Consider the following 288,358-nt stretch of genomic DNA (forward strand, 5'->3'; position numbering starts at 1 on the left):
AAGACTGAGTGGAAACCATATGTCCAGCCCCATGTGAGCAGCTGCCCCGCTTTCCCTCTGAAAGGCGTCCTCAGAGCTGCCGGCCAGCGTGTCCCTCCCGTGCGGCAGGCCGGGGAGCTGCAGCCAGGGTCGAGACCTGGGGAGGCCAGGAGGGTGATGGCAGGGTGTGTGTGCCGTAACCCCCTGCCCGTGCAGCCCGCGGGACTGGCTGGGCTGTGTGCTGCAGCCTGCGCAGCTCAGCCTCGCTGCTGGCCGCCTGAGGAGAGGCTGTAGAGGAGACACAGGAAGTGCATGAGCCCATCTTCTAGCCGGGGTGTTGGATGGCGTGTCAGCCCTGCGGCCGGCTCCGTGGGGCCATCCTGCCCCAGCTCTCCTGGCCGGTGGCAGATGGTGCGTCCTTGGGGCCTTTCCCCCAGCAGCCATGGGGTTGCTAAATGGGCGTGTTGGCCAAAAAGCGCCTTTGCCAGGGACAGCATTGCCAGGAGCTGCCACGATGGCATCAGTGCCCTGTGTGTCAGCGTGGGTGAACCACAGTCATGCTTGTCTCCTGGGCTTTGCTTTTTTTTTTTACATTATAGTCTTAAATTTATTAACATAACTTTTAATATATGCATCTGTTCACTATTTTATGATTTCCACTCTCGTTATAACAAATTTGTATTTTTGTTTGTTTGTTTTAAGGTTTTGTTTGTTTGTTTTTGTTGAAGACTTTAGCATTAAGGCTCTTGTGCTGCTGGCAGAGCAGCCCCCACTACGCCCCACCTCAGCCTGGCACTGGGCTGGCTGGGCCATGTTTTTGGCATCCGAGCTCAGCTGGCGGACGGGACCCTCCAGGAGCTGGTACTTGTGCGGCATTGCTGCGTGCAGCACTCGTCCCTGTGGGAAGCCTGGGAAGAGCAGCTCGTGCTGTGGAGGGGTAGCTGAGGCTAGGGAGAGCCGGCACCTTCCTCGGCTCTGGCTGCCAGGACAGACAGCACAAAGAAGTGTCCACAAAATGAGATCTCGCAAACAGGATTCCTTCTGGGAGTCATCAGGAATGCACCCGGCTAAGAGGAGCCCTTTCAGTGGCGTGTTGCTTCTCACCACAAGCAGCTGAAAGAGACGGGAAACTTTCCCTTGCAAGCTTTCTGCGTCGTTTGTCAGCCAGGCTGGAAAGAAAGTCTTGCTTGTCTGGCCTCACTCCTCCCAGTTTGGCTGTGGGTCCAGTTTCAAAGCAAGTGCTGGCAGATGGCTGCTGCCAGCCTGCTCGACCCCTCTGCCTGCCGAGCTGGTGGAGCTGCTGGCTCTGGTGCCCACCAGCACCGTGCTGCTCCAGGAATGGCTCTTCCCAGAGAAACCTTTTGGTACAGCTTGCGAGGAGCACGAGCCTGGCTGGGCAGGAGCCTGAGCAGCCGTAGGATGGAGCTGTCATTCCTAGGGCCTGGGGGAGCTGCTCGGGTGCTGGGTTTCTAAACAAGATGTCATTTGTGAAAATGCCTTCGTGTCTTGCTAAAGGAGGGGATCTTCATGGCTAAATTAGGTCAATCCTGGGCACTTCTGCCAGTCGCCGCGATGGAGAGGTGCAGGCTGCGCAGTGTGGGCGACACTGAATGGGAGGTAGAGGGGAGCGTCTGAGGTGCGGCATCTTGAAGAGGCCCCAGCTGCAGCAGAGAAGCAGGCAGTGTCCTGCAGGTGAGTGCCACCTCTGGAGAAGGTGAGGATGGACACTGGTGACATCTGGCACTAAGAGGAAGGCTCCCGCCCCACCTAAAGTCTTACAACTACAAAATAGGTTCACTGTCCTCGAAGTTGAAGAGGAGCCAGATGTGGCTTCAACCCTCTGTGCTCTGGTCCCTGTGACCACACAGCCCTCCAGGAAAAACACACTGAAGGAAGATCAGAGTTTATTTTTAACAGCCCTTTCCCATCCTAGATCCCTTGGCCTTGTCAGCTCTCCTTGGGGCTGCTGAGAGCAGCTTGGCATCTTTTATCCCCACATGGTGAAGGGAGTCAGCACACCCCCCCAACACCCCCCACTGCAGACCCTGCCCTGCCCAGTGGGCAGCACCTGTGGGTCCATCCCAGGGCTGGATGGTCTCCAACAGCAGGTTGCAAATTGTGGAACACAGAGGCAGGGGATGAGCTGGGTCCAAGTGTAGCTGGAGATTGGTGATGGGGCTTTTGGATATGAGAAAATCCAAGAATGCGGATGAAAATATCTGTGCCAGGCCCTAACTAACAGGATTCCTGTAGCAGCGCCCCACCCCGTACTGCTGTATCTAGGGAATACCTAAGACAAATGCTTTAAGAAATACACTCTTCTCCCTGCCCTGCCGCCCCTTACCTGTCAAAGGCAGCCACAGCCTGAGTGGTTGGTGCTGCCTCCCCCGTGACCGATGGGCTGGGGCCGTGCTGGAACCCTGCCGTGGTGTAATGACCCCAGGTCGTTGCAGGGATGCACTGGAAGGCAACTTCGCATCATTCTGACCTTCAAAGTGTGGCAAATTAGCCAGCCCAAAATATACCTGCATCCCTAAATATACCTGCAGTGAGGGGGGGTACAGGCCAGGGAGGCACATGGGGAGCAGCTCAAATTAGAACCAAAATAACCTACTTGATTTCGCATTGATTAGCAAGAGTAATTCGCCCTCCAAACACCACTGCGCCGTTGGGTTTGGCTTAAAATAGCCTGAAAGCGCTTCTGGACGACGGCACTCGCGTAGCGCCGTGCACACGCACAGCTCCGGGCGCGTTGGTGGCGGAGCAGGGCTGCCACGCGCGTTCGTTAGTGGCCGGGCTGCAGGAGGGAAAGGAGTGAGAGAGCCCCGCACCAGTGCCCTGTCTGCAGCCGCCGGGCCAAGGGGCTGCCAGCAGTGCCCTGCAGGAGAGCCGGCCCCGACGTGGCTCCTGCGGCCCCTCGGCCGCCCCGCGAGCCCCCGGCACAGCGAGGCTGGGCTTGTCTGTCGGCAAGCTGCCTAACTGGGAATGAAACACATGAAAGCCCATGAAACAAAGACTATTTTAGGCACCTGCTACATTACAGCAAACTCTTTTCTCCACAGGATCCTTCAAAAACAAATGACTCAGAGAACTAATAATTAGCCTGAAGCATTCAAAACACTCCTGAAACGTTACTTCATCATGACTCATCAGAATCTATTTCTGTAGCATATTTTTGCAAGGGGCTGGAGCCCCCCCAGCCCACAGCACCTCCTGCACAAGGGCATGAGCCTGGACAGGTTAAGTTAAGTTAGTTAAGTTAGTTAAAAAAAACCCCCAATACTAATGTTAAAAACTTCTCAGTGCGTGCAGTGTCGGAGGGGGGGTGTGTGTGGGGGTGTGTGTGTGCTGTCTAGGCACCAGTGTGACACCCTAAATCCCGTGTATTTACCCTAAGGCCCCAGTCGCTTTTGTAGGTGGCTGCAGGCAGTGCTGAGAGTGTATGGCAGTGCAGGTGTTGATTTTTATTTTTTTAACAACTTAAACCTTCGAGGCAACTCTCTGAATTAAGGCTGCATTCCAGATTAGCAATCCCACACCAAATTCTTACATGAATGCTCTTAGACTTGAGCAGAAGAGTCAAAAATGTGTTACACTACGCTAAAAAGAAGATGCTTTTTTTGGCCATGGTTTATGTGGATGAGCTGCTCCGTTTAAACATCCAGTATAAATTGTTACAACTGTGATAGGGGTAATGATACACCTGCTCTCACTCTTTTTTTTCCTCGCATAGTTTGGCCATGTTCTTCAGCTCCTCCTTGCTGACCGCGCAGCTGCGTCGCTTACTGGAACTCGGCCAGCACCCAGCTGACTGACTGCCCTAAAATAGTCCATGAGGGGATGGCACTTCTCCCCTCCCCGGCTGGGGTGCAGGGCTTGGGCGATGCCTCGCCAAGGTCTTTGCTGGGACCCTCCAGGCTCCCGGGCGTCTGGTACCTTTCTGTGAGCAGGTAGAAATGAGATCTTGCAAATGCCCATGCGGTCTCACCCCGACTTCTTATTTGAAGGGAGTAGGAGGGGGCAGGTTTGGTGGCTCCCAGAGAACTGCGGCAGGATGGACAAGATGGTGGCGGGTACCCTTCCTAGAGGGTAAAACACACCCGCTGACAGCTCCGGGACACTGAAGCACTTCGGGGACGTCTGCTGAGCTTCCTGGAGGGGTGTGCATAGGCAAAGGGCTCTGTTGGGACTAAGGCCCAGCGTGGACGTAGGTCAAAAAAGTGAGAGCGCTACGTCTTATAGACAATGCCAAGCTCTGCTTTATTTTCATCAGTTCGATCAGTACAAAAGCAGACAGCATTATGTTTCACTTTTTATTCTTTTTCATTTCAATTAACACTTTACAAAGTACAAAATATACTGTCATTTATTTTGGAACATTAGGATTTTTTCTTTTTTTCTTTTTTTTTTTTTTTTCTTTTTTTTCCCCATACAGTACATCAATCTCAGCTTTTCAGCATAAGACCAGCAAAGAAAAGAAGCATGTGCACTCGCTGGGAAAGCAAAGCATCCACTTCTCAGCTCCACGCTTCGTGCCCAGCGCACGATCCTCAGCTGCGCCCTGCCCGTGGTGTAACAATGCCCCTCGCGCAGAGGCCGGCACGAAGGCCACCGACGCTCCCCTACGCCTTGAGCTCTCACGAGCGCAGCCGGCGCGAGCAGCCTCCCCACAGCCGCAGCCCGGAGCAGGGCGTCCAGCATGGGCCCCTGCACAAGGTGGACTCCTCCAGTCAGTCTGCATTAATCTGGTAATTAAAGGGAAAAAAAATGTCTATTTTGCTCCCCCCCAAAGGCTCAGCTCCGGTGGGGTTTCTGAAAGAGGTGAGCAGGGAGGAGGGGCCGCAGGTCGGCATGCCCAGGGCTGCCTGTGACCCCAGCCTGACTTCAGCCAGTGTGGTGTGGGTGTCTGAGGCCAGAAGTGGTGTTTCCCTTACAGAGAAAATGAGACATAAATAACTTCTTTTAAGAAGGTCCTAAAGATTTGCGTTTCCTGCCCGGGCTGCCCAGCACGGCCGTTCCGAGCAGCTGGGGAGCAGGGGCAGACCCTGGTCCAAGCTGAGCAGCTGCCGCACCAGGAGCCCCTCTGCCCTCTTGGCAGTTCTAGAAATTTGGGTTAATGCTATGGCCATCCTGGGCATCTGGGGAAGACCTGGGCTCCTTTTTAAGTCCAAAAAAGGGGAGAAAGCGAGAAATGCTTAGTCTTGTTCAAGCCAGTTGAGACACTATTAAAGTGGCGACGCACTATGGCCGTGGAAGGGCTGACCCCCACCTATGTGCCCAATGTAGTGAAGTTATGGCATAAACCTGCGCCGTGACCTCACAGGGCGATGTCTTGCTGCGTTTTAGCCCAGAGGGACCAAACTGAAAATCTGTCCTTAAGCACTGATGAGGACGATGAGGCTCCCGCCAAATTAACCCTCCCGGGTACCTTTCGCTGCCCAAAGAGCAGGAGACAACTGACATGAGCCAGCGCCGTGCTGTGTGAGGTGGGGCTGCAGATCCAGAGCGTGTTCCCTGGGCACTGCGGCACTGAGGAGACCCCAAATCCCAGCACCACCAGAACTGCTGGCATGGCTCGGTGGCAGGAGCGGGTCTGACATCATCATCTCCCCTAATTTTAGTGAAAACAAGGGGAAGAGCGGGCTACCAGGGGAGTTAATGGAGAGGGAGGGAGACAGGCTCTTCCAAAGGCTGAATCAGAGCATCCTAAGCTGGATCCTGCCATGAGTCACTGCCCGGCAGCCTCCTTCTCCCCTGCCCGTCCCAAGAGCCGTGGCCATCTGACCAGAGTGTCCCGTCGCCGTCACAGCCATCCCCGGCTGCTGCAGAGGCAGCACGGAGGAGGAGGAGGATGCCCTGGCAGAAAACACGGCTGCCACAGTGCTAAAACCAACAGCCCACTCCTCATCTTTGTGCCTCATGAAGCCCAAATCCAAGCCTGCAGCCCATGTACAGAGGAGGGACAATGGGAGGAGTGACACAGCCACAGGCAGCTGGGACATGGGACAGGACCATGCTGGTGTCACACTGAGCACAGCCCTAGGCTGGCGAGAGGCAGGCGAGTGCCACCACCCTCTGCATCGCCAGGCCCCGATCCGGGCACTACCAGCACTCAGACGCAGTTCTCACACCCCCACCAGCGGCCATTGCATTGGCACGATTATTTGCAGCAGCAGCAGCAGCAGCGGCAGTGAGGTTTTTGGGTGAGAGGTGAGGGCAGCCCCAGCTCCAGCACAATCAGAAACACCGGGAAAAGACTCTTCCAGTGCCTCTGGGGAGCTGCAAAAGCACCCCAGCCCCCTGCCCCAGGGACACCGATGTGCTCCTCTGGTCCCCCCCCGCCATCGGAGCAGTTCGCAAATGCAGAGCAAATAAAAACATGGAGGAAGGAAGAACTGAGATGGCATGGCTTGGACCCTGCGGGGCTGGGAGAGGGGACCCCGGTGGGCAGGGTATGGAGGAGAGTGAGGGCACAATTCGGTTTTTAATTCTATGGTAAAACTAAAGCAAGGCCAAGGTCACTGAGCGGGAGCAGCCAGTGTCTGTTGCTAATGGTCAAAGGAAAAACTGGGCGCTCCTACTGCAGAGCCGTCCTGCTCCGACACTGAACCTCCCAGCCCCAGCACAGCCCGGCACGCGCCGGCGCAGGGCTGGCCCCTGCGGAACAGCATGGAGCCCCGGACACGGCGAGGCAAAACACAGAGGTTTGCTCCCAGGAAGATGTTCAAAACTCTGTGATTTTTGCAAGAACAGGACTGGTTAAACAGACTGCCTACGCGTACTGCTGCAGATGAACGGCGCGGCTGGATGGGACAGCCCTGAGCACCCTTCGCAGGCCAGTCCTGCCTGGAGACAACGCCACCTTTGGAAGGTTTGCAGTTCCCGCAGCTGTAGCAGCAGAGACAGATCTTTAGGTAATTTCAGTGACCTTAAAAATTAAAAAAAATCACAAGGCTGGCCTTAAAAATAACTACAAGAAACAACTACAACAACAGGCTGTGGGTTTCTTCTTCTTTGCTCTATGCGTACAACCCCGTGGCCCCTTTCTTCAGCTTCCCACACAGCAAATGCTGTTTTGCTCTTCTCACCGACCACAAACCCAAAGAAAACCAATTGGTTTTCATCAGCAAAAGGGAAATTCCCTCTGCGTCCCCTTCCAGCCGACAGGAACGACTCTGGGCGGGCAGCGAGCACACAGAGGGAGAGGCGGCTGCGTTTGCTGGGGCTGCATCTCCTGTGCGACCTGCTCCCCAGAGCAGCTCCCGCCGGCCTGAGCCCGGCGCCTGTTTCAGCGTGTTTCAGCAGGCAAACGGCGCTGAACTCCTCTTTCGGGGCCTGGAGGAGCATTAATGTTCACAGCAGCCACCCCAGCAAGCGGGGTGCTTCCAGCGGCATTCCCACAAGGGCCAGGGAATCGGGTGCCTGGAAAACTATGTTTTTCAAGTTACAAAATTGCTGGTAGGAATTCTTTGGGAAAAAGAAAAAGCTTATTACTGTAATTGCAGAAAGCTGGTTTCAAATCCTCAAGACTCTGAGGTAGCAGCAGGAGGACCCCAAAGTACAGCCAGCCTCCGATGGCACCTTTCCAAACGTGCCGTGCAGGACAGACACTGCCTCGGCCACATCCACACAGGGAGGAAAAAAGCAACCAGCCCTCCAAAATGAAGGACGAAAGGAGCCCTTTTTGGGCACCAACTTTCAGGGTTTGGAGGACACTGGTAAAACTGCTGCGTCTGCCCAGAGAGCGGCATTCGGCAGTTGATTGTCTCTCCTATGGTACAGGCAGAGGACAAAGCTAAGACAGAGGGGAGCAAAGTGCTCCTGCTCTGCTCTCGGAGGTATTTCAAAATTTCAGTCCTGCCAGGCAACTCTGTCCATCTCTGATCCAAAATCCACCCACATTTCATTTACAAAATTCTGCAGAAAGCAAAAAACATGAAAAACAAAAAAACCAAGGGAGCCCAGGGAATTACGCAGCTGGTTTGCAACCACACCAGCACTCGCGCAGCCGGGGCGGCGCCGCGCTGGGCTGGCCGGGGCGATGCTCAGCCACGCGGCCAGAGCAGGGGGTGCGCGGCTGCCGTCCCTCGCCGCTCCCTGCGCCTCGCCTGCAGAACTTACGGGCTTCTAGCCGGGATGAGCTGCCTGCGGTTCGTGGTCCCTCACGGTCAGGCCCTCACCAAACCGGGGGCAGGCAGCCGCACCGGTGGATCTCCGCAAGGGAATTACAGACTAGGGAGAAGCTATCACATGTAATCTGCAATTAGAAGGTAACATTCAGTCCTAGGCTTCGGTATTCAAATTATCTTTCCAACCTGAAGGGGAAACGTTGGGTGCCGTCTAGAGCCACAAAGAAAGGGACATCTTGGCTATGTATGTTCCAAAGAGGTACGTTTCTCTGCACATTCATACCCGAAAATTAGAATATACTTTGTTTGATACATACTCCATTCATTTCCCCTGCTTACAACAGGGTCAGTGCATTGCTCCAGGCTCACCAGAGCTTCTGCAGGGGCTATTGCTGCTACAGCAAGAATTTGCTGATCAGCCTCCAGTGCACGTCCCCTGTTGCAGAACCCAGTCCTTTTCTTCACCTGTGCTCACTAGGGCTGGTATTTCAACCGAGCTGTGCTTCATGAAAGTTAAATAAAGAAGGAGGCCAAGGGATGGACAGCAAAGTAACTGGACATTCAAAGTCCAGCATTTCCCTGCCAGGTGTCCTGGGAAGGTCGCACAACCCTGCGCACAGAGCGTTTCTGTACTGGCTCAGTGCTGCCGGGACGCCCGAGGGATATCGCTGGCCCCGGACACATATGGCCCACGCAGGGTATGGAGAGACAGACAGATGGACGCACTCATGGGGAGAAGGTATCTATATCTGGAGGCAGATCTGCACATCTCAGCCAATGCAAACACATCCCAGCACATGCTATAAAATGTAAACAGTTTGGCAAAGGCTGGGTTTTACTTTCTGGCAGGTAATAAAAGTTTAATCCAATCCAGCATTTGCAGGCAGGACTGGAACAGGTAAGTGAGATGCCTTATGCTGCTTACTGGAGATGCCCACAATAGTCACAGTAACAGAGGAAAGAAATCCTCATCAGAAAATGACTTCTTGCCCATCGCTGAATGCTGCTGCGAGACACTTTCGTGCGGGAGCTAGCAGCTGACACAGGCTTGGGTTGAGTGAATAATTGCTCCCTCGTCATTATCAGAAAATACCAATTATCCGGTGCCAAGACAGGAACATTTGCTCTCACTGAGCACTGACTGTGCTGACACGGGGCCCGGCACCCTCTACTCAAGTCGCTGACCTCTGAATTAGGGAGTTTGAATGGACAGGAAAAGCCACAAGGATGCGACTAACCCCTCTGGCCACAGTGCCTGACACCACCGTTGCCTCAAAACGCACAGCGGTACTTGGAGGCTTTCCCCCCAACGTGAGGTTGAGCACTGGAAGATTTTCTGAATGCTGGGGATTTGGGAGGGCTCGTGGCACCCTTGCTGGGACGGTGCTGCTGGGACAAATGCATCCCTAGAGGTCACTGGGCTGAGCGGGGACGCTGGGCGGGGAGAGCAGTTCTGATTCAAAAAGGAAGAAGAATGAAAATGCTTTTGTGTTCACAGTAACAAGCAAACCTAGGTACATTCATATTTGCACAACTAAAAAAGAATTCCTCCATGTCACTCGGTACCCCAGCCATCCCCGCCTCCCCACTGGCCTTTCCAGGCCTGTCCCCTAACGGGGACCTCCGCAGACCCTTGCTGCCACACCATGGAGACGTGTGGGAAACTGCCGAGACAGAAACAGGGATGCCCACAGGAACAGAGAAGCCAGGGCCGACGCCACGGCTGCTACAAGTCAGCATGGACTAAACCCATGGCCCTTCTGCAGCGGGGGCAGTAACGCCTACATTAGCTTACACCAGGGAGGTTGTCCCCTTTGTAACAGAAAAAAATTCAAGCATTGTACAGCAAAGCTAAGAAAAGATGGGAAACGGCTTCCTTCAGAGCCAGACTCTGACCAAACTCCTGCAATTTAGCCTCTGATGTCCCCAACAGCTTCCCTACCTTCACGAGATGTCAGAGTCACACTATTAAAACCCCATCCCGGGGACGCACTGTGAGACAACAGGTCCCTGCACGCAGCAGCTGGTGGGGGAACGTGTCAGGAGCTCACGCCTGGGGGTGGCAAATCCAGCCCCTGCAAATGCAGCGCACACGCCAGCGCAGTCTCTGTGCGGAGCTGCCTTCTGCTGTGCCTCTCGCAGTTCGCACGCTGCCGAGAGCATCAAGAGCATCAGGAAGACCACCGTGTGCTCACGGGGCTACGCTGGAGCCTGAGTGACCTCTGCTACGTGCCCCTTGTGCTGCACTGCCTTCTTTCCCTGCCAGCACCTGCAGAACAAAACTTCATGCCTCAGAAAAATTAAACCTGATAAAGCAATCATGACCTTCCCGTAGCGTTTTCCTTCAAGTGTCAGTCCTGAAAACCCCCACACCTGCTCTGCATGGAATGTCTTAAAAGACTAAATTACCGTTCAGTGCCATTTGCAACCCACAAGCAGGGTCTGACATCAACAAGCTTTTTGTTAGAGATGAGGGTTGATTCACCTCTGACCAACAACATTCTCTACCTGTACCCCTTGGGAATGATAACGCTGAGCCTGGAGCTAAAAATACATTTGGAAGCAGCAACACGATGTTTATATGATGAATGCTCTTTATACACGGCATTGCCATTAAGCAAGTCTTAATACTAATGTTACTCGCTGCAGGTGCCATGATCTCTGCACCCCAGTCAAACCCAAATACTTCATCAAGGCCGCCCTATGCAAGAGAGATTATCGCACGCCCCTTAAAGCACGGCACTGCAGAAACTCGGCCAGCTGCAAACCAAGCTGACTTCAGCATCTGACAAGAAACAGAAAGCTGCACAAACCCATGCAAGGATGCATTTATGGGGCAAACTGAAAAACAGCAACCTGAAAGAGCCGAAAGGTCAGCTGCAAGGCAGCACCCCCAGTGCACTTGGTGAGGCGTAACTGAAGTATCAAACTAGGGGTGTTTTGGGTAAAAACCTTTTCCCACCTGGACCCTACCACACAGCTCCCCTGGTCAGCGGGAACTCTGACCGCACGCTTCCAATGAGCGAGTTCAAACAGCCACTCTTATTTTTAACAGGAAAAGATGCTCCTCCAGATTTCCACCTATTTAAAAATAACCCACAGATTTAAAGGTCCGCGCAGGCCAACAAATGTGAGTTTCTCAATAAATACCAGAGCTCTGCATTAGCCATGCGTTGCCTTCTGGCCACCGAGCCACCAGCAGCCACCTCTACCAGCAAACCACGCGCCCGCAGAGAGCGGCGGCGCAGCCTCGTGCGGAGACGCTGGGGAAGGCCGCCATGAACCGGCCCCGCAGCAAATGCGGTGACGAGCCCAGGTCACGCCGAAGACGTGGCGGGCAGGAGGTGCAGGAGGTGCCCCCCGCGGCCGGCGCCTGGACCCAGCCGCGGGCAGCGCGGGCACCGGCTCGGTGCCGGCGGGAACTGGAAGCCCCACTGCAGACCCCTCAGCCGGGGTCTGGGCAGGCACTGTGCAAACGAATCGCCGCTACTTACGCGCTGAAGCAACTCAGGGCAACAACTAAAATATACGTAAAGGAGCAATTTTCCTACAGTCTCTGCTTGAGGCACCAAACTGAAGAGGAACGGGGTGCTTCCAACGCAGGCGGGAATGGGTCATGGGGGTCTCTGCCTACTCACAGCGAGCGGAGGAGCCACAGCTTTGCTCCAGGTCAGCTTCGCTGCTGCTCTTTGCTAAAAACATGGAGAGAAATCCCGACAGCGTAACTAAGTATTCATATTGCCTATATACTTGAATTAAAAATATATAGTGAATAAATGTGTGTATACAGCACTTACTACACACATATACATACACACACAGAGCGTGTGCCTAGAGTATACACACATGTACTCACGCAGTATATATTAACCTCTATTGCTCAAGTATATATGCTATATACAGTATACAGCCATACGAACATAAAACACAGGTATTTATATATGTGTACAATAGAGACATACTAAGTTATTTCTATGTAAACACTATACGGTTATATGAACATACACACACACTTGCACAGTAGAAAGGAATTTGCAGCCAAAATCTAATTGGAGCAGGGGAAAAAAAGACAAAAAAACTGCACAGTAACTCACACAACATAAGAAAGTTTGAAATTTCTAAGAAACCAAAGGCCTTGGAGAAAAAAGGTGGGTGCGGGAGGGCTAAGTTCTCCTTCCCTGCCCACCCCTCCTTGCAGGGCTGGAAATGCTTTTTGCATTTCACCATTTGGTGAATTTTTGTGCAACGAGAGGAACCGAGAGGGCACAGGGAGGGTCCCGCAGCACTGAGGTGATCCCTGATGAGCAGCAGCCACGGCCGGGTGAAACTCTCCCGAGAGCTGAGCAGGGACGCTCGGGGCAGCGCGGGTGGCTGACGGGCAACCCGGGCTTTCAGCGATGCAGACGCCCAGCCGAAGGGCGTCCCAGTAAGACATGTTCCTCCTTTTATCCACACACCGTTACACAGCAAATCCAGGGATGCTGAGAGGCATTATTATCATAAGGCATTTAAAAAAAAAAAAAAAAAGACCCTTCAATTTTTCCCCACCCCAAAGGCCAGGTGCTGGGAGAGTGGGAGCTGTTGAGCAACTTTAAGAGCCACTGCTTTGGGCTCATAAAGCGCTGTGGTATTATATTATTATTATTACTGCTATTAAGTTTTTTTAAAAAGCCCCTACAGACCCCTTCCTGCTTTATCCAGTGAAGGTTTCACAAACACCATCACGGCACAAGTGTGCACTGATCCTGCCCGCATGCTACACTGCCCTGCCTCAGGGCTCTGGTTCAAGGTTCAACCAATTCTGGCTAAATTCAGAATATCTCAGCTCCCACCAGCAAAGCAATGTGGGGAACGCTAAAGGGAAAGCATTAAATCACCCCAAGTTGTCTGAAACAATCTTCTTGCTTCTCAGGACAAGAGAGGAAAAAAAAAAAGGTGAAGCTGAGGAAGATGGCAGAGACAGAGGGTCTGTCAATGGCACTTTACACCTTGTGAATTTTTCTGGCTAACTTTCTCGTGTCGGGACATCAACCTGCTTTGTGAAGTTCTGAAATACCCCAAAGACTTTTACAGAGTTCACAAATTTAAGGCCGACTCCCTCAGGAAAAAAAAGTGGAAAATTTAGGTTAAAAAATCAGCCTGAGTGCAAAGTTAAAAAAAAATTAAAACCTATTTTTTTCACTTTCTCTTAAGGCTCAGTAAAGTTGTTGCTTTTTTCAAGTAATTCCTTGCTGTACACGTCACGGTCCTTAGAAAGCAGCACTAGCACCTGCGGAAGGCAACACACATTGCTCCCTGTCACAGAGAGTGGCTAAATAATCACTTTCCAGCGGTTGACAAAACCCAGGAGCACAAAGAAAGCCCTGTCCTGGTGACACTGTCCATGCACACAGGGAAAGCTTAGGCTCAACTCGGCCGACCAGAAAGCTTGGCTGGCAATTCAGCGGCTGTACACCAACTAATGTGCTGGTATCCGCCTCCAAAAAAATCCTGCATAGTCCTACAAACACCCCAATCTGCCATCCCAAGGAAAAACCCTTCAACAAATTACTTGGTGAAAAGCTACCGACCGCCCTGCCGCATCCTTCAGCTCAGCTCACTGCCAACGACGCTGTGCGGATTCCCATAAAACAAATCCGAGTGCCTTTTTTAAGTATTGCACCGCAGAGCCTGTGCTCGCGTCCTTATGCCACACAGCAGGAGACCAAAGCAACTTTCCAAGCAAACATCCAGAGACGCAAGGTGCCACACCTGGAATAAACCTTTACTCCAGAAATCTGGAGTGAATATAACATATCATGGGGCAATTCTGAAAACCCATGTAAAGGAACAGCTAAACATACAGTTTGATAAAGTATTAAACATGTGCCTAAGCGTTTCTCAGCAGGGATGCTTTAACTCAGTTAGGGCCTTAAAGGAAAGCTACCCAAGTTTTTTCCTGTGGATGCTCTGATTCCCCGTCTAGCTGCCACGCAACATCCCGCTGATTAAAAATCAGAAAGATTTGAAACTCAATGTCTGGGTCCGGCGCCACCAGAAACCACAGACGTTCAGCTCTGCCCTGCAGCACCATGAATGGAGAACTAAACAGCGAGCTGCAAGCCAGTGTGTGTGCTTGCATGTCCTACACACCAGTATAAACCATGCCCGCAGCACGATCTCAGGTGCTTGCTTACTGCCTCCAGATTAATGCAAAAACCTGGCTCAAACCTGCAAGATGCAGCCTCAGGAAAATCATGCTAGAGGCTGTCTCTTAAGCAAGGTTGGAAAGCCCTCATTAAAATGGTAAGACCTGCAATTTCTTCACATCAAAAATAAAACTGGAAGAAGTCTAGAAATGCAAGATATACTTGGGCTCCTAACCGTAAAAGCAGAATCCTCTGCAGACGGCTTCTCCTTTCCACCACCCCTCGCTGCACGGTCACAGCACGGTGCAGACCACTGGTACCTACATCTTGGGTGACTCTTGCTCTCCCAACACTGGTCCCTGCTGTCCTCCACAGTGCTGGGAGCGGCCGCGGGCACGATTTGGAGGTGGGTGCCGCCATGGGGCTCAACGCGTGGGTCCTGCTGGCCCACAGCTTTGGCTCAAGCAAACACACTCCTGCTGCCCCACAGGAAAAGCCCACGTCACCTTCCCACAGCAGGACCAGAAGGAAACACCTTGGGCTTTATGCATTTTCAGTACAGTTCTGTTTTCAAGTTGGGCTGCCCACTGAACCCAGTGGAAAAACCCCGGGAGTCAAGTCCCCAGCCGGCAGCGATTTCCACCCTGGTGATGAAGGAGCTGAGGAAAAACTGCAGGAAGGTCCCAGCAGGGCTTGGGCACCCTCCTGGCCCTGGTGGGGGACAACTCATTGCGGCTGTTGGCCAAGGTGGCCCAGGATGTGTAGGAGCAATACTTGTGTCCTTGTGAACGTATACAAAATGGATGGGAAAAAGCCCGAGGGGACAGGAGAAGAGACACCTCCCTCTTCTTGCTGGCCCTGGGGGACAAGGGCTGGGGGATGGCTCTGATGTGGGGGCGAGGGGACAGCAGCTGCACTGGAGCAGGGGACATGGCGGGAGGACACTGGGGGCGGTGGGAAGGTGACTGGGGAAAACTGAGCTAAAACGGCCAAGTTTCAATGCAGACAGAAGTCTTGGTGGCACCACCTGCCAGGAGGTGGGCCAGAGCAATGCCCACCTGAGCAGCCAGGCAGAAAGGGAAAAAGGGGAAAATTCAAACAACTGATATTTTCCCCTTTTCCAACACCAAACAGTTTTGCCAGGGGAAACACAACCCAATGCCCATCCCATCTCAACATACGCCACCACAGACAGTCCTCGGAAAGTCTGATGCGAGGAGACAAGCCAGCACTATGCGACGTCTTTTCTGTTTAATTCCACATTTCATTTTGTTTATGGTTTTCACGGCTCTCTCTGAGCAAGCAGCCCGTCCGTCCCGGCTGTGCCGTGAAGCTCTCGGCAGAGCGCCCGCGCACGTGGCCATCCGTGCCGCCACGCCTGGGGAGAGATGGGTGTCCCCGGGCAGCTCGTTCCACACCAAGAACACGGGCAGGTTACACTTTGCCTTGGAGTTGAACGTCAGGAAATCGTCTGAACTCCCCTTCCTCCTGCCCCTCATTCATACATTTAATAAAATAACAATAATAATAATTATAATTAAAACAAAGGCTTATTGGAGCTGTTTCTGCTCAACTTTCCACAGTCTCTTTTCATGTCACTCTCTGGAATCAGATTTTTCAAGAAATACTGTGAGAAAAAAAGAATAATAATAATAATAATTATAATAATAATAATTATAATAATAAAAAGCATCTGGAACCAGCTCAGAAGATTTCTAATGCTTTTCAGCTTGACTGACTTGGAGTGCATTGACCACACCGTTTATATTTTCTTCAGGTACCTGCAAGAAAACAGAAAGAAAGGTCATGCTCTAGCAAAAGCCAGGGAGGGACGACAAAGAAAGGAGAGGCAGGAGACAAAGCCAGAAGTGTCCCAAGGAGCCGGGTACTTTGTAGCTGGACACCTGAACCCCGCTGACTAAGGACTCCATCTATCAGAGACACCCTCTGGTTCCAAAGCGTTAAGCCACGGTACCCGTGGGAGCAAACACTGTAAGCGAGATCTGGCTGGTTTGCTGCCTGTATGGTGGGCGCTGGTGGGGAAGCAACAGTTTTGGGGTTTTCCTTTCTTTCTCTTCTTCCTCTCCCCTGCTTTCTCTTCCTTTTCTTGGTAAAGCATTTGTATACCAGGAGCTCGCTCATGCAAAGGGCATGTGCCGATAGATTTATGTGTCTGCCTAAGGGCCCCATGAAGCTCTCTGCGGCATCCTACAGGTTTGGGACCCGTAAGCGTGGGTGGGGAGACCACACCGGGTGACAGCAGGGCACGTCCATCAAAAGAAGATGAGAATTGCCGATCTGCTTATGGTAAGGAGTCCCAGATGGTGCAGTGCAACACCTGAGCTTTCTTATCCAGTCTTGTGGTGACACTTAACCATAGAAGTCCATATACAAAATTATTAGTGGGTGTCTTTTCACACTTACTGCAAGAAAAAAAATCCTTGTAACAGAAGATGCAAAAGATCTCAGAGCGACTGTCATCGGTAGAAAAGAATATCACAAGTAAAGTTACATCAGACAGAAAAGAGGCGCCTGACCATTACATAAACTCCGAGACGACACTCAGGGGACAGGCAGCTAACAGCTCTTGGAAAGTAGAAAGGGGACTGAGGGAAAATAAATTATCTGTGAGCTGCTGCAAGAAGCCAAAATAATTCATGTTAAGTAAGCTGAAGGAGGGACTGCCTCCTCTGCGAGCTGTCTGAGTCCTTGGCCAGGAGCACAATACCTGGATTTGCTGGGCACCCTCCAGAGCTCAGACAGTGTAAATAGAACTGGACTGTGATTGTCTGCAAGGCTACACAAAAAATGTTAAATCTTCCAATGGAACCTCTGATGATGTGTGAACAAAAGTCAGCTGGGAAAGGATGAAAATAATCTTAAAACAACCATACAGCAAATTCTTCTGGGTTAGGAAGAAAACCCCAGCAAACCTCCACTGCAGGAAGTAGAACTTTGAGACAGGACTCTCCACTGTCTCGCCTTCACCATTTTTCCCAGTATGTTGAACACTGCGGTGGCAGAAGCTGCATGAGACTCTTTTTCCAGGAGATAATGAGAAAAGACATAGGGGTCAATTTTGCAAAAGCCACTTCCTTAGGCAGCCCCAGTGGATGATCAGCAGGTGTCTCCGTATGCGCATTTAGTGCAGTACAGGAGAAGGAGGAAGCAGAACCAGCCAGTTCTGGTCCACTGGCTTTGACCTGCATGGACCCACCTCCTTGATTAAACACCATGGGCTGCTGTTCACTTCATTCACTGCAAAATGCTTGACTCCCTTAACATCAAGGGAATGGTCTCAATCATACCACAGATGACTGGGCCAGATTTTCTCCAGGACAGATGTGCAAACAGTCTTGATTTGTGGGACAGAGCCTAGCTTGCCACCAGTGGAGAAGTCCTACCCCTCTCTGCCCTTTAGAAAAGATCCCTGTCCCAGCGCAGCTGGTGCAACATGTTCCGTTGCCAGCCATGGCGGATGAAAGCATCTACCATGAACGGAAAAGTAAACTCCAGACATGAGTCTTCAGCCTCATTAAATGCAAAATGCCGGTGAAGATGAGGAAGACACCTTCGAGCACATGACAGCGAGAGCAGAGCACCTGGAAAAGGGGAAAGGGACTCTTCTCACTTGCTCTCTCTAGAGGGAGCTGGAAACCACAGCTCTCTCCAGCCCGACCTTATGGCACCCAGGGGACACACCAGAGACCTGGAGGTTCCCATCTCGGCATTGTCTCCCAAAGGGATTTCTTCTCAATCACAAATCCTGATTTCCAGGGGAAACTTCTACAGCTACAGCACTGCAGGAAGACCTGAGTATTAACACCGAGGTCAAATAAAAAATTAAGCAACAAAAACCACCTTAAGATGCACAGGAGAAAAAAGATCAGGCGAAAAAGCACAACAAGCTTTTATAAAGCGCTCTAAATTTTTGACAAGTACTGAACAACTGTAAATAAAGAAAGGGAGAATGTGGAGAAAGGGTTCAAGACTCACTTAGATCTTGATGAGCATCACTAAAAGTCAGGGTGTCTGGGTAGCAAAGTTAAGGAAAACATGCCAAAATCTAGGTGAGGATCTTGGCCAACAAAACCAACCTGGAGCCAGCAGGCACACAGTCCAGCCACCGCTCACGGAGCAAAGTCAAGCAAAAGAAGGCTTGAAATGCACCAGCGTTCAACGCATTCTGGTGGGAGGATATGACAGCTAGAATAGCACTGTCCAGAAGAAAAGGCTTTTAAAACCGTAAGAAAACAAAACAGCATGTCGCAAGGAAAATGCTAAAATACCGATCAGAGTAAGAAAGATCTGCAGACCTTAATGCGTGGCCCAAATAACATCCTGCCAGCTGCTCAGAGGCAGGGATCTGCTGGGCTCAGAGGCAGCAGGATGAGCCACTTTTAAAAGGCGGAGCTGCCTGCAGAGTCATCACAATTATATGGGACAAGTTTTAAGCGAAATATCTATTTTAACTGACGGGGCTTAGCTCTCCAGGTATTGCTTTACAACTAGAAGCACTCTGCACCTTGTGCTCTGCACAGAAAGCATGCAGCTGGGGCTACAACAACAGGTAGGAATGTGAGGCAAAGCTAACAGTATTGATTTTAAAATGGTGTTTTATTAGCTTATCTTATCAGCACAGTTACTATTCAAGAAAATAAGACAAACATATATAACACTTTGACCTTTGCTATCTGGAATAATATTTACTTTTACTCTTTACACACATGACCTAAAGGCTGCAAATGGTTCACATCAACTGTGAAAAACCAAAGTAATTAGCTAAAAAAATCCCGCCTTGAACCCATTGGAGCTTTTACAGGTCAAAAGTAAGGCCTGAGCAGTGACTTGACAGTGATGAAAGGAGAAGTATAAAGCAATAAAGGGCACATTCAAGAAAGATAAAAAAAAAAGCACAAAGCAGCTGAGTTTTGTTGGCTTTGTTAGCACATGGGCTACTGACTGCCTCCCTCAGGACTTGGGGAATGGGCTCTAAGTCAAATGCCATCCTGTTTGTGGCTACAGGCATAGCAATTTTCCCTTTTCAGGGAAATTCCTCATCGTTGAGGGTGTCCTATACAGCCAAAGGAAGAGCAGAGGTAGGCTGAGAAAGTAAAATATCCGCCAGTATAAAAGAGAAGAGAACCCTGCACAAATGGCATGATCCTCACGCTGATGACTGTGCTGCAACTGCTTATGAGAACAAACACGGCAACACCCTTCTCTGCTTCAGAAGCACCTTCCCTTGCTGTGCTGCCAATTACTGCTGTTTTATCAAAGGCCTACACCATGAGGAGGATGATGTAGTGACAGCAGAGCTAATCAGGACTCACAAGTGGGTCTCAAAACGCAAAGGTAAGGGCCATGCAGGTACAAAGAGAAGAAGGCAGGGCTCTGCTATTGCGAGACTCTCCAAAAAGTTCCCCCCACACAAAAGCACCCTCCTGAGAGTCTGGAGCCCCCAAGTACGTTTGCAGGAAAACGCAGAGGGTTTGTGGCTGCTTCCAATAAAAGATTGTGACGCAGTGGAAGAGACCGCTCGGGGAGGTCATGAAGTCTCCATCACTGCAGGTGTTTAAGGGCAGAGACCAGCCCTTTGCAAGAATGACACACCCCAACGCGGCTTTGCCTTGGGGTAGGGCTGGGCTTGGTTCAGGAGCCTCTGACCCAGGGCAGTGACAGCCAGGAGGCTGGAGAGAGGCATCTGCTGGGCTACGTCAGAGCAAAGGCACTCCAACAAGCTCTCCGGATGGGAAATGATGTTCTCATCATGAGCTTTCTCCCAGGGAAAAGATCTCCCCTATTCCAAAGAAGCTGTCTTGATACTCACCAACGCGTGATCAAACTTAAAAGTACTGATGTAGTAGGCTGGGATGTCAGCTGCGGCCAAAGGCTCAGAAATCTGAGCGACAATTCCACATTCATCTGTGGGGGGAGATAAAAAAATCAATCATTGTCTGAATGGCACCTGGCAGTCTTGCAAAAATCCTGGGTCTCGCCTGCTCTGCACCTATGCAGGGAGGAGTCTGTCTTCCAAAACTACAATTAGAAGGGATCTCTGTAGTAAAACGTGTTCTTTCTCACAGAATCTGTCTCTTTGGGCCACCACGATACATTGCACATTTTATTTTATTGCCTTCTTTTTGTTACAGAGAAATGTAAATCCCTCAGAGGCACAAAACATTAGAACTGGAATGATTTTCAGAGGTCCAAAGAAAGGCAACTAACGGCGTTCCGGAAGGAAGCACCAAAACCAGCCTCATATATCCTTAACCTTCATTTTTCTCTTTAGTTGTTGCTATTAAACACTTTGCATCCCTGCATCTCTGAGTGAGGAGATGCTGACCCGCTGGTCAGCCTGGACACATGTTCCTAGACCACAGACCACCACAGTCCTTCAGACAGGATTTCCCACCAATTTAAATGATTCATCTGTCCTGCTCATTGCAGATCAATAATACATTGTTTCCAGATGAAATCTGAGTTTCACTGATCAAAATTGAACATTTCAACTTGATTGTAAGCTAACATATTTAAACATCCCATATTCAGGGGACTGGTAGGTGTCCTGATGTCCCGTCAATGACATATACGATGACATTTCTACATATTTTGCCTCTAAAATGCATAAAGAGAAGGTGCATGAAAATTTCCTTCTTGCTACTTTTGGTTGTCTGGTGTAGAAGTTGCAATTAGGTATAAAAACCGGCCAAACATTTTTCAGAAATGTTCTTGAAGCCTGTATGTTGTAACTGTTTCAGAGACCATGGGAAGGAGCCCCAGTGTTTTCTGAAGATCAGGCCTTTGTTGCAGTATTCAGATCAGACTCCTTAAATTTAAAGTGGACATAAAAATAGCAAGAACAGTTCTGCAGACATGAAGCACTTGCTCTGTGCTACTTAGGTCCAATATTCTTTTGAGCAGAGAAAATGTTTGCAGCACTGGATGTGAAACAGGACTATGAATAGGACTCCCACTTGGACTGTTACAAATCTACGCTACTAAAGCCACAGAGTTGCCCAAGGACTGCACCAGGGTATGACAGTGCTTTCTGATCACTGATTTCAGTAACCTACAACGCATTCCCATGCCATCTTTTTGCCCACTTTTTCTTTTTAAATAGAGACCCAGCTGTAGCTACCTCCGAAGTCCAGCAGAGGAATGCCATTTAGATGGAGCTGTCAGGCATGTCGCACTTTCAAAAGTATATTTAGAAGTCTGACTTATTAGGTAGGAGTCAGACTCCTCCTCTTGGAAAATCTCAGCTTGCACAGTCATGTTAAGCTGCTGACTCTTAGAAAGCCTCAGCTTCAGATGGATTTTTCCATCATCCTTGAAGGCCCTGAGGCAACTGACTACATGTGCACCAACTGATCCCCCAAATGTCTACCTACCGAAGCCAAGAGGCTGCCCACCAATCCGCACCATCTTCCAGAGTTCGCCAGATGCACTTGTAAACAACAAATTATTAGGAAATCTGTAAAAGAAAAGGAACACCAAATGTGGCAATTAAAACACAGCAGTGTGTCAGATTCTGCCTGCAGCGATGCTGCTGTTCTGTATCCCTGCACTGCTTGAAGTCAACAATAGTGGCGGCAGCAGCTCGGTGAAACTGAGAAAACTCCAGGCAAGCAGGACAGATGCACCTGCCTGCCCCTCCAGATGTCCTACGGTAAATCAGCATCTGATGCTGGAAGTGTGTAGAAGCACCCAGAGAGACACGGAAAAAGACTTCTAAGAAACAGGCCATGCCTCAGCTTTACAAACCTCAAGATCATTAATCTGTGTGATTTGAGCTGCATTTAGAAACACCCAGGGACAGAAGATGTTTCCATACCTACTCTCTCAGGCATATGATCGGTGACCACTGTTTTTGTGTCTGAGCTTCATCAGTGCTTTTTTCCATACCATGCCTGGGAGGTCTCTGGGATCCCTGCAGAGATCCCCATTTCTTAGCAGGGAAAAGACCAGTGGCCAAGAGACATGCCCAAGGTCAAGCAGGCAGTCTGTGACAGAGAAGGAATTGTCCGTCTGGGTTCCCCAAGCACCAGGCTGCCGCTCCAACCCTCTAGCCTCTCCTGATGGCAGACAGGGGTTTACTCCAACTAAGGTCGAAGAAACTTTCAAGAGGGCAATTAATAGTTTGCAGAACAAGTCCCCAGGGCAGGCAAGGATCAAAACCAAACACTGCCCTGTGTGTCAAAAGCAAATCTCTGCATTGCATCTCAGTGCATCCTCCCGTCTAGCCTCCAGACCTCATGAGAATTCTGGGATGTGAAGCTGCAGAAGTACACACACACAAACAGGCTGATATTTGCTCCCTAGTTGACTTTCTCCTTGCCAGACAAACGAGCCACGGGCTGCTGCTGCACAGGGATGACTCAGTACATTATCATCACAACGAGACTCCACACCAAGCCCAGCCATGTGTAAAAGCAAAGCGGGAGGATGGCATCACTGACGTCCCCACCCTACTTTTGGCCCCGAGCAGTAAAATTTCAACCATGTACACCAGATTTTTTTGGTTTTGCTCTTAAAAGCACACCTAAGGAACGATGGAATAAAAATGTCAAAATCACTCTGCTCCAGTGTCCCTCTTTCAAAAGTGAGATAACCCTGCAATACGTTGGCTTGTGATTTCACTGAGGGCTTGGACAGACAAGCCCAAAATTCAGGAGCTGGAATTAACGTACCAGAGAAGGGCTCAGAGAAGTGACAGGGTGTACAGGCACATGGCACCCACACAATGAGGCTCCCAAGAATTAACATGTAGGAGCTTAAGCTGCTTCTTGCTCCTTTGAGAACATCCCAGGTGCTTTTTTGGGGTCCAAGACACCCTAAGACCAAAGCTCACCTCTGCTGTGTCTGGACATCCATGACCAAGGAGATGTAACCCTCAATGAGAGAAAAGGAGAAAAAGCGAATATGTCCCGAGTCTTCGTTGCCCACCACGGGGTCTTTTACTCTGAAGAAACAAAAGAGAACAGCATTAACTGTGGCTAGAAGAGCAAAGGAAGGCTTTTAAAGCAGATGTAGCCACTGAAACCAGAAATGTTCATATACTGACTTAGGGAAGTGACACTGAGTCCTGCTTTTCATTTTTTTGATTTTGCAAGGGAAAAAAATGGCAGCCCCCATAAAACTCTTCCATCCCAGCCCCAAGGTCCTCTCGCAGGAGGCCAGGAGCCACAGGCACCAATGGGCAGCAGCACAGCTGGCCATACATCCTCCGGTCATATTTGGATATGCAGCACATTGATCATATTGCTACTCTCAGCTTAAATCTGAAAAGGCTCAGCTTTCCAAAGCCAACGGATGTCTTTTGGCACCTTCAATCTCCTATTTGGCTTCCACCGGTCGGGACAACCCTCTTGAGCCTGTGAAACCTCCCTCCCTAAGTGCAGGGCACTGCAGCAGCAAAAGGCCACAGCAGATCCTTGGGCATCCTGGAGGAGCAACGTGAGCCTGCGCCTCCAGATGCTGGCCACACAACCCCCGGGAGCCTGTCTCCCTGCTGAGACCTACCCATTGGAGTAAAACATGACATCCATTAGGAGTGTGGCAACAGTGGGAAGGGTATCTGGATCCAGGCTGGTGACGCAGAACATGTTACTTGGACTGGAAAGGGGATGAATGACAGGCCTCTGAACTGAAAGAGACACACACAGACACACACAACTATGAGGCCACGTCTGCAGTAGGTTCATGTCCCACCAGGCATGTTACCCACACATCAGCAGCGGCCGCAGAGAAAACTGACAGTGTTCGTACGAACGTTCCTCATTGCTGAAGCCCTGCTGGTTCTCAGACAGGGACCGAGGAGCCTGGGGACAACCTGCTCTCGCAAAGTCCTCCCTGGGGTACAGGGTGAGATCATCCCAAGTACCCTGCCCTGCACCGGGCAGCTCTCTGCTCGTAGGGGCTTTCAGGACATTGGGTGCATCCACATGAGACAAAGGGCAAGCTACAGGAGACGGCAACACAAACTGAGAAGTAGAAATAAATTCAGGCTTCCACCATTTAAAAGGCAGAGCTACAGAAGGCATTTCTCCAGCTGTGGTTGCTGGCAGTACAACCTATTTTCCTTCCTTTGTGGGGGTCTATTATGCTAGAATATCTACAAAACTTAAAAACCAGCTGACATGCAGCAGCTTGGCAAACACGTTTGCAGCCAGTGGCTGAAAAACAGCTGATATTTAGGCATGCAACTATTAAACACAGCAAACTGCAAACCTGTGCATAATCAACATGTGTTTCACTGTGCCCTTCCTTCATGCTTTTTTTGGATAAGGCTCCTTTTCTTAAACACTTTTAAGAAACCATTAATAGCTTAAACAATTTATAGCTATCAAGTGATGAGGCTTAGTGGCACTTCATAATAACTGATCCCTGCTTTGTTTGGTTATGGGCACAAAATTACACAGAGGTAGGTAAATATATGTATTTAAGTGGTTCCTTTTCCTGACTGTGCCCTTTGCTTGATGCTTATTCCTCTAGACTGGAAACGTCCTAAGGTTCTGTACAGCCCTGGGCTGACAGTGGCCTTGAACCTGACTGGTGCTGAAGTGTGAAAGTTGAACAACAATATTCTCTGCGCATCAATCGCTGCGATACTTAAACAAGCTTTTATATAAGCCATTTTCCTTCGAAATGTTGAAACATGGAAGTACGGGCTACAGACAATGTTTTTGCAAGTTAATGAATTGTACTTTAACCTTCTGTCCTACAGAAGGCATGTGTCCTAGAGATGTGAAACTAGCATTAAAAGGCTCAAATTCAGCAAAGCTCATCAGCATTGCTCAGAAAGTTAAGCCAAACTGGGATATACTCAGGTATGCGTTAAGACGGTTTATTACTTTACAACAGGATAAATGTTCACAAAAATGCTGAAGGCGGGTAGCAGGCACACTTCGTATCTGTCACGGAGACCAACTCCCCGGCAAGCAGAGCCCATGCTGGTCCTTACCCAGTTTTGGTTTGACAAATCCATTCGTTATCCCAAGGTCATCGGCAGCCACTGTCTCCCCATTCACTACTCTGAGGATGGTGAACTCAGCAGCCAGTGTGTGCATCACGAAGGGCAGGTCTCGCTCACGTACCTGAAGTTGACAACAGGATTAACTCATGACGGTACACACCAGAAGTGAGATTACACTGCAGTGGAGGTTACATACTCTTGGGGCACAGAAAGGTGGACGCGTCACTCCTGTTTGAGCCAGCAGGTGTGTAAGGCTAATTACCATCTGGATGTGTGTCTAGAGAAGCACATTTGGTGATATCACTGCAAATATCAGTAGGATTAAACACCACAGTGCTTTTAAGAGTGTGGAAAGAGTGTGGAGACTTCTGCAAGCTTGAAGCAGCTTGCAGTTACTAGAAGGGAGATGTTTCACCTCCTTCCCAGCATCTCGTCAAGAGCTCAGCACTGCCTGTTCTTCAGCCTTGTCTGCTAAGGAAATAAAGCTTATGTGGTTGTGCCCTGTGTGCATACACACACATGCATGTGAGACAGAAAGTCAGTCTGTCTGTCTATCCCCAGAACAACTTTGGAGCCTCTTGGCCATTAACAGCCAACTTGACAGCAGACACTATGTTCCTCTAACTCTCAGAAAACCAATGTCTGAGTGATGGTGGGAAATGCTGCCAGTGCCTCTCCCATTAAGGGAGAGACTGCAGTGTGGGCTCCACATTTTCACTAGACACCAGATAACCCATACCAACAAATGCCTCATCCCATGGGAAAAGCTCTTGAGATGTCAGAGAGCCTAACTACAAGGCACAGAGCTCTGGGGAAAGCAGATTCGGTACTTCTGCTGCTCCTCTAACAACTTGTTGTCAGAAATGTCATTAAAACTGCCCAACTGAAGTTTCATGTGGTGGCAGATGGCTCTGCCTGGTCCTTTCATGTCCTCTTACCAGGATGAAGTCCGTCTGATAGGTGGAGAGCATGAACACTGAGATGTTTTGGTCAGCTAGTGGTGCTATTACTGACTTGGCAATTTTGGTCACTCCAATGGGCTGGGAGCCAGAGAAGCCACCTCCGCCAGACACCACGTTGAGGGCAAGCCATGTTGCATCGGCCACGCTCAAGTGTTCCGAGGAAGGGAGCTCTGCAAAGAGACAGAGGGGGAGGACAGGAGTTTGTTTTAGACGCACAGAGCGCCAGGTCCACCATCTGGCCCGTATGTGGTTAGCACAGACCTCAGTGAGAGCAATGAGATGAGCCCACTTCTCCAGCCAGCCTCCTGGTCTTCCCACGCTGCTTCACACGTTGGTACTGTGTACCATGCCACTTTTTAGATATGTACTGATTGCATCAACTTCCACTGCAGGATTCATACAGGTTTTCAAGGACAAAACAGGGAACTACACGAGCCTCAGCCATTCATTTGGATGTTGGTGACCAGCACTGCTGACTTCCCCACACGGGAACATCCCAAGGTCTTTAACTTAACTTGAATCTCCTCTATCACACAATTTCTCCAAATACTTTACTCGAGCTTTTCTGGCCTCTTTTGTTTTCCTGCTCTAAACCCCAATTTTTTCTCCTGGACTTGAGATGGAGGTTGACAGAGCAGCCTGGGGACTAGCCCAAGGCTTGGGAGGTGCAGAGCAGGTACCCTATGTGTCTGCAGGCTGCTGCCTCCATCTCTAAAGCAGAAGACAAGAGCCACACAACTCTGTAAGGGATGGGTGGTGTAATGTATACACTAGAGATTACAAGGTGATGACATACAAAGATGATGGAAATCTTTTTAAGAATAACCCCAATTCCATTCCATTTGCTTCTAGTCTATTGTCATTAAGTAGTTAAAATCTGCAGCTAAACTATTTAATACAAATTATTAACGGTTTTGAAGAAACCTTAATGTATTAAGAGCCCATAAAACCAGACACAGACTCTGGAATGAAGGCATAAACTTCTCTAAGATTCACTGGACTTTGGATTTTGGTTTGGCAAATTATAGAAACAAACAGTTCAGATCCAGATCCAGACTGACAAATACATAATCTCAGTTAAATCTACTTGGCATAAAGAACCTGACCTCAGATGCAGATCCAGCCAGCAAAGACACAGCGGAGGTCTCAGCAGAAATCTACACACTTTGCGTAGAAGCTAGATGCAGCCCAGCAGTCCAAGAGCATAAATCCCAGTATTGCTGCTCTTGCAGTCAGCGCCCTGGCACCACGGGCCAGCTGCTTCATGTCTCCATACCCACGTTGCCTACTCTGCCACCCACTCCCAGCTCCTCCATGCAGTATCCTTTCCTTCTCCTTCAGCGAGACCTTTGGGAGCTGTTTCTGTACAGCTCCAGACACCATGTAATAAATTCATAACCTCACCCCCCCGAATCCCCAGGCACCACTGCTGTGAGACGACGGCAGTGCTGAAAACCCAAAATGGACTGAATAACAAACACTGTTCGTTTTGCTCTCCTCAATAACCTCAGTTGTGTGTGGCATGAAAATAACTCTGAGCAAACACACTGCAAACAGCGGGGACACTGAGGGTTCTGCTTCTGCATTTTGATGTTTAGCTTCATAGGCCAATGTTTCTTTTTTACTGAATAATCAGAGCTGACATGGAACGAGAACTAGACACCAGGGAGAATGGGTAAGTTTGTGCATTAATCAACAGCACGTTACCTCAGAGAAACAAGTTGCTTGCAGAAAATTATTGCAGCAAAATACCATTTTCTGATCAGACAGCCCTTTGAATCAGAAAAGCACCCCCAAAACAAAGCTTACTACATCAATTGGCATGGAGAAGCTACAGCTCAAAACAACTGCTGCTGATCTAATAAGCAGCTGATGTCTTTTTTTCCTTTATTCCCACCTCTGCTCCTTGCCTGTGAAATAAATAAGGAGGAGGGGAAAAAAAAAAAAAAAAAAGAGATGTGTTCCTTCTTTGGACACGTATTTGCTCCCTGGCAGCACAGAGCAGGCGAGGCCACCTGCACGTCATCGGTATTTACACTTCCATTTCCCGCATCCCAAAGCCATTAAAGCAGCCAGGCAACTAAACCACAGAAAGGTCAAGTGACACCTTTCCTCTCTGCAAACTCATCCCCAAAAGCCTCTGGCAGCGCGGCTGCCCCAGGACCGTGCCAGCGGCGCAGGACGCGCAGGGCAGCCCCGCGTGCTCCGGGGTCCTGTGCTCGCCGAGCTCCCGCCTGCAGCGGGCTCGTCCCAGGTGTGCCCGCATCTCCTAATAACTCACTACCAGCAGCGAGGAGAGATCACAACTCATTTCCCGCTCTACAAACAGTGTAGATCATATTCTTGCTTTGTATGGGTGACGTGGGCCCGGCTGCAGTTCATTAAATACCAGCTTAAATACTATTTTGGGTCAGGGCTGTGATGGAAGACGCAGTATTTCACGGTGCGTGAAGGCATTATCACATTTCACTCCAGCAGCAGCAGTGCTGGAGGAGCTGCCCCAAGAAGACCCCATCAACCTCTTCCTCAAGGGGCAGGAAGGCTGATTTGCTGGTTGTGTTTGTAATTACTGGAAAGCGTTGATCATGTTTGGTTTTATGTGTTTAACAGGCCCTATGAAATGTGACAGGGACCACTGCATTTGGTTAAGTAACCTGCCTCTCATAATTCAATTAACTTTGAAAAAAATGTATAGAAAGTGACTGAAATACCAATTTTGGACACCGTTTCCACTAGGCAGCCAGATAGAAAAGTACAGCCCAAATTTTAATGAAACAAACCCAGGCTAGAGGCTCAACAAATTCAGCTAAATAGCATCAAATAAACCACGTGGGAAGGTGCTTTGCCCAGGAAGCTGTTAAACACAGTAAACCCAAGGAGAGTTGAAAACACCAGACGTTAACATTAATGCAGACTCAGCGAGGCAGGATAAGGCAATAAATAAAGAGCAACACGAGGAACCGTCCATGTTTCAGTCCCAACCCAGGAAACCCACCACCTCCACCACTTGCCCACAGGAGAGCAGAGCTCCTGACGCCCTGCAGCGTCAGCACCCCACAGCGTGCCGTCCCCACAGCGTGCCGTCCCCATAGCGTCAGACCGGTGCAGAAATCTCTCTGCTGGGCTCTCAAGATCCTCTTGCAACTGGTTTATCAGAGTGCAGGTCACTCGCGCTTCTCATAACGGGGGACTTCTCACCTCTGGCTGAGAAGGACCTCTAAGAGGTCAGAGACTTGGGCTTTGTTTATTATAATCAGGGTCTTTGTTTTGAATTTGCATGGGGGTGAAGCCTCTTGATCTTTGTGGTTTTGCTGTGTTACACTTTGCAGACCTGCTGCCAGGAGCAGGCACCCAGGAGCGGTTCAGCAGCCGGCAGGCTCCGTAGCCATCGTTTGCTGCCCATCGCCACAACCATCACTGGCAAGGAGAGGAGGGTCACAGACTCCAGCTGCCATTTCATCCACGGTAGCTGGTGTGGAACCCCACCAACAAGAGGTGATCATCCTGATAGCCCAAGCACAGCACTCGTCTCGCATATGATTTTGCCTGGCAGTGCAACGCCAGGTACCAGTTGCTGGTGGGCTCCAATAGCCCACGGTACTCCTCTCCATTGGCACAGCAGTTTCTCTCACCCCAAATTCTCCCCACTACATGAAATCTGCAGTGCCACCACGCAGACAGACAGATGCTGTGCGGGACACAGTTCCTCCAAGGGAGATACTAAACAAATGCCAATCCCTGCTCAAACCAAACCCAACAAGCACACGTCAAACAAGATTTAGGGCATGAGTTAAACTGCTTATTCACACCATAGGCAATTTAGAAGGTCAGAGGTCTGTCTGGAGCCTCACTGGCCCACTTGGCAGGTACAGTTGGAGCAAAGCAGCCTCCGTGGCACACGTCATCCCAGTATGTGAGGTGGTGAGCATCATAATTGGCTCCTGAGCTCAAATAATCAATGCCATTTCCAGTGAGGACAATAAATGTTGGCTGAAACCCAAACAGGGATTGAATTGCTGCTGCCGGAGTGCTACAAAAATGCTGTAGGCACTGCGAGCTGGTGCTCCACGCGGCACTCGTAAAATACCTTTGGGAGGATGCCGGCCAGATGATGAGCTTCCAGCTCACAGGTCTTTGCAAGCAGCCAAGGTGGCCACGGAAAGCAGGGAAGGAGGACCTCCTAGTTTACAGCCCTGACCAAAGAGTCAGCCCAACAGTATAGGTCTGCATCACGGTGGGAAAACAGCAACATTTTTCTGCTTCCGTTTTCCACCCTGGGGACCCCTCGGCCTCATGCACCCTGTACGGCTGGAGGCAAAGCACCGGGAGAGGGTCCTCCTGCTCTGGAGGAGCGCTGGAAAACGTGCAAGATGCTCTCAGAAAGTGCACCACTAGCAGAACTTGTCTTCCCCTTTCTGTACCTAATTTAAATGGATTCAAATTTCTCGTGAAAGCGTTACAGTTAAGGGATAACTGGAAAACGTACACTTCCGTAGCAGAAATGCACCTCACCTACGCACACCGATATCTGGATCAGTGCTGCGCAAAGCGCTGCCAACCAGAGACTTATTCCCTTCCTCCCAATGGATACCCTGTGAGCTGTTTTCCGTGGACCTCATTCCAACTTAACGGCAATCAGATACCCCACTTGAGGACACCTATTAGTTTTCAAGTGAAACTGTAGCTATATGATGGATTTATTGTAGTGCTTGGAGAGAAATGAAGGTGCTCAGCCGGTTTGTTTCTTTGGTGTGGTATGTGGGATCATCTCCTAAGCACTTATCTTCACTCGGTACACAAATTTTTGCATTATAGCAGAGTACTCCGGGTGATGTGCTACTCCTTGATCTGTTCTGGTACTCTGAATGAACCAATTGCTCACTCAATTCATCATTACAGGACTTATGTTTGCAGCCATGGCTAACTCTGAATGTTAAAAAATAATGAAATTAAAAAATACTTTTTTGAACAGCCTTCTGGCTTTAGATCCCTTACGCTGTAGTTATTACACCTTTTACAGCCTCTCTCTGCAAAAATGACAGCTAGACTCTTGCTTATATTAAAAAGATATAGAAAAAGGCTCCAGCAATTGCAGGATTCCAATGGTCAGGCATTAAAAAGTGCTGCCAGCTGCAACATTCATGATAAATTGGGAGAGCTGTCGCCAATGCCTCTATGTGGCAGCACAGTTTATGTATATATATTTTTTAATAGGATTTTTATGTTTATTAAAGGGTTCTCTTCCCACTACCCAGCGGAAGCTTTTCATTGCTCTGCAGTTGTACCGATCTTATAATGAAGTGAGGGATTATCTCAGGACATAAAGCCTGATCCAAAGCTTTCTGATTTCTCTGTCGGCTTTATCACACAGTCACCGAGGACGGGCTGGTGAGGCCACTGGGTGCTGCAGCTGGGTGCTGCTGAGAAGAGCGTACGATGGCCAAAGCATCAATGGGCCCACGGGGAGCTGGGATGCCCAAGCTAGGTTTCCAGCACCCGTTGGTGTGGTTTCCCTGACATCTCATAAAGTGCATGTGTTTGAACTGCCTATTTCTGCTCAGAAAACTTTTTAGGAATTTTTTTATCCTTAAGGGCACCATGCAAACTGGCCACAAGCTCAAAATCCTGGGGGAAAGAGAGTGGGAGGAGGATAACCACCTGAGCCTCACCTTCGCAAAATTAGGCTAAGTAAACATTCCTTTAATGTTTCTCTCACTTTCAGAAAGCTGTGCAAAAGGGGATAAAGCAGGATAAAGACATCATTTATCACTTTCTGTAGAGTGCTAAAATCCACAAAGAGCTCTGAAGCTGGTCCAGTGCCCAGCTTTGTGTGTCCCAGTCCTTACTACTCTGGAAGCATGAGGGTTATTCCTGAAGGATGCCCCATTTCTTCCTCTGCGCAAGGACAAGTCGAAGTGATCCAGTGGTGTGCTTCCCCCACGGGGACTCCACCAGGGCAGCAAAAACAACTTGGAGATGTTACAGTGAAAATCATAACCTTTCAGAGGATGCAAGTACCCTTTCTTTTCGCCTCAGAACACATACACTGCCAGCTTCACATTTAATAACTGGGAGCAAAGACTTCTATTGCTGCACAAATTCTCAACAAGCCCCACAGGCAGTTTGCAGCGTGGTGCGAGATGGCTGCCAGGCAGAAAGTCCTCGGTGTCAGTTTGATTCAAGTGCCACAGAGCACTCCCACACCAAGGGACTTATCTAAGCACAATAGCCGGGCGAGATGAAAGCGCACCGCTTGGCTTCGCATTGGGAAACATGATGATTAGGTCCAAAAAGTTAATGCTTTTGTGCACAAGAGAAGGAAGAAAATCCCACAGCTCTGATTCAACTGAAATTATCTCAGACACCAATGAGCTTGAGCTCGTCCTGGGAAGAGGTCAGCGTGCTCACAAGCAAGCAGCTTTTGCAATTTTTTCCATTTATGCTAATGGTTTGGTCAGCTGCCACCCTCTTCAGAGGGCAATACTGGACGTGACGGGTGCCAGAGGCAGGCACAGAAGACATCCCTGCGAGCACGAGTCGCGACACGAGGAGCACAATGCCTCCAGCATCGCATCTCTGCCCCGCAGCATGTGCTCTGGCTCAGCCTCAGCAGCATGTGCCGGCAGCAATACATCTCATCCAGTGGCATATCAGGAATTTTTAAATCGCTAGTAGCTCCCAGTGTTCATTACACATCAAGTATTACCAGCAAATGGGATGGCAGGTTTCTCCAGTAGACCATCAAACTTCAATTTTTGTCTCTTTTATTGCTCTTCTTTGTGCATCTCAAATTTGCTCCTGATGGGATGCCCATGCACCTCTGCAGAGCGGGTTCCACAGCTGGGGAACCTCACCATCTCTAACTGCATGCTTCTGTGTTTTTGACATTTCTTCCTAACAGAGCATGCAAAACTGAGTTTTTTTATTCCAAACTCCCTCAACAGGGAAGCTGTGAAACCTATCATCTCATTTTCCTATTTAGGTATTATCCCACTCACAAAACTGTCAAAAGAACATTGTTAGGTTCATAAACTTAAACACTCTGCAGTAAGGAAATGACAGCTTGCCATTTTATCTATTTAACCTCAATGTTTCTGGGCCTCAGTTTCCTATCCATAAAGTGGGTACAGAAAACCCCATTTCTTCTAACTCTTGCCCTCAAGAAACAGCTGACCTGTTTAGCTGAGGTTTATACACATCTCAATTGAAGCACTTCACAGTTAATGCAAAAATCAGCAGTAAGGCAAACGAGCAGCATGGAAAATTTCAGCCCAAAAGAGGGATTTTGGCAAAGATTTTAGTGTCTGAAAACAGGGTGAGAATGGAAGGAACTAGGAAGTTTTGCTCTGGCCTCTGAGCATCTTTCCTTCATCACTGAGGGAGGAAGCTGCGGGTGCTAGCACTATTCTGGGAATATTAAGGTAGGTTTGAAAGGCAAAGGTCTCTCATTTTTCACGATCAAAACCATAAAAAACAGACAGATAGACAGAGAGAAGGAAAGCAAGAAAAAGAAAACAAGAAGGAAGCAAGCAAGAAAGCACTCTAAGGCAAAACAAGCACCCAGAGCCTGTTAAAGTCTCACTCCCTGAGGTCCGGGCAGCCAGTGCTCATACAGCACCCAGTGCCGACCGACTCTCCCCAGACACGCACCTCCTAGGAGCGCTCCCAAAGCACGTCGAGCAATGCAGCCATCTTCCCTCATTTCTCACATGAAGTTTATCTTACACTGGTCCTTGTCTGCTGTTACAGATTTTCCTTCAATCGTGGGTTAACTAAACCTAAAAGGCTGTTTATGGGTTTACATTAGAATGGGTGAACATACGCAGTGCAATTTTCTCATGTTTTCCTGACAATTCAATTCAAACTCCACCCCAGTTTGATTACACACGGTGACCCCAGGTCCCATGTACATCCAACAGAAACTACTGTTATTACTCACAAGCAAGAGAGTTCTCCAAGCTCTTTACTGGGGAGACATTATAAACACATTCATCCCACCTTTATTTTACAAAAATTGGGAGACTCAAAAACCTGCTTCCAAGAGCACCGAGGTCACCCAGGCATTTCTTCAGGCCCTGTCAAAGAGTGAGAAATAGCTCCTAACCAGGGACATCAAGTGATTTGATACCGAATATTTCCAGCCACCTCAGGAGCTACAAGAGAGAGACTGTCAGCTCAGCCAGATCCACCAAAGCTTCACTGGCCCCATAAACAATTTGCAGGGACATGTAAGCATTTTAAATTTTCAAAACAGCTGGAAACTTTTTATGTAAAGTACCTACTTTTTCTAACCAGCCCCATCCACTCTCCTGTACAACACAACCCTTTCTGCAGGCGCTATGATCAAGCAGCTCTCTAGCAAGGCCTTTACAAAAAGTTTGCAGGGAAGGGAGGGTACAGTGCTGTGCAGCTTCTCCACTCTTCTATATCTGCCCACGTATCTGCGTGAAGTAGGAAAGTCTTTCTGACGGCGCTGGAGATGTGATGCTCAAAGATAGAGAAGTCAGGGTATTTTTACTGTTTACAGTACAGTTAGAAAATACATCCCAGGCACAACGACCATGCCCAGGGATGATGGAGGAGGACAGCTTGTTGCTGCTTCTCTTTGCCTATCGGGGAACACGGGCACCCCTTTCTCAGCAGATGCCAAAGGAATCCTCACCTCTGCTGACATGGACACAGGCTATGTAGATTTTGAGGAATGAGACGAGGTAGATGCTGAGGGGTGGCACCTTCCTGGAAAGTTTACCAGCTAGTCCGTTAAAAGCAGCAGAAGTGGCAATGTATTTACACTAGTTCCAGAGCTTGGGAAGGAGTATGTGCTAATTAGAAGTATTCTTTCTGCTCAGCACGTCCTCAACTGCATTTGTACAGAGCAGAGATGACGCCATGTGGCTGACTGATCTATTTACACCTCTGGAGTCCCCTGCTTATCCCTATCCCTGTTTCCCAATTAAGGGTGCAGACAGAAATTTGGGCTAGTTCCAGCCATCAAATACGCCTGGCACACCACTGGGACTGAAGAGACAAATCAGTGACTTTTACCCAACATAAGCAGTTCAGGATCTCTCTACTGCCTGAAAACAGGCCAGCAGAGGAACCTGAAAAGCCCACTCCCAGAGAAGAGCTAAAATAAAGTGAATGTTGCTGGTGGAGCCTGTTGTGAAGGCAAAAAGCCAGCAAAAGCCAGGTTAAAACTGTTTGCTGCTTTTTCTGACTTTAAGAACCAGAGGCAAGAAGTGTGCTGTGTTCAGAAACGCACCCGTTCCTGTGCAGCCGGCGGGTCTCTGGCCCGGGCATGTTACATGTTCCTGGAAGCAAAAGGGCCGACAGCCCACGATGCACATGCACCTGAGCACACATCAGGTGCAACCCAGCACCGCTGCTTAACTCAGGCTTGGCCAGAACCGCAGGGCTCCACAGCCTGGCAACGCTCACCAGCTCCGCGCAGCCCCAGCCAGCTGCGAGCCCATGTCCCCCATCATCACAAAGGTACTGTTGTATTTGCAAAGAGATCTCCTGCACCTGTTAGAAGAGAAGGCATGGCTGAGAGCTTGCAAATAATGTAATTCAAAGATAATTAATGGCACTGCAGATAGGGAATAGAAAGCTTCTAGATGTGCCTTTGCTGAAGATATCAGCACCTCAGCTGGTCCCGGTCACTGAAACACCAGTGGCTGCAAGAGTGATTTTAACACTTTACTCTTTTCTTGCAGGGATGGGGCTGTGTCTATACACCCCAGCCCTCTGTCGGCATGGGCTATGTTTCTGCCACGTGCTCGGCGTACACAGCTAGAAAGCAGAGCCAGAATTAAAGAGCTGCTGCCTGCCAAGGTGGTGAAGAGAAAGAGCAACAAAGTTCTCCCACTGCACTCTGCCTTGCTGGTTTTGCCCTAAATGACCTGGATGTTGACAGATGCCCTTCCAAGTTGGAGATGTGGTCCCTTTCTCCCCGCAGCACCCTGGGCCTGGGGACAAGGTGTCTGCACTTTGTTATAGCAGGAGCTGCCTGTGGCAGGGAGTCCTCCAGCAGAAAACAGTTCACTTGTACAACCATGCTCCTGCATTTGGTGACTATCCAAATCGCCACTGAACAGCAAGCAAATATTTGCACAAGTTCACAGAAGCTTTTTACGGAAGAAAGGAACAATGAAATTTAAAAGATGAATTCACTATGCTGCAGGTAGGAAGAATTTTGCAATTGAAAATACATGCTGGGGTGCCTATGTTATTTTAACTTTCATCAATATAAAAAAAAATAGGTGAAATGTATTTCTTCTTACTCTCACTGCTTATTTCTCTTTTAAATATGGGGGAAATAGAGTATGTATCAACTACATGTTGGCAAACATGAAACTGTTTGCTGATTTCCCACAGCATTTTAGCACTGGTGTTTCCTGGAGCAGCTAGATGAATACTCTTCTGGCTGCAGCAACAGTATCTCTCTCTCTTTCAGACTTTTTTATACTCCTTGCCCAGCTGGACACTGGCTTAGGGGCAAGCAGAGCTGCAGGCTGTTTCACAGACATCCCAACCCTGCCAGAGATAGACCACGTGCTGTTGGGGCAGTGGTAAGGGTTGCAGCGTTGCAGAAGGACGCTGTAAGTCCATCACAGTGGTCTGGCCCCAGCAGACATGGTTTGTGAGGTGACCTTGAGCACATCACATTTTCTCCCTCACCTGAGTTTCCCTTCCACATTAAGTGTTTAGTTGACAAAGTCCTTCTCTCTTGCAATACATATGTGAAATATTGGCAGCACAGGGCATTGTGGTTCCAGGGTGTTACAGTAATAGCACCAAAAATAAGCTCACATGTGACTTGGCCACCCGTCCTGGTGCACTAAAGGAAGCATCTCCCCTTTATTTGTCTCCTAGTATCTTCTTTTTATGCAGTTTTCCCAAAGCCACCTGTGTCTGCAGCACTGTAGCACTTGGAGCCATCCTCAGCAGCGCCTGTGCCACCAAGGTGAGGGTTCTCCATGCCTCCTCTTTCACTTTGAAGTAGGAAAAACAGCAACAGCTGCAGAAATCCAAGCAGTTGCCTTTTTTCCCCTCCATTAGGCTCCAACCTACAAGCAAAACAAGTGACTCCTTTGGACTGCATCTGGAGAGCAGCTGGATTCCTTGCATTAATGAAAGGCCAGGATTTCCCAGGGGAAAAAGAATGTGTTTGTAATGCAAGTTCCCTTTGCAGGAGACAGATCTTCAGCCATATGAAGCACGATATATTTGTTCTCAAACGAGCAAATATCCCCTCTCAATCTCAGCTTCCCCATCTTCAAGAAAAGAGTTAGCACCCCTGTGTCAGCCTGACGGAGAGCTGAACTCAACAACTACCAAGTGCTGCACCGCAGCCTTCCAGGCGCTGCAGGCAGAGGCCAGAAATACTGCCTGGAGTCTCTGCTTGTGCCACACTAACCACTGATATACCCAAGCAAGTGACATCTGCTGCTGCACATCTACCAGACCTACTGCAGCCCAAGCTGCTTCACCAGGGGCACGCAGCACAAATCTCTGAAGACCCATGTGAACTCACGTGCCCAACCCTCTCCCTTCCCTGGCTCAGTAATTACTATTTGATGAGTGTATGCACCAGGCTTTGCAGGGATTTTGCTGCTACAACCATTTTTGCCATGCTTCCTGGAAGCCCCGGACTGACGCTGGTCCTCAGCCCGGTTGAGTGAAGGTTGTGGCAAGAAGAAAAGCCCGGTGAAGCTGTGCCCCCAGTGGGCGCAAGGGATCGCTGTTCCTGCAAGTGCTGCTGTGGTGCCATGTTCTGCCACCACCTGAAACACAATGAGAGTCTTGCGTGCGTCCCAGGTCCTGTCCAGAGCCACAGACTGGCTAAGGCAGTGAAATGAATGAGAAAGGCCATTTTTAATGTTCCAGCGGGTCTCGGATATACAGTAATGCTAGAGCGGGGCTCTGCAACGCAAGTACCTTTACATGAAAATGTCAAGCTCTCCAACTTTTGAAGTTGTTTTTCTAAATGCTCCCCTTCCCTTGTTCCAGTTAAAAGGTGTAGAGCAGAAGACATGTTTCTTGGAGATGTGCTGGATACACACCGCTGGGTCAGTTTCAATAGTGTCCAATGACAGATCATCACACAGGTCCATTTTTTGGGCATTCCCATCTCACTCGGAGACTACAGAATGGATCCAAAGCACCGCCCAAACAATTACAACAGTTTAAAAGAGACTTTTAGGGCAGTGCAGACATTATCTGCATGTCTGCGGGCAAACCAGAGACAAACCTGGGTGTGCTGGCTACCCAGCTCATCACCATGAGGATGACACCTGTTTGCCACTTATCATCTGACCCCATTCACCATAAAAGCCAAAGATCCTTCCTGGCTGCCAGGTACGCCGATCAGCTGAGCTCTGCTCTGTCCCCGTCTCCTGCCAGTGCCAGGCACACGGGTGACACAGGGTGGTGCTGGGAAAAGGATTCACAGCAGCTCAGTTTCCAGTTTGAGAGATGTTTCTTTCTTTCTACCTCCCCTTTCCCACTCCAGCTGTGAACTTGTGGACAGACAGAGGGGATATTTCAGTACTTTGTTTGAACTGAGCAAATCTTTCCTTGGCTGGGGGGTGCCAAACTATTCCAGAGGTGTCATCAATCTTCACCATTTCTGGAAAGCCAAGCACGCAGGTGCGAGGGCTGCACACACTCACTCAGGCAGATGCTTGTGAAACAGCAGCACGAGAAACGCTACCTCTTCTACAGATGAAGTCCTTAAAGCCATGGCTTAGCGTGCACAAGCCAGCATCCCTTCAAAGGCATGGCGTGATGAGGCACTGGCGGAGAGCAAACCTTCCTCTCCTGCCAAAGCCACAGATCTTCCAGAGGGAGGGGATTTACCAGCCAGCCTGGGACTGCAAATGGTGCAAACATCTCCCCTGCTCCTACCTGGTTACATGCGTGTCTTAGAGTTGTCCTCCACCTCTTACCCGCTGGGCTGCAGCATCTTGTAAAAGGGGTCTGAGCCACGGACACCTCCGACCCTGTCGAGAAGGGGCTACTTTCTGGAGGGAGATAAGTGTTAACATCACGTTTCACTTTGCAAAATCTGCTGATGATTTAGGGGTAGACAACCGCTACTCATTTGTACTTCTACACACACACCACCTTGGAGACAAGACTGGTCCCAGAAATGGGATGCAAAGCTCCTTGTGCGCTTTATCCGCTGGCACCGGTGTCCCGGAGGGGTGCACCGCCCTGCGCGCAGCCCCACTAGCACCGGGCCAGGGCCCCCCCCCCCGCCCCCCTGCCCTGAGCTGCCACACCAACCCTGCCCTCCTCCCTGGTTCGCAAAACCACCACTGATTTTATTTAAAAGGCACGAGAGCAAGTCCTCCAGGTAAACCCAACCTGCGCACGCAAGCCGGGGAGAGACGTGAATGCAGATGAGTTTATTTTTGCACAGCCTCCTACCACCAGAGCACCGGAGCTGCTAACATTACATCATCCGCGCAACCCGCCCCCTCGACGGAGCAAACCCTGCAAAGGCACGACGCTTCTGCTGACGGCTGCTGGAAGCAATAGCCATAGGAAAATTAACTCTTTGCGGCGCAGGACGCATGCTGCTCTCTCCAGTGGCCATTTTTTTTTGAGGTTAGCTGTTACAGAAAAGGATGTCTGACTCCTCAGAGATGAGCAACCCCAGCAACCTCTGCCTCCAAGTATTTATCTAACAGGACAAGAATTCTTCTAACAGGACAAAGAGTCTGAGTTGCTCCTGTCTGTCCCAACTGTAAGACTAGAGATGGGCAAGAGAAGCCACTGATACCTCAAGGAACAGACTAACAGTTTTGATAGAGGGACATGACTGAGCGGGACTTTCGATTCCCACCCACAGACTTCAATTACACAAGAAATGGGTATTGTTAGTGTCAATTTTCCTCCAGACCCACGTGGCCTGACGGAGCAGCCGCCGACTGAGACAGAGGCACAGGCATCTTGTCGAGAGCAACACAAAAGCTTTTCTTTGCAGGAAATTAAAAACAAGGAAACAAACACCAGCACTTGCGTAAGCCCCAGACTGGCTCAGACAGAAAATTACCTAGAGACTGTTTGTGTTCCAGATCAATGGATCAGCCGCGGCGCAGGGGCAATTAGCACCTTGAAATTATTCAGCAAGCCAAGGGGTGGGAACTTTAGGGGAGGGTGGTGAGGGAAGGGTGAGAGCAAGCAGGAATAAACAAAAGATCTTTCTGGATACGAAAGTCAACGCTTGGTTCTGGCTGAGCCCAATCTACAATATGAACGTGGCTGTTGGATGCTTTTGCAACCAGGCAAAAGAGGGACAGGAGGGAGCTGGAGGGGCTGCTGACACTGCATCCTGAGAATGGGTATATGGTATGAACACGGAAAGCATAACAAGTTTTTTCTGGCTGGGATTAAGGATACCCCCCCGGTTATACCACAAGCTTGTTTTCTGCTGTACCCAGCACTGCAAGCAAGGCAAAACTACTCTGTAAACAGATCCTAGCTCTGCTAGATATGTAGATGGGCATGAGGTGCAAGCTGAGCACAAGGCAAACACTTGAACAGGCAGGTATCAGCTCAGTTAGGGCTCTGCCCAGGTCTGCGACGAGGCTCAGGACCAGCCCCTTTGAGAGGATCCTCGCAGGGGCTGCGTGGCCCTCTCCAACCGCACTCCTCGGCGTTCTGGGTGTTAGGATTTGATCTGATTATTCCTGCCATTGTAGGAACAGAAAAATCTTATTACTTCATATGTGCTGACATAATGCTCACACATATGTAACATGCTTTACTGTTGCCATCAGAGGAAGAGGAGGAGGGAAGGAAGAAGGAATGACTGTGGCTCGCTCCAGTGTAACCTCTTTCATGGCCCTTCTTTAAACAAATCCAATATCCAAACTCACCCCAGAGAAACAAGACTTTTGCTCAGACGGGCCTTGTTCCCCAACCCATCGGGACCCACAGGAATTGCTCCCTCTTCCCGTGACCCGGGGCAGCACACATGGCCTTTGCTGTGAGACATGGGGGCTTTCTCCACCATTCCTGAACACCAACCCACAAAAAAGCCAGATACCAAAGACATAACAAGACAGGATTAAAGCAAATACACGAGAAAGCCTTGCTCCCTTCTAACAGGTCTCCATGCTTCCATTATTAATCTAGGATGAAGAGAAAACCACCTCTGTCCAAACAGAATTCTATTATCACAACTGTGTTTGCATCTAATCTGAACACGGGGAGGCCAAGGCAAGCTGAGTGCAAAACCCTTTCAGGCACTGATGCTCTTAACACTTCGAAATAATGCTAATCTGATAAGCCTCTGAGGGAATTATGCAAGCAAACAAAGCCAGGCCCCGATAAGGAGTATTAGAGATAGGGCACACCACATATTTAGCACTCGCAGGGAGGGAGGCAGCAATGGCTAGCAGAGTTCCCCGCAGCCCCGTGGAGCAGAAGCGTCTGGCGCAGGAAGGAAAGTCATCCTGCCCCGGTCTCAGCCAACCACTGATGGCTGTAGCCCATGACAAGGAAAATTAAACAGCAGGACACGAGCGCTGCTGCTCACAGCTGGATTTTCCTAAGCATTAACATTTGATCACAGCACTTCCTTCACCAGGATACAGAGAGATGCAGGAGGAATGAAAGTGGCCAAGATACATGGGCTAGCTGCAGACGAAGCAAACAGGAGGCAGCAGGGTTTTTTTTTTTTCTTGCCTCTGCATGTTTGGTTAGTGTTTGGCAAAACCTGGCCCCCTCTGCATTCCAGAATACTGGTAATACTTTAGCTTCAAGCTTTGTTAAATGATGCAGGAAGGCTGCAAACTGCTGCCTGTCCTCCTGCCGTGCCGCCTTCGCCGGGAACTCGCCTCCTATCTCCCTGCAGAGCGCTCCAGGAAAACAAGCCTCACAGTTGGAAGAAAGCTGATCTAAGGCCCAACTCCTAAATCAACTAATTTACGGGCAATTTTTCGAGAGCCTCTCCCCCACCCTGGGACACGCAGAGCCTGACTTTGCGCAAGCACTGCTCTCAGACTCGGCACCTCAGAAATATCAGGCTGCAAATCAAACCCCCAAAGCAGACCCACCCCAGAGCAGCAGACACTTCTTACGAAGTTCTGCTGCTACCTTGTCCATCTTGCTTTCCTTATTTATATAATGGGGATACGAACCCTACCATTTCAGGAATGCTGATGAGTGATTAATAGCTGCAAAGCATTTGGAAGGTAAAATGGTCTTGGGTAATTATTACCCTGAGCGACAAAGAACAAGACAGTTCAAGAGTACACACTGATAGATTACAACATCATACTACAAGGATCACCCAAAATCTCCCAGCAATTCCTGCTCAAGGGACCAGGTCCAATGCTATATGTTTTGAGATATGCTATGGCATTTTCAACTCTTCTTCAGCTTTGATTCTACTCTTATTATGGTAATTACCAGATGGGGGGGGGGGGCGGGGGAGAAATAAAAAAAAAAATTAATGGGTTGAGGAGAAGGGGAAGCCAGGCTCCAGGAAGGGGTCACGCTGGCAGGATGGGGCAGGAATAGCCGCTCTCCCACCACTGGCTCCCCTTGCCTTGGCATCTGCTGTCTGGAGCGTGATGCAATGGGAGCAATGCACAGAAGGAAGCCTGGTCATCTTGATGTGTAATACGGGACCTTTCCCTGGAGCAGGAAAGGGTGAACAAGGACACAATACCTCTCCCATTTCCAACGCACCCATTTGCACAATAATTGCAGGCATCTGAGATCCTTGAGAGCTTCTCCTCTGCCTCCAGCAAATTTGGTTGAAATCAGCCAAGCAGAGAGACTCATTCTCTGCATATGAGCAAAATCTCACTTTCTTACGGAGAACATTGGTGTTGCTGAGACAGTCAGGCTTTCAGGTAATCCAGCTCTAAATGCCACCAAAACAGCAGCATCAGTAGTAATTAAAAATTAAGATGCTTTCCACACCAGACTGTATACTTTGGAGGCAGCCAGTTCACCTAAAGAGCATTATGATCGCTCAGGATTCTAGTTCTTTATTTCCACTCCCTTAACTACGAGATCAATGCAGCCAGCCTCGGAAGAAATAGGCACAAAATTCACTTACGCTGAGATGGGTCTGAAGCTAAAACATGTTTTTCCTCTATTTCTCCAGAACATTCAAGACAAATACAAACATGGAACAGGACTGACACTGGAAAGCCAACAGCATTTAGTCACCCACACAGACCTCTAACAAGCGCTTTACTGCGTAAGTGAAAATCCCCTGCAAAAGCAGTTTAGTTCAGGGGAAGGAAACCTTTAGGAGAGTGGTAGGAGAACTCCCTGACCGCTCATTTGTGGGAAATTAGAGGTGAAAACAAAACATACAAGGGAAACCAGAATGGTTTAAGTGGGAAACCTCCAAATGGAGGAAGCAGTTGGGCTGTGGTGGCCTGCTAGCACGTAAACATATAATGTGCTTCTGTGCATACATGCTCCTATATATAACGCATACGCATGCCACCCTCTGCACACATAGCAATGCTCTCCCCTCTTGACCAGCCCCGTTTTCAGTCAGTAGCAGGCTCGTAGGACAGGCAATTTGTCTTCAGGCCACACATGTGAGCTGGCATCAGGAGCATTTGTCCCCTTTTTGACCCCAGCATGTTGGTTCTTTCTATTTATGTATTTTTGATCTGTAACCCGCGACAGAGGTTTTTGGCACTGTTGCTGAAAGGTCAGGGAAGGACCACAGAAGAGCAAGTCCCAGGCATGGAGCCCTTCCAGAGCATGATCCATCAGCTGCCTCCGCCAGGAATTTGCTATGTTTTGAATTCACAGAATCTCTTTTAAAAACAAAAACCCCCACTCAGGCCTCCATGCCAAGATGGTAAGCTGGCAGTCCAGAGCTGGTGGAACAGCACAGGGAGCACCCCACATTCAGATGGGGCAGCCAACCTTACAGAGATGCTTGGCCACGAGACCTGTGAGAAGGTCCTGGGGAGAAGGAAGGGATGAGGTGAGGTGGAAAAGGCAGATTCATGCAGGAGCAGAAACACCGTCTGATAACAGGCACTACTGCCCACCAGTAAGCATGCTGCTGAGCTGGTTTATCAGCATTGCCTAGGGCAGAAGAAAGCGCCTGCAGAGCTGATGGGGAGCTAAGAACCATTCCCTGGATTTCCTTCTCCCTCCAAGGACTATAAAAGACATTTCATAACTTAGACCCTACTTCTGTTAGGTACCAGTGAACATCCCATGATGATTTCTGGCACTGTCTCGTTGAAAGATTTGGTAAGAGAGTCCAGGACACGTGCCAGAGAGGATAGGACGTTCTGCCAGGAGGATGACTTTGGTCCTGAGCCCCTGTGAAAGAGTCAGGTGAGACTGAGGAACAGAAGACGACTATGTGAGAAAGAGAAATATCAACAGTGTGGGGCACAACACATCAGGGTGAGACTACCAAATACACCTTCTCCTCATGAGTTCCCAAGCAAATTCATGTGTATATATGTTAGATGTCCTAGGAGAAGACACTGGTGGGCAGGCGGGGAAGAGCTAATCAAATGATAGCAGAGCACAAATCTTGAAGGGATGGCACTTAGGAGATTCCAGCAGTCCTAAATCTAAAGCCTTAATTCCCAAATGGCTGAAGAAGGTCTAGAAAAGAAGGTGAATACAGGGATCAGGAGCTTCTCCTTGCACAAGGCTGGTATATATTTAAAGAAGCAACAGCAGAGAAGAGCTGGGTTATATATTCCCTGCTGGAGATAAACGACAGCATGCTGTTTTTCAGTGCTCAGGTTTAAAAAAATCCCCCAAACTTGACAGTTCGTGCCCATTGATCTCACAAGACAGCACCAGGGGACTTTACCATTACAAGTGCTTCATCATAAAATCATCTCTCCTGCAGCTTCACATCCCATGGTGGGGACAGCCTTTCCTGGAAAGGGACAATCCCTACAGGATTAGAGCATTTTGTGGACTAAGCATACACTCCCACTGCCTCCCCACCCTCTCAAAACACACTATTTACTGAATAAGCACAAGTGACAAAACAAGAAATACATACGATGGTGATTTCCCCTGGGTGGATAATAGCATCTTCTCTCCTCTGGAGGCCCACCTCCGGGCTGCGTTGGGTATCAGCAACCAGGCGCTCCCCTGGCCACGGCGGGTGCATCGTCACCATGCACCCACTCACATTCTGGCACGTGAATTTTCTGTTTAATAAACTTTCCTGCAGCTAGTGTTTCTCGGTAACCCTGCGGTAGTAGTCATGGTGACAAAACCAGGGTCCTTGGCAACACACCAATGATGCTGCAAATCTACAATGACTAATCCTAAAAGCCTAATTTGTAGAACTCATTTAAATGCTTAGAGATATGCAGGTCACCACAGGGGTCGATTTAATGGCTATGGCATATCTGGTGGTGAAGCAGTTGCTACAGGAGGAGCAGCCAGGGCATCTTCTGGTCATAAAATTAAGTGGATTTTTAATGCAAGATGTAGACTAAAGAGATTAAAAGGAATGCGCAATTTAAACATAGGAACAATAACAAACCCAGCTGATTTCCAGTCAGAGAGCTGGTCAAAGCTTCCAGATGAAACACTGTTTTAAATAACAATCCCACACAACAATATCGCTGATACTGTATCCCCTGGTTTATTTGTGCCTATTCAGAATGTAATGAATGCTCTTCTCAACACATCTTGCCCATGAGCGTGCAAAACCATGGTGCAGCACAGCCAGCTCCCTAGACTGGCCCCATTACAGGCACACAGAGGATGCAGACTGGGGACCTCCCAGTGCAACGGCTGCCAGCTTCACCAGGAGGGCCGACGGGCCGAGCATCTGCCCCACGCCACCTTCCCCATGAACCTCCCACAGCGGAGCGAACGCAGGGCAGCAGCTCTCGTGACCTATTCAATGTTTCAGACTTTCAGCTCTTTGCTGGCACTAAAAATTCACGGCCACATCTTCAGTTAATATGCTGATGACGTCACCGAGGGAAGAGCGCCAAGGTAAGTATATTGCTGTAACGCTGCTCGGCTGGTCCGACGAGGCAGCGTTAAAGCTATTGGCTCTTTTTTCCACAGCTTTTGCGTTTCTCCTCTCCGACTGTCTGCCACCTGGCATTTAACACGCATAGGCACAAGGAAATGGAGAGTGGCTTCTGTGAACACACACATCAGCAAAAATCCCTTTGCCTAGGCACTCTCTCCTCTTTACACAAATAAAGCAATAAGCACTGTAGACAATATCTTACCCCACAGAAAGCAAACCATGCTGGCCTGAGGCTGTGGAGTCCTAAATCTTTATCCCATAGTGTTAAACAATTATCACTCACCTAATTTGTTGTGGTTTTGAGTAAGCATTCGCATCATTCAGCAACTACCAGAGACAAGCATCAACACATGTCCTGATCCACTGCCTTAACCCACTGCCCTTCCTACAAAGGCATCTTCCAGGAGCAAGACTTCTTCCATCTGACCGGGAGCTGGGACATGAAGCACATTCACGTGACAGAAAGTAAGCAGCTTTAGTTAAAAGCGAGCAGACAAAAATACTTGTTTGGTAAAATCCTAGTTCCACTTAGTTATCAGGATTTCCCTCTCCTTAAAACTGGATGCAACACAACTGCACTTGCCATTCTGGCTGACAGAGCACAGAGCACCATTGGTTCCCTTCATTAGTTTTTTAACGTTTCTGTTCCTGCAGAGGAAATTGAGTTTAACCAGGAGTTATCTGCTCTCACACTTCATTATATTGCTGTAATAAAGCAACAGCAACAACAATAATTACTCTGGATACTAATGACTTCTACTGCACCTTCAAGAACAAAATGTGCCACATGATGTACGTAATGCTTGCTTGGATGCAATCTAGATGTTTCTTGGGTAAATTCATGCAAAAGAAAGGCTCTGTAAGTCTTGAAGATAGACTCAACCTTTGCTCTTGAAAAACAAACTCCTTGCTGATCCCACTGGAGACTGAACCAGTGGTCCTGGAGGGCTTGGGGAGTTAGACATGATCTCTGGTCACCTAAAATAGCACCTGTGACTGCTGCAATGGAAGCATTACTCTCCTTGACCACAGTGATGCCATAGCTCATCAACAGATGCATTTATTATAGTGAGAAACCTGAATATAGATTTATGCCATTGATATTGACGTTCTGGTCTTAGTGCTTGGGTATGGAACAGCACAATGACTGTTTTCAGTGATGAGGAATAGAAACGGCTATGCTATACACCAATTACAGCAAAAGATGGGAGTCCAAACCCTGCCTGCTGAACCCCTATGTGTGAATATGTGATCCAACTGAAGTTGCTTCAACCACAGCTCAGTTTTACCACCGATAATAACAGGTCTAGTTACCCTCTCCTGGTACTACTGTGTGGCTTTCATTGAAGCACTCGTATAATTTTGCAATATGTAGTGTTATTTAAAGTGGTGTAAGTCTCTATGAAGACTGAAATCCTGGATATCATAGAGTCTTTGGGTTGGAAGGGACCTTTAAATGCCATCCAGTCCAACCCCCCTGCAGCAAGCAGGGACATCTTCAACTAGGTCAGGTTGCTCAGAGGCCTGTCCAACATGACCTTGAATGTTTCCAAAGATGAGGATCTACCACATCTCTGGGCAATCTGGGCTAGTGGTTCACCACCCTCACTGTCAAAAATTTCTTCCTTATATCTCGTCTGAATCTCCCCTCTTTTGGTTTAAAACCACCACCCCTTGTCCTATCACTATAGGCCCTACAGCTAAAAAGTCTGTACCCATCTTTCTTATAGGCCCCCTTTAAGTACTGAAAGGCTGCAAGAAGGTCTCCCCGGAGCCTTGTCTTCTCCAGGCTGAACAACCCCAACTCTCTCAGCCTGTCCTCACAGGAAAGGTGTTCCATCACTCTCCTATGGATACGTGGATATAAAGAGGTTTTATGCTCATGGCTTTTTCAGCTTGAGCTTCTCTTGTCAAAACAACAAACCTTGCAGGGTCCCCATCAGTGGCATAGCTCACTGCTGCTGCCTGTGTCACCTCCCTGCAGCTCTTCCTTGGGTCACCTCCAGCAGCCTGTCACATCCCCTTGTCCCTCTGCCCTGCCCAGAGGACCACAGACGATGCATGGAGAGACCACAGCTCTCTCCCCTGCCCCAGAGAGGCTGCCACTGCCCTCGAGCCCTGGCCAAGGCGCTTCCATCTCGCAGCACTGCTCAGCCTGGCTGCCTCTGGGAACAGTGCTCCAGGCCCTGCACAGCCAACGTTTTGCTACAGAAAATAAGGGCAAAACATGGTCCACATCACACCTCTGCAGTGCTGGGTAAGAGCACCTGGGGGTTTACTCCATTTCTGCAATTGCAGTTGGGCTGAGCATTTGGGTGTGGATGTCAGGTCCTGCTGGCAGTTCAAGAGGCAGCTTAAGGATGGAAAAGGCAACATACTTCTAGCTGCAGCTCAGCTACAGGAGAATAGTTCCCTGTAAAACACTACCTATGAAGCCGTCGACTTTTCAATGGCTGCTGCATGAGCAATTGCAAAATCTATTCCCTGCTATGCTTTATGCTCACCTCCTCCTGAAAACCCAGTGTCTACCATGGACCTTAAAGCTCAGCTGAACAACGCATTAGAAAAGGGGCTGCATGGACCGATGGCGTGGTCAGTGGTGTGTGCAAAGAGGCGACTTGAAGAAGCATTTACCATTTCCAAAACCCCAGGCAGAAAAGAAAAACAAGATTGGAGAAAAAGAGGAAGAAGAGACAGAGCAGGTCTAAGGGACTTGTAAGCTCTTCTCAACGTCTGCAGAAGGGTTTGAATGCAGAAGGAAAAACCCTGGGACAACGCTAGTTAAATGCTTCAATGAATTGGAAGTTATCTTCCAGTATATTTTTAGTTGGCACCAACAGGCATTACATAATGGCAATTATATAACAGCACTACAGCTACAAATACTCTCTTTTGGGCTTTTTGTTTGGTGTCCCTCCCCCCAACTTCTCCTTAGTCGGGGATTGATCAATAATTGCACTTTCCATCAAATAAGGGAGGCAAATCCTTAAAAGAAAAATCAAATGGAGTAAAAATATTCTTACTAAGCCTGTGAGCGCTTCTCTCTTGCCCAACCTCAAACAGAATTAACTATTCCCAGAATAGAAATTCCACTAAGGCTTATCTGTAGTTTAAAGGGACAGGCTGTGATTCTGTGCAGACACTAAATTTCTCAATACTGGAGGGTTTTTTATCTTGTACTGACGATAGGTCAGAAGACAAAAATATAGGAGGGGGAGCACTATGTAAGAGATGCTAAGGAAAAACTGAAGGAGATTGTCTTTATCTGCCAGCAAGATCATAGCCTATTGGTGCTCCTTTAAAATCGTCCTCTGGCATATTTTTTATCATTTTTTCCTAACAGCCATACTGGCAGAGCAACAGAGACTTTTGCTTCCAAACTATGTGCTACATGAAAAAAAGAAAGTTTCCAAAACCTAGAAACATTTCCTTTCCTTTATATCATATCTCTGAACCTAAAGAGAGCTGAAGCAAGTGCTCTGCCTCTGAATGCAAAAATAAAAATCAGTTCAGTGGCACACCACGAGCTCCCACATCACACCACCCTATGGACTTCGGAAAGGGCTCACTTTGCTTTTGCTATCCCAGCACACAGCACACTCAGTAATTCTGCCTTTTTCACGCTGGTCCTCGTTGAAACAAATGAACCGATTCCAGAAAGAGCAAAAGACAGTATCTGACAAATAATCACTTCTTTGCTAGCAAGCTTCTCCCTTCTGCTGTTTCACTCTCCCACCTCCCCAAGCCCGGTAACGCCACTGATGCTCTCCTGACTCGCGCTAGGTTTATAAATAAACCAAAACCTGGGCTACTGAGGTGGGAAGGCATCATGCGGAGTGCATCGCTGGGTGTCACCCATGGGAACAAAAACAACCCTGAGAGAGCAGAGAAGGAAAAAATACAAATGCAGCAGCTTGGAGAGCACTAAGTCAATTCAGAGAGAGGCTTTTTGGCTCAAAAAGCTGCCACGGCACACAGCAGACCCCACTCCTGATAGCAGCTCTGCAGCGATTGCAGCCCAGTGCAGGACAGCCTGGCAGGGCCAGTCATGTGCACATGAGCAAAAACCCCAAGAAAACAGGACAAAGAGGGAGCAGAGGGATGAAAGTGGGTTAGCTGGCATGACAGCGCTAGGTTTGGGCTAAAGTCATGCAGTTGTGGGGAGAAGGAATAGCTTATAAAAACTTATCAAATCTACTAAGGTATATCATTACACGGGGGATACTGCCTTGCTCTGTTTTGTGGGCTTCTGACACCTAGCTATCACGATCTTCAATAATTAAGTTGAGAAGAAAGTAATTTGCTGGAAAAACTGAGAAGTTGTTTGAGCTGTAAAGACACGAATGCATGAGACTCCTGCTCCGCAGTGTTCTGCAAGTGGTCCACACTAACCACAAAGAATACAGCCATTTGTCATTCAGGACTGAAAATTAACAGAAACAAGTGTCAAAACAAGCAAAAGCAGTAAGTTTACTTGCATTTGTCATGGTTTTCTCCTCTGTACAACCCATTAAGGGATTTTACAATAACCGATCACTTGCAGCACTGGGAAATAGCAAAAACAAGCTTAACTGAGATAAATGTTCATGGTTCTCAGGAGAAATGCTCCCAATTCATTTCAAAGCTACCCTGCCCTGCTGAGCCTCCAGCCCCAGGTGCTCAGGATAAAGGCATTTGACACGGGTTTGGATGCAGTGTTGTTTCTGCCACTGAGTGCCCTTCTCAAGATCAAAGCTCTGCAGGCAAGCACAGCACAACTGCTAAATCCCTTGTTAATGAACCCTTCTACATGGCTGTACACGTGTATCGGTAGCTTGCTCACGCATGTATGCAAATGAGGGGGAGACATCCTCAGGAATCGACAGCTGAACACCCGGTCGGGCACTGTTTGTCAAACAGACCACTGCAGTTGCTGTTGCAACACTTCTGTTCGAGTCGGCAGCAAACAGCCCATCCGCAAACAGCGCAGCCACAATGGGAGCGCGCCTGGGGGTCTTCCTGCCGTGGGGACTCGCCGGGGGGGAAGAAAAGGATGTTTAATTTAAAAGGAAGGGAGCAGCGTACAGACTGTGTGAACTTGTAAAAATCAGGTTTCACTCTGACATACTCAAAGTTTGGCCAAAGAAAAACAGCTGAACTCTATGAGGCCAGAACAGCACAGCCATTCTCCATCAGGAACTTCCTTTGTCCAGCTCCCCATCACCCTGAGCCAGCAGGGAGGGGGAAGAGCTGCTAAAAAAGGGCTCCATATGCACCTCCTGTGCTCAAGGACCAGACTGGGGCAAAGCCCAAAGCGGCACTACTGTGATGTGCTTGGGACACTGCAAACCGCCCAGCGGGAGGGAGCGCAGCAAACGCTGCAGAAGGGGCTCCTGGGTTCCAGCCCTGCTCCGCCACAGGCCTGCGCTCACATCTGAGCCCAAACCACTCACCCTGCCAGACCAGCGTCCAGGAGGTGACGCAGGCAAGTAGCTCACTCTTTCCCTTGATCTCCACATCTCAGGGGACCCAAACATGCATTCCCATTCCCACCCAGCCTCCCTGCACAGGCCTTTGCAACAGCCTGATGTACCGAACCTCTCTCCTGTGAAAGCCGCACAGTTATCCCTGATAACCTTGAGGCACAAGGCACTGAGGTTCAGTAGGATGCTGTTTCAGAGCTCCTTGGTTTCCTACTTTTACAAGGCTTCTGGGGAACTGCACGCAACAGGACTGTGAAAAATCCTAACTAACCAGCTGCACATCCAAGCACGAGCCGCTGCAAACATGCTGCTGCTGGGTAAAATGCCAACTTCACTGTAAAGACTGTTCTACTCTACTGAAGATGAAATTAAAACATATTTATCCCATATAAGTGATAAGTAATAAATTTAAGAATAAAATAAAAAGCCTTAGATTTACAAAATATGAACCATTAATCAAGTAGACACTCTGAAAGACTTCACTGTGAAATCTCTGGTGATTAGTTATGGGCACTCAGCCAAAGAGGCCTGCAAGCTCCGTTTCACTGACGTGTATTTTTAAACTAGCTCCAGCACAGAGGAGGCCATTTGGGGCACAGAACACCAGCTTTGGGGGCTGGGACCAGTCCCTGACACAAATTATCTTGCAGACCATCTCTCTGTATCTCAGTTCTCCATCTCTAAGACTGGGATAATATGCCCTGCTCCTAATTCCTGCCTAGCTTTTATGTCTAAATCTGCAGGGCACGGACCACCTCTTCCTACATTTATGCAGCACGCAATGCACCTCTGCCCCTGTTTGGCGATGAGAGCTGTGTACCTCTGCAATATTCACCACGGAGACAATTAAAAAAACAGGGTTGAAAGATCTTCAGGCATAACACAGCCTGTCTATGGCAGGGCCAGTTAGGCCTAGATCACCCTCAGTTGCATTTAATGCATTATTTGAAAGCACCCAGTGATAGGGAGCCTGCTGCCTCTTTAATAGCCTATTGATTAAATGTATTGCCACAGCCTGTGACATAAACTACTAGAAGCATCTCTCAGACTGCATTAACATCCCCTGCAACTCCAGGTATGCCAAAACCTGCCAGGGCTGGGTCAGGAAAGCCAACGTTTCGTCAAGCTAGTGGCCCCTGCCGACTTGTGCTGAACAAAATATCTATTAACTTCTCTCAGTTGCAGATCACCCAGAACGCTACAGAGACAAGAGGTTACGCTGGTAACAAACACAGAATTAAGGTGACAGTTTTAAAAGATTAGTAAAATGTTGCTTTCCATTCAAATTAGGGGAGGGGGGGGAAAAGATTACTTATAAAAAAAGAACTTCCCTCAGAGTGCTGACTCCCTCCTGAGATGCAGCAAGAGATATTTGCATTACTGCAAATCCACATCACCAGAAAAACAAATGTTTAAGAAGAGAGAAAAAAGTAAGAGTTTGGAAAATAATGCCAGCTAACAGGTTTTCAGATTGGTCTGCATGAAAGAAAATGGGTAAACAGTGCTCACCTCAACTCTGCCAAAGCATTCACCATTTAAAGGGTGCAAAAGACCCGCGGGGCGCTGGGTCAGCGCAGGGGCCCTGGGCGAGCAGGCTGCCCGGCCTTAGTCGCACCGTAGCGTCGGAATTCAGCGGTGGCACCGCGAACCGCCGCTCGGCCTGAGGCAGGCGGCAAGTTCACGCTCCTGTTCCGGTCAGAGCCACCGCTTCCCTCTCTGAAAGTGATGGTGGGGGTTCAAACTCACAGTCACTTTTGTAGCCTCTCGAGATCCGCAAGGAAAACGAGGTACAGACCCAACGGGTGGCTACAAGGGCAGATGCCCGAGCAGGCAGCACCGCTGGGACCTGGCTCCTACCGGGTAACCCGGCAGGACACAACTGCTGGGGGAAAGGGAAACCCTGCGCAGGAAGGTGAAGGTGCTAATTACACAAAAGAACAGAGCAAGCAGAAAAGCAGACACCAGTATCTTCAGCGTGCCTCACCAGCTGGGAGTGATTTGATTTAACATGCAGTTTTGTTTTAAACGCTTGCACCAGGTAAGTTTTTCCATGTAGGTTTTTACAGGTCACTTTACTTGCAACAAACAGATCAGAGACAGTGGTACTCTGAAGGGCCCTGCACTTGTTTCCAAAAGATGTTTCTCGCCCCCGTGAGTTTACCTTTTGACCTAATACAGAGACAATGGACATAAGCAAAAACGCATTCTGGCGGCTTTCACAGCACATTCGGAGAGTAAAGCAGTATAGACAAGAATAGTTTAAATTCATTTCTGCAGACATAATCTGAGAAGCGCAAAGTGGAACTCCTCTGTGCATTGCAGGGAATCAAAAGCAAAAGAAAGTCCCATGACAGGGCTTAGCAGAAGCTCAGCACAAGCTTTTGAGCAAAGAAAGAAAACAGGCATCTTCATATAAACACAAGTTCTGAAAGAACTGATTGAGAGAGAAGATGGATGTCCCAGAGAAGGAAGCTTACAAAGTGATGCAGACTAAAACACTGCTCCACAGCTTTACCTTCTCCTCTTGAGCTGGTCAGTCTGTGGGGAGACAGGTACACAGCCCAACCAGCAACCTCACTGCTTAGCATGCTCTTCAGCTTAGACTCTCGCCTTCAAGCTATCCTCCCCAACTCTATTTCCAAAGTGCCACCCTGACACAGCTAAACTCTGCAAGTTAGAATTGGACCCACTAATCTTGGGTCCTAAAAATATAAATAAAAGGACAGCTAACTTTTTCAGCTCTACTGTGCCTTGTTGTTGTTGTGAAATGCCATGGGACAGCATAGTATGAAAGAAAGCACAGAAGCGACGCGTCCTGCAGAACAAAGCCGTTGTGTCTGTGTTGGACTCGCATGACCTCTTTCTTAGGGTAAACAAATCTGGACTTCTTCTGAACCAGACACAGTCAGAGACAACTATCCACTCCCAGGACTCCCAACTGCTCCTGAGGATGAAAGAGAGCAAGAAAACCCTAAATGCTGGGTTGTTGCAGCACCATCTCTCCCATGTGTCGCACAGATGGTCCTTCAATCAGGTAAAAGGAATCTCTTGACCTGCTGGACTTGAGTTAATAATCGATTAACTACTTATTTATCATTTATTAACCTTTTATAATTTCCGTATTCATGTGCCCTTAATGAAAAGGGTGATCCTTCTTCTCAGTATAGCTGAACATTATCTGCGGAGTTCTTCCATAGGGACAATTTGGAAAACAATACATTCATCAATGGTCAGGGATCATGCCCCACAGCACTGGTCCGTCCCCAGTGGGACAGTTCATCCTGCAACGACGCTGCAAACCACGTAAAGCACTAATGCATGTGCCTAAGCCCCACTGATCTCAGTGGAGGTTAAATGCCCGTTTAGCACCTGGAGCTGGAAACAGTGGTTCCTTGCAGACAAGTTCTCACAAACCATCATCCTGGAGCCTGCTTTACACCAACCACGCCAGCACCGTTACTGAGGATTTATCTTACCCATGAAAATGTTGTTTGAAGTGGTGCAATACTGAGTGCTCTGAAGGTAGGAGGCTGCCAAGCTGAGGCAGTCACAGACAAGGACACAGTCCTATTTACCATGGCACCAATCGTTCTTTTCCTGCAATTTGCTTTATTTAGTCTCCAGCTTCCAGCAGTGGGAGGGATGCAGCTGCCTGCAGCCCCCAGCCGCGTTTACCACCCGAGCTCCCCCAGTCCGGGAGCTTTGGGCACTCAGGTAACAGATCCCAAAGCAGTAGCCTGTAATGATGCAATTGAATGCCTGCATCATGAAGCAGACACAAGAGGAGGTAAATTATCACAGACAAACTGAGTTTTGGCATCAGCTTTTCTAATAACCCCTGGCACTTTTAGTTAAAAGTTTAGTTAAAACAAAATGCTCTGGAACAAAACCAGGGCAACTACCAGCTTGGGCACTGAAAACTGCTGAAAAAAATACAACTGCCTCAGAGCTTCGTCGTGTTCTGCACGTGCTCCTGTTTTAGAGCCAGCCCATTTAGACCTGCTGCCATGTGCACTGTAATTGTAGCTGGCCTCTTCCACTGCCCAGAGCTGGTGTGGAATGAAAGGCACCCTTTGCTGGTGAGTGGCACAAGTACCTGCTGCCAGGGGTGTCCTCATGGACAGCGTGAGGACAGAGTGGCCAATTTTTGCTCTGGGTGGCTGATTTTTGCTCATCCACAAATCTGACACCCACCAGCCTGTTCCTCTTTCTCCTCTTCCCTCCTTCCACCTCCCAATCCCAGTCGCCCTCACCAACAGCTCTCAATCCTCATCTCCTACCATTCTCCTTGTTCATACATCCAGCTTTACTCTTTTTTTTGTCTTCTCTTGTCCCTCCCACTGGCCCTGTGCCCTGCCTCCCACCCAACACCTTTCCCCTGACAATAGGTCCATCCCACCACCCTGTCCTTACCTCCATCACTGCTGCTCTCACTCAGATTTCTCCCCTTCACTCCCAGACTCTCTATTTACATCTTTATTCCATTTCCTCCCCTGCAATGTGTCGGTAACAGCAGGACCAGAAACCTCCCTTGCTCCTGCACACCGCCGAGGGTCCCTGGTCCCCACTCCAGCACTGAGATAGTGGTTACAAGGCTGGTTTTCCTCACGCCTTACCCACAAGCTGGGAGTACAGCATGCTCTGCCAGCATGAGCTGCACTACGGACTGCGAAAAACCACGACAGGCTCGATGTCTCTTCACTTTGGCTGAAAAACTCCAGGGTGCAACAAAACTACGCCTGGGCTGAATGGTTTTAATAAGGCGGGCAAAGGTACCTTCTCATGCAAAGACACCTCCCCTGCCAAAGCATGAGAGGACTAGAGCTCCTCAAAGAAAAGGCTGTCAAAATTTTGCAGTATTTCCTTCCAAACTGCTCCAGAGAATAGCTTGAATTAAAAAAAAAAAAAAAAAATTAAAAAGTCAGGTCCCCTTGCATAGCGAATCTCACCCCAGGTTACCAAATCTAGCAAAGAATCAGGGAAAGCTTAGGGCATTTTAATGGAAAACACTGGGCAAAGTTAACAGCAGGCTGTACTATCACCCCCACCTTTAACAAGTTTTAAAACTTTTGCTGACACTGTTCATTATCTTACAAAACAAATTGCTCCAAGTGAACTGTGACATTAGTGTGTGTGATTCTCCAGTTGCTCAGACTATTAATGTTTAAGATGTAATTAGAAGTAAGAGTAGAAAATAGCCTTTGCAGAATATTTTTCAGATCATTAGCTGAAAGAATTTTCCACACAATTTCTCTCTGGCATTTCTGAGTACAAGGGCCTTCTCTTTATCAAGTGCTCCCCACCCCGCTAAGCACTATGCGTTTTTGGTAGTCACGCCAGCCGCCCAACTCAACGTGCATCAGCGACTCCAGCTCTTATTCCTCTACTTCACCAAACCAGAGAAGATCAGGTCAAATTAGACTTACATTGACAAGGGGCTGCCTTGTTTCACTCGCCTCAGTGGCAAACGACCAAATCAATCTTACTCTCTAATCTACAAGTTCCTCTTGGTAGCCAAATTGTTCAAGGATTGAACAAAGAAGCTGGGAGAGAAACAACCACAGATTATTGCACATCTACACACTGTAGAAATTATATGTATTGTCAGTATCCGGCAACAGAGACTCTGTCCACTTGCTAGCATACAGGTCATTAATTAATCATTCCCTTTTCTATATGGGAAATTGTGCACATTAAGCCTCTTTGCCTTCTGCTCACCTTGGAAGTAAGTACCTTCTGTGCTTTATTTAAAAGCTTTCTTGCCACCTAGAACCTTCTAGCTGCAATGGCTGCTTGGAAAAAAAGTACTTGCCAAACACACAAGTCTTTCAGTTTTTTTGCTTCCTGGACCACATTACTATTATTATTTATGTCATAGCAGAGGCGAGGAGACCTGGTCATGGAGCAGAGCCCTGCTGCCTCGAGCTCACTGCAGGGGGGAGGGGAGGGGGGAAAAAAAATATCAGAAAAATTCAAAAGCATGAAAAGCAGCAGATGAAAAGCAGTATCTAATTCTTTTCCTTTTCCTAATTTTCCACTGAGTGCTTTTTAAGAATCATCTTTCCATTTTCAAACAAGGAAGCAGGCTGCACTCTACGTCAGGAGCCCAACTAATCAAAACCAACAAGCGTCCCCACCTAGAACAACCCATTGAAAACATACCAAACTCAACCACAGGAATCTCTATAGAATAGGCTCTTTTTTTCATACTAAATTTCCCTCCAAAAAACTTTGCAACTGGAGAGAATTTTTAAAGCAGCTGGGGAAGGACTGAGAATCAGTGACAACCACAATCTGAAATATTGCAGTGCCCGTTACAGCCGCCTTGCAGCAAGCACTCCAGCATGCGCCTTGTCTGCGGTACTGAAGAGCCCTGCTCAAAATCCAGTGTTTTGCACTGCCAACAGACCATCAACTCCCCTTGTCACATAACCCACGTCAGATACAACCACATAACAACGCTTTTATGGAAGTAAAACCTCTGCTGATGCTCTCCTCCTCCCCACTGTAAAGAGCCAGGCTCCCCCCCGACTGCCTTGCCTTCCCCCATTTCTTCTATAGGGTGGTACAATAAGGGTCCTGATCTTTTGGATATTTAAGCCACGTTCAACACATGAGTCCTCTCTAAGCCCCACCTTAATATGCTTAAAATTAAGCAGGTGCATATGCCTTAAAGGTGCAGCCATTGCCCACAAAGAGCATCGCTATTAAACCTCCTGTTCTCGAGAGTGTTTTTCTTTGGGGCTGGTGAAGTGTACTCTGCAGTTCCTTTGAAATTCATGTTTGAGAGACACAGGTTGTTCTTCTGAAAGCAAACTGGTTTCAGTTTGTGGTTTCCTTTCATCCAACTGGGAGGCGATCTGAGAAGCTGGTATGGATTGTCCTTGATTCTTGGACACATAAATACATTTCCTTGTAAAGGTACAAAGAGGCCACTAAACCCAGGCACATTGTGGCATGTCGGAGTATTCATCTAGGTCAAGAATTTGTTTATACAAATTCTAAAAATGAATTTGTCTGGGAGGGGAAAATGATCTCTTCTCTGTTTAGAGCATGAAGAGACATGGTAAACATCCATCAGAGCGGGCACTCCTGTGTGCTGCAAACAGCAGAGAGCTTGTTCAAGAGGCTGTTTTATTTTTTGTTCACTGGTTGAAATGCCAAAACAGACATCCACCAGAGGCTCATCCACATGATGACCCATATAAATCCTCATCCCACACCTCCAAAGGCTCAATTCTAACTTAAAAAAAAAAAAACAAACCACAAACAAAAAAAACAACAACAAAACCCCACAAACTTAATTCACCAAACCTAAAACCTGGTATCACTGAGGATTTCAGCTGTGTGACAGCAGTACTTGGAGACCAGGACAAAACCTGCCATCAGCTCCTGAGGATACCCTCTGCTGTTGGACTGCCTTCAGTTACGGGCCTTCGTATCTGTGTGGGAGCTGCCTATTTAATTCACTAACTAAAGAAAACCTTGGTTTGGTCCTGGACCACTGAGTCCTGGCAGATGCTCTCACTAGATATATTAAAGTTTACTTGGAGTTTTAAGCTAGACTTTAAAGACAAGTTTCTGAAAACAAACAGCTAAAATGGCTTTCACTTAATCCCATTCTGCATCCCTGAACAAATATAGGTACATACACATACATATACAAATAGAGATACATACGCATACTTACACACGGGCATTACATATATATATATATATATATATGTATGTGTATGTGTGTATATATAAATGGGCAACTCTTAATTACACAAGTTCAGCTCAAAGTGTTTCAGGAAACAAACATCTTACCCAAGCCCAGGGAAGCAGAAAAGAAAAACAACTTGAAATAAATACCTTGCAGACACAGTTACTTCAGCAGGCCCCCAGAGATTACCACTTACTTAGTGCTTACAATCTGCTCAGCAATGTGCAAGACAGAACGATAAAGAAGTCCGGTTGCTGGGCACCCTCCAAGGGCACGCCAGCCGCACGCCCAGTGCTGCTGACACCTCCGGCCTTTGAGAAGTCACCTCTCACATCTTCTGAAACTCTTCAATTTCACATACTCCAAAACCAACTCACAATAAATGCAAATTTTGACTGTGGAGATACGATTCATTCCAACTTGATAAGTTCGATAAGTGTGGAAGGAAGAAAGTGGAAACTGAAGAGGGATCGGTATGTCTTGCAAAATAAACATGGGGATGTTTTGGTAGACCATGGCAATGGAAATCCCAGAAAGAGCAAACCCAAAAGAAAATTAACAACACTCATGCAAAGCAAAACTGGGGATACCTTTACCACTTCTTGCCTAGATGGTATGCAGAAAGCTTGGAGAGAGATTATGGAAGAAAATGGAAAAGAACTTGAGTTTTTATGCTACTCTGAAGGCAGTTAACCACTGTAAGTCGTATCTTACACCTAAAACTAGGTTCCTAGAGTCAGGAGTTAGTATTAAAAAAGTGATTCAAACTGAGGGAACTTTCTTACTACTTCCCTAGTACCAGGTGATGAAAATGAAGATCCTCTGATGGACTTTTAAGAAAAATAACAATAAACAGTCAGTTCTCAATGGAAGAAATTTTGGGGGATCAACCAATAGGAGCCCTTGGCAGGTCCTATGTTATTTAACATTTTTATAAAGGCTCTGTTCATCTCCCTTCCTAAGAGTCTTGGAGACACTGTAGATAGTTCTGCAAGAAACATCAAGTCAATGTTCAAAGATCTTTAAGAACTGCTGGGAGGAGAGCTGTGAATAAGACAACAGGCATTGTTACGCTGCAGTGCAAACAAACAATACCTGAAACGCGATGAAATCATCCAGGAGCAGGTTTAGAGGATCTGAGCTGAAGTACGAATTCATACAGCGCACGCATGGCTGCAAGTGCTGACAGAGGATGGCATGGAGACTGAAAGAATGAAGTGGCTTTGAAAGGGGTTTAGACAAATTTCTGGTGGATTGGTATATTGATAGCTATTAAATACAGTAATGTGGATTCAATCTGTAATTCAGGAATCTCTCAGTTGTTGACTGGTGGGGAACTGCAGTGGAGATGGAAGAATATGAACTTTCTTGCTGACCTTCTATCCTTGCAGATCTTATGGAGGGGACAACCCATAGGTATTGCTCATGTAGCCACAAGGCAATCGGAGCTGACATCCCCATTTTTTTCTTCTAACAGATCAGCATCTCAACAGAACTGGGTAAGTCCCGATGAATGCAGACAGTAAGTTTTCACTGTTCCTATATACTGCAATTGATGCAGTCATCTCTCTTTCATGATATTATGGTGTCTGAGCAGAATATCAGTCATCTAAAAGCAAATGGATGTGCGGCATCCGTACCAGAAACCTTCAAAAGAGCCCTTTAGGTAAAGGCTGCTCAGCTAAAAGGCAATTGTGAACTCTGCAAATTAGCAAACGTCTAATTAAGGTTGCAAGATTTTTAAATAGGTATCCAGTATAGCAGAACTGCAATTTTGCATCATGGTTATATAAACAGGACCTTAAAGAAAGAGCTTAAAGCTCTGCAATGATGAGGACTTGGTATGGGCATTGTCAGAATTGTAAGCTCTGTAAAGGAATTAAAATAGGGAGTAAAATAGTGAAAAAAAAAAAAAAATCTATTTTCTTTTAGATTCAAGATTTCAAAGGAAGTCTAAGAATTAAAAGGAGAGGAAGGACTCCTGAACAACCACTTCCTGCTGTCACAGGAGGGGATTCAGAAATCATCAATTTGTACATTGGATGCATAAAGCTTCCATAAGCACAAATCATGAGTCAGGATCTAATTAACATAACCTGATGCTAACACCCTTTCCAAACCGAATAAATGACTTGGAAGAACAGTTGACTTGTATGTTTATTTCTATCACTGCCTGATTGCGTACTAAGTGCATGAGCTGTAAAAGCAACATATGGGCAACCCTGCAGTGTAATATAACCCCCAAGAAGCTACAACCTCCAACTACAGGTACATCTCATAGGCTTTCGTGTTGCTTGCGTGTCTCCAAAATGCTCTGCAGCCTCAGCTGTGCAAGTCCTGTTAGTCTTGCTGTGCTGATAAAACATATTTCTGGAAGGTGGTTACAGCTGAAAGACAGATTTACAGGATGACACAGTCCAAAAAGATGAGAAGTGTTTTAACTGCAGGGGCAGAAGAGCGGGCATGCCTTTAGCATTATGCACTGAGTATCACAAGATAGACACGTCTCTGCCAAGGGAAGCTGGAAATGCAACTCACTCTACTTTCTCATGTGTAAGCTGCATACAAAATATTAGTGCCATGGTCAAATAAAACATTCTACCATTTTAGGCACATTGCCTAATTAGAGGCCATTGTTATCTGAAAACACTGTTTTTGCAGCTGTCAGGAAATTAAATAACCCAAGGGTAACTTGGAATTAAATGAAGCTGTACAAACACACAGCCCAACTCTGAAATCCTGACTCTGACAAGAAGGTCCTCTGCTTTCCAAGGGACTAAACCTCTAAGTAGGGCATGCAACTGTCCTTTTCTGTCAAGCCATAGGATAACATGGTACTGGTCCCTTCTTGAGTGGCTGATGTGGCAGTCCTTTAGAGACTGGGAACTTGCAAATACATACATATGCACAGGCACTGCCTTCTCTCCACTTAAATAATCAGCACCTCCTGAGGAAAGACCTTCAGTACAAGTGTCCACTAAAAGAGCAATCAAGGACTGATAAAAGGAAATGCTTATACAGAAACGCCTGCTTTCGTCTCGTTTTCAATCAATTACTCCTCTTGCAATCCTTGTAACGCTGAACTCTGACAGCAATTTAAAAACTAAGCTGGTTATACTTTTACAGTGACTTTTTAAAAATGAAACACAACGGAGGAGTGCATTTCCCGTGAGGTTTGCACAGTCATGTGAAATGCACAAAAATTATGGTGGCCTCCTTTCTTAGCTTCCTACTCATGATTTCTGCTGTAAGAAACGAAAAACTCAGACAAATAGCAGTAGTCTGAGTCTAAGAGCAAGGAGGTAAGTTCTTGCCAGACGAGACACTGATTAACCAATAAATGGCATTGCACAAGAAAGTCAGGCGGTAATGTAGAAGTTGTTGTAATGCATTAGCACACTTCCCACCTGGCTATGAGCACAGGGGGATAAGTCACTCAGTACAGACTACTGTGAGGGTCACTAGGAAACTGTGGTTTTACAGCAGTGTCTTAGAACAGATACTCAAGTCTCTGGAATACAGTAGTAAATAAAGTCCAATCTTGAAGCATAGATGAGTAGATGGCAATTTGTGCTTGTAGTTAAGGCAAAAACTGATCCATCCCACAAAGTGTGTATGTGACTTGAAATGAGTCACACTGTCTCCTTTTTATCAGTTTCCTCATATGTGGGAGAAAAAAAAAATTAATTCTTACCTCACAGGGGTATCATAAGACAGGAAGTATGAATACACTCCAAAAACAAAGCATCATTATTATGTTTGGCTAAAAATGTGGAACATGGTAAGGTAGATTCCAAAAATAATCGTTATGTCCACTCTCACTGGAGAACTGGGTTAGGAAGACAAATCCAGGTTAGGCTCCAGTCTGTTCTCAGGAAATCAGGCTGCTCTCTTCCTTCCTCTTCATGGGATAACGCACCACTAATAATGAGCAAACCTGGAAAATCAAAACCAGATCCAAGCTCCACAAGCTGGTGTTTGCTTGTGAGAATGAAGAAGGGAGCAGAAATTGGCTTTTTTCTTTAGTGATAAGCAAAGGAAGATTACAAAGTTGTCTCAGGATGCATTCAGAGCATGGCTATAGGTCTATCTGTCCTGCTGCATAGGATTGCGTCCTCAGTGCACTGACCTTGATGCCTTCTCTGTGCCATGATCAAGGGTCTTTCCCCAATTGTTGACCACGGCATTTTCCTCCCAGCCAGGAAAGCATTGCTCACAGCCAGCCTCTCCTCACCCACTCTCTGCTTCACCAGCAAATAGGCTCCACAGTCCAAAAGAATCAAGGATTTTGTCTCTGGTAATCAGGGGACAGGAACTGCAGAAATCAGCAGATTTCCCACTTCCTGACAAAACTTTCCCTGCATTTCAAAAACTCTTGGCAAAGACTTTGCTCGCAGAATCTGCAAGCCGGTGGGTGGGGAGGACCTAGCCCAGACCAGCAGTTGAAGGCAACACTGACGGCTCAGGTTACTGTTGGCTAGGGGACACAGACAGCGTGTTTCACTGAAAAATGAAAAACACAGAAATGAAAGGAGATCAAAAAAAGAAACTGACGCAGTCGGACTCACATTTCTAATTCTTTCTGTATTTTCAAACAAAATAGCACAAGGAATCCTTTACTTTTTTCAAAAGTCATATTTCAGACAATATTTCACCAAACTGACAGAGCAGAGCAAATAATTACATTTCAAATAAGACTTGAAGATGGAGCCACTAATTCCTAACTGTTGTATGACTGTAACCTTGAGGTTGCGAGACTTAATCCTGTGCAAAATTAAAGATATGAGATTTTTAAAAGGTTATGCAACTTTTTTCATAGAAGGTTTTTTTTTTCCACCATAATCTCCAATCTGTTCCCCTCTAGAAATTATTTATTCAGTAGGTCAGCAAGTGTACTCATTGCAAAAGTGAATCCTGTGGGACAGAAGCTACCTCAATTACTATTTATCACAGCCATTGCCTGTTACATTATCAAAGCATTTCCACATGTTTACTAATTAATCTTTATAAGGCCTCTTATGAGGTGATTTAATAGGATTATCCCTATTTTTCAGATGAGGAAACCGCGACACAATGAGAGACTGGTCCAAAGTCAAACAGAAAACCCTGCAGCAGACCTTCAGCAGAACTTCATCACGCTGCTCTGACTCCCTGTCCCTTCACCTTGCAACTGCCGCAGCAGACCTGCTCACTCGAGAAAGGCCCCTGTGCCCAACAGCCAGCCCTTCCACAAACCCGACAGAGACCTTCTGTGACTGTCAGGCCAAAGGCCTCCAAGACGATGTCTAGCCAGCGTGACCAGCTTACTACTGCACACAAAAGAAAGAACATCCCCTCTTTGTTTGATTGCACAAGAATTAACCCCTCATTCCCCTCAAAAGAGAACTGTTAGTTTGGAATCAAACACATGCATCAGTCAGCATTTCCAGAGTTAGACACAAGCAACTAAACTGATTCTAGTAAAACCCAAACAACTACACACATTGCACTGGGATTATGAGAGCTACCCTTGATCCATCATTAGCTCTGGAGACTTTGTACCAAGGCTGGCAGAAAGCTGGAAACGACTGATCACTGCACCAGGAGAACATAAAGTTTGTGAAGTTTGAGGGCACAAAAACTTGCCACCTCTGCCCAAGAGCGTCTGTCTAGGTACAGACAAGATGGAAGTTTGTTTGGTTTTCCCTCCCAGGTCACCTGAACAGGTGGATCCTCCAAGCCTGCCAGGGACAGAAATTTTCTCACCTTGATGAATGACCGCAGATCCTTGGGAAACCTGAGGCATGGGCGCCTTGATCTGCTGCACTGAAGAGCAAATCTGGCAAATTTGCTCAGAGACCAACCCTGGGGAGTGCTGCATGCTGGCATTTTGCAAGGGATTACCACAAAAGAAATGTTTTCTCTGTTTGCAGGTGTGACAGACTGTTTTTCTGGAAGGTTACTGTAGACTCACCATTTCTAGACTAAGGTCACAGCATTTATGAGATGCCAAAGTGGAGGAAATCCACTTCGTCAGGTCACGAACTTGAGAAAAGTATGGCTTGAAACTTGAAGTAGGTTCACAACTAGCAAAGTTCGGGAACTGAGGGTTGAATGTTTTCAGCCTTGGGAAAAGGGGTTCATTTCTCTGCCCTATCACTGATCCCTCAGCTCTTTCTGTGCTTCAGTTCTCAACCTGTGACCAGGGGGGTAACAACACTTCCGCATCTCTCACAGGGTGCTCCATACAAAATTCACTTACAAAGAAGAGTAAGATCACAAATTACAGTCATACCAGCACCTACAATAGACAAATGTTTCAGAAAGCCTTACAGAGTATATTCAGCCTTGTCCCTTCCTCACCACGGGGTGCACTGTTTGCCCTGGCAGACTGTGGATAGCTCTAGATATGGGCGAACAATGAAAGCCACCAAATCCCCCTAAGTCCTGCCTAAAAAAACCAAACTCAAACAAACCTAAATCCACCAGTGGAACGCAGATAGGCAGATGCTGTCTAGTGAAACAAATAAGCAGAGCTGCTACTTCTCTGTTGAGCTGCATCTTGCTTTTAGAGACCAACCTAAAATTTCAGTGACTCATTCCATCATTTCAGACAGAAAAGCTTTTTTAGGTCTTGCATTTATGAGAGCTGGTTGATAAGAGTGAGCTATGATATCTATCTGCTCATCTATCTCACACTTTAGAAAGTACTAGGAAGCAGCCAAGACGTAATAGATTTAAAGGAGGAAATCATGGCCAGTCAAGTGGTTCAGGAAAAGATGTCTGGGCTTTCTCACCACAGGCTGCGAAACAAAAATAGATATTGATACACACCCATCTGCTGGAGGAAACAGTGAAAAATGTGTATTATTGTATGCAGTACTTCTTTAAATAGGAGCAAGCAGAGAAACTGGACCAAAAGACTTTATGAGGCAGGTTACACACACAATGAATCATATGTGCTATCAAGATTTGCAAACCCACTCACATATGAGCTCTAAGGAGAAGCTAAAGTGCTCCTTTTCCCAGGTGACACAAACCAGACCTTGGAGTATTACGTACTTCTCATCCTTCCCTCCCTTCCCCAAAAGCTTTAACTACCAAACCCTACCACCTCTCAGGAGAAGGCAGAAATCCCATGTAATCACAGCCCCCAACATGCTTATCAATCTATATCAGCATATATGCATTGCAGCAAAACCTTTCCCAACCAAGCACATATTTCTAATTAGCCAGCAGTCAAATCCCTGTGTTTTTAATTTAAGTCATTAATACCACCTTACTTAAAAAAACTGAAAACCACAGACACAGTGTAGTCTGGCCAATACAGAGATCCAAAAGAGTGTGATTGTGCACGTGTTTAATAGAGAAAAACATCTTCTGCCTAGCAACCAGCAGGCTCTCCTGGCGGTCCAGGGGAAGGAATTCAGCGCTATAAATGTCAGCAAGCAAATTAAGCCATCGCGCCTGAGACACAAAGGCCTAGTCACTGGGCAATAAAAAATTAAAGGAGAAATTGTTATAGAGGAAATATTAAAAAAAGCCCGATGCATTTATTAGCTTGCTTCCCTCTATATCTTTAAATAAAGTTACAGATTGCTCCCAGCTAGAGGGGTTCTGTGCTTGCACTTATAAATAAGCTGATTTCTTGCCCATTTTATATACAGAATGAGAGAGAGGACACTGAAAGCAATTTACCATTTTGATGTTATTGAAAAAGGGACTCAGTGTGGTACTAAAGCATACCTTGGTCCTGAATCCAAGGTCAGAGAGGGAACAGGTTGTCTGATGATGATGGCTATCAAAACAAAGCACTGCCAGCAAGCGGGCTTTTTTTCCTTTTTATTAGGATGAGGTGAACATTTTATGGATTCTAACAAAATCTCTCTGCCACTCTAACTAGTTGAGATTTTTCAAATAATGCCATCATTCTTAATATACTGGGCAATTTGTTGTGACGTATGAACTGAGATTTGGAGCTTCCTCATTCTGGAAACTGTGTAAATGCATGGATTCCTGGCCTTAGAGAAGTTACTAGCCATACTGGGTGGCCAAAGAAGGGCAAAGGAAGGCCTGTCACCTCCACCTTGCAGATGAACCTCAGTGTGAGGAGACCGAGAGTCTTGCTCTATGTTGACATATGGGATCTGCACCGAAGGAGGAGGTGTTTCCCATCACTGCTTCAGTACTGAAAGCAAATTGCCCGTCATGTGTAGTTCTAATCCAAAAGAGATCAGTCAGGATTTAAGGTCTGCTAACTGCAGTGACCTACACGAAATGGGCTTGACAGTTCTAGGAGAGAGACCACCAGAGTACATGAAGGTGATGTGTTCTCCTTACTCACCCCCCATTTCCCTGAAACGAGAATATGCATCTTTTACCAACTTGGAAATCAGAGGATTCGCTCCTCCCTTGACCCTAGAATTTGATTTCTTCTCCCCTTCTCCCATACCTTTTAAATTCACTGGCTGCAGGGAAAGATTGCACGCAAGGGCCACCAACCAAATGGCAAGGCTGGGAAGGCAGTGTTCTTGCCTTGGAAATGGTAGCAACTTCTTGTTTACAATTTTCCATCTTCAGGACAGCTTCACCTGGGTGACAGACTGTCCCAGGTCCCATTTATGCAGATGTTCATACAGCAACTCAACAGCTGCCACGATCACAGAGGAGGCTAGGTCAGGGCAGCAACAGGCTAGGGGTTGTCCCCGCAATGGAGAAAGCAGCCTTCAAATTCCATCCACTGCCCTGTAAGTTGTCTCAAAAAGGGAGACTACTCTTTCCATCATAAATAGGGCATAAACTCAAAAAGCAGAGCTGGTTGCCTTCTAGGTGCAAAGAGACTATCTTGCCAGAGGAGCTCCTTTTCCCTTAGCATATAGCCAGGTCCCAGTGGTGGCAATTCCGGGAAGTTCCTTATCAAAGAGCTCAGCTTCTTTTCACATGGGTGCAAAAGATATTGAAACAAAGAAATACCTGAGGGTAAACTGTAGCCATCTCTCACCTCCATGCAACTAGACCAACTATATAGACCAATTATATAGATGGCACTAGATGGGCTCTTCCTCAGGCTTTTAGAGAATAAAGGTGGTCAAGGGAGAGTGTTAGTTCTTCATTTCACAGTGCTGTGCAATTAGAGAAGTGCTGTAAAATGGGAGGCCAGATGGATGGCATTTCATTGAAAGCTACCCAAGCACAGCTATTGCTAAACCTAGTAGTGGACTTCCAAGAAGAAAAAAAAAGGATGAATAGGACTGCAGACAAACCAGCTGGAGAAACCAGGAGCAGAAAAGGGACAATTAAACCAAATAACCAAACTGCCCCTTTACCTCCAATAAAAGGCTCTTTGACTATATGGTACAGAGGCTGAGATGTGACAGCTGTTGAGAGTGCCACTGGAGGAATGTTGCTACCCCCAAACTCCATTATTTTATTCAGATGGCATCTCCAGGACAGGATTGCAATGTCAGCAACTGCTTCCCGGTGCACGTAACAGGCCTTTGGAGAGCATGGCTACCTCCAGGTGTGCTAGCATGTGCTTTCCTTTCAGCGTGTGAAAGCTAAAACCTTTGATGAATGGAGACTACTGGACCAGTGAGACCACAGGTTAAAAGCTCTGCTGGTGCAGGTGCCCAGAGATGGAGGGAGTCTGTCCTTGCTGCCCTGTGAAAAAGGAACAGACTATGCAGAGAGCACAGGGGCTGTGGCATATCAGCGCCAAGCACAGGCAGCTCCTGCTTTCAGCCAAACCTTGGGGAAAAAAGCAAACTGAACTCAAACAAATATTGCTGTATTTCAGGGAGCAGCAGCCACTTGACTTTTTTGCGACGCACAGCAGGTGATAAATGCAAGGCTTCTACATGGCTGTCCAAGCACCCCACTAGCTGAGACACTTGTCTTCATGAAGAAGGGCCCATGGCCAAACTCCTTCTGCTAATTCATCTCAGTATCAGCCAGGAAAAGAGCTTTCTGTGCACTGTCCCCCTGTGTCATTTGCTGAATAAAATTCTTCCTCATTAACAGGCCAAAGCGCAAGAAACGGCCAATGGAACAAACAAAGTTCTGTGCAGATATAATCCCCACCTCATCACCCGGGAATTAAAGCAAAGAATTAGGCTGTAGCTGTTCCCTTCCAGCACAATGAAAGCTTAAGCAGGTTACAGCTTTGCACTGCAGACGTTTTCTGGGGAGAAGAAATAATGACTTCTTTACCAGCCCAACTCACTTGCTACTCTCAGGGAAATAAGCCTGAGGATTATTTTTTGACAAAACAGTTAAGAATGATTACTGCATATAAGTATGTTTGAAGTGTTAACCTCAAGGATTACTGAAAGGGCCAATATTTCTCCAGCCTATTCTTTTTCCTTCAGTGCTGTTTGCGATACGCAGGAGAAGGGGCCTGGCTAACTTGAGATGCCAGCTAACGGGACAATCTTCTCACTGCTGCTGCAGCAAAAATTCATAGAGGTGCCGGAGAAAGAAATGTGCTAATTTTCCACACAGAAAAGCCTGCCCTTCAGAGACTTACATCTAGTTTGTTAAGCACTGGCATAACAAAAGTTACCTGGAGAGGAAAAAAAAAAGTCACTTCTTGCTGCTGGACTTGCTACCTAAACTGCTCACCGAAGGTGAACATTCACTCTGTAATTCTCGAGCTGAACCTGGCACTTGGCTAGTCAGGTCAAGCAGCAGCTGATCCACTTGAGGCAGACATGATTGGTGCTGTTGCGCAAGAAGGTGGGATGCTGCAGTTCGTATTGATTTTGATCCTGTTCAAGTCCGTGGGTTGATTATACTCTGTACAAAGGCCAAGTGAGATTCCTCCTCCTGAGACATTTCCAGCCAGACTGTGAGGGGAAGCAGGGAGTGAAGTAAAGCCCTTTCACTGTTACAAGGCATCCTAGATGGCAGACCCTGAATTTCTCCAGACCGTGAAAAACTTATGGCACATGGAAATGAGGAACAGGGATGGAGCAACAGTGGAGATTGCAGTCAGGGGCTAAGCCTGAGGTGGTGACGAATCAGAAAGAAGAGCACGGGCTGGACACAAACCCAAAGGGCATGGGGGTTGTGTTAGGAGAGTTAGCAGAACACAGAGCACACAAATCTCGTCTTCTGATCATCACTTACAAGCAAACAGCAAAGAGAAAGTGATGAAGCTGCCAGCTCTGTGACACTACTACGCATGCTGGGTTTTGCATCTGGCTTCCACACCATGCCGTAGAAGAAGACGGCCTTAGCGTACTCCTGCCTTGCCCTGTGTTGCCTAGAAGGTGACCTTTTCTCCTGCAAAGTCCTGCTTTAACACACCAGCTGCACATGGCATATTTGAGAAAAAGAGATGTCACGTGCTGCCAAAACCATAGCCCAATGGAAGTCACAAGGGTACTGTTAACTATCAGCAGTAAATTCACATGCATATGAGAGCCAAAGTAACAAAGTCAAAAGGGTCCAAGCAGAGAGAAGCGCTGCTTTGAAGTGCAGCAGCACTGTCTGGTTCAGAGATAACCCGAGGCACCAGTGGGACACGCAGCTCCTGGAGGACACTGGTCTGACTAGACCTGGGATTTACTCGAAGCACAGCCAGTGGCGTACACAGTGCAACACGACCCCCCACTACTGACGGGCAAAACCACTGCTTAAGCTTACCTTTGTTTCAAGCCGGAATAATTTCCAGAGAGACTAATAGCAGCGTGGCTGCTAGAGTCTGTATGGGGGTGGTTGCAATCCAAACTTGCCACCACTGATTGAATTGAGGAATCTGCCTTGTGCCAACTGGGCAGAGAAATGAGTGCCATGGATATCGGATACAGATGTGAAGCTGGAGATGAGCATGCCCCTAGCACGGCACATCTGCAGGGACAGCATGGTTCAGTGACAGAGACTCTCTCCTGAGAATGCCAATCTCTGGGTTTCTTGCTCTGCCATGTGCTATGGCCCTTGGGAAAAAAACCCAGAACTTTTCTCCTCCTTTGGTGACTTCTCTTTTAAAATGAAGTTCTTAAAGGAAGGCTTTGCATCCTACTATTATGGAAAAACCAAATCTGAATCCATTTCCCCCAGCTACCACTGATAGTAAAAAAGGCGATACTACTGATAGTAGTAATGAAATTTTCATGCATATGCTCCCTGAAAGAATGCAACAGAGGACAATCTGTCAGCAGAATTGTATGTCACCTCCTCTTTTGGGAGCAAATGCAGAACATGTGACACACACTTTCAATCAAACCCCACAACTACCAAATTACAAAGAGCAATAGCTGTAAAGATCCATTCACCTATTCTCAACCTAGTGATTATTTTATGAAAGTGTTTAGCCACTATTGTTGTGTTATAAAATGTAGTAATTTATTCTATTATATGTTTATGAGTACTCCTGAAACAGAAAGGGGAATAATTCAGCAATGCTACTGATTATAAAACTTTGACTCCGTACTAAATAAAGATGGTATAGTTTCTAATTTTCTCCTTTAGGGTTTGCATATTAGTGTCACAAGTAGCTACTCGACAGTTAATTCCTGCTCAGGAATGAAATCCTCTTTTTTCATATTTTAATGAATTTTCTTCAAACCAGTAAAATGCATAGACTTTTAAATCCAACCACAGAAAGCAGCAACTGAACAAAAATAATAATAGCTGCACAATACTTCCTCATTCCACCACCTCAATAACGCTGCTACAAACAAAACCTCCCCACACGATAAATGTTATTACAAACTATTTCCATCCACAAAGCCAAACCATCCTCTCCACCAGCACTCGCCCAACGCCAAGTGGCTGCAGCGCCCAAGCATGTGCCAGCCACCTTCTCTGACACACAGCTGACTCCACCTTTGACATGGGCAGAGAGAGACTTTCAGCAAAGACGGCACATTTAGTATGGAGTGTATTTACTATGGGTGTAAGAAAAGGGGATAAGTCACAGCTTTCAGTGATGAGCCAAAGGAGCTGATTCACAGCTCCACAGCGTTGTGATGGTTGCGGGGATGATACAAACTGCTCATCTTCAAGTGCTCCTTTTAAAGAGAAGTTGGATGAACAAGACAGAGACACAAGATGCGGTGAGCTTGTGGAATTTTGAGGATAAAGGCCAGCTCATTTTAATACAATGCTATGCAGATGGTTTTGCTTTTTCAAATATGCTTAAACTACTCTTTAAGACTTGTGCATACTCTTCTCCCGGCATTAAAATATATTCATATTCCCTATGTGAAACGCCTTGTACAGCACAGCAGCAGAGACAGTATGCTTAAGTGATCAAAGCACCCTTCATAGCTGTACTACCAGCACTGACAAACAGACCTGTTTTACAAACACTTTGGTTTATAATCTCAGCGAGAGATGACATGTTTTCCTCCCCCACTCCCACCCCCAGGTTGGATACCGAAGCGGCACACGCCAACACTTACCTAGGAAGCCCTCTTCATCCACAATGATGGTGTAGTCCTCTGGGGTTTCTGTGAGGCTAAAGAACTTGCACCTGGCAAAGGCAAACAGCAGGAGAACACGATTAACTGCTGGACTGAGCAGAGCCTGGTCTTCCACCCAAAGAGGAGGTCCTTTCCCACCCAAGCTGTGCTGGAGGAAAGAGTCACACTCTGGTGTGTATGGAGAGGCCTGAGGCATTAACAGACCTGGATTTTATTCCTGTCTCAGCCACTCACACTGCGTGACCCACATTCCCTGCTGCCTGCCTATGCACAACGGAGCTAGTAAAACACTTAGTATTTTTATGACTTAGTTCTTAGTTACTTTTCTGAATTACCATATCCCTTAAGGCTTCCCGTCACAGCCCAGGATCTACTGTATTGCACTGACGCAGAGCAAAAGGCTTTGCTCACCGACTGATCATTCCAACGCCCTCCAAAAGCCTTCCCATGGTTCACACATGTACCTGTCTTCCCTATTTACCCACTGAAGTTCCTTGCCTTGTCAAGGTTTGACATCTAGTCTCTCAACCAAGCCCCAGCATCTCTTCTTACTGCTTCAGAGGCTTTTCCCTGCCAGCAGACAGCATCCCAGTCCCCTGTGCTGGTCCTTGCCCCTTTCCCTTAGTAGATGCCTCCCTTCCCTGGGGCACTCCAGGTGAAAAGACAAGTGGTAGGGGACATCGAGCACACGAACGCAAGGTCAAGCTTCCCCCCCTCCTCAATCTCCTATTGCCTCTGTTGTGCTCCATCCTCATGTTTTGACACCGCAGGCCATGTGCAACACCGGCCCTCCATCTCATTCAGCACTGAGCACAATGTCACCTCTAACATGAGATAGAAAATAAATGTGACACGGGATTCTTCCACTGTAGACACACAAACAAAAAAAGCCTCAGCCTTAAGGTTTAACACCACATATAGTTGAAAAGCTTTTTCCCCTGACACACCAACATATGTATAGCAACATCTAGTGAAAAACCCCAAAGCTTTCTCCAGCTTCTATTCAGTTGGTCCCCGGCAATGGCAGGAAGGTTTGCATAACAGTTTGGAAGCTCATGTTCACCTTCAGCGGAACACGCACTTGTTGAGCATCAGCACATGCTGGCTGGCTCCCCCAACCCAGGCAGGGCTCCTGGTCCCTCCAGGAGCATGCCAGCACACATGGACTGTGTTTGCCACCCAAGCTGCAAGAGAAATTTTTCCCTCTAGGAAGCTAAATCGAGTGCCACAGGAAGAGCCTGCATCTATAAGGACCAAAGAGCGGGATTTCACAATTACACTGTAATACTATCAGATTTATCTGAAGCAACCTACAGAAAATATATTAAATACCGGAAAAAGAAAGACTGTTCTTAAGGCCCCCAAATTTCAGTGCGTTCACAGCGTAATTCCTGCATGGAGCACAGTTTCGCAAGACTCAGCAACCAGGGTCTACCTGGGCTTCTTGGCACTGCTGAGCACCTGTGTCCCAAAGTCTTCAGGACTGCTAAAAGCCAGGAACCCCACACTGGTGGCTCAAGACATGAAAAAATGGAAGCATTCACTTGATTAGAGAATTGCACTACAAACTGGCTTGAGCCTTCTTCTGACTGGCTGAAAAGAAGATTGAATCTACCCCCTCCAAAAACAACAGTGAGAAAAATGAGATGGCTGCTGCCCTCCCCCTCACCTCATCAGGAAAACTAGAAGAAACAACATGCAGCTCTATTGTGATCGGCCGTGTAACCAACAGGATTTCATGTAAATGGAAAGTATCAGACAATCTGCCTTTAGAGACTCGTCCTGTTTTCCTAGAAGCATCCGTCATGACAATCAAGCATGACACTCTCCCTCCTAGCATAAGACATATCACTATAAAATACAGAAGTGGCCTCACCACAAGAGAAACCACAACTTAATTATTTTGTGTCATTGGTAATAGCTACTGTGACAGCCACATTTACTAACTCAACTCTCTCCAGGAAGAGCGCCAAGAGAAGCAGAAAACAGCAGCAGCCCAAATTTTTTATTCTCACTTCTTAACTGCACAAAGATGCTACCTGTGCGATTGGTGATCCAAGCTGGGTAAAAAGTATTTCTGGGATGCTGTTCCAGATGGCTCCCAGGAGGTTTAAGCATTTATTATTTAGTGGATGAATTCCCTGGAGAAGTCACTGAAATAAAGTTCTTTGTTACTACTACCCCAGTGAGCCACACGCATGCTGACTAGGGAGAAGCTAGTGGTCTTAAAGGAAGAAACATTAATATTTAAAAAAAAAAAAATCTTTCCTGATCTGCAATGGCATTTATGAACAAATTTTGTTCCAGAACTGTAACACACCTCTGTGTGCACACATTGACCCCAGCAGAAATAGTATGATTGTGACAGATGCCATTTTCCTAGCACGCATCTAAAAGCGATGATATTTAAGGGATATGTACAGATGAAATCCCGTAATTGCTATCTCAGAATGCATGTCAAAACCTCACATCTTCATATACCAGCTCAAAGCCCAATCCCCACCTCACTGCAGTTCTGTAAAAGGTCAGCACCATAGAGACACCTGAATTTAAAAGGAAATTCTTTTCACCAGCACGGAGACAACCAGCGGTTCTTGTGGTATACATTCACTTTATTCAAGTCAATGATGCATTCTTTTTCCCAGGGGAAAGCTAAAAAAGAAAAATTGGAATTGCAAACATTGTGTGATAAAATACGGCATGGAAAATTTTCTTACCATCGCATGCTGTCAAAACTCAAGTCCTCACCCTAAAACTTTTGCCTCAGCATAGATATGTAAAGGTCTACTTCCATTGTTAGTGCAACTCAAAAATTGTGTCTTGAATCATCAATGACAGAAGGAACTCAATGTCATATTTTGCTCCCACACTATACTACACATGCCTCTTCCATTCAAGTTATTCCAATCACTTCTCTTTCCTCTTACACCAGTTCTTGATAAGCTGAATGCCAACAGCATCTTCTATTATCAATTCAAAGCCAAGAAAAAGAATTGCCCTTTAATCATTTTGAGACATTAGGCCAACAGTATTTCTCTAAGTACGTGTGGAAAGCATATATGTAAGACGACCGTACTTTTAGTTTCCTAATAGCCAAACGTCAGATAGATCTTTCTGGATTTCTGCCTTCTTCGTGTTTCAGCACATTTCCACTTCAGCACTGTTGCTGACTTCGACTGCCTGACAACATATGTCTTTTTCTGGCAACGCAGCAAATGTAGACCAATCTATTATTAGATTAGATCTTTGAAACGGCAAAGCTTACACTGCGTATGGAAGTAATACCCAAGCTTGCACAGAGCAGGAAAGCATGTGTGGGATGCAGCAACAGCATCATTTCAGTTTGCAAACAGCACTCAAGTCTCCACGGGAGAAGAAAGCAGGCAGGAAAGCATACTGGCTGGCCTTGATTGCAGGTCCACACCAGAAGTGTCTCCTCAAGACATTTGTCCCCCAGGCCTGCCTAGGTCACAAGAGCAGTAGTACTGGAATGAATACGACTCCCATTGGTTCTGGGTCACCCACAAAGCACACGTTTGTGGGAATACTGCTGTGGGTCATTTGAAAGTTCAGCACAGACGATGGTCTTCAAGGAAACCACAAGTCCTATTTCTCATTTATAAGGAAACTACTCAGTTGTTGCCTTGACAGGTGAAGCGTTGCAAAGCTGTTTGTTCTACGGAAAAGATCCTTCCCAGAAGCTGGTGGGTGGCTGGCCTCCCCACACGTCAGAAATCACGGCCAAATGCCATTCCAAAGCAACATAATGCCTAAAAGGCATTCGAATACCAAGTCTGGAGGTAACCCAGAAGGTTTGCAAAAAAGAAGTTGAACTCAACAGGAGCTAAGAGGCAGCAGCAGCAAGTTGATCTGGGTGAGTATGAAAAACAGTTTGTCATGTTTTATTCCAGCCTGTCTTCTCATTTTAGATGAGAAGGGATTTGTATGCTTCACTCTGTACATTATCATGATAATGTATGTTCATAGTACAGAAAGACAGTCTCATGCTAATCATCTAATTCTTGTCGACGTTAATGTCTTTGCAGTTTTATAAATAATGACAAGAGGTGGATTCTAGTACAACATATTGTGAAATGTACTTACAAAAGCAGTAAAGAACACTTGCACTGTTAATACGTTTTGACATATTTGTATAACATGTTAAGTACTTTACACCATCTAATTACTAGACTATACAGTGAAATGGCACTGAAGATTGCAAACAGCGAAATGGCTGGTGTTTTCTAAACAACGTATTTGTTTGTTAGCCAAAACACTTTGCCATCTTTTTGGTACGACTGATAAAACAGTCACACAGCTTCATCGGACTCCAAAGACAAAAAAAGCCCCTTGCAATAGGTGTCACTTGACTTTCCACTCAACACTCAGATCAAAAAGTGGTGGGTTTGCCTTTCTAACGGTAACTTAATTCTGCACCCTGACATTAGAAGGCTGCTACCTTGTTAAAAGGAGCATTATCGTTTGTATGAGCTGTTTAAACAAACTCCACACTACTGTCCCTACCAAGGGAAACACTAAAGATGTCGCAGCACTGTTAGAAATGGTCAAAGGACAGCAGCAACATTCCTTCCAGTCATTAGTTGTGCTCAGATCTGGGATGGAGACATTAGCAAATACAATCAGGGACGCGTAAAGAGTCACTGTGATAGCAGAGTTTGGTTCATTTCAGAAAGTTAATCATTTTCAAAACCAACACAGAACAAAACTAACAGATTTGTGGCCAAGGAAAGCAAGTATTCATGAACAGACATAAATGCAGGGAAGTCCTACAGCCTGTGCTATGCCAAAATTTCCAACAAGATAACCACGATAGTCTTGTCTAATCCATAATAATAATGACAGTTTAAGCTACAGATTACATTGTGTAGAGTTAAAAGGGGGGGACCTTCAGTCAACCCCTATCCTTGCTGCTTTTGTGTAGCTGGGGAAGTTATCTAAGTGTTTAAACTTTGAGACAACTGGGAGCAGAATAACATAAAAATGATTGGCACCCTAAAGGGACAGAAATCAAGACAAATCACAAAAAGGATGACCTGCAATACAGAAAATAAAATAAATAGATAGATATGGATGTGCTGAAGAAGATACTAATCTTAAGTGCAGCTTACTGATAAAGCCAGGGCACATGGCAAAAATAAACAAGGATTATTAAAAAAAAGTCAGCTGGGTGTCAACCATATTGGCCTTCATTAAACCAGTATCAAACTGTGGTTCAAGTCTTCATCAGAACAATTCCATGTGGTCTGGACTACAAGGGCCCATGCAAATCAAATTACTGCTGCAAATGAAAGATTAGCAGTAGCTTGAAACAATACCAACTAGTAATTCTGATATGATTTTTTATAGACTTGGTCAGTCCAGGCCTCCAAGCTGCAGAATAAAACAAAGCTACAATATTCAAGAGTCATCCTGCAACATAACCACAGGAGATATTCTTTTGGTTCTATAAACACACACTTGGGAGTATATTTTGTATGACAAGCAAAGCCCAAGTCTCGATGCTTTTACTAATCAAAGCACAGCGTTTGCAGCATTGCTTTCTAAAACTGTTACTCGGGATACTAAAACATATCTTTCCTTCCTTTGTAATGACAGCATTTTTTAATGCTTCCTAAAAAAACAATTAGAAGGCAATGGGCAACTTGGCTGGTTTATTTTTCTCCCTTCACAGACTTCCACCGTTGTATTTAGGAAGACTCTGTAAAACCAGTTTTATCTCGACTTATGCGTAGAAATAAATTCTTGCCAAACATGAAAAGAGAAGCTGAAACTACACTGAAGTAGTAGTAAGAAAATACACCACGTGGAGAAGCTAAGGCATGTTACATGCTAGAATGGAGTGGAAAGCTCAGCTTACGGAAGGAAACTATATAAGAGAGATTAAAAGGTCCGAGTCCAACGAAGTGCAGCTCCCTCGTTAAGCCACTTCACTGATGAATGCAAACGACGCTGGTTTCCTATTCCAGCACAACTGCCAAAGAGTCTGTGGTGCTTAGCAGAGATGTACTGCAGGAAATATAAATGCAGTTTGAGACTGTGCAAGTGTTACTGTGCTCATCTGTTATTTGTCCATTGAAGGAGCTAAATATAGTTTTTTTTATGAACTCAGTGAGAACAACACACAAACCAATGATTTTAGGTGTGGACATACTGCAGGTAACATATCATATATACCCAAGATATGTCCTGAGTGTGAATCTGTAGAGTAATTTACTGACCTGATGTAATTAAAAGTTATTCTTAGCACAGATTTTTCTTCCCGGGTCATAAATTATCTGAAGCGAGCTCTGCTGTGCAATTTTTACTTGGAACGTCACCACTTGCCACCTATATTAGTGAATGGGGCTGAATCAAAAACCTGGATCTGAAATTTACTGCTCTGGCCGATGCCCATATGATTCAAGTGCCAGGTGCTTGGCAGGAGTCCTTCCTTCGACACACTGAGCAAAGTCACCCAGTTCCCTCTAAATGGCTCACTTTGGGACTCCTGTCTGCAAGGACCACGTAAGCATCCTCAAAGATAAGGGTGCTCAAGAGTGCGAAGCACAAGGACAGGAGCCTTCAGCAGATCCGCACCCCTGCTGCGCCTTGCTTCACACAAGCACGAGGCATCATTCTTTATGTTTTGTCATTCTTACTGGATATTTAGTAGTACTGGATACTGGTGCTCCTAAGGATTCAGTGGATACAATGCATCTATCTGGTGCTCAGAGAAGCAGCAGCTCTTGGTATTATAAAAACCCATCAGTTAGAGTAACATAATTTAAATTTTCCTGAATTAAAATATTTTTAAAATGTAAACTGGAATTACGTCACCTATTTCTCATTCATAATCTTCTTCTGTCTTCTCTGTCATCCTACTTCCCAAAAAGGCCCAACAGAAGTTGAGTGAATCAAGTCTTATAAATCAAAACTAAGAAATCACTTCAAGTTGAAACACCTCCTTTTAGTTTTAATTGATCATTAATCAATTAAATTAATAAAAAAAAATTCATGCCAGCAACAAACATTTCATGGAAGGCACTATTCCATTTTGACTTAACTGAGCCCCTCAAATCTTAATTCCATAAAGAATCTTCACTGGTTAATGCCTTCTGCTTGGGAAATGTTCATTTATCTTGTTGCAGCAAATGACAAGGAAGATGGAAAAAACCAGCAGCCACGGTTCAGAGCTGCAGACAGGAACAAGATCCTCCACTAACCTTAAAGGTAAAAAAATACTAGAACAAAACTGCATTTAGATAGGTATATGCTTGTGCTTCCGCTCCTACACTCTCCTGGGCATTTGAATCTGGCCTGTGTTTCACAGCATGTGTGACTGCCACATACACCTCGCTGCCGCTCACCCTGCAGCCACAGGGTTCTCTCTCTGCCTTGCACATGTCACACGCGCTACAAATGCTGCCGTTGGAGCAGGTTTAACAATCCCATTGCATTAAGAGCCTTCACGTTACGTGACAGACCCCAGCTTCCTCTTCCGCAGCCATAGATGAGTTGCACGGCATAGTGTTGGCCTTTTCCCATCTTGCAAAACTTATTTTTATCATCTGCTTAAGTAAGGAACACAGTAAGGCAGGAAAGAGGGCTGGTGGTGATGAGAAATGAGAGGAAAGAAATCCATTTGGTTAGGTTTCACTTCCCCAAATACTGTATGAACTTTCTAGATTCATTATGGGCAAAAATTCAGGTGTCAGACTGCTGATGGAACTAGCTGCTTTTCTGCTTGAAAGCATACATCTCTCCACACTTTAACCACCAGAGACAGAAAACAGAGGAGAATTACTGGGTTGTTCATCGTCCGTTATTCTCACAAACTTTGAGAGCTGTTGCTTAATACTGCCTGCGAGGTACTAGTTTTCTTTCCTGCCATCACACAGTAATTCTGAGCCCAATTCATCAGCACATGGGTGAACACCAAGTGAACTATGTTCTTTGTACCTTGACTGTATGGAAGATATCAGCATGCTTGTTTGTAGGGAAACAAAGCCATGAAGTCAATAACGGGTGTTCCTTCTCACTCAAAACAATTTCCCATTTTTCTCATAACATAAATTTGGCAAGTTCTGGGAGAATAACAATTATTAGCTGGATTTTGCCTACATGTCTAGAAGTCAAAATCACTAGGCTGCTCTGATAAGGGCAGGAAAGGTTAAAGCCACAGCTCCCCTCACACCCTGGAATCTCTCGGTGCATTGGTGCAAGGTGGTGGCAACTGGGTGCCTGGCTACAACTACAGGCAGTAACTTTGCAGGGTCTTTGGTGCGACTCCTGCTCTTCACCCCAGGAACGTCCTGGTGTGCATTCAGAGCTCTTGGGCATCTGGGTGGTGAGCACTGGGCACCTGCCTGGGGTCAGTATGGGTTATTATAGCAAAAGCCTTTTTGCAGCTCTGGTTCTACTGAGCTCAAGGCAAACTGAGCACAGCTCTATCTCTTAACATTAAAACCAGCTTTAAAAGGCTTGCTGTCAAGCCTCTGAGAAGTATTTAAGAAACAGGCTTTTGCAGAGTTATTGGAGCTGACGTGCCCAGAGAGCTGCCCCGGCTGAGGAGCCCCGCAACATGGGCCAGGCATGGAGCAAGGCCGTGCACACCGAGCGCTCGTGAGTCACAAGGTATGAGACAAGCTCAGATACTCAACTCTTCCCAAGTCAGCATTCATCCTGTGCTGCCCCTTTTTACCAAATGGTGCATAAATTTCTATGATGTAGATGGTCTTACATAGCTCTAAGCAAACACTGAGAGGGTGACAGTCTGTTTGCGTTGCAGGAGAAGCACTGAAGCATGTTTGCAACAGGCAGTGCTATCCCTGACCTAGCAGGCCATCCTGCCAGCTCACAAGCGCTCCCAGGATGTGCTTCCCCGCGCCGCAACTGTTAATGCAAGTCATGGCTGATGTTGGGTTTTCACTAGAAGGAGCCTCCCTCGGCTTGACTACAGCCCTGCTTGCAACTTAAGGAGTTTTACTTGCAATATAAGAGAAAATTAAGTGAATTTAAGCCAAGAAGTTTAGTGAATCCAGTCTTCATGAGTTCGTGGCTGTCTGGTTATTGTGATCTATAAGCAAAACCCAGTTGTAGGAATGGGTCTCCCATGGAGTTGGTTTTGGGTCACTAAAGACTCTACTTCCCCCAAAAAGCAAAGTGCTAAAGAAAGCAGATTTTTGTTCTGAACACTGAAAACATGGATGAGTAAATCTTCTTCCTCCAGCCATCACTGTTGATTGACCTGTATCATATTACAGAAACTCAACATGAAAAAGTGAACTTTCAGGGAAAGCCACCTAATGCAAATTTGAATTTGGGAGGAAAACAAAACAAAAACACAACAACAAACTTGCAATCTTCACAGATACATCACCAAAAAGAGCCCAGGATATACTGACATGGTTTTCTGAGTTAAAAAGAAGCCACAGAAACCTGGTTTTTGTCCATGCAATTCACTGAACATAACCCAGTTAGTGGTTTGCACCGACTCTCTTCCCAACTCTTCCTGCTTTCATCAAACCCAACACTAGCTTCACTCAACACAAAACAGGCAAAGGGCAAAAGCAGAGGATTATTTTCTTTACAGAAATCTGCCTTTACACTATTATCTGAAAGAACAGCAGTAGTGTCTCTCTGTATCACACAAGACTCCAAACAGGATTGTTTCGCTCCGTCTATATTCAGCTTTTCACGGGGGGCCCTGGGCACGTTTCTGTAGCTCCTGCCAGGGCAGTGCAGAACTGCAGAGGACTACCAGGCCGTTGTGCCATCCCACAAAGCCAGAAAAAAAAATAAAAATCAACAAAAGTCATGGTAAAGGCAGAAGATGAGCCACAGCACACGTGAAAATGCCAGACACACATCTCTGCCCGCAGCAGGAAGCGGGTCTCTCTGGGAGCCAAAGCAGCACGGCACTGCCAGCATCAATGGTATCAAGAGCCTTGAATATGGACCAGCCACGGCTGGACTAAGCACCGATGAGGTGCTGCCTATGCTCTGCTAACCCGCTATACCCATTAGCGGGAACCATAATAATCATTAACATGCAGGAGGAGCAAGGATGCCTGCTCTCAGCCCAGAGCACTTCAGGAATAACAGAATACTGCCCGCAGGGCCTCTGTGCACATTCTCCTCTGTTAACCGAAAACCTGTATTTAAACAGATTTTCCCCCCTCCTGCCCCTCCGAAAAATTTTTATTAGCAACATCTGTGAGACACAAGTAAGATCTAGCGGCATGAGCAGTGTCAAAACCCTCAGACCCAAGAGACATGAGAGCAGGCGATAATAGAAATATTCAAAAGTTAAAGCAGCCTTAGATAACGCGTTCCTCCAGTCATTACAGCCAACTACGTGAGGACAGTCACAAAACAGGCTGTAATCACTAAGCCAGATCCTATTTTAGAAGTGAAAGCTCCCTGAGACTAGTGACACTTCCAGCCTCCATGCCTGGTGGGATGGGAGCAGCTCTTTCCCAGGGCAAAGGCAGGCGGAAACTCACCTCCTGGGTTACAGGATCCAGTCCCAAAGGCTGCGGGCACCTTTCCATGTGCGAGGTGGTGAGCAGGGGAGGTTGCGGCCATTGCTACTGACCTAACCCTACATGGCAGCAAAGAAAGCTCTCTTCCCTTTAGGCAAACCCATAAATTACATCAGGAATTGGTTTTGTCTGCTAATTTAGATTTACAAATCTAAAAAAGGAGACAAGACTTCTACTCACTTAAAAACCACCCCAAAAAAAACAAAAACTAAAAAACACGCAAACAACCCACTCTTCAAAACTGCTAGAGTTCTGTTACTAGCTCCAGAGACTCTAACACCTTGCTCCATGTTGGGCCTATGGGCCAGAATATGATGGTTTCCATTTGCAATACAGGTCTAAAAACCATCCCTGTTGAGAAGTATGCGGGTATAAAACCAAACCAAACCTCATCATATTCTCATTTATTGTGCTAACGGAAACTAAACGAGCATCTCAGGCATCACTTTGCTCATGTTTTATTGCTCTTCCTCCAGCTTTTTTTTTTTTTAACCAACATATCAGAAACAAAGTAATAGAGCAACAGCAAAAATGTGTGAATCCCCAAAATTGAAAAAATCATAAAATTATTTGCAAAGATGAAACTACTATCTGATGTGTAGTACAGTGCTGCCTGTACTAATTTCCTTCTCTGAGGACAATGGTAAGTGCACATCACTTCTTATTCAAGCCCTTTAATTTGTTCCTTTTGGTTTGATGCCTCCCCCCCAACATCTTTAACAATACTGTTTACAGTTTTATCATTGTTAATGGACAGGAAAGTAATGTTTCAAATCTCCATAGAGGGTCAATGAATGTTTACATCAAAATGGCAAGAGCTCTTTGCTTTGGGAGAGAATGCTGTAATCAAATCTCTGAAGGGGAAGTTGGAGCTGTAAATGAAAAGGAAGCTTAGTTTGTGTGCATTGGAAAAGAATTCATTTATTATCTAACAATTAACTAATTGATCCAGACACACCTTTTCCTCTTCTCTCTCTGCTATCCCAGCCTGCCAGCACCCTTAAAAGCCCATCTATGGCAAGCCAACCTATCCACACAAGAGATGCAAAAGCAATTGTTTCCATTTGAAATAGTCCATCATTTGTTTAAAAAAGGTAAGCACAGGTTACTGTGCTTTAAAAACTTTTTCTTTAGAGCAGTAACAGTACTCCCTGATCACTGTCAGAGTTGAACTTACTTTCAGCACAAGAAAGGGAGGTGGAGTACAATACAGAACTTTCCTCAACCACAAAATTATCTTCTACAAATCAGAAACTGAACTGAGAAACGTTACAGATGTGGGTGTGGGACCTAAGGTTTACAGCTGAAAACAAAGCATGATTTAATGTACAACAAAGGCTTGTGGATGAGTTTTACCAACTGGATCCAGAAGGATTCTCCTGTGAGGACAATGCAAGTGCTGAGAAAAAGAGTAAGCCCTGTTTCTGTTCCCTTTCCAAATCAGGCACTATGCATCAGTACTGGCAAGTTCAATTCTCTCTTATGTTACTCCTTTAATGCCCTCTGCTGCAGAATATTGACTTTGAAATCCTACCAACAATAAAATACAATCAAGTTTTCATAAGTGTAGTGCTCCTGCACATCCAAACCCAAATATTTGGGGTACATAGTGGCTATTACTGTGTTCAGCCAAAACCCAATGATTATTTTGTGGACAACACCAAAAAACACAGACTGCAGAGCATATGCTTTTTATTTCAAAGATGGGAGAAACCCAGGCTCAACCCAACAGGGGCAAGAGGTTCTTATGATATTGCGCCAAGATACAAAGGAAGGCGGAAGAAACAGCAAAACTGTTGTGGACTGGAATTGATGAACTTGTTTCCCTGCAGGAACCATAAACACAATTTTCCCAGCATGGGACATAATAGTTCTCCCACAAATTACTAAAATATATTTCCAGCGCTCAATATAGAAAGCTAGATGCACAAGAAATGCTTGCAGCTTCAATGCAGGCAGTAATTGAGAACATGTGTGGCAGGGGGATTGAAGGGGGAGGAGGAGAGAGAACAAACCATACTCTATTGAAACGGAGCAGCGGGAGAAACGCATTTCAGTCCTCATCATTTTCAAGGAGCTTCCATTTGCAAGCAGGTCCAAAGCCCTGTGTAAACTCCATCCAAGGGGGAACGCTGTCTGTGAGTCTGCATGTCAAACCCAAATTTAATGCACATTAACAATTTAAGACCAATTGTTGAGCCTGAATTAAAAAAAAAAATTTTAAAAATAGTTTCATGAATTTTCCTTTAAGCACAGAGAGTGGGTTTAGTTTCTTGTATGAATTAAGGAAACATCTACACGAAAAGCTACCTCTGACTCCTGTCATTCTCCCAGGCTCTGCTTCTGGGTCCTACCCAACGTGGGTATTAACTAGTCCAGCAATGAACAAGAAAAGCAGTATTTCTGTATATTCTAGCAGATATCATGCGCAAAACAGCACTGTACATGTGCCTGTAGCCAGCTTTCCATGAACCTGTAGTTAAGGTGTTTACCAAATCTACCACACTCAAATGGACTGAAAGGAAGCTTCATTTGCTTCCTTTGCTAATGAAGCAAAAGGAAGCTGCTCTCGTGCCACTTCTCTCTGTTTTTATGGATAAAGTTCCCTATTCACATAAGCAAAGGGGAAAATGCACTTCAAGAATTGTTTTTTTTCTAAGTGTCAATACTGACAACCCACAGAGTTTCAGCCTTGAAAATGCCAGGCAGTATTATTTTTAACAATGCTCTTCCAAAATGCTCTTTCTAAATCAGTCTATTCAGGCTGCGAAGGAAGTGCCCACAGTAAAAGTGGAAGAATAAAACTTCTTTCCAGGCCTACCAGATCCCAGAAAAACATGAAAAATTACTCAGCAAGTGAACATTACATGGCTCAGACTGAATCTTTTAGTTTCTGAATATTGCCCCTGAAATTCAGCCGCCAGATGAACACCCAAAAAAACCCCCAGAGCTGCTGTAGAAGTAAAGTCCACCGATTGTGCAGAGTGACTCACTGTTTGGGTCAGAAACAAGGCCATGGCCAGTCTTCCATTATCCCATCGACATTTCTTATTGCTTGGTCACTCCGAAGGAACATTATGGCCACTCCATAGGGCTTAGCCTCGCTGGGTCTGTCTCAGGTCCCTGCAGGGCTGCCAGTATGAAAGGTGTCAAACAAGCTCAAGAGCAGCTCAAATCAGGGCCTCAAATCAACGCTCCAAAAGTCTCTAGAAATTAATAGAGTTACTCATTCCCTCACTGTGTCTGCGGCTTTGGATATCTTCATGGACTACTTTAACCAGCTGCACTGTACCTTCATATGTGTCTTCATATTTGGCTCTTGACTCTTTCACAGTTTCAGCACAGGAACTCTCTCGTGCTCCCTACACAGCACCTAGCACAACGATGCTCAGTCACTTCTAGGGAGCATGTGACACTAAAGCATGCGTTAGGAATAGTGGTTTGCAAGGCTCTTCAGTTTGCTGGGTAATGAGAAAACAGCTGCTTAGAGCCAAGGATTCATAAACTCAGTTTCCACCTAAAAATCTTACAATGCCTGATGACTGAGTAATAAGATGGCAGGTGAAATACAAAGTCAATAAATGAAAATTAATGCATACTGGGGGAAAATAATTTAAATTCTGAATGAAGAATGACAGGCTCTAAATGAGCTATTACCACTAAGGAAAGAGATTTTGGAGTCACCATGGGCTGTTCTCTGTAAGGGTCAAGGCTTTCAAAGAAGCTAAGAGAACAGGAGTAACCGGGCACGGAGACGAGAACATCTCATTACCCCTAAGCACATACCCATCTGCCAGGTACTTCATGATCAAACCATCCCAAGGCTACCAAATGGGCTGGAATTCAACTGGAAGAAACCCAGAGAAGGGGCCAAGGGTGATCCAAGGTCCAGAAAACTGCATAGAAGAGAACTGCCCAACTGCAAGAAGCAATGGCTCCGCGGTGGATTATGGGAGAAGTTATTACGGATAAGGTGATTAAAGAAGAATTATTCACTGTTGCACAAAGCGTGAAAGTGAGGCATGCAATTAAGTGATCTGAGAGCACGAAGCTTTCCATTTAAAAACCTGCACAATCATGTCCTGCACATATATGAGAGGGATGGCCAGATAACACAAAAGACAATATGGGCAAGGAAGAGATGGGTTCAAGGAAGAAGATGAAATCTTCCCTTTAGGACATCTCATACTCTTGACTCTACTAGGATGCTCCAGGGTACGTACACAGGCCCTGTTTCGCTTCCCTGAGCAGCACAATCAGTGCTATGGGAGAGACAGCACTGGGTGAGATGGCTCTTGGCTTTGACAAACCTTGTATTCCAAAAGACAGTACAGCTCAAAAGAAGGGTAAGACGGGAAAATAAAGCATGAAATAAAAACCTGCTGGTCTCAATCTTTTTTTTTTTTTTTTTTTTTTTTTGGCTTTAGGACATACTCATGCAATTCTGGCAATCTCTGACACCTACTGCCCTCCAGGTAACTGGCCTGAGGGTCAAACGGCCCCAAACACACACAGTCACAGATTAAAGCCCTCCCCCTGTCACTGCACCCTATCAGTCCTTCTAGGCATGTATCCTATAGGGTCTCTTCATGCTGAGTTGCCACCTTGGGACAAATTTGTCAGCCCTTTTCCAGGGTGCGACAGAGAGAATTACCAGCACTGAGCTGACTTGGTTGTCTGGCTAAGGTAAGTCAGAGCCCATTGCCTCAGATACAACTACAGAGAATTCCATGTCTCAAATCCTGATTCTCAAATTCATACTTACAAGCCCATAAGTCAAGATGGGTAAAAGGGGAGTGTGAGCCAAAAGCCAGGTAAAGACTGTTATCAAGACACATCCCTCTTCTGGCATAGCTGTCACACTTAAGAAATGTGTAAAGTTTTTTTAGACAAGATGAATAGTGCTGGAGAAGGGGGATGGGACAGAACCCTATCAGAAAAAAAGTCAGCATTTTAGTAATGGTTTAGAGGTTTCAGCTACCAGAGATCAGTGTTACCTGTCATCTTAGTCAAATTAAAAAGCATCTAAATGGCTGTGGTCTGTCTCTGTTTTAAAGAGGCACTTAAAGTCTATGGGAACAAACACAATGCATTTAACATGCTGGGAAAACCCTTCCACAAGCAGAAGTAGCAAGAAGTTAAGGTAGTTCTAAGTGAGAGCCTGAGGGCACAGACAACATCTTTCCATTTCCAATTGTCTCGGACTGGAAAAGCATTTTGGAAGTGAAAGGAAATGCTGTGCCCCCGGCAGGTTTTACTACTTTAACGAACAGATTTTCCTCTGCCCTACCCTCTTTGCTTTAAAATGTAGATGAATCAAGTGCAGAACCATTTAAAATACCACTTTGCATGGAATTCTAATCACCATTTCAGTTTATGTTTTACTGCATTGTTCATTCCCTGCTTCCCCACAGAGAAGGAGAGGAAGAAAAAAGGCAAGAGGATGTTTCAGTATCTGACAGAGTCCATAAACATGTTCTCTGGAAACAGCCAAAGACTGCAAAATGGCCAGGACTTATGAAGACCCAACAGGCTGTAATCATCTATTTGTGTCCTGTCCTCACCAAGTGTTGTGCAGGATAAATATTAAAATAGATTGAAAAAATTAAAGAAACAAAATAACAGCTGTCAAAGATTTACAGAAAATTAAAATTGTGAAATTACTAGCTGGGATAAAAAAAACCATAACAAAACTACACAATATTCCTCTTGTAAGGGTTTGGGGAAGAACAAATACGCTCAAGAACAATACAAGGCTGCATGATCAAAAGACACCTCCACAGTATGAGAACTTAATGAGTAATAGTCTAATCTTCCTCTGTGTGCAGTTGAGGCCCACCAAAAATGAACAAGGGTGGGGTTGGGCAATATCAATATCCCCTCCATCTGAGGCAGCTGCCTGGGAATACTCCTGACTTCATTTTTCCTTCCCATGAACAAGTGGTCAAGTGGACACAACAGAAAATACACAGTTAGATGTTGCTTTTAATTTTCATCAATAAACAAATTGAAACCATCAGATGACTCAGAAAATGATGATGAGACATCTCCAGAGAGGTCCTGAGACACCTGAAGCACCCGTGACACCTGTGTGCTCATACCACACTGGCTGGGCTGAAAGGCTTCAAAGGGAAAGTTCCCCTGCTGTGGAAAAACACAACCAGCTCAGGTGCCCCAGAGCTCAAGTCTGCAACATCAACAGTGTCCAACTCAAGTTGGAAACAAGTAGAAATCTCAGAAAGCTGGGCCTTTCCTAAAGAAGGCTCTCCTGTCACCTCAGCTCTATACTTTTTAACTTAAGAACTTCAGCATATAAGATTTCAGGATAACAGACCCGTGTAGAACATAAATATCTATAGATCTAAGGGAAAGCAGAGTCCTGTGAACTGGGGGATATGCCTGGGTCATGTTAACAATCCATTTCCACTCAAGCCAGGATTTAAAACACACTTGACAGATAGAGAATTCTTACTTGCTGCCAGCATGACTACTTTCTGTCAATGGTATTTCAAAATGCTTCCAAGCATGATCATAAGACAGAGGTTTATTAGTTCATGCGGGTGAATAAGCTAAATTTTGCTTAATGCTTCCTGAAGAGTTTGATGAAAAGTTTGTTTCTACTTAGGAGCCAAAATCAGGATAAATGACAAAAATTTCAGGTGAGATGCAGCCCTGAACTACGGGTAGTATAACATAAGATGCAAACATATCAAGACAGCTTATAGCCTGATTCACATAATACAATTCTCCTTTCTCCAGAGCCAGCAAATACCTGTGATTAGCACCATCAGAAAGCTCTCTCAAAAATGTATTTTGGTCACAGAAAACACTTGAATATCCTGGAAGAAGATAAAAAACTAAGTACAACGTTGAACTAAGACAATCACAGGTGGAATAAGAGCTAGAAAACACAAGTTATTGCTAGGCTGTGAGTGGACCTGATGGGGGACTGCTAAATTACTGTTGTCGAGGAACAAAAGAAGAAAAGACTCTTAAAAAGGCACAATTCCACCTGGCTCCTATTTGCTGCTTTTCACAAGTAGAGCTCAAAGCACTTGCTAAAGAAAGTCAGTATCAGGTTTTATTGCATCTTGGCTTCACAGGACAAAGCACAAAAGTAGTAATTCTCTCCAGCCTCACACAGCCCAGACAGGCCTAAACATTTAGTGCTCTTCCAGCAAGTCCTCTAGTAGAATAAACAGTGCATACCAGTTGAAGAACATTTTTAACCTGTGCTGAGGATAAAGGGAGCACGGCCTTCGGCAATATGCAAGACTTCGCTTTCAAGCCAAGACTTTGCTTTTTTCACAGCAGAAAGAAACAGGAACAAACCCACCAGCTATTGCTGTCTGCACACTCCGCACAGAGAGAAAGCAGTGAGGAGACGAGACAACAGCACTGTCCCACAGGACGGCAGGGGACAGGACGCAGACCACCAGCCCCCTGACATCCTGATCCACACATCAACCCAAGCAATGGCATGAAAGCTGGAAAAGGAAGTAATGACCTGGAAAGTAAAATTCTGTCCTGTAGAGAGGATGAATATTAATAAGATTTTTAAAGCATAACTAGGGATCTACACTTAATTTGGGCTGACCTGGTGCACAGGTCCCTGGCAGGATCTGGCCTCCAGTACCCAGAAACTCCAGCAGCAGTTTCAGGAGGTTTCTGTGACCACATGTTGCCTGTGCTCCCATCCCAGACAGCACTTGGAGGTTCTATAAGAAAACCGCCTGGAAGCAGGACCTCCCTGCGGGGGGAACAGAGACTGCAGGACAGTCTGAGAAAGGCAGATCTCTGTTTCAGTATGGACTTCTACTGTTTTGCTGAGCCCAAGGCTTTACTGTCAAGCTCACACTTTGAGATACAGTCTGCAGGCTTTGTTCTGGCAGCAATTAATTGGCTTAGTCACCATTTTTTTCCTGCTGTCATTGACCTATGTCAGCAAGTAAACAACATGGGCTTTTTGATCAGGCAAAGAGTGAGGGGGTGGAAGCTGCTCAAAGAACAGAAAACAATCATAAATGAACCTCTGATCTTAGGACTTGTTATAAATCAAGAGGGGGAGCAACAGAGAAGGTGCTGGGAAACCCACTGGTTATTGCACAAGCTTTTCTTCACTCAGTGCCAAGATTCAAATCCCACTGGAAGGTTAGCAACAAAACAGCCTTCTCCACAGCTGTAACAGCGTGCCCAGTTTCCAAGCTGAGAGTCTTCTTTGTTATTCCAATTCAAAATACCGCATTAATGTACCTACATTATCACAGACAAGACCTCAGACTCCACTATGTCCATCTTAGTCCAAATCTAGAGCATTTGCTATTATCCTCAATCCAGAACATCTCAGTACACAATTCGGGTCTGTTCTGCCCCACCCTGATGTACCTCCTCCCACTGCTCAAGCTCTGCCAAGCAGCCCTTCCTTCCCTACCACCTCCACTGCTGGTATGGGAAGCTGCACAGACTACGGAGGCTGCCGAGGAAGACAAGCAGCCACTCACTTCAGATACAACGTCCTTGCGGCAAGCACTATCTGCAAACCTCAGCAGTACCCCGGTCCATAATTAAACACATCCAATTTTGTCACACTAAGAGAGATATCAACTTGAAACATAACAATACAATGATTAAAATTCACATGTGATGCAAGTCACAGTAGTTTGAGGGTGATGAATGTCACACAAGGGATGAAGTAACTTATTTTTCATATATCTGTATGATTAAAAATTTTTAAGTAGCAACAAAAGCAAAGCTAACAAAAATATAATTGAGTACTTGTGTATTAAACAAACTAGACCATATTGTACATTTCCCTGTAGGTTATTTCAAGATCCACTTACACAGCCCTTCATAAGGCCTGCTGAAAACATCCATCAAGCTTCCTAATGCAGAATGACTGATTTCTCTGGCCATCAACAATACACTGATATCTCAGAGAGCTGAATAAATCCAACAAAGGGAAGTTACTATTCATTTATGTGCCAGCAAGTTCTTTACCATTTTGCCTTTTACTCCTCTGCTGAGTACTTCCATGAATCATAGAATGATCCTCTGACATACAAAGCAGTTAATTCCCATCACATCAAGGAGTCCAAACAGCATTTTGCACCTTTAACAGCAATTTCACCCATGAATTTAGGTGCTATTGACCATGAGTGTAGGATCATGAGTCTGGTCCGTGATGGAGCTATGAGAAGGCTGGTAGCTATGTCTGTGCACTGCTGTCTCCTGCCGATCTGGCACAGCAACAGGAATGTTTTGGGAACATGAATCTTAATTGCTGTCTTCCCTATAACCACATTTCACTGTTTAACCTCAACAGAAGGTTGAGATGCCCAAGAGGTGTTTGGAGAAATTGCGCATGCGCTGTAGCAGATGAAGCATGTTCCAGGGTCACCCCCTAGATGTTCCTCCAGTTAGGTGGCAGTCGCCGAGAGCGGTGAACTGGCTGTGAGCCAGGGAGCTGCCTTGCAGGTAGACAGCGCCAAGCCATGAGTCACTGAGGGTGCCCAGCGTGGAAGAGGAGCGGCAACCTACTGAAAGAACTAGGAAACTAAGATCTTACTCAGATGAGAAGTTCTTTCCCCTGCCCCCTCTTGTTTTTCAGTTGCTCAGCAGCAAGGGAAGCATGGAAGAGATGACCACTCTCTTCCCCAAGACAGGGCAGGAAGATTTGGGAAAGAAGTACTTGTAGGTTCTGTATTTTGGGCCGAGTTTTAAAGAGAAAGGCAGTGTCCTGGTTTCAGCCAGGATAAAAGTTCATTTTCTTCACAGAAGCTAGCGTGAGGCTGTGTTTTGGATTTGGGACGACAAAATGTAGACAACGTGCTGAAGTTTTGAGTTGTTGCTAAGTAGTCAAGGACAGTCCAGCTTCTCATGCTGGCCTGCCAGCAGGAAGGCTGGGGGTGCACGGGAAGCTGGGAGGGGACGCAGCTGGGACAGCTGACCCGGGCTGGCCAAAGGGATATTCCATACCATATGACGTCATGCTCAGTATATAAAGTTGGGACGAAGAAGGAAGGGGTGGAGGGACATTTGGAGTGATGGCGTCTGTCTTCCCAAGCAACCGTTATATGTGATGGAGCCCTGCTTCCCTGGAGATGGCTGAACTCCTGCCTGCCCATGGGAAGCAGTGAATGAATTCCTTGTTTTGCTCTGCTTGCATGCGCGGTTTTTGCTTTACTTAAACTGTCTTTATCTCAAACCATGAGTTTCCTCACTTTTACTCTTCTGATTCTCTCCCCCGTCCCACCGTGGGGGAATGAGCGAGCGGCTGCATGGGGCTTAGTTGCCGGCCAGGGCTAAACCACGACAGGCAGTTTTAATGAAAACATGCTATGTCACTTGTCCCTTCCATACAAGTTTTTGAATGTCAGAGTTGGAGATTTCAAAGGTACTAAATTGATGTAAGGTTCATTAAAATGGGTGCTAGATAGAAGAGAAAAGCCTGTCTGCAGCAGCGCTGAGGGAAAAGCGGTAATGCACGCACAAACAGCAAAGAATCCACAAGGGGCATGTCCCAACCACAGGAAACATCAGAGCTCACACCGTGCTAGACTCCCGAGAGTCTTGCTACAAGAGAAAGTGAGAGGAAACCAGCTTTGCTAGTTTGTCTGCTCGTTTTCATCAGAGATGCACAGCCCAGGCACGCTTTGCGAGGCACCGTCCTAGGTGTTTTAGAAATCCCACACAAAGCTGTGGTGTTCCTTTACATCAAGTGCTTGAAAGGTCTGGAAAACACAGTGGTATCTGCAGCTGATGGGAGAGCACATGGACTGTTCTGCTGGTGGCAGAAAGCTGTGCCAGTGCCTAAGCTGGGGATATAAATACATTAATGCACCACCCCAGATGGGAACCAGACCTGACTCAAAACCAGCAGCCTATACGTGGACATCCAGGTGCCTGTGTAAGAAACAGGGTCTATCTCTGCACTTGCTCTGGGGGGGTTGTCATGACTGAGAGGCATCTCTGGCAAAAGACAAGGCTCAGCCAACCCCCCTGGTCTGCCAGGTCACAGCAAACCTTGCTTCCTTCCTGGAGCTCCTCGTTCATTTTGGAAGAAGCTCTCCTCCGCTAAGAAGCAGAGGCACCCAATGCCAGCTCTGTGATTTTAGCAGAGAGAAGGCAAGCCTGAGTCTGAGTTTTTGAAGGTTGAGGACTGGCAAAGTTTCATTAAAGCAGTCTAAAAGTTTTCAGTTACCTCAACATCTGCCTGTATAAATACAACATTTCTCTCAAAGTCAACAGTGGTCTGTTTTTATCTTTGCTATCCTTTGATGTCATTGCCCAGAGGGCTGGAAATACTACTTAGCAGCATCGCCACAAAAGCGTAGGTAGCAGGATCTTCTGCATCAATAGTTGATGACTCAGGAATCAGATATAATTCAGCCTTCACTTTTGGCTGTTTCCGTTACCTGGATTTTCACCACGCAGCAAAACCTGTACAAAGTGCTTAGTATCTTCTCCTTGGAAATGGCCATCTGTTTATCCTGACATGGTTGAGTTAACTTCAGGTTTCAGCACTGCGTATTAGCTATAAGCCACTGAGCAAACAAGGCCTGAGGAGAGCCTCCCAGAAATTAGACTGGGGGAAGGTATGTTTTAGTCATTGATAAAAGGGGAAAATCAGCTTAGAGCTGCTTCTTCCTTGCTGACAGCAGCACTTTTCCACAGTTTCTTGCCAGCCAGCCAACCTCCAGACTAAAACCCAGCGGCCAGACTTTCAAAGGTAGGCAGGGTTGCTAACAGTGCAGACTAGGAGGTTTCCAAAGCATCCGCCCCTTCAGGAGAAATGGAAGAGGAATCAGGCACTTCAGCACCTCTGAAAACTCGTATGAGTAATCACATCTCAAAACAAACTAAATCTCTTCGCACATGTGGTGCAGTGCCTAGTCTCACCCTGTAAGTGTGGGGAACTTTTGCTTCCCACCCAAGGTGCTGCTGTACAATAGTCTCTTTCCCAGTAGGATGAGAAGGGACTTCAGTAAGAGCTGTTATCATTTCTAGACCAAGTGAATCACTGAGCACTGGCAGTAGGCTGAGGGAAACCCTATCTAAGCAATCCTTGCTGTCACAAAAGTTAAATAAGTTAGATAAACTCTCAGTAAATCAGAGATCATTCATGTTGAGTTAATCTGGCTAAGGCACAGCTCCAGCTCTCTTCCAGGCTGGTAGGAGGCATAAGACACAACAAGTGAGATCAAAATGAGCTCATGGTGCCAAACGCTTTCATGCTACACATGGAACGGAATGTCATCCTGCACTAATTTGTGCTATGGTTTCTTATTCATTCTTCTGCATCAGTTTCAGATATACTCAAGCTGTAGATCTTTAAATGGACATGCTAAATATAAGCTATGGAGCTGACTGACAGTTTTATTTTTGTCCTTTATTTAAAGACATGCCTGAATCTAGTATTGCTAGTTTTCTCTCAGCACCCATGTTCGTCATGTGAAATTCCACTCCATAGCAGGTAAGAGATGTAGGGGAAATTTCACTCATCTTCCTAAGAAAAGAAGTTACTTCTATCTTAGGTAAACACCACTTATATCCTCCCATATAAATTCACATCTACATCACTGCACATTAATAAACCAGTCATACTAATGCATATAGAAACAATTTACAATCTTTCTCTGTTTTTACTAGTCTAACAATCTTTGTATCCAATCAGCCCTTTAGTAAAACCCAGAAAACCCCATTCCCCAGAAAGCGCACTCTCCTCTGAACCACTCACGGGCAGTATTGCAAATCTGAGGCAATAGGAATTACTTGTGCAATTGATTGTGAGGAATCAGCCAAATCAGTCTGGATAGTTTATCTTGTTACTACGCTCGATTTGGGGAAGACAGAACTTATATAGTGCATGGCATACAAAGACACCTTTCTAAGCCATTCGTATAGAAAAACACCACAATAAAAGGAGTATTCACCAGAGACAAGGAAACTCAAAGGAACAACAGAAAACATTTTTCCTTAGTAAGGGACATGCTTCACCCCTTGTATCACAGAGGTGCTACAAGTCTGCTTTGTCAACACAAGCCAGCGTCTACTTCTGCTACCTGATGCAACAAAGGAGATTTGTTTCGGGTTTCACTTAGAGTGGCTTTATCTTTCAAGCTACGTACCTCAAAGACAAAACCAGTCTCACAACAAAGTTTCATGAATGCCAGCCCTCCGAAGATGGGGTTTGAGGGCCAAAAGCAGACATTGTCCTGACTGATCTTTGTCCTAGCACAAGCCACAGATTTTGCTATCAAGTCCAAAACTTCTATATAAATCAGAACCTCAAGTGTGGGAAAACAACTGCACATACAGGTGCTGAGTTCTCTGGAACAAAGTCCTGTGGTTTTAGTGAAGAAAAGAAAGCTAAAAAAGATACTTTTCCATTTTGAGATGCTTTAGTGTGTGTGAGGGCTCTTGTTCTCAAGAGGCAAATGCGAAAGGCAGCCTCGTTCCCTTGGGAAAAGGCCAGCTCCTCTACTCTAAGAAAATGTCCCTGCAAAATAAGAATGCAGGGCTCGCTCCTGCATTCCTCCCTGGCTTTATGTCTATGATTGAAAAGGCTTTCTTCTCTCAAGCACAGGAGCAGGCAAATTACTACCTTCATTTTCTGCCTAGATAAAAAGAACATGTCTGAGAAAGCTCGAGTGAAAACTGAAACAGCCACGAGTAGAAATGCGTATGTGAGTGCACACGGTTGTTCGAACTGCCAGGACAAGCCTGGATCTTTACCTGCAAGCAACAGGGAAGAAATCTAATGGAAGTGGCAGCACTGGGACTCAGGGCTCTTAGGTACAGCTCATGGCTTCAACATGAATTCACTACAGTATTTTGGGATGGCTGCTGAAATCTTCTTCCACGTATTTTTTCCAGTGAAAATATGAGTAGGAAAAAAGCACATCAACCTCTCAGGTATCCTCTGAGCTCATCAGCTGTGGTGAAGCACTGGATTTCATAGGCAAGTCTTTCAGCCAGCATTAGTAAAGGAACCAACTTCTTTTATTTTTCGTATGATAGTTCAGTAGGTGTGGTAAAACTTTAAAATAATGGAGAAAAGCCAGAAAATATAAAATGTATGCAGTTGCGGGTAACACATTACAGCTTCTGCTACTACTACTACTACTACTACTACTTGGGTAGAGGTTTATGACAACGCATCTATTCAGGACTTTAACTCTGCTCCCATGAAGTTTGCAATCATCCTTAAAATTCATTAAAATAAAGTGCACTGAAGTTCCAAGGTATGGCAAAGAGATAAGGAGAGAAGTATTCAACAACAGGCATACAAGAGCTTATGTACATGCTCTAAGTGTTCATATACCTGTCCCTCAAAATAACTTCTTTACGTTCATCTGTCATTTTATTTGGAACTGTAGAATACTGCATTTCAAAACACAAGCAGTTGCCAATGCATATTAATGAATATTAGCGCTGACAGCATGCTACCATACTGTCAAAATGGGTAGCGTGCAACTTGCTGATTTTCATGAATTTTGAAGCACAGAGGTAGGTGGGTTAGTGCACATATTATTCAGTTGCCCAAGGAGAAAGAACAAACAACCCATTGTGTCCATCTGAGAAAGAAAAAAAACAACCTGCTGTAGCAAAGACAAATCGGTTTTTAGAAATGCTACTGGGGACACTGTTGATGACAAATGCTGAATTCTGGCTTGAATGTGTGGGGTGGGAAGATTAAACGTGCTCTGCCATTTAATAAACTTTACACTGAGCTCTGTTTTTCTCTGCCTCCCTCTCTTATCAAAAGAATGAAGCAACTTATCAGATATTTCCAGGCATGCTTCAGATATTATTACCAACTTAAATAATATCAGCTGCTTTTGCTGCTAGAAAAAGAAATAAAAGGTGAGACATAGGTCAGAAGCCCACAGTTTGGCCAAGTACCGTCGTCAAGTTAACTCCTTTTGTTGTAAAACCAAAGGCAAGATTACACATAAAGGGTCATATTTTAGGCATCCGACAGTTTCAACAAGCATGGAGGCAAGAGGAGCAAAGCCTTGGTGTATTATTAAAGCAGAACCAAGTACAAAGGAATCCAGTTAATCACAGAGTCTGCTGGCACCTTATTGTCCCTGTGTGTCCAGAGAGTCTCCATCTTGTACCTACAACTCAGAAATCGCTGACACGCTGGCATAAAAGTGAGGGAGTATCAGAGAAAGCAATGCTCCCCACAAAACTTTTAACAAACTGCAGCAATTCGTTGTTGTTCAATGCTGCCAAATTTGCATGGGTTTTGATTGTCAAGTCTTATGACTGGCTTGTTGCTGATAGACCTAGAAACAGATGAAGTTTTCATGTAATCACATGCCACTTAAAAAAAGCCCCTTTTAAATGAATCGTCTAAACTAAACTTCCCATGTGGAGAAAGGTCACAGAATCACAGAGTCATTAAGGTTGGAAAAGACACTTAAGATCATCAAGTCCAACCATCAACCCAACACCACCATATCCACTAAACCGTGTCCTGAAGTGCCACATCCATATGTTTTCTGAACACTTCCAGTGATGGCGACTCCACCACCTCCCTGGGCAGCCTGTTCCAATGCTTGACCACTCTCTCGGTGAAGACATTTTTCCTAATATTGAGTCTAAACCTTCCCTGGCACAATTTGAGGCCATTTCCTCTCGTCCTATCGCTGGTTACTTGGGAGAAGAGACCAACACCCACCTCATCACAACCCCCTTTCAGGTAGCTGTAGAGAGCGATAAGGTCTCCCCTCAGCCTCCTCTTCTCCAGACTGAACAACCCCAGTTCCCTCAGACGCTCCCCGTAAGACTTGTTCTCCAGACCCCTCCCCAGCTCCGTTGCCCTTCTCTGGACACGCTCCAGCACCTCAACGTCCTTCTGGTAGTCAGGGGCCCAAAACTGAACACAGCATTTGAGGTGCGGCCTCACCAGTGCCCAGTACAGGGGCACGATCCCTGCCCTGCTCCTGCTGGCCACACTGTTGCTGATACAGGCCAGGACGCTGTTGGCCTTCTTGGCCACCTGGGCACACTGCTGGCTCATGTTCAGCTGACTGTCCACTAACACCCCCAGGTCCTTTTCCGCCGGGCAGCTTTCCAGCCACTCCTCCCCAAGCCTGTAGCATTGCATGGAGTTGTTGTGACTCAAGGGCAGGACCCTGCACTTGGCCTTATTAAACCTCATACAGTTGGCCTCTGCCCATCGATCCAGCCTGTCCAGATCCCTCTGCAGAGCCCTCCTACCCTCCAGCAGATCAACACTCCCACCCAACTTGGTATTATCTGCAAACTTACTGAGGGTGCACTCGACCCCTCATCCAGATCATTGATAAAGATATTAAACAAGATCAGCCCCAAAGCTGAGCCCTGAGGAACACCGCTTGTGACTCGCTGCCAGCTGAATTTAACTTTGTTCACCACGACTCTCTGGGCCTGGTCATCCAGCCAGTTCTTTACCCAAGGAGTGCATCTGTCTAAGCCACGCGCCACCAGAAGAATGCTGTGGGAGATGCTGTCAAAGGCTGTACTAAAGTCCAGGTAGTCAACATCCACAGCCTTTCCCTCATACGCTAGGCGGGTCACCTGGTCATAGAAGGAGATCGGGTTGGTCAAGCAGGACCTGACTTTCATGAACCTGTGCTGGATAGACCTGATCCCTTGGTTGCCCTGCACATGCCCTGTGAGCTCCCTCAAGATGAAGTATTAATCCACAACTCAAAAAACGGATGCCAAATTATGTGCGTATGTGGAGATTTGATGCACCTTGAGTGCTGCATGTTGACGTTAGCATAAATTCACGGATTCTCAGATAGAAATTGGGATATCAACCAAAAAAAACTCCAACGAACAATACTCTTTTTTTTTTTTTTTTAAACATTTAACTGGTCCAATATCCACAGAACATCCAAAACTACAAACTGGAGTTAGAGGTCAACTACAAAGGAACAGTATCATTGGCATCCCTGAAATGCTCATTTTCCATCTGAAATTGCTTTTTCTTGATATTCAACTAGGATCAAGCCTGTAGCTTAACAGCCCTAATTCTCATCTCACACCAAAGAGCAAGGAGGGAAGAGAGCAAACGCTAACATGTCCCCACAGAACAACCCATTCCCTGTGCCTGACCACCCAGAACACTGCTATGTCCATTGCACTGCTGTTACCATTTACCAAATAATTCCTTGAGTGAGTATTCAATTAGCAGTGGAGATTTGGAAAAGTGCTTGAATACATCTCTTCCTTGTAAAAAATCCGAAGATCTTTTGAAGAGGGAGACTATATTGATGGAAGCAACAAATCTACATGAACCAAAGTACTTCCATAGGTAAGAGAAGTTTGATGTCCAGACTGACACATAGCTGCATGTGCTGAAAAAAGCCTGCAGAGAGAATTAAGCAGTTGTATGCATAAAGGACAGCAACTGGCAAAAAATAAGTAAAAAAGGGAGAAGCGAAAGAGGCAATAGGTGGAGTAAGGGTTTCCAAGTACCTTGAGCTATGGCTTTAAAAATGTAATTATTGCATATTTTTGCATAGGAATAATAACGTTCTGTTGTACTTCAGTGTAGTGCCAGAGTTTAGCGTCAAGCTAAGTGAGACTTAGCCTGACGCTAAATATCAACATTTTGTGCTCCCTACACAACCAACTGTTCACCTCTTCGCGTATAAAGGAGGAAGAAAATAATGAAGGCGTACACTAGGGCATTTCCAAGGATCCTGCTGCTCCACAAAGCCTATTATATTCTCAAGTACTCACCTATACACTTCCTCTCTCAGAGCTCCCTCCTGCTCTCAGTTAAGACAGACTTGCTAGGTACAGGCAGCGCTCTCTACAACTCAAGATTTCCTGGTAGCCCCATCTTCCTTGTATTTGACATTGTGCTGGCACACGACAGTCCCAGCAGGGCAGTATCGAGGCAGCCTTAGTGTGAAGAGCTTTGCTGCTTTTTACGCATATATTTTATTTGATGAAACAGTGAGAAAGGTTCACTCTCCTGCAAGACCATAACTGCTCCATTCCTGGTTAACAACAGTTTTTCCATGGATTTGTGCTCCAGGTGAGTTCAATAGGGACAGTCCTGTCTGACACAGGGGACTACAAGTTCGAGTCCTCCCTGTCCTCTATTGCAAACTCAATCTGAACAGTTCTGGCAGGATAACATACCGGTAGAAAAGGGTACACCTTTAGTAATTTTACTGAGCACATGGAGAACAAGAACTTTGTCACCAACTTAAATGAGAGGAAGATTAGGCCATTGTGGAGGTGGAGGGAAATCAGAAGAAAAAGCTTGTGATTCACTGTCCTGGAACAATCTTATCAAATAAGATCAATGCAATACCCAGCTACCAGCCAGCCATGCTCATAACTCCCAAGCATTAAATCATCATTACTAGCCTAACACCACTGGAGTTCACATCTGCTGACTTGCTACCCTAAGAAAGCTATGGAGAAAGAGTTAATTTCCCATAAAATTTACAACAGGAAGCTATCAGGAACTTCTTCCTCTCTCTGCCCTGCTTAATTTTTTGCTATTTATTCATGTTCCTCTGCCATGCAAAGTCAGGCCCACATTTTCAACTCCACTGCCTCGAGGCAGGCACCTACATCTGCTTCCAGGTCCTTCAGCAGCTTCTGAAGTGCTGAGCTACTGGTAATTCCCGTTGCCATCAGCTGCAGCAGCTCAGCACCTCTGTAGGGAACAACCTACTCAGTGTTTCAGTTCAGAAGCGGCAATTTGAACACTTCCATGTGAAAATCTTGTTCCTCTTTTTAAACATTGCAGTAAGTAAAGGCAAAACAGCACACAGCCATTGCAAAGCCAGCCATGGGTGGCCAGGGATCCCCTTGGTTACCAACGTTCCCAGCAATTTCAGTAACTGTGTTCATGCTCCTGGCCTCCAAAGGCTCCTTATCAGCATGATTTAGTTATAGCACTGTTCCGAACGGTGCAATAGACACCCCACCCCCCAATAACAGATGCTCTTGCTTTACAAAGGCTGCTTAACAAGCCCTCCCCTCCACCCCCAATTACCTCAGAGTATTTAATTCAGACTTTTTCAACATCTCGGATGTGGAAATCAACCTATACTTTCTAAGTAACCAGAAAACATCGAGGTATAGCATACTCCCCAGATTTCCTCTCTGCTCCGCACAGGCTCAGAAGACGCTGTTGCTAGTGTGCTTACAGCAGTATCCTCAAACAAAATGCATTCATAAAAAACAGCCTTACTCTCTGTAACTGCAGCTACAGTCAACACATAACATTTGGACCTTTTGAGGTGACAAGAAATCGGGGAGCCTGTTTGTATTACAGCAGCAACCCAAGCCTGAAATACAGCGTATTTATATGGTCATCAGAACTGTAATATCTTATTTTCTGAACTGTCCTTGATGCACCTGCCCTTATGAGACTGAAGTAAGGGAATTCCCCCCCTCCACGTTTTACAGATCAAATTTGAGCATTCAAAGCTGCCTGCACTATCATTTTAGGTTTCTTGTGTGATCCTAGGTCAGTCTCTTTGCTCTGTGAGCTCCCTCTCACATCTACCTGACAAAAAAAGCTTGAGAAGGGCTGGCACGACGACACTTTGCCGAAAGGCCCAGAAGCTCTGCTGCAAACTGAGTAGGCTAAGCCCATCCAAGGATGGAGTGAGAGTGGAGCACAACCACTAGAAAGCAATTAGAAAACACTGAAGTTTGATTAAAAGTAAAGGCAGGGATACCAGACTAGCACATATGTACGGCTGGGCTCAGCCCATGTTAACAGTTCCTATCAGACTGGTTTTTAAAATGAACGACTGCAGCGACCCCAGACAAATGAGAGCAACAAGAACCAATTCAGTCAGACCAGAGAAAAATCTTTATAATTGCTCAGAAGCCCAACTTAAGCAAAAACCTAGCGTGGTAATACAGCAACCCTTCCCCCAGCCTGCAACTCCGACAGTGGAGCAGAACTGAACCCATCCACAGCGTCCATGCGTCTGCCCTGCCGGCTTGCGAGGGAAGAGAGTGAAAACAGAAAACCCCATTAGCGAAGGAACCCAAAGCAGGAGCTACTGCCCAGATATCTGTAAGTAGGCACTTGCCCACATGCTCACCTTTCACAGCTAAGGTCACTGGTTTAAGGAATAACACTGCCAAAGTATCAAAATCCAGACTAGGCGCTATCATGCACAGAAAAAAAGAAGTTCATGCGTTTCCATGGGGATAGCGGTGATGACACATTTAGCAGCAGTAAGATAAGGCAGCGTGCATGATCAGCACACCAATTTCCTGGACAGCAGAACAGCCACAACACCTAAAAGCTGGGACAGCCACAAAATGACAGACGGCAGATTTCCATTCATGCCGAGGCAGTATTTTCCACAGAGCAGGAGCTGGTGGAGAAGGTTCCTGCTATTTCACGTCTTGAGATCAGACAAGTGATGCCTTAACTCCTCCCCGGATTTGCTTGTTATAGAAATCCCAGAGGAGGAGGCCTGCCACATCTAAAGAAGTCCCACAACTCCTCCCTCCCAATTTTGGAGCGCCAGAAAGCATCGTTGGACCTCACGACTTAAATATGGGAAGAATAAGCAAAACGCAGGGGCTGACTGGGGACACAGTGTAGGGTCTCATGGCAGACACAAACGCACGGGACGGTGCAGGAAAGGGGGGTGTAGCAGGGGACCAAGCACTGTTTGCAGAAGACTCCCTGCAGTGCAAAGCATTGTTTTTCTGTTGAGCCCCACAGACCAAACTGTGGGCAGACCCCGGATCAAGGTGACACTTGCATGGCCAGCAGGCAAGCTCACCATTTGGGAACTCTGCAATACAGAGCTGAAAATCCCTAAAGGGAGACAAAGCAAGAGAGTTTCTTGCTGACCGTAAGGCATGACAAGGCAGTAGCGTAGCAAACACCTCCCAGCGCCAGCCAGTGCTGCAGGAGCATCCTCAGAGCAGCCATTAGAACCTTCGTGACTGTCTCAGCCCTCCGGTGTTTTCTTACAGTCAGAAATAGAATGAGGCAAAGGACTGCAGCAAAATTAAGAAAAATATAAGTATTTCAGTTGGTAGAAAAGTTTTAAGAGGCCACTTCTACACAGGTTTATATCAATACTTTTGCACTCTAACCAGCACGGGGCAGGGATCAGGGGTTGGTTCCTCACACAGCTGCACTTTTGTGCTAATTCCTTTATGAAAGCAAACAAGCCATTTATAGGCAACCCAAATGCACGCAGACACACAGCAAAAGCAGGCAGTTATAGAGGGCTTGATAAAATTAAACTCCCCAATGAATTTCAATTATATTCCTTCAACAGCTTAATAAACAGCAAGCTTAAAATACTGGCAAAAACAAAGTCATTTGGTCATTGAAGTACATTTTTATGGCTCACTCTGGCAAAGCTGTAGCATTTGAAGTCATGTTTAAAGAAAGGCAAGAAATTAAAAAGCAGCCAATTACCATATGCCAGCCCAAAGATTTCGGTACAAAGCTCTACGCTGGCAAACAGCCTGCATCACCAGAGAGAGGGATAATTTGTGTCTAATGCTGCCAGGGAAAAATGGGGCTCTGAAGGCTGACACCTCAAACACCCACACAGGAACGATGCAGCATCCGGCATCACTCACTGGGCTTTTCAACAGCCTGTTTCACATTACTGCCCGATACTTAGCGATTCAGGACATGCATCGTCTGCAAATGTATTTTACAAATAGATCTTCACATTCCCCTGAAGCAAACAGGTGTAAATTGTCATTAACTTCATCACTTTCATCTTCACACATAGAAGCAGGCATAAACCTAACTTCCAGAGCCCAGATCAGAACCCAGTTTAACATTAATCTAGATGCCATGCCTGTGCTCAGCTCAGATGTCCCACCCCTTCACTCCTATATCTGCTCGATAAAGAGTGTAATGCTCCTGCCATGCCTCCATACTCTCACTACTGGAAATGGAAATTGGAAGCAGCTATCAAGCAAATTTAAGAGCTCCTGAATGAGGACAGTGACCCCTGAAAACAGAGTCATGAGAGCATGGATCTGCTTTAAAAGATAAAATAGGCTTTACTGCAGAATCACAGGAGTAGCAAATCATTAAGTGAACTCTGAAATTTACACTTTAAGGCCCAAAAGACCACTTCATCACTCAATCCAGGCCCCTTTTAGTGCCAGTATCACACTGGAGCTGGGCTTCAGGGGATGGAGGATGAAAGATGAAGGACAATATAAGTTTCCAGGATCATTTTCTGATGCTCTCCCAGACTGGGCAACATAGTAGGAAGGCTGCTGTGAAACAGCACATCCAGAAATCCTCAGAAACAGATGTGGGAAAACAATGAAACACAGACTGACACACAACAGGCGATCCGGGACCAGCAGTCGGGATAATAGATCAACGCAAAAACTGCCCAAGCATTCATTCTGGGGGAGCTTTTCGCTACGGCAGATCCCATTCCTCACATAAGCCCTTCTCACAAATTCTCAGTTATTTGCCAGGTAGTTCCTGCCACAGAAACCAGGAAAATACTTCATTTTTTGTAGGAGTACTTTTATGGGGCTACCTAGTGAGTAACTCCAAACAATCTTTCGGTCAACTGAAGGCAACGGCTGCACAGCTCTACCCCAGCCGGCAATGGCCCTTTGCTGACAGGCAGCCAAGGCACAAGGCGGTTGTCAGCTGCAGAGCTGTCATTCACCACTTTCCTTTCCAGACTACAGCTGTTGAGTAGTAAATATCAGCATAATTAGAGAGAAGGGGAAAACACACAAACAAATCTAACCGACCAGGCGACAACAGCAGCAGGGCAAGAACCCTATCCTGAAGTCAGCTGCATTCGTGGCTTGCTGTTGATGCCCTGAGACTGCGCTGGACTATGACAACCTGGCAAAATGACAGATGTGTCCCACATGTCCCCTATACAAAGCTCTGACTGTACCACTAGTGATCTCCTTATCTAGACAGACACAGCAGGAAAGGATGAAGATAGAAAGACGTTTATCCTGTTTTGCAGATAGGGGAAGGAGACAGAGAATTAAGGCCAGAAATGCCAATACTTGGCTTCAAGAAGGTCTTTGCTGCCCAAAGGTGGGCTGTTGCTCTTGAAACACATGAAGCAGCTGCAGTGGCAGTATCAAAACTGAACAGCAGAGCCCAAGTCCCAGCTCAAAGACTAACCCAAGCCCTCCCTTTACAGCCTACAGAAGCACTTGCAAGTCCCTGTTAGTAGCCCAAGGACAAGGCTCAGCTCCTGCCAGCACAAAACTATGTCTCCATCCAGTCCTGACATGCTCCTTGTGCCAAGGAGGCTGCTCCCCTCCAGAAAGGCTGCAGAGACACCTCCAATCCCTCACAGATATTTTCCACTAAGGACATCTACTATTCTGGAAGGAAAAATGAAGAAAACGGGGAGATAGTGGGAGACGAAGTTCCTACCCCAGGGAAAACAAGTTTCTCACTTCCTGCTGGTGGGCAGGTCTTTAAGAGCAGCCACGGAGGCTGCCACCATCCTTGGGCTGCTGCTGGGAGCAAAGGAGATGCAGCACTCCAGACTATGCCAGAGACTCTGCCTGCTGTGCTGGAAGGAAACACAGGCAAGACACAGCTGCAGGGATCATAGGGCTGCCTTTCCACCTCCAAATCAGTATTTAAAGTTGCAGTGGGAGAAAATGGCTACTTGTTGGTACAAAATCATTTAGTTATGACAATAAATCCAAGCTGAGCCATAGAGGAGACACACAAGGAAAGCAATTCTTCCTACCTGTGTAGTGAATGAACTGTGTAATTCTATGCTCTCCCCCATAGACGTGTTGTTACACATTTAAGCAGTGTTGCTACAGTGCAGTGATTATGGCTGAAATACAGTATTTGTATTTATTGGTGCACTTCCAAAAGTTGTACTCTGATATGCTCTAATAGGGTCACCATAAATGATCCTGTGATCCTATGGACAGAGATAGCTTTCCCCCTGAGCAGCCTCCAGACCTTGCATTGCAGCAGATCAGGCTACACGCTGTTTTGAGGGTTTGTGCATTAAGCATTACTAGAAGTCAGCGCTTGCTGCCATAGACTGCTTGGGCTGGAAGATGGAGAACATAACACCATAGCAAAGGGAAGTGATAATTTCTTAAAACGATCTAGCTGCCACTCATTCATTTAGTCCGCACACTGAAAGAGACTTCCAGCTATCATCTGCGATGCATCTGCCTGCTTACACTTAACACCACCCCACTGTCCCCGGTAATAAATACAACTGCACAGTAACCCAAGTTTTCTTGCAACCTGATCTATAAAAAGCAGCTGGCTTCCCTTACTCTCTCCCAACACTACCTTGCGTTTCCTGATATTCTTGGAAACCTAACAGGGTTTTTATTGAGCAAGTTGGCATTGGGTAGCTATAAACATGAATTCTAACCCTACCTCTCTAAATATTACTTACAAGGTCAACATCTCTCAGCTACCCTTCACCCTGCCCTCCAAAACAAACAACAAACACAAACTTTCTTTAGCCCCTTTTGAGTCTTTGGACGCTACCAAGGATAAAATTAAGATACCAACTGGATGTGTACTCTGCCTAGTACCTTTGGCTGTCATAGAGGGAGAGGAGTAGTACTCAGGGGTACCTGAATGCCACTTAAGTAAATACGGGTAAACTTCCTACCAAAATGGGAGCAGACCAACATGGCAAATTCTTGTTCCTTACCCCTTTTCCTCCTCTGAAATGTTGCTTGTAAACTAGACAATTGAGGGCATCCACTTTAGAAACCCCATCATCACACACTACCTCCATTTTAGCAATTCTCACTTGGTCTGTAGCGATGCAAGAATGGTAGGCACATCTTAGCCCTATACCGTACTGCCACCAGAGCAGGAAACAGACTAAAAGTTGATAGGAACAAGGACAGAAGAGAAAGAGGACCCTGCAGCAAGCAGGAGCTAGGAGGGTAGGATTAACCTAAAGTCAACTCTTTTTTGAGAGTAATGAAGAGTAAAGTCTCAGTACCGAGGTGCCTTGCTATGGCTCAGCTCTGCCCTAGAGACCTTCGTGCTCTCTGCAAATCTTAACTCTCACTCTGAAGGGGAAGGAAATCCCATTGCAATGGCACAGATTATTTTAACACATCCAGTCTCAGTTTCCCGGATTTTGCCACACTTCTGTCCATTGCTGTGTAGCCTTTTTTCCCCAGCACCTTTCAAAGCTCCTTAGATTAAGTCTCTCCGCAGACAGTTTTACCCCCCATCTTCTACACTCAGACCAAGACCATGTAGCGAGTCATGGATCTCTTCTAAAGTCCCCTGAAGCTGCATATTTCTAACAAAACTTGACTCCTCCCCACACTATGGGGTCACATGCACTCTTCATAAAACGATCGGTAATGAAAGGGCCAAGTCCTGTCCCTCTGGTCTGACATGCTTACACGAGAAATGGCCAAGTCCTGTCCCTCTGGTCTGACATGCTTACACGAGAACACTACCCCATTTAGGGTACTTGGTCACCGTATGGCCCAGGCCAGTCTTCTGTGCCAGAAAGAGCCAGGTACAGGTTGCTCTGCAGTGGGTTTGACCCCTCACAAGTTCGTCGGTTGCCTTAAGTAGTACAGAACTGCTTGTGTAATGTTATTTTGGTGAAGAAATAGTTTATTATTTATGACATGTTTTTTCAGGGAAATATATATTCAGGCTTGAGTATAACCTTAAAAGTAGGCTGAGAGTACATCAGGGAGTAAGAATGAGTTGAGCTAATGACTTGCTCAGATTCAGACTCTGCTTTCTGCACTGTTTATCGAGGGAATAAGCTGCTCCTACAGAAAAACTCAGCATCTGAGCATTTAACCGGTACACGTCGTCTCCTCCCTACTGTCCACACACAAGTATTCTAGGATCTGTACATGGCTATAATAGGAGGTAATTCATCAATAACCTCTCCTTCCCAGGTCCTCAAGGAGTATTTACCCAACTCTCAGGTAAATGAGGCAAGACAGAGCACGTCTTGTTCCCAGAACCAGCCCCTCTCTATCAAGTGTCAGACACATTTGCTGAAAAACAAATTAGAGCATGTTAAAACACTTCACTTAATTAAAAATAATCCTAACAGTATCACAAAGGTAAAAGTAATTCAATGTTTTGGTTAAACACTGAAAACAGAACCAAAGTCTGTGAGATCGCTCTGTGCATACTAAATAGTACTTTATTGTTAAAGCATACTAATGGAGCAAAAAGAAAAGTTATTTGAATTGGCTTTTTAATCACATGATTTATCCTGTAAATAACTATCAGAAAGCATCTGGACACATGTAAAGGTCATGACAGAAAGAGATTCTCTTTTTCAGCATTAAAAACTGGTAAGATGCATCATCAATATCTTGAATTTCAAATTAAAAAAAAACAAAACAAAAACCAGAAAAATTCAAATGTCTTCCCTCCTCCAGGGCCTGTCTTTTCTCCAGCTCTACAAATAATACCCTAAGTAGATACCTGGCTCCTTGCATGAGCGTGACAGAACAGATCTACTGCCTCTTACAAAACATGAATGAACTTTATCTATGACACAGAGCTCCTCTAAACTCTTAACTTGCAGTCTTCCCCAGTGTCACAGAGGTGTTGGGCCACGTTCTCCCTCCAGCAAGCAGTAAGAGTCTTCTCTCCCACTGAATTCTGACCACAGATTGTCAGTGATTTCTGTGGTTCATAAGACATGGATCTCTCTGGCACACCAACTTTGGGCTATGAAAAGCTGGAGAGAAAAAAATTACAAAGATATGGAAAATATGGAAGAAAATTTGCAACAAGGCTCTTCCATTTAAAAGTGTGGTAGAATAAGCCACCACAACTTTTTAATTGTTTTTCTTTCAGTCTCCTTCACAGTGCCTTCAAAGAGAAAGCAACGTACATCTTAACTTTTCCAGCACTATGCTTTAGTTCAGACTTCTTTAGGGAAATCCATCAAATGTTATTTAAAAGAACAAAAAAGCAAAAAAACCCCCCAAATTACTCATTTCTTGGCATTCAGATAATAGGAATACTCTAGGGAGAGCAAAACTTCAGTTTTTGCACTAACGTATGCCTGTTTAAGAAGGTAAAGTCCATTGCTCTGGACAGCTTCTTTTCATTTCATTTTTACTGTCACCGTTTCATGCCAAAATACATTTTTCCTGAAGAATTATGCAGTTGGATCACTAGAGCCAACAACATTTTCACCACTGAATGCAACGAGAGCAGGATCTAGGCCGCAGTGCCAAGCATATCTATGTCCAGTTATTTTGAGAACATAAATTAACGCTGAAGCATCCATCTGGCATAACATTGTTTGGTGTGCTTAGTCCCCTGCTAATTAATCGATTAGCTCTACTGGGTAACAAGAGAGTTTCTGATTCGACAGTGTGCAGAGAAAGAAAAGAACTGACAAATTTCCCACAACACCCCCCCAAAACAGCATAGGCATCACAGTAACATGGATTCCCAGACCCAGCAGTGGAGCCTCAGGCCAGATCACCTGCAGCAGAGACCTGACCCACTCGAAGCAGGGATGGGGGCCAGCTACCTTTCCCCCAGCCCTCTTGTGCTGCAGCGATGCTTGAGGGAACTTCTCAGGGCCTTCTGCTTGTGCAGTCCACCCTCGTCCCCAAATACAAGCTCATGAGAGTAACACCTCCAATGGGGATGGAGCCAGAGGATCATGCTGCAAGTGCAGAGTGATCACCACAGGGCTGCAGGATGGGGAAGGACATTTCTCTGTTAACCCCACTCCTTGTCTGAGCCACCACCCTGAGCTATAAGAAGCCTTGCTGAAAGCTAAAAACAGACTTCCATGACTCCGAAAACACCCAAAACTTAGGGGGTTTGCTTGATGCATCTACATATGCCATATGCCCTGGCAAGCGCTTTGGTAGGAAACTGTACAGCTTTAGCAGCTAGAACAAAACAGAAGCTAGGCTCTGTTTAAGCTCACTTGCCAGTGCATTTCCTGCAGTTTTGCTGGATTTAACCACTGCTAGCTGTTTATCTGCCTTTTCTCCAACTGCAAACTTGTGCTGCTGAAGGAGCAGACACAGCCCCTGGGAAGCCACTGAAGAGCAGAATGCGGCTCTGCTGCCCTGACTCACGGGGTACGTGTACCTGCCTGCACCGACAGCGGTGCCTGGGCCCAAAGCGGAGCCCTTCAAACAAACCTAGGAAGTCAGAAGCGCCTACGTCGGGAACTGAGGGCTTAACTTGCTTGAGACAATAACAGCAAGAAAATGACTGCACACGAAAATGCTCTTTAAGCTCCTTTTTATAGCTCAGTTCAGCAAGGCAAAGGGCAATGATGATTTTATTCCTCTGTCTGAACTGGCCTGTTTGCACAAGATGGCAAGTGAAAACTCAGAACAAGCTTGAGGAACAACAATTTTTCCTCAAAATCTGCCCATGTCATAAAAATATTCCAAATACACCTTCTGGGAAACACAAAGTTTCTTGGAAATTGCCTTTCCAAATTACATTTATCTCCTCGTCAAAAATCACATGCTAAGGCAGGTCTCTGTGATCTGTGTAAACACCTTAGGGCTGAGACCATCTCTTGCAATGCAGGTTTGTGAAATTCCTTATCACACTTGAGGGCAGTACAACAAAAAAACAACACAAGTGCAAGTGTCTGGAAAGAAGATATCTTACAAGCCCATGAGATACTCATCAGAAAAATAGAAAGCTGATTAAACACTGTAACAGTTCTGTAACAGCCTAGTTCTTTGCTACAGGGCCACCACTTCATTGCATAGACTTTGACTGCTAAGGGGGAATGTAGACAACAGTCCATTTTTGAGGAGAAAGTGCTGCTCTCTGTACCTGTGCAGAAAACAAGGACTTTCAGTCCCTGGCATCACCACAACGCTGCCTCAGACAGGCCAACAAGAAGTTTGTACAGTGCAGGATGTGGGAAAGAAGTATTTGGCTTATATGCTCACAAATAACATAGTAAAAATTCAAATCCATTTTAAATCTCTGCTACAGGGTGTGAAATTGTGGCAGGGAGCCATTCTGATATCTGAACTATGTTTCGGCTAGGTGTTTCACATGGAAGACATGGGACCTATAGTCATATTGGGTCAGGGTCTTGAGCTTCCCACCTCTATCGGGAACCAAATAAGCCCAAGGTACAAGGGAGAGGATTCAGGTCCTACACACTGGCCGGCCAACAAGTCTCAGATGTCATGCAGAAGCTGCCAGAAGGTCTGACTATGACTTTAAAATAAATGCCTGTCACAAAGAAAACAACTGCAAAACAAAATGCCTTCATCAACCAAGCATCCTGCCTGCCCAGGCCGCACAGCCATCCATCAGCCGCCTCGAAGCTGAGATACACTCTGTGCTTTAGCTGGCCACAGGGGGTCTGTTCAAGTAACACTTGGCCATGCAGTAAAGCCTCATGAATGATCAAACACTACCGGCACACAACAACGGCCCACATTCCACCCCCCACCAAGTATTAAGTTAGATAACATGGCTTATTTTGTCTCGGTACCACCCTGACTCCTTCAGCTCTTGGGTTCTATTTTTTCCCCTGCTCACTATTTCCTCACACACCTCCTGGCAAACACTGAGCGAACACAAGCTTCGCAGCGCTGCAACACAGCGGCACTGCAGCTCGGAGGAGGAAGGCATGGTGAAAAGATCAGTCATTCTGCTACAAAGAGATGCAAATTATGGCTCTCCCTATGCTGAGGCAGGACAAGCCTCCTGTGACTGCAGTACAAAACCTCCTGGAATAAGGAAATGTGAAAATCAAGGTCAGGAAGGAAAAAGTAAGCGTTACAGAAGGCAAACGGTTCCCCCAGCAGCTCCGAAGGCCCCCTGAAAAAAAACCTGCACACATATCACGCATGCATGCGCGCACTGGCTGGCCAACACCCCGGTACTAGTCAAAAGAGCAGAGGAGCAAGCCCAGCACATAGCACTTAGAGAAGCTAAGCACCAGGCAGCCCTGTCCACTGCGCTGAAAGTTTATCTGCTTAGGAGCTCTTCAAACAGGGGTTTTGTGGAATTTACTTGCTAAGAGCACTGTTTATCTTTCATAATCCAAAGGTATGCAGCCATTTATCCATTCAAGCACCAGCCAATATAATGGGACCAGTTGTTACCCTTCAACCACACAGGCTCAAAACTTGCAAGGATGGCTATTTCAAAGGCCAAAGAGGAAAAAGGAAGCTCCTTCCTCCTTCATTTGCTTCTTTGGTTTAGTTCCTTCTGCTCATCAACCAGGGTCTGGCACTGCTCTTCCAGGAAGAGTTTCCAATAGATGCCCTTCATTACTGCATCTAATTATGGCTCAACACGTTGATCCCATACCAAGAAGCCACATCCCTGCAGTGTCCCATGAAGGAAATTCCAGGCTTTGTCAAAACTTGGCTTGAGACGAGAAATAAAAGCTCTAAATGTTCAGATGACACACAAGTCTTCCTAGCACTATCATTTATACAGCCATGAATATTTAGTTTAAACCTCTATTACACGAGAGCCACATGGTCATTATTCCTATCTCAAAGTCAATTAATCAAGCCTTCTCTGGTGTCCAAAGCCTCTGTATCAGTTCTCTTCAGAAACATATTCACACCCAGAGTTTACATCAAGGTCTTTTGGGCAGTGGGGAAGGGGACAGGTCACAGCTTGAGACAAAGGAGAACTTTCTTCTGTGAAGGCATGGGATCACATTCAGATGAATGATCTCCATAAACCTAGAAAGGTCAGGAACTGCTGAGGTACTGCAGTTTTGGCAGAAACCACTCCCATCTTTTAGCCTCCTGCATAATACTGGGCCATCATTCATTGCAACATGGTTAAGAAAGCAGGTATCTTTTCTCCAAATCTCTACCTAGAATAACGTGATTATGCAAGACCAAACATTAAAAAAAAAAAAAAAAAGGTTCAGGCTTGTTTGCAGACAAATGTAAACTGAAAGCCTGGATACTAATCAGAGAAAGAAACACACACTGAATACTTTTACATAAAACTCACCTTTTAAGGCCAGTCTCCTATTTCTTGGGCCCAACCTCCTGGGTTTTTTGGATATCTAGGTATGTCGAAGCTGAAAATGGAACGTCCAGGCGCACACCTACCTCACGCAGGTGTTCTGTGGCTCAACCACTCTTAATGAAATGCTGCTGCTCCTTTGACAGCTATTTCTATTCAGAGTTTGTGGTAACACCACTCCTAAAATAGCTGTTCAGCTATGAGAGGTCTCCAAGCAGTGTTTTCTCTGATTCTGCCTGGCTGCTGTGCAGCACCTACCTTGCATACTCAGGCTAGAAGCGACCAAGCAGAAGCCAGAAGAACCAAGCCAGCAGAGTCAGCTTTCTGCACGTCTTTTATGCTCATATTCCGCACAGCAATAATCAAAAAAAGATCCTTTACCGTAGCAACCTGGAGAAGCAACTCCAACAAGCCCACTACATCACATTCTTTCCATTTGGCCTCTGGCAAGTCTCTGCCTGTTTGAACAGATGCCATCAGCACTTATCCACGTTGTGCTGTGCTGTTCTGTTTTTTTGTACTTATTCCACTCTCCTTCTGCTTAAAAGAACAAACTGGCTTTTACAACCTGAATGTTCACCTGGTGGCAAAAGATGGCTAAATGTTAAACCAGAAGACTTTCCCATCCAGATCCCTAACCACAAGTCTACATTTAAATGTGGTCTCCAACACAACTGACACTATATAATTGTATTTGTGAAGTCAGTATCAGCTGTTAGAACAGTGCTAAGAGGTGCTGTTGAACAAAGCTGCCCTTTACTAGGAATGCCTGTACAGACTTGCTCTTCAGAAGTACAACCCAAATCCAAAACCTTGGCTGAGAGTCATCTGAGACGCCCTATACAGGCTCAATCACTTTAAGTCAGATCTGAGGCTGTTCTGCTGAAGATAGTTAGAAACTCACCAAGCTTTAAAAAAAAGTAATTTCCATATCTTTTCTTTAGCTTTCCAACTTTCACCTGTCAAGCATATATGACACTGTCTGGGATTCTACTTGGAATAAAACTCAGCACTGCTGATCTGTTTTACTGTCACTGATCCTGTGATAGAAGCTTTTCTTAAAACTCCAGCTTATAAAAATAAATCATATGAAGCTCAAGTATATGTATTTTAGGCACCTGAACAGAAAAAGAAAGGTAAACATGATGCATGTATAACTAAAGAGGCTCAGACTGGAACATAAACAAGAATAGCTCTATTAAGAAACAAACCAAACCAAACAAAAAACCCCAAGATTTTACAATTAATTCCATTGTTTTGATGATGTATAGTTGATCTGAATGAAAAATGTTTAAAGCCATCTCTCTTGCATTTTTTTAAACTCCAGAATCCAACAATGAAAATAGCCACAGGCATGAGCAAGTTGCAAAAACACCCTTGCTACAAAGCTTGTGGGTGGACAGTATTATTTGTTTTATTATTTTTTAATATATGCTTTATGTATCTTGTTGAAAGATTCTTAAGGAATATCATAAGCACTTACAGAAAGTTAGTATCTCTGTAAAGCATTTAAGGAATTGTAATCCTTCTATATCAAATGCTTAAAATGGTTTAGACAGCCATGGACAAAAAGTTTTCTTAATAATACTATACAGAACTTAGTTGTTTTTAAAATAAGTTTTCTGGTTTTATCACTTTTGAATCCCACAAGTCTGTCTTCAAAAGAATCACTCGACTTTTCTTTTGCCAAAATTTGAAGAAGCTTGTTAGTAAATCTTGGAAGCAAACAAATCTTGCAGTTATACCACCACAGAAGGGGTTACAGACAGACGAGAGAGTTGGGGAACAGTCCCCCAATCCCTACTTAAAACTTGCATTCACAATTTACCAAGTCACTTCATCACATACCTAGCTAATAAATTTTAAATGGAGTGACTCACATGCTTGAAGTTAGGCACTGCCCTAGGGCAGCCTGATGAACCAGGGATATTGGGAACCATGCATCCTGACCCTGGAGAAAAAAAACAGCCCATCTAATATAAACTCAGTTTTTATAAAAGCATACTTTCCTATTAAGGCCATCGCTTTCAGAGAGACATCCCCAAACTGCCCGGTATTTACCCTGTATCGTGGAGTACTGAATTTTCTAATGCATGCTTTCAGTCATAGTAATGGCTAGTCCATTAACAGAAGTTTTAGATAAAAGTTTAACAACAAACACTTAGATCAGAAATTAAATATGATTCTTTTCAGCTTTGTCAATATTGGGTTACATGAGCAATCCCAAGAGTTGATGTTCCCTTGGTTGTATTAAAGTAACACTTGATGAGGAAGCAATAACCTTTTCCTTCCCAAACTGCCCAGACAGCAGGCTGCCCTTACACTGACATCTCTGTAAAACACTGTCATACGTTGTCCCACCGAAACAATTTACTAATGCTCCCAAGTTTCCTGCTGTAGTTTCTCCCTCTCTTACCAAATTAAGGCAAGAGAGAACATGAAGAAAGAGACAGGGAGAAAATATACAGCCTAGTTACCTAGAAGACTATGGATAATCAAAGCAAGTCACAGGGTGAAACAGGACAAATACATACTGACTTTTATATAAACAATAAATACCCACAGTGTACCCCTAATTACTAAAAGTACTCAGCCGCAGGCTGAACTGTAACTACATAATTAGACCCGGTGAGAACAGACAACCAAACAGAAAACTGTGTCCACAAAGATGGAGCTATGGAGTTTGGAGCTTAGCTCCTAATATTTTGTCGTCATTACATTGCAAAAAACAAATTTAAATCTAGTGACTTACCAAAGACTTCCATGCACTTAAAAATTTTTCCTCGCTTTTCCCTTTTCTGAAAGATTAAGTCCTATGTTTTCTTACTGAGAGGATGCAAGAAGGAAGTCATTAGCCTTCATATCAGGCTTGAAAACAAAGCCCTAAATCATATGATGCTCTAGTGTCAGCAAAAGGAAATGAACATAAAATTTTAAAAAAAATTGCTTTATGGCTGATAACACAGTAAAAATCATGGAAAAAAATTATCAGTGTACAAAGGAACCCAGGAGCCTCCGTTAGTTTTTGGGCAGGCTTTGGTCAAAACACTAAAAGCAGCAAGTGCACAACTTTGACAACACTGGGCTACGTTTGAGCGCATCTTAAGGCGCACTTGGAGAAGCAGGGCAAAAACTTTTTTCCTAGCCTTTTCTCTGATGCCCATTTTGTTAGGGATGAGCCCTCCTGCTCTTCTGGGGTGAAAAGCACTCAGGGCTGCCACTCTCTCTACAAAGGAGCGGGCAAGAAAACCGGAAGCTCATATCTACTTCCAAGTCCTGGAGACAAGCAAGCCAGGCAACTTACGCCAAAACGTCCCATGCTTTACCCGCAGGGGCTACTGGTGCCCTCAGGCAGAACAGCAGCAAATGGGCTCCTTCTGAGATCCTTGCCTTCAAGGCAGGAGGGATCTAGCAATTGATAGAGAGCAGACAGGAAAGCAAGAGATTCCTATACCTTCTGGATGAGAAAATACACTTGAATAAGCATTTGAACAAAATGAGGGGAACCTCATTAAAGAGACAGGAGCCTGCTGCACACGCAGGGGCTCCAAAGCACAACTGCAAGGTCACTACCAGGGGCGGTGTGACACACATTTTTTATTGTTATTATTATTACTACTACTAAGTGGGGGACAGACCCAGCCCTAGTGCACCAATGTCAGAGGCTCTCTGTGGGTATGCACTGCTTCCCCAGTGCTGGGGAGGGACATAGGCACTTGCAGGAGCTCCACCCAGGGACGCACCATGAGGACCAGGAGTCACCAGCACTGGTGGCAGCTCCAGACCTTTGCCTCACATGCAGTCAGAGACAATTAGACAAACTGTAAAGCTACCAATAGATTTATATGTCTATTTAAAGGTACAGGCACGTAACTCCCAACAAACTAAAAGTCATCTTCAAGCTTCCGACCACGGGCTCTTTGCACCATTGTCCCCAGAAAGAGCTTGCTGTACAGGTTAGGACAATATCTTCATTCACTAGGGAGAGAGGAAGGGAAGATGCTGTCCCAGTCTGAGGGGCATGGGAGGTAATAATTCTGCTCCTCTGCCTCTTATTTTACCTAAAAAATTTATTCATCAAGACCTGCCCATTTTAAAGCCCTGCTAGTGATATATATGTAAGCACTGGGACAGACCTGCCCCTTCACAGGCAAGAGCATAAATTGCCACTACATTAACAAGCATTTCCTAACAAAAGAAAAAAAAAATCCACTACCAGGCTCTGTTTTCAGAACTCAGTTTACAAAAAGACCATACTTTCTCTAACACTTATCAAAACCTCAACTGACAGAAAAATCAAGTTGTGTTTTTTCCAAGCTGATCCCCCACTGAAAAGCCTGCTAACAGATTTTTGCTAACAGCTCTGTAGATTAATCCACCTCTGTCCCTGCACCAGGAAAATAAAGCCTGACACAACCAGCAGAGCAAGACGCTGCACTCGGCAGATACCAGAACTGCACATTCTACAAAATACAGCACAGCCAAATGTAAAGGTAAGGGTTTTGCACATTATAGTACCCTTTTTGTTCTGCCCTTTTATCTTAGGAGATATTCTAGAAATTAACTCCTATCCCAGAATGTTTTAACTCCATTTCATTTTAAGATTGAAGCTCAGATTATATTAAAGCAGAAGTACCATACCAAAATGAGCACTCCCATTCACCTTTGCAAAAGGGTGGGAAATTAATTTAAGGCAAATAAAAGCAGAGTTCACTGTAGGTATTAATTTCCAACTCTGAATTTATTGACAGCCATAGAACTCCCCAATTTCTAGCTGAGCCAGTAGCACAAAGAGAGAAAGAAGCAGCAGCATTTATCCTGGCATAACAAAGCAACTGCGCAAGGTCCACGCTACATTGACCTTGCCATCTGGACATGTGGCAAGCCCAGTGCAGAGGCATTTCCAGCATTATCCTCTATAATCATGTAAAATGGTATTCTGATGAGAGAGGCCAAAAATCCCATGCTCCAAGGACCCAGCTGATAACAGCAATCAATCAATCCCCTTTATGGATGCCAGGACACACACGTCACGCAGTAATGCTCACGTTACTGCTTCACAAACATTAACAAATTATCACACCTTCTGCGTAAGGATGTTGATTTTCATTGCCCTAGTCCTATTGAGCGAGAGGAAAAGGATCAGCTGCTTAACTGCTGTTTGTGTCCCCAATGAAAAGCATAAGGACTTTATTGGGGGCAGCTATATGTGCAGGATTAGGCTGGAATGATTTGCAAAAGGCTTTACAATGAATTGGTTACTGAGCTAAGAATACAAACTGGGAATCCTGGTTCCTAGTTCAGTACTCACTACACCAGTGCTGCCTGCTCAGCCTCTGTAACCGCTGCCTTCTCCTGTACTGGGCACTCAAGACACACAAGTGGACTTCGATGTAGCAAGAGGGCACGTTGCCCTTGCGAGGCTTCACTCGGGAATCTTCCATCAGCTACACCGCAAGAGCCCTGTGCTGGAAACTATGAAACAGCTGTAAGCTGCAGCTCCTACTTCAATATTACACACCAGCGTTATCATCTCCATCTTTTTGCCAGGAATTCTGCAGGAATTTGCTTTCTGCAGACCAAAGAGAAAGAAGAATGAAAACTATAAAGGGGGAAAGATGATTCGAGGAGGGAAAGAGAGAAGATGAAAGGCTTTGTAATTATAGTTTAATCTTCTGCAAAACATAGGCTGAAAAACTGATTTAGTAATTCCTGTATCAAGCCCATAACTTCTAAGTCTTCTGTATGGCATTCATCCTGCCCATTATTCTACAATCTGTACTGCAACAGCTTCCAGCCTGCATTCAGGCCTCTTGCACATACAGTCTCTGCCCCAAGAAGCTTGCTTAGCTGGATCAAACAAATGCCACTGCTTCAGCAGCAAAGGCTTTAGCCAGCTGAGGATAGTGACATTTCTTCGAAACAGCACATTTTGGGAAGAACCAAATACCTCCAAGGCCTGAGATGTAAAAGATAAAGGACTCAAAAGGAGATCCCCCAACAACGAAAATATATGCAACCCTCTCCCACACACCCTGACATAACAAGGCTTTACAGGGCTTGAGGGAGCAAGCGTAACAGTTATGATCTGTTGAAACAAGTAATGTCACTCATTCCTCGTCTCGTACGACAGAGTGATGGATTGTCAGTGCAGAATTTGCAGACAATTTCAAAAGGCAGCAAGCTGAAGACAAACGGTCAGCAAAGGGACCAAAATCTTTTCCTGAAAATGAATAAACACAAATCCCTGAATCCCCAAGCACTCTAGACTCTTATTAAGACACAAACACAATCCAAGAGAACAAATCCTGATGTGAGCCCACAGACAAGAACAGTCTGTGCATCTTTTTTGAGCAGAAGAAACTGTTTTCACAAAGGATGTAATTATTTAAGGACCAACAATCCAGACGAAGAAAAACATGTTAATTATGGAAGAAAATGACCAGGGGACATTATGGGGGTTTGAGAAAGACAGCAATGAATCAGCTAACCAGAACAGCAGATAATTCTACTGGCTTCAGTAGAATTATCGCCTACAATGATACTTCCCAATTCTGGACGCAGCCATGACATTCACTAGTTCGGTGATGCGTAACTGTATGACACCGACTTCCTACATGGCATCAAGAAGGACATCAACACGCTACCAGCCTGTCATCTGCAGAATGGGAAGGCTGCTCCACAGATGCAAATGTTTCAGGCGGAGGCTCCATGTGGCCACACAAACGCATGGGTTAAAATACTAAAAATGGCTTTATAGAACTTGCCACTTCAAACCTGTCAGCATGCAGGCCTGTACTGATGTCTACTACTAGTTTAATAGCAATGTTGCACGTAGCAAAGGTACGCAGGCCAAGGTGAAGCAGTTCAGATAGACTTCCTGGGAAGCTAGTGCCAGGTTACTCTCTCTGCAGGTAACAGAGTTATCTTCATGGCAATCAGCTCACAAAATGTCAAAGCAATAATTCTGTGCTCAGGTGAATAAATGGGGGGTTGGGTGGGGTGTGTGTGGATCTTTTAGCTTAAATCTCAGGCAAGCTTTCTCCACAACAGAAATCCAACAGCATACCAAGCTTTTCAGGCCAGTGACTGCTGACCTGTCCAAAGAAAAGCTGAAGCATAGTTTACTGGATTTCTGTAAAATAAGCTTCAGTTTCATCCAAGGCTGCAATAAGCAAAGTTACAACTGCTGTGGAGTTTTAGTTGGTGGATAATGCTTCATTCTAGAATTGTGTGAGCAGTGGGTAGCGTCTCCTACTTAAAGAACCATAAAGAACTGAACATAAGCATGTTGGAAAAAGAAAGTATCACTCGAATCTATCAACAGATAGGGACAAAGTCCATCCCTTGCAATTACATTAATGTCAATATGGCCACTGCTTTCGATCAAATAAAGATTTCTCCTGTTACACAGGCTTAGCTTGCTCATTGTCTACCAAAACCCATTCAATGTTAAGCCATGCTCCTGTTAACCTCTTCCTTGAATGAGAGTATTGCCCTAATTGAAGAGAGTCTGTATCATTGCCAGCCGCAATACAACCATACAAGGTACCTGAAAAAAGGACAAAACAAGGGTCCAAAATTATAAACACGAAGACCTAGCAAGGATAAAATGACTGGATGTTTTTACTGCAATTATTTGAGCACTAGCAAATTTCAGCCTTTCCTGCTCTAAACAAAGGTAGTGTAAAGAGGTCAGCACTACTGCGACAGGTACCCAACAGATGCACCTCTTGCGTAAGCAAAGGCTTGTAGAGAATGGTTATTACAATAGGTGTGTAGAGAAGATGTTCCCCTCAATTTCAAAACCAAGCTACACACACACACACAAAAAATTTCACACAAGTTTTCCTAGACCCTTGATTAAGTCCAACACCCTTTCTTCCCCGTACCCTCCCTCTCCCAGCATGGCAACCAACTACTGCCTAGCAGTTTGAGAGATATTCTGAGGCGTCATGGGCGAGGCATTGCATCTTGCTCCTGAGTAGCAATGACAGCTGTAAACAAAACATCTTACGAAAAAGACTACTGAGGGTGCAGACCCACATCTTAAATGGAAATAAAAAAATTTCTATTTGGACAGACTCCTGTCCAAAGGTAGTCCTGTGCCAGTTACACTCTTAACCAGCATTTTCATGCCCAAGGAGCAAAGCAATTTCTTCTTAAACCTCTCTATCAAGAGCCTGGTGAATAGCCATTCTTTGAAATTATGGCACAGAGCCATCATGGATTTTTTTCTTCAACAAACTAGCATTGAACAGAATCTCACAGTCACAAAGGCAGCAATAAAAAGGGAAAAGGTAAAACGGCAAGGCTTAGGCAACTATTACACTGTGTACCAGCACCTTCACACTCACCACAATGCACAGTGGCTTCAAACCATGGCAGAGCTGCTGAGCAACAGGATGTGAGCACTATAAACATCAGTTATCCAGGAGAATAAAAGGATGAGAAAGCCTTGGCAAAATACAAATTCAAGTAGCAGAAATCATACAAATGAGTCTGGAATGGGATGTTGGGGCATGAACTGTCAGCAATCTTGTTGCCTGCTGAGCTTCCCGAGCTGCGAAATCAACAACAAAATCCCAGGAGAAGGTGGCATGCTGCCTTCAGTCTGCTCATCTAGATCCAGACTGGATGTTTTGTCCCCTTAATACAGGAACTTCACCATTTACATAATTCACCCACAGATAATCAAGAGCTTGCTTTAATGCAAAATGAATTAATCCAAGGATCCTAATGCATGCTACACCCGGCAAAAAGGGTTATTTTCCCAGAAGCCTCAAATGTATTCATATCCCATTTGCACAAACAGGAGGAAAAATTCCCTCACACAGGAATTTTTCAGCCTGGGCTAACTCACTGACATCAATGAAGAGAAACTTGTTGACTGTGCCAGGTGTAGAACTGGGTTATCAGGGCATCCCAAGCAGATTTGTAACAAAATCATTGGCTTGAATATTGACATTTTCACTCTTCTATCTGTAGGCAGGGTAAAGAAAGAAATACCTCTTGCAAGAAAAAACACTGGTCAAGCTTAACTACCAAGTCAGCTATATTTCAATACAAACAGTAAGGTAAATCATTACAGAGTAGTTATGCTGTATTAAAGTACACACTGGCATTATTTTATACCAGGTTTTAGGCTTTCCAATTCAATTCTATTCAATGCTATTTATTTTTTTAGCAATGCTTTTCAACTTAGTACAATGCAAAACATAGTTAACTGGTACAACCTTGGAGTTCAGACTGAATGGCATTTGTTGGCCCTAAAGCAATTGAAGCCAATAAAACAGGGTTTATTTGCAGCAAGAAACTACCTGAACAACTGTTTTCAAAGGAAGACAGCAAACTCCTGGACAAGTGTGAAACATTCCCATGGAAAAGAGAAAGCCACACCTGTGAGCTTCAGGTTCCTTATTATGAAACCCGATATTGGGGACAAGACATACTTACTCATCATTTTTCTTACTTCTTGCTGCCAGAAATAGGTGATGCATTTGAAGTAAACACAAAGCTAAGTCTCTGTAGAGACCACCATTCCACAACCACCTGATCTTTCTGTTTGTTAGCAGACACTGGACCTAAATTTTTCAATACTATACACAAAGACATATATAATTTGAGCCAGAAAAATACTGCCATAATTGACAAGAATAGGTGCGGCCAAATGTTTTCTCATGCGGTTCAGAGATATCACAGTCAGGCAGCATCTTCTCAAAACATAACGAAAGATGACACTCCATCAGACAGCATAGATGTGCCAGGCAATAAATCTTGCAGCAGAAGGCTCCTTCCTATTTTAATTCTAGCCATCACTGATCAAGAGATACAATTGTCTTTCTCAAGACAGACACAGAAGAGGCGAAACCAAAACAAACACCTCAAGTAACTGAAAAAATATAGAAATGCTCAGGGTTTCATTTAAATCCTGGTGCACTCGTTCTGATCTAATAAAATATCACACACAGACCTCCCCCAACACCCCCCCCCCCCATTTGCACAGTTCCTGAGATCAGTAGATACTATCCTGCAGCTGCTACACTACTCAGAACAGCAAGGAGGTTTGCTTCAGTTGTGCACATCCATCTGGTTTCCCCCTCCCCTTTTAATAGAAGCATCATTTCAGCCCCAGGCATGGAACAGGTTGGAGATCTCCCCTACCATGACTTGCATATCGGTTCACTACTGACCACGAAAAGGTGTCCCCACCGTTTTGGTATTTTGCACTATTCCAGAATCTTTTATCTAAATGTTAGCAAACAAAGCTGCTTTGCAATACTCCACAAGAATGGTTTTTATTTGGCATCTGACCATTGCTGCTGTCAGGGCATGTATGTAGCAGCACAGACTACAAAAAAATCCATCCAAAAACCAGGGTAAACACTTACTCACTTAGTCCATGCCAAGTTCTGTGTTTTACTGGTTACAGCACCAGATTTATCCAAGCTACTTAGTTCAAAGCAACAGATATATCACTGCTGTGTGGATTGGTCTTGAGGTAGGAAGTTTTGGCTTTCCATCCACAGCCACAAAATTAGGCACCTACAAAGTACAAAATAAGATCCCAAAGCCTTGTCCCCAGGTTCTCCAACTACTACGGAAAAATTGAGCAGTCACAGCAGTAAAAGTCAGAGTCAGAAGAGTTTAAAACGTTACCTATTGAAGAACAGATTCAGATATATTACCTAGTAAAATCTATTTGTGTATCAGCGGCCACTTTTCCATCAGAAGAAATGCTGTAAGGCTCCTTCAGTGCTAGCAGCTCAGAGCTCACAAACAACCCTTTGACAAGAAGCCAGCATGCATTCAGCAAGGATATACGGCCTACCAGGACCAGAACTCAAACCAGCTTGCTCCTCCTTCTTGTTCTTCTACAGCTCCCTGCATGCCTGTGGGTAAATCACTCAACCTTCCCGGGCTTGAATTCCACATTTGTGTAAGAGGGATAATCACTCTCTGCTACTACAGAGAACCATTGTCAAGCTACATTTACTAGTGATTGACAGGAGCCTAGGTACTACAGACAAGCACCTCAAAAATCTCCCTCTGCCCCAAACGCTTTATGAAAAACAAACGTTCCTTAAAAAGCAGGCTTCAGATGCAGTTCCCTAGTAGTTCTCTAAGAACATAATTTAACAAAGACTCTACAACTGTGGGGGAAAAAAAAACCACAACACAATTTGACAATGTCCTTTCAACTTGACATTTAAAAAAACTACATGCACAATTACATATGATAACGACAAAAAAGAGAACAAAAAAGGTGGGCAATATTGTTCCTTCTAGCTTAAAAAAAAATTTATAGTGCACTCAGTTTGCCAGTTTAATAGGTGATGTGACAGGTCCTTAGTTCATCTTGGGACAATTTGAGAACAGAATGATTAGCAGCGGTATGATGACAGTGATCACTAGCTGGTTCCTGGAGAGCTGGTAAGTTATTAAGCTAAACAATGCATCACTATTATGAGCAAGTCAGTGCACTAACTGTAATTTCCTTGAAAGCTGAGCGGTGCATGATTATACTTGTCCACTCAGACTCCCTGCTGGCAGCTCCGTATTCTGCTATTGTTCTGAGCTCTAGAGTCTCCCCAGTGCCCAGGATAGAGCCGTGTGAAAATGTACTCTTCATATTCAGCCTTCGTTGTGGCAGCTGTCATCTAAAGGATACCAGGAAGAGAGACATTCTCAAACCTGAAGCACAGCTACTATAGCCCCTAAAAACATGTGGTTTTGTTTGTCAGCTACCCCTCATTTCTAGCTGAGGCCATTTCCATTTCAGGAGTGCTCTGACTGTGGAACACCACATATATACCTACAAATATATTATATGCATACATACATATATATGTGCATTTATGTGTATTAAAAAAACATGCACACATAGAAGTACATTTCTGTTTGTTTTCTTTATGAGTCTCGGGAAGACTGCTGTTATTACTGGAAGCTCAAATGGACATCTTTCAACTCTCGAGGTATAAGCAAAGATGACAGAGCACACCTCCACTAACAAACCTAGACAAACTACAAACAGAAAAGGTAACTGAAAAAGAAAGCAGCAGCTGGATGACAAGGATTTCATGTGGCTAATACAAACACAGATTGGAAACATGGCCTTCATCTGTCCTGCCGAAAAGAGGCAGTTTAGTGGTAGAGACGCTGCAGGACCTGGAAAAAACAGAGTCAGGTCCTACTGCAGACCTGCTTTGTGAGCTGGATAAGCCACTCGCCCTTCTACGTGCCTCAGCGTCTTCCTCTGCAAAGAAAGTCAGCAGCATCTCCCCACCTCTCGGAGGTGCAGCCAGTACGCGCCGTACCGGGTGATCCCCGGAGCACACGAGGCCTGCTGGCTGCAGGGATTACTGCTGCACAGTGGGGCAGTGCAGGGGCCTGATGCTGCGCTGCTGGAGCAGTGGTGTAAAGCAAGTCCCTAGTCCCTGTGGTTATGTGAAGAGAGAAAAAACAGAGACACGTCCATTTTGATTCCCTAAATGAATTCTCAGAAATATATCTTCACTCATGCCTGCATGAACAGTCACACTAAGCCTCCCCTCCCTTTAGTGCATTTTTACCATGCTCTTGTCCTGAATGTCGTCAGCTAATCTGTCCAGGAGGCAAAATTTTTAAAATCCCTAAGTGTCTTCCCCTCCAACAGCAACAGACATTTCAAAGTGTAAGCCCCATTGGCTTCCAATGAGCCTTGGGGTGCCAAGTGCTTAAGTCGTTTTTTTTTAAATGGGATTTAGGTGATTCTGAAAATATTATCATGTACCTCACATTAGATTTGATATAAAGTGAACATTAAGTGGGAAGAAAACCTGACACTGAGAACATTTGACAAGTGTTTAAAAGGTAGGTCCTAATTCATTTTAAACTTTGTTTTATGTAAGACTCGTTTAAGGAGCACCATGAAATTCTTTCATTGTCCATTTCCCTGTGCTGATCCTGCAAGGAATATATAGTCAGTAATATGTTTAAACAAGCCAAGGAAAAAGTACCGCTCTATTTTGAATGCGGGAACCGTTCTATTCCTGTCACTGAGTTTTTTCAAACCCAAGTAAAAAGGAAAAACTGTTACTGTTGGAATTAAAAACACAAAATGAGCAAATGTAACATTCAAAACATGATACTAGTAACACATGTAGGATAAGTCTGCCCTGTAGTTTTGAAAAAAGTTAACACAATTGCTATTTGCATACTTCATACCCTCACAAATAAATTATTTCAATCCCTACAACAAGATTTCATCATTGGACCATCCTCCTGGGCAGCAAAGAACGGTGAGAAGTCAACCATTTCTGCTCCAACTCCAAAATTAACCATCCTGTAGCTGCACCACTGCAACTGCCTGTGAGCCTGAGCCATAAATATAGCCAAACTGATTTGGCTTCAAATGTGCGGGTTTTGTCTGGGGTTTGTTTTTTTTTTCCCCTGAACTTGGATCACACTCAGCAAGTTAACAGCAACTTCCACAGCACCAGAGAGGGAACTGTTGACTTGGGGCCAGGAATTTCATCAACTGCTTCGCTATGATCCTCCAACTGCACCCTCAGTCATCCAGCCAACTGAGACTGCACCTAAAGATAGAGCCATTAACTGTTCTAAGTACTGTGGCCATCTACGAATCGCTAACAAAACGGCATGGTCATCTTCCAGTCAGCAGGAACTCCAAAGGAGATAAACAGCAGTAACATGCCATGGAAGGCTATCAAACATGGATTAACAGACAAGGATGTATCATTTTAAAGCCTCAGTGATACACTATAAACATAAAGGAAAATTAATTTAAAGCATATGCTTATGTACATCTCAAAAGGACATAAAAGTTACATGAAGCATTTTACACATACATGCACATACTATTTATAATTTCTGACTTTTTTTCTGTTTTCTTCTTATCTACCTATAATTAGGTCATTATCACCTTTACAGTGAGACAGCCATTCAAAATACACTGCTTCACAAGATCATTAAAAGCTAATAGATTACCATATTGTTTTGGGACTATTTCATATTTAAGTCATTGCCTAAGATTACAATTCAAACACCATCTGAATGAACAAAGCCATTCAAACGGGTATAGGACACACAAAGTCCTTTCACACTAGTCATTCCAGGCTAATTTCACACTCCCGTGCAAAGGAAAAGTATTTCTGGCCTGTCACAGCATAAGAGCTACCAGGGGATAGCTCAGTGATTTGGCACAAGCCCCTCCCTTAGACTTTTATTCTTCCTCAGACACTTCCCTACATACACAGAGCGCTTGTCCTGGGGTCAAGCCTCAGCATCCCGGGGTTGCAGCACTGTGATGGGTACTGTGACAAGGCATGAAGCCAACAAAATGACTGTAACATACAGGAACTATGAGAACCACTCAGAAGTGCAGAACCTTGGGATAACTTGATACCAATATGAAGACTACAGAGAAACCTCTTTCATATAGTGTGGTTTCATCACATGACTGCTATTACAGTAGGATTTCAGAAACTTTACAATAACCAAAGCACAACTTTTACTGCAGGGCATCCACCACACACTACCGCACATTGAAGTCAAACCAAGTGACATTTGGACTTCATGCCATTCTGATACTTTCCCTTACTTATGTCAAGAACATAACTAAAACTCCTTTGTAGAGGGCTTGAGTAGAAGTAGCTTCATTAGTCTTGTACATCCACCTAGCATCGTTACAAATTGTAACTCAGCTGTCTGCACTGGTACAGAAGTGAGTACATACCCTTTTCCAAGGCAAGCTTTACTCATACCCAGCTATGGAATTTTTTGCCTTCCAGTTTGTTTACAGCTTTTTTTTTTTTTTTTACAGTTTACAGCCCATAAGCAGTTTCACATGAAATGCTCACAAAGAAACATAAAGGACCAATAACTTACTGCAGTAGACAGTTTCTCTTCCATAACAACAGTTCTCTCCAAAACTAAGAGGTTGTACAATCTCACTCTTAAGTTCAAAAAAAAGCCACTTTGACCTGTTTAAATGAAACATTCACACATTATAATGCTATTCGGAAACTAAAGCCAAATGGAGCAAAGCATTACAATGTCAACAAGGTCAGCAACGTGTTAACACAGACGACAGCAAAGCTCCATGCATGGCCTTAAGTACAAGATCGAACTGGACAAAACCCTGAGCAACCTGCTGCAGTTAGCTGCCCTGAGCTGAGGGGTTGGTCTAGATGATCTTCAGAGATCCTTCTCAACCTCAGCCATTCTGTGAAGATCTGCTATTTTCTAATTTTGTGACAACAGCATGGTACCAGGCTTAGACTGAGAACAACACAAAAAGGTTAGGCCATTATGGCATTAACTGTCAAAGTCCTGCCTGAGGCTCCCATGCTCATTCACCCAGCCAGCCCTGTGCCTTGTCATCTTCTATTCCTCTTCCCCCCACCTTGCTCCCCTCCAGAAAACCATAAAGCCTTCTTTGGTCAAGATGAATTCTCGCTAACCTCTTCTGTGCTTCGCCAAAATTATACTTGTCTAGCAAAGTGGTTCCCGGCAGCCATCAAACTACTGTTACACCTGTATGCCAGAGACACTGAAAAGGAGACATTTTAAAGAAATTCCACATCAAAAATTATGATCTGGTCTCTAGGAATCGAGTCATGTTGTACATTTGTAACTGCCACTATCTTGCCTGCAGTGCAGGTAACGCAAATCCATTTCATTTTCCAAAATGATGTATTCATTTCTTTTGCACAAAAATTGCTATGGACTGTCTACTCTTAACAAAAACAGTAATCTGTCTCAATTTGTGTCCCCTTAGTCCATAAAAGGTAAGTATTGCAAAAACAGATAGTCCCACCACTCACCGCAGAAAACCATTCACTAACTAGTCTAAAACCTGCAGTAAGCTCAGGAGAGAATGAGCCACAAGAGTATGGTTTCACAGCTTGCTAGCTCAGCAGATGCAAACAAGACATGCATGTTAGAACTCTGCTTGGCTTCTGAAAATGCCAAATGGGTAATAACATGCAACTCAAAACACATCACCTCAGTGTATCATAAACTGTCCTAAATTTACCCCCACAGCAGTGAGAGATAGGTTAATTCTAACTTCCATTTTGCAACCAAGGAGTTTGAACATGACAACAATTAAAAGCACAATTATATTTTAACATTAGCTAACCTGATTTAAAGATATCCGAAATCATTTTTTGAGTGATGGCATCTTAGGTGTAAAGAAGATAATTTAAATAACAATTATCAAAAGCAGTATGTTTGCTGCTGAAACTCCAAAGCAAATTAAACAAGTCAATTGAGGAGAGACCAGTGGCAAAGCAACTGGAATGAGTCCATTTACACAATAAGCCAGATTTTGACAGCAACAGCATCTTCTGCAAGAAGGGAGAATATTTTCCTCATTTCAAGTTACTCAGTTTAGTTCAGAATGATCACTAGTTCATTCCAGGTTGAGAAACAAATTGGGAACTGAAAAAGCAAGTAAACTTGCTTGTTGTCTTCCCGTTTGCAAAGAAGTAGGTACAGGAGGCTGAGATCTACTAGCTCCAACACCTTGACAGGCATAATCTCAAGTCACCATCAGTTTCATTTGTTTAGTACAGGTCACATTACACTGCTTAGTTATAAACACAAAATAGGCTGGGATTTTTTTTTTCCCCCCTCAAAAAAGGCACGTTTAATATTGCACATTAGTTTAAATACAGCAAATGAAAATGTTTGTTTTCTGTGTTATCAAACTCCGATTTCCACCCAAAAGCAGCTTGAAGAAGACCACAACTTATGTAACAAGTCACCCATCTTCAAAAAAGCATAAAAATAAAGACCAAGTAAATCTATGTAAATGTATACAGTTGCTTAGATGCATACATAGTATACCCTTCTCATTATTAAGAACAACCTTTTTTTCTTTTTGCCAATACTACATTTATTTGCAAGTGAGTGTCTCGGGGATTATCAAAAGACAAGAGTCAATCCTTCTTTCGGAAAAGAAATAAAAGCTACAAATGTTAAACAAGATTAACATGGGCCCTTTCAATCAACGTCTCTGACTTGTCAACTTCAACCAACTCACCCTGTAAGACAGGATATCCATGTGGCATCATACTGATCTTTTAACCACAGAACTAGGCTAAATATTCAGGTATCACGAAAACCAGTGCATATCATTACCCAGATTCTGTGACACATAACATTTCTAAAAAGCCTGAACAGAACAAGACAGGGAGAGCCACACCTACATTTTAACTGTTCTATCCATGTCAAAACTTGTAAATTTTCCCCTCCCAGCTTTAGAAATTCCCCCAGTATCATTTTTTTTTTAATTCACCTATTTGAATACTTTACATAAGACTTAAAGGTTGAATTTTACGCTAAACTTAAGCAGTGCAGCTTGCGATACCTTATGACATCTCTAGTATCCTCTGTAACAAGGACACTAAAACTTTGCATGCAAAAAAAAAAAAAGAAGGAACTTTTCATTTACAGTTACATCTTGATCACACATTCACACTTGCAAGAGGCTTGGGTTCCCACTTTATAAACAATCTGTATTGAAAGAATTTGGGTCAAGGACAGCTTAACACCAGTAACAGCCTATACCTCCCTACAGTTACTAGCCAATAAGTAGCACAAATATCTTAAAAACATCTATTCCACAGCATTAACAAAACTTAATTGGACCGCAAAGGTCTGAAAAAAGAAAAATCTTTGCCTACTGAGACATCCCCACAAAAGCATATCTCAGAAGTCCCCAGAAGACGAACAAACAGTTAACTGCCACCATGCAAACTCACCACTTATCTTCTCCGTGTGCCAACTTCGTGCTAAATAGCAACTCTTATATCTCTCAGCATTACTGCTGTAAGCCTTCTGAAGCAGGCTGCAGTTCAGAAGTAGGCTTTTTATTCGCATGTCTAGTAAGGCATATTTAACAGACCAAAATAAGGAAGTCTGTTCTGGTCAGTGAGGAAGTTTAGGCATTCACTGCTTTTTTGGATGTGAAAATAAAACTTTATCAACCAGTACAAAATGTTTATTATACATCCAACCACAAAAATGAGATCAGAGTCTCTGGTTCCATGGTCAGCATACTAAAACTTTGTGCAGCAAGTCTGAAAGTAACAAGGAATTGTACAGTCACGAAACAGGCTTGATCAATCTTTACTTCTCTTGTGCCATAATAAAACATTTTTGTCTGTTGTTTTCTCTCTTAACAAATATATATCTTAGTTAGCAACACAAAACCAAACTGAGCGGGGGGTGGGGGGGGAATCTTTTTACTCTGAAACGATAACTGCAAGTTACAGGCTTTGCGCTGTTGATTCTGAACTGCAATGAATGGAGTTATTTTGGAGTTATTTCCTCACGTTCCTGTTCTATAATTCTTCCTTTACCAGCCTTCAGCTATCAGCAGATCAGAGCTGGAGTTTACTCTGGAGTTGGTAGTAAACAAAAGAACAAATCTGCACTGTTTCCTCTGAAAAAAAGAAGTTGTAGCCCTTGTCCAAATATATTAAAACATTGAAACATGCAGGACGATTAAGGAGTTGTGTATTAAATAAATGAGGTAGTGTGCTCAACAGATTAAAAAAAAAGGAGAGAATTAAGTGGAAAGATTTACATATTTATGGAGCACAAACAAGGCATTGTCAAATAGTTTCAGCCATCAAATGGAGCCTAATTTAAGTTATAACTCAGTGGAAGGAATAGCCTGTGGATTCAAACTACTGTGTTAATGAACAACTCGGCTGTTACTTCTTGATGACGAATGCACAATAATCATACTTTGCCTTAACAGAGCTGCAACACATTTGCTCTACTGCTGAAGCCTAAGAGCACCCAGCTTGCAGGGGGAGCCATCTAGGAACTAATAAAAGCCACCTTTTCCATTTAAATATTGACTTTCATCTGAAAGTAATAAACAAATATTCAGCTGAAGGGATTTTTAATAAGTTACATGGCAAAAGATAAATATTTTTTCCTCTGGTTTTAGTTCTCAGATCAACATCAGTGGGCACCAGTGTTTTTTGTGTTACGTCACTGGTGTTGTACCTTATCCCCAGATGATGCATGACATCTATGCAACAGCTCTGCCAATGGATGGAAATAGCTTAGCATGGGAAATAAAGAAAAACAACTGGCCCACTACAAACTACAGCCAGGTATTTATTTATTTAAAAGGCAAATGTCCAAGTTCAGACAAGAGGAAGGAAAAAAAAAAGTCTTAAAAAAGTGAACAGGCCTGTTAAAACATGCAATATTTAAACTAACGTTTCTTCAGCACACAGTGCTCCCTAGCATTACACTGTGGGTTTGACCTGGTACTTCTGTTCCACCTTTTGCATCTTATTTAGTTCCCAAGCACTCCTGTCAGCTTCTGACTTGGCATCAGCCTTAGCCTGATGGGACCACATGGTAGGTTGAGGACTGCATGACAGCACTGCCAGGCAAAGAAAGATGTAAAATAAGGCAGTGGCCCACTGGTCAGCCCGTGTGCCAGAAGCAGAAAAGAAAGGGAAATAATAACAACATTTGTAGATAAACAGCGAGAAACCATCAGGAAGGAAACCTGCTCTTTCCAAGGTTTAATGTATTAAACCATGGCAGAACATTCTCACAGCCCAGCGGCAGCTGAAACACCCAGCAGCCCTGAACAAAAATTGATGACATTCACAGTAGAAGATCTTATGCCCTTTGTTAGCCCAAGCAAGTAACTTCTATTCTCTCTCCTCATTTATCTTATTCTCACCATCTCTTGCTCATCCTGAATATCCACCAGCAAGTTCAGTACCATACATGCACGTGGGAATGCAAAGAAGGCGGCAAAGTGCTTTGGGGAAGGGCAAGCAGGCAGCTTTAGCCATGAGGCTTCCCACTGCTCCAGCCTCCTGTGATGTCTGGAGATCAGTGGTCAGTCCTTCTGTAACAGATGGTCATCAAGTCAAACTAAAAAAGAAGTCCCCAAACCTCAAATATCACACACACATACACCCCTGGGGAACAAAAAAAAAAAAAAAAAAAGAAAAAAGAAAACATTTGGGAGTCTTTGCCACACCAAAAGAAAACACGAGCAACCTCTTTTAGATGAGTAAACATTGCCTTATAACCTGGCAAAAGCCTTTATTCATTGGTCTTCCTAGGACATCCAGGATGGAGAAGCCAAGGAGAAAAAAGAAAAAAGGTTTTAACAACAGTAGTAACTTGCCTTTGCCAGATGATCATCCAAGGTTGCAAACCAATCTTTATTTTATAAAAGAGCATAAATGACATCTGTTTCTCTGAGGTCATACTAAAAGAAACAGAGGACTGATCTGTTGAACATCCTCAAATGATGCATAGATACATTTTAAGCACTTGTTCACTCTATTATGCTCTGAAATCCAAAGTAGACATTTTATTACAGTATCTCCAATTTCAGGACACCTAGACAGTAAACAAGTAATCAGGGAATGAGAAACACTTATATTAATAGCAACAACACACTGTTCGTAAGTAGAGGTGTCAACTATTACTAAGCAAAAGGGATAGATTACCAAAAACACCATCACAAACTTAACAAAGGTAACAAACCTAGCTCCATTATTTGTTGAAAGACCAAAGAAAATCCAGATTATTCAGTACAGTTTATCATTGTTTACTTCTTGCTACAATTTTATTAGAATGAGTATTTTTAAGCACCTTTCCACTCTGAGAATGCCTCCCACCTCCAAGAATCCCATGGTAGAGGCAGCATGACAAGCAGCGTCAAACATGGGCAGAGCCCAGCCTGCCTCTTCCACCCTATGCAACTTCCCTGGGAAGCATCTCACTCGCACAGCCAAATCTGCAAGCTTGCAAAGTGCCTGTAATTCTGCTTCAAGTCACCAATAGACACAAACTGCATCTCCAGAAGAAGACCTGAGCATCTCGGAAAAGAAACCAGAATGACAGATGCTTTTGAAACGGCTGCCTTAAACACTTCCGTGATCAAGGTCTCATCCACTACACATGCAGAACTTGTTCTTTCTCTTCAGCATGCTGAAATAATCATCATCTCAAACTAAAAAGTATCAGAAAACTCTCAGTTAGATTTCAAAATTTGTGATGCTAGACACGACTTACAATTATTTTAACTGCCCAGCCCTGTGAACAAACTAACCTTTCAACTTCATCCTGGTTATAGCCAAATACCATTAGAATTTAAACAATACCTTTCTCCCTCAACCACTGTATTTCACTGTTTACCACCCAATCTTTATATTAAGTACCAGAACAGAGAGGGGAAAGGCTACCTGTTAACTCATTGACTCCAGATGTTCAAGGGTCTACGAAAGCATTACCCAGAAAGCAGGCTAATTACATTATACAGATACAGTGCTCGGAAAAGCCCTGACCCCACTTTTTTCTCCAAGACTTAAACTCTCCATATATTTTTATATACACTCAAAAGCCAAGGTCAGGCTCACCTTCCTTCTCCCTACTGCATGCACTGGTGGCTCAGTGCAAGCATTATGCAAGACTGTCCTTCCTCCCCCTCCATTCACATTTAATTCCTATGCAGTAGAAGGAGATGCAATTAAAAACATTTTGCAATTGGGGGGGGGGGGGGAATCAAGACAGAAGTGTAGCAGCACATTAGTATGACTATCAAGTCCTCAAGCAGGTTACTTGTGGCACATCACCCAATAGCACAAGATGGTTTAATTCTGACCAAGGAAGCAGAAAGGAGCCAACTTTGGTGGGAGGGAAGCTGTTCTTTTTGCAGCACACAGGGAGCTGAAGGTGGGAGTTTACAGAGAAGCAGAGTTCTCTGCCACAGAGAACTAACATTTACAGAGGCAGGTACAAAAGAAAACAGACACTACGTTAAAACCAAGCACACTTGTTATATTTACATGAACACACGGCACACCTTCTGAATAGGTGAAGATCCTTCACACCAAAGACCTCTCAAACCAAACACAGACATAACACAATCAGTAAAACACTAGGATGATGATGACAGCAATAGCAAAAAGATTAGACACATGCAAATCTTCAACCCACAACTAAAAATTACATGGATCGGATCCTCCACTAGGGCGCCTGGCAGAGCTCAGCTGAAATGAAGAGGTCTGCACTTCTTTACACAAGCAAAGCACCAAGAGCGCACGGCTCAATGTAACTGCTTAGGAGTTTCACTATTATTTATTTCTGGACTACCTATCCTAATGCAACTTTGCATAAAATACCTCATGCCTAACTTAAAGTTATGATTAATAGTGTTTTTCTTTCAGCTCAGTTCAGCTCACCTTTTTATTCACTACTGGTCTCACCTCTTCACCTCGTTAACTGCTTTCTTGCTTCTGGCCCTCGGAATAGTTCCAAAATTGCTGTTCTTTGTTCAAAAAAATACTGCTATTATAAGAGAAGCTAAATTAAAGGACTCATGTCATGAACAAGGGCAGACTGAAAGTGGCAAAAGGCCGAATAAAAAGAGGGAGATTTGTTACTTTTCCTTCCCAAGAGGATTAAGAAAAACACACAAGATTTAAAAAATTGTTCCAGCCCTTTCCCCTAGTGTATGAGAACATGAAAGAGACTCCAATACTCCCTCCAGATCACTTCTCAGAAGAGCCTATGTAAAATTTTTAAAATTTCTTGCATGACTAACATAAGGATGCTGACGACGTCATTGCCACCTCTCTGGATGACATCTATCCCACAATCATTTTTTACCACCAGCCTTGCAGCACAGGTAAAAACTCTCTTTAAGGCCTCACTGGGAAAAATGTAGGTGGTGTAAGTAACTGGCATCTTGTTCTCTCAGCAGAAAAGATTAGCAGGGATGTAGGCCACCTTCCCCTTTCATCCCCTCAAACGGTCCTTTTCAGATGGGGTGTGGCTGGGAGGAGAGATTTGTCTTGCGCCCATACAAAAAGTTGTTGTTCTTCTGGGCCCATTCACATCTTAAAGGAGGAGGAAAAAGAAACAGCGGGATCATAACTTTATGAGAGTTACATCTCCCAGAGACCCTCACATTCCTCATACACATGGTGTTCATCAGAGCAGAAGGTCCATGGGGCAGGGACCTTGTTTGCCTCGGGGCATATAAAAAGCACATAGGAGAAAGGAATATTTCAGTACTATCAGTTGTTTTAAGAATCACACAAATAAGCTTTCCCTTCTCTCCCCTACATCTCTACTGTCTGCAAAAAAACAACAAAACAAACAAAAGAGAAATAAACAAAAGTTTCCCACGCCAACAAACCTTTCCACAAACAGTTTTTGTTCCTGACCAGCAAGATTCCATGAAAGCTAGCAAAAGGTTATTGATACTGTGCATGAAAGGGCCAGACACCACAGTGACCAGAGGCAATACCAACCTGTCAAGTGCTGCACCCAAATGCAGAACAAGGTATCACACCCCAGAGGTCTTATCTTCCCATCCCAACCCCTTCACAGCTCTCTAGTGTTGAAGATGTGAAATGTAGGGTGAAACAAAGAGACAACAGGACTGAACTTAAAAAAAATAATAAAGAAAAAGAAAAAAAATACACCAAAACCCAGCCTATGCATTAGGAGTGACAGATTTAAAGATTTCACTGTTGATGTTAATGGTGACATTTTCAGCACGGGAAGAAGAGCAACAACCCCTCCAAAAAACCACTTTTCAACAAGCAATCACTTTCAATTTTAATGCAACAACACATTAAAAATAGAAATTTAAGACTGAACAGCCTCTAGCGCCCTGTTGAGTATTCAGGGACAGTAAACAAGGTGCTGATATACTTTACACTGTGAACAATGTTAGTGGTGAAGCCAAATGGGACGAGCCCCAAATCAGAGTGCAATTTCAATGCATAAAGTTTAACTGTAAGATAAGGGACTGTAATCAAATTACAGCACAAATAGGTCCATTCATCTGTAAGCATTATCACAGAGAGAGGACTGAATTACAGCTTGGAATAAAACAATTTAAACAATAAAAAGAAATTTATTGTCTATTTATTATTTTCCTACTGCCAAAGAAAATTTCCCACCTTCCTAGGAGAATGCTATCTGAGACGAATCTGGGGAGAAAACTGAAATACTAATTACCAGGCTGGAAAAACAAGAAGAGTTTGAGTTGTGTTATTTACATTCCCATTCCTCTTTCTGAATAGAGCAACAAAGTCAACAAGCTAAGTGAAGACACAAGAACATGCATTTGCAATTCAAGCTGTTTTCCTGCGAAAGGCCTAGGCAGCTTATATACATTCAACAAACAGGCCACAGTATTTTTTTTTCTCTCCCTAAAAAAAAAAAAATTCTTACAGTACTTTCCACTGCATTTTTCTTCCCCCCCAAGCTATCACAATCTATATTACTCAATAGCACAATTTTTAAAGAGAACCAAGTGCAAGGCATGTCTTTCCCCTCATCCTCCTCCAATTTGGCATCATTAAAAAAAGCACCTTTTAAAACAAACACGCGTGTGGACGATTCGCTCTTTCAGTGAAGTGCTGCAAAGAACAACCAAAGGGGGGGGGGGGAGAGAGCGAGAGGAAAAAAGAAGCCCCACCACTGCTCCTCCCGTCGCTGTTTGCTGCCTTTGTTGCCCGGCGGCCCCCACCTGCCCCGCTCCCCCGGCCGCGGCAAGCCTCCCGGGGTGCCTGGCACGGCGCGGGGGGGCCCGACGTCCAGCGCCGAGCCCCACCACCAGCTCGCAGGCTGGGGATAGGGGGTTGGGGGACAGGGCAGACCCAAGTGTCCCCCCTCACCCCCAAAAACCCCTGTCCTCTGGCGAGGAGGGTTCCCCCTTCGCCCCAGCACCCTGACTTCTTGAAAAGGGGGTGCCCTCACCCACCCCGGATCCTGCACCTTTAACAAGGAGGGTGTCCCCCCACTCCAGCACCCTGCCCCTCTGCAGGAAGGAGCGTGCCCCCTTCCCAGAAGGATGCCACTCACCCAGGACCCTGCCCCCTTGCAAGGAGGGGTGTCCTCCACCCCAGTACCCCGCTTTCTTTCCAAGAAGGAGGGCGCCCCCCACCCCATCAGCCCACCCCCTTGCAAGAAGGCGGCTGCCCTGCCGCCTCGCAAGGAAAGCACCCCCCACCCCAGCCCCTTCGCAGGGGCGGACGGTGCCCCCCACTCCAGCACCCTGCTCCTCTGCAGGGTGTCCTTCCAGCACCCGGCCCCACTGTAGCAAGGGGGGATAACCACCCCGACACCCTGCCCCCTCGCCAGGAGGGTGTCCCCCAACACCCTGCCCCCTCTCCGGGAGGGCGCCCCCAGCCCCAGCACCTACCTCGTCTTGGAGGACAGGAAAGCAAGTTTGATTAATCCATAGGTAAACAACTGGATGCTTTCCTTGGCTATGCTGGCCACTCTGAGCCTGTGCTCTAGGATGTGCAGTTCCATCTTTTCCTCTTTCTCATTTGTAGTTCATCTATCCCTGGGGTTTATTTTGTGTTTTTGAATGGGGAGGGGGAGGGGGGCTGTTATTGTCGGTGCCTTTTTTCCCCCCCCCCCGGCTCCTTCTCCTCCTTCCCGGCTGCGGGGGTGGAGAGGGGCAGGCAAGGGGCGATGAGGAAGCAGAGGGTGCAAAAGTTGGACGGGGGGGAGGCCGGCGGGGCGCGGAGCGGAGGGAGCCGGCGGGGCGGCAGCGCAGCCCGGAGTGCCGAGCAGCTGGTGCTCGCTGGAACAAACAACTTGCCACTCAACCGCGGCCCGGCGCGCCTGCGCGCCGCCCCGCGGCATGCCGGGACTTGGAGTCCGTACCGCCGCCGGACAGGGCAGGACGGTCCGCCCTACGCTGGGGAGGGGGCCCGGGTAGTCCCCCCCGCACCGGCCTCTGCCTTCAGCTGACATTCTGACCCGTCACTTAACAAAATATCAGGGAAATTTATTGCAAATACTTGTAAGCCACCAGCCCTTCTGGTTATTATTATTCATGTCTTTCTATTTTTTTTGTTTAATTTTCATTGCACCTATCACTCGACTAGGGCAGCGGAGGCACAGAGGGCATCTGGAATATCTTTCACAACCCAAAAACCGGCAGAAAGGACAACTTCAGAAGTTTTCATTAGCAGTAGGGAAACACTCGAATCTTACCCTGTTTATTCTCCTGCGTGGCAGGCAGGGTGTCCTCCTCTATTTCCCTGCGCAGCAAAAACAAAGTGGAAAAAAAACAATTTGCATTAAAGTATCAGAAGTAAAATTGCAGTTGTTAAGAACATAAAAGCAGCCTTGTGTGTATGACAGTCGGTAATGTCGGAAGGGTGAACGGCCTGTTCATTCCAGTCCTTGCCCCATTCCCCAACCAGGAGGTGGAAAGGGAGGTTGGAACGGACGGTCCTTCAAACCAGCACCCCAGGAATGGGGGCTGCTCTGCCACCAGCAGTGCTGCAGGGCTGGCACCAAGACACTTGACCCCAGCCACCGTGTTTGTGAGTACCAGCTCCTTTGTGCAGAGCCCCACTGACACCACTCAGACTAAAACAAGAATTAAATTCAGGCTTGGGGTATTCTTAAAACAGGACTTGGGCCATAAACTTGATTTTAGCTTCTGTGCAGGGCTCCCTCTGACTTCAGATCACACTGCTTATGCCGTGAATGATGACAACAAAAATACTACCTAGATCACTACGGCACTTTTCATTAGTATATCTCAAATAGGCTTTATAAAGACCATCAATAGCAACCCTTCTGTTCTACTCATGGGGAAACTGAGGCACAGGATGTGTCCAAGGGCACAAGATCAGAGCTCAGTTATCCAAGCCCCACTCCAGGCCATTCCTGTTCCCTATCTGGAAGGAAGAGCTTCTGCAGTTGTAAATTAAGTTTTTTTGTTCTTGTGGCAGAAATCCCTTGAACCCAGGGATCCTGGAGACAAGCTTCTGAAACTAGGATTTCCAAACTGTTTCTATCCTGTTAGTTCCCACTGGATGGCTGTATCTCCTCTGCACATGTCTGTTCTTCCTCTGCCTTTGGCCATACTTCTGAAAGGCTGTCTTAATTTTGTTATATCCCAAAAGGAAAAACTTGAAATCAGAGGCATTGTATCCACAGTTAGTCAAAATCATTCAGAGGAAAGGCAACAAAGATAACACGTCAAATCTCTACTTAATTTTTTAAGAGCCTTTAAAAACTGAGAAGATGTTTTCCTTCATTGCTTCACACAGAAGTTGAGATGACTGTAGGCATTGCATTTTCAGAAGCTGAAGAGGGTTTTTAATCTGCTTCTACTACCAGTTCAAGGTCTTGGTCTTCAAAGCTTTGAACGTATCTGTGCGCAACTACAAAAAGTGCCTGCGCCTGCATCTACAAATCACAGCTCTGTGTTCCTCCAGGACAGTGCAGACCACAGAGTCCAGAAGGAAGCAGCCAGGGACAATACATGCACCATCAAGGTTGCCGTGAGCTTCCAGAGGAAGTCAGACAAATGTAGTCTGAATCACTTCTAGGAAATGCTGCAAAACTTTCCTCTTTTAAAAGATTTTTTTTTCCATCATAATCAGGGCAACATTCACAACATCAACTCTTCCCCTTCCCACTTAGAGAAAAAATATGCTGCCCCCAAGCAGAGCTTTCTCAACCCAGAGAGGCCAGACACTCCAGGAAGGACACCAGGGATTATGCTATTACCAGTCTAATTACCACAGAAAATGCTTACATGAAACAATGAGAGATGGTAGAACAGATCCAAAGGTAAAATCAGCAGGGACCTTTTGAAGCAAGCAAATCATCAGAGACTTTGTTCTGCCTGCAGGGAAGGACAAAAGAGGCCCCGAGTTAGTCATCTGTATTTACTAAAAAAAGAAGAATCAAGCAAACAAGGAAAAAAAAAATATCCCCCCAAACCCACAAAACACAAAAATACTTCTTCATTTTGTAAGTTTACATCTGGTGCTCTCCAAAATTGCAGTTTCTTTCCTAGGTCTGATCAGCTGCTATCGTTTTCCAAGTCTTTCAAAGAAGGCCTGAAGGCCTCTTCAAGATGGCAATACAGACTACGTGAACCTTTACATAGTTGACTGTAGGAAGCATTAGGAAAATATAAAGCCCTACAACACCCAATCCAATTTTCTACACTTGAAAAATATGCCAAGCTCAGCACAGGCAAATTTTTCAAGAGCAGGCAACCTGGCAATTAGCCAAATTACTATTAAGTGCCCCCTCCTCCAGCTGTCATTAGTATTCAGATCTCTTGCTCCCTTGTTGCCAGGTATACCTGGGAGATTCCATGCAGCGAGCAGCCTAGAATGTGTTTTTCTATAATATCTTTTGATTATTGGAATTCTGAGTTTTCCCTATTTTTGCAGCTCGAAAGGACTCACTTGGCCCGGACACAGAGCAGGGACCTGTTGTGCAAGATGACGTAACCACACTTTTTTATTAAAACCAAAACCCATTCCCTGCCCGCACAGCTTCCAATGTCAGTTACTGCAGCAGATGCTGGGCAGACAGAACAAAGAAATGGGGAGAATGGACAAGAAAACAGGAAGATGAGATAGCAGCAAAACAAATCTCAGTATGAGGACCAGGCACCATGAGTCATCTCCTGCCTGGATGGAGAGCAGCACACTTATAAGCTTCCATAAGTAGATGAGATTTCTAAGTCCTCAGGTCAGATACCACCCATAAATGCTAAGCAAAACTTGGGCTTTGAAGCCTTGAGGCTAGAGGTGGTGGGTTTTCTCCAGAAGAAGAATGCAGACCGTACTTGGACTGATGCACAGTTTTCAGATATCTCTGCTTCTGCTCATGATCACAAGGACCTTCTCACTGGTGAGCAGGGCAAGAGCCATCTCCTGTTTGCCCTGGGGCATCGTTTGTCTAGAAGTGAGGTTCTCAGAAGGAAGGCAATGTTTAAGTAAAACCCGAGTTCAAGAAGATAGTCTGTATTTTTGCCTTGAACATTTATCTCAGCAGCAACCAAGGTACAGCCAGGTACAGGTCACCAGCAGTCCTTTGGGAGACTCTAGCACTTGTGAGTCTGAACGCAAAATTTCTCATAAAGCACACTGCAGTCCCAACACCCAAGTCTCTGCATGCAGATTGCTTCTGAGCCAAACTGAAACACTCAACAATCAGTGTTTCAGGACAAAAAAATTTACAAAAAAGTAGAAACTGTTTAGGTGAAAGGAATGTAATTACGCACTGTGACAAACAGTTCATGAAGATCAGCACTGTACACAGAGGAAAAATAAAGGAGAATTTCTAATCACGTGAGTCATCATGTTTTATGCAATAAGTCTAAACTACAGCAGGATATTTCAGTATTATTTTATTTAGATGGTGGAAGGAAGTTCTTAAATAATTTGTGGTCTCTTCTGATACCATAAAAAAGCCCCAAATTACCCTATTTAGTTCTCAAAGATGAAGCTATGGTAGCCTTTTACAGATGCATTTTAACATGCAGTATCTAGATTTTTGGCAATAAAACCTAATTCTCAAAAAAATAAATATAATTTAGATTAAATTCTCTCACATGATTTGTATGACATAGCACTACTGCAAATCTAACACTGCTCTGCTCTTGGCAGAATTATGCTCTTCTTTCAGAAACATCTGAAGTTCAACAGCATCTTGACCTCTGACTAGGGCCCGTAACAGCTTCTAAGATCTAAAATAGTGGAAAATGCAAGTCCTAATGCGAATGGTGTAATGGCAATACCCTGGATAAATATGCCTAAGGCAAGATGAATCCAGTGTCGCAGTTGTTTATACTAGCATTTGCTTTTCTGCAGTAGACAGAGCATATGAAGTTCTTAGCACGTCTGTAGCTCTGGTGTGAAAGCAGGGTCAGTGTGCATTTCTGGGGTCCCTTTCAGACTCAGTACATAAGGGACACAGCAATCTGTTCCAGCTTCTAAGCTCAGAGAGTACTTTTTGAATGCAGACTGTGTTTAAAGCTTTGAGGGCTGGAGGTATCTTCAGGTCAGTCACTAGTTTTGACCAAAAGGGAAGCTATCACATTTCTTAACAGCCTTAACCAGTTTATTCTGCGATGAAAGTTACTAAGTAACTATAATTATCCTGGAGCTCCTTGCTTAAGTTAAACAGGCCTTTTTGACCCAGGGAGGGTAATGCTTCTTTAGACAAACAGGTAAACAAAGGCACAGAAAGGCAGCAATGAACCAAGGTCACACCATTAGTTATTGTCATTTTAGAAGTACAATTTATAAGCCACTGCTTGATCATGAGACCTCTATGTGGTTGGTTGAGGCAGACAGACAGGATGGGTTTACAAGCTGCTATCTTGCATTTCAGTGACAATTTAAAAAAAAAGTGCCACCAAATCAACAGTTCTTTAAGAATAATCATGTGTAAAATTAAAAAAAAAAAAAAGGCTTCCCAGATGATCGCTTCTGGGCTTGCTTGTGAAAAATTACCCATTTGTTTAATTGAAAAGAGCGATTTATCAGGCTAATTTCCTTCTAGCAACCAGAGACCTTTCAAAACTTGATTGCAGTTAATGTGCCAGTGTTTCAAAGCATTTTATTCAACTATCAAACAAGCTAATGAAGACCTTTAATTTACTGTTGAAGTACAAAGTGAGCTGAGCAGGTCAGACATTTCATGCTCCCAGGGCAGCAGAGGTGAGACTCTGCTGTTGCATCAGCTCCTCAGAGAGGCCAGATGTCCTGCAGGACAGCTGGGGGAGGTCAAACCAGTAAAAGAATGTGAAGAGGCAGCTCCCACTCCGGGTACAAGCCATGTTACCCCTAACCCAAATAGCAGCAAAGAGCTCCAATTAAGCATTCACAAGCCAGCTTGCAAATGAAGATTGTAGAACTAAATATCTTGGTTGGGAAGGACAAAACCTCACCTCGCGGTTCCCCCATCTGTGTGCTACGCTTTGGTCACATCTAACAGCTACTGTCTTAGAACAACAGAAAACAATGGGACTCCCAGTGCTGGGCTGGGGAAAGGCAGTTGTGGCACTTGTACTCAACGTTACATAGCCTCTGGGTAGAAAAGATGAAATAGCATGTACCTGTCATGCATAGCCCAAGATAGCAACTTACCGACTGCAGTACCAACCAACTGCACATAACTCGCCAAAACTCAGCACACCACAAAATGGCAGGCTAATACTGTCCCTATTTAAGGCAAGCAAAATTTGCTCAGTCTTGGCCTGTGAGAAGCCAAGCATAAATATTTGGTCTTGGTATTTTGCTCCAGTTCCTTGTGGCTGGCAAAGTTTGTCCACATCGTTGGAGATTCAATGGCTACAGCCACTCCTATGAATCCCTCATCCTCAGTAACACCTAGATGTAGTAGTAAGTTGCACCTATGACTTTACTGGAGACATTGAAAGAATGGGAGGGAAAATGATTATTAACAAAACGAGGAAAAGTAGTGCATGTGTTGCTGAACCAAAACATCACGAGATAGAAGCTGAAAGTTTCCTAGACACAATGCTGGTCACACTGATTTATTGATCAGGTGAGCTACTTAAACCTGTTTGCTGCAATAAGCATTATTGAAATGGACCCAGTTCAGCCCTTTAACTATACACAAAGCCAGGTGAAATGACTGAAGTAATGTCCACTTCATGAAGGCTGAAAAAATCATTGTTGATGCAAAACAGACAACACAGTTTAGGTGTGGGAAGGACATCTTCATAGCTACCAGGAGGTGTTAAAGATGACCTCATCTTCTCATTTATTTCTGATACTGAAATAGGCAATTGTAGACAATACCTACACCCCCACCCCACCCCCCGCCAGCCTCCTAAAGATCAACACATCTGCAAACACCTTCTGCAAATCCAAGGGAAGAAAGCCAGATTGTAGCCTGCCTTATCTCTTCTGACCTGCTAAATGTATTTCAGGCCTCAAGCGTCACATGACTGTACATAACCTGTGGATACACTAACTAATGTGGCTTTCATAACGGATCAGCAAGGATCAGCAATGTTGAACAAACATCCTTATTTGCAAAAGGACCTTCTCAGCCCATGAAGCAGGTGACCTTGTCTCCCAAGGGTTACAGTGCAAAGTTAATGATCCGCAAATTAAGGATTAGAAACTCGTGTGAAATTTATCTGCAGCTCCTCTTCAACCTCTCTGTTTTGCACTGAATCAGGCAAATGCTGTCACTGCTCTATAGAAGCCTAGTGCAGTAAAAGAGGCCCGTTCCTGACAGTGCAGGAGGCAGAGGACAGCACATTTTCTGCAAGAAGGCACCCGCTGGTGGGGACAAGATTTCATGAGAAAGCATAGATCAGTACCTTGTTGAACATCCTTTGTTGTACGTCCAACTAAAGAACATAACGCATCTCTCATAGTCCTGTCTAGTCACACGGTAGACTAAGTAGGACTCCGCAGCAATCTGAGAACTCCTAAAGACCCGGCCAACATATAAGCTATTAACATTTTCCAAATCAGTTTTCTACACACTGGAAAGTTCCGATTGTACAGGACAAAATCCTATATGCTCTGCTGGACCACAAGATTCAGGTATTCACAAGACTAAATTCTGGATTAAATGCCACATGGAAAAAACTCCCTGCACGTTGCCCCTCCCATTCTCAATAAATTACATCTATGTCTCAATGGCAAGAAGGCCTTATTTGCCCATATATTTATAGAGTAACCTTATGTGCACAGGAGGCAGCACACTTCTGACCATGCTACACTTCTCTTACAACTGGTGTAGCTAAGTTGGGCTCATAGGTTTTTGCCATTTCCACTTGAGGACCCCTTGAATCTCTTTGTGAGTATAACCTCTGGGTAAGTCCTGGGGCTTTTTTGACTTTGCAGGCCTCTGAATACTATGCTCTTTCCTCTCTAGGGAGTTTTTGGCTGTGGCAATGCATTTACTGCTGTTGAAGCTGGCTTTAGAAGTTGAAGCCTGCTCTAAGGGACTAATGCCTACACATTTGCTGTGCTAGTCAAAGTTTTTGTCTGGCTACAGGACCGAAAAGGAGTTCCTGTGACAGAAATTCAGCGAAGAGGAGGAAACAGTGAATATTTTAAATCCATTCTAACGCCTGCTCCCTTTAAGAGAAGCTGAGGCAAGCTGGCAGGAATCCCAGTTAGGCAAGGCGGCTTTGCTGAGACAAAGCAAGGCCTGTTGGTCATTTGTCTGTAAGAGGTGGAGGGCCTGAGCCGGAATGTTCAGGTCTCTCTTGGCAGGAGCTCCAACAGGGAAGCAGCCTGGTCCTCTAACAGCCTCCATTTCCTCCAGCACATTGTCAGCATCCATTCCCTCCTGTTTGTCTTCTTCAGAAGGGTCTTTTTTTACATGATTACTTTGATACAAATGAGCCCTCCCAGAGTGATTTGGAAGATAAAGCTCAGTTGTTCCCATAGTCTCTAACATGGGGTCTTCCTTCAAGTAGATCAACCTTTTTGATTCTAGACAGCACATTCCAGCAAATACTTGAAAATACTCTCCTCCTCTTTCCTTTCATTCCAGGATAAGATTTTTAACCCATTGTTATCCCTTGAAAACAGGATACAGCAGCATGCACAACTACTCTCATGCACTCCACGGAGTTTAATATTAGAGATAGAACAAAACCAAAATAAGGAATGTACTAAAGAGACAAAAATAACTGCACAATTAGGAAATGTACACACATTTGCCTACACAAGGCCTACTTCTGTAACACTTGGGAGTCATGTATAATTGCTTCAGGCTCCAATCTGCAAGTGCAAAAATCATGGAAGCGTCCTATGTATAAACAGGGTATCTCTGCAGAGAAGTAGAAATGTGTATTCACATCTTCAGATGCTGTGTTCCAATATGGTGACCAGGGAATACTTTTTACTTTGTTTATACACCATATTTGTGGATTCATAGATGCTGCAAGGGAGGAGTTGTTGAAATAAATTCAGTGATGAACATAATGAGCTGCAGAACTGGACCATCTTGCCTTGAATCCTGTTTCTGACAGTAGCAAATGCTGATGGCAGAATATAAAAATAAGACTGTTTTGTAGCCTCTTCTGCTGCATCCTGTCTAGTGTCTAACAGGTACAAAAACCTCACATTCTTCTAAACCACTCTGTAGACCTTGGGCCTTTATTTTAAGAGCAAAATTTTAGCAGTAATAATCTAAGTGCCCTGAGGAACTAAAGCTGAACTGAGGAACAAAGAGTCTTTAAGACAGCAGGGGAAAAGCCACTGAGATATTCTAAAATGGAACATTACAAACACTGAAAACAAGCAGACTAAAGAAATGGGACAGCGAGACACACAGGGGAGCAAATAGAAGGAGGCAGAGAACTGCATTTAACTGCATAGAAAGTTTGCTTTATGTGAAACATTTCCACTCCTAGGCTTAAATCATGGCTTTCCTCTGCCACCAGCCCCTGTAAAAAACAGTGACAACATCATGAAGAATGTTCCAGCTTTGGGGATCAAGGGAGAAATTCAGGCCCAAGATTGTATAATATGGTCACACATATCCCCCTCCCAACTGCTTTCTTTCCGCCTGCTATAACCACCCATGTCTTTGTCTGGAGAGCTGACAGGCTTAAACAGAGCATATAAAACTGGCTGTTTCCAAGACCCCATTTCTGCCTGCATCAGACAGCGTGTAACAGACTTCTTTACACTCAGTCACTTTTCAAATTTCAGTTTTGATTACTTCAGGGCTGTGTTTCACACCATGCTGTTATTTATTTTAATGGACTCTACTGCCTACTCTATCATTTGGTTCAAACTAGGAGATCTTTGGAGCTGTTATGCTACGCACAAATTCGGGATGATACAGCAAAGTAACCTAAATGGAACAAGGCCAAACAACATGTAATCATGTCTAACAAGGAGGGAGGGTAGAGAGTGCAGAGGGGGATGGGTGGGGAGAAGTGCAGATATAATAAATTCCACGCACAGAAAACCACTGGTTCTTACTACACGTGAAGCCTGACAAACAGGAGAACAGTTCTGGATGAGGGGGGAGAGCAAGATCTGGCAATCAGGTGGTTGCACAGAAAAAGCAGTTTCCTGTACTGGCAGCTGATTTTTTTTGTAGTGGCCTGTTTTCACAAGGGGGGAAATGTAGTCCTAGAGAAAGAACCATACAGTAAATAGCTCTTAATTTTTTTGCATTGCTGTTCATGACTAGCAGAAACCAGCGGAGAAAAAAAGAGTTACACCAAGAAGAGATTCCAGACAGTTACCTGCTTCCTAATCTGTTTGTTACATGAAGACTAAGCCTTCTCGGTTCTTGGCATAGAACTCAACTCTTCCCTACCTCTCTTCCCATGTAACTCAAATTAATTTCTGGTCTTCTTACTCTTTAAGTGAAGGGAGAAGGCAGTGCTTTTGTGGTCTGCTTCTTGGGGAGAACTAAAAATGGGATAAACTTCTGAGGCAGAGATAACATTAGATGGGTCCACATGTTTTCAGAACAAATAGATGAGTTGAAGATAAGGCAATACACCAGAATATTTCGCTGCTTTTGCTCCGGTAGGTTGAATGACAGAAAGGTGTCTGCACTGGAATAATTTGTCCCAAGAGAAAATTATAATGGAATAAAATACTACACAGTATCTGTTTAACTTAGGAGTGTGCAAAAAGCAAAAGAGCAGGAGATAATAAAGCGTAAGGAAGAGCAGGAGTCCTAGAGGCTTTTATTCCTTCCTTATATACCAATCACACTCATGGAAGCACTTTATGTTGTGCTCCATATTCTTGGACATGAACCTATAACTAAGCATACCAGAACTCCCCCTACTGAGGAGCTACCACAACCACAACTAAACATTTGGGGAATTTCTTTGGCAAAAGACTTCTGTTGGAAAAATGCTGATTTGTTGAAATCAAAGCTGTCTGTGGAAAAATGTCAGCTTCAATAAAATATTAGCTGGGATGAGGTTCTTGTGCTCACAGTGCAATCGCTTGGCCAGACCAGGCAGATCAAGCATTCCTTCTGGGGTTCTGCACTGTCCGTATACTGTGCATATTTGGTATACGCATTGGACATACAAACACAAACTAGAAAGGGCAACTTCTTTAGTGTTAAGGCCAGATTTATAAGAGGTGTTTGAACCTGGCCTTTCCCACTGGGCTACTACCACATGGCAAGGGGGCTGGTTCCTGTCTCAGCATCTTTCTTCAAAAGATAAGCTTAAACGCTTTGGTTTTCTTTTTCAAGAAGAGAACAAAAAGACAAAAGCATTAAACTTTTCATGAAACAGTACTCTGTTCCCACTCTTTAGTCTTAACAGAAATGATATCATTGCACTCACACTAGGGACTTGATAATTATTTTGGCTGAAGAAAACTAAACAAACAAGAACAAAACCTTGTAACTCTGTGTGATAGCACATTTAGAAAGATTAAGCGTAAGACTTAATATAAAAGAAATCCTGCTTCACTCTCTACCCTTCAGCCTAGGGCTGACTGTCCTTGCGTGAACACTTCCATACTTGTTCTCAGCACCATTTCACTGAATCAGTGGAACAAGGTGCAAGCTGGGCCCCCTGACTAGGGGAACAGCATTTCCTGATGATATTTAAAAGCCCTAAAAATCTGTCTAAAAATGCCAGATCCTCCGTTTAATGGGGCTGCAGTAAGATTTTGTTTGAAAGACTTTAACTGCAGGAAGTTAAGTTTTTTTAGCCCAGATGGAAAACAGAAAGGCTCTTTCTGGTTCTTGAATCTCATTCTATGCTATCACATGCAACTGTGGTGTTTAACTCCCTTCCCAAAAACCTCAAGCCCCATATATACCAAGGACTTTTTAAACAGCTCAGCTACTTGGCAAATTCTTAGTTAGCTCAACCAGGGTGTGCCTTTGTCCATGCTGATGGTCACACATGAGGGCTGTTGCTGCATGTGCTCAGGGTTGAGGAGCTTGGTGTGCTGCTCTGTGGTGTCTCTGCTAAAGGCAGGTGATGCATGTTTCACTGTAGTTGTCCTGAGTCCAAAGAGAACTTCTTCCTCCTGATTCTGTGTTTCCAAGGCAGCATCATCAACTAGTTTCAAGTCACTACCTAACTTTGAAAAAAACAAATTAAAGAAATAATTCTGAATATGTTTATATGCCTAGCAATAAAATATGCCATTTAAAAGGGGCTTTGGTTGGTTTTTTTTGGAAGCCACAAGCCGTGAAAACAGGATGAAGACAAAGTCTTGCAGACACTGCTTGCTGGAATACAGTTGAGCATAAATTAATTGAGGTTCCAAGCAACAAAGATGACCGACCAGTCCACAAACAAGCTGTGAGCCCACAGCCACCTTGAAACAAGTCTGCAGTTAGGATTAAAAACTGAGCCATGGCTGTTAGAAAACCACAGCATTATCTCATCTTAAGGCCCTTTGTTGGTCCAAAATACGCTTTATTTGTGGATCAGTATTACGTGACTGATGTTTTTATGTCCCTCATTTTCTGTATGCAGTCACTGTTGTGGCAACAAGTGATAATGCCTGACACTTCAGGGTTTTGCTGATGTATAAGCCACTCCAGAGGGAACTGCCCTGGGAGAAAGCAACAAGGACCCATGCATCAGCCATACACAGAGAGTCGAGAAGAGATAAAGCATGATGCTGTGCCATCAAACCTTCCCAAGCAACTATCAAAAGAAAGGTTAAAGCAGAGACACTTTGGTCCCAGGCTGTGTTTGCCCATCAGGCTTTTGAGCTGTAAAACTCAAGGGCTAGAAAAGGCCAAGAAAATTCAAGAGCCACTTGGTGAGAAGGAAAGGCTATTTGCCAAAGCATGGGTCAGTGGAAAGCTGCTGTGACCAAAACAGTAAGCAATACAGAGATTGCCCCCATATCATAGCTTCCCTTAGGATATTGACTTCCAGCATCCACATGACTGCATCTGACTGACAAGGTGGCCATGATTCAATTAGCAAATGGTACAGACCCACCTTTAGTACTATCATGGACATAAAAATGTACATATAGAAAAGGAATAACAAATCTATCACCCCAAGCACCATAATAAGATTATGTTCCTAAAAGGCAAATATTGAATATCTGATTGATGCCAATCAGTGATTTATTATATTTTTTCCCTTTTGTGTCACAAGACTTTTTCCTGAACATGTGTCCCACTGGCCTAGATACTTGCTTAGTGTAAATACTTACAAGCTTTGTAGGAAGTTATGGCTTGGCTATAGCTTTTTGACTAACGGTAGGAGAAAGATCCATAATATAATCCTGCAAGGCTTCACTCAGTCACACTTCAAAATCAGGTTTTGGCACACTTGTCATCTCTGTTTTTAGAATCATTGACACATATTTACAGCCTTTTAAGTCTGTTCCTTCCCAACTTTCAGTCTAATCATTTCCCTGAAAACACAGAAAAACCCACAACAAGTTAGAAGATATACATGCCTGACCAACCTAGTGGCCTTCTATGATGGAGTGACCACATCAGTGGACAAGGGAAGAGCTACTGATGTCATCTGTCTGGACTTCTGTAAGGCCTTTGACACAGTCCCTCACAACATCCTTCTCTCTAAATTGGAGAGATACAGATTTTCTGGGTGGACTGTTCAGATATGGATGAGCAATTGGTTAGATGGTCGCATCCAGAGGGTAGTGGCCAACAGCTCAATGTCCAGATGGAGATCAGTGACGAGTGCTGTCCCTGAGGGGGTCTATATTGGGACAAGTACTCTTTAATATCTTCATCAATGGCATAGTGGTATGGTTGACACACCTGAGGGACGGGATGCCATCCAGAGGGACCTGGACAAGCTCAAGGAATGGGCCTGGGTGAATCTCATGAGGTTCAACAAAGTTAAGTGCAGGGTGATGGTCAGGGCAAACCCAATATCAATACTGGCTGGGGGATGAAGGGGTTGCCAGAAGCCCTGCCAAGAAGGACCTGGGGACACAGGTGGATGAAAAGCTGCACATGAGCTGGCAATGTGAACTCACAGCCTAGAAGGCAAACCATATCCTGGGCTGCACCCAAAGCCGCGTGGCCAGCAGGGCGAGGGAGGGGATTCTGCCCCTCTGCTCTGCTCTGGGGAGACCCCACCTGCAGTGGTGCATCCAGCTCTGGAGCCCTCGGCACAGGAGAGACATGGACATGTTGGAGTGGAGCCAGGGGAGGCTACAGCAATGCTCAGAGGGCTGGAACAGCTCTGCTGGGAGGACAGGCTGAGAGAGTTGGGGTTGTTCAGCCAGAAGAGAAAGCTCCAGGGAGACCTTACTGCAGCCTTCCAGTATTTAAAGGGGGTTTCCAAGAAAGATAGGGACACACTTTTTAGTAGGGCCTGTAGCAATAGGATGCAGGGTAATGGTTTTAAACTAAAAGAGGGCTTTTAAACTAAAAGAGGGCAGATTTAGACTGGATATAAGGAAGAAGTTTTTCACAATGAGGGTGGTGAAACCCTGACCCAGGTTGCCCGGAGAGGTGGTAGATGCCCCATCCTTGGAAACATTCCAGGTCAGGTTGGACAGGGCTCTGAGCAACCTGATCTGGTTGAAGATGTCCCTGCTCATTGCTGGGGGGGGTTGGACTACATGACCTTTAAAGGGCCCTTCTAACCCAAACCATTTTATCATTCTACAAAACAGCTGATCATAGAAAACTTTCTGATAGGCAAGAAGAATATTACTATTACACCATTGACTAACAGAGAGGCAAAGATTGCTTATCAGAAGGGTACCTTGCTAGTAACATGGGCTTACCAGAGACTCAAATTGTCTGCACACAAATGGCTTGATAATAAGGAAAAATATAATATTTAGACCACTACTGCAAAACTACAGTGTTGTGGGGTTGTTTTTTTTAATTTTTGCTCGTTATTCAAAGAAAAAAAAGGAACTTCTGTTCAAGCGTCTTTGCTGTAAATTTGAAGATATTATTACAAATCTCTTTTTCTTTTTCCCTCCCCCACTCCTTTAAAGGGAGTGTGTCTGGAGAGAATGGCATTGCTGCAGTGTTGAAAAAACAGAATGCAGGCTGCCCCCCAGACATGGCGTAGTCCATATATTACATCTGGTTTTGTCTGCTCCAACAGCAGGTGGAACAAATTTAGCCAGTCATTATAACTTGGCTATCACTCCCATATTATGGTCATTTTTGTGCAGGTTCCTTTTTGGAAGCTAGTATGAAATAGTACAACTTCACTAGACTTGCCTGGGATAGCACTAGTTTACACCAGCTCCGATTTTCAGGCTTATTCTCTAACCATCAGTAAGATGTTCAGAAATAATTATAAGAGATTTAAGGAAAAGACTGCTGTCTTTCTGTAGTTATTCCATGCTTTTTGTACCATGTTTTGACGATTTACAGATGACTTGCTGATTAATCCAGTCTGCCCTCGTGGTATCATATCTAATCTAGGGGCTGGTTTCTGCTATGCTAGTCTATCACTTTGTGATGTATTTTCAGCTGCATCTGAAATTGGGTGAGAAATATGGATTTACTGCAGAGTAGCAGCAAGCGATCGTTAGTACTGAACCTGCAATCTTTATAGAGTTGGAATTCCCATGGGGTTTTGATTGAGATGTGCAGAATTCACTTCTAAAGGTCATGCATTAACAGAAATGCAGTGAGGGCAAACAGTAGTAGGGACTCTCATAGTCCTCAGAATGGTAAACTATAACATCATATGCTAATGTAAGGATACCAGGAGTTTAAGTCCTTCTACAAAGAGCAGAAATTAACTGTTATTTTGCTCTGTTCACTTATTTTCAGTTAGGTATTTTCCCATCCCTTCATTTTTTAGACTAGAACGAGAAACACTTTTCTAGCCAATATAAATGTGATATTATGAAAATATTTTCCTCATTGAAATTAGAATGAAAAAATTCAATTTTAATTGCAACTATTCATTTTGTCTTATCTTTTTCAATTGAAGCTTCCAAATGTGTGTTTCAAATAGTACAGTTCATAAAAGAAATGGTTCAAAGCAGATGTTTCAACAACGTCAACACCTTTCCTGTAGAAATGATTTTAAAAGACAAAGTGTGATAGGATAGCCTCAGAACAAGCCCTCTCCTGAAAAAAGGTTCAATTTTAATGAATTATCATTTTACACCACAGACATTTCAACAAGAAATTCTTGATAATTCCTTCCAATAACCTCTCAAGGAGGAATATCATTTTACTATCTATGAGCCCAGAATTACTGTGCAAATGTGCTGAAGAGTGCTAGAGACAGGTATGTGCTCAAAGCCACCTGGGTGCTTCTCCATGAGTCACTCCAATAACCTCAAAGGCAGCAGAGAGAAAGTGTTCCTCAAAAATGAGAACAGAACAATGCAGTCCCCATGCCCTTGATGAATCAGGACAGAACAAAGTAGGCTGCTTTATTTTCACTTGTCACTCCAATATCGTTTTGTAAGCTTTTCAACAAGGAAGACAAGAAGAGTGCATTAAGTGGCTTTACCCATTCCACATTATCCTGTTCTGCATCTGTGTTGATGATATATGCCGAGTGAGTTAAAAATCATTCTTTAGAGCATGGCTGTGTCTGAAATTATGTTCTCTTCCCAAGGATGTGAGCAAGGAGCATGTTCTGAATCTTGAGATTCCACTCATGAATGGAGTATGCTGCTATTATAACACTAAGCTGCCATGAAAACGATAGCTTCAATTACATTTTCATGATGAGAAGTTTCCACTAAAGCTGATTTAACAATACATTATACTGTCTATGTTCCATGCTTATGCCAATGACTTGGAAAATTGTAAAATTGTAAAATTTTGTACAAGAGAATAAGCCAGACCTAACTGCAACCTCCAAGTGTCAGCACTGCAGTTTAGTTACTTTCTTCCCTACCCCTGCAAATTTCAAGTCCACAAACAATGCTGCAATGAGCACCCAAATGTAGGACTTACTCCTGCAGTCATATGTTCCTTCTCCAAGCAGGTGGATAGAAGTCTCTCCGCATGGCTTAAACTCTCTCTCTCAATACAGGCTTGCTGACTTTTATAATTTCTTATTATGCAGCAGCAAATAATAATGAAAAATCTTCACAGAGTACAGATGCCATTAATAAATGAGTAGAGAAGGGAAAGAAAAATGTTGGTAACAACTATACGATTATGAAATTCAAAAAAACTTTGCCAGATGAATGTTAATATAGGTTCCAAAGGGTCACTTCTGCTGTTCATTGTTGAACAGAAGTTTATATGGTCAGATGACAAGTTGAACATATTTAAGATTCACCTATATATTTAAGTCAAAAAGTATCAAGGATGCCTTTCAAACCTTGTATTTATAACCTTCGTTCATCTCTGAAGAGACATCTTTTCTCTTCTCTTCCACATCTAGCATACCTTGCAAACAAGATTCTGCTCAGCTCTACCTCGGAACAGACAAGGGGCTACATATTATATCTAAGGAACAGTAAGGTAAGAGAAGAAAAGAAAGCATGCATGAGATGGACAGATTAGACACCTAAGGCCACTGACAAAAGCAGGAAAACATTTGCTCCCATGATCTGCTTATGTTTTCTCTTACAAAACACATTGGGAATACACTATTAACAAAATGTCACATGCCTACTCATGTTGAATGTAGAAGCTTAGCATTTCTTAGGGTCAGACCTTGAAGACAATATAATTTCTATAAAGAAGCAATGGAAAAAATCAGTTATTTAATTTCTTCAACCACAGTAAAAGAAATGACTGTTTCTAACACCACTCAAATTGGAGCAGGTCAGATACCCCCCACTTGTTATTGGCCAAAAAAATGGACACAAAACCAAACAAACCTCAATTTTGTTGTGATTTTTGCAAGAAACTGGTATTACACTATACTGCTAAAAATTAAAAGCATGTTTTTTCCTGCATAACTATGCAGGGTTTTTTTCTGCTAATGCAAGTCACTGTTGTGGGTCCAAACATACAACTCCATGAAGTGGATCCATTTTGGAAAGATGTGACTAGAGATGTAGAAGGGTCAGCAGACATGCTGTGCAAGGCAAACACTCTGCCTTGTTCTAAAAGATGTTAGCAGCATTGGAGGACTTCGGTGAGACTAAGATCCACAGGTTTGGTTTCTTTTCAGTATTAAGAGTTATGTATAAACATCTCTCTTGCAAGACAGATGACAGCATTTGCCTGCAGAGGGTCACTGCAGTTTTCTCCAAGCCCAGCAGGAACTGCTGAATACTTACAAGTAGTCCACAGAAAAATAAGATGGGATTGGAGCCCCATAAATCCAAGACCATTTACTAATCACTCATCTCCCTGCTTCCAGTCTTGCCTCTCCTCTCATTTGCCTAGGGCCTGAAGCTTCTTTCATCAAGCACTGAGGGGCAATAATCCAGATCAAGATAAAGTGAGTGAATTCTACTGTTGAAAAGACCTTGGGGGTAACACCCTCCCCCCCCCCCCATAAAATCACACAGAAAGAAACAGTTAATTGGAAAGCTGAAGATCAAATACCCTTCCTTTCTCTTGCTGCAGAAAGCATATACCTCCAAACATACTCCTATCAACAAAAACCCAACATTGACCACAACCAGTGTTCACAGGGAAACACTCTGCTCAATGAACAGCCAGACAGGTCATACCCCTATCTCTGCACTCAACTTCAGCTGGCTGCAAAGGGTAATGCTATCTTTATAAGTGATGTACACAAGATATGTGTAAATGCAGTATCTGGGAAAAACAAAACAAAACAAAACCAAACAACCCTGTCAAGATTATATAATGTAACAAATGTAAAAACAAACACATGTCCCACCAACTAATCCTCATGAGAGCTGTGTTTAGCAGGAAATACAGAGCTCTGGCATTATATTTACATTGCTGGCTAAATCTGCTGAGTACTAGCAAGGCCGAGTTGTAATCTTCCTCAAGAGGTTACCCCTCCCTTGCAGGGCAGAACTCACTTAACTTCACTGGGACCAATATTTGGCTCTGAGAATAAACTACAGAGTAGCAGCCAGGCCACACTGCTGCAGCTCACACAGCCAACAGCAAAAAGGGAAATGAAGAAGCTAGTACTGCCAGTACTTTGTAGGGGGAATGCAAAGATCAGCATTTCACAGATATGTTCTGCTTATAGACACGTGTGTATATGTCTGCAAGAAACTTGTTCCCTCCCCTGGTGTGCTTACATGTTGTTTTGTACATGCAGCCCTCTGTTTTCTGATGGCAAGCCTTGAGGAAGTACTATTGGAACAATCATTCTGGACATGCATCTAATTGTTTGACTTGTCCATATTCTATTTCAAACTTTGACACACAAGTTCCACACCCAGAAAAAAAAAAAAAAAGGGTCCTCAGAAACAGGGACCTAATTTGGACCCCTGCTTTAGTGTTAGCACACTGTTAGTGCCTAATCTTTATGCTGCACTGACTTGTTCTCTCACTTTTTAAAAAAGCAGCAATAGTTACATTGGCATGAGGTTCCCTACTGTATATCACTGACATTTCTATAATACTGGAATCAGGTGTTCCACCTCTATTCTGTTGTTTGTTTTGTAATAACCAGTCTATTTTTAAAAACAGAATAATCTGTCCTGGATATTTGGCTGTGTCTGAAGTGCAGTTACAGGAATTAACCTTCAAATGTGCAAATTTAACAGCCTGTAATTATTGCAGTCACCTTTCATTACAGACCCTTTTAAGCAAATAGTTTTTTTTCCATGTAGGATGAGCTTCCCCAAAACTAGCAAAACCAACAGCACAGGCATCAAACTTAATCACATGCTCTCTTGCAGGCAATAGAAAGGAGGCACAAGCCAAGAAGCGCAAAGAGCTTTGGAGAGTGAGCAATGCCCCTCAGCCCAAGGCCAGGGAAGATGTGACTGTCCCTGTTGTCCTCCCCAGAGCTTTGCTGGGGTATTGCCCTTGTGCTGGCTCCAGAACAGCTGCGCAACATCACTCAGCACCTAAGCTTGAACTGGTGTTACAGCCTGCTGAGTTCCGAGCTATGGCTCAGGACCTGGCACAGAAGTGGCTCTCCTGCCACTCCAGTGGATTAGCCGAAGCTTCTGGCCAAAATGTGGTACATACAACTAAGACAGGTGATGTCCAAAACTGCGACAGTAATAGCCATCTGCACTCATCCACCAGAGTGCCTAAGCATATGCTTACCATTAACTCCTTCACACACAGAATAACCAAGGTTGGAAAAGACCTTTAAGATCAAGTCCAACCATCAACCCAACATCACCACACCCACTAAACTGTGTCCTGAAGTGCCACATCCATATGTTTCTTGAACACTTGCAGCGATGGTTACTACACTACCTCCCTAGGCAGTCTGTTCCAATGTCTGATCATTCTTTCAGGAAAGAAATTTTTCCTAATATCTAGTCTAAACCTTCTATGGTGCAACTTGAGGCCATTTCCTCTCGTTCTGTTGCTAGTTACTTGGGAGGAGACACCAACACCCACCTCACCACAATCCCCTTTCAGGTAGCTGTAGAGAACAATAAGGTGTCCCCTCAGCCTCTGAGGGACCCTCTCAGTCCCTCTCCAGTCTGGACAACCCCAGTTCCCTCAGCCGCTCCTCATAAGATTTGTGCTCCAGACCCCTCACCAGCTTCGTTGCCCTTCTCTGGACACGCTCCAGCACCTCAACGTCCTTCTGGTAGTCAGGGGCCCAAAACTGAACACAGCATTTGAGGTGCGGCCTCACCAGTGCCCAGTACAGGGGCACGATCCCTGCCCTGCTCCTGCTGGCCACACTGTTGCTGATGCAGGCCAGGACGCTGTTGGCCTTCTTGACCACCTGGGCACACTGCCGGCTCATGTTCAGCCCGCTGTCAACCAGCACCCCCAGTTCCTTTTCCGCCGGGCAGCTTTCCAGCCACTCTTCCCTAAGCCTGTAGCATTGCATGGGGTTGTTGTGACCCAAGGGCAGGACCCAGCACTTGACGTTGTTGAAGCTCATACAGTTGGCCTGGGCCCATCGATCAAGCCTGTGCAGATCCCTCTGCAGAGCCTTCCCGCCCTCCAGCAGATCAACACTCTCACCCAACTTGGTATCATCTGCAAACTCACTGAGGGTGCACTCGATCCCCTCATCCAGGTCATCAATAAAGATATTAAACAAGACCAGCCCCAAAGCTGAGCCCTGAGGAACACCACTTGTGACCGGCTGCCAGCTGAATTTAACTTTGTTCACCACGACTCTCTGGGCCTGGTCATCCAGCCAGTTCTTTACCCAAAGAGTGCATCTGTCTAAGCCACGAGCCACCAGGAGAATGCTGTGGGAGACACTGTCAAAGACTTTACTGAAGTCCAGGTAGACAACATCCACAGCCTTTCCCTCATCCACTAGGCGAGACACCTGGTCATAGAAGGAGATCGGGTTGGTCAAGCGGGACCTACCTTTCATGAACCCATGCTGGATGGGCCTGATCCCTTGGCTGTCCTGCACATGACCTCAAGATGAACCTCTCCATAACCTTCCCCAGTACCAAGGTCAGGCTGACAGGTCTGTAGTTCTCTGGATCCTCCTTTGAGCCCTTCTTGTAGACATTGGCAGACCTCCAGTCATCTGGGACTTCCCCTGTTAACCAGGATTGCTGATAAATGATGGAGAGTGGCTTGGCAAGCCCATCTGCCAGCTCCCTCAGCACTCTTGGGTGGAGCCCATCAGGCCCCATAGACTTGTGGGTATCCAGGTGGCATAGCAGGTCCTTAACTGCTTCCTCCTTTATCATGAGGAGTTCATTGTGCTCTCCATCCCCAGCTTGCAGCTCAGGGATCTGAATACCTTGAGGATACTTAGTCTGGTTATTAAAGACTGAGGCAAAGAAGGCATTAAGTAGCTCAGACTTTTCGTCGTCCTTAGTGACAATGTTCTTAAAGTCTTCCTGATATTGAAGAGACTTTGCATGTGCTTGAAGGCTCTGTTGAACACATGAACTGAAGCACGTGCTTAAAAACAGTCAGATGAACTGCAGTCTCAATAGATTGGAAAGTTATTTTTGAAGGCAGCAATGAAAGACAAAAAATGTCCTCCAGAGGGCTTAACATAAAACCCTCACAAATGGGATGCTTGGGGTCACTGTCAACATACAGTTGGCTTTTAAACCCAGGATTTACTGACATCATATTTCATTAGAAATCAGTGTGTATACACTGGAAAGGGAAGATGGCAAAGGGTTTTGTAGAACTTAAAGAATATTTTCTGGTATCCAATAGAAAATGTTTCTAGATTGTATGCTTCATCACAGTTTTGGCTTTTCATTTTTGTTTAAAGTTTGCTTATAAATAATTTCCCTTACTTCAATGTTTTTTACCATGTCTTTTTCCTAATTTAATATGAGTTCCTTAAAAATGGAAAATACTTCTTACATACATAGCCCAGTCGGATTTTCAAATTCAGTTTTGCAGAATTTCATGAATGAAATATGTTGATTTATTTAAAGAGCTGCTTGTATGCTGAAGGCTCTAAAGCCCTTCTATGCTTAGGGGAAACTGAGCTACATAGTTACTATAGAATAACTACTTCACAATGCTTCTTTCAGTACAGTTTAGTTATTCAGAGCAGCTCCAGACACAGTCCTGCAAAATAAGTCACTTCAATTTTAGATTAAGGAATGACAATGGGATAACTATACTGGAACAGTTAATTCTGCAGCAGCTAAGCCACAAAGAATTTTCCCTGGCATAAAAGTATGCCCATTTCTGTAACTTCACTTTAAGGGAACAGTTGTGAAATGGCCACCCAAAAAAAAAAAAAAAAAAAATCAATGTTAGGGAAAGCAAGAAGGTATTTTGCACTCTTTCTCTTTCACAGATTTCACTGCGTGAACCTTCAGATGTATATTTGGACTGAAGAATCAAGCTTCAGCAAAACAGTAACCATAATATTTTCCACAACGCCCAGAAAATTTGGGATTCTCAGTTTCATTTGAGTGTATTAGTAATTCTTAGAAATTAGACATTGTATAGTAGTGCAGTAGTGAGCATCCTTTTTTAACGAGTTTTTAATCCTGTGATCTCATTGGTTTCTGTTATTTGGAAAGCCCAAATTTCTTTATAGCAGACTTTCAAGATAACACATCTTTAAAATACAATAAATTAAAAGTTAAAGACAGCAGCAATTACAAGTATGCATAGAAACTACCCTCATTGTTTACTTCCTATTGTACAGAGGCTAAGTTTGTAGTTGGATTGTTTGTGGAGGAGTTTGCTTGATTTTCAAAATTTATCATATGCATCTAGCATGTGTCAGCTTCAATGGAACTTGTGGTTTCCAAGTCTGGCTAGCTGAAAAAACATAGCATCTTAATAGGGCACATGTGGACAATGTAACAGAAGATTTGCACCTAGTCTGATGCAGCTGGTCTAGTTTGAAAGACTTTTTTCCCTTTTTGTGCCTTGTACCATTCCACATTGAAAGTACCTTTGCTGTGAAAGGACATTGCTAAACTTTCTGTTGAGAAAAGCACACTTTCCTGCTCCCAGATAGTGTCCATTAATTTAATTGTCCTATTCATCAATTCGCCACCCTTTACTATGGGGAAAACATCTATTATCCAAGCAGTTTTCAGTGACCTTGGCCTCACTATGGTTGTTCAGGAGGCCTCCAGAAGACAGATGACTCCAACTATGTTGTCTGAACTTGGGCACTGCAGCAAACATCCTCTTCTCAACCGAATCACTCATCTTCTAGCCAGCACTCCTGCCTGACCTTGAATTTGCCAAACTGCTCTTGGCTTTGGGGACAAAACAGCGATGACTTCTTTTGTTTATTGCTTTCCATACCATTTGGCAGATATAACTATTTATCTGTGACATTAGCGTTGTTCTTTCTTCCCCAAGTAAACTTGGAGAGCATAAAGCACTTACAGAGCACGGCCATGAAGCAAAATGGAAGACAGACTTTTAAAAACAATGTGATTAACAGCATTCTCATTACTTTGCAAAAATGATTCATGGCACCTCTTAGCTGGTACTCATCTATACTTTTTGTCTTTGATTTTTTTTTTCACAACATGCAATAGAAACACATATCAAAGTTTCAAAATAGGTGATGAAATTTCCTTCATGACAGTAAACTACTCAACATATTTTCCACTGAACTGATTAACGTATTTTGAAAGCAGCAGAAATTGTGTTTGCTCTCCAAAACCAAAGAAATGAGAAGTCCTGTTCTCACACCTAAATGTATTAAAGCAATGGAATGCTACTATCTCGGTTTCTAGACACAAATAGCATCGCCATATCCTCTGATAGGCCTGTCCCCAATTTGTTTTTAATTTGTTAAATTTAAAGACAGAAAATGGGCATTTGCTCTGGTTTAAGCAAACTGCAGCTGAACCTTAGATAAATGTTCTCTTCATGACATGAGTAAAGAAATTGATGTATTGATTAAGGTTTATTCAGCTCAGGGACTATCCCAGAAGTATCAGCCAGACACACCACCACCTGTCCGCCCCAGAGCCCAGGCAGTTCCAGAAGCCTGAGACTACTTTTGCCACCTGCAATGCCTGTCTTACACAAGAAGCACTTGGCCCAGGCTGAGAAATGCCTATACTTCCACTTCCTCCCCTGGAGGTTTGGAGGCAATACAGGGGACGTAGAAGGAAGAACTAAGAATATTCAGTATCCTTGTATTTGTGCTATGCAGCGTAACAAGCTGGTGGTCTACCTCAGGCACGTGGAAAACAATTACCCCTGAGCTAGTACAGGATCTCACACGTCTGAGTAGATCACATCTATATTGTTAGACTGATAGTAACTGCTGGCAGTAAAAAGAACAAGCTATATAACCAATACCTGCTGACCTAACAATTTTTTTAAGCTTACAAACAACAACATCAGACATTTCCAAAAAGGTTCATAGGCCTCACTGATATTTTAATATTTTGTTACACTGAACTTGTGCCTTGTAGCCTCCACTAAGTTAAATTGGATAGCCCATAATAGACTGAATTAAAAAGAAAAACAATTAATTTCTCCTGTAACATGCCAAACAGCAAGTGAGAGGATAGACTACTAATTGACTTTCTTTTGCTCTTTGTCTTTCAAACTACAGGAACACAGTGTGTGTGTGTGTCCCATTGCACTGTACCTTGTTTACACCCTCCTTCTGGTGGTCTGGAAATGCAAACAGCAAAGCAGACACTGGGGCTTCATAGCCCAAGTCTGCTATTCCTGACTGTACTCAGCAAAATTTTATTGGGAAATTGCCCATTTGCTCTCCGCTTGGCCAAGTACTCTCTTATTCTAAAATATAATTTTAACAAGCTAAATACTCAGACAACCTCATCTCTTAGTAAATTATATGAAACTATATTGTTTTCAGTCCATATGGGTCATAAGAGGCCTAAACATAACATAATAAGGCTCAAGATTTTAACTTTAGTATTTTGTGCAAGGAACTGCCCTAAAGAGAGAAGTATCATGTTCCCAAGGCTCTTGTTCTCCAACAGGGTATTAAAAGAAAATAGCAGTCAATTTTCAACATAAGACTTGGCTGCCCCTTCAAATGCTCAAGGCTGAAAACTGTGGCAGTTTCCATCTTATCTTCTAGTGCTTCCTCCTCCTTATCAGGTGCTTACAGACAGCAATTGGATGATAGCGAAGCTACTACTTGTGCTGCATCAGAAAGCAAAAAGCAGCATGCATGTATACAAACATGCGACTCAACCAAGCCAAGCTCCCATTTCCCACCTACTTGTATGGGGCCAACAAATAAAGAGCCAGCTGAGATTACACTTGCCTAAACCTTCTTATTTAAATTGTTCTCCTGCCAGAATACACACACATGGGAAATTTGATTAACTCTCACTCCACAAAGGGCAATACAGTCCTTCAATACCTTTTCACTTGAAGGACAGGCTACAAAAATACTTTGCACAATATTCAACCCTGAGATGGTGCTTCCCTTTCTCCAATTTGTATAACATGCTTGTCAAAAAAAAGCATATATATCACAGAAAGAGACAAAGGTTACCACAGTGGTCATTATTGAAAAACCAGTCTGCACATGCAACATTGACCACACTCAAGCTGTGACCACTTAAAATCTCAGAAGACATACACAGAAAGTCGACTGCATTTAAGCTCTAACTCTGAGAGGGAAATAAACTTCCAAGACACAGAATGTACAAAACTTCAGATGGATCTCATAGTCCTGGATAGGAATGGCTTGCAGGAAAACACCCACACGTTTTCTTTTTCACTCCCCCCACCCCACCGCCCTGAAATCTGTCACACAAAATATATATTTTATATGGGATACAGTGCACTAACAAATATAAACTCTAAATCGGGCTTTTACTTATAGAAGAGCTGAAGTCATCCTTCAGTCATTCGCTTTCTTAGTGAGGAACATAAACACCACGTGTCCAAGCACAATGGATCAATAGATGCTATATCAGCACAACTTACAAATACAGACCAGTTATTGAACAGTCGTCACTCAAGTTTTGCACCAAGTGGAGATTATTTTTTTCTAAGTTAAAAACCTCAGACATGACTAATTAGGCAAAACAACAATAAAGCCAGCATCTACAGAAAGATAGGTGTACACAAAGAATAGTTTCATTATAGATAGGCTTCTTGATTGAGAAAATGAATTTTCTGTTGATAAAGTGGAATCTAGATCAAGACCTACCCACATGCATGACAGTAAGGGGGGAAAAAAAAAAATCCATCTTAGCCATGTGTCTTGAGTGCACAGACATTTGCTGAAGATGCAAATATTCTCAGCTAGTTTGCATGAAAGAGGTAGGCATAAGTTTTCTCCATATAGCAAAGCTTCCACTGGAAGTTGATCGCAATCCTTGCACATTTGCCAATCCCACAAGTATTTTGTTGTATGTCTTTTCTAAGCACTAAAACCCATCTTAAGACTTGGGATTGAGGATAGACCTTGTAAAACAGCATGTGCAGAGAGGAGCCCTACAAACAGCCACTGCCCCTATTGTAACAGGGAGCATGCACTCACATCACAGTCATGTGTCAGAGTTTTCACACTATCTCAAGCTGCAAGACTGGGTAGAAAAGATGGATGGAGAAGGTACATTTCCTATGCTTTTACATCAATTACGCAAGAATGTGTAAATTACTGCCATACTACCATAATAGAAATGAAGTAGTCCTGGATTGGCGCCCTAGCATCCTGACAATCAGCCTGACACAGAGATTCTGACGGTGTGCAAAGATTATGTGCATCATTTATTGTTTTATTGCTGAGATGCAAAAAATCATGATCCATTAAACACACGTATGCAGATTTTATCCTGTGTGTCATGCAAACTAGTCTGGACCCCCTTGAACTTTCTCTAGGAATGTGCTGCTTGGGCGAAAGAACACATTTTATAGGGATTAAGTGGAATAATCTCTCTGCCTTCAAATCGATGAGACTCTTGACAAAGTAAGGTAGAGTTCAAGGGATCTGGAAAATATCCAAACCTAGTCCATAATCCTTCTTAATTGAGTGGAAAAAAGTTGGATATTGTTCTACATCCAGTCTGACTTTATATAAAGATTGCCATGGCAGCCTCTAATACCGTTTTAATACAGGGTACATGCATAATCTCATGGGGGAGAGGAAAATTGTTTTCTACTAGCATTGGTTGACTTGGGCCTTTTGCTGAATTGAGGTGCTGTGTGTTTATTAGCATTTCTCCCCTGGATATATACACCTGGTTCCCACTACTTCAGTTCTCCTTCAGTTAGGTCCTCGGGTAAATTCAGAAGAAAACTCCATGGTAAATTAGCTTGCCAAAGCTCGTACAGATATTAAGAAATACATAGAGCAGAAGATGAAAACCTATTGCCTCTTTACCCAGGCACTAATGATTCTGTGAGTCTCTACAGCTTAGAGTTGGGTTTTGTCTGGCACTAAGAAAAAGGAAGAAGCCTGTGTAATGATTAGTGTTTAGTAGGACCCACTTCAGAATTTTAGAAAAGCACTGTTGTGGTTCAGAAAACAATAACTAAGATTAATTTTATTATTATTGTAATCTCATAGTTACTTTAGCTTCCAAAAAATTAATTTTCAGATCTAACACTCAAATACTACAAATTCTTGGTGCTCACGTGGAAATCTTTTCCTATAAATGTAGTTAAGAAATGGAATTTTCCCAGAGGATCATAAAGCAACTATGAAAAATAATCAGTCACACAGGGCATCTCATTAAGAATTAAACTGACATAGATTTCAATTAGTCTCATTTCTAACTAACTTAGCAATAGACCTACTGGGGCAGACAGCAAGATCTGAAGTCTCCTTTGGCTGTCTTTTACAGATCTTGAAAGAACTGAAAGAAAAAATCCACCCAGACAAGAAGTTATCCAAATCATAAAACATACTGGCATGTTCTAACAACAAGGGAAAGATACAATCTTGCATAGTTGAGGTAAAGCTAGGCAATACAAGTCAGACAATATTTTGAGTAGAGCTTTTACATCTACCTATCATGCCTTTTCTGAAAACCTGTATCACTAGCCTGGCACACTGACAGACTGGGAAGCATAGGAATAGGGGAAACCCAGGATCTTTCCAGCCTCCAGACACCTGCAGCTGAGGGAACTTCCTAAACTAACAATAGTTCCTCATATTGAATAACTCTTGGTTAGTTTGTCTCGATAAGTTTAACTGTTTTTTGAAGCCGTGTGTTTTTCTGTCCACAACATTCAGGCTGCTTGCTTTAAGGCTTATTAAGTTAGACTTAAATTCAGAGCAGGACTTGCCCCATTTCCTGTTGAGGAACAATTCCTGTGAATAATTTGTTTTGTAAAGTTTTTGTTCACTTCTTGTTGAGAAGTTCTTCTCTTCGCCTGAGGATGATGCACTGATATTTGTTGTGAATTCCAGAACCAAACCCACAGACTCGGTATAAGGGGGAAAATGAAGTCCAGTTGTACTAGTGACACAAAAGGTTGGTTCCTAAAGGTAGACAAACAGACCTGAAGCTCTTCTACTTAAAAAGCCAGTCTCACTCTCGAGTCCCTTCTTTTTCTCCTCTTCCCTATAATCTTCATATGAGGATGTCACGCCAATCCCAAGAAATGCCAAAGAACAGCTAAATTCCAGCCTCAAACCTCCAACCCACTTCTGTCCCCCAGCCAGGAATAAAATTCAGGAAGTTACTGTAATGCACTATTATTCCTATTATTTTTATAATTATGGGACTAATTAGAAACATTTTTAGTATCTTTTAGATGCAAATTACCATAAGACAGCAATAGCCTAAGTGTTACCTCTAGCAGATTAATTCTCAGTTTATCTGGAGGGACTCTCTCAGAATAATCAATGTTTTGTAAGCAAGCTAATAAGCAAATTCATTAAATACAAACACAGCATTATCTATAAAATTTACAATAAGACACAGTGCTTTCTTTAGCCAAAATTTCAACTTTATCAATGCATTAAATGAGGGCAGTGATGTAACCCACTATTCAACATGCACTGCTTCTTCCCTCTATACTTGATTTGTAGATGATGTGAATGCATGTTAGCTTCCAGCTAGGAAACATGTTATTTCATTTTAAACCATAAACATTCTTGCTCTCAATTCCACAGATCTTTCAGTGACAAAGATCATGAGCATTGCATCACAGGTGAGTGGTACAGAAGGGAAGAATGTCCTGTCCAGTCAGATAAGGGCCAGAAGATGCAAAAGGAAAGGCTACTAAGCCAGAATTTTGAAGGAAGCCTGCTTGATGTTGGATATGCAATTTACAAGCTTCTGTAATACATCCTTCACGACAGCTAAGTAGTCCTTTAATTTATCAGAACATGTGCTTGCCTTTTGGATGAGATACAGAACCAGAGCCTATTTGAAAGGCTATTCGTTGTAAGGTTATTCACATTAGCAGCATTTCTCGTCATAGCATTAGTGATAACGGTCATGGTATTGACCCCAGGTTTGGTACAAGTTAGATGACTTACATTAGCAGGCATGTATTTCACATTAATATGAATCATGAACTCCTGCTAGTGAGCTAAAACACAATGTAGCAGGAATGAAAGTTGTAAACAACTGCTTGACCCAACCCCTTTACAGTATTCTAGAGCAGCAAGAGCAAGTTTAGCATGTAGACCAAGGTCTATTCAATGACAAATCCTGCAGTTTTGGTGCCTAAAACGCTGCGTGGTAGGACAGTCCAGAATAGGGTCACATGTTTTCAAAGGTACAGCTCAAACTCCACTGGGTTGCGCATCAAAGGATTTAACAACTGACTTGGAGAAATGCTCAACTCTCATTTATACTCAACAAAGATTTTCCTGAAATCTCTAATATTTACAGCTAGCTGTGTCAATCTGTATCTGGGATCCAATTAGTGGGGTTAGCAACTGTTTCTGACAGGGAGGACAACTTCATTGCCTCTCTACCTTTTGCCAAATTCCTCACATACATTAAGTCTATAAGGCCTCTTACTGCTCACCTTGAAATCATACCACTAGCCTTAAAACATCACTGATACAGTCCACAACATGTACTCAACTAATATTAGAGCTGAGCTGTTCCTACATACTTCCATGCTAGGATTAAGTACACTTCTAAAGTGTGCATTTATAACACATCAGATGGCCTTATCAGCTGTCAGCATAGCAAAACACTACCGCAAATTACCCTAGCTGCTCACTTACCATCATTTTGATGGCAGCAATATAGCTACATGTTTTGCTAGGTAAACCATTTTAGTAGCTTTAAGTCTGAAGGAAGAGAACTGGTGAGTGAAGTCTCAGGGCTAGATTCAGACCTAGTGAATAAGGAAGAAGGTGTAGAGCTATATCTGATACCCCTTGACTATGCGTAATATATGCACAGTGCAAAGTGAGAGTACGTTACAATCACTAAGGACAACAGAACAGTTAATATCTTCCTCATGTCTTGGTCAAAAAACCTCAGCACTTCCTCCCTTTTTTTGTATGCTTTCATTTTGTTTGTATACATGCCTATACATGCACACATACACACATTATTAAATATGTGTATTATAATGTAATTTAACCATTTGCAACTGCGCTAAGTATCTTGGAGGAGTGAAAGCCTCACATACAAATGCAACTGTATGCTTTAACAAGTGCTGGTCAGGAAAAATGCAGAGAAATAATTATTTTTTTGAAAAAGGTTATGTCCACATGCTGTGCACCTTATTGATCTAGGCAATATCACTTTATACTTCATAACTAGAATTATTTTGGAGAAGTTGGTATAGGACAAGGAAAAACAACTGTAGCATCATGGACAGTGAAGAGAATACAGCCATACTGCTGGGTATCACCAGAAGACAAAAAAAAAAAACCCCTTTATCTTTGTATATATTCAGTTCCCCAATGCAAAGGGAAACACCATAAAGGGATCTGACACTATTGACCTGGTTAGGCAAGATCTTACCTGTGATTTCTTTCGGTATACGTTAGTGCCCAAAGTGCAAAGGAACAGAAAATTGGACTGCTGAGTTTAAGTACAAACCACCCATACGCTGCATGGAACGTAAACATGGGACAGCAACCTGGTTTCAATTCGGTTATTTATGAATATCATTGAAAGCAGATTAACAAGCTAAAAGCTAAAATAGATAGTGATTTTACTTGCTGGCAACCTTCTTCCCCCACCTTTTATTTGTTTTTAACCCTAGCTGGTTTTGATTCAGAAGTCATGTTTTAAATATCATCTAACATTTGAACTAAAGAATACAGAGTTTAAATAAGCTCGTTTTCATTTCTTTTTCTTATTTTGGAATGTTTAAAACCAGAAATGCTGATAAGACATTTTTCCTTCCACTTCTTTGCAACAAAATTCCATATTGAACTATGCCACTTTTTAAGTGGAAAAATACTAGGCAAGCTAAGACACATTTTGATGTATATTCAAAACTATCATTGTGTTTATCTTCATGTTGCAGAACATCTATAGACAGCACTGTGGGAAACCCAGACTGGAAAGCATTTGTGCTTTCAGAATGAACATTTCATTTAAGGCTCACACTCCTTCAACTTACAAAGGAAACATTCACCTCAAGTAAACATCTCAACCACTGGAAGCCATCTCTGAATTTTAAAATAGTTATCAGCTCTTACAAGGAGTAAGAACTTAAAATGAGTGCCCTTAACATCATAAGTTACAAATATGAGGGGGTGTAGGGTTTTTTAAGTAGCAGGCTGTATATTAATTAACACACACTACCTACACATTGCTTTCTGACATTTTTGTAGTCCAAACAAGTTAATTTCTTCAGGGTGACTAGGGTCTAATTTTCCATTTAAAACAGAGAGTACATACACATACAACTTTAACATCCTATACCCAAGACACCAAGCTTAGTCTAGAGCTGGGACAACTCCACCAGACTAACATCATTTTAGGTGACCACAGTCAGCTGCTGCAGGGGAGCCAACAGCACAGCAGTGAATAGTCATGAACACTCATTTTGCAAGCGTGCACTTACAGATCCTCTGTACAGACATACATTCAGCGTCAAAGGCATTTGGCTGAAGTGCAATATAGCTAATTGCATTCAGTAAACACATGTACTGAGAACTCTCCTCTGAAAGACACTCACTGATATATTTGGTCCTTGTCTCCTGCAATTAAAAAAAGCATTTGGCTGTAAATTAGTTCTTTGTTTTACAGAGTTAGGAAAATCTTTTTTCTCTTTTGAAGGCTTCTTGCTTGAAAGATGAGGTGAGACTTTGCTAGGTAATGGAGATGACTTCTAGTGCAAAGCAGAGCTTTTCAGTTTTGCTCATAGAATTTTTCTTGTATGCAGGCACCTACTTTAGAAGTCACATTGATTTGGGAAGCAGTAAGTACCATTTGCCTGTAATTAAAGACTGCCTACATTGACTAATGTGCCTGCATATAGAACACATAAAATAGATCACAGGGAGGAATGAAGAAAAAATGCCTGACCTATTGGCAGAACAAACAACTTACTTTCCCCAGTTTCTCTGATGATACATTGTTTGTCTGGAACACACTAGTTATGCACATTGCAATTAAATACAAGTTCTTGTAATCAACAAAATCATTAACAGAAGAGGCCATCTTCTCCCATGCCCTGGGTGGTGGATGGTAGGTTTTAATTTACTAAACGAAGACAATCTCACAGAGAGGAAGACCCTCATTTTGAGAGAGACATGCTGTTGGGCACTTGTTTTATCAGTGAGCTGCTTTTGCCAGATTCAGCTGAAATCAAGAAGGTCAAAACCCACATCTCTCTCCCTCTCAGAGAACAGCTTGACCTCCCTCACCTGTAAGTTTTAATCAGTCGAAATGAACCAACCTCCAGTCTTCTCCAGTTTTTTTGAACAAGGCTAAACAACTACAAAATAATCACCTCCTTTAAAAAGACTGCAATGTTGAACCAAAGAGGTGAAGCCACTTAAGAAGCTACCCCTTTTTGCTTCAGTATTCTTATGAGTTAAATGATTACATTTTGAAGTTTGCCTGTCAGCTAGCAGCATAGTGAGAAACACAAAGCAGATCTCTAGGTCCCAGCTTTATCCTCCCACTTCCACACCTGGAATAATACCTCACACTATTATCACTGCAAGGAATAACAAGGATTAATGCAGGTCAACAGGCAGAAGGCTATGTAAAGGAAGTGAAACATGGCACAGTGCAGCACACACTTCAGTGAGATGTGAACAGGAAAGTGTTTAAGTGGTGTACACTGAACTCAAGATAGGCACAGGGATGAGGCGGCCATAAAGGGAACGCTAAAATGACTAAATTTTAAGGATAACTCACATGTGATGAGAAGATAAGACTTATTAACAGAAACAGGCAGGCAAGAAATTCTATGCAATATACTGATCACCTGGATAAGAAATGCAATACCCTGTTTTCATGGATACGGTTGTCCTCAAGTTACAGAGCTGTGAGCCTTGGAACTGAGTGTGTGCAGCCTGTCATCTTTCCTCTCTTCTGCAATCTTTGCAAACCTCATGTAAGGATCCTTCTTTCAGGTCTTCTTTTAAAGGCCTTGGGATACTTCACCATACATAGACAGTGAAATAAAAATTTTAAGGTCTTTAGCACAGCTATTAGTTTCTTATCCTTAATGGTAGCATTAAATCAGCCAACCCCCTCCATCCTCTTTAGCTTTCAGGTTGAAAAAATTCCAGAGTTATACCAGGTTACAATCCCAAACATACAGCAAAGCCCAGGAACTCCTGTTACATTTCATTCCCCTACTCTTTCTCGGAAAGAGTCACAGATATGACCTGTAACACTGCACACAGAGATATTTAACCTCGAGTCCTTATGCATATCTCTGATCATCAGCTCTAACTCTTGACTCCTCATCACAAGCTTCTGTCTCCTCCTGCTTCTTGCTGGAGCATCCTGTGGAGCAAGTGGGGGGATGCAATTGCAGCTCCAAGTTCTTCTCTCATTAATATCAGTTCAAACTACCACTTCTGCATGAGCAGTAGCCAGAGGTGCTCCCAAGAATACAAATGCTGGCAGGAACACCAACACGCAGCAAAGTTGCTTTTCTGGAGTGTATAGTTATTTTGAAGAAAGACACTGTTGTTTAATTCTTTACATGAGAACAGGGCAAGAGCCAGACATTTGCTGTATTCCTCCTCCTCAAAAAAAAAAAAAAAAAAAAAAAAAAAAAAAAAAGAGAGAGATGCAAACCCAAAGCATCATAAATACATAAATACATCCTGCCACCGACATCCCTTTTCTAAGGCAAGATAACCCATCTGACTCACAGATCCACGGCTACATCATTGGCTTTGATTCAGAAGGCTGTCTTCTGAACGGTGAGCCATTTGCTCAGCTGCTGTTCGGCTACAGCTGATAATTCAAGTGCATTCAGAACAGAACATTTACCAGGTTCACCTCTGTGTTATTCGTGGCTCCAAGATACAAGGCTTTTCCATTTATCAGGTTTGTCAGCTTATTTGGGCACAGCAGAGGCCAGGAGACTTATCTTTGCTTCCCTGCGCAGAGCAAAGATCCATACTGCAGTGCACCCAGCCAATTTTCCTTTCTAGTTATCTATGCAGAAAATACACCACCCTCTGCACTGCCCTGAGCTGATGAGCTCTACCAACTGCCTTACCTGAAAGCAACCTGTCACTTGCATTACCCAAGACACTTGAAAACATAGGATCCCCAAGAAGATGCATTGCAGGGAGTATACGCTTACTCTAAGTAGAATGATCTTTCTGTCTATTAAAAATGATAGAAAGTATCCAGCAACCTGAATTTGGCTGTGAGTTTGACCCACATAAACTGAAGTAGCATAGTTCACTGCTGTCTACAAAGATTGAAATGATCAGATCAAAACATCATCCATGAAAACCAGCTCATCCTCACTGTAAACAGAGAAGCCCAAACGATCATTTGTTTGAACAGTATGAGTGTGACCAACCAAATTCTTTACAAACCAATTTTTGTTAGGTATATTTGCCTATATTATTTCAGGAGGATACAATAAATAATACAAATACAGAGCTAACCAGAAGCATATTTAACTGCCATTTTGCAAAAAAGCAAAATACAGTTTGTATTAGCAAGTAAATACTGGGCTGGGCTGTACTTTTGATTAAGATGAACCAAGACATTAGAAACTAAGTATTTAAACTATTTGCCTGATTCACTTTGATTTCCAAAGGAGTTCCCAGATCTAAGAAAATATTAACCACTAGCAGGAAAAAAGCAGGTCAGAGCAGAACAGGAAAGGAACCTCTTCAGTCTCTTCTGTCCTTGATGAAATACAGCTGTGGCCTATCAGGTAGCTATAGGAAACAGTCCTATTTCTTAACTAGATATTAATCTCAAAGCTAAAAGAGGATCCATCCTTCCTGGTAATCCCACATATAGCTACTCTTGTAAAATGAATCATGGCTTATGTCAGAGGAAAGATTATTAAAAAAAATTGTATGTGAAGTACACATCTAAGAATCAGACAGGGAACAAAGTATTGGTCAAGTATGTGGAGAAGCAAAGGGAGAACTTGAAATGGTGGCAGCTGTCATTACAACTAGATTATGACTCTGCAAATAAACAAGGCTGGTTAGATTTCTAATTACCCAAATTAAAATGAGTAGTATTACCCTATATCTGATACACCTATTGGGGAATCCCACAGCTATCATTTAATTAAGCACAATTTAGACTTCTGCAAAATTTGTGTCAACAGGATTCTCTACTGTGTTACACTACTTCACACACAGCTCCAGTGAGGTCAGTGGAGTTAAAACAACTGAACTCTGAGTAATGGAAAGGAAATTTAGACTTACTGTCTTCATAATTTTGAACAGCCATCTAACCACCCATCTATAGCTCTGAACTTACTGAACTGATGAGAAAGATCTTTGAAGGCATTAGGTCCTCATTCAAATCAAGACCTTTATGCTACGCTTTCTTTAAACAGACAGTTTGCCTGTGTGTGGCTGAACAAAGAGGGGACATCTGCCAATGAATGACCTTGCATCTTCTGGAACAGAAGTTGGTTTGCAGGCTCCTTGGTTGCTTGGAGTTGATATAGTATGTGTCACTATCATTTTCCTCCCTGCACTACCTCAGAAAGTAGGAAGCGTGCATGACAAGACGGGTCCCTTCCAAGTTGAGATACTCTGTGATTCTGTAACAAGATGGTTAAAAGGAGAAAACCAACAAAGGGCAGCAAAGTGTCACCGGAACGAAGTGAGTAAGTAAAAGAACAAGCTCTGAGTCTTCCAGTGTGTCCCTATTACTTTTCTTATGATAACAGGAAACTGCTTCATTCAAAGTTGCAAGCTATGTATTTTAAACTATTTCATGAGCTTGATGAGCCTGGTATTTGAAGAATGAGTCTGTTCAACATAAGGAAACTACAGTGGAGAAATTAGTTATAACATACTTGCAAATTGCTGACATTTTACCAAAAAACCCCACCACACAACAAAAAAGATAGAGAAACCAAACATCGCAGACTTACTGGGATATTCCCCACAAGTAATAAAAAGGTGATTTATCAAATTTGGGATCTCTATGAAATTCTAAAGAAAGCTGCAATTAGAGAATTAATGATGCAACACCGATATTAGCAGCTGTCACATTCAATGTAGTAATAAAGCCACTCAAAGCTTTTGTTAGAAAGGTATAAACATAACCATTTCTGTTTTACAGACAGGAAAGTAGTAGGAAAGGTAATCATTGTCATCACCTAAATATAAACTCGGGAGTATATGACTCCAAGTTTCATTCTCATTCCCTTGGATCATACTTACTAGATTAACTCTGTTAAATTTCTTCTGCATTCACAACACACAGCAGGGGAGTAAGCATGCAAGCCACCTAACCGTGTACAGTTAATACAGAAAGCAACCTGTGGTTACAAAAGTGAAGTAAATATGAGTTTTATCAAAATACAATATGAAAGATTACAAGTACACCAATGAACAAGGAAGCCTGAAACTCAATTAACTAAACTCACCAGTTAGTCAAAAATATCTTCCTCATCTGTAAAAAGGATAGCTACACTTCTCTACTTCACCAGAAGTCCAAAAAGGGTGCAAAAGTAGCGTTCCCATAAAAAACATCTAAGCAAGTAGAATACATTTACCAAAATATTTTATCCTAATTCAACAGCCACTAGATTTTCTGCATCTAGCTGAAAGCACTCTCACTGTCCTGGAAGAAATCCATCAGATTTTCACCTGACTTCCTGGCCTAAAGGTGGTAGGATGGAAGTTGTGAATTCATATATGCAAACCAAGATTTAATAAAAGCTTTCTTGAGAATAAATATGCCGAAGTGAATAAGTAAGCACAGAGAACTCAGCCATGGTATGGTAAAAAGTAGATATGCAACTTTAATTGTAGCTCCTTTAATACGTGCTAGATTAATTTCCTTCTATATTGGACAAGAACCCATAAAAAGAAGAAACAATCTAAGTAATAATAAAAAATAAAGCTCGAATGAATCATGACACAGTTTAATTAAATTATTTAATTAGAATTTTAGTACTAGAACCACTCATACTTATCTGAGCCATCTGAGGGTGGAAAAAGGGATTTGATGCACATTTATAAGAGCTATCACCCCATGACTTTTTTTTTTGAAGTACAGTTTATGCTGCCACCCTGTATCATATGCATAAGTAAGTTTCAAATGGCTAGCATCACTCCTAAGGACAAGTATAGATACTGGAAAACCTTCCAAAAAGCCTTGTCTACAAACCAGATAAAGTTCCAGACTCCGATTCTGCTCTTGCTGCAACACTGCAATCCTGACATTCAACACTGAGGAAAAGTATGAAGTTTTTGGGTGGCCAAAAGGTTATCACTATTATCATTCTCTATATAGACTTACACATATATACACGCCCTTTTTTTTTTTTTTTTTTTTTTTTTTTTTTACACAGTGCACAAACAGGCACAAACAGAAGACCAAGTTCTGTCTGGATTTAGTCACTGATAAAATAATTATATTTATCAACATGTGGCACATCTGGAAGAGTTACAGCCATGAACTGGATGGGGAGTAAATCAGGACAGAATTAGACCTCTGGAGCGCACGGCTGTATGGCAGCCAGATGTGCTCTCTGTCAACAAACATAATCCTTTTCAAGTCATTGATTCTATCACCAGCAGAAGTTGCATTATTAGCCAGTGCTGTGCATGCAGTTTCACTAAAGTGCTCCCTTGATTCAGGGATAAACATATGCATAATCCTGCACTGCATGACTCCCACACGGTAAACAGGAGTCAGGCAGATTGGTCAGACCACCCAAGCTGAAGGCCAAACAGTGCAACTTGTAAAATGTCCAGACTGCAAACCCTTTACTCACCCTGGTAAGCAGTCTCCTTACTTACAGGAGTAAGTCAGCAGGTCACTACTTGCCAGAGGATTCACAGCTTCACCTCAGAATAGTGGAGATACTGTTATGTCAAGAAACACAAAGCGATGGCCATAGTACACATGATCGTGAACTGGGACAAAACAGACATAATTCATAATTAGAAATACCACAACCATTTCAGAGAATTGTCTCTCATAGATACCCACCATCAGACTGCAGAAAATATTTGCAGAGCCTGGATCATGTTCCATGTTTTGCAATTAGAGTAGCAATGATTCCTCTCTGGAAGATGATGACAGATCAGATGACCCTACAAGCTCTTTCCTAGTCTGTCTATGGTTTGATATATGCTACTTGTAATTTTCATTGACTACATAATACATGGAAAGAAAGGCGAAAGTTTTACTACTCAAGATGGATGAAGAAGTAGAAGACTGAACTCAAATAGAAGTTCAGGTTCCTCTACTGATAATCAAGATAATCAGCATTTCACGTTATTGATGCCACCAAGACTATTCCTGGAGAAGAATATCACCCTAGCCTGTCTAAGGATGACAAAACAGGACTCATGGCAACTTTATATAAGTATCACTTGCACTCTGAAAGCACAGTAATACAATGCAAACCCCTTTTAATAAAGGAGAGTAAGTCTAACACTTCTTGACTGGCACTGCTATGTCTTTGGAGGCAAGGACCTAGAATGCCTTGCTAATTGATGAAGAAAAAAAGCAAGCATCAAAGCAGTGAAGTGAATTAATGTTGCCTGGAAATGACATTGAGGAGGTATTTAGAAATATTTTTAAAGGTGTATTATGCTAAAGGGACTAACAAATGTTTTGTACTGGGCCAGCAAAAAAATTTACCATATTCAGTTGCCTGGCTTCAGGGATGGGAGTTTCAGTCTAACAGTTTAAAACATAATAGCCGCTCTTATACACGTGAAGATTACCTAGGTAGCATCAGTGTCATATAGTATCCTACCTCATAAAATGTCACTTCAGTAGTTCATACTACATAAATAGGAGAGGGGCGAGTTACTCTGAAGTATGTGAGTTATGCTGACAGTTTTATTTAGCAGAATTTTTTGGAAGAGATAAACAATTTTCTCAACTGATATTAGAACAACAACATTTGAGATTTCCTTATGCATTACATTTTTCTAGGTTTAATTCTGAACTAAAGACTTCTTACCATTTTTCTTAATGGGAGAATTGTTCTCATGCGATGTGTTGAAGTGTGCGCACCGTATTAGTAAGTAGTATGAAACTTCTTTCTAAAGCATGTGTGAAAAAGGAGTTAAACACCCCACTCCTAGGTTGAGCAAATAATGCAGAAGCCTTTCCCAACACCCTTATGAAACAGCTGCACAGCTTAACAGGTTTACAGACAACTACTTAGGGAGGCACACTACTCCTGATACAGTGTCTTCTCCCAGTTTTGAAGAGACATTTGCACAGAACTTCACAAGTACAGTGAAATATTAGTGCCTGGTTTAGAACAAATTAGTAGGTTGCCAACCAATGCAATCAGCATTGATTTAAATTGCTTCCCCACTGAAAGTTATTATTTTAATAGCCAGTATCAAATCCCAGGACTACCTTTTAAATTCTATAGGTTAAATACAGGTGTTCCATATGCAGACAATAAATATCTACCCTGATTTATATCTTTGCTGGGCTATAAAGCTCTATAACATTTTACACCATACAAATGACAACATCACTCTGCCATACATAGAAGAAACGCAGGGGGATTATTAGTCAAGAAAATCTTTAGCAATCCAATACATTCCTTGCTGCAGCTATTTTCAGAATGGAACTGATCATTACACAGACTTGCCAGAATCCCTAAAGGGGTGGAAAGTCATACACAGTTCAGCATTTTCTGCCTGGAGACTGTAGGAGTCATGGTAGGCATGGAAGAAATCAGCACATTAGGGAGATCATGTAGGAGCAGAATTCTCAACTGGAGAAATAGGTAATTTTCACAGCACCTCCTTCCCTATTACATAAGTGTTCCTAAAATAACTGAAACACTAGACAATTTTTTTGGTGGTGTCTACTAGTGTAAACAGACCATTTATTTTAACTTGAATTATGCCTTTTATAGCAGAAAAATAAGTTTAATGTCTGGTGATATGACAATAGCTGAGGGCCAATGAAAAAAATCTCTTCCAGGACTTTGCAAATGACAATAAGGATTATAGAAATAGATAGGCATGTTTCCCCTATAGAATTTGATCAGGTGATTGGCACAGGAGACAGCAGCACAGGGAGATCAAACAAATACATATAAAGAAGTCATACTGGAGATCTGGAATAATTTTGGGTGCTGTGCTCAGTTTTGCTTGTCCCTCGTACTTATTATGGAAAAATGCCAGGAAAATACCATCACTATTTTGAGTACTTCCGCTGTGCACAATAGAAGCGTTACTGGCAATCATGAAAGGAACAAGCTGACCTTCAGCTTCTAGCCTCAGGAAAACCAGTCTAATTGGTGCTGAAAGATTTCTCTGCAAGATCTAGGCCTGGGACTAGTGCTCACTCTACATGTTATGAGTTGTATCAGGGCTAGCAGCAGCCACATGTGACAAAGAATTGTTGCAATAGAAACAGCAGCACTGGTTGGTTTATACACTGCCTGTAAAACTGGATTTAAAAAAAAAAAATGCCCATTCAGAGAATTTGATAGATAATTGGATTTCAGGTAACAAAACTAGAGAGAAAAAACAGTAGTAGTATCAGCCCCAGTTCATTTCTTCCTTATTTGCATCTAAACTGAGCTGTTTGTTTTAGAACATACCTGTGCTATTTCATTGAATAAGATTACTAAAAGAAAACTAAAAGTCTCTTGGGCTAGATGAATTTGGCCTGAAACAGTCACAAATTAGCCTTATGCATGAACCCTTTGATTTGGGGACAGAACATTTCTGATCACAAGCAGCAAGCTCAGCATCCTGTACTACCTACAGCTCCCAGAGCCCAGATCCTATAAGCCAGGCCTATGCACAGGCAGAGCAAAGCTAAGGGAATTTGTTTGCCTTGGGCTTCTTCTTGACTAAGGCTTTCATCTCCAAATGTTTGCAAACTCCTGTCTAACAATGGCAGCCTTATACCTTTTCCCACCCTGACAGCCATTTTGTTTTATTGGGGTTATTGGGACAGAATTACTGAAGAGTATATTAACACAAAGCCACACACAGCATTAAAAAAAAAGAAATCAACACACCTACCTATATAGCTAGCATCATCTTGGATTAACAATGATTTTCTAGGTAGGGAATCACATCTCCTTGTTGGTACCAAAAAGCTAACTCACCTGCTGAAGCAGGCCAGTCCCACCATTCCAAGATCTTTTACCAGGCTTCTGCTAATAGTGTTCAAAGAGACAACAAAAGCCACCGCTTTAAGGAACTTTTTGAAAGTAGCAGAAACACTCATTTCTTGGATTTGGTACTGTAGTCAGTGGGGAGAGGAAGAAGCAGGTCTCTCAGCTGAGGCTCACCCCCCTCCATTTCCCCCCAGTGGATGAGGCTAATGGGCCCACCCTAATGCACCTGGCTGCCATTTTGTTCTCCCTCCTCACCCCTCCCCTCTACCCTGCCTCAGCTCTACAGTGCACTGAACAGGATGGTGCCTTCAGGAGTGACTTGTAGCTCCCACCTACCCTGACAAGATGCTTAATGTGACACAGGGAAGATGTGTTTGCAGTGACTTATTGTTAAATTACCTTGTGAAGGCCCAGGCATTGTGAGTTACAGGTCATGCTTTGGGTGAGGATTGTGTTTGATGCTGTTGCTGAAATGCCTCATGAGGGAGACTAGCTTCCAGGGTGTTGTGCGGTGGGCGCCTGAGTGTTTTCAGCTACATCATGTTACACTTGTTTCTGATTTTAAGTCAGAAAACCTCTTGAGCATCCCAGTGCCCTTACAGCTGTGTCAGAAGTGCCAATGCCTCCAGATACGTGTCAACCTCGGTGCTCTCCTCAGGCTGTGAGAAGGCTGGTGGTTGGGGCCTGTTTTATCTCAGAGATGTTGCCAGCTGCCCTTCAGAGGATTTGGTTCTGGAGTTTCTCTGTGGGAGCCTCCTTACTGACTTCTTGCTGTGTTTTAAAGAGACTTCCCTGTAATCTGTTGTGCTGGTCAAAGTAAGAAAGGTTTCAACCTGAGGTGAAGTAGTGAATGTTTAATATACATGTGGAAAAAATCTCCTTTGCCGGGAGAGTGTGACTTAAAAAAAAATTACATTGGAAAATAAATCCCAAATACAGCTATTTCTTTGCCTCACAGCATAAGTTAGTAGTACTGTTTTGCAGCATTAACCTTTCCTCATAAGGCCTATCTCACTTTTATTTCTGTGCCTATCTGACAGATTTCTAGTGCCTTATTAGGCTTTCCTGGTTGGAATTGATTTGTTTTCTTTAAAAGTCTTTTCCCTGATCAAGGATTTTTCTGCATTAATGAAGCAGTATGTTCTCATATCTTTAAATGGAATTGCATATGCTATACAGCAAGTGAATGGGGAGCAACAGAGAAGCCTCTAAGAAAAAAACACCTCTTTCACTAGCAAAATCAGCAAAAGTAAGGAATCAAGAAATATTATGTAAGATTATCAGTGTGGCAGGAGCGCTGTGTATGGGCAGTACCTCATTAACCTTAGGTTACCATAACATTTGGCTTGTGACCTTTGTGCTGTAATTCAAAAGTGAAGCTGTATCACTTTCTTGCATTTTTTGGTAGTAAGTTAGCACAATGTGATATTTAAAAGCGTTTTTCTGTTTCTGTTTCTTGGGGTTTTTTTAATCCTGCTCAAGTTTTCTGTTGGCAGTCCTGTAAATGTTACTAGCAGCATGGTGTTGCTGATCTTGCTAATTGCTGTGTAGAACTTGTGTTGATTTAGCGAGCTCAGTTGTCATTTTGCTACTAACACAGATATCCATTCCCTGTTCCTGGCTTCCTACCAAACCATGGTGAAAGCTTGCTGTATAAGAATGCTTGGCTGCTCAAGTTTAACTCATTGGGGTTACTTTAAAGATAGAATTCATACTGGTGTTGTGTGTGAAACATTCAGCTTTAATCCTTCAAAGCGAAGGTTTTTTTTTAAAAAAATCAAACCCAAACCAAACTTCCTGTGTTAGATGGTTACAGCCTGAGAATCCTGAAGCCATCCCTAAGGAACACAGCTTCAGAGAGAGATGGCAGTACAGGACAATTAGCTAAAAATTTGGTTGCTAGGTGAAAGGAAAAGTGAACCCCTAAACACTCAGGGGAGCAGCACAAATTGACTTGCCATGAAGTGCAAATGATCAAAATGAGTAAAATGCAAGTATGGAGTAATTTTGCCTTCCTCTTTCTTGCTTCTCTTTCTCTTGTCCAGAGGCAAAAAGATAATACTGTGCACTACAGTAATTTGTTTTTCAGATATATGGTTCTAAGCAGTCAATAATAGTTACCATTAGGATTTCATCTTCAAGGCATTTGTACGTGAAAGCAATTCTCAGTGCCAAGAAGACCTATCTGGTTGACTGAGCCATAGTTTAACTTGGTGTTTGTATTGGTTGATAAAGTATACATACAGAATTATTGGGAAGGTGCTAGTCTGAGGAGGAGGAGTTGTGCTTGTGGGTCAGCTCTTGGTTTTAATCAATATAGTTTTCCAAGGGTCTGATTCAGGCAGAGGGGACACCATGACCAGAATGGTGTTTTCCTAGGGTGACATTAATGCCTTATCTTGCAAATATGCTGACCCTGAAAACATAGCTATGTCACTTGTGGGGGAAATGATGTTCAGAGGGAACAGAATGCTGCCCAAGCACTAACCCCTTTTGTCTAAAGCTAGAGTGGGTTTTGCATAATGTGGTAGGTTTTGCAATGCTGCAGCCAGGTGTAAAGGCCTTCAGACTATTAGCATGTGAAAGAAGTTGGTTTCTAATTTCTGTACTGAATGAAGTGTTTGAAATTTTAGGTTTCTGATGTTGGATGAAAACAAATGTGAGACTTAAGTGCAAACATTCTCTGGGAACAGTATAACAGGCCTGCTGTTTTTCAAATAGTAAAATTTGTCTTAATTGTTTCCCTTAAGAGACCAGTTAGAACAGCGTAAACACCTTTGTAACCCTGTTCACAGCTGTGGGAGGTGTGGCACAGCTGTGTCGTATTATTTCTAAAGCTAGGACACTGTACCATGGTAGATCTTGCTTAGCAGCTCAGCATGCCAAAGTCAACCTAAATGTTGAGGGTGAGACTCGTAGTCTCACTGTTCTAAATGTTTGGTTTTTTTTCTGGTGCACTTCGTCTCTCTCCTCCATTGTTCAGTGTTTTGCCAAGGGATGCGTATTTCTGTCTGAAAGAATCCTGCTGGGTTTGTCTGTAGAGATACACCCAGCAAACTTGGGCAGACAGTCTCTGCAGAGTGAGTGATACCCGTGAGTTGGGCTCTTCGTAGCTGAGGAAGCTTATAAGTTGTGTCCTATTCCCTCTGAGAGGCTCAGCTAAAGCTTTCTACGTTGAAACCATGCGTGTTTCAGCAAGCCTGGGAATTAACTACTTGCATTGTGGGAAGTGGCAGCTGAGGCAATGGGTAGAGGAAGGGCATAGTCCTGATTGGTGCCGATAACCTATCCAGTTTCCGTGATTTCTGTGATGTTAGTAAGGGAGAGTGAGGTCAAACAGAACAGATTTTAAAAGCAACAGGAGCTTCCAGGAAGGTAGAAATTGAAGAAACATAGTACAAGGGATGGAGAGTGGCAGGAGGATTAATTTGCTGTACAAATTAGTGCATAACATAATGAAGGTTAGATGATTCATCAGGGAGGTACAAGGGCTATTCAAGGCCCAGGCTACCTAATGGGAAACTCCCACTGATTGTTAACTGGTTTTGGGTCATGCTTCTACAGAGCAGAACTGAGACTGCTTCTGATGAAGTCATGCATTTTTAAAAGTGATAAGCATATACAAAAGCTCTTCCTTGGGATTCCTCTAGGAAGCGGTAGGAATACAGACAAAGCTTTTAAAACAAAGCCATGTGAAGGCCAGGTCATGTATCATGGGACAATTGTGTGTGAGATCTTAAATACACATATAATTATTAAACCAATGATTGTATGCTTGCTGGAACAGGGATGATGTTAACAAATTTGTGTTTGGACGGTAGCTAGCACAAAGGCTTGTTGGTTCTTATACAAGACTTTATGCGTGATTAATACCAAATTAGCAAATACACTTGAAGAAACAGCATCCTTCAAGGGCATCCTTGAAGATGTGTAGGGTTTAAATCATTACCAAGCTCTGCCTAACAACTGGGAGCAACAGAAATACTTCTGTTAACATGCAGGTTATATGAAATCTTCTCTTTCTGTCCCTGTGTTGACTTGGTAGTTCTGCTAGGAAAGTTTTGTCTTCACGATGTTGAAGTGGTAGCATAGCTTATCCTGCTTCTTTGACCAATGCTTCTTGCATTCCGTTCCTGTTCTGGTTTTATGTGATCTCGTTTTCTGGGATTTGTGTGTCAATTGTTTGCAAACATATGACTCGGAATGGTGTAACTGTCACCAGCTACATTAATATTTACAGTATATTGTGGTGTCCCCCCCTCCCCGCAATGTGTAAACACCAAAGCAACTCAACAGCCATTATTTTTATGTAGTCAAACAGGATGGTTTATAGATCTGTGGCATCCAGTGCTGAATCCTAGAGTTTGAGTACAGGAGACTCAGGAATTCAAGGTGACTACCTGACGTACTGAGCAGAGGTTTATGGAGGTGAACTCAAGAGGCAGAACAGTAGCAACACATACTTTTTAAATAACACTTATTCCCAGGTAGGTCTTAAATCTTAAAAAACAGATGCAGTAATTTCCCCCTTATTTTACAGGTGAAGAAACTGAGGCATAGAACAGTGACAAGTCCTGTCTATCAATACACTGGAGGGACAGAGCTGGTAAAATAACTTGGATTTTTTGAGTCTTAAATCAGTGATCTGTCTAACAACATTGCAATATCATGGTGGGTAGTTTTCAGACTCTGCTCTTGGAGCCTCCCCTCCAAATTTCAAGGGACTTGTGGGAAATTTTTTATGGGTCCATATGCAGGTTGCTATATGAGGTGCACAAACCCAATTTTCTTAGATGCCTTTTGTGGATCGCTCCCAAATAATTTGTGGTCCCTCTCCCTGCCCCCCAGAGGAGCGTGAACCACAGGTTGAAAATTGCTGGTGTAGGAGTGTTATTAGCCAAGGCTGTAAGGTCTGAAGTGTGAAGGCAAATGTGCTTGAAAGCAGGTCTGAACTTGCTAGATGAATGCTGTACTTTGCTCCTCGGATAGCTACAGCTGGAGGAAAAGCTGAAGTGAAATTCTGTTGCTGTATATATCTGACTTGAGGGTAGGTCAGAAATGGAAGTTTTTGAGCTTTTGTCTGTGGCTGCCACTCGATGCCACCTCTGTGACCACAGGTGATGCAGGCTGGGGCAGGGCTGGGGATCTTCATGTGGAGCAGCTGTGCTTGTTGCAGGAGTCAAAACTGGAAGGAAATTATATGGTGACAGGCAGATACTTCCTTAGAGTGCTGGTTCTTCAACAGTGGTTTGCAGCTTATGTTCAGGGATGGCTTTAGTGAGCTTGGCTGTTGGTAGGGTTATCACCCCTGTGGAAATGGTGACAGAAAGCTGCCTGGCAAGTATTACTGAGTGTGGGGTTTAAAGCAAAACACACTGTGGGATAGTGTGTGTGATTGGGAGCAGGGGTTAAAGCCTGTGTGTGGGGTTGTGGAATGAGAGAAGGGCTGGACGATGCTATGTAGGCTTTACTGGTGTTTGGTTTTTAAAAAAATGTATTTTCTGAAAGATGAAAATAGCTTTTGGGGTGAGGCTTTTAAACTCTGGCTGAGACAAACACATGCTGGTTCTGTAAGGAACAGCTCCAGAGTGTGTTATGTTTGTTTTTCTCCTCTTGGAATGTAATTTTCTACAGTTTCTATCCTCTTCTAGCAGGTTGTTTGATATCCTCAGCATAGGGCAAGGAGACTGCATTGAAACTGTAGCTCTCTTGCTGGCTGTTTCTGTGTGTTTAGATGAGGTCAGTGGGACATTAATCCAGTTATGAAATGAAGAGGTTGCCCATGGAAGAATTGCACCTGAGTGCATGATCCTGCTGTGTTTGTGTATTTGCTGTTAACTGAGGCCAAATATAAAATGGGAACAGTAAATCATTCCTTGTTGTTATCTATCTGCAGCTGGTGCTTTTTGCTTGGAATTAAATAGCAGGGGATTTGCAGTGGAGTATAGCACAGATGATGGAAGAAGGCTGGATTGAGCAATGCCTTCAAAATTTACCTAATTTTTTGATTGCATTATTCTCAACAACCACACTATGTCAAACTAATACAGAGCTGTTCTTTGGTGGTACCTGTGCTGGTCCCAGGGCAGCAAGCAGAGCTCATCTGCGTGTGTGCTGCATTGTGTTGTAATGGCTTTAGCAGAGCTGGTATCTGAGTGGGACTGCCCTGACCCAAGTACCAGTTCTAGCTCTAGGGTTTCTAGGCAGTTTTGCAGTGCATAGTGCAGGCTAACCTTGGCACTTTTAAAAAACAAAGATGAGGTAAGCCAGTCCCAGGCTGCCAGGAATCAGAGCTTTAAAAACTGTTTACGTCTGAATATGCCTTTGGGGTTCTCATATGTCCCAGAGTTTAGCAGTTCCCTCCTCCGCTGAGGATGGAGCGTACTGGAACACCATCAAGTTTTACAGCAGCTGATGAAATAATGTTAGAAGTGTAACAGGTGTCCTGACCAGCTTCATTCACATGTTTTGCTCTCTGTAGAGAGTGGCATCCTGGCAGGTATAAGTTATTGGGATCTTGGTGGATCTTCTCCCCCAGCTACAATATGCAAGACCATGGTCCAGAAAACCATAGTTTCTTCATGGTATTTTCAGTTCCAAGTTTGATGATGCCTCCCATCATGTGGATTTGCTGGAAAAACACGGTGGCCTCATAGTTCAACACAGTTTTGTTAGAAAATCTGGACTTGGTCCTTCACTTCTGACAGGAGGATTTCCAGGGCCTAGGGCTAAGACCCTAAACTAAACTGGCTCCCTGCCTTCACTGCGTGAGGGTGGCTTTAACTCAGGGTTGCTGGCTGAAACTCAAGGGAATCTAGCTTGACAGAAGCAAATGTGACTTCCCTGTAATCTCTATGTCAACTACTATCACCTAAGTGGTTACAGCTTATTCATCTCTCTGCATGCTTTGGGATGGACAATTTTTCACCATTTCTCTGTGACAGAAATGATTGGTGTGGCATATTACGACTACAGGGATCACAGTATGACTCGCGTAATTTGGGGGCGATTCATACAAATTGTATGAATTGTGCAGACTTGAGCGCCTTTCCCCAGTTGTACCCAGTAACACCAGCTGATACAGTGTATGCTTCTGTATCCCATGATACCACTGAGCAGGAGTTAAGGGTTGTATTCATGTTAATGAATTTATGACAATAACAGAAACTGGAAAGGGGAAGCGTCTTTCTTGCAATTAAAATCTGCATCATGTATGTTTAGAGCTTACTGCTTTGTGCCCAGAATTTGATTTCTTTTCTATAGAATCAAATAAATTTTTAAACACTAAGATATTTCAATGTAGTAGTTTAGTTCTCATTTATTTGTATAAACATGACAAATTTAAATTCTAACCACCTTCAACCCTTCACCCTTATGATGGTAATTAATTCATAGCATGTTCCAGTACCACTCAGCGCAGGCTTAATCAGATCATCAGTTGTGGATGCTAACCACAATGTCTGTGACGTTTACATAAAACCTGTAGGAGCCTGACACTGTATGAAATCGCTCTCATTACACAGTTCATTTTGAGATTGTAAGTAGCCATGCTGCTCAGAAAACAGGATTAGGGTGAAGTATTCTATTAACACCTTTAATCCATAAGTAAAATAATATTCATTACTCCTATTCTGTTTTAGGAGACAAATGTTTTATTCAAGCTGAGAATGACCTTTCTGAATAGGACCTATGTAGTTACATTATAATATTGAAGTCCATAATGAGAAAGATTAGTTGGAGCTTGTAATGCAGCAAAATTATGTGTCAGATAGGAGACAGCTGTGTCAGAGGTGTTACCATTTTGTCAGAGAATTGCTTCTCTGCAGCCGTCAAGGATAAAATTTTAATTCCTTTCTTTAAAAGTTGTACTATGGTATATGTTGGAGAGGTTCAACCACTGTGTCTTCCCTGGATATATCAGAGTTAGGCATTAGTTGTTCAGACCATTGACTGTTTGCTGGTATTTCTACAGTGTCTGTGTTGCAGCCACAGTTTTGGCTCACGCTCCAGGACTGAACTGGAGGACTCCAGAGCTAAAACAATGAGCGCTGACAGCTTCAGCAAAAGAGCCAAGCTCCTGTCGTGGGTGGCTGTCACAACACATATGCTTTGCGTGTTCACTAGAGGATGGACATGAACAGTAATGCTGTGTTTTTCTCCATACACAAAGGCTGTCTGTAGGCTCTGTCAGAATTGCTACTTCTGGATTGGAAGCAGCCACGGGATCTTTGTTAGTGAGCATGCTGTGGAAGAGTCATGCTGGTGACTGCCTTGAATTGAAGTGAATGCAAAATGGCTGCCTGTCCTTACAGCAGAGCTGTGGTATTGTGCAGAGAAAAGAAAGGCACAACAGCTGTGCACTTACCTTGCACAACTCGCTTGCCTGGACTCTATCCGATAGCTAGTCCCAATTAGAAGTAAAAAAATATATATTTATTAACAAGGTATTAAAGGTTTTCAAAGACTGGAAATGTTTTAACAGCCTTTGGGCACCTTGGTCATTTGAGGCAAAGTCTTGCTGGAGCAGAAGGAAGCTTTGCATTTTTCATGCTGCTTTGGAAGAGGTTTTGTGAAGATGGATTTGCATTGAGGAGAGGCATGCACATGTGTGTGTCTGTAGTTATAGTTTGTAGCCACAGCATGACTGACTGGGGTGTGGGATGCTCCATGTTTAATTTCTGTTCACACTGATGCAGAGTGGAGGTTTTTCTCATCCTAAATCATTTCAAATAAGCAGAGACTAGAATGTGAATCTCCCTGGTCAATACACCCTGATTCATTTTGCCCAACTTCATATGCCTAAACGCTGTTTTTCTGAAGTACAGAATGAGCGTATGGCAGGGGGGAAAAGAAAAGACAGTGCTGATGAGGGGGAGGGGATGGGAATAATAAAAATAATGGTGAATTAGCAGAACAGGTAAAAAGTTAGAATTAACAAAACTGAAGCAATACTACTGTTTTGTGCAGATCTTTGTCACAGAACAATGAAGAGGAATGGAGGGAAGGAAAACACCAAACAATTCAAAATCAAACAAGTTGCGCCAGGGGAGGTTTAGACTTGATATGAGGAAAAATTTCTTTACGGAGGGAGTGGTCAAGCATTGGAACAGCTGCCCAGGGAGGTAGGACTCCTGGGGTGGAGCCGTGGAAGTGTTCAAAAAACATGTAGGTGTGGAACTTCAGGATATGCTTTAGTGGTCTTGGTGGTGTTGGGTTGATGGTTGGACTTGATGATCTTAAAGGTCTTTTCCAACCTTAATGATTCTGTGATTCTGTGAATTCATTCTGTAACGGTTTCTAGATTTAGAGTTTTTTCATAGTATTATGAAAGAAGCAGCAGCCCAGCAGCCCAGGATCTGGTTTGGATAAGGAAGAAATCTGGCTAGAGCCGATCCTTGGCTCAGATAAGACAAACAGAATTTTACATGAGGAGACTTCCAATTCTGTGAAGCTTCTTATGAAAATGGGCAGAGGAGCCTTCAAGTTTCTTATCTGGTAGCGGAAGATTTTCTGATTCAAGAACCATAAAGGATAGCCATAAAGCTAGCTTTTGAAGGTGCTTTCCAATAGCTGCTTGGAGTCAAGAAAATCTGGAGACCCTCCTGTGGAAGTGTATTGGGTTTGCATGTCAAGGTTTTGGTAGCGGGGGGGGATGCAGGGGTGGCACTGCTCAGGGGGAGGAGGGAGAGAAATTGTGAGTGAAGTTGAGCCTGGGAAGAAGGGAGGGGTGGGGGGAAGATGTTTTAAGATTTGGTTTTAGTTCTCACTACCCTACTCTGATTTGATTGGTAATAAATTAAATTAATTTTCCCCAAGTCGAGTCTGTTTTGCCTGTGACAGTATTTGGGGAATGATCTCTCGCTGTCCTTATCTCAACCCACTAGCTTTTCATTATACTTTCTCTCCCCTGTCCAGCTGAGGGGAGTGATAGAGCGGCTTTGTGGGCACTTCCGGCCAGGGTCAGCGTACCACAGGCAGGCCTCTAGGGTGGTTCAGAAATGAAGGCCAATCCCTCTCTGAGAAAGTCTCCTTTATTTTCTGCTTCATTAATTGCGTTTTCTTCTCTCTCTGTGATAGCATTTGTTTAAGATTTAAAATATGTGAAAACATTTTGGCATTTTTGGACAAAGGTATAATTTTTATGTTAATGCTAAGCTGCTGTTGGAGAACAATCACAATTATGTATTTTTAAATTAGTTTTTAGTTGGAATTGATCTCAGAAGCAAGGGATAAAAGTAGATAAGAAGCACAAATTAAAAAACTGTCAAAAAATCAATGAGACAAATGGTTCAGTTAAAATGCATTAATGTTATGTTCAGATGTCCTTTCTTCAGGAGTGTGGTCTTGTGAAAAACTGCTCTCCTTCAGAATTTTCTAATCTTCCTTTATTAAGCTTTCAGGGATTGTTCAAACATGCTGTAGAATATCTATCATTTTCTATTATCATTTTATAGTCTTTTGTATGTCATTTATGAAGAAACTATTCAATTTTATCTGTAACGAATTGTATGTGTCTGCTTTGTAAGGGATCTATATGTGACTGCTGAAGATCTGGAGTATCATGCCGTCCTCTTTGAACACCTCCCTGAGAAATCAGTGTAGCAGAAATCTCTCCACAAGAATATGACTCTATTCAAACTGTGCTGGAGTATGGAAACAAATACAAACCTTGCCAGACCAGCAGTCCTTGTCAAGTAAGGGCTGGTGTTTAGCCGCTTGGTTTAGTTTCAGCTGGAATCAAAGCCTCTGATTACTGTCGATGAAAAGTGATTCTAGGCTGTTTACCTCCCATCGGGCAGGACAATGAAAGCCATGCCACGTGTAAACTATTTGTGACAAGTCTTGTTTCATAAATAAAAGGTATGGGCAACTTACACTACTGAATAGTGATGATAAAGGTGCCAGATCATTGGTGCCTTCTGGTTAAAGGGGAGTGGGGAGAGCTGGCACCTTGAGGCGCTCTGTCTGTGGCCCTACTTAGCTGAAGAGGCTGCTGGGAGCCCATGGGCAGCTGTGCCCCAGGCCTCGGAAGAGAGCAGAGCCAGCTGTGCGCTCTTGCCCAGCCACTCAGTTGAAAGGCAATGGCAGACCTTTTCTGGGGCGAGACGGGAGTGTTTTGCTCACCCTCTGTTCTGAACAGGCTAATACAAGTACCGGTTCTGTTTTTATGGTTTAAAAAGGAAGACAAAAAGAAAACCCTTGACTGTAGAGATTTCCTGTAGCACAAGGTGGCAGTAATGCTCTACTAGTTTGCATTCACCCTCCTGCAGTAGAACAGACATGAAGTTAGAGCTGCAGAAAGCAAAGCTGAGGTTTATTTTCCCTTGGAGATGACTTCATCCCCCCTTTTGGCCCCCCCCACATTCTTCCTATTTTTCCCTGAGATCCAGGGGGGTGGGACAGAGTGGGAAATGTGTGTGACCCAAGTTTCAGTCCCAAGCCTTCTTCCTCAAAAGCACACAGCATTGAATCCATTTGAAGTTGATGCTGTAGGAAAATGACTGTGAGCTCGTTCCTAGGATTAGTTAAAATGTGCTTACCAACCCTACTGTCACTGCAAAACCTGTGCTACCCGTAGGTCCCATGGAGCTGCACAGGAGCAACACTGTAGAGATAGCATGGTCTGAGATTGAAGTGCAAGGAACACTCAATCACGCTATGGCATAGATATAATTCTTTGTCACTTACTGAACAAAATGTGTGTTTTTCTCTGCTTTGCTCTCTAGAGATCTTCTTCAGAACAGATCTGGATATTGACCTGTTGTAGCCTTTGCCCAGGAGTGGCACCGTGTTGGCCACAAGCACTTACCATCGTTTTCAGCTGATGTGCGCAGAAGTTCAGTCTTCATGTGTGAATACCAGGTCTGTGTCATTGTGGAGCTTCTCTCCTGCCCTGATGCCTTATGTTGGCCTTTCCTGGTAATGATTCATTTCCATTATGGCTCCCTTCTTGAATTTGTCAAACTATAAAATATGTGTTCCAAATTACAATTTCACAGAAATAGGCTTTAATTCATTCAAAGATAGCATTTGCAGTCCTCTCATGAGTAGATCTGGGATTACTTACTTAAAAAGTATCTGCATATTATATGCACAAGTGGAAAGAGGTACGAGAGTGATCAAACTCGTTGTTTGCAGTCAGGGCCTTGTACCACAGTGTCTAACGCCTATCTTGGGACAATTTCATATCCTCTTGGCAAATTTGGGCAAGTAGGTGGCATACATGTGGTTGCAACAACATTGCCTGTTTTTTTCCTTCCAAGCTGCAATCCAGTATTGTGTCTAAAGCCCGGAGAGAAGATATCTTTCTTTTGTCTGTATTGCTAGGATAGCAAAGTTTGACAATATTATGGTTTGAGGTTTTCCTGTTTTGTTTTTTTCCCCTCATATATTCTCTGTTCATATTCTAGTTCATAGGCCATATTCTATGTTCCACTCCTAGTGTCGTATTCCTGTCCCTCTAAGTCTTGTGGGACAGAGCTAGTAGGGATTACAGTAAATGTTTTTGCCCTTTCTCATTCCTGCTTTTTGTCTCCTTCAATCTCTGAAGTGGGCACAGTTAGCCTGTCTTCCTGACACAAGCATAATTGCTGCTTTGTACTGCACAGTTTTGATACGGTGTGCCAATGGTTTGTCTAGAAGCCTCTTCAGTGTATGGGGATCCCTCTGGAGTGTTGGTAGTCGTGTGTTTGCAGAAAGGCCTGTCCAGATCAAAGCCGTTAGCCTTCCTGCAGCCGGTGTGGCAAGAGGTCTCCAGTCTGGGCTCTCCTCAGTGCCGTGGGGTGAGGATGGCAGTGTGCGGCAGTTCGGGCCGCGGCAGATGGCACTCGTGGCTTGCGGGAGAAGGCTGTGTGGTGAGCGATCCCCCATTCTGTCTGCAGAATGGCTTTTCCCTTTGCACACTGCTGTGACACTACCTTGGTGTGGTTGTCGTGTGTTTTGGTACAGTGTTTTGCTTTAGCTGTGTGTATCATGGGAGGAAAACAGGATGGTGTTCCTGTGGCTGAGTGTGCAACATGTAGCTGGCCCATGTTACTGGCTTTTGGGCACACACTTAGTACGGTTTATGGAGATAGCTGTTTCAGATGCATCCACACAGTGTCTGTGCAACAGCATGCTGTGACTTAAAAAGCATCTGTGATTTCCCTGTATCAGTCTGATGAACTTTCTGAGTAAGCAATTATATTTCCAGAGTTATTTTGGTGCACTGGCAACAAAATTTAATTCTTGCTGTATTTCAATAGATAGCTCCATCCAAGTGCACAAATGATGTCACCCTCACCCTTCTGGATGGCACATATTGAGGATTAAGCCTTGGGTTTCTTTGCTTGGGTCTTGTCACCAAGGGTTAGCCAAACATGCCTAGTCTAGTTGAGTGGCGCCTTAGTTTGTAGATGGTACCACAGCTGCAAAATTGCCCCTTGTCCTGCTGTGTCCCACAGCCCTTTACAGCTGTGTGAGTATATGAGAGATCTGGGTTATAGGATATAATTTTGGCCCTACTGTGGGAGGAGCAAAGGTTTATTGGACTCAGGCCAATTGTGGAAGAATTTCTTTCTCCTGACTGATGACTGATTTTTATACACACACCCACACACCCCCCCTCCCCAAGATTTTGCTAGCTTCCAAGGAACTGGGACACTTTTTACTAGCTTACTGCTGCATTGCTTAATACAGCCTAAGGCACTGTTTGGCCATGGACAATATGTGTTGTTCAGTAATATCAAAGCCTGCATGGGTATTTCTGACATACATAAATGCATCCATATGTGGGGTTTTTTTTTGTATACAGAAAGTAAGTCCTATTGTTGCTCAAAAAAAGCAGCCGGTATCTCTTAAACATATGCTAAAGCTCAGAATTTCCATTAATTTAATATACCATGTGTAGTTGGAGAATATACCGTACTAACAGGATATTCCAGCTTGAAGCAGAATTAGGATTTGGGATCTCATATGTTTTGTATCACTTCCTTGTCTTGACTCCAGCATAAAAGTATTGAAGTGCTTTTTGGTAAAGTTCCCTCCCTCTCTCCTCCCTCTCCTCTTTTTTTTTTTCCTCCCCTCCAAATACTTCCTCAATTTGTTAGCTTCAAAATTAATAGCATGGTCCTTGTGGAGCCAAAGTGTAATGGGAGGAAGAGATATTGGCACTTCAAGCTGTTGGAGTGTTTTTTGCTACCTGTGGGCTTCCTTCTTCAGTATGCAGTCTGACTTGTGCAGTTTCCTGAAAGGAAAGCCATCCACAGAGCTTTGTGTTTTGGGTCAGGACCTGTGTGGATGGTCTGAGTCAATATTTTAAGACTGTGAACCAGAGAAGCATCCATTGGGATGTACTGCCTTTGGCAGGAGCCAAGGCTTCCCTGGTCACACAGAGCTGGCTGTCTTGCTTTCTCTGGAGGAAGAGGGATCAAGGTTCTGTCTATGCCTGTGAAAGGAGGGTCAGACTGCAGGGTGCTCTGGCAAGCTGCAGCAAGCTGAATGTGCCTACTACTCAACAAATGTAGGGAGGACGTAGAGGAGGGCACACTGCTTGTTCTTGGGAATGTGCAGCCAGGTTGTTGGCTTGTTATTACCTAGTTTTGTGCTTTACTGTTCACTAATGCAACAGTTCAGACTACATGGGTTAAGCTAGTAGATATACCATATGCTAATAGACAGACCTGCTTGAGTTTACAGCCATTCCTTTGTTTCTCTGTGTGGACATACTTTAGGAAGATACTGGAAGCTTCAGGTGTATGTGAAGAGTGGTCCTTTTTACTGAGCACTGTCGTTGAGTGTTTTAGGCCTAAAAGGTATTGTTGAAGGCATGCAAGGAATGAAGCTGGGGATATTGTTTAGTCTCTGTCAGCAGTTAACAAGGTGCAACCTTGAGGGAAGGAACAAGATAATCACAAAAGAAACACAGCTACTCAACCTTCAGTGAACTATCCTAATTCATGTCTAATTAACATATAATATGCATAATAAAAACCTGCCCCTGGGTGGGGAAAGTCCTCTCCTCAGAAAAGCCCCTTCCTCACTGAGCATGCCTAGAAAAAAAGGAGGACGCTGTGACTTGGAGATGAGGCTGGTGAGAACCAATGGGAACAAGGGTAACAGAGCCACCTTTTAAAAAATACTGGTAACTGTTGCTCGAAGCGTATAAATATTTTCTGTCTGTTAACTGAGGTGTGCTAGCTTTGTGGACCTACAACCTACCACCCAACTCTGCGCAGATTTGGAATAAAAGCAAATAGCTCAGTGTGTTTTTTGGTGCTCTGCACACTGGGTGGAAGAACCCATATTTGGGACGACAGTATCACAGGGTAACTGCTTTTGTTGTGCATTTGACAGACAGGATATTTTTTCTTGTCCTTGCCATGAATGGTGGCCATTGCCTCCTAAAATGCTTGCACCACTTATTGAACATGTAATTATTTAACATTTTGTTTTAGACAGACACCTTTTGTATATCCATTGGTGGGTCAAGGCAAAGAGTGTGTTCATTCATGCATATAGATCTAAGCCTGCCTTCTGCCAAGGCAATTAAACTCTAGAAATGCACAACTGTGGCATCAGTCAGCAATGTCAAAATCTGCTTGCGTAGCAGTGGGTAAACTGTTCTTTTCTCTTGTGACTTGCACATGTGCTCTCTCTCCTTTTTCCTTTTTCTTGGTGGGGACTAAGAGCTGGATACTTGTCAAATACTATAACGTGAAGTTAAACATTTGACTTGGGGAGAATGACATATTGACACTTTTCATAATAATTGCTTCCTACACTGGAAACCTCCAGCTGTTTTGGCGGAAATAACATGATGTGACTGACAATACAGTCCCAAAGCCTCCAGACTGAAAATAGAAGTTCTAGGTGCAATTTTAGCTGAAGAGCAGGGTTTTTAACCTTTACAACACTGATCATGAAGATGACTAGATATGGAAATTAAAAGAATCCCAAGAAAGTTCTTCCAGTTGTTCGCACATATGCGTAGGTATTTGTTGGATGGTTTTATGAATAAAGATTATTTTTATGTCTGCAGCAGTAAATGTCAGGAATGCCCTTTGAAGAGGAATAGGTTTAGATCCTCTTTTTGCTTTGGAGAATTCTAATTGGAAAATCTGTATTGCAAGATCACCCCGTTCAGTCCTGAAGCTATGCTAGTATAGGCAGCAAAAGAATCTTGGAGGCTCTTTTGCTCTGAGGAGAGTGTATGGCCAGACTGAGTTGAATGGAAGGTCATCTGAAGGTTAGTCTGTACTGAGATAGCTCTGGGGTAGCTTTCCATCCTATAAGCAAATTCAGTGATGTAAATAACAGTCCTTAAAGTTAGAGGTGAATGGGGAATATTTATTTTTAATATTTTTGCCCACATGATACATTAAAGATTGGACAGTAAGTATGCTTTTAATGACATAAGGTTACCATATTTATCCTTTCATAGAATAGTTATGTATTTAATTATCTATTTCTTTGGAATTAATCCCTCTATCACCCTCCCCCAATAAAAACTGGATAAACATACGTCTGCTAAATCTTTAATGTCTCTAATGGCCTCTTGATCATTTGCATTTCAGATACTTCAAACATAGTAGCTATTTGTGATCTTGGAATGTGCTGCTGCTTCTTGAAGCTGAAGGTGCTGCTTATTATTTTTTTTTTCCCCCATTCAGCCCTAGGATGCAACAGATAAGACTTTGCTGTGACATTTCTGGAGATTCACTGCTGAGATCTCAGGCTCTGCTTAATTGCGTTCTAAAGGGAATATGCATCTATGTATCTTTCTTGTTGATGACAGGGATTCAGAGAAATCTTACCAAAAAAAAAAAGGCATTTGTTGAAGACTGTAGAAAGGCAGGTAGGCAGTATTGCAGTAGTAGTCATTGCCCATCGTGTTGAGAAGATGATCCCAGAAGTCTTATCATGTAACTTCATTAAGAGATGGATTAAAATCACTTCAGTTCTTTGTGTTTTGTCAGTGGTGACAGAGCCACTGATGGGGCAACCGCTGAAAAAAAAACCCCAAACCTCGTGGGACTGAAATATGTTATTAAACCACTGTCTACTTCTAGAAAGTACAAAGTACAGGGACTTGAGTGTAATTTAGGCTGTGTGAACATGGCCCTGAGAGGAACCTGTTCATAGAACAAGTTACTTTCTCAACCTGCATCATGCTGAGGTTAGTTATGACAAATGTCACTATAAAATACCAAATCCAGGAACAACTTTCTTACATCACAATATCCTAATCTGGATTAAATTCTCTTATGTCTGTCTGAAAAAAGCCTGGAAGGTAGTTCACTACTCTAATTGATTTATTTTGACTTATGCCAGTCACCAGGGCATGTAGTCTTTCAGTTTTCAGTCATAGATACTGCAAAGTTTATTTACGTTTAGACAGCTTTGTGTGAGGTACCTTAAAAGGACCCATTTTGTTAAGGCAGGAAAACAGGATTGCAAGCCATTTGCAAAAGTGTGGTTATTTACATCTTTAAGTCTTTGTCTTTTTGTGGGGATACCAACAGATACTGTGGTTGACCCAAGATGGCAGTTTCTCTCTTTCTGGGCCTTGCCTGATCTTTCTTGGGAGTTTTCCCATAGTATTTCTTCTTTTTCATGCTTCTGTGAGTGTAAAGCCATTGAAGACTGAATCTGGTACATGACCAGAATAAACCCTCTGCTCTTACTGGAAAGTGGAACTAGATACCAGATAACTGGATACTAGATTTCAGAATTTGCTAGTTGCAGTTCAAAGAATACACAGATGCTACAACTATATCGCCTATTTTCCAGCTTAAAATATTAGACTGAAATGAGTACTTCTCTGTTACATAAGATTTTTTAATGGCATAATCATTGAAAAGTGTCAATAGCTTTCAATGTTTAGATGCAGCATTTTGAAGTGCAGTGCCAACTTTGCTCCAAAAGATATCTAGTCTCTCTCATCTTAAAGGAAAACACCTGTTACTTACTGCACAACTGTCACTGTCACTTCCAGTTATCATGAATAGTTGTTCACTGAGCCTCTGCAAGTAGGTTATTCAAGCACCTCCCTTCCTGTAGTTGGTCCAGGGGGGTGCTAAGCTTGCCAGAGAAGTTTGTAGTGCATATGCCCTTGTCTGCTGTGGACACAGACCAGGTGTCAATGCTGATTCTCAGCCTGCAGCCTTGATCTTCGTGCCAGTGACAGGACAGTGATATGTCTGTTGGACCCTGGCAAGGATAGGTTAGATGCTCTTAAGTGTGTCTGGTTTTCGTCCTTTGAGAACTTGAAAGTTTCTGTGTGTTGCTTACCTGCCTTGAGGGTTAAGTCTCCTGTGGTGGGACAGAAACCCATGTCAGGGATCCTGGTTGTTTATGGCTATGAAGTGATCTGAACAGCAGTGTGTTTGGAGGCTGTAAAATTCTACTTGGTTTGTTTTGCTTTATCCGTGTTCATCGACACACATATATGGGTTGAAAATGGCCAGCTGAAATGTGACTTAGATGATAAGGGAAGCATCCAGCCAAAATGGCCACATAGTCATGGAGTAACTGGTGAGATGTGTCTGTACTTTCTCACTGTAACTTAAAATATGGTGATTCTTTTGTTGATTTGAGGTACTCCAGCATGCCTCTTCCTCTTTTTTAAAGATTTGTTCTTACCTGTAAAGTGACTGTTTCTGCAAGATATAAGATGTGTTTTGTAATCTGTATAGTATCTTTTTTGCAATTCCCACTGGATTTTTGCAACGTGTTTTCCTTGTGGGAAGGAAAGTTGGGTGTCTTTAAGTACCTATGTACCTACCTTTAGTATCTGGCTGTTGGGTGTCTTTAAGTACCTATGAGTTAAGTATCTGTGCAGTTTAGCATGGAGCTTTGTGGCAGCTTGCGTTCAATGTGATTCCTGTTCGTACACAGGTGCAACAGTGGTGGTCGATGCTCTGTACGGTCAGATGCTGATACAGGGATGAGGTATCAGAGGTTATTCTGAGGCTGTTCTGAAGGCAAGAATACATGGTAGTTTATGAAAATAGAGGTTTGTTAAGGTGTCTGGCTAATAACAGGAAAGGATCTGATAGTTCCTCGATGGGTATGACTCCATGTATTTCATCCCCATGAAAATTTGAAGGACATGAAATGTGCTTTCTTATGCTGTAGATCTTAACTCTTAGTAATGTGAAAGTGAACTTGCTTTGTAAGAAAGCTCTGCTCTTTTTCCTCATAGAGGACTAAAAAAAAAAAACAAAACCCAAACCAAAACACCATGTTTTGAAAGAATAAATGGAGCCTAATGATCCATCTGGGAGTGTAGTGCTGGCTAACATAGCCTGCCTGTTTTTCTCAAATATATTTCTCAGATAAATTTTTCTCAAACTTGCTCTTTTTAAATGGCTTTTCACATCTGAGCAGCAATACAGATGAAACAGTGACCATTTAGGGACATGAATCTGATAGCCAGAAAAATTTATGAAACTAAATTTTACTGCTTGCAGAATCTGTATTTTGTTGACCATAACACTCATCTATTTTTCCTGTGTTTTTGTGTCTCTGTCCCTATAACAACTTGGGTTTGATATAGTATATTCCATAGTTCAGCACTTAAGACATGCTTTATTATTATTATTGAGCGACTATATTCTAGAGGTTTTTTTATGTAGTACATCTTGCTCAATCTGTTAAACCAAGGCCTTCAGAAGGCTTGACCACAGTAATCATATAATTTTTTGTCCCTACTTACAGTTCTTAGTTGGTGCTCATACCACACATTGACACCATATATCCTCATTTGAGCAGTCCAATTTACATATTGCTACAATCATGCTGAAAGATGTAATAAATTTCCCTCAGTAGCAGAAAGCCATTTGAATAATGGCTGTGTCTAAAACTGTCATCTTAATACCTTTGAGCTTGTCACCTTCCTGGGGCTTATTACTCAAGTTTTAACAGCATCCTATAAATGATCTCCTGCCTGCCTTGTTGTGTTTTAAAGCCCTGTGAACTTTCCTTTGCCTGCAAGGACACTGCAAGTACCTGCAGTCCTTTAGGGTTTATGTGAGCAAACTGAAATGGAGTCTTCACATGTGCTAGACAAGGTGCTGATCACCTTCTTCCATGCCTGTTTTTTTCAAAGGAGCAAGTGAGAGCCTTCATAAACTTTGTCACAGGAGAGAGCTTTTGCTGTTGTCATGCGTGTATTTTATTACAAAGGCTGTCTTGGAGTGGCACATCATTTACAAATAACGCGTGACCCAAGCACTTGTCAGTAAGGCCTATGTCTTTTCTGTAACAGATTTTTTTTTTTTTCCCAATTCAATATTTATCTGTATTTTTATGCTAAAGAATACGGACATACTGGTGATAAGGGGAAATCATTGGATCCACATGGAAGAGCTGAAATGCTATTTAGGTTATGGTTTGCCTTAGCTAGGGAAGAAGATGCTAGGAGCTTCTAAGCCAGTACTGAAAGTTGTTGAAGCTGCATTGGGAAACAGCAGTTACTTACAGGAATGTGTATGTCACTGGCAGTTGTTGCAAATTCTCTTTTTTAGTGAAATGCACTGTAATTGCGATTATTGTACAGGAGTTATCGTAAATAGCTTTTTGTTCTTTATTTTTCTTGTAAGTATGCGATCTATCTTAGCCTCTCCTCTTTGGTTTTTGCTTCTTGATACTTGCCACATTCAGATGTGCTTTGTGCCCTCTGACTTGTCTAGTTAGAAGCTGGATAGAGAAAATGAATGTTGGGGCAATCCATTGCACTAGGGCTGTTTTATGAAGACAAACAACTTGCATATAATAGGTGAGTTGATGTTTTTCTGTTAGTGTCCTAGATAGCCTATCTATTCCTCTGCCAGGGAAAAAAAAGGCTATTTTCATCTATAGAAGGAACTCAGTCTTTGAATGGATCAATAGACAGATGCCTAATGAAAATGCATGTGACAAAGGACAATGCACTTTCCTCTACAGGTCTAAGATCCTTCATATGGAAGTGCAGTAGTTGGAGGGGTGTAGTGGTTATGTGTTTGATATGGGGTGTACCTGTTACTTGATATGGTAATTTTAAAGCTAAATGAGCTCCAGTTTGATGAGAGATTGGGGGTGGTGTGGTGTGCTTTAGAGTGGGGTGGGTTTGTTTTTGTTGATTGTGGTGTGTGTCCCTCCCCTGTTGAAACAAGAGTGTCCAACCTAGAGCAATAGTTGCTAGGCCAGTGCTTTTGCTCAAAAGCTGGGGAAAGCTGGGTCAAGACCCTGCTTCAGGTGGGTGAAAGCAGCAAGTAAAATTGGATTGCCCACGTTCCAGGTCAGCGTCTTACCTGGGAGGATTTGGAGACAGGCTTCTCTTCTGCTTTTTCTTGTGTTTTTAGCTTTTGTTGTGATGCAGAGTGAAATCAAATGTCCTTTCTTGCAGAATGAATCTCTCTAATTTTTTTGTAAATGGTGCTGTTTAGGACCAGATGTTGCCAGCCAATAGCAGCGTGCACCTTTCACTGAAGGCCACTTTTGGTATTGAGGGTCTGACCCAATTTCCGATGAAATTGCTGTGCACTTGGCCTAGGGAGGTAGTAGGAACAAATACGCAACATGCTGGGAGAATAGAAGTGTCATGTTGGGGACTGGGAATCTGAGTTCAGCTCCTGCTTGCGCTCTGTTGGCAGTCCCCAAATAGAAAATGGATATTTGCTTTCATGTATGATGAAAATACCCAATATGCTTTTCAAAAAAATAGGTTATAAGGGTCACCTGATTATGAAACACTTGCACAGGCCGCCATCTTAGCTCTGTGCAAAATTGTGGAATTGAGGCCAAAGCTTTCATGCTCTTGATTTCTTGGGGATTCATTGATTTCAGTGGGAGTGGGGTGGTTTCAGCAGTTCTGCCTCTTGCTCCAGATCAGAAAATGCCTAGTTAAGCACACAAGTGATCTCGCTGATGTTTCGGTAATGTCTTGGTGGACATAATATGCAAGCCCACTTCCAGGACAGACAGCAGTTTCTGGGGCTTTTTGAACATGCTTATGACAGAGCCTGATTTCTCGCCTACCCCAGGTATGCTGAAAATAAGACCTGTCTAATGCTCCTCAAGTTGAGCACTTCCATATCAAGGATCAGTTTGGAAAACTGTATTGGGTTTTGTTGTTTATTATTTATAAAATATGCATGTAAACACCCACACAGAGTGATGATATGTTCACAGTGCCCACAGACTGAAAAATATATTATTTAAGAAGTTATATCCTAGGTAAAATAAGGTTGAAAACAAGTCTAGAAAATACCAAGGAAGAAGAACATCACCTGTTCGTTCACTTCCACTCTGCCACTAGGTATTGTTTTTTGAGCTGCATGTAGAGTTTTATATCCTAGATGTAAGTAAACAGACTGCCTCCCTGTAAGATATTTACTGTAGTTTGTCACCCCATGCAGCATTCCAGTGATTTCTGTACCTTGGTTATACAAGCCCATGCTGAGTTGTTGGAGCACAGACAGTCTGGCAGGTGGCTGCACAGTGTCTAATTACAAAAGGGTAGCATGGATTTCTGTTGTGTATATATATGTAAACATAAATCAAGCAGGAGATAATGTAAAAATATTCTTTGTCCAAGTCAGGCAGAAAAACAGGAAAAAGAACTAGACAGCAATGACTTTGCTGAACTTTTGCACCAACTTTGCTGGGTGCCTCCTCCTTGGGAGCTCCAGCACATGTGTTTGCTGAGCTTCTTGCATCAGATGTGGAAAAAGTCAGACCTGCCTCCTGTGACCTGAATCAGGACATGGACAGAGGTGTGAATTAGAGTCTCCTGTCTCACGTGTCTGTTCAGCTAGTGCTTATAAGGATCAGTTCTAGCAGAAATTTCAGTTTGGTTACTCTTCCCCTATTAGAGGGGAAAAAACACTGTGGCAGATATTAGCTATGTCACTACTACGTATGGAAGGAGGGATTACAGTCATCCAGCTTTGAGAACTATGCGTCAGTCTGGTTTAACTGAGTTCATATGACAATACCTGCCTTGGAGTTGGGGGGATATCAGAGAATCATCTTCAAACTCTTCATGTTTGTTAGCTTTTTTTTTTTTTTTTTGAAAGAATAAAAGTTGTGGAACAAAAAGCTAAATTGTTTTTTGTGTCCGCTAACTATATTAGGAAAGGCAATCTCTGAGCTACAACCTGCTACATAAAATTTGTGGTTTATTAGGCTGTTCCAGCTTAAAATTTAGTTTGTTACTCATGTGGCACTAGTACTTTGAGTGGAACTTGGACATTTGTTGCTCTGGGCACTGTGCACAATATGCACAGAGAAACCCCTCCACCACTAAAGAACTGCGGTCCAACGTCCAAGATAAGCAAAGTACTGGAGCATATAACTGGTCAGATGTCCAGCTGCACACAAACCCCCAAGTCCAACATCTCACAGCATGGAGCGTGTTGCCTCCTAACGGAAATATTCATGTTTAATACAGCCATTGATCCATGAAAAATCTGTCATACAAAAAGAATGCAATGGAAGGTAGTTTGCCAGTGCCCTGATGTATTTGCTAGAATTGAAGGGAAGGTCTGTTTTTAAGCAACCTGTGTTCTTGGTGCAAGTACTAAGCCAGCTGCTCCTAGATTTATGCAAGACAAACCAGACTCTGCCTGCACAATAGAGGGAAAGAGGAGGTGGTTAGAAGATATCTTTTTATTGTGTTATTGGAGGTAGAAATACAGAATTTGGATTGTGCTGGTATGTTGGAGGATAGTATGAATGCAACTGCCACCTCTGATGCTAAGGCTGCTGGCAAAAATTAAGGCCTAATTAAGGTTAAAATATGTAGCCTCAGTCTTATTTCAGGTTGAAACCTGGCACGGGAGTGCAAAGAAATACTTCTGCTTTTCATCTATGACTAACTGATAAATAAATTAATTTATGGTTAGCATGAAATGAGAACTGAATTATTTATACTTTTTGGTAAAGGCATGTAAGTCATGAACAAATAGTGATAATAAATTTTGGTTTGTGTAAAGTCAATAACTGACTGAAGTACTGGAGCTAGATGTTTTAATAACATGCCTAACCAACTGGAGTGTGCGTGGTTTTAGGCAGGAACTCCGTGAATACCTAGAAAATTGCTTTTTAAAAATAGCTGGTAAATGTAATGCCTCACCAAATCCGTTTGACCCAAGGACTTCCAGAGGAATACTTCCTTCCAGGAAAGCCACCTACAAACACAAAGATTGTGAAATCACCATGGAGAAATCTTGCCCCTCTTCCCTTTTTTTCCCATACCTTCAAATGATAGCATGTGTGTCTTTGATTTCCACCACCCTTCCCCATTTGTCATTAAAAGGAGAGCACTAAAATACCAGCAAGTATTCATATGTATGTGCTTCCAAAGGCAAAGAATTGTTTTTTTTTTTTTTTATTAAGGCCATTTCCCCACAAATATGTGAACAGATTAAAATATGAGATGTTTGAATGTATCATGCTAAAAAATTAAGGCTGTATCTGTGTCGTAGTTCAGAAGGATGATACCAAGTTGTATCAGAAAGCACTGTCCTGTTCAGAGGGAGTCCATGTGGAGAGGAAATATGGTGCTGTGGCCCTGAGCTGCACTTATGCCTGTCACAGGCACCCTGGGACACCTTGAGAAAGCCCTGGTGGAGGTTCCTCTCTCAGCTTCCTAGCTCTAGTTTTGCTTTTATCTGTTTAAATGGTAAATATTCAGAAAATGCTCTCTCTTGAGTTATGTACAGCAACTAGCACATAGGATCTTGCTTTCGGGACACTGTGGCAATGAATAATAATCCTTAGCCTGGGAAGCAAGGCACATTTTCCCTTTGCAGCATAATAGCACTTTAAATTCCTCTGCTGTCCTAGGTTAGATGCGTGCCGACTCAGCAACGTAAGGAGACACTACAGAAATATCTTTACGTATGCTAGGGGTTTGTGACTCTGCTTCAATAGCCATGTAAATCAGAAGTAACTCTGCTGAAATCAATGTTTTATGTACTGGTATATAACTATGGGAGAGAAGAACAGATTTATTTTGAAAAATGTGACCGGCAGCTTGCTTAACATTTCTTTCCTTGCATTAAAAAACCAAAATGTGTTGATGATGTTTTTCTAATGGGCTCTAAAGAGTCAGCCCTTAAAATAAGCGGGTTCATGAATAAAAGAACTATTCCTGGCAAGGGAGAACTGCCAAAAAATATACTTAATTTATGTCACTAAGAAAGAAATACTGATGTAATAAATGAGTTAGTTTTGCCATTCGATTATGCAGCTAACGTTATGGGTACTATAATCTTAAAGTTGTTTCCAGTTTGTATTTTGTTTCCTTCCCACATCATATAAATACTGCAAAGTAGTTTCTAGTTTAAAATGGGTGAGTACTATGAAAGGAACACTTGTGTTTTGTCTTTCTCAGGCAACTGCATTCACGTGGCACTATGCAAGTTGATGTGTCAAACAAGTCAGCTACCAGCATGCTGACCTAGCTGTCCTGGTTGTCTGTTCTCATTAGATGATGTGGATAATGTCCATGAGGGAGAAGGCTGCTTCATGTTGACAGGTGCCCTTGTGATATGTTTCTCTAAGATATTACCTTCAAATTATAAAACTAGAACATTCTTCTGTGTTGGGATTTCCCCATCTAGTGATGTTTTCCTTTTGTAAGTTAAAGGACTTCTGGATTTTATATTTTGACATGAGCAAAAAAAAAAAGAAAAGAAAAGTTTAAGGACTCAGGGTTGCTTCTGACTTTGTAGTATGTTCTGCTGTGGACCCTGAACAGTCAGCATCAGCTCTTGGGTGGCATGGTGCCCAAGAGAGCAAACGATGGAGTCTGCTCTCATTTTGAAAATTAAGAGAACGTGGAACTTGGACCAACAGATTTCATGATGGTTATATAAAACCGACTGAGGAAAAAAAGATGCCTGTCTGGCAGCTACTCTCTTTGCTAAATATCTGTTTTTGTTTTGTGTTTTTTTTTTTTTTAAATTGAAGTGCAGTGGTTCTTTGCCAATGCTTTGAAGAAGCGTCACCTACTGTGAGGTGCTGGTTACCTATTAGTACTAACATATAATCTTACTGTTATGTAGTTCTCAAAGCATGCTATAACAGAGATTATGTTTATTTCCGTTTATCAACTGGAGAAATGGTCCAAAAAAGAGGAGCTGATGGCCTCCCTGAGCTTTAAAAGCATGTCTAAGGCAGAATTAGGAAAGAGATTCGGTTCGCAGGCAGTGCTCTACCCACAAGACATCGCTCCTAATTCACGTGGTTGAACATCAGTTGAATCCTGATGCCTGATACTACTGTCCAAAGTTTGGTGTATTCCTACTGCACAGCAAATAACATCTGATCATCTAAGACTGACTTCTGCCAAAAGCTGCTGGAAACTGAAGCGATTTATGATCAACCTTGTTTCTTTCAGGAAGTGATGTGGGTGCAGATTTCTGAAAGTGGTCTGGTTCTGTCAAGTAGAATAGAATTGAGATTGGGACTCAGAACGTTGGGTTTTTGTCTCCTAGATCTGTTAGGAATCACTTGAGAGGCAGTTCCCAAAGGCTTTAAGGTGCTGACACTGGGATGTTCGCAGAATTCCAGTATCTAAGCCTGGAAGCACAGTCGTTAGCATCCACTCTGTTAGCCTGCAGGCATCTGTTGTCATCAGGGAGTTTCCACAAGGCCCCACTTGGGTATGTGCTCTGGATTCTCTTGAGAATAGCACAGTGTCTTTCTTCTCTGCCTCGTGAGTTCTCCACTAAGCTGCTTGCAGCCTTTCTATTTCCAAGAGACATCATGTGGGTTATGTTTTAAACATATTAATGCATACCAGAACATCAGTTAAAAATCAGCTCAATAGCAAAGAAAAATGAGGAGTGAAAAGATTGTGATATTCTTTTGTGTGTGGCTTAGCATTTAGGGCAGTGTCCTGCGTATGGAAGACAGAAAATTCATTTCCTCCACCTACCTGCCTCCCCCTCAAATCTACATCATGTTCTGCCCAGGGCTGACTGAGTTCCCAGGCTCTGAGATGCCCTGGCTGGTAGGGCAGTGAAAGGTGCGGGTTTGAACTGCCTTCAAGCAGAAGAGGAAACAGAAATAGGACTTCTTATGTCTTGGCCACGTGCTCTGATCATTAGGCCATTGGGTGAGAGGAATGCCACTATATCCCGTGTCAGCCATGTTTCAGACGGAAATAACAGCTGACTGGTTTTCAGTAGAAAGATCTTCAAATGCACACCTCGCAACCATGTTGTCAGGTGTATGAACACTAAAAGAGGAGGATGGACTCCTGCAGGAGAAGCAAGGTAAACCTCCTTCTGAAAGGCGATTTAGGTGGCATTTAGCTCAGCATGAGGGTTGCTGTGAATGCCATTTGGATGTGCTGACTTTCTCCATGGAAGAAAGCTTAAGGACCTTGTTCACAGTGATGGATAGCACTGGTGGAAAGGGTTAGGTATCTGCAGTGCTCTTCATTGCAAGGAACAAGAGCCTTTGGAGAGCTGGTCCTTGGCTTCTCTGGAGTTCAGCTGCACACTTATGAAGAGAGTAATCAGGGCTGCAAAACTGGAGTGCTTTACATACGCAGTAGGCAATGGGTAGAGAATTTTGAATCAGCAGACCTAGAATTTTCCTTAAGCAGAGGAACTGTCAAGGTCTGTTGTATTACAAGGCTTTTTGGGTTATAAAAGTATGTTGGAAGATGTCATGAATGTGTGGCTCTGAGGCAGTGGAATGGAAGGCTAAGGCCGTATGTTAGGTCTTAAAATTCATTTTCTGTGATCATATACAGGTCATGCAAAAATTGCTGGAATTTCATGTATGTGACTTTTGGGTTATTTTAAGTAGAAAAAAGGCAGACAACACCTTATTTCCTCTCCAAAATAGCCTTCCTCAATTCATTCCCCTGTCATTCCCCTGTAACCTTGACTGTTACGAACTCGTCTGAGTAACGTGGGGGATAATTTACATCAGGGTCCTTGTTCCCGTTAGTCCTCAGGTCTTTGCCTTTGATTGTGATGGTCTGATGGTTTATCTGCTGACTTGCTTTATTTGTAAAAGGAGGTTGAATGTATGAGGTTATATGTGCAGAAATGTGCTATTAGAGAAGTCAAGACATTTAGTTTATTTAAATGTAGCAATTCCTGAGTTTCCTAACAAATCAGGATATGCTCAGTCTTTTGCGAGTGGTTCTTCCTTGTAGGGTCCATTAGTGTCTGAGTCCGTAGCTTTTAATTTGCCTAAGAAACTCTGAATTTAGAAGGAATTTATCTGGCTTCTGCAAAGGAAGTTTCATTTATGGCTGGTGTTTTCCTCCATCATCCCCTCCCCCCGCAAAAAAATTGAAAGCTATTACCTGATAGTGTGAAGAGGTGAGTGGATAGGGCATTGCTTATATTGGCTGTGCTTCTGGTAAGTATTCCTGAGGACAATGCAATGAATAGAAAGCGTGAGCTTTAATTGACAGACTCAGACATGGAGAGAGAGACCTATTTGATGCATTTCTCATTACTGGGCAAACAGAAGGTCAAGCTAATTAGTTCTCTTGATAACTTGCTTACTCCACTGTGGGAAAATTTGAATGTGTCTGAATAAAACTGGTTTGCAATGCAACAGAGAATTACCTTCCAAAATCATTAAAGAAACATTAAGGAAATCACAAGTGTAATGCACCTGAGCAGATTACAAGGTTCTGTTAAACCAGTGCATATTTAAAATTAGCTCTAATTTCTGACTTCATTTAATGCACCTTCATCTCATTAATGAGGACTCTTGTGAATTTTAAGAAAGGGGGAGCTGAAAGTGTCCCAAGATGGCACTGGTTTTGTGCAAATAATTCAACCAGTTGTTCTCTGGCCAGTTTTAATGGCTGATAGTACTTTATCTAGTTTGATTCCAATGAATGTGCACCCTGAGTTTTGTCGCTCATGTTTGTCGATGTATACCTCATAATTATGGCATGTTAATGTGATTTTGGTAAGAGGAAATCAGTCAAGTTAATGTACGTGTTTTACCTAAGAGTGAAGGATGTTTACAGCAATCTTGTGACTTGAATCTTCATGGAAATTTGATGTGATGTACTCCAGTAGATCAGTGAATGTATATTTATTGTTTGGGGTAATCTAATAGAACAACTTTTATGACTAAATAATTTTGTAACCCTTTCGTAAAGGTCTAGCACTCTGCTTCCTTATTCTGTATCCGCAAATTCAGAGGAGAGGAAAGCTGTGCCTGCAGTATGATCTGTTGTTGTAGCTATAGTATTCTATTTCTCACCACCCCAAGCTCTGTGGTTTTGCATCTGGATCTAAACAGTGCTGGTGCTGTAGCAGGTGTAAACCCAGATGTGTGTCTAACACAGCGTTCTTTTAACTGGCAGGGTGTCTTATACACTTTGTTATTAGCATCTATTAATGGGAATCAAACAACATCAGGATCCTAGAGTGCTGCACAAATGTAGTTTTAAAATCTGCATACCCTGAAACCCAAATCCACAGGTACAGAGGGGAAGCACAGAAGGGTGTTTGTTGTCTGCGTATGGGAAGCTAAGTCCAGGAGAAATCAAGTAATTTATGGTAGCTCCCTTGGGAGAGCAAGTCTAGGGAAACTAAGAAGTCAGAATCCAGATCTCTGAAATGTGGTCTGATTCCCCAGCAGCGGATCTGCTTTGCACATTGATGCATTTGGTCCAAAAAGCAGAAAGTGTTTCAGCACTGCAGGATTAGCTGCTTTGTGCAGTGAAAGAATAACCCTCTGGGAAAGTACTCAAACCCTTTCTGAGAACTTCGAGAGATGTCTAGTCTTTTTTAAGGAGTTACTTTTCTCCTTAAAGCTCTTCTGTGGTTCAAATCAAAAGTGGATGTAGATTTTGAAAGTAAAAGTAACATGCAGGTCAGCTCATATTAAAAAGTGGGTAGTATTTACATGGATATTTTTCTGTTGGCTTTCCCTAGGGCCCATGTTTTAGCCAAATATAGCAAAATTTGGTTTAAACATAGGGGTTAAGATTTTTCTTTTTGCTTCTTCAGATTCTAAATAGGAATATTGTACGAAAGTGTGTCTAGCTTTGAGTTCCTCTTAACTGTTTTCAAGGCCTAAACGTCAACTGTATTATATCAGGATCATTCCCGTTTACAGTAGAATCTAGTTTTGTGTTTAACTTCCCCTTTGGAAGAGAAGGGAAAAAATGTTTTCATTTTTATTGATATCTATGTAGCTAATCCTTCTCTTTTTGCCACTTTTCTTCTGTGGTATATTCCCTGCTGGCTCCTTCTGTTTTGCCTTGACATGGAGGCTTGGATCATGCATAAACAACACCTGATGGTGTCAGTGGGACCACTGCATACATGAGTGTCCTCGCAGTAGTGCCCTGCCAGCAGTGATGACATTCCAGTCCCGAGTTTGACATTGATACCTGTTCCAAAGGCACTGAGGAATATTATTGCATGCTTGTGTTTAAAATACATGCATATGATTTTAAAGGGTTTTCTTTTTTAGTTAATGTGTCTGAAAGGCAGCCCACCCCACACTGCTGGTTTAATTGTTGACTATGAAACCATATATATATATATATATGAATTGTGTGTATATAAGAAAAAATATATATTAGAACTGCACAAACATCTTTTTTCATGTCGAATATTTGCATTTGTCAGTTGTTAAATGAATCTTTGAATTGTTTTTGATGCATAATTCATTTTGATGCATCTATGTTATTTTTTGGCTTTTCAGACAAATTTAAAGAAGTAATTTTGCAAACTTCTCTTTCTTGAGACCTTAGACGTACTTTCTGTAGCTATTATCAAGATAAATGGAAATCAGAGTTTCAGTGTGCCATCAACAGATGTCCAGTGAAAAGATCTTTCTTTTTGCTCTGAAGCATACAGTTCATACCTTTTTTTTGCCATAGAGCTACATGAGAGACATGAAACTAATCTGGATGCAGTTCAAATAATGATGTCACTTTATGCAGGTTTACTGTGTGGCTTGTAATAATGAGAAACCTTGTGTAATGGTGCTTTTTATTTTCCCACATTTTGATTTGTGTTAATGGATGGCAGCTGCTATTTGTATTACTGCAATAATTACAAATTCTTTTGATTCTGGCATTAGTATGGATGGAATCATATTACTGGTCACAGTGCTTACTACTGTTAGTGTTCCCCATGGTTCTTTGTGACAAAAACTGCTCCTGTGTGTAAGTGAAGCCTACTTGAACTGTATTACTGCACTTTAATGAAGTTCTGTTAAAACTGAAGTCCTCATGGAAACCTGCGATTAAAAATTCAGGATTTGAATGTTGTCGTGTATACTGAGAAAGGCAATGACTGGTCTGAACAGAATGAGTTACAGTGAATAAGGCCTAGTGGAGTCATACTGATCTGCATCAGCTAAGACCCTAGACCAACAATATTTTCACAATTTGACACCTTTGTTCTTCTTTACATGAACGTTTTAATAAGAGAGGAAGTCTATTTTAACATTGGATTTGAGAAATACATTTGATTTAAAAAAAATATTTTTTTTTAGGTTTGCAGTAGGAGATGACTGGTAGCTGTATTGCTAGAGGTGGACCAAAGTGAAAGTCATACTAATATACTAATATGCTGTCTTTCATGGCCTTGTTGTATGCAGGGTATGTGGAACTGAGTCACCTCAGCCTAAGGAGCAACTATACTAAAATTCAGAAAACCACCAGGTGTAAATGGAGAATAGATCATTCATTTTCCTTTTAAGTAGAAGTCCTGCTACAGTAATGCAAGTAGCTCTTAACAAAGATGCTTTGTAGTACTTCTGGAAGGTCCATCTTTTGCAATGCTTTTTTTTTTTTTTTTATTCCCTCCCACCCCATGCCCTGTGCCAGCAGGCATCGTATCCATGACATTTATAACATCTCCCCCTGCTCCATGGTTAAGAGCCACTATGAGCAGAAGCTGAACAGGCAGTGGCTGCAGAACAGCAGTTGCAAGCTTTGATATACAGCCCCACCCACATGCCAGGAAATGAGCCCATCAGTTAATTAAATGGGTCTTCCCTAAGTCCACATCCAGAAATGTAGGTGTTCTAGTTAGTGATGATGGACTTACTGCCAGTTGAATCTTATTTTTAATCCCATAAAATTCTGTTGTAGGATCAGTTTAATGTTTTTGGTGAGGAGATGAGGCTAAGAGGACAGGAGTAAGGATAAGAGTAACTGTCTTAGCATGTGCAGTTTACTTGCAACAGAAACTGGAATGGGAGAGAAAAGGAGAGGTGTGTACAGGCTGTCTTCACTTATACAGTGATAGTTCATTCCTTTGTTGGCATTTTCCATAAGGAGGTGGCCTAGTGGAATTTCTGCCCATTCTAGAAGGCTGCACTTTGGGTGAAACGTATGGTAGCTCTGTCATAAAATGAACTGAATTTGACAGTCGGCGCATTCCCCTGTAGCAAGGATTAACTTCATAAAATCTCATTTGAGTTGAGCAAGTCTGCTTTCCTTCCATCTCTCCCACTAGAGACTGCTAATGATTGACATGGAGAGTTTGCTCCATCGTGTCACTGTCAAGACATGATGTTTTGCTAAAGTTTTATAAGCCTTAAGTAAATATAAACTGTGTTGAAAATAATTTTTTAATGTAATGCTCCTCCTCAGAGTGTTGAGGATATGCTTGCTTCTAGCTCCTCCCCCCCCCCCCCCCCCAGTAGATGAACATATACTGTCTGCTTAGAAAGGTGACTAGGGTAAATATGTTTGCCTTGAAACTCCTGCACCTGAGTTAGATGCTGCTAATACTTCCTGGACTTAATTTTCTTGCAGTTCTGTTATCAGACAACATCAAGTTTTAAGTTTTTAATAAACACTATTTAATCACTTAAAAAGGGAAAATGAAAGTACTGTTAATGCTTGGGGAGAGTCACGCTGGAAGTACATTAACTAACTTTGCCTGCTTCAAAAATGATTAAGTTTTTTTGATAGTATTTGTAGGACTACATTTCCTGAATAGTGAAATGGTACATTTTGGTCCTATTTTAGTGCTTTCCTCATGTTAGCAACATCTTATTTTTAAAAAGTAAATACTGAAATTCTTCCTTATCATATAAGCCCATGGGTGTAATGCACACAAATAGGATGAGCATTATGATTAAATCATGAGTCTGGCTGCAATGTGTGTTTGTAAGTTATCCCTGAATAAATTGTTCTGTGACACTAGCAAGCAGTTTGAAGTTTTTTTCAAGTAGGTTAGTTTTAAATTAGTACATTGAGCAATGACCTGCTTCCTATTTTACTTGGATCAAAGTTTTGAGGCCACTGTTTTGCAGCAACAGGCTGTAGAAGTATTGGTGGATGTGGAATGAGGACCCTGTGTGACTTTCTTCCAGGTCTCTTGTGTGCTAGAAGCAGCTGGAAATCCAAAAGTTGATTAGGAGTCCTGAGCCCTAACCTTTAAAATAGCCCTGTCTGTCCTCGTAGGCTGCCATTTGCTAAAACTTGAAGTACACAGTTTGCAAGTGATACTAATTACATACCAGTATTAAACACAAATGGAGTGTGCGTTCATGCAAGAGCAGTGAGATGTGTGAGTGAACAGAAGTAGAGGATGCAGAGATGGCAGCTCACATGGAGCAGAATTCAAAATACAGTGTTGCACGTATATGTAGGAGAAGAGGAAACTGAAGCCATTATGGTAACAGTTGCTTGGCTCCCCTTGCCTCTGAACCACAGAAACAGTATGCACATTTTAATAACATTGTGGTATGAGTAAGGACATCACTGTGCACAATTCTTTTGCTGACTCTAGTAATAAAGCATTCTGCCCTTTATTTATAGGAGTGCCTCAAGGATCTGACAGGAGGAATTGAGTATGCTGCCAAGATATTAAATGAAATTCCCCAGAAAGACATTCAGTGCACTAAAAGAGCCTCGAAGGCAGAAAGGGAAGGAAATGGGCAAGGTAAGTCATACATAATGATCTCGGTTGGCGTCCATTGATCTCGTCCAGCATCCTTTGAGAGAGGGATATCCATAAAAGTCTTTTAAAAGTCGCTTGGATATTCTGGGTAGTGTTTGCGCTCACAGATACGCATTGTGCAGCAGTGAGGCTAACTGTGACAAGCCATTTTCTTTTGACCCAACTAATTAAAAAATAAAAATAAAATTGTTGCCCTAGTCCATTGCTGTTAATCTGAAAAGTCAGCAAAGAAATACATATTTTATCCTGGATATCTCCAGCTCTCTGTATTTTCCACTGGTTTTCCCTGAAGGAGAACCAATAACGTGGTATCGTACTAGGAGAGATGAAACGTCCTTTGAGCTTGTGCTCCATCTCCAGTGCAGGCCAGCGATTGCTACCTGCAGTGAGTATAGGAACAGGGCAAGGACATAGTGACGTTCCTCAGAATCATCTCTGATAAGCTGTCTATGGCTTGGAGCCTTCCCGAGCCACGTGAGTTTATCTGCTTGTTTTTTTGAACTACAAGCACACAGAGCCTTGCAGGAAGAACTTCAGGAGGTGAATTACATGTGTGTGGTTCATTACCATTTCTCTGTTGTGTTTAGTGCTTCCCCTGAAGTTTCTCTTGATGCTCCCTAGTTCTTACATGGTGGAATTCACAGGATCTGGCACTTACTTTATACTTCATATGACTTCAGATCTCCTGTCCCCCACTGCTACCTCCTTTCTCACCAGAAAAGTCCTCATGTAAGTAAGTTGTTCCTCATACAGAAGTTGTTCTGTTCATGTAAGCAAGCTAGCTGCTCATGAAGCTTTTGTAGTAAAAGGGAAATGGGTGTTTTGGGGGAAGAGCTATCTGGAGTTCAGTTTTGTAATATCCCTGGCCTGAAAACATAGCTCTTGAAATGAGAAAAATTTTCTTCTTCCCCATACCCAACAGTGGCCAGGAAGGTCTATATTTCAAGTGACTATGTAAAGCAAAAGGTATTGATAGCTATATACCATTGACAAACATTTTATCTTTGATCAAAATAAAATCTTCCAAAAGGAACTGCTTGTGCTCTGACGAGGTCACTAGTAAGTTCCATAAAAGCTCAGAGTGTGGGATTTGTTCTTGGTTTTGGGTCTTTTGTGCAGGAGGGAACATGTTTCAAAGTTGAATTAGGTCTTTCACTTAAATCTTGAACAGCTTCTTTGAGGACATCTAATAGGAAGCACAAATATCTTAAGAAGGATCAATAAAAAGTACATCCCTGTTCCGAAAATGCGCTTAACGCTTTACGCCAATGTTTTCCTAAAATACAGGAAGGCAATGTAAATACTTCTTAATATTACAAAGTACTTCTAACCCATATCAAAAGAAGATGGAAGACAAAGGCTCTGTCAGTAATCAGAAAACATGCAGTCACTGTCAGCTCAGGAACAGTTTCTGTACAGCTAGCTTGCAGTTTGCTTTGTTAGGTATTATTTTAGTTACTGCTGTAGACTCTTCATAGTCTTGTTGCACACGAATTTCCTGAGAGGGTTGAAAGCACTTTTGGGGGGGGGGGGGCCAGCAGGGGGGAAGTTTTGATGTGATGCTGTCAAGCAGGATATCAAAACCCAAGTTATCATGAATCAAGAACCACCTAAATCTTTTGGGCAGCTTGTGGTTCTGTGTACCAACATCATGGTTGTGAATTACATTTCTAATACTTCCTGTTCCCTCTTCCAGCAGAAACATAAAGGACTACTCAAGTTTTGTCATGTTCTTAGAAAACAATACTACTGCATTATTATCATTATTTAAATTATGTTGATGAAGTGCTTGGAGTTGTACAAACTCTACAAGATATATTGAGGTTATGGTGTCTGAAATGTGACAGTCTCTAATAACTTTGCTCTAGTCATGTTGATTTGGGTAACTGGTGAAGGGTGTACTATCTCACCTTCTTCCTTTTCCTTGTCAGACCAACCCATTAACTGTGTTCACCAGGTAGTTTATCGTATGCATTCTGTTCATGGGCACTAGATAGCACTAGGCAGGCAGATGGAAGCTTCATGTTTAAGTCTCGTACATTTTCTTTTCACTGTTTGTTTTGGTATGCTCAGATTGCTCTGGCATACAGTAACAAATAGAACTTTCTCATTTTAACAGTCCATGTTCTTTTCAGCTGGAATGTTACCTGTCTGGTACAGGTTTAGTGATCGATGCTGTTGCTGAAAAACTGCAATTTGTCTGTCCCTTTCATTTCAATTTCAGTTAAAAAATTAACACCTTAAAGGGACACCACCCTCCTTGCTGTGGCTAAGGATTATAATAGTCCACATTAACACTCCCCTGGCCCAAAATCATGCTAGTGTCATATGGGTTAGTCTTTTACCTAAATATCATTCAGGTTTTCCCCCAATAAGGAAACAATGTAGTGATGCCATGTAAGGTGCTTTGCACACAAATCTGTTACAGAGTTGTTAAAAAGAGCCTAAAGCGGATAATAGGCTTAACATAGAGTCATTTTGTTCACGACCGCAGTGTGGTTACCAAGCAGGAAGTAGAGCACGCCTCCTGTACCGAAAACTAAACTGCTTTGGGGATCGCTATTCTTACAACTGAAACAACTCTGCTTTGGAAAAGCAGCAAGCTATGGCCTGGTTGGAATTTCGCCTGGTTGGACTTCAGCTGAAACACCTGTGTGACACTAAATTAAGAATTCCCTCCAAGTTTTGATGACCAAAATATGTCAGTGCTTTTAAAAAAAAAACAAAAGAAAACAAAAAATCACTTTGAACCTGGGCAAATACTTTACCCTGTTCCATGACATTTTTAATAGAATTTTTATTGATTGCAGAGGGAGCTTTAAATACTGGCTTTTCTATCATTGGACCTCTTCACTAAACAGCTGCACCTAAATTTTAGCAGATGTTTCATTATTTTAGGCTTTTTGAAACCTCTAAGGATTTTTTCCCTTTAAGTACACTGGGACCAAATGGTGAATTACTGAAAGTCAAGAAACTTTGTTTCTATCATAAAAGTGCTTTCTAATAACAGAAAAGGCGATATTAAGGCCTTTATTATTGTCGTCTTGATCAAATTGCTACAAATTATTCTGTATTTAGTCCAGTAAAACACTTGTGATTACTTTGTATTGAATATGAACTGTAACGAAGTAATGTGGCAGTTGAATGAGCTGATGAATTAAAAAGGAGAATCTTTTACAGCTGGGAAACAGTCTTTGATGTGTTGTTTATTATTTCCATGCTCCACCATGTGCTAGTTTTAAGTGTGGCTTCTTTATAGTCTGCCTGCATTTGTGTGTATGCACTAGAACTCCCTGTTTTGATCCTGATGTTAAGACAATAGGAACTGTTGCTTACTGTGAGCGTAACTGTTAGAAACTGGGGTTGAGTAACAGGGCTTTCATTCCAATGAGCAAATAAATAACTGAGCATAAATAACAGCTCACTGCAGTTAGGAGAAAGAAGTTTTGCTTTGGTGTTTCCATATAGCTCAGGAAATAATTATATCTAGCAAGCTTGTGCTTTCAGTTAGTTGAGTAATGATGTTACGCCAAAAATGACTACTGTCACTATTTGAATGGAATAAGTTTGCCAACCCTACTCTTTTTTTTCTTAGGCCTACAAAATCTGCATTGTGGAAGAAGTCATTATATATCCTCCCAGTGGGTTTCATGTTAAGGTCTTCTAGGAACTGCCAGGTTTTCTGCAGAGCACTGTGGCATGTTTTGAATCTGAGGTGGTGGTGTCTCTGTTGCCACATTGTTCTCTTGTAGGCACACACAGCTGGTGGGATGGTTCTTGTCCATCACCAATATGTACCTCAGCAGCAAGTTTGTCTCCTGTCAAAGGATTCTGTCCAGGAATTCCGTCCTTTCATCTGGATCAGAGCTCTGTCTAGGGACAGATGAGATTAGACCAACCATAGGTGGATGAACTCTTGAGTTGGAAACGATTTTACTGAGTTAGCTTACAATGAAACTGAGATGATAAGCCTCGCTCAAAGACAAGGACTATTAGATTTTGCTCAGTGCTAGGCTAGTATCATTACATGCTTTCCAGATAGCTCAGAGCATGGCCAGAGCAAGCTTGGGGCATGCTCAAAAGAGAGTGCGTGGCTATCCTGACAACATAAGGTATAAAATGAATTTCTTTCCCTAATGACTTAGAGTTAGGGTCTGATTTTTGTTCCTTGAAGAATTACTTTTCTCACCTTTATAATGTTCAAAGTTTTTGTTCTGTATTTAAATTTCTGTTTTTATGTGAAATGCTAGGTATGAAGGGTCTGTGGGTATTATGGGGTTTGGTGTTTGTTCAGATGGATTAAAAGCTGTTACCTTTTTACTTCATCTACCTCTGCAATTTCTGCAGTCTGAGGATGGAAGCCCTCAAAACTTGATTGAAGATTGTTGCAATAGCTGTATTCTAGCTAAAAGACATTAAAGCCATTTATGTGCTGGCCTGTACCCCAGTATGGGATAGGCTGAATGCAGCATGAGAATTTTTGTTGCAAATGCTGAATATCTTCTGGCATTTTGACTTTCCTTTATCTGTACGTGATAATTAAGGAATCTGTTCAGGTACATAGGTATGAAATACTCACTTTGCTTTAAAAGAGCTAAACCGTGTTCTACTTGGAGGAGCTTAACATCCTTGAAGGAGGAGAATCTGAGATGCAGAAATGAGGAAGAGAAAGAATGAGGCTATGTGTGCAGAAACGGTTATGGCCATATGGGATCAGTGTCTGATGATTCACTGAGCATTTCCTGTGATGAGAGGCAGACTTTGATTCCCCAGAACAACCAGCGAAGGGGCCCCTGGGAACCTGTAGATCTGGTAACTTTTGGGGCCATTCCTGACAACATCCTGAATATCTACAGTAGCCCTCATGGAGGTCTCCTGTTTTCTGAGCCGAGAATGGCTTTGTTTAGCTTCTTTAGAGTAGGAAAGGCTACTGATTCATTCTGTTTAGATTGATACAAGGTCCCTGAGTTCTAATGATAAATGAGATCTGTCATTTGAGGAGGCTGCTGTCGTTTAACTGTAATACATATAAAGTTTATTTATGGTAAACATGGGGGGGGGGGTGGAACCCAAAACCAAATTTGGAAACTGGACTGGTTAAAACAAGAAACTAAACTGGTAGGAAATTGGAGAGTGGCCATAGCAGAAACAGTAAGGGATTTTGTTCAAGATTCTCAGCTGGTAATTTCTGCTTGGATAGGTTTTTCTAGTTCTGTCATATAAATGAGAACATTTCCTTTAAATGTAGATAGTCAATGTGTGCAAGAAATTGGTGCCCTGTCTCCCAGAATAAACAAATTCATTTTAATCATATGTAGGTGTTAATCCTTGTCATACTAATTCAGAATTCTTAATGAGTTTTTGGTCTTCATTTGGGAACAAAGACAGTTAGAGGGATGTATTTTAAATGGAGGTAATATTAGGAAGGATATTTGCACAGCTAAGAAACTATAGCAGTGGCAGAACAGATTGATTATTTTCCAAATAATATAATTTTAGACCAAAGTCTGGAAAAATTTGTGACTACATCTGTGAATTGTTTCAGCTGAAAGAATAAGAGAATTGAAACTTTTTCCTAGCTTGACTGTCACCCTCATTTAGATAAGGTGTGTTTTAAAATGCAAGCTAGCATCTGAAGTTGTTTTATTTTTTTTGCCTTAACATTGTGGCTTTTTTTGGCGTTTTGTTTCATCAAGGTAACAGTGCAAGCAACCCCACAGCCAGCTAGCCAGTGATCCTTTCCTCCCTATCTCATCTTGCACAGTGTTGTTAATGATTTTTCCACCTCACGTCCCCTTAGTTTGTTCTGTTAACCAGACATGTCATTTCCTTCTCACAGGACACTCATTTTGAAAATGGTGACTGCTACAGAAAGAAGAAAAAGTTCTGATTTTTATGGCAGAGCTGGCTATCTGTCAGTTGGACTGAGGACTTGGTCATTTCTGCACTGATTGACATTTGGGTGATTTAGAAAAGTGGTTTTGAAATGAGTTGAGAATATGGAAGTGATAAAAATTAACATGTTTACTTTCTTAGCTGATTTCGGCCAGCAGAAGCTATCTTGAATGTAGCCGCCCTCAGTCTGGGAGTAAATTTATTCTAGATAGGTATTTTATCATTTGCTTTTGCCCACAAAATAGCTTAAATATTAGCTATGAATTGAAAATACGCTACCTTTGGTAATATTCAGAGGTGGGTTTAGTTGTTATACTTTCACCCTTCCTGAAATCCTAATGGTCATCTATCTTCTTTAATTTCTCTTTGGAAAACAAGCTGTTTTTCATCCTATACATTCATGGGTGTGTTTTTCAGGGCTGCTATTTTTATATGCAAAATGAGTTTGGGATTACATTTTTGGGAGATACGTTAAGACAATGAATTACTCTCTATTGTGGCCTTTTTGACTGTTGCGAAGTATTGGGGATAGCTGGATTAATCCCTTCTCAAAGCTGATGTTTCTTAAAATAGATACTATATTTTTCCAGGCACATGCTTTTCTTTTGACAAAGTTACTTGTAATTATAGATGCTAAATATCTACTTTCTTGCCCAGTGGCTGGGTCGTTTGAAATCAGTTAAAACTCCAGGAAATTTGAGTTGCCTTTTAAACCTTTTTAAATGCACCAAGGACCTGTGCTGTTGCTATTAGGAGGAGGAATATAAGCTTAATTTTTATTTTTAAAAAGGCAATTTGTATAGTAATGTGGACATTTCTTATAGGGGCTATATGCTAATAATGTGCAATTACTTCTGGCAGCACAGTATTACTGTAGTAATACCAGTTCTTCTCATATATTAATGGTTTTATGATTACTGAAATGATATTTCCAAGCCCAAATTTATCCAGTGGGGTTGGATATATTTAGTCAAAGTTTTCAGGTTCTCTACAGGAAAGAATGAGGTGTCTAAGTGAAAATGTAGTCCTTGGAGATATTACTTAGAAGGAACATTTTCTCTGTGTGTTATACATTAATCTTTATTTTCACTAGCTTTCCATCCTTCATAATAAGAATTTCCTTGGAGAAAAGAGTGCAAAATCCAAATCATCATATAAGACACGAACAGAATAAAAAATAGAAACCGTAGCAGGTTACCATGCTAAATAATGGAGCTTTCTCCTGGGTTGCTCCCATTAATGCTAGCTGGAATTTTTAGATTTCATTGTATTTTTATTATATTTTATGTTGTCAGTTATATCCAGGAAGTTGCAAATCATTGTTTCTGATTTCTGTGGAGTACAAGTAAGAACACACGTGTTTAAAAACACAGGGGACAGAAATCCCATACCTGACTGAAAAGATGCTGTTAGCATGAGTTTGTTGCAGTCATGGACCCCCAGGTGTTACATAGGGTAATGTTGAAACTGCTGCCCTCTCTGTGTTACCACATACCACTATAGTGCAGTATTTGGGGTCCTTTCTGGTCTCTCAAAATACAGATCTGCAGCAAAATGCCTTATGCCATGGTGTCTGCAGCAACAGAGCTGTTCACTCTTTAGTTTTTCTCTGATTTTTTTTTTTTTTTTCCTCTTTTGGACAAATGAAACACACATTTCTGCTTCTACCAGGAATCCGTTGTTCCATTGTCTAGCTGGGTGTCATACTTAGAGACCCATCTAGATACAATAATAAGCTTCTTGCACACAACACTTATTTTGTAGAGCTTTTAACAATTGCTTGTGTTCCATTGAAAGTGGCTTACTTGTCGTCTTAATACTTGGTGGGTTTAGTTCATGCTTCAATAATTGCTTTAAGAAACCCTTTCAGCGGAGGGGCTTTATATGTCCTTTTGAGTGACTTTTCCCCTCACCCTTCTGTGGTTAATGAATACCCTGGATTAATGTCTGCATTTGTATAGTGTGGTGGCATCTTCTGCACTCTAAGTTTTGGTTGCTATCGTATCAGGCTGCGACATGCAGCTCTGCGTTAACTCAGCTCTGCATACTTTGCAGCACCAGTGTGACTTTGTTCTGGTAACTCTGCTTGTCAAAATTGCTTGGGTTTTTTGTGTGTGCAATACTAACCCTTTTGAAGCACATCGCTTGACAGAATGAGTCTGACTTTCATACGAGAAAATGAGTGTCTAGAAATGATCCGGTATTCTAGAATTTGTTCTCAATGGGCTTTTTTGTTGATGTTCGTTTAAATCTTTAATTTGGGTAATGTGATTTCAGGTGCTTTGCAAGGGCTTATGCTACTGTGAATTGAGACCTTAGGATGAAAAAACTACACGCATGTAACTTCCTTTTCAGAGAGAGCCTTCAAGCAGCAGCCTGGCCAAGCTCTGGGACAGGGCATGGAGCCCTCATGGGTCAATGAAGGGAGAATGTTAGGCAGGGTTTCTGAAGCTTTGATATAAAAGAAGAGGGTCACCTAAAGGTTGGTGTGACCCAGGTGATGGGGAAAGGCATCTCCCTCATGTGAAAGGAAGACTGTGAAGTCCTCAGCAAGCAAGGAACTGGAATTTGGACTCGGGAGCACACATAGCTGAGTCACTACCTGACCTGGGACTCTGCCATTGCTTCCAGAAGAGGGATGCTCCCCTCTCATAAGGGCATAAAAAAAGGAAGGTATAACTGAATATTTTGGGGGAGGGGGCACCGTGTGGGGAGGGGAATTTTCTAAAAACTTAGAAGCTGTCTAAGGAAAGTGGTGGGATGTTGTATTTCTGGGACTTGAGAAGTTGAGCAGGGTACCAATAAACAGTAGCACTGGAGACTCTTATGCTTGCAAGGGAATGCATCAGCTGAGATACTCCAACAAGCCTTATCTTGTCTGCCTCTGCTATAATTATCTGTCTTGGAGGCTCAGTGTACAAATGCATGATGACTACAGATGTTATCTGCTACATGATGGAAAAACAAGCACTTTGAAAACCAAACAAACATGGTGGTTACAGTAATCCTCTTTCCCCACAGCGGTTTGTAAATCATGCAAACATAAACATATTCTATAGAATTTTGAGCAAGTGTAATCTGCTCCCATTCAAATAGAGCGGATGGTTGCTTTTCACAGCTTTAACTTATGAAATCTGTAATGTAATTATAGTGTAGAAATAGCAAGAATGGAAGGAATTTAGCTTAATGTGCAGCGAGTTTTCATAATGGGAGATAAATACAGATATTGCAGGAAACTGCACAAATTGAGCAACACATACACTGAATAAAAAACATATCCTGGCCTGGAGAGCAGGCTGACCTCTTCCTGAGCAGGCAGTACTGGAAGGAATGCATCGGATTTTTGCCACCTCTTTAAGAGGTGAGTGAAGATCCCATGACTGACTTCCTGTCAGAGGTGGATCAAGGTCAGCTCTGCTTGTCCTACCAAAGAACTAGGAGCAGAGCTGAGAGGAAGGCCAGGAGCAGAAAGCCAGGATTTGCTTTCCTTATCCTAGAGCTCAAGAGCACAGTTTAGTACTGGCTGCACATTAGATGAGCCTGGTTTTGAACTACCTGCTAATGGCCCTGGTTCACTATCCAGCTAGCTGGGAAAGTTCCAGAGAGTTTCCTCTCCTGTCTGCTCTAATTCTCTGGTCAGAAGCAGATGAAGAGAGCTACTGCTCTGCCTTGTGGAGACCTCTCCTTCCCCTGCTGTGCTCAAGAAGAGTCTTAGTTGCTTAGTAAGGGCACATGTAAGTCCTTTTTCTGACACTTGCAAGGGATCTTGTGGAGGGCTTGCATCTGGCTGCAGGAAGGGGAAAGTCTAGATGATGCTATGGAAGCAAGGGTGTTAAAAATGGCTGGTGTAAGTTAATACACTTAGCTTGCTGCCCCAAAACGTAAGCAATTGTGGCAAGACTTTAAATATTTTTCATTATTAGAACTACAAACATAAAGACATTCTTCACAGCTCTTGTACCTTTCACAAATAAATTATGATAGGAAGTGCCTTGCTATTGAAACATTTGAGTGGTGTCAGTTAACAATGCTCAGTTGTATGTAGCAAGGAGCTGAAATGCATCCATAGATAACAGCAACTACAGCATGCAACGAACAGGAAACTTGTGCATATAGCTTGCTAAAGCACCTAATAATGCAAATGCTAAGTAGTCTGATGTTATTTAACATGAAATCCTTTGATTTGAAGTGCCAACTCCTCTTGTCAGAAGAAGATGGAGTCAGCTGGTGGAAATCAGCATTTTTCTGTTCTTGGGGTAAATCCCCTCAGAGTTCCATGGAGGTCAGTGACCTTATGCTAGCTGCTGTTTCGGACATGTTGGGCTCAAACCAGCATTTCTTTCTGGTGCAGCAGACAGAGGTCTGTGTGGGAGCTTGCTGTAGCTGACTTGACAAATGTAGGTGGCTGTATCTGGGAATTCTGGCATTAGGTTATTGGAGAGCTGGACAGGAGTGTGGGGTGGCAAGGGTGGAGGAAAGATCTGGAGAGAGAGAGAGAGGGGAAAAAAAGATGAAGTCATAAAAAAAGCAGGAAGAAGGCAAGTCATTTTTGGTGTCTGAGCAGAATAAGGATGAGGTGTTTGGTGGTTGTTTTTTCTTTTCTTACCCCCACCCCCCCTGCCCCAAAATGGGCTTTGCCCAAATAGGATAGAACTCCTAATTCAGGGCTGGAAAGCACTTGTTTTGTACTTAAGTGTTCAACTGTGTTTCAAAATTGGCACCTTTGTGTGCCATTATAACTGTGGAAATCAAATGTATTTACAAAAGTCTCTTCTCTGCCGAAAAAGGTCAGTTATATTCATGTGTGCTGGCTGCATCTCACCTCCTCAGAGGAACCCTGTGTGTGTATTGGAACTCCATCAACTTTGCTTTTTAATGTTGTGTGATTTGATGTGTCCTGTGTCGTTGCCGGTAGCCTTGATGCTAGTGCTTAATATGTGCTCTGCCTGTGCCAGCAATATAAAGCCTGTCTGTTAAATGGCTTTGAGGCTAAACAGGTGCGCAATGGATAACACGGTCTACCTGGTTGCTCACTGCTTCAGCTACAGCAGTGGCACGAGACTAGGCAGCAGGGCAAGTCCTCTCACTACAATTCCTACAGTCTGCAACCTCTTCTTCACTGTTCTTTTCCTCACTGATTCCTTAAACATGAGCGGGAAGTGAATTACAGTCCTTCATGATGCTGTGAAAGTTCATCTACCTTGTTACCAAGTGGAACTGGCTTCTGTCATGGGCTGGGAGAGTTGTGGGAGTGTGTGCTTATCCTCACCATGGGCTGCATGACCTCCCCAGTCAAAAGGTTCCCTACCCATGACACAGTGAAGTCTTCAGTCTTGCAGGCGGTTTCTCTGTTCGGTGTTTTCAATCAGGATGAGGGAGATGTGGAAAGACTTACAGGGACAGGCATTAAAATGAAGCACTAGCGCTTGTTCTTCAGGATTCTTCACAGGAATGAAGCTACAGATGAACTAGTTGTATTTGCATCCCTGTTAATCATATTCTGGCAGTAAAATAGTTCAGTTTAAAGCTTGTCTTCATTGTGGAGATAAGAAGACACAGAAAACAACACGAAAAGTTGTTTCAAATTGATTTCAACTGTGTATTAAATTAGATTTGTTCAACCTCTCTATATACATAGGCACTGTGTCAGAGCTGGAGTGGCTTTAATTTGCTTTACATGTTAAACAGCATTAAGGCATTTTCATTTTTAAATGAGGGTTCACTCCAGGGTTTATAGCACTCTCTGTAGAGAAGCCCATATGCATGTTTTCAGCTGAAATGTTTCCAGGCTTCTGATGAGCAGGTTATTTTGTAATTGTTCAGCTCTTGATACTCTTGTTTCATTTCAAGGCCTGTGATAATGACCTGTGTCAGGAACCAGAGAGGACTCTGGATGGACTCCTGGCCTCTTCTTGTGTGGCTACTCTTGCCTCCATTGAGATGGTGGAGGAGGGGCATGAAGACAAGATGGCAGTGAATTAATGTGCTGGCTCTGCGTTTAAAACCACCTATTCTTGGCATTTCTGCCCTTGTAAAACTGGCACATCACCTAGTAAAGCAGGCAGTATGCCATCCCGACAGATGGCTGTGGCAGCAAGCAGCCAAGAGGCTATACATGAGCATCAACTGCATTTGTTGAGGGCAGGGTACCAAGCCAGAAATGTCAAAGTGGTTTTCAACCCAGAGCTGCTGAACCTGTATGCAAGAGAATGTCATTGATACTTCAGCTCAGAGCTGGATTAACTGGGTAAAGGTAAAGCTGAAATTTCCATCTCGGAGTCAATGAATTTCTGGAAAGTCTTAGATCAAATTTTGCCTGCCACAGGTCTTAAAAGAGAAAAGGCTGTCCCGCTAACCTTTCAGTTTTTCTCTCTTAAATGCTCTCTATAGAAGTGGCAGTAGTACATCCTGATCCATTGCTGGTTAATTAGATAAAACTGCTGGGTATCTCATGGGTTGGTGGTTTTTTTTTTTTTTTAAGCCTGAACAATGTTTCTGTGGTTAGTATCCTGTGGCAACCTTACATATTAATGCTAAAATATTACATGGTGGAGATAATGTCTATGTTGTAGTAGTCTAGTAATCTGCTGATTGGCTTTCTCAGAACAATTGAGTGGGGCTCTGGATTTCTAAATCCAGCTCTTTGCTGACGTAGCACCACAGTACATGAAATTGTTGTGCTTCGTCTTCAAAATTGTAAGCTTTTGACAAAATGTTCTGATTGGAAAGCAAATGGTAGGAAGCTTCTTCCAATTCTTTTTCTATAATTGCATTTAAAAGAATAATTGGAAACCAAGGTGTTTTTTGTAAAGAACTTTACAGAAAACTCTAGATTAGCAAATCTGAAACATAGCTGGCACCTAGAGAAGTATTGTCTGTGGTGATCTGTGGGTCCACAGGGTGCACTTTTAAACTGTGTAATTACACTGATTAGCTTTATTCATAGAATAATCAGATCGGTGTCTGGTAAAATGCGGGGTTTTTATTTTGTGACATGAGGAGATTATTTTCATTTAGTAGGTTTCAGAGTTTGTTAGTGCCAATATACTAAAAAAATAATAAATTGCCTGCAGTCATGTGGGACAGTTGGAACACAGTGAGTAAATCTGTGTTCAGACAGGAACAGATCCCACAGGGAATGCTTTAGCATGGATTTCCACACTTTGCAAAGGAAATAACGGTCTTTAAAACTGTCAGTTTCTCACTTAAACATTTATTTATATTGCAGTGATACCCAGAGGCCCCTCCCAATAGGGAACTGACTGCACTCAGAAGTGGAGCTGCTGGTGCAGGGACAATTGATGAGGATTGCACACCCTGGCTAAACTTTCCCAGCACCTTCTGGCGGTAGATACAGAATTTTAATCCATTATCACTTTGCTAATCTGGTTTTCTGCATAGTGCAGTCTGAGAATCCTAATCTTTATTTTCTGTATCACGATCTTATTTTTCCCATTTTATATTACGTTACGGAAAAATGAAGACTGGAAAAACTTGTAAATTGTTGCAGTACTTTGAACTTTCTGTTTAGATACCAGTTCTGATTGTCCGCTCCCCTTTTACATTTGACCTAGGAAAAGAATATCTATAATTTAAGTAAGGAACTTGGAAGATGCAACAGCGTCAGTAATATGTATTCAAACCAGAGTTAAGTCTACTTTTTTTCCCCCCTGTTTATTTGACTTTTAGATAAAATGAAAGCTAATTGAAACTCTTCAGTAAAAATAGGTTGTTTTTGTATCAAACGCTATTTTAGCCCTATTAATAATTCAGCTAAGGTTCTAGTGTTGGCCTGTTTTTTTCAATTTTATTGCATATTGTTATGTCTCTGTAGTATTATGACTGAAGAGTGCTATTGTGGGTCTTCCAAAATTCAAATGACTCCATAAATCTCCCTCAATCCAGTAATGTTAATTAAATAAATGTATTGTTCATGCCTTTTGAACACAGACATTTATTATTTTGCTTGATATGTGACCTTAGCCAGAACTTGCTAATGTCCAAAGGGGTAAACTTCTGACCTCAGTAACGTGGTTCATTTTAATTAGTCAAAAACACTCACAGACTCTCTGTAGCTTTGAAAGATTTGAATTTAGTTTTGATGGCATTATTCTCAGGGAGCATGAAACAGATGCACATAATTCTTGTTAGCATATTGCTTGAAGTTGACTTCAAATGTGTTCATTGTAAATTGTTCGACTGCATTTATCAACTGGGAATCCAACCTGCCTATTTGCCTTATTTTTAATTACTACTACTATTGTTGTTTGTAACTCACATCTAGGAGCCTGTGTCATGTGGTGGGCCCTTTTTATGCTGAGATCTGTGTGGAAAATGTCTGTGCTCCAGCAATTTATAGTTTAAGCCTCAGAATTTCTCACTTGTTTTTTTTGTCTTAAACAAGACTAACTTCTTTTAAGGAGATACTTTTTTTTTTATTTCTGATTATAATTTTTATTTTTTTATTTTTCTGTTCTGATGACAAAATGATGGTGATAGCCATCTGAGTATATTCTTACAGATGAGAATGGGAGTACTAGGGTCACCTGCTGCACACAGCTGTCAGCTTTGAGGTCCTGTCCTGAGTGTGGCAGTTTGCTTGAGTGAAGGAGCGCAGGTTTTGGCACTTTGCAAAAGAAAGAGAATTTCTCATATTAGTCATGTGTTTCTTTTTTCATACTTAAAAGTGTAATATCATATTTGTTGGTCTAAAAGACAATATTACGTAGTACTTCGTATGTTCAGGTTCATACAAAGCTGAAAGGATCCGTTGCTAAATCTGTAGTTATTGTTCTGATTCACTGTTAGGCTGGGACAAGGTTTTTTCTTAATAGGGAAGGCTTGAAGAGAATTTTGTCTGTATAGAAGTAGTGGCCTTTATTTAAAGCTTTAGCAGTTCACTGAGTTTAGTGTACCTAGATGGGCCTAAAACAGGAGGAAGAGGGATCAGAACAAGACTGATCATGACCAGGTCACCTCCCCTTTATAAATTTGGGCTCCTGTTTCTCTCATGCCTGCTTGAACATCTTTGTGAGGCATTCGTATCACAATACTGATGCAAAGAGATACATTTGAAAATTGTGTTCTCAGATGTAGTTTCTGTTGCTTGGGTTTTTCTGCCTCTATCCTATTCAGTCTCCTTTCCCAAGCAGGAGTGTTAGAAACTGCCAAGATATGAGGCATTGATCTGCAACCAGCCTTCCCAGATTCTTGAGCAGTATATTCTGCTTACTCTTTTCAAAATTGGGAGGAATAATTTGATGATTCTGATTGTGACAGTTTAAATACTATAACAGAAACAAATAAATGAAAATTACTGTGAAAATTTAAAAAAAAAGAAGTTGACTTGGTGGAGAATGCCTACTTTTTAATACTTCAATCTCAGTTTTAAAAAAATATTTGCAAATATTTTTACTTCTACATCTAAAAATAAAGGTGGAAGAAGAATAATTAGAGAGCATGTAGATATCTTGTAATCTGTTGTAACCTTCTGTGCACTGGTTCATTGTGTGAGTAAGAATTTATGAGTTCCTTTCTTCACCAAAATGTTCCCAAAAGAAATGGATTCCAGATGACCCTGCAATTGTTTTTTGTTTACTTCCCATGCTCTAAAGACAAGAAATCCTCTAAATAATCTTGAGCCAGATAAGCATGCCTCCTCCTGCATAGTCCCATTGGTTCACCAGAGTTCCTTGGTTTTGTGCTCAATCAATCGATATGTTATGATACCCTAGCTGTAGAATAAAGCCTTCAATTTTTTGGACAGAAGAAACCTGTTTGTAGACGAAGATGTGATTTTTTTTTTTTTTTAATTTTTTTTTTTTACCACCTAGATTAAAGTCTTGGGAGGGGGTTTTGACTGTGGTGGAATAGTAGTTCATTAATTCCTGTGTACTCACTAGTTAGTATATTTTTGATTAATTTTTTTAAGCAACACAGAAGGTTGAGTTTTCATGGTGGTTGGTGTCATACCATAGTACAACATCATTTTCTTGCTGAGATGGTATGAAAGGATTGGCTGAGCCATAGCAATAATGCTGTACCTTGCTAGGCTGGAGCTTTAGTTTGCAGTCTTGGCTGTAGTTCTCTTCCTCCCAAGTCTGGAATGACTGTAAAGTCAACAGTCAGTTTTCTGCAAAATTTACCTCCCTTCTGAAAATGTTGGAAACTATTCTTGGGGTGATAGTGAGTATTAACACCTCTTTAGCTGGGGACAAATAAGGTAGGCAGCCAGTTTCTCCTGCTGCTCTCAATTGATTCATGCTTTGTATGGCACTTTAGTCCTGAATGCTTTCAGTATGCATTGTTTCTTATTTCTTGTAATGTTCGCATTAAATGTAAATGGGAGGTTTGAATTTGGTTATTTTTTTAGTGACATAGAAGTTGGATTGAAAATACTGTAAGATGTGGCACTTTCAGTGTTTGGGGAACAAAGATACTAGCTGAGTTTATGTAGCATCTAGTGACAGAGGAATTGAAGCTGAGGGAAGTCTTTGGCATCTGGGCTTGCTTACAATGCACTGCAGTCTCTCCCCAGCACGCAAATACCTTTCATTTCTTAATGTCTTTAGAGCTCTCTGAAGTCCGGTCACTAGTCCAGTCAAACCACACACTGATGGTTTGGAATTTTGATCAGTCACTGGTGTGCGTCAGTGTATTGTTTGCACCTCATGCCCATGCGACATTTTACAGAAAATAGAGGTAAAATATGCACACATGTTTAAAGATGTGCTTAATAAATTTCACCAGATAATGAGCTAGATGAAGTGCTAGTTCCTGCAAAATCTTTCTTAAGCTGCATTGCTTTAATTAAGGAAAGGGTTTTTATGCTTATTGCACGTCCAATAGCAAAAGCCATATTTCTGTAAGGATACAATCTTGAACTCCTTAGTGGAATTCGCATTCCTCGAAGACTTGGCTTGTACTTGAGACAGGGAAGTGAACTGTTGTAGGATTAACTCAGTAGCCAAGCGTAGGAAGGCTGGTAGATTGCTGTGTGTTGGTCACTTGACAGTGTCTTAAAATCATGTCTACTGTCTGATCACCTAAGGATTCAAGTTCTTGGCATGTTTTCCCAGTGGAAGTGACGTGGCAGGGGCCTCTGTAGCTGTGATTTTCCTGTATATTGACAAACTTAATGAAATTTTATTACTACTGTTTGATTCGGTGTCAGCTATGCTTCACGAATGATCAACAGAAGTACTTTGGTCTTCTGTTGCAAGAGAAGACTTGGCACTTATTTCTCTTAAACTACATCATTAAGGCAGAAAAATATACATACTGTTGTTTGAGAGTTGGGGAAATTGAGGCAGGATGTACAAAAGACAATGGCAGAGATGAGGACATTTCTCTAATGCTGAATCCAATGCTTAAAGGGCCTCATATGGATTCACTTTCCTTTAGGGTTTTTTCTGTGCTTATCGTGGCTGCTGGCACATCAGTGCATGAATTTGTATCTCATGGTATTGAGCATGTGACTATTTCCTGCAGAGTGTTTTTTCCCCTCTGCAAGGCAAAACTTAACGTGTTTTGAGTATTTTTTCTAAGTGGCCATCATACCTCCTAAGACTAGTAGCTGGCTCTTGGTTTATCTGCTTCACTTTTGTAACGTTTTGCTCTGGCCCAAGCTAGCACCGTTATGAGAGGAGACATTCTGCTTCTGACCACTTTGTCTTTTCCCTGGGCCAGCTATGTTATGCCCCTGTGAGCCACAGGACAAAGTGGATCAAACCAGCAGTCTTCCCTGCTTTTCCCTTCTGGTTCATCTGATCAGGGTGGTCATCTCTTGGTCAGCTCTCTGATCCTCTTCCCAGGGTGATTTCAAGAACATCTATCTTGGTGTAGGAGGGTGGAGTGGCAAAGAGAGACCAGAGGCATGGATAATGTAACACTGTTCCTTTTGGCATCAGTAGCAGGTTATGATGCGGTAATATGCTGAGGGACCTGCATCTCCAGCAGCACTCCCTGTTATTTGCTGAATTATAGGGCAAGATGTAGATATCGCTAAGAACAAACAAACCCCACGAAACAGCAATGCTGTTGTGGGGAAGAGGGATGGTGTTGTCCAACACAACATCTCTCCATCTTAACTTCGTGGATAAACCCACAGACACTGAACATCTTAGGCAGGTGGAAAGGAAATACGAAATTGCAGAGAAAGCATGGGCCTTCCTCTGATGCTCAAGTTGCCCTGTGAGGATGTTGCGCCAGTCTATTCATTATGCTCTCAGTCATGTATATGATTAGAGGGTGTGTTGTGTGATCCATCAGATGACAAAATAGGACTGAAGCTGCTCGTGGGATGTGCTGACTGGTATCTCCACCTCACATACTTTGTGCAAAAGGCCAAAATACCAAGTGTTGATCTCTGTTTGAACCATTCTATAGCTAGAAGGCAGCTGAGTGACTCTGGTAGGTGGTTTGGCTGCTGCACAAGAGAACTACTAAAGACATTGCTTGCTTTATTTTATTTCATAAATAGACTTCTGGGTGCAGATTAGACTTCAAAAGATCTTTCTTCCTCCTGCTTCCCTGAAAAAGAAAAGAAGTTTCCCTTGCGCATATTGCTTTAGGCCCACATTTCAAAATGACACATTGGTACCAAAGACTGTAGAGCTGGGCACATCACTTGTGATGCATTGCTCCCTATCCGCATAGTTCCTCCACTTTATGATCAAAATAAAACACTTGAAATATGCTCTAGTCTGCTGGGTGGGAGAGAGAACAAAATGCTGGAGGGGAACCTTTTAGTAGTATCTCTCTGGACTTATTTATAAGATTGCACTATTTTTCCCCCAACCGCTTCCGTGTTTCTCCTCCTCTTTTCCTTCCAATATTCTGACTGGTGCTGACAGAAATGATTATAGCTTATGAGTGATAATATAATTCAGTTTCCCTCAAGGAGAGATGCTATCAGAGAAGGTTTTTTTTAAATATACTGGTTGAAAAGAGCCATCTTTCTTCCTAGAAGAACAGTTATTAATCTCTTACTAGTACATTTTCATATCGTTTTGGACATTTATTTCCATGCTGTGATATTATAAAACCAGGCATTTGTGTCAGTTTTGATGCAGTGCAACATGCTGGAACATGAAAAGCTGTAATTACCACTATGGTCATTTGAATTGCTAACCAGATCCTGACATTTTCAAATCGGACCAATTTCTTAGTGATCCAGAAGTAAGCCTGGGTGCTATACGAGCTGCATTTCAATTAGGCAACTCAACATTTAAAAAGAAAATGCGGAGCATTCACATCCCCAAAGCATTGCTAAAATGAAGACGTGCTTTGCTGGTTTTTTTATTGCCTCCTGTAGACTGAATGTTTTGTTTGTAGGGATTTTTTGATAAAATTTTAGTTAGTGTTAATTTTGATGCATTTTAAATGTTCAAGAAGATCTCCTTAAGGAACTTTTTCTGCAACTGATAACTCTTTTTAATGGATATACTCATAGCAGCCTGCTCTGCGGTTTGTTTGTGAATGTGCTGTATACCTTCATGGGTGTGAGCTCTCAATGTCTGAGGTTTTGTGTCATGGACTTTGTTCTGCGGGCCCTGTTCACTTCGGTTTGTTGTGGTGCAAACCTCATAACTTGAGTTTCCAGGATGGCTGGAGAGCTTAATTTTAGCTAGTGGATGCACTTGTCCATGCTTCTGCTTGTGGATGGTGCTCTGCTGGTTGGTGTTGCTTGGAGAGGTTATTTTGTTAGAGCTCTCAGCTGCACCGGCTGGGAGGAGTGAATGTGACAGAGCAGAGCCACAGCAAGAGAAATGTTCCGATGATTAACAACCCTACAAACGAGGGGTGTGACACCCTGTGACATCAAAAGTTTTGTCTTTGAAGGACTAACTCAGAGGCTCCCAGCATCCCAAACCAGTAGAGTAATATATATATATATGAATATTTTTTTTAAAGAATATTAATGTGCTTTTAGCCTATTGGGCTTGAGGAGTGCAGCATTAGTAGGTAAATGGTATCTCTTAGACCTGAGGCCGGAGAAAACTGTGCAACAATCATCTTACAACTGTGAGGAGAGAAGGTGAGAAGAAAGAATATTTACTTTTATTCTGCAGAGCAAAAGTGGCAGTTGCAAAAATATCTTCTACTTGAGTTCAGTAAATACGGAAAAGCAGTACCAATACTAGAATAGGCTAGATGAGGACAGAAAGCAGGGAACAAACTGAACTGTGTTTGAATTAGTGAGAAATACTTGTATATGATTACTCTCTATTTTTTCTTATTTACTTGCAAAATTTTGTATGTAAAAACCTGAAGAGTCTGATTTTTATTTCTGCCCCTTGTCTTCTTTTTGAGAAGTGCCAGAGTTTTCTCACAAAGAAAAGGTGAATTCTTGGTTCAGTCTGGGGAGGTCTGTTGCTCTCGTGTGGACAAAATGATCATTTTCCTTAAGCTGTGGTTCTGCTTATTGAATCAAGGAGAGAAAGAAAGATGACAGAAACCAGCTGCAGGCTTCTTTCAAAGATCAGACTTCAACCTTTCATATATAGGGATTTCACCTTTCCTGCCTGAAAATATCAGATTTGCATATCTGTCATAATGTTTTTGTGTATTGAACTATGAAAGTGTAGCTGTAGACCAATGAAGCTAGAAACTGGCTTAAATTAACAGTTGTTTTCTTTATGAATCTTTTTACTTCTTAAAGGATTGAGAAGTACCTTAATCTGTTTTTGTGAAAGTGTACATAATTTTTATATTCCTAGCATGCAGAGCAGTAGTTGTTGGAATATTACTTGTCAAAGCTACCATTCTTGATTTAAGTCCATTTCTCCTCAAAGTGGATTTTTAGATCTGCTTGAATTTCATTTGAGTTTTGGAGTGACTAAAGCAGTGTTGATGATGATGTGTGGTATTTAATGTAGTATTTTAAGAGGTAAACTTTATCTTGAGAACACAGATAATTTGGGCATGTTGTGTTTTGCTCTCAAGTTGGCAGTGGATAATTTTCATGCAACAGATGTGTTTGATTATGGCAATTACTCCTAATGCTAAAACTAGTGGATTCAATACAGTGCTAGGTTGCGCCGTTGTTATTTCCACTGCAGAGCTGTCTAGACACCTCACCCAGGGAGCCAGGCCCCCAGGTAGTAAGCACTGTATGTCTATGTAACAAAAGGCCTCTTCCAGATTGCAACAGCTTTAAAAATACAGTTGAAAGCATGTTGGCTGTTCCAAAAAAAAAAAAAAAAAAAAAAAAAAAAAAGTCTATTCTGATTGTGAAACTCCTATGTGGGGAAAAATAAGAAAAATCTCTGTGTGGCAAAAAGTGAGCCACCACGTGCACAGCTACTGATTGACGCTTACCTCGCTGGGTTTTCTCCTTCTTCAACGTTTCGCAGCCTGTTCAGCCCAAGGTGGATCATAGCATTCACCCACGTGCCTGTTGCATTAGTGATAATGTGCTTAGGACAACGAAAGGTATATATGAATCAAAGAGTTCAGAAGCTGGGATTTCATAATGGACTGTCCCTAGCCTGCTTGCTCAACCAGTATTCTCTGGGTAGCATGGGGTTTGTTTTTTTCGTTGTTTTAAAGAAAAACGTGTATAAATGGCTAATTAATAATAGTATCTATGCCTGGATCTATGAAGTTTGAAGTGCAGAATATGAAGCAATGAATAAACTTGTTGGCATTTGTCCTTGTTGCTTCTTCCATAAGGTGCATCGTTTTATCTGAGCCAAATCAGCCACTTCTGCAAATGCTTTCATAAGTGTGGATGACTTGCATATGCACTGCTACTCTCTTGAATCAGCATTGTGCTGTTTTTACTGAAGCACAAATAGCAAGTTTCCTTAGGGCATGCCTGCAGATGGGGTTCTCACTGCTAACTAAAACCAGAATGTGTGTTTGTGTGCGTCTATAACATGGCATGTCTTCTCCAAATATGATTGGTATCATATTATTAAATTAGAGTCCGGTTTCTGTGGCATTTTAGAAATATGTTAGAGAATATTGCCATGGATTTGTGTTTTGCGTCAGCCATGGTAGAAAATTGGTGGATTCTGACTCCGCCTGGAGATGAGACAAAGGCTTGCGGACAGAGCAATGGTCACTGCCATCCATCACCTCTTCCCTCCTCTGCCTGACAGGGGACAAGGTGAACTTCTTCTCCTCCCTTGTGGGGGCACTCTGGCCCCTTGTCATCTCTCCATCAAGCAGCAGTGTCACCTGCAATGACAGCACTGACATGAGTAAGTGGCTTGCAGGGGTACAAGAAAGCATCGCAGTGAACAAAACTTGTCAGCTTTAATTAGCAATGTTGAATGATGTCTTGAAAGCCTGTAGGTATAAACAGACAAATAAGCTGGTAGAATTAAAAACAGATGTTAGAATTTAACTCCTTTAATAACAACATCCCCTGCCTCCTTCCCATTAAAAAAAATAAAAATCTAATGTCAGTTAATGCCCAATTCTATTTATACATTTCTCATTTGCATGGGGATTTAGCATAATGTATTCAGGAAGACAGCATGCTTTTTATTTGAATGGAGGTGCTGTTGGTATTTGTCAAATCTCTCTGCTCTTACTTTGTTCCTAGTCACTTGTCCACACAGGAGGAACTGCACTTACAAACTGACCAGGCCATATCTCAAATTCCATAAATTCCTGATCTCCAGATGAGGGTAAAAGAAGTTATGTACTAAAATCCTAGAAAAATGTCATCTGAACTACTAGAGTACACTAAAAACTTTTAACGTGAAACTCATTCAGTGCAATAGAAAGATGGCTTAATGCAAGAAACCCTTCCGGGCGCACTGTTTCCAGGGTCTCTGTGCCTTTCCAAAGCAAGCTGTTAATCGTGACCATATGCAACTGGAAAATGAAGCAGGCACAGTCTTCATCTGAACAGCATGATTGCACAGACTCTGACCACGGCTGTGGCATGTGATGTAGCACATGCTAAGCCAGTTATTAATAATAAGGGGGAAGAAGTGGAAAGAAAAAACATCATGGCACCCTTAGCCCTCAGGTAAATCTACGTCTACTTTGGTTTGAATTTTTTTTATTTGCAAAATGCCTTATGTTGCTGTAAGTCTACAGAGCATAATTAAACTGTAGTCTTTTATTTATCTCCAAAGCCTGGATTTAGGCTGGAGGTGCACAGTGTCTTGAAAGGAAGATCAGAGAAATGAACACTATCTTGTAGCAAAAGGCTTTTTCAGTAACCCTGATCTGGAGACGTGCAAATGCTTCCTGATTGAGTGAGGCAATCCCTGTGTTTTCTAGCCCATTAATCTAAGGATCAACAGTCTATGGTAGCGATGTCAAAGGTGTCACCCAAGCAAATTTTGAATAGCGTCTTGCAAGGCTGCCACGTTGTGACAGGAGAAACAGCTGTGAGAAGCAGGGTCTTGATGTTACAATGTCTGCTGAGTTGCAAACGTGGCCAGAGAGGGATCCTCATCTTACACAAGCAAGAAGTGGCAGATAAGCAACAACTTTCCTGTGAGAGGCAGCATCTCCTGGCTCCCCTGTTTGTCTCCATGCTTACCACTGAAATTGGAAAGAGAAAATACAGTCTGGCACAGGTCCTCTGAAGCAGAATGCAGCATGTCCCTATGGTGAGAGCACAACTTGGAGCACAGCTTTTCCCCATCAGCCTCCTTAAGGGGTTCAAATCTTTGGGAATTTCTTTAAAGATAAGCCTTCCTACTGGTATGTACCAGGAGAGAAAAATCACAGTTTCTGATCTAACTGCTATTGCTGTTTGAAAGTGATACATTTTTCTGGATGACATATTTCATGTCAGACTTCCCTATTGGGCTTTACTGGCACCTGAGGACCAAGCAGTGAGCATGGGTGTACTTCATGATGACTAATTGGAATACTTTCTTTCAACTATTAGTCATTGTTTTTCCTGCAGGCTAGACCTATATTTATGATATAAGCTGCAAATGCTCCAATAAATTATGAATAGGCATGTAAATGTCCAAATCCACGTGTTTGGATGAGAGGCAAGACTGGAAAAATAAGAGCAATACTTGATCTACTCTGACTTGCACAATACCACAGACTGTCAAGGTTAAAAGGACCTTCACAGATTTTTATTAACTTCTATATTGCTTCATGTAAAATGTAGATTGCAAAACAGGAGAGAGTCATGGCGATGTGTCGAGATATTAAGACTTAATTGCTTCTGGAGAGTACACAACTGAATATGTATAGTGCTACGATGTAAAAATAAAGTACATGTTAAATAGATTGACTAAATATGCAGCTTGAAGACATACCTTCCATTTTTATGTTTTTGGCTTGCTGATACTCACAGCTCGATAAGACATGATTAGTCTCAGAATCACTAATATGATTCTGCTGTAAAACATTGCTCCTGTTTCTATTAATTCTACTGAACTGCATCCTGCTGAAAACAGAATAATGGGCAGTTATAACTGAAATCAATAGCTATTGTTTCTTCTGGTCCAAAGCATTAATATAGTAAAACTAAATGTAGGCAGTATAGATTTCCTCTCACAATTATGAGAGAAGGTGTCGGTTGTAGAAGATATCTATGTATAAACCTTTGTGTTAAAGTTACCTTTCCACCCCTTCCCTCAAGTTCATATGCAGGTAAGTCTTTAAAAACGCAGAAAAGAAGAATGTGTAGGAAGAGTTCTTGGGGACCTGAGATGTGAGCGAGGGTCTGCATCACCTGGGTGCTGGTGAGTGGGGGTACTTGAGGAGTGCAGCCCCACCTCTGCCGGGGGGTGTTCCTCAGCAGCATTGTTTTGAGTTGAACTAGCAGTTTGATAACTGTGGGTTTTGAAATGCCTGTCATGGTTGAAGATTTTTCTGTTTTAGAAAAAACAAACCAGAAAACCCACCACCACTAAACAAATAAAAAGCACACAAAACCCCGTAGGGAAATATGGGTGCTGGTAATTAATATGCTTCTGCTCCTAAAATGGCTTTTGCTGGTACCTTGTTGCTTGGCCTGCATTTTTCAGTGACATAGAACATGAAACATCTTTTATTAAATGAATTTTGTATAAAATTTTATCACTGAAAGCAGTTAACTCTTAGAATTACATTCCTCTAGAGAAGAGGGATTCTTCACTGAGGAATTTCTTTATTTCTAAAAGAACTTGTCAGGCCTAACCAGAAGTTATGTTCCTATTGCGGGAATGCACTGCTGAAGCTGTGTGCCAGGCTTTAATGATAAGTCTTTATGTTCTCTCATGTCATTAAAATCCTATTCTTTAACACACACCCCTCCCCCCCCCCCCCCCCCAAGTAATGGTTTCAGCAGGGAGTAGATTGGAGGGTGGGAGCCTGAAGGTAATTTTCTCTGCTTTTCCTTCCTGGGAGGTGTTGCACCTTCATCTGCCAATCCCAGGCTCTCTGTGTTCAAAAGGCTGCTGGTGGAAAGCTCCAAGCAGCCCATCAGCTGCAGGATTGGATTCAGTCAGCAAATGATTCATCATCTAAAGGAGGCAGTGAGGTGACTGCAACTTTCCTCTTTGTTATGAGAACTTTGTTAAACAATTGCATTGCCCCTTGAAAAGACTCTGATACTTTTCCCCCTATGTTATTTAGAGCTTGGACAAAGATCAGTCATGAATAACAGTATTGTCCATTGTGTTGGTAGGACCTTATCTAAAACATAGTTGGAAAACTATGAGCAGCCACTCAAAAAAGATGAGTTCACACTGGGACTGGGCGAGAAGGGCTACAGGGGTGATATGGGAAAGGAAGAGCTCGTAAGAGGAGACAGAATGAGCTAGCTCAGGTGTCTGCTGTATGGCACTCCCTTGTGCTCTGCAAGCATGGTCTGAGATAAATTTGTTTCTATCTTGCCAGTCTAGTCTCTCAGCAGAGTCCATATTTCTCTAAAACAAATATTTGTGTTTAAATATCTGAAGCATATCCTACATTGACAAATACACTGCTAACTCTGGGAAAGCAGGACAGGCCAGAAAAAACTGGATCAGGTTTTCCACACTGGTACCCCCTCCACACCATACTTTCTGGCCATGCTGGCAAAAAATTATTCTTCCTTGTGAAATGCAAAGCACTAGAAATAATCCTTATTGGATTGTTCTTGGCTGGTGATGCTGAAATCTTTATTACATTTCCCTGTAGTTGGTACAATTTTGCTGCCAGCTTGCTATTCGGGTTTGTGTGTTTCCCATTCATTTTCAAGGAGTTTAATACCATGGAATGCAGAGAGCAGGGTTGGGACATTAGATTCAAAGAAAATGGGGGGTGTGTTTGGGGTGGGCGAAGACTGTTTTCAATAGAACCTAAAATACTGAGAAGCTTTTTGCTGGTTTTGGTTTTTAATAGTTGATGAATTTCTTTGTCTATTCCTCCAACATTGTCTGGGGTTTTTTTGTTGTTTAATTTATTTAATAGCAATAGTTTCAAAGTCAATAAGAAATGAGAAAAAACAAACCCCAAACCCCAAGCTTGTGCCTCCTTGGCAGAGAGATCTCTGCTACACATCTGCTAGCTGAAACTTGAGAAAGCAGGCTCTGTGTTCATGCTCTGAGCCTGGAACCTGATCCACTGTCCATTTATGTGGAAGGGAATCTTGCCATGAGTTTGCTGGGCTTTACTTCACATTGTCTCTGTAGTGGTGGTTTATCAGTCAGAAATTTGAACCCTTGTGGGTGTTTGGTTTTTGGGTTTTTTTTTATTTTGTTAGAGTTCAGCTGGCTCATCTATTTGCTCTGCGCTTAGAAATGCAACTGTGTTAATTCTTTAAACCTGTGGTCCATATTTTAGCAAATATGCACATCTCTGCAGTTAATGTAGCCACAGAGATCTTTCTTGTGTAACAAAGCTGGCTGGAAGGTCTATGCTATTAGTAATGGTAGAAAATATAGGTTAACAAAGAGAAATAAAAATCTGCTTGGGATTTTATTGCTTTAATCTTGGGAAAAAATATCTTGTCCATGTGATTTTAAGACTTACGGCAAATTTAACATTACTAATGATGGAAAACAAAGTGTGTTTTGAATTTTGGTTTTCATTCAGATAGAAGGTGATTTCTACTCTGCAGGCAAAGCCCCACATGGCTTTCAGTGGTGCAAACCACATGGAGCTTTCACTATAGCCTGATTATTTGATTTGCTTGTAGGTAGACTTCTGATTTGGATAAACTAGACATAACACCATCCAGTGCTCTGGTACTTCCAGTGGAAATGCCCAGGTGGTCTTCTCCTAGATAGAAGTGTTTGTAGTATGTTAAAAACTACTAAATGAAAATATCTGTTTGATGCAAAGAAATGTGATATTTGCATCAAGGAGGGGCAAGATGATTACTTTCTCTAGGCTGTGGGAGAACACTAACATATGCCATCCTTACATCTAGTTAGATTGATGAATACCAGATGGAAGTCATGCCGAATGTTTTCTGTAGTATGCATAAGTGTTGCTGGCAGCTTTTCAGTTTTTGATATAGCAAAAGACAGTTGTACTTGCTTTAGTGAGTTGAGATAAATGCCTGCAGACTCCAAAATCTGTCTAGGAGAAGAACTGCGACTCTAAAAGTTTTCAGCAATCCTTCATTTATTGTCAAAGTATCATGACTGTGGCTATTACTTCATAGAAGCGTTCGATGTAGACAATCTCTTAGCAGCCATTAGTGCATATAAGTAGCTTTTTGCACAACTTTTTTTTAAGATTCTTTAATTTACATCTTAGATATACATTCTGTTTTTCCTTTAATAACCAAAGACACATGTTGAAATGTTCACTAAATAGCCTTTCATGAATGACATTGACTGCTGAATTTCACATTCTTCTGTTTCTTTTCTCCAGCACTTTGTCCATCTTGTCCATTTGGGTCATGCAGCTGCGTTTAATCTGCATCAGTGGAGTCTTGTCAACTGTGACCTAAAACAATGAGCTGTGCAGTGCCAGCACAGTTGCCTTGTGTGCATGCTCCTGACTGCAGTACTAACTGTGTTCAGTTACTGCATGTGCTTTGGTTACTGACTAGCAGTAACAAATATTTGAGATAATTATGGAATGTTCATCTATTGAACTACCCGTGCATGCAGCCGTTTTTTGGTACTATATTTTTATGGTCTTTTCCATCAGTGGGTTTACTCTCAAGGGGCTTGACTGAGTTTGTTATTTTGTGACTTCTAGTTTTTAAGCTAATGGTCTGCAGCAATTTGTCTTTTGTAACCTTAGCCTGTGATCTGGGTCTAGTTTGGGTGTGATTTCCATGTGGCTATTGTTTGTTTCCACCAGCCCCATTTGTGACTGTTTGACATAATTTCAGGTGAGACCAGGAAAAAAAAAAAAAGGAAATCTATAGTAAAAAAGTGCTGCATAGACTGGTGTTTGTGGCCCACTCATGTGAGGGTTCAAAAGAGACCGTGAACCATGTGGCTGTTGCAGGGAAAGAGTTCTGTAGCTCATTTCCTTTGGGAAAAGGGAGTGAGATTCTAAGTGGCTGCAAAGACTTACTCTGGTTGGGGGATTGCAAACAGTCTTCAGTTGCCGAGAGCAGCCCAGCCTCCCAAGGCCGGGGGAATGTGTTACCTCCCACAATTAGCAAATACAGCCAGTTCTCTTGTTCCTTTGCCCTGGAAGAACCGAGCTGCTGCTGACTGAGGAGACTGCACAGAAGCAGAGCAGCCAAGTAAAGGAAAGGGTAGAGCAAGTTTGTTTGAACGTGTTTGTGAAACATGATGAAATGACTTTCCCCCAAGGTGCCTGGAGGAATAGAATGATCATTTGAGCTGGTCGTGAACTTTTCCGTGACTTTTTTTTTTTTACATTGGCAAATGCTGGCTTCTCAAACTGAGAAAAATGTTTTCTTGATGCATATTGGCTTTATTACAACTTTTAAGGAGGTTTCCCATGTCTTCTGAACATGACAGATGCACTCCTGTAACAGTTGACATGCCTGATTGTCAGAGCACTCGCCCAGGATGGAAGATGGACATTTTCAAGTCCTTGCTTTACTTCATCGAAGTGGTCCTTAGGTCCAGCTGGAGGCAACAGCTGGAGGGACAACAGAGACCGCAGTGCTTGTGGTGACTGACAGGGTTACTGTCCTCGGCACCTCCCTGTGCCCCAGGGACAAGGTAGCTGAGCCACTTCTGAATTCATCATTTAAGTGTTAAATTTCACAGCAAGGAAATCGATGGTGTTTACTTTAAAAATCATTCTGTAAATAACCCCACTGCAACTTCATTAGCCACTCAAAGCTATGCAGTCCCTGCTCATCAGTCCAAGTCCTGTGTGATTAAGGTTCATCAAACTCTGATGCTTGGGCTGAGTCCTCCAGCAGTTCAGTGCCACTGTGCTGGGTCCCCTACTATGCAGGAGTTCTAGTAGCATGTCAAGTGAGGAAAGCAAAGGAAGTTTGAACACCTTAAAGGCCTCATCAGGCCCTTAAAAGCAGACATGAACTTGGATGATCTGATATTTCAGATGTGTCCCAGACAGATACTAAAAGCCTGCTGCATGGTTTGGATTTGTTGTGTTGCAAGCAGCTTTCAATTGCTTATGGCCTGCTGGACAACTGAAAGGCCAGACTATTTCTAACCTGTCTCACATGTATAAAAAATACTTCCCCTCACGTTATCCCCTGCTCTGTACAGTGCTGGGTCTGTATATTCCCCTCTTTCAAGCAGTAGCATGCAAGGCTCAGGTGTTGGCTAACCTAACTTTTTTTAGGGGGAGTGGTGGTGGGTGCAACAGAAGTCATGAGTACAGAAGACATACATAGTTTAGTTCATGTGCTTTATTTAGCAAGTGGAGGCATCCAGGTGGACTTGCAGTTTAAGATGAAGGTTATTGCCAAACTCTTGAAATGTGAATAGTTACATTTTTTTAAATGTGTTTACAATGGTGTTCTAAAGTCTGAATTCTGCTATTGTTCACCACGAAAATTTTATTTTGCCTTGTTAAAAGTAATACCTGTTTAGTAGCTAGCAAGTTTAACTTAAATGATACTTATGTCTGAATCCTTTGGATGACTCTTAAAAATCCTGTGTCTGTTTGTTGCATAGTTTCAAGGGGTTGTGTTATATGGTTGTCTGTGATAGCAGTGGAGGGGTCCTGTTTCACATGTGTCTGTTTTGGGCCCTAGTGCTATACATGAATTGTAAGGGTACTACAGAGTAAGCGTATCCTGAATACAGCATTGTTTGGAGGTCATTAAGCTAGTGGTGACCTGGACTGCTAAATCCATCTAGCACATCCTGTGCTTCAGTGCTGGGGGAGGCTGGGTCAGAGGCCTGAAGTTCAGCGGCCTGGTAGATGTCATGAATGGGAGCAGGAGGCAGCCTTTGCATGTCGAAGACCTGGGACATGCTGGCTGTGCAGGTGTATCTCTTTCCCTGTTTTGTCTATTTGGATTCTAAACAGTGGAGTGACTGATTACCAGTAACTGTGTGTACTGTGCCTGGTGAAGAGCTGCTGGTCTAGGTTAGCCCTTCAATGCCAGCATAAGAGTACAATAAACGCAGTGTGCATACGTGGTATGCTAAAGCTGGGGACAGGAGGGTGGGTTGTAGTAGTTCCTCTGAATTCTGTTAGTGCAGGATGAGAAAATTCTCTGGTTGCTTCTCTGTCCCATGATATGGATGTGAACAGTGTGTGTTGGAATGGGAAAGAGGGGAGAGAGGGCTGAGGTGGCAGATCAAGCAGCAAAGGTTGTAAGTAGAGCGCTGTATCCTATGCTTCTGGGCGCTGAGGGCAATGGGACTTGAGGGGTTTTATCATCTGATTTCCCAGCTTCTAGATAACAATGTCTGCTTTCAGCAGCCTCCTCTTTGGCAAGAGCTCTGTTCTGCTGTTTTCCTGTAGCAGGTTTATAGGGTGTCTTAGAGAATGAGGTTATAGATGGAGTCATCGCATCCCACTTGACTGCAAGCGAGGGAAGAGTTAAAACTTCACTTGGCAGGAATGTTTCTCTAATTTAACAGTTAAGAAAAATTTTCAAGTAATAGTACAGGTAACATGCAGTAAAGCAACCATCAGTCTTCCTTTCCAATAGACCTTTTAGGTTGTAAAAAGACTGAATTTGAGCCATAGTTCAATGTATGTTTATCTTTCTCACTGTACTAGTAAAGCTGGTTAGGGATTTATTTGTATTTTTCTGGATGCGGGATTTTTCCAGGACCCACTTGAAGATCTATTGCTTTTGAAAATCCCCTCCTCTGAGAATTAAGGGAAAGGAAGAATTAATGGAACAGGCACTAAAAAGATGGGGAAAACAGAGGTAAAATGGTAAAAAGAATACTGATTAAATTACTTTTTGCCTTCTAAACATAATTACATGAAATGTGTTATAATGTAAAAACCTGTGAGATGCTGAGATAGGTATTAAAATATTTATGTGCAAAATAATCTGGTAGCGTGAGGGCAAAAGCAGTGCAGGCATTTCACCGGGTGATGGTGCTGTGGTTTCACACAAATTCTCCCCACTGTAGCAAACAGAACGTGGCTGTTTTGGAGCTTTAGTTCTTGCTAGATACATCAGCAATGTTAGCCCTGCAGTGCTGTGTCACTTGGGACTCCTGGCCATGACTTGCAGTGATGTGGAAAGAAAACTGCTTCCTGCTCCACGGAGTGAGACCCACAGTGAAGAATGGCTGGCGCTGCAGCATCAGTTTTTAGGGGGAACCTGGGATAATCTTAACCTTTTGAGTGCTCTGTATTACTGTGGTGTACACATACAATCAGCTCCAGTACACGGAGAGGGAAAGTGTCCTGTTAAACGGTTTGGTAGTCTTCCTTTAGTCTCTGCAAACCTCAGCACGTAGGGTCCAAGTCACATGTTGAGTATCACAGAAATAAATGACCATCGGAAGATGGTCATGGTATGGCAATGGGACGCAACACATGGTGTCAAAGAGCATGTGTAGAAGCATTAGGAAAATACATGGTACCTTTTCCTTGAAGCATCACAGAGTAACACATTTCCTGCTGAGGCCTGATAATCAAAAGCATCCAAAGCAATTAGGAGCACAAGCCTCCTGGATTTTTTCAGTGGGATCTCTTAGTGTTGATTCCTAGGATCCTGTGTGAGACTGTTACGGTGGCTTAGCAAGCAACTCATCAGCCAGACTTCAACAATTGACCATCTGTGTGCTCCTAGTTGGTAAATGTGAATGGTTTAACTACCATCATGTGTCATTATATTATTGTAGCAGATAGTATTTTCTTTAGAGGTTTGTGAGCCCTGTGATGGCATTCAGTAATTGCCATCATATTTCTTTTAGCAGAGCAATGTGGAAAGGTGTATTAGCAGATTAAGGTCCTAAATAATTGTTTTTATTTGATATAAGCAGGCAGGTAAGGCTCAGTTAAACATGTGGCTTTTTCATCTTTTTTTTTTTTTTGGGTGTGATTCTTGAGCACAGAGCGATGATAGAGGAATGTATGTAATTAAGGATACTGCAGTCTCCCTGTGTACTGTACTTGGGTATTTCAGTGGCAACTTAAATTTCCCAGCTAAGCCTTTTGCATCCCTACTGAATTCCTTTAACTGTCTTTAGGGATTTATCTGTGAGCAGTCAGTGCTTGTTTAAAATACCTCAACCAAAGTTAAGTGTAAAGAATCAACTGGTACCCAGGGAATTGTGGAGGTTATAGTTAACAGTTGCTGAATGAAGTGTATCCTCTTCTTTGAGACATAGGAGCACTCTAACAGTCAGTTAAGTATGCCATCAGGTGGTTTTTGTCAATGGGGTTTTCTTTATGACGGCTGGGGGAAAGGCTGCCCAGAGGATGCCTGTTGCATGCTTAGCTTCTTGGTGTAGCAGTTCATCAAATAATCTTTCTGTTAAGAGTATGTTTGTTACCAGTCTTAATGAGTTCAGGGCATGGAGAAAAGATGCTTCCTTCAGATAGGTTTTCCTCAGTTACAATGTAGCTATATGAAATTTTGATTGTTTTATGGTTACAAAGAAGCACCACATGGAGTTTTCTCTGGTTTTCTTTCAAACTGGTGAGATCTCTTATCCCTTTGTTTGCTTGCACTTGGATTTAAAATTTTCACTATTTTGGTTGCTTGACTTGTTGAAAACAGACGGGATGGCCCTGAGAGCACCCATGCAAATTAGCAAAAACAACCATAAGGGCAGGCTGTTCACAAAGATTCAGCCAAAAAGTAGCAGGACCGTAAGGAATTGTTGAGTCCAGATTATAACAGTGATCGTCATTTAAGATTAAAAAGATATATTCTATTGCAAGTACTCTGCAAGTCGAACAGTATTTGCTGAGTGTGTACCAGCACATAGAGGGCCTGCTCTGCCACGTTCATACATTGGCTGTGGAATCTGTGTGGAAGTTGGAAGAGTTTCAGAAATAGAAGCTGAAACCTCCCTGAGAGTTGGAGTTCACTGTGGTTGCTGGAGCACTAGGAATAAGAGGTACAATAATTAGCCTGTTGGTGATCATATGAATAGGTCTAAAGGACAAACCAGTAACGCTTAACATCATCTTTAGGGAATGCAATAGTAATACTTTTAATAATATTGCCAATGTTTAGATATTTTATGTGATTCCATACTGGAAGTCATAACAATCATTTCCTGCTGATGGAAATGCAGGAAGAGAATTTGGTTTAGGGTAAAAACTCACAGAAAACTTTTGAACCAACAGCTGATGCCTGCTAAGAAATGTCACCTGCGTGATAGTGCTGATTTTAGCTTGGATTTAACAGGCTGTGAGCTCTTCAGCATCTTGTTCTAGACAGACAGAGGGATGGCAGGTTCCTAAATGGTAATATGACAAAGACTGAACTGATGTGATTATTTGTAGGATAGACTAAACGCCATAATCACACTGTGGTTTTTCTGCACATTGCAATTTGAATTAGGTTTATGTCACTTACTGGGGCGGGGGGGAAGGCTGACACCATTTAATTAGCATACTTGAAATCACTGTATGAAAGAAGTATGCCACTGTTGTGGTGTGTGAGAATTGGTAAAGAAAGAAAACTGTGTATTATATGTTAATAACAATAAATGGAACTGGAGAAATGCCTGATGTAATCTGTATTTGATTGGAAATGAAGTATCCAAGAATAACCTACTAAACTACAGGGCAGGTGGTTTAAATAAAACCAGAATTGTATTGGTAGTAACTATCTTGCAGTAGCAGGCAATAAGACATGTCAGGACAGATCCAAGAAAAACTGAAAAAACTTTGCATTAGAGTGGGAAAAGAGAGGGTGAAGGAGGAGTTCTGTCTTGATCCTGTGTGCTGAGGTTGCTCATACATTTAGCGATGCAGCTAGTGTGCAAATGCTTTGTAAGTAATTGCTACTGTGGATGACGAGATGCACATTTTCAGACAAAACAGTTTTGAAGACACTTATTAAAGAAACCTTTAATTCACTTTTTCTGTCTATCATGGGATGTATACTCTGCTCAGGGCTTTCTAGCATCATTAAGTATCCAGGCTGTGAAAATGTATGAGTTATTACAATAGTCATCTTAACAGTAATGGCAGAACATAGAGGTTTAGTTCAGCTTGGATAAGCACCTGAAAATGTGGGTGCTAGCTTATTCAGATTTACAGTATTTTCGCTGTTTTGATGCAGAAATTGAATCCTTGCAGAACTGCAATTTCTTGCCAGATGATCCTGTGTTTCCCTCTCACCAGGCTACAGACAACAAGGCATGAGCTATTTTTCTCCCTTCTGCTGCTCTGGTACTAAACAAGATATGGAATTGGAATCTGGAAATACAAAACAAATGGAGAAACAAGAATTAGATGTAATTCAAATGTCAGAGATCTTGGACAGGATTATGAAAGCGTATGTATGAAGTGCACTTATTAGACTTTTAAACACTTGAGAGTGGTTTGCTCTACTTAATTCATTTGGTAGGTACAACTTTCAGAAAAGTCATCTTCTGTATTGCCACAAGAATGCACTCCAATTACCTTTTTTTTTTTTTTGTGTGTGTGTAAAATAAGAGAATGAGGAAACGACTACCCCACTGAAGCTTGGATAAAGTCCATCATCTTAGCAAATCACACATTCCAAAGCCAGCTTTCAACATCATCCATAGAACTTGACTGGAATGAGAAAGAAAAAAAAAAAGCTGAAGCCATGATTCTGTACTGTAGAACTTCAGAGAAAATTGTCCTCTTCCAATAGACTAGGATTTTCTTAGTCATCCCACAGGAGTGAACACAGAATTAGTATGCAGTGTTCCAAGCAGCAGGCACAAAGAGGTCATGATAGAATCATAGAATGGTTTGGGTTGGAAGGGACCTTTCAAGGCCATGTAGTCCAACCCCCCTGCAGTGAGCAGGGACATCTTCAACTAGAGCAGGTTGCTGAGAGCCCCGACCAGCCTGACCTTGAATTTTTCCAGGGACGGGGCATCTACCACTTCTCTGGGTGGCCTGGGCCAGGGTTTCACCAAACCAGCTGCGCTAGAGGTGTTAATACCAACGTGTGTGGATGAATGTGAGCTGCTTTGCTTCTGCCTGGCAGAGATCCCATGCTGACGGAAACGTGAGGCACAGGTTTGAGCAAGGTGCTAGCAAGCCCGCCTGCTCATCTCGCTGGACTCCGCACTGCTGCAGCCATGCTGCTCTGATGTTCAGAAAACCTCAGAAAACCTTTGGTACCCATGTTTTTTTTTTTTCCCCTTGATGGCTATCACTCCATTGGAAATTGCTTTATTTCTCTGCAGCTTGAGTTCACCTGTAGAATGTGGATAAATATGCTGTCTTTGTAAAGTACTTTGGGTGCTAAAAAATGCAGGGAATTGCTGCAGCTTTCTGTTTAAGAAGTGTTACCATTCTCATCCCAAGTCTACTAAGCAGAAGTCTTCCCATGAGGTTTTGAATCACAGGGAAGAAGGTCTACCTCACGGTGACTTCTACATAAAACATTTTCTCAGAACTAATTAAAACTTTGAGAAATCATTAGAACTTAAATGAATCAGTGCTGCGTAACTAACAGCTTATGTTAAAGGCTTTGAACAAATATCCACAATGCATCAGTAAACATGCAAATTACTTTTTCATGTCAGGATGTGTCTACAATGCTGTGCATTGATAAAAGATTTCTCTGTGTCTGTAGCTTTCCATGCTTTTAAGTTTATTGGTTTTCCTAGCCTCTCTTTCAGGCCTTTTAATATATGAAGAAACATTCTTTAAAATGATTTACCAAGCAAAATTCATTGTGCTTCAGCAATAACTAGCAGTTAACAAAGTGTCTAAATTAAGGACTGAAACAAAGCTGGGACCAGTTACTGATCAATCATGGCTGTTAACTTTGGTAATCTTCTTTAAAAGAGATTATTGCTGCTATAAAATATTTTCCCATGGTTATGACGGCAGTTATGGAGAAGATTCATGACTTGCAAAAGTTTGGTTGGGCATAGTTCACTCCTGGGTTCTTTCACTCATACTGTAAAGTAATCCTCAGTTTGAAGAGGGAAAGGAGGAGAAAGGATTGGATCCAGTAATTAATATAATTAACACCACTGGCTTCTTTTTCAGTAAGTTTTTTATAAGCAATAACCCTCTTTGGTTGAGCTGTTTCCAACACCGTTAGGCTTTTTGGATTACTTCATACCTTCTGTCTGTGTGTGTAATACGTACTAGCAAGCAATACTGTTCTGCATTTGTCCTGTTTCAAGTTGGTTATAAGCTTGCAACCACTGGCTGGAAGAACTGGTACATTTGCAAAGTGGGTAGAGGCTAATCTTTCTGGATTCTCAGTTGAGTCAGTACAACTGGCTCATATGCTGATGTCTTCCTGTTATGGATTCACACTAGGTGGATTTCATACTGCAGGATGATACAGACTTTGAAGGACTCTGCAAATACAGTATTCAGTGTAAGTAATGGTGCTTACAAGATTGTGGTTCCATCTGCTTGCGCTGTTGGCATCTAATTTTCCTCTGCAGGAATACCGGAATTGGTTTGTGGTTGTTGGCACTTACCGATTGTTTAACCTGGTGCTTTTTTGTAGCTAAAGATGTTCTTTCTATATGTGTAAGAGTGCAGGTCGAGAATGAAATGTCTGCTTGTGCAAAATCTCTAGCTTGAGCTGGCCACTCTTCCTCAGTGGCACAAACATTGCACATCTTTCGGTGATGGTTGAAATCTTTGTTGGGACTTCCAGACTGACTCAGAGACTGTCAAAAGAAAAGGTGTGAACCGTCAGAGAAGATAACAGCCCGTATTTCCTTAAGCTGGGAATGTCACCCTGGTAACGGACTAGGGTGAACTTTTGGTTTGGTCCTTTGAAAGCCAGTGTATTCATACATGAACTTTAGGAAGCCAGGGAGTAGTGCAGTGCTGGTTACGAACAACCTGCATCATACTGGATTAGTTTGTTAGGACCATGTGCTATCCTGTAGTGCACTGCAACAATACCAGTGCAATGGTACGTTACGGATGCTGACCGCTGAGTTATGGTTTAGGCATATCAAGTCGCTACTTCTGTTTCCAGGTCAGTGTTTGCTGTCTACACAGTGGGATGTTTATGGGGCTGTACTGGAAGCAATTAAAAGAATTGCAATACTGTTGCAGGGATAGTGGATGATATCCCAGATGATTGTAGTGATGAACTTGTATCACAACATCTGGTTATATCAGCACAGCTGAAGGGAAGAGTAGAAAACTGCAGCATTTTAATGGGGACAAGAAGGGAGAGGTGGAGGGGAGCAGGAATTTCTCATGCTGGCTTTGCCAGCAAGGAATACACATTGTGTAACTGTACTCTGCAAATTAAATGTTACGCTTTCATTCACTTTTTATTCAGCATGCCTTAATTAAAAGCCCCTTTCCTTTTGGTTCATGGGATCAAAACTGTGTAATGATGTTAAACAAACAAACATTGGACTAAATTTCTATCTACCAGATTAATTTTGTAATAGTTTAGTGAATAATGGCATATGATTAAGGGTGTATAGTGTATTTAATTTCAAGTAAGACTTTGTCGGGGGAAGTGGGTGTCTTTCTGGGATATTGTGGATTCTAACTTCATTTGCTTTTTAAAGAAAAAGAAAAAAAGGTGTATTTTTCTTCACAAATTATTTACATTTTGCAACTATTCCATCACAAAGCACGCATTCATTTCCCAATTACTCTCCACACAAAATATAAAAACGAGCATGGAACAGCCGTATTTCTGAATAGTGGAGCAGAAGAGCTGAAAAGTATTCATAGACTTCAAAAGTTGGTTATGAATGAGTTTTTGTGCAGACATAGTCACAAGAATATAAAAAAAATCATACTTAGAATTGTAGGGCTGTAAGGATAAAAAGATCAGTGGCTTATGTAAACAAAATTCAGTTAATTAACACAAGATGATGGCATTTTAGCTTCTCGGTTGTTTTCTGATAGCCCGTTGGCTTTCCACTTGCCAGATTAATGCCAGACACTGTTGCAGCCAGTGTCGAACCAGAGCTTTCAGAGCATGAACAGCCCCTCTTTGTAGCAAGTTCCAGGCTTTGTGGGTTACTGTGGCGGATGGGTGGGTGGTTTGCTGGTGTGGTTGGGTTGTTTGCTTCATGGTCTGTGCTCTGCTTAGTAGAAGAGTGCTGCTTTTTAGCTGTCACGAAGTGGAATCCTCAATGTTTGCCTAATAACAAATGTTTGTTATGTGACGAAACTATTTTCTTCCAAATAAGCCAGAGAATAAGAAAGAAAATACTTTGGGAGAAGACTTTGTATTAGATTTTATTTGAATTTGTATTTTGGAAGGAGTCCTTATTTTAGGTTAGGACTTCTGCGTTAAGATGAGAAACATGCTATGCTGGACCCTGCATGTGCTGATCATATTCCTGCATACTAGATTTTCAGTGTTAAGTAGTTTGAGGTGAGTTTGTGTAAAGAAATGGCTCTGTTTTTGCTGTATGTATTTGGAAGCTCGACGAGTTTGCTTTTGTGCAGGATAGTTTAGGAAGTGGGAATAGAAAATGTTTTGGTTTGTTTCACAGAGAATTTTCTTTATTTGTTTCAAAACATATGCAATTTTAGCACTTCATTTTAATGAGCTTAGATGGTGAGTCTAGGTAAAATGAGGCATAGTAGGGTATATATGCAGAATAACAACATTGCCAGAAAGGTGATTGCATGCTCTAGGAAAAACATGATGCCGTATTCTTTTTTTCCTCTTGGCTTTTAGAATCATCCTATTGGTTCTTCCCGTAGTTTTAAAATCTCCTTCTTGGTAACAAAAGCTGACTTAACCACTTGATTCTAATGACCAAGTCCTGAGTTGCAAATAGCAACACTTGTGAATAAGCTTGCCAACACTGATGTTGCTGCCCTGGTTTCTAAAACACCTTGATCAAGATTATGAAGGAATCTGCCAGTACCAGTCTGAAAGACTGCCAGTGTGAGATTTAGCAGGAGGTTGTCCCTTCTTTTCTGCCAGGACTCATTGCACCAAGACCGCTCGGTTTTCACACTCAAACCCTGGGTATGTACATCCTCCTAATGTAACATGATGCAATGCACCTACAGGTTCTTCTGCTTACCGGTGTGTGACCACCATTAACCTTCAATATTTTACCCAGTCAGGCTGCTGATGCCTGTCACGTACGATACGCAAAGCACTATTCCAGAAAGAGAACTTCTGCACTTAGATGTATGGGTGTGTGTGGCTGTTCAACTTGTCATGATTGTCAGTTCCCAGCTTCTTTCCCTCGCATTACACTGGTGAACTGGAACACTGATGAAGGAGTTATGTACAGTGATGACAAGAATTGATTTCCAATTTCCTGTAGAATGACTCTATCATTGCTTGTGACTCAGGCAATTTAGCTTATATTACAGTGCTAGCTAGGGGCTATAGATCACCCTGACAGTCGTCTAGTCACAGAGCATGCTGATTTTGACAAGATATTGAAAGAGAGACTTTTACGAGAGTTTCCTTTGTGAAACAGCTTAAAGTGCCATTTTCTGTTGTTGGATTGTGTGTAAAGAGATTTTGTATGAGGCAGAATAAAGCTATTGGGCTCAGTTTGTCTAATTTGCCCTTAATCTTTGCGCTTGAGTTCATGGAAAAACTGAACAGCCCTCTTGTCTTGGATCTGGTTTAGAATGTGCAAGTGTCTGTGTTAGGTTAGACAGACGTCCCAGGATCTTTTTAGGAGTGGCAAGTAGCAGATGCTTAGGGAAAGACTATAAGAAATGAGGCAGATGTAAGAGCGGTCCTTTCCTGGATGTGCCCTGGCAGATTCAGCAGTCAGTGATCCGGGGCCTCTCTGCGCTGGGTGAGTAACACTGCACAGAAACAGATGCTGTTGCTGCCCTCATTCAAGAATTTCTGTTGCTAAACGATCTGATTTGCTGTCTCACTACTAGAAGCTATAGCACTCTGCTTTTTAGTGATCTCATCATTTTTTGACACTGCTGAGCTCTAGGTAAAGTTGGATGGGAGTTCAGTGTCCTGTTGCTAATGCAAACTGCTTCAACCATGACCTTATTTGACTGTGTCACTGTTAACTTGAATGCAAGGCCCCTGTGACAGCTGAGGTGAGGACTGAGGGGCAGGGAGTAATTTGGGCTTCTCTGACATTCGGTTATAAAAAGACAGGAATGGACTTCAGCTGGGAAGGTGTCCCAGCTTCCCAGCTGTGGCTGAAGTGGCCTTGATGGCAGCAAGCTATGTGCTCTTTAATCTGAATGGGGCTGAGTGCTGCTGTGCTGTGTGTGTACTCCTAGAGGACCAGTAGAGACAATAGTATTTTAATAATAAGGCATCTATCTGGAGATCAAGAAAGATGTTTTAGGGCAGTCTGTGCCTGTTCATGTGAAGCATCCCATTTTGTTTTAGGTGCTCTGCTGAGCAAGTACACTTTTATGATGTCTTAGACACTCATGTTCCTCATCACTCTAGTATCTGGTTGCTTTGCGCTTCATCCTCGCAAATGCATCTGGAATGAGAGATGCTCACATCCTCAAGTTGTTAGCAAACAGAGAATGTAGAGCAAGACTTGCAAAAGACACCAGAAGATGTAGAGAATTCTTCAAAAGTTGTAAAACCTTTCTCCCTATTTCTTTTTGCATCTTTATTTAAATAATCTCAAAATGTTGAAGGCTTTCTTTTTCAGTTAAGCCTTAATTATTTTTGGCAACTGATCCGTGTGATTTCTTTAACTTCCCTAAGAACCTCATGAGTTAGGGAATTAAACTAGGGGTTCCTAACATCGTAATAGCATCATGAGTCTGTCTCCTCAGGTTAAATGGAGCAGGAGTAGCCATTGCTTGTCAGTTCTGCCAAAACTTTTTCTTAAAAATGGGCAAAAGGGTAAGATTAGAATTCAGGCTTGGACAGTCCTATACAAAATAGGGCATTGAAATGCTTAGCATATGAGGTCCTTAAAAATAGGAGTCGGACACGACAGTCTTCCTCCAAAGTGACTTCCTTAAATTAAACCAATTCTCTTTCAATCTTTAAATGATAGTGTAGGGTTTCATTTTCCTCATCGTCAGGCAGGATGAAAACTAATGAGACCAAGCTTGAAGTATTAGATTTTTAATTGGATTTCCAAAATCAGCATCTATAGTAAAAGGACAGTTACAAAAGTAAACCATACCCTGATGTTAAGCTTGGAAACAAATTTTTTCAAAAGATTCTCGAGGGCAAAGATGAAGACTTTGGAGGGGGGGGGGCAGATAGTGAGTGTCCCTGGTTCTGTCCTGATGCACTAGGGAAGTGTATTTATGAAGTATCTATCACATTGTTGTTCAGACCGATAAAAAGCAAAGCGCTAAGCGCGTTTTGGTTTCAGAGATTCCACTTTATTGAGAAGTCTGTGGTGAGGCATTCTGGGTGGAAACTTATTTTGCTATTTTAAGTATCACATTTCGGTTCTATTCTGGAAACTTTTGAAGTGCTATCTGAATTTAGATTAAGCTCTTTGCAGAACTTAGTCATCCAGGTTCTCAATAGACTTAAAATCTTTTGTCTAAATTGTGTTATGTGTATTACTGGGGCTATAACAGTCATAAGAGACTTACGGAAACAATTCTGAGAAGATCTAATAGCAGCTTCACAAGGAAATAGGACTCTTTACAAGAGGTCGATTGAGCTAATCTATGCAAATATGAACAAGAAAGCTTTGAGCAATGGTGAGATGTGTTTGGAGGATGTCTGAGTGCCAAAGTATTAAAAATGTGTTTAATAATGATGGGGAATAATAAAAGTTGTCTTTTTCTGTTTCACTGAGAATGAGTCAGGGGTTTTTGTCTGAAACAAGCAGAGTTCCATGAAATTTTCACTTGGAAGTCTTGTGAGCTGATAACTAAATTTCCTTTTTCTGTTACACTGTCAGAGAACAGTGGTAGTTCGATGAAAAGTCATAGTACTAGTTTCAGTATCACTAATAGCTAGGATTCTCGACCTTTCTGCATTTCAAGGTATTTGTTTGGGTAATTAAATCTCTCTCTTTTTTTTTTTTCTTTCTTTTTTGTTGTTAAGCTCTAACTATGGGTTTATGTTTTTTGAAATAGTGGTTATGTAGTGCAAATTTTGTCCTTGCTTTGCAGTGTAGCCTTTTGAGGTGGAAAGAGCAAGTGTTGTCTCATAGTTTTGAAAACTTTATGAAAATCTTTAGCTATTACACTCTGGTAATTTAGAATGACTCTTCCTGGGGCTCTGTATTTGTCAAAGTCTATCTTATAAACAAGTTTGGCTTTTAGTTCCCTGTTCCTATTGTAAAATAATTAATATTTGGCAACTTTAGGTTGGAAGGAAGCCGACTACAAAAAAAAATCCAAAAACGTTCTCTGCCATTAGCAGCTGAGAACAGTCTCAAACCACGCGTACGACCCTGGCTATACGTATGGAAAGGCTCAGGTAACAGCGAGGATAGTGGTACATACACGTTAATTAGTGTATCACAGCATACTTGCTTTTCTATGTAATGCAGTGGCACTTTTTTCCCCCCTGCCTTAGTAATTAATTAGTGTTTGGAAAACATTTAGGAAATGTAAAGCTCTCGGTAAGAGGTAAATGCTATTAATAGTAATTGCCAAGTAGGTTATTTCTTAGCTTTCATATGATTCCATTCCCTCTGGATAAACACAAAGGGATGTACACCTTCATCGTAACTTGATAACTCCTGTTCTCACAGCAAAGCCAGAGATAATACAGTTTGTGCTTGTTTTTGTCAGAATGAGGGGGAACCAACTACAATGCTAGAAATTTTCCACGGATTGCTCAGGTGTCTTTTAACAATGCATAGTAAAAATACATTGTCTGCAAAACAGTCAAGTTTGTTGAAATAGAATCCCAGTTAGCTGTCTAACTGGAGTGATTGCTTGACCTCCATTTCTGAAGGCTGCTGTCTGGACCTGTACAGACAGTGATTCAGCTCATCTGTCCCCAAAATGTTGGGGTTTTTTTCACCTTAACCTTCCTGTGCTTCCTCTCCTGTACCTTACTAAGTCTCTGACACCGTCACTCATGTTGTGTGGCATTAACGGCTTCAGAAGATTGAATGTGACAGCATAATGGCTCTGTTCATACCTGTCAGGTACAAGCTGTATTAAGCAGTGCATGTGAGGCATTTTTAGCCTGTGATCAAAGTGATTGAAGGAGATACACGCCAGGGGTCTGTCTTAATTGCTGTAAAAATGACTATAACAGAAAAATAAAGAATTGGTGAGAGGACAGCATGATGGGATGCTCTTACTTCTGGGAGTTAGGTCTGTAGCTTCATTGGGATTGCAGAGACGTACTAAAATACTCACACAGTTGGACAGCTGCAGCTCATACGAGCCCTTTCGGAAGGTCAGGCTGGGGGCGGTGAGAAGGAGTTGCCTTTTATGTGAAAGAGCATCAGGAACACGTGGTGCTCTGCCTTGAGGCAGATGATGAGCCAGTGGAGAGTTCACGGGGCAAGATTAGCAGGCGGACAGCACAGGCAGTATGGTGGTGAGTGTCTGCCATAGACTGCATGATTAGGATGAAGAAATAGGTCGGATCATCTTCAAACAACTGGAAGAAGCCTGATGTTTGCAGGCCCTTGTCCTGATGGGGAACTTTAACCACCCCAGTATCTGCTGGAAGGGCAACCCAGCAAGACACAAGCAATCCAGATGGTTTCTGAAGTGCATTGTTGATCATCTTTGTCAGTAATTTTTCTAGGAGCTGGACCTCGTACTTACAAACACGGAAGAACTGGTTGGGCATGTGAGTTTGAAGAGTGTCCTTGGAGACAGCAAGCTTGAGATGGGAGAGCTCAGGATCCTGAGGGAAAGAAATAAGGCAAATAGTAGGATTGCAACTGTGGGCTTCAGGAGAGCAGACTTTGGCCTGTTTGTGGACCTGCTTGGTTATTTTTCAAGGATTATTTCCTCCAAGCTTGAGAGTGGGCCAACTGGATGAGCAAGAAATTGAGCACAGGTGACAAGAGCCTGCATAGACAACTATGAGGCTCATAACATCAACATAAAAAGCATACAAGAGGTGGAAGCAGGGTCAGGTGATACTGGGGCAATACTGTTTTAACATTTTCATTAATGATGTACGTGAAGGCACAGAATGCACCCTCAGCAAGTTTGCAGAATGTATAAAACTGGGAGGAATGATTGATCACCACGTAGTTGTGCTGCCATTCAGAGAGACGTTGACAAGCTGGAGAAGTGGGCCAACAGGAACCTCACAAAGTTCAGGGAAGGGAAGTGCAAAGTCCTGCAACTGGGAAGAAATGATCCCTTGTATGATAGAGACTGAGGACTGATGGGCAGGAAAACAGCTTGTCAGAAAAGGCGTTAGGGGCCCTTCTGGACCAGAAGTTGAACATGAGCCAGCAAAAAAGGCCAGTGCGTCCTGGGCTGCATTAGGAAGAGTGTAGCCAGCAGGCTGAGGGAGATGATCCTTCCTGTCTGCGCAGCACTGGTGCGAGTGCTGTGCCCAGTTCTGAGCTTCGCAAGTGCAACAGTGACAAGGATGTGACCTAGAACATAGTCAAAGTCTGACCGGACAGGGTCCTGGGCAACCTGCTCCACTGACCCTTCTCAAAAGGGGATGGGACTAGATGTTCTCTGGAGGTCCCTTTCCAACCTTGACTGTTCTGTGATAGATGTATTCACTCCAGAATTTATTTGTATGCAAGTGATGGTTGCTCTCTTCTTTTTAAAGCAAACAATTCCTGAGCAGTGTATAGATTATAAATTTTAGTAGGGGATTATAAAATGCAGCCTATTATTAAGTTTGGCTCTTAGGTCATGGTGAGCTACACATGATTAATATGGTTCTTATGTTGAAATAAGGTAGTAACTGGGATCTCTCTGACAAAGACAGCTTCAGGAGGTAGAACTGCAATTTGAAGACATTCTTGTCTGTGTACTGAATAATTTCAAGGGGATTTGAGCTTTTTGCTTTCAGTGCTGTCACGACTAGCCTGTGTAATTGTACACTGTGACAACACCTACATTAAATAATAAGGTGTCTATTCTTGTCCTGCCTACGTGCTATAAAAAAGGGTAACCTGTACAGGGATATCAGCTAAGGGGTTCTGTGTGTGGGAGGAAATGGAAGCAGAGGAAACTATTGAAAGTCAGAATTAGCGTTAGCAGCTCTAGATCTGTCCCAACAAGCTAAATGGGATTTTCATTCAAAATATCAAGCTGAAAAGATTTAGAAGAAGGACAAGGGCACTGAGAAATAGAAATAATTTGTGTCAAAGTGTTGCTTTATAGCTAGTAGTGTTGGGGAAAGAATGGTCTTGTAGAAATAAGTGTTTTAAGAGCGAGCAGGTGTTGAACTGATTTCATATCTGCTCTCCTTGGCAAATCAGACGTGTTTTACTGTGTGTTGTAGCTGACTAGCAGGTAGCAGATGGTCACAGTAGCTGCAGATGTGTTTATTATAACCTCTGACATGTTCTAACACAGTTGCAGATGATCTTATCCAGGCTGAAGTGAAAGGGGGAACTGGACGTGCAGGGAGATGCAGGCGTGCATTCCTGCCAGGATGACTTCAGAGTCTATGTAAGCCGTCAGTGTACCTAGAGTACATCCACATCTGTAAAGAAGTTTTGGTTCCTGTGTCTTATTGACCTTTTGAGACTGATCTCAGTCTTGGTTGGTAGGCAGACTGTTCAGGAGTCCTCTGCCCACAAATGACTGCATCAAGGCAGATAAAAATCAAGGTATAAAGCTTTGGGAGCATAGTTACTATGAAGCTCGTACGCAGAAGCAGCTGTCAGGTGTTCCTCCTTTGGCTGTCTCAAGGGCAATGGGGGTCGGAAATAGCTCCTTTTCAATAAGCTGTGTGGAACTGGAGTCAAGTCATGTGCTCTCTACCATGCAAGTTTTTTCTCCAGTCATATCCACTTAATTCCTAACAGTATTCAAAAGATTAGCGGCAGAATGCTTGGAAGCTGGAACCAGTCAGGACTAATGATATAATTACTCTGTAAAGCCATGTGTAAAGCAATTATGTACTATTGTTCTCTTTTGTTCTATATCTTTATAAAAGTGAGCCGTCTTGGCAGGCTGTGATGTGAATGCATTGAGCTGGCTGTTATGTAAGAATATGAATAATTTGTGTGCATATTTATAAAAGAAAAATTATGCTTTTACAATATGACTGAATTGTTTACATGTAAAAATCTTTGTAGAGGAACAGCTTGCTTTTATAATTTCTGATGTGGCCAGTGATTTTTTCAATAGGTAGTCCTATAACTTCTGTAGGAAATTTTTGTGGAGTTTTTTGGTTGCTTCCCCCTTCCCCAAGAGAATGTTATTAAATGTGGTGTTCAGGTGCTAGAAATAAGCGCTATTACAAATAAAATGTAATTTTTGCAGCTTTTTTCATTTAACAGGCTCTTACCTTCTAATTTTCACCTAATTTTGCAAAGGTTATGTGCATAGCTGTAACCTGTCAGTATATGCTTAGGTTTTATTGGTTATTCTGTGTGGGCATTAGGGGTTTTTTTAATGCTTAAGCACCAATATTTATTTTGGCTGAACTGCAAGTACTTAATAAAGTGTCAAGCCAGGATGAGGTTCCCAAGGAAGGGCTGAGTTAATTTACCTCTGGAAGCGTGTCCCACGCAGTCTCTCCTGTGTGCATGCTCCTGTCAGATCTGCTGTCAACCAAGTCAGCCTGTTTAAAATGGGAGAAAGCTCAGCAGAAACGAGTTTGTCTTCTGCCGGATTAGTGAGGTGGATGGGCTCCCTGAGAGATTAGACAAGTGCCAGAGCAGGCACAAAAGGGAGGGAGTGGGATCACGTAGTGCTCAAACTGGGTGGGGGAAGAGGGAGATGGGAAATGGCAGGGAGCAGCAGCAGCAAAATGTTAGGTCCCTGCAGCTTTTTGCTGGCATTCAACCTGAGGGTCTGGTGTGGGTGGGGTTGAGCTCTCTTCTGGCTTCTTGCTGGTAATGCAAAATACACAAAAAAGGAAAATCATTGTCCACCGAGTAGTTTTTCTGGACAACACCTAGAGCATCAATGGTGCACATGAGTATTGGGGAGCATCAATTCTTTCACTGTTTCACAGCTGTTGTGATAAGCCTTGTGCTTCCTAGCCCACAAAAGCTGTAACACGTAGCTGTAAAGGAGTGGAATGTTTGTTTTAAATCTCATACGCAAATCTTTTTATAGTCTAATCTACACTGAATGTGGATTTTTTTTAGTTTAAAACTCTTCGGCAAGGGCTGTAATTTGCATATTGTAACTTGTATACCCCCCGATACTACACATGTGAGAGTGGGAGCAAGTTAATTCTGTGCCTGCTTTAGCCTGGAGAGAGCCTACCTTGTCAGTGGTAATGTTTCAGGTAGGATGCATGTTTCCCTGACATCAGTGTTGCTTTTGGCTTGATTCACCTGAAGACCTGGTGATAAGGTGCATTTTGTGTGCACTGAAGCTTGTTGAATCACTGCTACTCATGACAGAGAACACTGAGCTGCGAAGCAGAGGGCTGATATTTATCTGTAGGTGGTAGAAGGCTGTGCTGATTTCTGCTGGGATAGAGTCAATTCTCTTCACAGAAGCTAGTGTGAGGCTATGTTTTAGATTTGGAGTGAAAAAGTTTTGATAATGTGCTAATTTTTTCAGTTGTTGCCAAGCAGTCAAGGACTATCCGTCTTCTCATGCTGGCCTGTCAGCGGGGCGGCTGGGGGTGCTCGGAGAGCCAGGAGGGGACACAGCCAGGACAGCTGACCCAGGCGGCCCAAAGGGTTATCCCATACCATACGGCATCATGCTCAGCATATGAAGAGGGGGGAAGAAGGAAGGGGTGGAGGGACGTTCAGAGTTATGGCGTCTGTGTTCCCAAGAAACCACTACGTGTGATGCAGCCCTGCTTCCCTGGAGATGGCTGACCATCTGCCTGCCCATGGGAAGGGGTGAATGAATTCCTGGTTTTGCTCTGCTTGCGTGCGCGGCTTTTGCTTTACTTATTAAACTGTCTTTATCTCAAACCATGAGTTTCCTCGCTTTTCCCCTTCTGATTCTCTCCCCCGTCCCACTGTGGGGGACTGAGTGAGTGGCTTAGTTGCTGGCTGGGGTTAAACCATGACAGAGGCTCACCTGCAGAAAATACTTGAGTAAATTTGTGCTGCAGCAAATGTGGACTGTCTTACTATGATGAGTAGTTGAAGCACAACGTAGAGGTATACCGGTCTCAATTTGTTAGGCTGGATTTGTTTATGTTAAAATATTAAATAGATTGTGATCGCAGTTTGTATAACAAGTACTCACAAATTTCTGAAGGTGCTTTAAAGAAATACTGATATTTACTACTTTCACTTCTGTTTCTCTTTCTCACCATACATAAGAGGTAAGCAATCAGACAGTGGTGGAATTGAAGCTTGAGGAGAAATTGACAGTATTCATCAAAAGCTCAGATGTAAGCCAAGAGGGACAAATGTTACAAAATATCTCCAAAATTTTCTTTTTCTCGATGTTTTTTTTCTCTAACCAAAGTGGAGATGGAGCTGTGTAATACCGGGGCTTAGGGGAGAGAACCAAGCATGTCCACTCAGGAGACACTTTCCTGCTGCCTATGCGGCTAGTTTGATGGGCAAGGGCAGGCCAGTTTGTTCTTTTTTGCATTTTGTTAAAACTTGCCTTTTACTGTAAAGGAGTGGGGCTCTACTAAATGATAAAAACAGTGCTAAGGGTTAGAAATCATTGTTATTTATGGCATTCTGTGTTTCCAAGTGAGGGAGACCTTTGCTCTCTACAGTTTTGAAGGGTGCATCATTAAATGTCTAAGAGTTCCTCAGAGGAAGTCTGGTTTCCTCTCATTATTTTTCTGTTGGCAAAATATTCTTAATAATGTGATATCACAACAGTTGGGCAATTGAGTATGAAATGAATGATATTAGATTACAGAAATGCTGGAGAAGTTGAAGATAACTGTGTTCATCATATGTTAAGCTCCAACTTGGCTTCCTGTAAATCACTGAGTAACTTCTACAAGAAGAGATTATGCTCTCCAAGCATTTATCTTCTTGAATTTTTCTACATAAGAGTAAAACACAGGATATAAGAAGTGATTATGAATCTCTGTTGAATAAGGGATCATAGGAATTCATCCAGCTTTATCATATGTAACTCTTATTTCCCACATTAAAATCCTATATTGAAACCCTGAAAATCCTTTTTAGGTCATACACTTCAGTTCCCAGGAAATGCTGAATTGTCTCTAATGCCTCCCCCACCCCTCTTCTTTTTTTTTTTTTTTTCCCCTTCCAGACAGGTTTCATGGTTGTGCTAGGGTTGAATTTTCATTTATGCTACATGGCAGTGTTACTGATAATTTCCAATTTTGTTGTCTGGGATGTTCTTCACTGATATCCTGGGCTGCTTCTATGAGTGCAAAATACAATCCAGGAAGTTCTGTGCTTGTGTATCTGGCTGAATTTTAATTTGTTCAAGTTTTTATCTCGTGAGTTATTTTCCCCAATTCTGCTTTGCATACTACCTCAGAGAACAGGCTTGGTGATGGAATCTAGGTAGCAATTTTATATGTGGTATAAATTTTGTTTTCTGTTGAAATCTGAATGCCAAATGACTATGACCCATCCGTTAGGAAGCCCCTTCCAGTTAATACTGCTGAACCATGTGTAAAGCAGCATGAAAGTATTTCAGGTGTATACACGATACTCTACTCCTTGAAGCGTCATAGAATTCTTTAAAGTGGAGGTATCTGCAGCATTAATAACACAAAAATTTGTCATGATAGCAGGAAAGAGCTGTCATGAGGTATTGTCAGTTCACCTGCTGGAGCCTTTAAAGTACTAATTTAGATATCTGAAACAAACTTAGACCAGAGATACTTTGCAAATCTGAACTTAGCCACTTCAGGCAGGGTGGAGGTAGGAAAAGCACTTTTCCTTGCTTAAAACACAATGGAAAGAGGACAGAGAACAGGAAAAGAACACAAAAATTATATAGGAGATTACTTCTTTGAAGGCTTGTATAGTCATGTGGGGGGTGTATGTCTGCCCTTTTTGCCCCCCTCAGGTTTTCTTTAACACATCTTAACCAGATTTGAATAAAGGGACTCAAACATACTGTGTTCCTGCATGAAGTTAATTGGTTAAAACAGTCTTTGAGCAAAAGCCTGGAATGTGAGCTGACTTCTCACCTGGCACCCCCCACGGGAGAGTGCTCTTTTGCATGTCTAAACTGTGGAAAAAGCGTTCCCATGTCAGGGAGCCGCGAGAGCAGGGCAAGCCAGTAGCCAAGGGTGGTGACAGCACCCTTGTCAAGGCTGGGCAATGGCTGCCACAGTGGCGGGGCAGAGCCCCACAGCAGCTGGACTGGATGAGCAGAGCTGGGACATGAAGGCAACAACCAGGTCTAAGATCAATCCTGGAAATCCAAACATGAACTCAGGGACAGAGTTGGGGCCAGGCACAGCTTGGGCTGGATGTGAAGGCCTGTGCTTGAGCTTAGGTGGAGCCCTGGGGCAATGGGCAGCGGGTGGGAGTAGATCCCAGCCACAGACTGCAAATCCCCAGGCAACCAGTGCTGTTACCTCTGCTGCCCGCACAGGTGCTTGTTCTCAATGTGGGCCTGCATCTCTAGGTGTTTCTACAATAAACCCATGAACATTTTATATTTTTTCCAAAGGTTCCTTAACAAAATAATTTAATGTGGATGTTGTCTCTGATAATGTAGATCCAGGATATTTCTTAAAAATTCTTGTCCGAGGAAGAGATGGCTTGCCAAGAATGAACATTGACATTTGTTACAGCAAATGCTGCTTGCTTTCTGCCCAGTCTGCAGCCTTTGAGGAAATATCAGACACTTGGTATTTGCAAAAGATGTATATTATTTCAACAAAATTTTGCCCACGTTTTCATATACGATGATTGAGAGTGACAGTGCATTCACATAGTTGTAAGTGGCTTTTCGGAGCTGATAACATCTAGTGCAGGAGTGGGAGTAATTTATACGCAAATTATTTGCCATGCATGTCTGTTGGTGCCATTTTCTAAAAAAATATTAATTGTAATTAAATTAATCTGGTCCTGTGGAAATATAATCTTGACAAAGCGTGTTTCTTGCTGCCGCAGAATGCTATTAGCTTACTGAGTTTTATGTGTTATTAGTAATTTAAGTACTGTACCAGTCAAAATAACTGCAAATTGCTGGTACCAGATGTCATTAATGCAGAAAAGCATTTCTCCACCCTAACCTTATTTTCAGCAATGTGAAGGAAAAAAACTGAAGACATTGTGCAGTTAATTAGGAAATTAACTGTTACCTAGTAATCTTGCATTTTGTTTTGTAAAGAAAATGCCGCCTTCTGCGGATCAGAGAAACACAGCGTTGTTATTAATTCCTCTGCTGGAGGAACTGGTGGGGAAACTTTGCTTAAACATTTTTAGTTGGCAAATGCAGATAACTTCGTCAGTCTTTTTATGCACAAGCTTATGTGCATGAATTAAACTATATATGAGGAGATGGGGAAAGAAACCGAGTGAGCAAATGAGGCCAAAACTGCTTGCCTCAGGAGACAGGAGAAACCCCGCTGCAGGTGATGGAGACCCAGACTCAAAGCCCTGCTCCATGTGATTGCTGGACTAGAATTTGGGCTTCCAGCTTCTCCCTGGGGAATGCCCTCAGCACTTGATGTTCATGGGGATAGGTAGTACTTAGCCTGCACAGGTATTCATGGTGTATGTTCTTTGCCTTGCTCCTTGTTTGGTATTGGTCTGAGTCATTCATTAAATGTGTAGTATAAAACTAAGTGTGACAGGCTTCTTGAGCTTGCAAACAGGCTTTGGAACCTAGGCAAGGTTTTTCTTTTCTCATTTACTGTGACCTGGATCAAATTGAAGTGAAAGGGAGAAATAGTAATGCTGGGAGAAAGGAAGGAATGTGTCAGCCAGAATGTATTCACATAACAGCAGTGGGAAAGAGAAGAGGTGAATGCAAAGATCAGAACTGAGACAGAGTGTTGAGGAAAGAGAAAGCAGTGGTGGAAAAAGGTAGAAAAAGGAAAGGGGAAAATAAGGGTAAGTGGTAAAATGAATGATCATATATAAAAAGATGAGAAACGGAGGAGAATCAAGGTACAAGTGGAGTTGAGTGCTGAGTTGCAAGAGGAGCGAGAGCAGGACAAGCTCTCTCATGCCTCTCTAAGCAGAGCTGCCTGAAAAAGGAGGTGAACAAAGGAGAGAAGGGTCAACAATCTATTGACTGTCAGTCAATCTCCTGACCTGCTCGGCTTGAAGGACTGTAATTTTGACATTGGAGTCTGGGACTTGTAGTATGTGAACAAGCTGCGGAATCTTGCACCTGTTTATGCAAGTGGTGAGAAGTTAGCCAGAGCGCTACAGATGCAGAAGGGGACCCATAGGAATTTACTATAAATCCTCAACAAACAGTTTCCTTTGAATGGCAGAAGGGTTACTAAATGAGTGAAGTATTTTCACGGTGAGAAAACACAAGGTACTAAAGGGCATTTCAATCTAGCTGAGAAAAAATTCATCTCTTTTTCGGTAATCTGTTTCACTGTTAAAGACGCTGGTTTTATTTCTCATTTGAATTAATCTGGTTTCACTTTCCAGCAACTGCTTCCCATTCTATTTCCAAATATCTTTAAGTCAGTATCCTCCTTTTAAATGTGGAAACTAGAGCTATACACAGAGGTGCAGTCCTGTCTTGTCTCCTTTTAACACTTTCAACCAATAGGTCAAGTCTTTGTCACAGAACTGTGCTTGGAGCTCACATTGTCATTTCTTTACTATAAGCCCTACTTTTTTTTTTCCATTACCTGTTTCCTGAGTATTGTTCCTTAGCCTTGAAAACAGGATCAGGGAAGAAAAATTGAACACGCTCTTCATGAAAAGACAATTGAGGGGGGACAGGCTAACAGATTGTTGCAGGCTGCTGTTGTAAGAGGGTGTTGCAAGGACAAAGCGTGCCTCTTTCTTCAGGCCCACTGGGGACTGGCTAAGAAGCAGATGTGATCTGAAGTCACAATTGAGGATGTTTTAGTCTAGATGTGAGGACAAACTTTTCAAGTTATGAAGGAAAATGGGAAACTAGCTTTACTTGCCAGGCCTGTGTGTGCAATCTCAAATCACTAGAGATTTTCAAGAAAACGTTAGACAAATATCTGTCTGGATGGCTTAGATCTCAGTGGGAAGATGGGCTTGGATGATTCATAGACCTTTCCATTTGGAATTTCTAGGATTTTTCCCAGATGAACATTTTTGTGAGTTTTGATTTAAAACATATTTTGTTCAAACGGGTCCTGTTTCCCAAGTAGCTCTGCTTTCTTTGTCAGTACTCTCATATTTTCCTCATTTATCAGTCTGCAAGTATTTGCAATATCAATTCCCTCTGCTCACTTTGCTTTAGTTACTTCTCATTGATGGAAGCATTCAGTTGTAAAGGGCTTCATCCCAATACTTTCGGGAACTTGCTCGTAATGGCACCTCAGATGTCAAGTCCCCGTTAATGCCTATATTTTCAAGCTAGGTAGATATTTTTAATCCATTTAATATGTACTTTAGTTATGCTGTATTCTCAGGTGCTAACTTAGAGGTCTTCTATGAATCTAAGAAATTTGCACTCTTGGCCTAACTTGTAATCAGTTGGAAGACAAAATCAGGTTTGTTAAACAAGAGCTAGTCTCCAGCAAATAATTTTTGCTGGCATTTCTTATTGTGTTGGGTTTGTGTGGCAAGGTTTTGGTAGCGGGGCACTACGGGGGTGGCTTCTGTGAGAAGCTGCTAGAAACTTCCCCCGTGTCCGACAGAGCCAGTGCCAGCTGGCTCCGAGATGGACCGGCTGCTGGCCAAGGCTGAGCCCATCAGCCATATTTAAGAATAGCTTCTGGGATAACACATTTAAGAAGGTGGGGGGGAAAGCCCTGTGCATACTGCAGCTGGAGAGAAAGGTAAGAATACATGAGAGCAACAACTCTGCAGACACCCACGTCAGTGAAGCAGGAGGGACTCCAGGCGCCGGAGCAGAGGGTCCCCGGCAGCCCCTGGGGAAGCCCACGGGGAGGCCGGCTGTGCCCCTGCGGCCATGGAGCTCCACGGGGGAGCCGATCTCCACCCGCACCCGGGGAAGGCCCCACACCGGAGGAGGGGGATGCCCGAAGGAGGCCGTGTCCCCGTGGGCAGCCCGCGCTGGGGCCGGCTCCTGGCAGGGCCTGTGGCCCTGTGGGGAGAGAGAGGAGCCCCGGCTGGAGCAGGTTTGCTGGCAGGACCTGGGACCCCGCGGGTGCCAGGCCGGAGCAGCCTGTTCCTGAAGGACGGCACCTGTGGGGGACCCGGGCTGGAGCAGCTCATGAAGAGCTGCAGCCTGTGGGAAGGACTCATGCTGGAGAAGTCTATAGAGGACTGTCTCCAGTGGGAGGGACCCCATGCTGGAGCAGAAGAGTGTGAGGAGTCCTCCCCAGATCAGGAAGGAGTGGCAGAGACAAGGTGTGATGAACTGACCACAGCTCCCATTCCCCATTCCCTTGTGCTGCTTGGGGACAGGAAGGAGAGAAATCAGGAGAGAAGCTGAGCCCGGGAAGAAGGGAGGGGTGAGGGGAAGGTGCTTTAAGATTTGGTTTTACTTCTCACTACCCTACTCTGACTTGATTGGTAATAAATTAATTTTTCCCCAAGTCGAGTCTGTTTTGCCCATGACGGTAATTGGGGAACGATCTCTCCCTGTCCTTATCTTGACCCATGAACCTTTTGTCGTATTTTCTCTCCCCTGTCCAGCTGAGGAGGGGAGCAACAGAGTGGCTTTGGGGGGCACCTGGAGTCCAGCCAGGGTCAGCCTACCACAGGTATATTCCTGGCTGTGTTTTGCGTGGCTTGAATGTTATGTTAATCATTCCATTCACCTGCACCTATTAAATATTGGAATAATGTTACCACTCCTACAGCCTTTGGGAATGCACAATCTGAACCTTGGACCTGGGGTTAGTCTCATTTGAAATTAATATTATTACTTAAGGGAGAAAAAACCCAACAACCCTGAATTTTGGGATAGTGCATTTTTTCCATGAATTTTAATCCATTTTGGAAAAAGTAGATGTACAAAACTTCCTTTATATATCGAAAGCCACCTCTTTTTTTCTGTGTAACCATTGCTGGTTTACTATGTTTTTCCTGAAGCTAATAATTTCACCTCCCCTATGGAAAGGAATGCATGGGTATGGCTGAGGAAAACAGGGAGAAGTGAAGAGTTTTCAGATGTGCCCTCCTGCAGGACTGAAGCGCACTGCTGGTTCATTGCAACACCAGGCTGTCAATAGTGTAGGAAATAAATACGTGAATGTCAGAAAGCACTGCAGATGTAGTGGGCCAACTTTCAGAAGAAATGTATTAGCTTGGAGTGATCAGCTTTGAGAACACATCAAGAGCTGTCAACACAGCCCAGAGCCATAAATATTTAATTTATCTTGACCCTTTTGATGTTGACAATCAATGTTGTTCTCTCCTGCTGCAGATCTGGGACTATTACGCTGACAGTGATACCAGTCAGTTTGTCAAATGGAATGACACTATCTCGCCATAGTCTGTTCTTCATGGTCATGGGATTCTGTCAGAAGCCTTTGCACACAGTGCATAGACTGTGTGAAATTTATAGCTGCAAACCTACTCAGAAGTAGAACAGACCAGCATAATTACGTAATATATCTTGTTAATGATAGTTTTATGCAACAAGGTATACAAAGTAAAACTGTCAGCATGCAAAAAACCCCACATTAACTAATGATAAAACCCTGAACGCTTATAAAAGTCAAATGTTAACATCGTTGTTTTGCTTTGCCACCAGTTTTTTAGTTTATCATTGCATTAAAAACATTCAAAAATATTTGCACTAAGGGTATGATTTATCTGTAGCAACTGTTCTTTTTTAGCTGACTCTGCCTGGTGTAAAGATTGCTAGAGAAACAGGGGATGGCTGTCCAGCAATTAAACTGGCACATTGATTCCATAAGTCTGGATAGTACATCAGTGTTTAAAACAGTGTTTTGGTGAAATGGGTAAGTCATTTGAAGTGAGGCAGTTGAAACGGTTGTTGGCTTCAGCTATCAAAGAGAGGGAGAATTACACCTAAGGTAAATGGATGATTACTGGTCATCGGAGCGATGATAATTTTTAATGTAGCGTGTTTCATACCAGTAGGAGCTCAACAGCATAATATTTCCTATGCGGTCACTTCAGGTAGCAGATCTTCTGTAGAGTTTGGGCTGACTCAGCAACATTTACACAATGATTTACGGGTTGGAAATAGAGAATGGTGCTACCGTTTAAGGCTTGATAGAGCGTTCTCAAAGTCCATCAATGTGTGTGAAGTCTGAAGAAGTGACATTACCCCACCCAACTTCTCTGAGAAGTGCTACAGACATTTTGTGGTTATATATTTCCTCCAGAAAAAGAGGAATTAGTGGAAGTGTAGCATGTCCTGGTATCACCCAGCAACCTTAAACAAGGTGCCACCTCCTATGTGTGTAGAAACCATCATTTCTCTTGTTTCTTGCAACCTGGGGCCGGCCAGGACTGTATCTGACTGATACTAATCATATGATTTGAGTCCTGTTAGATCTGAATTCCAAACAATATCACAGCTCTTTAATAAATTTAGAACTTTAATAAAAAATTCTAATTTACTCCGGGGTTAAGAGTACAAATAGGATGAATAAATGTGAATTCCTATCCTGCAGAGTTTCCTCTTTGTGAGCAAAAGCATGCAGCTGATTGACAAGGTGTTAGAGCGGGGTATTTTATGACTGGATCACAACAGCTTTTTCACAGCTACATATGACAGAGATGCACTTTTCACAAACGTGTCTTTCTCACAAATGTTTTCATTTATAGAATTTGTTAAATATATTATGTAACATTAATGCTTATCAATATTTGTGGTTTTACTACTTTCCTACTGTGTTTCCCAGCTGTCAGTATTGTTGTGGTTCTCAGCTATCAGTACACTTCTGTATGGAGCAGTTGAGTGGGACCTGCGGGGAGGTACAGTTTCTCAAAAACATGAAGGTGATGACTCTTCAGGTCTTGCTTTCACCTGCCAAAGAGCCCCATGTGATTGAAAACCATTGGAATTGGGTATAATGTCCTAATTTTTTCCATGATGGACCCTGAGTTCCTTTGGACTGGGAGCACTTTTCCTCCCTGCTTTATCCTAAAGCAACGTGACTTAATTTCAGAGAGCAGGTTGATGGAACCATGTTGGCTGCTAGAATATAATTTCTTCCAACTTCTACGAATTTTCTTAGTCAAGAACACATGCTTGTTTGTTTGTTTTTTTAAATCCTGGTTAAATTGACTGCTGTTCTCATAGACTGTGGATGAAATGCACCACAGGTAGGTGACTGTGCAAGCGCTGTGTGTCACTGAAGTTCATGCTCTGTCTGAATAATTGCCTGTTCAGCACTGTCCTGTTATGTGATGACTGTGCAGGGAAGTGAACGTGGGAATTCAAACAATGGTTTTGCGCAAATGCTTGTCAGTAAGGCTGGTGACCAGCTTTAATAGCTAGCTGAAAATCACACCAGTTGGGAGCCTTTTCATATGGTTTGTAATCTCTGCTTCAAAGCAGTTCTCTTAAACTGAGAGCCATAGGCTACATCCAGCTCACAAGGGACAACTAAGAGCTATAGGCTACATCCAGCTCACAAGGGACAACTAAGTCATCTGCCGACAGTCAGTACAAATTGTCTCATTTGCCTTGTGGCGCTGGGCAGGTCGAAGGAAGGGAACTGGTTCTGTCTTCATCTCTGGTCTATTATGGATTTAGCTGTGTGCAGGGGAAAGAAACAGCATGCCACCTACTCAACTTTTTCTTCAAACTGCATTCACTTAACTAAAATTTGGAAAAACTTGAGCAGATGGATCAGTTTGGGGAGTTGTCTATGACTTCAGAAGATGACGACAGTATTTAGTTCTCAGAAGGAGGTTAAATACCTTGGGTTTTATAATATTTTCCTCTTAATTTGTGATAGATAAAACCAGTGTGACGAAATGCAGTACACAAATAGTTTTTTTGAATACATTGTTTAGCAGCTGACAAAAATATGTGGATTAAAATGTGATTGGAGTCAGAGCATAAACATTTACAAAGGAGAATAATTAATAGGTCTAAATGTTGCATCTTGAGAAAATACCCACAGAAGGTTTGTTTTGAAAGAAATCCTGCCTCAAGGCATAATAAAAAATGTGACCAAAACAAACAGGAAAAAATAAAGTATGTTGAAACAACCTCATTCTGTAGGAGGTTAAAAATGCTCTGTTGCAACTGTATGATGGCTTTGCTTGCTTTTAAATGCATTTTGCAGCTGTCTTGCAAATTTTACTTAAAAGAACATGAACACTTAAAAACATTTCTTGAGAATTTCTTCTTGCTTGCACACACAACTTAGGATTGGGGTGAAATTTTGTCTTTGGTAAAACTAATGTTTTCTTTCAAAATCCACTAAAATTTACAGATCTGTTGTACAGTAATTTTACTTTTGTGCAAATTTTAAGATAGGATTTGTGTAGTATTGTGTAGTATTTTGGCAGTATGGATTAGATGATGCTGACTGGATTCAAACACATTACTTCCATTAAAACAGGAAAGGTATGAGTTCCTGCAAAGGAATTCTTTACCTATTTTGAAATTATTTCTCTAATGTTAAGAAGTCTGTTAATACAAGGCAAAGAGCAGTTTGCGTTCTATTTAACAGTATCTTTCCACACATAACTTTTCCCATATACAAGACTCAAGGCTCCTTATAAAAAAAGAGAATATCTCTGACCTGTTGGGTACATGCAGTAGCCAAAGAGTGGCCAGCGAAGTGGTCATGATAATTGGCCAAGATGGGAATCAACAGACAGTCCAGGTGCCTGGGTTTGATGGATTTCCTCTCTCTTTAGATGCATTGTCTCTCAGCTGCACTCAGGGACCGTAGGGTTCATCCCAAGGCCTGTGTTTTATGACCTAGCTTAGTTTCTCCGTTCTCTTTCATCATCTTGGATGGTAGGCTTAGAGCAGTGTGCAGAAGGCATGTGCATTACTTATCCGCTTCAGCAGTCTGGAGCGGAAACATTGACCACTGCAAAGCTAGCTCATATCAACTACCTGGGGCACACTTACACTCTCTGCTACGGTTAGCACCTGGATGCTGTACAATTCTCGCTGTGCTTTTCCTGAAAACTCTTTGTTTGATGTTGAAGTGCTTTTACCTCCACTTCATTAATGGACAATTGAGCTTCTCTACAACCAGAGGAGACACAGAGTCCCCTTCAGACACTCCAAAGTGTTTTAGACCCCTTGTTTGAGGTGATGAATTTCCCTCTGGATGTACCCACTTCTTGGTATAAGCTTAAAAAAAACATAAACAGCTTGCTTAGACTTGTGCAATTAACTGCTAGTGATTGCCTACCTGGAGGAGTTAGGCAGGACTCCCATACTGATTCAGGCACCAAAAGGTAGATCAAGTGAATACCTAAATTATGTTGTTCAGAGAGGTTTGTGTGTGTGCTCAGGAGACAGAAAATGTCCTGACCAACGCTTAGCCATCCTTCCTATTCCTTGCTGGAGTTTGCTTGCTTTTTGTTCCTCTTTCAGAATTCCCTCTGGTGAACTTTATGGTGGAGACCTTTGCTTATGGGGGATGTTGGTATCTTATTTTATGTCTGCTATTTCAGTTGAGGCTTTAATGCTAGAGATGTCTCATCTTGTTGGGAATTGAGTATCAGAAGAATTGAAATATAGTTAAAGAAACAAAACCCCTGTATTTGCATTCTGAAATCATAGAAAACACCACCACCCACTGTTTATACTGTCCTCAAAATTTGGAGAGTTAGAGTTGGGTAGCCGTGATTGACCATGATGTTTTGCATATCTGCCATTGTGTCTTTGTGACTTACCAAGGTGTGTTACATCTGAGAGTGTATTATTCAGTACAGAATAAATCTATATAATTTAAATTTCAGGCTTGGGACAAATTTTTAAATTCTAAGAGGCTGAGCTGACCTGATGATTCATCAGTTTAGGGAAGGTAACTTCTGATATTCAACTGCTCGCAACCAACATTTACTTAAAATAAAGGGTTGTAATCTCAATAATTACCACTGAGTTGTAATAGTATAGACAGGAAACAGAGGGGATTATTTGCCTGTAGGATCCTTCTTATTTTGTACATACAAGCCTTATTTTTGCACATGAATAGAAAACAAAAAGTATGCATGTGGAGAATGGGCTGGAATTCTTTCCTGTGAGGAATCCAGGTTGGAACTGAAATCTATACTATGTTTTGTTCCTGTCTTTAATGTTAGGAAGAAAGCAACTCTACAGGTACTTGGGGAGAGGTGTTCATGAGGCATTTATAGCAACTGTTGTTCACAAGCAGACAGAAGTGGATGATATTTAACAGGAAATAGGAATTTAAAACCCCTTGTTTTTAAACAGCTTGAACCCCCAGTTCAAGCTGCTAGCACAACTGGTGCTGAAACTTCTGAATGGGCCAGATGTTACTGCCCACTCTTTACATGGCTGGGACCCAAAGAAGAATACAGGCCTTGCATTTTCTGTTTTCACGCTACCATACAGGAGTGGGATGCGACACAGATGCATTGAATGGCATGTAGTTCTCTAAATGCTTTGTTAGGTTTACCTCCATTCCATGTTACAGCAACTGCCGATACTTGAGGGCTTTTTAGGTTCTTGTAATCATCGAATCATTTAGTTTGGAAAGGTCCTTTAAGATTGAGTCCAACCGAGACTGACACATTGAGTCTTGCTTTGGTTTGCTGAGACGTAGGCATCCAGAAAGGCATGGATTCAAAAGCCTTGAATCTGCAAATGCTTATAGAAAAGTTTTGGAAGGAAAGTAAGTTTTTTCATGCGAAGGCAGCATTGCCATGTCCTCGCAGCGTAAGAAGGTGCATGAATAGGATGTACGAGACTGAAAGGCCGTTGAAAAGGAAGGTGGCAGAAAGCTGTTCATGTTACAAGAATAAAGACCAAGGAGCCACAGTCATGAATAGAACCTTGTGGCAATAAGTGTTGGATGAGATGTTGAGGAGTAGTCTGTCCAACATTTCACAATCTAGATGTTAAAAGCAGGCAGTACGGTCCAATGTGGCCTTTGTTATCCCAGGGGCCTCAGAGGACATCACACTTATTTCCAGAGCTACTGCTGACCATGGCCAGTTGATCCAGTGCTCTGTAGCTGGCTGCTCTGCCAGTTGTCCTTCTGAACTGTTTTTGGAAATGGTTTGTGTGACATTCAGTCCTTTCTCAGCTCCTACCAGCAATGGGTATATATATAATGGCAAGGGGCTGTACCTTCTGGCATAGATAACTGCTATCATAATGTAAACAACAAATCGAAATACTGAAGCTGAAAAACCATGTGTAGACTGTGCACCTTTGCAGAGTGTCACAAAGTGTTTTGTTTGGGTGATGGGACTGAATTCAAGATCTGTTTTTAATCCCCTAAGGCAAATTGCCATCCAGAACTCCAGGCCCCATCTGTTGAGGCTGTTGCTGGCAGCACTGGGTCCATGCATGTGCCAGTTGAGGTGCTGGCACTTTGTGCGGTGCAGCACAGGACTGTGGTTTCTCTTGTGTTTCAAGCTGTGCCTGTTGCATAGATGTGTGAAGTGAGAAACGTGCTGCAGTGTTGCTCCAGCTCTCAGTGCAGACCTGTGCTCCAAAGCTTCCTCCTTCCTCTTGCGCAGCACCCACTTCCTCCAAGAGCAAGTATCCTGCTCTGCAAAGGAGGAGCCTGCTAATGGGCAACCACAACACACCCATCGGGTTACCTAGTGGCAGAATGGGACAGGCTATCATTAGGGTACATTAAGAGGTCTCCGTAGCAGTCTGCCAGCTCTACAGTCCTTTGTTGTACATCTAAGAAAGCAATAGCTTTTAAATCCAGCCTGCTGTGTTGTGGCAGCATGTGGGTGCCTAGAGGCACTGAAGTACTTACAGGCAGCCAGAGGAAAGTGGGGAGAGCAAATGTGAATTGCTATTATTATTAATAATAATATTAATGAAAAGGCTCCCAAAGATCAAGGACTTTAAAATTAATTATTCTTAGTTACAATATACAGAGTGAAAAGAGGCTGCCTGAACCAATAATGGGCTTCTAGTCCTTTCCTTATTAAATTAATTTTGTTTCAGATCTTCAGCTTTTTCCCCATCTGTGCAAATTTCTTATAAATATTTAAAAGAAGAATTAAAAAGGAAAGATTAAGGAGAGTAGAAGCAGCAATGAGCCAGCAGAGAAAGGAGTATGGAAAAGAAATAACTTATGAGATACTGAAGCATTTTTGAATAAATATCCTTTCATTTTTATGACTATTATAAGTCTTTTTCAAATACTCTTACGACCAGATCCTGTATTTCTTGTGCATTTAAATCTCCCATTAACCTCAATGCCACAGTATTCAAAGGACCCCATCTTGCCTTCCACGTGCTCAGTGGGACTTCGGATTTGTGAGGAATGAAAAATTGCACCCTTAGGATAATTGAGCCATCCTTTTATTCTAAAACTGATAGTAGAGATTGAAGGTAATCGGATACTTCTGCATGAATCATACTTTCTTAAAATATGATCATTGCCTAGGTTCATCTGAATGATAGATGTGAGTTTTACTGCCATCCGTATGGACGAATATTAATTACGTAGTTGTTCTCTGGTTAGCTAGCTTCTCTCTGAGCACTAAGCCCTGCATGGAAGTCCAGAGGTGATGCCCTGTTTCTGTTGAAATCGCTGGCAAAATTCTCACTGCCTTCGGAGGACACAGGAAGTCCCTCCAGACACCTTAACAGAAATATGCTGGAAAAGATTTACCATTATCATTAGACCTTTGGGAACTTTTCTAGAGTGCTTTGCTCATACACACACTTGTTGTTTAGGTAAGGCCATTTATTCGAAGTTTATCATTTGTGAATGTATTGAACACCAAAAAAAATCAAATGATGGAAGATATGCTCCAGTTGCTTTGTGTACTTTTTGCTACAACTCTCCACTTAATAGCATAATTTGCACATGATTTTCCATTGTTGGTATTTTATTTATGCCACATTTTTGAGCTGATAATTTAAAAGCTTACAGTACCATTTGAAAGCATTGCTTAGATGGATCATTTAATTCTCAGTGGGGAGTCTCTTTTTTTCCCCCTCTAAGAAGAATGACATTGTAGTTGCAAAGTATATTGCAATTAAAAGGAATTTTGACCAAAGGGGGAGAGAGGTAAAATGATGTGCTTTACTCTTCTGTGATTATATACCTCCTCTCCTCCCCTTCACAAATCATAGACGTAATTGCCCAAACAACAGGCATTTGGATGCCTAGCTGGCTCTTCGTGTCCATGATTAGTTGGTACATATTCAAAATAACAGGAATTTTGCACACCAGATACGTATATACCAGCTCAGATTCCTGTTCTGCTCAACCTGAAGACAGCTGGCTGACTGGGGGTTTGCAGGGGGGAGCTGCCTGGGGCGCTGCAGCAGAAGCAGAAGGTGTAGTGGGAGTGGAGTCTACCCTGTCTTTGCCAAGGGGGTGGTGTTCAAGGGTTGTTCTAGTCTAAAGTGGGAGTTGGTGTGGTATGAATTCATCCTGAAAACAGGGAGCTGCTTGGCAGCCTCTTGTCCCTGTTGTGAATCTGAGGGGGAATCTCTAAGCGACTCCTGACTATGCTTGAAAAACAAACGTCAAATATTTTTCCATTAATTGTAAATAATCACCTCTTGGGACACTTGATCTGAGATGCTTGTGTACCAACCCAGTACAATCTGTTTACTAGTTTCTGTATTCACCTACATACCAGTAAAGCTTGTGTGCGTAATGGCGTAATACCTGCCATGAAGATCGTTCAGGTCTGTGTGCATGTTTGGATTCAATTTGGATTCAGTTCACTTTTGGTTTCAAAATTACTTTTTCATGACATCAAGATTTTGAGATGCGCGGCTTTTTAAAAAGAACTCGAAAACAAAGAAAATATCGATGGAGACAAGTAGACTATAGAGCTCTCATTCCAGCAGACTTCAGTCTTGTTTACATCCGAAGTGTACTGAACTTGATTGAAAGACTTAATAATCAATATCCAGATCCCTTGTGTTTAAACACGAAAAATGGATTTAGAAGAAGCAGAGAGTTAATGCAAATGTTAATTAACCTGTGTGTTTTATAGAAGTCTGGATTTTTTTTTTTTAATGTGTGATATGGCAATTATATTTTTTCTTTTTTAACACTAGTAGAAGTTAATAAAACAATTTTTAGGATTTAATTTCCCAGCTTAGAGAAAGCTTTAACTATGTAACCTATTATTTGTTATAGCCTTCTCTTTCAACAGGTTGCTGAAGTGCACTTCTTGTTTTTTCCTTTTCTTCCCCAAAGAAAAATCAATCCTACTATGTCAGCACTGTGTTTTAAACCACTGTGAAATGTCCATATTATTATTTAAAAGTAGAACAGCCTTAGAATCTTCTTCAGGGTAAAAAATCAGTTGATAGAGAAAAAGCAGATGGCGATAAAGAAAAGCTTGGCAGGGAGTGGGGAGATCTGAGACCTTACGGAGAAGCCTGTTCAGCATGTTTTAGGGGGGACGTCTGTGCATACATGGCCTTGTTCCTTTTGTCCCTTGAATCTGTGCGGTTCATAGCCTTCGTGAGCATGGTGAACCTCAATGACGTTTAATGTATAATAAGGAATTATTTTGCTGGTCTCAGCTGGGGATGTGAATTTATTACTAGTCTCAGATCTACGTTGTCTTCTGGAGCGCTTTTCAGGGAGGAAGGCTCCTCCTAACAAAACGGAAGTGTTCATTTAAAATTATTTTCTTCTTTTCTGTTTTGCCATGGGTGGTCTGTAGCTGTTAAGAAGAAAACAAAAAATATAACAGTTAAAAACAAGACTAAATTCTTCATGGTGAGAAAATTGAAGAAATTTAAGGACTTGCCTTTTGTAAAGTAGAAACAAATATCGTCCTTGGAGGTTTTTTGTTTGTTTCATGTAACTATAAGAAAGTGATGTGGACGACTTTCTTCTAATTTATATGTTTATAGGAGACAGTTCTTAGTATATGTAATAATAATTTCAATTTGCATTTCTGAACTATCTATTTCTTGCAGTATAGCTTTGCAGGGGTCCTTAGTCAGAGAACCTATTAGCTATGTTATTTGCTTTTCTTGGTAAGTATAGAACTGCAGAATTGAACCATTAGAAAGCTTTTCTTCATGAAAACTCCTGATTTAGAGTTTAGCGACATCTGTAGGGTCACTTTCAATATCATTCTGCATTTTTTTGTCACCTCTAATCTGCTTCTAAAATTGCACTGGAAAACAGGTAGCATTTGTAAACTACTTAACTCATCTCTGCACCAACTCCTGCAGAGGTGACGAAATTAAACCTCTCTTTGGCCATTAGGGCAAATAATAAGTGACCCTGACCTGACTAAGAAACAACATTGATCCAAACTGCTCAAGAGCAGCTGGAGAGACAGAGTCCTTTAGAAGCAAATGGCTCTTGAAGATTGCCAGGGGATGAGAGAAACTCTCCAGGACTGCATCTTTTCCAGGGCTACAACATGTTTAATCACTGAGCTGTGAAGGCTGGTGTGATGTGGATATATAAATCTTAAAGGAACTTCTTTCCATCCCCTTTGGTATAAATAATAACCCCAGGGATATTTAGTTTAAAGGAAAGTCACTTAAAAGAGAGGTTTGATCAAAGCAGACAAAATGGGTCTTCAGTGGACACAAATTGAAATACAAGAAATTCTGTGTAATTGTAAGAAAAATCTGTTTTACTGTAAGGGTGATCAAATGCTGGAACAGGTTGTCCAAAGGGGTTATGGAGTCTCCATCCTTGGAGATACTCAAAACCCAACAGTCCTGAGCAACCTGCTGTAGGTGGCCCTGCTTTGAGCAGGGGAGGCTGGACTAGATGATCTCCAGAGGTACCTTCCAACTTCAACAACTGTGATTCTGTGAAATAATGATGAGGTGAAAAGATGAGCCAGGTGACCATGTCTTACACTTCTTTATAACAAGGTCAAGCAGATATTTGAGACGTGTAATGATTAAGTACTGTGTTCCTCTTCTGGGCTTTTCAGCCCCAGAGAGAGTTTTGGTATAGTTCAGGAGCAGAAGGGGAGAGTGTGGAGAAGAGAGAGTGAGTGCTAGCGAGTTTTGGATTTCCATCTGTGGGCAGTAGAATGGAACTCTTTTCATGCTTGTATGTACCTTCAGTGCTGGGTGCTAGGATAAAGGCTGGATTAATTACCTTGTGCAATAGTGGTTCTACAAATCCATGTGTGGTCCATGCATTCTCTGTTCCTAGAAATGAGACAAGGCTGCTGCAAATTCTGCTTTAAGAAAAAAGCATGGAGCTGAAGGGGAAAAATAACAGTCTTTTGAATCACCTAGCAGCACACATTCATTCTGAACACACACTTGGCTCGGCAGGTGGTATTATTTACTGACCAAAGAACATTAGTCAGCAGGGCAAGCTACGGGTATTTCCAATCAGAAAAAACCCTAATAATAAAGTCTTCCCCTGCCTATATAGCTCCTCTTTTTAATTTCTTTTTCACAGTAGGCGGAGAAGATTGAAATTATAGTGATGATTAAAAATGAGCACACAGAAACTTAGCAAAGTAGTCTGAAAATTTTGAGAAGTATCCAGATCTAACTGGACAACGTTTGAAATCAACTGCAGTCCCTCATTCTGCACTCAAAACACGCCTGCCAGTGTCAGTTTGGCTGTTTTGCAGCTGCTTTCTAGCACTTGGGTTGGTGGGTGGGTGAGGAAGGCAAGCAAGCCACTATTTTGGTAAACATCAGTGGGTGGGCTAAGAGTGAGCCAAACGTAAAACCCTACTTTAATCATGTAATCATGAGAGTTGCATTAGAAATGGGTCTTGGAACGTAATCAGAGATTAATGGTATGTTGTCCGCTTGTCTCCAAATGGCTCGTGAATGAGCACACTTGGAGAGACAAAATCTTGTTTTTTGAGACATGCACTGAAGTTTCAGACTCCTTGAGTCTGGTATTTCAGTGTATGCAAAAGATCATGCCCTTTGGGTAGTTATAGCAGGCAGTTGTTCTAGTAATATATTGTGTATTGAAAGATGAATGCAGTTCTGTAGAAATTGCCATAAAACTTCAAAAATTAAAAAGAATGGGATTCTTCCATTCTTCTGGGGCAGGGAGAGAGGGGGAAGAAATTACTGAGATTGACCATCTGCCATACTGGAAAAAGCTGACATGAAATAAATAAGTAACATCTGTAAAAGCCACATGTGCATCTTCTGCCAGCCCTTCCTAAGAGATTTGTGTTTGAAAGAGAAGAGGTTGTTGGTGGTTGATGGTCTATGAAAAGTTCTGCATGTTCAGGAGGTCAAGGCCAACACATCACTGGTCCTGCTGTGGCCCATCAGGAGAGGCCTCTAGCAAAACCCAGGTTAGAAATGCATCTCTTCAGGAGGTCATGTATGCACATGTTTAAGAGCCCTTGACATCGATGTGATGCATGTGAGTGCTTAGGGGTGAGTATGTGCTCAGGTGCACTCACCAGGGACCAGCCTGAAGCAAGTGCTTCATTGAACTGGAGCAAAAGTGCATCAAGTTCTTTGTGAGACTGGGACCTCAGTTTGTCTGTACAGATACCATGCATGGCCTCTCTTCGTTTCTCTAGTCATGTGCGCACATTGTCAGGGGCTCTCATTCAATATGCAACACATGGAGCCTTTTTCAAGTACAGAATATTACTCTGCAACTAAACTTAAGTTCTCCCATTAATCCAATGTTTAGAGTTCATGATGACAAATCTTATTTAAGGGCCTATGTAAATTTTGGCATTAATAATTCTCAAGCACTTTGACTTAAATACAGGAGCTCCCTGCAATGCCTGACCTCAGAGTCGTGCTACAAAGTATTTTCCAGTTCTTTTTATCACAGCAATTTGTCTTAACCTGTCGCAGAGCATTGTCTCTGAACACACAGTCAGAAGGACTGTTTAATTAGTTCTTTATTTTGTGACTGTAGAATGGCAAATTTCAATTGCTAGTGTTTTGTTGAAAAGCTTGATAATACTTTAAAATGTGTTGTTTTCTCCCTGATAAGCTACAACTTCTGATCTTTAAATATTGGAATGCTTTAATGCCATGCAATAAGGCACTATTGCTTTTCTTCACCAAATATTTATATGGTACTGGACAGGAAAACAAATATGACTTCTTCAACTTAATGTTTGAGACTTTCCAACCTTTCTTTTCCTTCTTTTTTTTTCTTTTTTTTTTTTTAAATGCTGTATGGCTTTAATTGTATGTGTTCTGCATAGGCAAAGATTTTTTCCAGTACTGCAGGAACTGTTGTGTGCCCAGTCTTCCTCATCTCCCTCTTCCCAAAAACTGACTTCATTCTAACATAGCAAAGTGACACCTGCCATCTCTCACTGATGACATTTCAACATTGATTAAACAGAACACTAATCATCATGGCATGTTCTATCCTGCTGTTCCTTTTTGTTTCACATTGCAAATTCCCATAAAAATTGTTCAGCGTCTCTTAACTTCTTCCATTTTCAGTATTGCTTAGGTTCATGGACTACTGAAATCCAGCTGTGAAGGACAATTTTATCGGAACATGAATTACTTTTAATTTCTAGATTTTAATTAGGTGGTTAATTACTTATGACCATATTGTATTATTGGTGCCATTTCAATTTTTAAGGTAATTACACAAGTATGTGAAGCTAAAGAATTATTCTTTACAGTGCTGTAAATCTTAGTGTTGTTATAATACAGATATGAAATAGAGCCTCAGAATTCTGAAGACTTCAGTTTCTCTAAGTTAAATAACTATTACTTGTTTAGTGCAGTTATCCATTATTTCTAGAGCAACTCACAGTGATACAAGATGAATTGTGTGTTATATAGAACCATACTTTAGAGGGCGGTCTAAACACTTATTGATTTTATTTATCCGTAGTTGGGATTTTTGATTTAGCTTCATGAAATACTATTTTGTTGGCTAAATTACATTACCTGTGAAGTGTCTAAAGCCAGGTAGTAGCCAGGTAGCAGAAGTGGTAGCACAGAAATAAACCAAAAAAGCCTTCCCCCCACCAAACCATAACTATTCCCTCCCTTACCCCAGTTTCAATATATTAACCAGACAATCTTCGAAGACATGCTACGTCTCTTGTGAGTGGGACTGGCTGTATCAGATTTCATTACTGAACAGCATACGCTAACTTTTTAATAGCACCACTATTGAAAATACACAGGCTGCTGTGGTTGTGTATCTGCACATTAGCTTTGTAATACTCGTGTTTCGGTGGCTGTACACTACATCTATTTTAAGCTGATGAATCCACAGCGGTTCAGAAGAGAGACCGTGCTCAAATTATATGCTTAACTCAGATGATGTGAATGTTCTCCGTTTGTATAATATTTAAGAGTTGTGGGTCTCAGTATTTGAACACCTGAGTGACCTGAGATGCTGAAAGCTCCCTTCCCTGCTGTGGGCCTGCCTTCCCTCCTGGTACTTCTCCCCCTGTTGTGCTGTTGACTGTTTCAAGACACTAGCTAATTCTTCTAAAAGGTGAAATAAAATTCACCTAAAATAGGTGAGTAGCTCGGGCCATAGCTTGATTGTGTGATTATCAGGCCTGTTCAAGGACAGGGCTGCTGTCATCTGAGGTAGTCAGATGAGTGTAAGCACCCTTGGTCTTGATTCCAAAGTGCTTGCTCACCTGAGTGTAGTTCAGTTCCTGTGGTATTTAGTTTTGGTGGTGGGCAAAACACTTCAAATCTGGACTCAGATTGAATTTAAAGTTTTGTCATGACTTTTTTTTTTCTTGTTGCATGTCAGCCTGTTCCTTTTCTTTTTGATTTCCACTCAGATCAAGGTGCCATGGTGACTAGAAAAGCGAAACAGGGAGGTTGAGTAACTGGAAGTGCACTAAAATGGACTTGCCTTTCATAAGCATAAATCTCTCTTAATATGTGTACCCTACGGTTGTAGGTAGCAAATGCATGGAAAAAGACTGGACACTGTATTTGTAAACTCCCTCCTCGCTTGTGGGTGATGAATTCCTCTCATAGCTTATTAATTTTCTTATTTAACAACAGCTATTTCATTATAAAGGAGCTTTTACTGAGGGTGCTGCACCCAGAGTAAGTGTGTGTGTGAGTCATACTTTCCATCTGTACATGCTAATTACAGTAATTTTCTAGAAGAAATAATGAGAAATATTTTTTTGCTGCACTTTTCTAGTCCAGACATCAGTCACTTGATCTCACTTAGTGCTGCTTAGCCCTGAGACTGATTTCCAAATCAAGCAAGCCTCATTGTATTATGCATGTCACAGCTTCAGATTCTGCAGACAAACTTTAACAAAATTAGATTTTAAGTTGTGGTGTCAAATTTAATGAAAATTGACAGTAATGAAGAGAGGATTAGGAATATGTTAACCATGGGAAAGATTTCAAGTTTTGTTAAAAGAGCCTTGAAAAAGGGGAAAAGAAGAAAAAACACTGTAAGACATCAGGTTTAGTTATTCTGCCGTTCATGGAATAATTTGTATTTTATTTTTTATTTACCTCAAATAAAGAACACATTGATTTTTAGCAAAATCTTGGACTAACATTGCTGGGCTGAAACGAAATATCCCTAGTCACTGAAAAAAGGCCTTAGTAATCTGCATTTCTGCTGTAGTCCCATGGGTCTGCTTCAAACTATTGCCTCTGAGACTGAATCCCTAAGTTTACTTATTCCTTTACTGACTGTTTAAGATAATCACCAAATACTTGTTGTACCTGCCAGTTTGAGGCATGGAGTGAGAATGACAATTCACTCAAAATATGCTGTCAAACAGCCACCAGATGCCAAGGACCATCCATCACTTGTGACTTGGGCTGTGTTCGAATCCATAACCTTGAGTGTGGTGAGTGTGGTGTCTGTGTGTTTTAATCTGGTATGTATTGGGGAATGTGCAGCTCATCTCCCAGCATTCACGATGTTATTGTTTAAATGTGAGTTTTAGCTAGTTGGAACTGTTAAGAAATATAGTAAAATATTTTATGGGTCTATCCCATTCTTTCTCCTTCAGTACTTGGATACTAATAAGCACTGAAATCTAATTTGCTGTTGTAGCTGTCCCTCTCTACAATGACAGGCAAGGTATCTCTCATGACCCCTGACACAGCATACGTGGACAAGAAGGTTTCCTGTCTGTTGTTTGCAGGAGTTGTGGGATATATGTGTCTGCGCTACTGAGAATAGCAGGGAAAACAGTGGAAAGATAAACGCAGAAGCTGTCGAGGAAGATTACTAAATCCTGGTTGGAAAAGGATGGGAGCTGAGGGCAGCAATATTTTGATTCCTGCTATATTCAAGGAAGCAGACTTGGTTCTTCAGGCTTTTGAGCCTCCAGAGTGTCTTTGCCCTGTAGTAGTCCTAAAGGAGTGTGATCTTGTGGATGGAAAGCTTTATTGATGGCAAACTAATTTGTTTAAATCTGGTTTATCTCTTTTCCACAAAGCAGCAGGGTGCAACAGTAAAATGCCTTGGGACTGAGGTGAGCACAGAGATTTTTTACTACAGATTCATGTTAAGAGCCTAAACCTTGGGTGTGTGACTTTCCGTCAGCTGGAGAAGACACTGCACTCCACCAACTGCATGAACCAGAGACTCGTGTCTCCTTTTGATTCCCCTGATGATAACTAAGCTGAGATGCATTTTATTTTTCTAGTCAGTTTTACAGTCTATAAGCTATTAATTGTAAATTGGGTTGTTCTTAAAAGCAAAGATCTTCATACAAGGTTGCTTAATATTCAGTTGAACCATCTGTTTTGTAGTAATGCTTTGCTCTTCTGTGTATACTGAGTGTTGCCTAGATTTTTTTTACTACAAAAAAAATGGACAGTCTGAAGTGTAAGATAATGAGAACAGATCATAAGTGTAATTTGCATTAATGTCAGCCTAAGATTTTTCTGTTTATCACATAGATGGCAGGATGACCTGTTTGTCACAACCCTTTGATTCTGAAAATGCACCTGGTTCTTCTCTTTTGTGGTGTTAATGCATCACCTTTTATTTCCATGTCAATTTTTTCTGTTCTAATTGTGAATCTTGGAGTGTGCGTACACAGACTGGTGGACCTTCCATAGGATTGCAAGGTGTTGTTAGAAAATTATCTTGCAGTGATACATACATTACTTTTCTCTTTCCTGAAGCTGCATTCATAGTCTATTCTCAGAGTGTGTGGATGGCAGGACCACATTTCTGCAGACTGGTATTATGAGTATAAATGTTTTATATGAGCATTAATATGAGTGCTTTGCAAAAAACAACTAATGTGTTTCAACATGGATCCATTTGTATGTGAAACAGAGCTTTTGTTGGCAACTCAACCAGATCATATTAGCACCAGTACTCTCTGTTCCAGATGGATGCGACAGTACAACAGAAAGAGATGGTATTTTGAACCTTCTACTGCTCCTGAGCTGATACTGTGCTTGTTACTGTTTTGAGGTCTTTTTGTGAAAAGGTCATATAGAACCATAAAGTAATTCAGGTCGGAAAAGGCCTATGAGGATGATCCAGTCCCACATCCTTTCACAAATCAAGCAGAGCTAACTTAAACATTAGATGATGTTACTCGGGGCCTTGCTGTGTCAAGTGTTGGCTATCTCTGAAGATGGAGAGTCCACAACTTCTCTATGTGCCTGTATCAACAATTGACTACTCCTCAGGTACTGGATACCTTTCTCCATGGTGGTCCACTTGCCTGGGTAACATAGAACATCTTCCTTGAAGGGGTACCTTTCCTTCACACCCGACAGGAGTCGTCTCCAGAGGCTGAGGACTCGTGCACCTTTTCCAATTGCTTTGTCAATGCCCCCTTCCCTAGAAAGGGATCCCAGCTGCTTGGCTTCCCTACCCTCTAATTCCAGGCTACTGGCCCCATTATCCCAGCATCGGAGCAGCCAGGTGACAATGTGCTCACCTGGACGACGGCTGAAATCCTTTCGC

General features: G+C 43.0%; 1 protein-coding gene across 1 annotated transcript; it reads right to left on the reverse strand.

The window, feature by feature from the left end:
* Nucleotides 1-15,951: 15,951 nt before the first annotated feature.
* Nucleotides 15,952-139,627, reverse strand: CASTOR2 (cytosolic arginine sensor for mTORC1 subunit 2; the record flags this gene model as incomplete). Its single annotated transcript, XM_082008651.1, has 9 exons — nucleotides 15,952-16,017; nucleotides 20,067-20,161; nucleotides 21,631-21,713; nucleotides 23,091-23,201; nucleotides 23,762-23,885; nucleotides 25,203-25,335; nucleotides 26,153-26,346; nucleotides 72,755-72,825; nucleotides 139,515-139,627. The coding sequence occupies 9 exons, from the start codon at nucleotides 139,625-139,627 to the stop codon at nucleotides 15,952-15,954; spliced, it is 990 nt and encodes a 329-aa protein (XP_081864777.1).
* Nucleotides 139,628-288,358: the final 148,731 nt, after the last annotated feature.

This window comes from Phaethon aethereus, assembly GCF_964289735.1.
Source record: "Phaethon aethereus genome assembly, chromosome: 19".
Lineage (NCBI taxonomy): Eukaryota > Metazoa > Chordata > Aves > Phaethontiformes > Phaethontidae > Phaethon > Phaethon aethereus.